This window comes from Colias croceus, chromosome 19 (genome assembly GCF_905220415.1).
Source record: "Colias croceus chromosome 19, ilColCroc2.1".
NCBI classification, from domain to species: Eukaryota; Metazoa; Arthropoda; class Insecta; order Lepidoptera; family Pieridae; genus Colias; species Colias croceus.
Window position 1 is genome coordinate 8651766 of NC_059555.1, and position 210468 is coordinate 8862233.

Consider the following 210468-nt stretch of genomic DNA (forward strand, 5'->3'; position numbering starts at 1 on the left):
ATTTTTTACTTCGAACGATATCAATGATGTTTTCTAAGTAACTAATAAGACTACAAAAAATTGACCTATACTACATTTATTGGCATCGTTTGTAGTTTTTGAACAAGTGTTATTTATTTTTTAAAATCTTGTTATTGTGACCTTCTTGCAATAATTTGAGATAAAACAACGCAAATAAAGAATTTTCTTGCCACTACAATAAACTACAATCAATTTGGAACCCATTCCAAAACTAATCAACACGCTATTATTTATATTTTTTACTTCGAACGATATCAATGATGTTTTCTAAGTAACTAATAAGACTACAAAAAATTGACCTATACTACATTTATTAGCATCGTTTGTAGGTATAATAGGCTGAAAAAAAGTAAGGTTTTTTTTAAAGCGGGTTCCAGCGTGACGGAGCTCTATTTTTCTTGTGGCCCCACCTAGATGTGAAACTGCGCAGGTTTAAGGGACTGATTACCAACTTATTTTTTTAAACCTTGGCTTATAGTATAAAGAATCGAGTTTATAATGGTGAATTTTGAGTACACTATAAATATAAATAAAAAAAAAAGATATACTAAAATTATGGAGAACAGTCGATATTTTTTTTTGTTTATTTAATAACAATTAAACCACATCGAATCAGACCCTGAAAAATGAAAGGGTTCTATTCCTGAGCATACTCAAGCGTAAGAGAAAAAAAAGACTGGATTAGTAAAGTATTTCGGTCGCTATCGTGTTAACAAGAAAATCCTCCGCACATACAGACACACGGACGTCCAAGACAGAACTTTTTTAAACTGTTTTTTAACTAGTTTAAATAACAAAAATGACATCAAAAATATCATGAATGTTAAAAGTAGTGTTTTTTCTTAATATGTGTGTGTATGTATTATCTTACAAGTGCAATGTATGATACATAAAGACATTTTAAGTTTGAAAAATCAGATGTTTTGCGCGAAGTGACAGTAGTACCCACCTCAACGCTTCGCTTATGAGGCGTGCAAAAGTATCTTAACTATAAGCTATTTTATTTTTCTTAAAGAATACAGCATTCCGGGTGCACCTCGCCTTTTGAACGCAAAACGTAAGATGAATAATATAATATTCAAGGTCACTGTGTCTGGGGATGCGTATGTTTTATAATTTATATTATACAAGCATAGATATGATTATTTTTTAGATTTTGATTTATTGGTAGGTAAACTTTAAAGTTGGAGTCATTTGATCCATATTCGCTCCGTTGCATTAGTGAAGAGTCAGGATATTTCCACACTATTTTATTTATTTTCCGTAACTAGTATGTAGTTAATATTATTAAAATAATAAATGACATAACAATGACTTAGATTTATTAATATCGAACTTACATTTATTTATTTGTGAAATAATTGTATATTTCTTACGAGTAGTGAAGGGAGACCGTAAATGGTTTTAGAAACAAAAGTTCAATGACATACAAAGTTAAATTGTGGTTAAACCATAGAATATAAAATGGTCATAGAATATAAGTAATATCTAGAATGTAAAAGGGTCAATTCTGTACATTGAAAATATTGAGAAAATAAATAGCAGGGGGTGTTACTGGATCGATACCAAACCCAAATATGTGATTAAAAAAATTTTTGTCTGTCTGTCTGTCTTTCTGTCTGTCTGTCTGTCTGTCTGTATGTGAAGGCATCACGTAAAAAGTAACGGTTCGATTTCGATGAAACTTGGTATAATTATACTTTATTATCCTGGGCATAAAATAGGATACTTTTTATCCCGGAAAAATACGTAGAAGAAAAATAAATCTTAATTTTACTTAATATTTCCGCGCGGACGGAGTCGCGGGCGGAAGCTAGTTTAGAATAATATTATATTCTACTAGCGGTCCGCCCCGGCAATAATCAGTAGCCTACCTATATTCTTTCTCAGGGTCTAAAGATTGTCTGTGCCAAATTTCATCAAAATCGTTTGAGAGCTTTAAAAAGCGTAACAGACGGACAGACAGAGTTACTTTCGCATTTATAATATTAGTAGGGATTAGTTATTAGTAGGGATGGTTTTTACCATCCCTATCTACTAATAACTAACTACGTAACTACGTAATACGTAATATTTATTTGAATCTGTAATTATCCATGTCCGGCATAAAATAGTAATCAAATATTACTTAGCACTGAGGTCTAAAACAAGTCTTAGAAACCTTGAACAACCAAACTTGTATTACATCCTTCGATAGAGTTCAGTTACCAAAGCGCACACCCATCCATAAGCTGACCACGCCTTACGTTGCTTAACCTGTAGATCGTTCATAGATTAAGTGCAATTACGTTTATTATTACATACATCTAAATTTAACTAGGTATCTTTTATAAATATATACTTATTATAAATAAGTACTACATTATATTTGACATTCACGTAAGTTATCGTACTACGTAATTAGTTTATCATAGGAAGGGATTTTTGTTGGTTACTTAGGGATTATCTAAGGAATGTAAAACGAAGGAGTTAAAAATATAAAAAGCGATACATTGAAATTATACGGTTTTGATAAAAAAATGGCGTTACTTTTAAAATTAAAATTATGTTTACTTATTATTGACAAAATAAAAATTCAGTCCTTTATTAAACAAAGCCTTGAATAATAACAATACTGTGACAATACTCCATACACAATCAATAGAAATTAATTTTCTATGTTATAGAAATAGAATAAACATTTGACATAAAGGTTTTAATTGAAATTAAAACACATTAAACTGTGTAAACAAATAATGATAATTAAAATATGAATAATATTTAACTTCACGATTTTGAAGTGAAACTTCTTTAATCGGGGTTGGAAAAAAATGTAGTGTAACATTTTTTCGTTACGCGTGACATTTTCCGTTACGCGCCATTTTTTTCTTATCCCTACCATGCGACATATTTCTGTAGTTGCATATAGTAAATTATTTTTTGAAAAATAAGGTCATAAGTATAGAAGTTTCACTTCTTACGTATGTACAAGAATATACAGTATGTATTTTTTTTCCGCCTTTTTTTACTTTTTCTATTGCAGCTATAGGCGCGCTGTATAGAATATAACTTTAAGTATGTAATAGTATTTTTTTTACCTTTGTATTCGCTAGTAACTTTGTCCTGAGTTATTGATTCGTATACTAAAAATAACTATTATAATAAATTTGAAGACATAAAAAAACTCAGCGGTAGGAAACATTTTAGAGATTTTTATTTGCCCTCTATACATCTATCATAGCTTGTGTAACAAAAAAATGCCCTCGGAATTCCCTTTTATTTTTTTTAATTAAGAAATCTACGTCTATGCTTTGAAGAATAACTTTTTTACACCTCAAAATAGTAATATTATAATATCATCCTAAATGGTTATGCTCTAAGAAATAACTAGAACTATCCTAGTCTATGCCTCATTTTTTAGAGTACGGATAAAAAATTTAAGGAATACAGATAAAAAATTACCTTCTCTCTATCACACTAAGCACACACACACAGATCTCACACGTGTTTTGCACTGGAAGATGGAGCGCGGACTGCAACCCGACGTCTTGGGGCAAACAATTCAAAGGATGCTACTCGGCTTCAAGCTATGGGCGTAAGCGGTTTTTAATTTTACTTTAGACATGCGTGTATAGATATCTATTGGCAAAGATATTAATTATTTATGAGATATTCTACTTAGCGTAAGTCTACAATCATTTATTATTCACTACATAGTATAAAACAAAGTCGCTTTCTCTGTCCCTATGTCCCTTTGTATGCTTAAATCTTTAAAACTACGCAACGGATTTTGATGCGGTTTTTTTAATAGATAGAGTGATTCAAGAGGAAGGTTTAAGTATATAATTTACTAGGTTTTAGACAAAGCGGGCGAAGCCGCGGGCGGTAAGCTAGTTTATTATACACCATAGACACAATTAATCAAGGTAAGAGAAACAGTATTTTTAAACATGTACAGATGGCTTTATCGCTAAAAAATATCCCTCTAGTCTGTATTGGGTGATATCAAATCATCAAAGATTTCAAATCATCAAAATCTAATAAATAAATAAATAAATAAATCAACCTTGAACCTGTCTGGTTTTAAAACATTTTTAAGTGAAATTTAGATTGCTTTTAATTACATACTTATTTCCATAATAATACTTGTAAATGTGATTTGTGTAGTGTTTGATTGACGGTAAACACGTAAAGTATCATATTATAATAAGAAGAGCATTTATATGTTATTTTTCATAATTACCTCATGAACTAGATTTGCGTGTGAAATCGAGCAGAATTATAAAATTGACTTTACCCTGGAAGATTATCAATTAGTGTATTAAATCAATACTTACATTATAAAGCTGAGGAGTAGGTTAGTTTGTTTGATTGAACGCGCTAATCTCAGAAACTAATTTGACTTACAGGTCCGTTTTGAAAAAAATATTTCGGAAGATTATCAAAGAAGGCTCTTTATTATCACGCTATGACCAACAGGAGCGGAGGATGCGGGTAAAACAGCGGGGTAAAGCTAGTATCTAATAATTATAGTATTTGTATGAATTTCAATATTATTTCATACATTACAGATATATTTGTCGATTCACGTAACAATAGTTAAACAAATCGAACGAAATATTACTGAAACTGGTTTGGTTCACGTAACGTACTTGACCGTCGAGAAAAAAGTGCCCGGTGGAATGGTTAATACGGTCAGTGGCTAATTAATTATAGATAATATGAAGTATCACTAATTGACATTCGCCCAAAAGAACGTGTGTGAGCTCTGGAGTATGGAGCAGGTTAGGCGGGAAATTTTTAATATAGTATTAAATTATTATTAGTTCGCCTTAAAAAAATAACAGAAAAAAGATAGAACAGAATAGAATAGAAAACACTTTATTGTACATCATCATCATCATCATCATCATCAGCCCATAAACGTTCCCACTGCTGGGACACGGGCCTCCTATGAGGGTACAGGCCATAATCCACCGCGCTGGCCAAGTGCGTGTTGGCGGATGACACATGTCGTCGAACTTTTTAATTCTTCGACATGTCGGTTTCCTCACGATGTTTTCCTTCACCGTTCGAGCAGTGGTGATGTTACAACATGCGCAGATAAATTGAAAAATCAATTTAATTCCTGCGCGCTCGCCTGGTCTCGAACCCCGGACTTATCGATTCGAAGTCCGAGGTCTCACCACTGAGCCACCACTGCTAATATTGTACAATGAACACAAAAACAAAATTTACAGAAACGATATGTAACTTAAAATAAATGTACAATTTGGCGGCCTTATCGCTTAAAAGCGATTTCGAAGATACTATTAAAACAGATGTTTCTTTAATATTGGGATAAATTTTGCAATGTATCCTTAATAAAAACAAATGAAATCGTATTCCCTACCACTATTAATTTATAAGTTTCAGTTTAAATTATTATGATTTATTTTTATTTCGCTAAGGCTTATGACTTGCACCACACCAGTTCAGTTACCCTTAGCAGATTCTATATTTTTACAATCAAACTGGTTTCGCTTTAAATTATTAAACTGCATAAGTAAGTATTATCTCACCGACATAAAATTTAAATTTAAATGAAGGCTGTTGGATTTTATATTCGCCTAGGAATGTGTATCACATGATGAATAGGGTGTTCATAAATAGCTATATTTTAAATATTTTTGAAGTGAAACTTTTTTATCGAGGTTGGAAAAAAATTTAGTGTAACATTTTTCCGTTACGCGCCATCTTTTTCTTATCCCTACCACGCGTGAATCGACGTATTTCTGTAAAGGTGCATATAATAAATTATTTTTTGAAAAATATGATCATAAAGAAGTTTCACTTCTTACGTGTGTACACTAGTACACGCACACATTTTTTTTTCTAGTGGCAATCATAATTGGTTAACCGTTTAATGATTTAAATAAAATTGAATACTTCATTTTTTGTAAATATTTAAGTTTAAAAAACAGACTAAATACAGACATTTTATAAAATCTAGACTTAATCTTCTTTAGATGTTTTTTTCAATTCTATAACTCGAATCATAAACCCCTATGCATTTTAAAAAGTAAGTAACAAAAAAAAAAAGAAACATTTGCCACGAATTTTTAAATTTGGAATGAATTTAAAAAAGTTTTAGAGTAGGTAGTTAAACCCGTATTTTGACGTTTGACTTTTCATATTATTAGTAAAAAATTATGAAAAAATATTACAATGCGATATGAAACAGCCTCTTCCGTGACAGTTCAAGGGCAAGGCTTTAAAATGGTGTTCATTATTTACTATTAGATAAGACATAACATAAGGTAAACAGTTAATAATAATTATGTTTTTTAGAAATGTTCGTAATTATTATTTTAATCAAGCGAATAAAAAACTGTTAGTGGTTATCTATAAAGATGATAATTTGGCTCAGCTTTAGAATAAGTAACACCTAATTTTAAATTAATATTTTTTTGGAGGTATCATTTACCAAAATATCAAGGTGCGGAGTGCATTTGTTTTTGAGATATATTTTTTTGAAAAAAATGTTATTCAAGAGCAAATTAAACAAAACTTCATTATATTTTAATTATATATTTTAGTTAAAACAGAGATAATTACAAGTACCTATTTGTTGTGAAAACAGTGTATGAAAAACTAAAGAGTTGTGTTAGAGAAGGGAATTTTGTTGAAGACGAAGCATTTTGTGGAAACTAATATTATGAACTTTATTATTAAACTAGCTTCCGCCCGCGACTCCGTCCGCGAGGATGTCGGTCTTCGCGTGGATGGTTATTTCTCCATTTTGAGTACCTCTGTCAATAACATCTTATAAATATCTATTGGACCCAATTTCCAAATACGGCTAGGCCTATAATAATACGCAACGTGTGTTCGCGGTTCTACGGAACAACGTCTATGGATAAAACTGAAAAATTAAGATTAATTTTTTTCTACGTATTTTTCCAGGATAAAAAGTATCCTATTTTACGCCCAGGATAATAAGGTATAATTATACCAAGTTTCATCGAAATCGAACCGCTAGTTTTCACGTGATGCCTTAACATACAGACAGACAGACAGACAGACAGACAGACAGACAAAAATTTTTTTAATCACATATTTGGGTTTGGTATCGATCCAGTAACACCCCCTGCTATTTATTTTTTCAATATTTTCAATGTACAGAATTGACCCTTCTACAGATTTATTATATGTATAGATAATTTAGATTATGTATTAATAAATTTATTGTAGATCTGGAATTACCTGATATCTATCTATTATTTTAAATATACAGGAAAAGATTTTGCATTAATTTCGGCGTTCGTGTTTTTGAAACGTATTTTCCTCATTTTACTATCTGCAGACTATATTATTTCAATAGACCTATTATTCATTTAAAATAGACAATTATTATGACACTAGGTCCGCCCCGGCTTCGCCCGTGGTACATATTAACGTTTTCTATACATAAGTACCATCCTCGAACTTCAAGGAATATAATAAAAAAAGAATTATCGAAATCGGTTCAGCCGTTCTCGAGTTATGCGCTTACCAACACATTTTGGGATTCATTTTTATATTAAAAGATTTGAAATAGACAATATTATGACATAGACAAATATTTTATGATTACGTGGTTTGATCCACAATACATATTTTTATTAACTAACTTTTTATTAATATTAATTATTATATTTGGTTTAAAAAAAATGAATCTCTGACGTTTGTTGCTAATATTCCAAAACTACTAAGTCGTGTCGATTTTGATGTCGCTTTTTTAATAGGTAGCAGTGCCAGCGTGAGGGCCACTGAAACCCCGGGCGAAAATATTGTGGCGCCCACTTGAGGGACGGAATATCAAGTGTTAGTTAACCAACTTCAGACCTTGGCGCCCCCCAGAATTTGTCGCCCTGGGCCATTGCCCCCTCTGCCTCCCCCCCTAACGCTGGCACCTATTAGGTAGATCCTAGATAGAGTAGAAGCTGCGCGCGGAAAGGTAGTCACTACATAGTTTAAAACAAAGTCGTTTTCTCTGTCCCTATTTCCCTATGTCCCTTTGTATGCAACGGATTTTGATGCGGTTTATTTTAATAGATAGAGTGATTTAAGAGGAAGGTTTAAGTATATAATATATTAGGTTTTAGATCAAGCGGGCGAAGCCGCGGGCGGTAAGCTAGTATATTATAAAGTATAAACAATGTTTTTTTGACGTGACAACGTCTTATAATTCGATAAAGCCGGCTGCACGCACGAAAAAATATGACTCATGCGGCGTTACCTCGCTCTGACTCATCTGAGGCGTTCCATGTAAGGCTTGAAGTGCGAGCGAGAGCGCGGAACGAGTGATAAAGAAGCACAATCGGACGTTGTCACGTTCGTCAGTAAACTATCGTCAGTAAACCGACTTTACAGACATCCAATTTTTTTGTTCGGAAGATATGTACTGGGAATAAAGAAAAATATTAAATACACTCAATAAGAAAGCAATAGTATTAACATATGTAATTAATAAAACATGTGTTTTTTGTTATGTTAAGAAGAATTCAAAGCTTTAATGTATTAAAAGTTAGAAATTAACAATCTCCATATTCCATAATGTTTATGTTAGTCGACATTTTTTTAAAAGAATCACAGATACAAAATATTGATGATATAATATGATGATGCTATATGTTCTGCGAGCAAATATTTTAATTAATATGACGATAAATCACTATTCATTATTCAAAACATCGATACAGCTGTTTTCGCATATTTTAAAACTCATACGTTATTGTTGGACACACACAGGTGAGTTAAAACTGTCATTTATTAAATATGTATATATATAGAATTTTAGAAATACAACAAATATAAATTTATAAAGAATAGACAAAATTCGATCACGAGTCGGGACTCGAAACCGCGTCCTTACGCCAATCCGGGGCAAACGCCTGACCAATTCAGTTCTTCTGTGATCTTGGTCGATTTTTATCAATTTATTTTTATAAAGCAATTGAATGCGCCATAAAACCAAAAATATACACAAACGCACACGTACTACGTAACAAACATTGATTAAAAATTCAAATAAAAAATACTAATCCAGAATTCTATTCGTACATAAATATGCAAGTAAAAAAATAATATCTAATCTATTATTATTCTATATAATAATAAATGTATATATATTCTATATATATTTTATTATTAAACTTCCATTGTTATAATATAGTATTTTTGTAAACAACTGAAGTAGGTACTACAGTCAGTAGTCACCTAGTACCTAGTAGTAGTTAAGTACTGATACAGTATAGTTTAAGTACCACTCTATTATTTTGTACTAGCTGCTCCGCGCAGTTTCACTTCCGTGGCTCCACTCCTGTTGGTCGTAGCGTGATGATAAATAGCCTATAGGTAGCCTTCCTCAATAAATGACCTATCTACACCGAAAGAATTTTTCAAATCGGACCAGTAGTTTCTGAGATTAGCGCGTTCAAACGACAAACACACAAACATACATACAATCAAACAAACTCTTCAGCTTTTTAATATTAGTATAGATAACCATTGCACAGAATCGTGACTGTACTTGCGAAATATTCGCGATTCGATCCCATCGCAAGTAATTTTGTGTATCCTTGAGTCTCTAGGTGTTTAGGAAAGGCTAAGGCTTGAGTCTAATCAATGGCTATAAATAATCATTAAGATATGTATTGCTATTATTACGTATTTCCGTGGTTCTTTTTTTGTCCGGGACGTGGCTTCGATTGTATTATATAAAAGACTTATGTATGGATTTGCAAATACTTTTAATTATGAACCCAAAAGTTTAAGTAAACACAGGTCTCATAAACATCTGCTTAAATAAGTATATTGTTACCTTTTGTTTCAATCGTGTCAGGTCTAAAATCATTATAACTTTTAACAGATTATTATTAGTATAGCTGATAGTATGACTGTTGTATTACAACACTATAATTTTCGCATTATTCCTTAGATACCAAATAGCAAAACGTTGTGGCGAAATAGCCATAAATGCGATTTGGAATTTAACTAAGAATCAATTTTAAATAACAAAAAATATAGATTGCTAGCTTTTGTGTCTTCTGATTAAAAATAGCTATAGTTTATTCTATTATTTTCCCAAAATTAGGTACATCATAGTTCTCGTGAAAAAATAAGATATTATGTATAACTAAAATCTGCAGATTATTCCACCACTACTCTAATCGGCGAAGAAGATTATTTTAATTGTAAAATTGTACCTATTAAATCAAGTGACATTACCACAATGTGAGTGAATGTGTTTTCAAGGGCTTTATTGAAAATGAAAATATACTACGTACTGAATGTGATTAAAAATGAATTCTTATAACGTTTAACAATATAAAATATAAACGAGATATAAAATAATATAAAATATATAAAATATAAAATATAAACGATAATAATATAAACGAGCGTGGTCTTAATTATTTAACAGCACTGATCGCTTTCATTGAAATTACATTTAGAACAATCGGTTTAGTTCGTTCTAAATGGACTTAGCAGAAAATGCATTTAAATTCTCTGTAGAATAGAATGACGTTGGAAAAGTAATTATTTATTGAATTAATAATTTCGATTATTATACATTTTTCCTTCGGACAAAACTGGACAGAAGCGTCGTTAACCCATTTTAAAATTCATGAGATTTATTAAAATAAGTACGATTTTCTTTTTAAAATCGATAATAATTTATGCAAGTGTTGTCTATAAAATAAGCGGTGTACAAATTAATTTTCATGCATTTGTAATATTTATATAGGTTCTTTTTATTTTCATAGGTTTATAGGCAATATTTGGATCGCTTTAAGGAATTATAATTGTAATTATTTTTACCTGAATTGTAGAGACTTACCGCAGGCCTCTGGAACAAGGGGTGTGTGTTCTATAATCTATTCTTCAAGTTAGGTCCGCACTGCATTAATAATAATTATTTTTACTTGTATTTGGACCATGATTATTTACAGCCTAAAACTAATTATTAGAATTAAACAATTCTTTACGAAATACAAATATGTTCTTCATTGATCATAAAAGGATTAAAGAAAAGATTAATTTATTAGAAGTAATCCTATTTAAATAATGTTCAGGAGCAGCTTAAGCGTAGGGCGCCATAGGGCGGTCGTTTAGGGCGCTATAGTGAGTTTATTTACATGTACTTTTGAAGCATAAAAACTTTGAAAATACTTGGTAATTCAAAATACAATTCTATCTTGACATTTCACATACAATATTTTATATTACCTACTATATGAACATAAGTACTAGTACTACTAAATATTAGTAATTACTAACCTTCTTCACATGCTTTTTGTCTAGAAGCAGGAATGGAACTTCTAGTGCCATAGCTACTGTGCCGTCATAATTTATATCCCAGATATCTCAGATTTCTGTCAAAAATATTTTACGGCGAAAATCCGTCTCTGTAACGACGTCCCTTATTATCAGTTTCGTAAGTAATTAAAACGTCTATTTCACAAAGACAGATAAGTTGTTTAATATCATAAAACTACGTTATAATTGTGTGCAGTGATAAGGTTCCGAGGTTAGGGTAAATAATGAAATGAAGTAACATTTTATGGAGATAAATAAAAACAACTGCAGTGGCTGTTGTAGTATTATATTTTTTATTGCTTTTTAGGACATTTAAAAGTTACATATAGAGGGTTTCATTTTTCAGAGAATGCAATTATATTTCATGGATGTGTATGGTGGTGCTGCATTTGCCCTGCGGCCATCTTCAAAAAGAGGTTTCACGCACCTATCTCCTAAGTTAGCAATCGTACAGAAAATGGAGCAAAGTATAAAATTGCCTAAACTTAATCTGTCTTACCACAAAAATCTTTAGACAGTAGGTTCTCTTTAATCTGGTTTTGTCATATTTTACATATAAATTAAAGTGACCGATCCCTTAAAAGTTTTAAAGTTAGACTGTGTTTAAATTGTCTTTTAGTACCTAAGTAGGTTTACCAGTTTTCTAGCTTTGCTCCTTAGACGACTTAAAGGAATTAGGTAGTTATTTTCATCCACAAAAGGACACCAGTCTATATTTAATATCGTGCTAGTTTTCATCACTTCAAACCTAAATTAGCGTTAGCTACTATTAAGTATTCTGTGCCTAAAGCATGATTCACTCTACACTGTGCCGGACCGCGGTCGTGCCAGAGCTGAGAAACAAATGAAACAATATCCATGCACATTTCAACGCCGTGCCCCGTCCGGAGCCCGAATCACTTGATACAAAAATCGAGCCCGGATGGGGCACGGCCCGGTCGCCCGGTGTAGCGTCAAGCTGTTAGATTTGGTTTCGATAAATTCTAATCAACTCAGTCTTATAACAGTAGTATCAATTAATTTATCAAACTTATGTTCTCAAACCGAAAATGCTCATCTATCAATGATTATGATTGCCCATGGCACTGTTAGTGTGAGCTGACCTTATAGTTTTATCTCTAGAGTGGTATCTATCTAGGTAATCATTATAAATTAGTAAGAGAATTGTTTGCAGAACCTTTGTGTAATGATGATGTCAAATAAAAGTATTATATAAAAAACTAGCTGTGCCCCACGGTTTTACCCGCAATGCTTCGCTCCTGTTGGTCTTAGCGTGATGATATTATATAGCTTTCCTCGATAAATGGGCTACCGGATGGCTACCGGTTATCGAATGCCAAATAATTTTTCAAATCGTATCAGTAGTTCCTGAGATTAGCGCGTTCAAACAAACAAACAAAGAAACTCTTCAGCTTTATAATATTAGTATAGATATTAGTATAGATATTAGAGCCTGGTGCTAACATATTATGTAACAAACAATGAAAAGTATAGCAAGAAATTATTGTTAATAAATAATATAGATATTTTATTTTATATTACTTTGCAGCGGCTTCATCATCATTTCAGGCATAAAAATTCATCACCTACGTAAGTATGTACATCAAGATAACGGTCAGCTGCAGTGGTCTCAGACGGGATTCGAATCAGCATTTTTCGTCTGCTTCGTCGGGACGAATTACAGGAAAATTCACAATTTAAAATTAGTTCAAAATTATTGTATTCCCAAATAAGGAATCTTATTTATCTATATTTGAAACATCTTGAAAATCGAGAGTAGGTTTAGTAAATAACAATAAGTTATATATTATATTTGTTATATGTATTGTTAAAATTATAGAGTAATTATTATCCCACCAAAAACATAAATGTAAAAATTGGAGCCGAGTTCAATCGTTGACTTAATTTGCCAAAAAAAGAAATGAGATCTAAATGTGTGCCAAGTTCTGCAGACAGTCCAGAAATTTATTTACAAAGATGTATTAAGTTCTTAGGTTGACTGAAAACTCAATTGTTTTATTTTCCCTTAGAGAACAATGTTTATTCCAAAATATAACTTTTTTGATTTGAATAATATAATTATTTTCACAAAGCAAACAACTAATGACCTATTGAACCCCATAATTTTATGAGGCTAGTTTTTAGAACCTCACAAAATATAAACAGTATGTAAAACTAGCCTCATCAAATTATGGGGTTCAATAGGTCATTAGTTGTTTGCTTTGTGAAAATAATTATATTATTCAAATTAAAAAAGTTATATTTTGGAATAAACATTGTTCTCTAAGGGAAAATAAAACAATTGAGTTTTCAGTCAACCTAAGAACTTAATACATCTTTGTAAATAAATTTCTGGACTGTCTGCAGAACTTGGCACACATTTAGATCTCATTTCTTTTTTTGGCAAATTAAGTCAACGATTGAACTCGGCTCCAATTTTTACATTTATGTTTTTGGTGGGATATCATTACTTTTTTTACAATAAATTACTCTGCAAATTTGATTTACTTTATGAATATAATACTTTTTATATACGATTTTTTTATGTTTTCTTGCGGTTTCTCTGTATGGTTTGTTTAGTATTATTTTCTATATTTTCTTATATGTTATGAATGTCAGCGCACATTGCCCCGTCATTATCTGCAATTTTTAAACTCGTTTTCTGTTTAAAAGATTACATGATTTTCTAAACATCCAGCGTGAATTTGTACACACACTATTACCAAGATGCAAAGATCGTTGTAGAAGAATCGTCGCCTTACTCCATGACGTTACGGTATTGCCATGACGCGATCTTGAAATTTTACTCTAAACGCGCCTAAAGATGTTTCACTCATATTAATATTACGCAAATTAAATCATTTCGACCTTCGACGAAGCCTTCTTCCATTACACCATTTATGGTAATTATTTTTGCATGCTTGTATTGGCTAAACATGTTTGTGCTTTATTAATATAATTGTATCACCATTGAATACCATGTTTAAAGCAAAATAAAGATTTTATTTATTTATTTATTTATTTACACTGAAATTAAAACTAAACTAGAAACACTCATAAATAAAGAATAAATAAATGTGAATATGTAAAATTATATATTATTTTTAACTGGATGAGCAATAAAGGCAATATTTTTATTACAATTTTCTTTTATTTTACGTTTAATAACAGTTTTGAATAAAGAAATCATGCAATCGAAGTAATCCGCCCTAGCGATACTAGCGCGAGTGAGTGTGATGTCAGAGGCGCTTCGAATCTACAGATATTTCGTCCTAAAATATGTAAACTTCAATAATCTATATCTCAGTCATTTATTGATGGATTTCAAAATTTTTTTCGGCCACTGATTAGTTTTGATCTATTTTTTAAGACTAGTAAGGTGAATATACTATTTTCTTTTTTTTTAAACTTTTCCATTTTTCCATACAAACAAAATTTATGTCATTGAAAAAAAAATTACTTAAATACAAATAAATTCAGTATTTTCTGATTTTTTCCTTTGTACACTCACTATTACCTAGTTGATTACAAAATTTGAACTTTCTAGGTCATCTGGAAGTGGGTTAGGTTTTGTATATGTCTATAAGTCAGTCAGTCTTAAAAATTGCGATTTTTGGATATTAATATCTACGCAACTGTTTAATCTGTATTTATGAAATTTAAGGTTCTTGTTTATCTTGAGGTCCTCTTGATATGTACCAATAGTGGGACACCCTGTATAATGTAGTTTACAGTGCATTTTCTGTATATTATCAATTTACATAGAATAACAGGAATAACGTGATGCATAAGTTGTAAGCTATTTATTTTGTATAATATAGTATTGAAGCGGTTTCATTCATATTTAATATACATATTGTGAGTATACAAAGCATTGTTTATTATTGTGTTTATTGCTAATATCTATTATATGCAGTAGTATTAGGTATTATCACATATTATTAAAATAGTTAATAAGTAAGTATTAAGTATGTGTTTGATGCTACTTTAATGGTTTTTATTATTGCAGATAGGTATAAAATATAAAATGATGTTTTATTTGAGAAATATATTTACGATCAAAGTTGGACAGACTTTCGTGCAATTTAACATCGTCGATAGTTGTTATTTCATTTAAGTCATTAGATTAATCATAATCAATTCAAACATTCATGTTCACATTCAGTTACTTTATATAAATCACTAGCTGCTCCGCGCGGTTTCACCCCCGTGGCTCCACCCCTGTTGGTTGTAGCGTGATAATATATAGCCTATAACCTTCCTCGATAAATGGGCTATCTAACAACGAAAGAATTTTTCAAATCGGACCAGTAGTTTCCGAGATTAGCGCGTTCAAACAAACAAACAAACAAATTCTTCAGCTTTATAATATTAGTATGGATAACTTATACTTAGCTACATAACATCTAACCTCGTAAACATACTGAAAAACGCAACTATCCCGCCAGGTGATATTTTTTTTCTATGATGACAATGAGTAACTTTTTTGCCAGTGTCAAGATAAAAATGCTATTATTGTAAACATGTAAAGAAATTTCCACTTGCCCGCATAATTTTTTTCGTCAAGGCGCTTAATAGAATAGGTACATTTACATTGTATATTTTATTTTCTTTAGTTTTTCTAAATATGTGTATTTATTAAGTACTAGCTTCCGCCCGCGACTCCGTCCGCGCGGATGTCGGTCTTCGCGTGGATGGTTTATTTCTCCATTATGAGTAACTCTTCTAACATCTTATATCTATATATCTTATATCTATTATAAAGACCAAATACGTCTCGGCCTATAATAATATTACGCAACGTGTGTTCGCGGTTCTACAGAACAACGTCTATGGATAAAACTAAAAAAATTAAGATATTTTTTTTCTACGTATTTTTTCAGGATAAAAAGTATCCTATTTTACGCCCAGGATAATAACCAATACCTACCAAGTTTCATCGAAATCAGACCGTTAGTTTTCACGTGATGTCTTCACATACAGACAGACAGACAGACAAAAATTTTTTTAATCACATATTTGGGTTTGGTATCGATCCAGTAACACCCCTGCTATTTTTTTTTCAATATTTTCAATGTACAGAATTGACCCTTCTACAGATTTATTATATTGTGTATAGATAAATGTAGTTACCATTTTAAAGTTTTCAATAAATTATGTATTATTATTACTAGTCTGTGGCTTCATCCTCTTTATTATTTTAGATTATGTTTTTGAAATATCTAAAACCTAATCTATACTAATATTATAAACCTGAAGAGTTTGTTTGTTTGTTTAAACGCGCTAAACTCGGGAACTACTCGTCCGATTTGAAAAATTCTATCGGTGTTAGATAGCCCATTTATCGAGGAAGGTTATAGCCTATAATAAAATATCATCACGCTACGACCAGCAAGGGGGGAGCCAGCAAGGGGGGAGCCACAGAAACCTTCCTACTACTCTATCTGTTAAAAAAATACCGCATCAAAATCCGTTGCGTAGTTTTAAAGATTTAAGCATACAAAGGGACAGAAAAAGTGACTGTTTTATGCTTTGTAGTAATTTATAGATAGAATAATTTGTATAAATATATTTATTTATCTAAACTTTCTCAATTCGGATCAATGTTTTTATATAGAGTTTATAGCTAGGTACTCAATATTTTAACAAATACTGCTCTAGTAATATCCGTTTTATTTTGATTGTTTTCTTTGTCTTTACGATATTGAATAAACTAATATTTGTTAAGAGTTACCAAGGCATCATACTTACTTTTTTGTTAAAAGTATTTATGTGATTTGATAAATAAACATATCAAATTGTTTTGGACAGCTCAAGACGCAGTTTGTTATAGGCTTTAAGATTTCACGAGCCTGTCATAGCAGTATCACATTGTAAATAAAGTAATTTACAACCAATAACATGGTTTTATTGAAAATATCATTAACTAGCTGTGCCCCGCGGTTTTACTTATTGGTCTTAGCCATAGATGAAGGATGTATAAATGAGAGTCTTAGCGTGAAGATGTATAATATGCTTTCCTCGATAGATGGACTACCTAACACTGAAAGAACGTTTGGGAACGTTTCAGCTTTATAATAAGTATGTTTCTTAGTAAAAATTGGTTGCCTGTAAAGTCGGTATACGGGCGAAAGTTTTACGTGACAACGACTTTTTATGTCTGTCTCTCTCGCTCTTAGGCGGGCTAACCATGCCCGCGTGCCTCTTTCGGTGACTCATCGTAACGTTACCGAGCGTTACACTTTTTCATAAGTGACTCCCAGCCGCAACCTAATTTAAGACGTTGTCACGTCAAAAATTGTTATGTGGCTTGGCCGTTTCGCAAATTTCATGGTGGATGATGAAAACACTATTTATTAATTACTAGCAAACCCGGCGAACTCCGTTTCGCCACCTTATGTTTAAATACCACCTTCATAGTTTAAAAACCAAACGAAATGTTACATAAGGCGCTGTATGTGAAAAAGATTCTCCCGGTTTTCCCGCTTTTCTGTTGAAATGTTTCCTGAATTTTCTTTGCTACAAACCTCACGGAGCCAGATACCTTTCTAACGAATGCAAAACCGTGGAAATCGGTTCGTGCGGTCTGGAGCTACAGCATCAGGAAGGAAAACCCGACTTAGAAGAAAAGACTACAGTTCATGAAGCAACAACACGGTCAAGTCATATAGTTTAACTAAGATAATATAGAGTTAGGGCTTGTAGAGTTAGACGTGTAGAGTTACGCTTGGCTCTATATTCTATTACATCTAAAAAGATCTCTAAGCACTATTTCTAAGGCACTATTATAGAGTGCAAGAGAGTCTTGGCAACATTTTACATGAAAATGTTTTTTGGTGGGATTACTGATGTCAAGTTCAAGGATGCGGTAATGATCAAATAACTAATAAGTAGTCTCATCTAAACTGCACAAAGACTAACTTCACTCAGACTTATACTAGACTATTGTTTTATGTAACTAAACTATTTAAAAATCTATTTTTCTTTGAAAAACATGTCTACGATCCGTTTCAATAGCATTGTTGGTTTTTGTTATACAAATTGCAATATATGCGTCTAATACCATGGATAATTCTTCAATAATGTAGGTATATGTTACGGATCAAGTATTAAAATCATAATAGAAAATTACTCCAAGAATTACAACTTGTTTAAAAGATATTTTAGTGAGTCTCTCGCCTTTTCTGTCCCTATGTCCATTTGTATGCTTAAATCTTTAAAACTACACAACGGATTTTGATGCGGCTTTTTTAATAGATAGAGCGATTCGAGAAAAAGGTTTTAGTATATAATTTATTAGGTTTTTGACAAAGCGGAGCCGCGGGCGGTAAGCTAGTAGACTCTAATAGTAGAGTAAGTATGGATATAGATTTATAGTTCAGGGTAAAAATAAAACACACGTTTATATCATAATTCTTGTTTTCTTATAACAATTCTACTATTCAGATGCGTTCAACAATTTTTCGCAATGTTTGTTAAACTGCAAAACATACTATCGACAATTACTAAACGAAATCTAAAACATAATTGTATGCAAAAAAAAAAAAAAACAAATATGCGACTGCATGCTTTTCTGTTCATCTAATAAATGTGAAAATAAATGATTTGAACATTTATGCCAAATGGTTTACCATTTCTGATTAGTATGTCTTATTTCCGTCTTACACAGTTAATTATTGTTGAAAATACACCGACATTTTCAGAAAACCCCCAAATTAATTATTACATGCGGGCAAAGCTGATATTTTTTTAAGTTATTTTCTTTATCGTTCAATCATCGTTCTACGTAATTTTTGTCGTGTTTCTATTATTGTAATTTTTTTGTTGTTGGAAAAACATGCAGTCGCATAAATGCATTGAAACATTTAAAATGGACATGGTACATATTAAATTACACTCTCAATTTAGTTATTAGTACGCTGGATTTGTAGTATTTATGGAAAAATAGAATAATAATTATTCGTGCCACGCCAAATCCAACGTACTAATATTAGTCCGAGAGGTACATATTCTTTAAAAGCAGTAAAAAACTGTTGTCTACACTTGCATTTCCTCCTTCTCCATAATAAATTGTCTGATTTTCTTAATGCCTATAATTCTTAATGACACGATTTTTAAAGAAAAAAAAAATCTGACAGTGTCACTCAGTCAGAATATAGAAGTTACCAAGTGTAGACACAGTTTTACATTACTTCAAAGTTCAACAGTGTACATGAATTTTTACAGCATTTTTCATCATGTAAGTTTCCTGCATCGAAAAAGGCCTGAGAAAATAGTCCTCTATTTTTCTTTTAGATTAAGATTTTTAGACATTTTAATTTAGATCTCTTAATTTTGAATGTCAGCATAACTTACACGATGAAGCTGTAATGCAAAGATGTGACAGAAATAAAATGTGCTCGACCATTGTACACTTTACACAAAAGTAGTTAAAAAGTGTAACATCAGTCACAGAAAACAGAATAAACATGGCAACCCTAAATCCTGATGAACATGACAAATAATATTCTAATGCAGTGTACAAAGGCCAGCCTGAAATGAAACATTTTAAACTGAACAGTAAAAAATTCTACTTGAACATGAAACAAGCACAAAGCATCCACGAGTATTTAAAATTGCCAATATAAAAATGTTAAATTATTAGCAAACTTTTGTCAAAACTGTTATATATTTGTATATGTCCAATATTACACAATCTATCTATTTACTATCTATTGCCTCGTGGTGGCAAATGACTAGAAAAAATCACGATTAAAAAAAAAAATTGCATTATTTACGCTAAAACCTTTCTGTACAATGAATGCGAAGTTTTGTCAAAATTTATTACGTTTTTCTTCAGAAAATGGCATATTGTTTATTGACCTTTTTTCATCAAGAGTCATTTATTTCATCCCTAGATATTTATAAATACATATTTTTTACATACTTTACTAAAACTTTTATATTTTAGGTGAACGAAGTTTTAATTCAAACTCGAACTTTTTAATATTTGGATATTTGCTTGCATTTATCTTATTAGTGGACTAAAAGTTGGAACTCCATAAATATTTATTTCATTCGAATAAATTTCGACAAACATTCGCTGCTCTTGCTCATACTGCTTGGTACTTAATAACTAGCGGTTGATTAAATTAAAATGAACTCTGGACTTATGAACGACTAGCAGATGTCTAATTATTATTATTATTATAGCAATTATTTTAGGCTTGATTAGTCATAGGGGTCCATGATCCCATGTCTTGTGACTTTATATTTTTTATGAATGGAATATAATTATTCATTTTAGGACCGATTTTTCATTCTTCCCAACATAATTCGAGGTATTACCAACTTTTGACAGTTATTGTAGCTGTCATTTTGACATTGACATTATCTTGTCAGTGTCAAATTATGACAGTTCTAGAAAATCTGTCAAACTACACTCTATCGTTTAGCCAATGAAAAATCAGTGGAGTGGTATTCGGATTTATTAGATCTAATACACAGATAAAAAAGTCAAAACACGATTGTTCAATATAATTATTATTATTACATGAATATTATAATGAAGAGTTTAGTTATCACAAGTCAACGACTCTATTAACATTACGCTAGTGTTTTAAATTAAGCGCCATTTGTGCGCAATTTTAAGCTGTCATGTTTGAGTTGCTGTCAACTTTGTCCAACGTGAAATGAATGTACGCAATTTCCTAAAGTTATTATTTTCTCCTTTTTAAAATCTCACTTCCAGTTCAGAAAGAAACTGTATCGTGTAAAGTCCTTTAAGAAATTGCGTTTAATCAAGTACGTTGTTATTTTTAAATTGCGTCTTATTTTTTTTACAGCTAGCAACATTTACTTACTCGCCAATTCTAAATTAACAATTTACTAACGACACTGTATTCCCGCTAAGGAAAAAACCCAAACTGCCCAATCCAAAACAAGCTACATACATAATTATAAAAGTGTCTTTTACTATTTACTAAGGTTACTTAACTAAATTTTACTTTCCAAAATAACATTTTTAGTCTACGGGTTGTGTGCACATGTTTTTTTTAGAAAACTTACATTACCCAACCCAGTTTTTTAAATATTAAAATCGTATGGCTAGTTAAAACAAAGGAAAAATAATTCTGGCATAATCATTGAGATATACATAATATGGAGACGACACCGCCTACATCACTTATGTTTCGCTCAACATACGCCATATGGCGTAACTGCACGCTCATTTTTTATTTGTTTTAAAGTGAAACGCATCAAATATGCCTTCGTGTGTGTTACGATATTGCACAAATAATACGGTAAAGTGCAAAGGAATAACTTTCATCGGTAAGTACCTAACTAGATAATAATTTTTAAAACTTAGCTAGAGCAAAAAAAATGGCGTACAGATTTTGCTCGTGGTGCCTCCTCCATACGTAGTAATATTATCTCAATGGGCATAATTTGAAAAAGTATAAATTTTTAATACTTTCAAAGCATTTCAAATCTAGATACAATAATTTACGGACAATTATTTTTTAAATCGATTTCATTGAAATCAATTTTCATAAACTATCTTTTGAGAAAATAATAAAACGTCTTTGTTGTTTTAAAGATTTTACATTCATATTCCTTAATACGCATATCGCCATAGTTTAAATACCTAATTTATTTGCGTGTTATTTGTACTGACGATAACAGCGAATTCAATCTATCAGTAGTTTGAAATCTGTCAATAAGAGTCCATCCCATTTTTACTAATTACATAGACTAATCGAGATTTGGTGTTCTTACTAACTCTGAGTTAGATTTCCGAATATAATTAATAGTTATTAAGAATGAAGTAGCATTGGGATAATTTCGGACGGTGGGTAGTTTTAAAAATTGGATTAACCTCAAAATATTCTTGTATTCTATTTTATATCAATTTAGGTATTATTTGGCTGACATCTAACGGTTCGTTTACATCAAACGAGCGAATTCATTCTAACCCCAATACGTCAATTTATTTTAGTGTAAACAGGCGTAGAGCATTCTTTCGTTGTTCTTAGTGTGTTCGAAACTATTATATAACCAATGTTCGAATACAACACGGAATACGAGTTTTCGTTTAAAATAAAATATCACAAAAGAATAATCTTGCTCTGGTTCTATGTTCGTTTGATGTAAATGCACCGTTATGTTAATATTCTATACTGGTATTCAGAATTTTGAATATATTGTTTCTGCAGTATTGGCTATTTATTTTTTATTTTTAATTTATATCGAAAAATCACAATTTTTGAAATTACGCCATTCTTAATTACCTCAATGCGTGGGTAAGGTTATAAAATATTGTATCGTTACATGAATATTATGTCAAATACTACCTATTCTCTCATTGGAAACATACAAAAGCTTAAAATCAAACAAATCTACTTATTTTAAAGCGGTTATGTTACAGTTAGAAGCACTTAGGGCCGATTTTTCAATCCTTGGTTAAAATTTATCCGTCCAATAAAGTATTACACGAACTTATTAAAATGTCACCTGTAAATTACTGTCAAATACGGGCAAGTAGAATACATTTTTGAAATGGTAGTTTAATACGTTATTCGATGAATAAGTTTTAACCAAGGATTGAAAAATCAGCCCTTATACGGTTAATTTACTTGACGTTGATTTTTATAGTATGACCGAATGTATTTATCCGTGTATCGATATAAAATAAAAACTATTAAATAAAGAAAATACTCCTAGACATTTAATACAATATAGTCCGTCCATTCACAAAATAGGAAGTATTTGTATGAATTAAAAATTCAACACAAAATTCTAAGTTCTTGCTCAGAAAGATTTACGGCATAGTTATCTAAAAACCTTTTTTCTGTCTGTAAACGTTTTCAAATCACTAGTGTTTCTCTCTTACATATGCCAAATTACTTGAAACTGAAAGAAACATAACACTACCCACATATTTTTATCGACTGTCAAACTTCCATACAAACTTTCCCGTAAATTCCCCTATTTCGTCGCAAGATGGCGCTGTATCAAATGTCCAAACCATAATATCTTAAAGCAGAATTATTATTATTTCTTTATAGATCAAGTAGTGTCATCACTTTTTCACAATTAATACTGCTTTAAGACAACATTTATCATCATCATCATCATCATCATCAACATACAAAAAGGTCGTCAAGTTGGTGAATTAATTGAAATAAAAAAAAAATGTCGTCAAGTAAATCGACCGTGTCATATAACTAATGCTCTTGGTCCGAAGACTCGACGTTCTCGGTTTGCGCAAACTTCAGGAACACCTGCTCTAGAGTTGTCTGGCTGAAGCTGTACTCGACTATGTTCAGCCTTTCCTTCGCTGGAAATAAAAAAAAAAACATTATATAATATGTCACTGTGTTAGGAAAAGTATTTTTTTATGTGAATGTCAAATTCTAGACACTGTTGTGGGTTGATGAATTTTCATCTTATGCAATAAATTCATAATAATAATTTGCGAATCCAATGTAATATATTATTGATTGACAAATAAACCATTAAAAAATCTAACAGCTTGCATTTTTATTTCCAATTTCAACAGCGGAAAGCGTCAAGCAATGACTGTCTTCTGCTGTTGTTGTTCATTCCGTTATTTCTATTACATTCCCCTATTTACATTAAAAGAATCTTATTTCCTTCGCACACGAGTCTCTTCATTTTGTCCATCTTGAGATATAGATCATTAGCATCGACAATTTTTTTTATGTAAAATCCACCACAAAATACCAATTACAATGCTAAACTACGCTCCAAATATAAGTATAATATATAAGTATCACTCAACACAAAATAGTAAGCTATGTTTCATCATTAAATACTAACCAGCCTCAATCTGCTGGAAACAGTCCGCCAAGCTGGACACAGACCGCTGTGGGACACTGAACACGAGGCGTTCAGCGAAGCTCTCCTCCAACTCAGCCGCTGGGAACAGCCGAGCGACCAGAGCTACTGCTGCTTCTGCGCTTGCACCACCACTTGACTCCGTGCTAAGGACAAGTATCGTAAATTAACAACAAGTGATAACTGCGTTAAAAACAACCGACTTCAAACTTGCACTTGCAATTTACAAATACAGACAAAAATGCTCATAAAATAAAAACTACTGGGCCTATCCGAATAAAATTTTTATGGGACCAATTCGACACCATCCCACATCGAACAAAAAAAGAATCACGTAAATCGGTTCAGAAACCTCGGAGTAATCGGTGTACATAAATACCGGCCGAATTGATAACCTCCTTTTTTTTTGAAGTCGGTTAAAAAAAGAGTGTGTGTACTTATGTACACGCGTTAGAAGTTGTACTTCTTTGGCATGTGGAAAATACTAGAATATACAACTTGAACATAGTTATCAATTTTCACACTAGAACTAACTTCACGCTGTTAAATTTAGGTGTCGGTGTGCGCGCGCATCGTTAAAATTCACTCCCATCATTTTTCTCAATCGCGCCAAAAGAAGTAAACTTAACTTCAAAAATAATAGTGAACCAGTATAATGTAAATTAATAATAATATCGAAATAAGTACCTACCAAGAAACAAACAAATAAACAAGAAATAAAACATTATAATATACCTACTGCATAGAATAAAATATAAAAAAGTCATCTATATATGGAATGAGTCTTTTACTTGCATTTGAGAATATCCTCTTTACAAATCATAACACACACAACAGTTTTAAGAACGTGTTTGATTGCTAAGGTCCCGTAGATATCACAATAATTATCGATAAAGGTATTATTTATAAGATGGATGGATTTTGTAGGAAATACTCAAATACAAATAAATGGTTAATTGCATACATTGATGACTTTTTAAAATTACATTCTATACTGTTTATTACGGTATTATTTCATATTATGTACTTATGAATTATTTTTGTTCTATTTCTCTACTTCTTCCATTATAATTAGTTCCATTTCTGCTGTTTCAAGGCGGTTTTTTTATTGAAGTGAAACTTTAGGCGTGTTGAGACTAAAATTTCATCGTCTAATCATTCCAATATCGTCACGTAATGGAGTTAGGCATCATTTTTGGTATCTTTGAGTCTTGTCAAAGAAGTTTCGTTTATGACACGTGTGCTCGGCACAAACTCTATTATTTTTTAATTATGATTATTCACCGTTGGTGATGATGCCGCAATGGAGGTGCGCTGCCCACGAGTGGTGTGTGAATACTGACGTCTACTGCATCTGCTTCTCCTTCTACTTCCACTTCAGCTGTTACAGAACCGCCGCCTGAACCACCTGTAAATATTTCTTTATCAGATGAAAATATTTATATACATTTTTTAAAGTTCCTTTTTACCTGTGAAATTATTTCCTAAGTAGACAACAATTTTGATGCATTTTATTAGCTCTTTTTTTAGTTCTTTAACTTTTGAGTTGTATAGAATTTGGATTAAAAAGTACAGACAATACTTTTTTCGACACTAAAGAAATTAATATGTGATATTATACAAAATTTATTCATTTGGAAATAACATTAGACTTAACAAAATGCGATTAAAATTGATAGGATGCCTGTAAAATTTTCAAAAAATTGGAATAGATGTTTTATCATTTAGAACTTTTAGAGTTTTTATTACCCGACTTTAAGGTGGATGTTCCGACCGTCCCTCCATACATTTTTGATTACCTCTAAACACTTAACACAGACACTATTTCTTTAAAACTAATCATTTTATCACTTCTCTATAATGAAATGTGTGCGCGTTCGACCTTTTTAATCAATAATTTACAATATTTACTTAGAAAAACAACAGTAAAATACCGGAAAAATTTGACACTTCTACAGTAGTGTGCGTGACTTTTGCCAAGCGAAACACGACATAAAGCACGACATCTAGCGCATAGACTATATACTTATTACAGATCTAGCGCGTCAATGTCTAAACGAAAGGCGATGTTTAGACATAAGACGCGCTAGATGTCGTGCATTCGCGTTCGTTATCTTATACATAATGAGCATAATTCTAATAAATCAAAGTTCTGTGTAAAAATTGAGTAATTTCATTTCCAATCGTTCAAAGAAAATAACAATAAAATAAAATAAAACTAATGACCTTAGAAACTATGTTTTTTTTTGTAAACAATTTATTACTCATTATTGTTCGTCCGTCGTAGGTCTGTAAACTGTATTGTACACTGAAGGTAAATGGTACTGTAGGTACTTTAGTTCGGCGTCGTCGTCGGCTTGATATAAATTACATTCTTGATTTCATTTGACACGCGCTATGATTTGCGCGCGGAATTTCTTGTGTTGTGAATTTATTTTTGTATGCTATGCATTTTAATTGATTCAAATTGCAATGTTTCTCTAGTATGCATTTGAGACTATATTGTAAATTGTAATAATTGATCGTGGGTATAGTAATTAATTATTCTAATAACGCAATTAGTAATATATGTATTTTCGGTGGGATTCAAAACAAAAAATTGGCCCGTGATTTTTATGAAATTTCACCACATTGCAAATCACATCAATCATAGTTCATACACATGTATGACGAAAGTGATTAGTATTGTGGCTAACATTGACTCATCAGTTCATCACTGAAACCAGTGATAAATCAGTACCTATATCATATTGTGTTTGAATATTTTTAAACAATGATATAAGTATACAATTATTATAAATCGGTAAACTATCAAAGTAATCACAAACTTGCAAACATTGGTAAAATGTCCAGTAGTTTATGAGCCTATTCATTACAATCAAACAAACAAACAAAGTTTTCCTCTTTATAATATTAGTGTAGACAAACACTATGAATACGATCACGAATGCAAATTCGGGGATTTTCTAATTATTGCTAAATAATAATTGAATTCGTTTTGAAATACTCTATAATTTTTAGTGTATAAATATTAAATAGACATTTATAATGTGGTGCTCATTTTTTTTGTACTGCTAACGCTATTGTAGGTACCTATTTTCGTTGTTTTATTTCAAGTGAACACGGCCATACAATTTTGTCACGAGCCGCCTATGATTGTAGGTACTTTTGTTAGGCTCCTTCGTCGTCCGCGTCGCGTCCGCGTCGGCTCGAAAGTTCTTGATTTCATTGTCACGCGCTATGATTTGCGCGCGGATTTTCTTGTGTTGTGAATTTATTTTTGTATTATTATGTATTATTTTTTATTTTTTTTTTTATTTTATTGATTCAAATAAAATATTTCACTAGTATGCATTTGAGACTATATTGTATTATGTATAATTTATCGTAGGTATAGTTATTCTTATAACGCAGTTATATTTTCGGTGGGACAATTTGACCCGTGATTTTTCTGAAATATCACCACGTTGCAAATCACATCAATCATACACACGTATGACGAAAGTATAGTGGCTAACATTGACTCATCAGTTCATCACTGAAACCAGTGATAAATCAGTATATCATATTTTATTGTGTTTGAATATTTTTTAAACAACGATATATACAATATTATTATACCTAAATCGGTAAACTACCAAAGTACTTCCGAATTTTCAGACAGACAAACAAGTAGTTTGAACACGCAGTTTTCTTATACTAGTAGCAAAAATCAAAACCATAATATTATGTTTACCTACTATATTTTACTAAAAGTCGAGTGCGTCGAAATCGTAAATAATAATATAAGTAATGTTTTTCACCTTCCTGGTTATTTTCCCATAGTAAATAGTGTTTTAGGTTTGTTGTTGTAGGTAGGAATAATAATAATTATTCTTACTTGTTGGTTATGAAATGTATATTGAAATAATTTACTTTTACAAATCATTAGTGATATTAGTTTTGAGTGAAAATGCTTGGATCAGCATAATATTATATGGTACTTCAAATACATGTTTTGATAAAAAAACAATAGTGTAATAAAATAAAACTGCGTTTTATTGTAATCAATGTTGACAGTTTTAAATTCCAAAATTATTGATCAATAAAATAGTTTACACCAACAAATATAACTTTTATTTTTATAACCATCGTTCATAATATAAACCGTAGCAGGTGGCGTTTTGAAGTTCTGTCTACTCATACAGAAAAATGGAAAACTTGTTTTTTTTGTAAACAATTTATTACTCATTATTGTTGTTTGGCTGTGTGTTTGGCAACTCGAAGCGTGGTCGTCCGTCGTAGGTACTTTTGTTCGGCGTCGCGTCGTCGCTCGTCCGCGTCGGCTTGATATAAAACATTCTTGATTTCATTGACACGCGCTATGATTTGCGCGCGGAATTTCTTGTGTTGTGAATTTATTTTTGTATGCTATGCATTTTAATTGAATCAAATTGCAATATTTCTCTAGTATGCATTTGAGACTATATTGTAATAATTGATCGTGGGTAGGTATAGTAATTAATTATTCTAATAACGCAATTATATTTTCGGTGGGATTCAAAACAAAAAATTGGCCCGTGATTTTTATGAAATTTCACCACATTGCAAATTATATATTATACAATTACAATTACAATTATTATAAATCGGTAAACTATCAAAGTAATCACAAACTTGCAAAATATGCTTTTCCGAATTTTCAGACAGACACACAATTTTATTAGTTTGTTTTAGCAAAGTAGGTACCTATACCTATACGCTTACGTCGCGCGTCGCGTCGCGTCGTCGAAAACGGTGCGCCCAGAAACAAACATACCTACCTAATTCAGTTACAATCCTTTTTTTGTTCCGTAATATATTGTATTCTAATACGATTTTTTTTATTCGTCGGCCAGTTCTACTAGGTATAAAAAGATAAAATTGAAATATAATTATTGTAGCGACAGCCATATGTTACTATGTTTTCGTAAATATGTTTTTCACCTTCCTGGTTATTTTCACATAATCTTATATATATATAAATGAATCGCAAAATGTGTTGGTAAGCGCATAACTCGAGAACGGCTGAACCGATTTCGATAATTCTTTTTTTATTATATTCCTTGAAGTACGAGGATGGTTCTTATGTAGAGAAAACGTAAACATGTACCACGGGCGAAGCCGGGGCGGACCGCTAGTCTAATATAAAAATGAATCGCAAAATGTGTTGGTAAGCGCATAACTCGAGAACGGCTGAACCGATTTCGATAATTCTTTTTTTATTATATTCCTTGAAGTACGAGGATGGTTCTTACTTCTTATGGAGAGAAAACGTAAACATGTACCACGGGCGAAGCCGGGGCGGACCGCTAGTAAATAATAAAATAATAAATAGTGTATTAGATTTGTTATTGTATCTTGTATACCTACGAATAATTATTCTTACGTCTTGTTGGGAAATGTTCAAATACCTACCTATTGAAATAATTTACTGTTACAAATCATTAGTGTTATTAGGTAGTTTTGAGTGAATAGGCATGGATCAGAAATTCAGAATATAATATGCTACTAACTACTCAAATACATACACGCCAAACTTGTTTTACATTCACGCCATCTAGAGTTCAATCTTTATCATTTTTGTATACGTCTGTGTGTGTAAACGACCCTGTATGCAATGACAGATGTTAAAACGCATGGTTTTACCGAATTGGGTGGATTTTAAGGCAATGATATGACATATTTAAATAAAATATAATATTCAGTAATCGCCATGACTATTCCTACGACCTTAATCTTTTCCAATTACGCAAAAACTCAAATAAACTAGAAATGTAGAATTCAGCGCCATCTAGCGGGACATTGGCTGGGAACAGATCGTAGCAATCACCTTAAAGTCCAAAAGGATGCTATTAATATCATTTTTCAATTTTAAAAATAATCTTACCTTCATCAGCTTCACCTAACGAAGGCGAGTTGTTACCAGACCGTAAGGGAGAAGGTGACATTGACATGTCAGACTCCATCATCTGAAAATTATTATAATTTAACTTCGTGTAAAATTATTTTCTCTTGCCAAAATATTTTAACTTTTGCGCGGATTTCTCTTTCTTGAAGACGATACAACTTTCTTAAATAGTATAAAACAATTCGGTTGATTAAATATATATTTTTATTCATAACTAACTTTCCGTCTGCGGTTTTGCCTGCATTGTCCATAACTTAACAAATTATAATATACTAGCTTTCCGCTCGCGGCTTCGCCCGCGTTTTAAAGAAAAAACCAAGATAGTTACCGTTCTCGTGGGATTTTCGGGATAAAACCTATCCTATGTGTTAATTCAAGTTACCCTCTATACGTGTGCTAAATTTCATTGTAATCGGTTCTGTAGTATTTGCGTGAAAGAGTAACAAACATACACATACACATCAATCCTCACAAACTTTCGCATTTATAATATTAGTAGGAAGTACGAAGGATAGGATTATTATTGTATTTATGTAATTACTTTGATAGGTACCGTTTGCTTGTGATTATTCTGTCCAATCTTCATCTCGAGCGTGTAGCCCGCGCCATACAAATTCTTGAGGTGCTGTGTTGAGCCAACACACCTAAAGGAAAAAATTAATAACTGTAAAACAAGTTTTGTTTAGCGACAAAAATGCTTTTTCTTTTTTATTTTTTTCTAATCTATTTCTATGGAGAATTTTATCAAAATCGTTTTAGCAGTATTTGTCTTTTAAAAAGCGTCTATGACAATATAACTTCGGCTAAAACTATCTCTTGTTTTCATCATGGACAAACAATGAATGGAAACATAAAATCATAGAATAATTGCTGTTATACTCTGGAGTAAGACTTATTCTTGCTTGGTGAAATGCACCCTAAGAATTAATGCTAATCTACTCTATTCTATTATAATTTTACTTTTTGCTATTCTATTATAATTTTACGTTGGTTAATTTAGATAAAATGTTTGCCTCACCGCAGACCTCCCTTGACCATGATCCCAACTCGGGAACACAAAGCGTCAGCCTCCTCCATGGAATGTGTTGTCAGTATAGCACCTTTCCTACCCTGTAATACCATTGACAGACGTTCATTTATTTGGCAGCAAAATAAAAATACAGTAAAGAAAAAATTGAGCAGGTAAAAAAAAAAAATGCCAAAATGCCGGAGATGAAATACCATATTTTCTAATTTAGCCATCATATTTGAACAATTGATATCACACACTAAAAGTCTAGTTAATCTTTGCAGAGTGCAAATGCTGTATGTGAAATAGTTGTACAGGTTTTTAATTAGGTTATCAAATACTAATATCTATTGAGCCAATTTAGTTAGCGGAGTCATATCACCAGAATCGCCTCAAAAACTTCGCAATAAACTTCTTAATTATCTAAGAACCTTTGATACGACCCGGAAATGTCTTCCAATTTAACATTTTTATATTCTTATCAAACTATTTACCTGGAAGCTAGCCAATATAGTATCCCACAGGAACCGTTTACTCCTGGGGTCCATCCCCGTGGAGGGTTCATCCAGCAACACCACCCGGGGGCTGCCCACCATCGCCAGGGCAAACGACAGCTTCCGTCGAGTGCCACCGGAACATTCGTCTGCGTTCTTGCTTGCGTGCTCCATTATTTGGAGACCGTTTAGGTATGCGTCTACTATCCTGGAAAGCATAATCATAATCATAAAATATAAATGCCAAAATCATAAACAGGTGCAACTAGGTGTGATCATCAAGAAACACTATATGCAAGTATATATTATATGTATGTGCGAAAACAAAATGAGTTAACAATTGTATTAAGTGCTCAAGAATCGTCTCACAAGCATCAACCGACTATTCTTAACAGCATTCCTACTATCGAAATCAATTAATATACTTTATAAATTTGATGATGACGAAGTGTACACATGATGTAAGGTCGAACATTACCATCATAGTGACTTGTAAAGTCGATAACATTATAAACATTGATCACAACTAACCTTGGTGTATCCGCCTTGCTAATCCCACGTATAGCGGCATAACACTCAATGTGCTCTCGGATGGTGACGTTCTTCCACAGCGCGTCGTGTTGTGGGCAGTAACCAAGCATTTGGAACGCACTAGACTGTACTTCTTCTATGCTCTTGCCACCGAGCATTACCTGGAAGTAAGGTTATTTTTAAGCTATTGCATAGTTTCTATCGCGGGCCTTGAGCGCGGGGACCGAATCGTGAAATTCCGTAACGAAAAAACCTCACGCTCCCCACTCCGACGGGCGGAGGTGTGGCTTGAAGGCATAGCATGCAATAGCGCAACCGCCCCAGTCCCCGAGTGCCACACGTTTTTTTTAGTCAAACAAATTATCGACACAGGTAATTGGGCAGTTTTTTCTAGCAAATCGTTTTAACTTCGTTTCAAATTCGACTTCATCATTCTAACGACTTCTATTTGAATTCCACTACAAGAATCACCATAAAATAATTGTTTTTAAACATAGAATGAGTTAGAACACATCCCATCTGATTCTGTCAGTATCACCATATAACAAAAATGTTCGACAATGTTCTAAAATTTAAACCACTTACAGTGCCGTTAGTCAACCGCTCTTCAGCCGTGATAATCTTCATAGTAGTGGTCTTCCCTGCGCCATTGTGGCCCAATAGACCAAACACCTCACCGCCATGCACGGCCAATGACAGCCGCGCTACAGCAGCACGCTTCCCGCTATCTTTGTCACCGCACCAAGTCACTTCGGAATTTCTTATTTTGTATTCTTTACGTAGATTCTGGAAAGGAACTTTTGATTTAGCAAGAATTTTTGTCAAAAGCAGTTTTTAGCCATTTTAAATATATTTCGCATAAATAATTTTGTTTACGTTATTATTAATACATATTCTAAAAGAGGAAACCTTTAATTGTTTCTAATTTATATGTAACCGGTCATCGTTCAGGCAAACATTATTTCTTAATTTTCCACCAATGCAAAGCTTTGTTATTTTCAAGTCACCTAGTCTATATATTCAAGTAGCCTCGTGTCCCAGAATCAAACTTAAACTTTTAAACAATTAAAGATCTAATGTTAAAATAATTATAAAAACAGTTAAGTTAACACCTAACAAATCAACTCTGTTCTCTACACTATTGTTTAGATGACGTCATCATGACGTTGCATTAGAAGGTAAAGACGTCATCACACTCACATGTACAAGCAAAGCAGGTAGTTGCTGCGCCTGCTTGCTCTGTATCTGCTGCAGTATGTTGGCGACCCGGCGCCGCTCGCGTCGCACATCTTCGTCCTCTCCCACTTCACCGCCTGCTTCTGATTCTGAGTCTAGACACTTGTCTGGCTCAATTTTCTTTCGCTGTTGAATGGTAGTCAATTATTTAGGTTTTGTAGTGTAGGATTGAGATATTTCTTATAATATAGGGAAATAATAATTATTAGACAGTTGAACTTTTATACTTTTGAATTCATTTGTATTTTGCGAAATTTCTAGTGTCTCATCAATTATTTTAGCAATATTATCAGACAATCCTTTTGAACAAATAAAAATAATTGCAAAATGAGTGCCCTTAAGACTATAAAAACATATAAAATCTTAAAAATGTATAATTTTTACTGTTTAATAATTGCGACATAAAATATTCAATTTTTTTCTTCGTATAACTTAATTTCTCAACCGTTCTGTTTATAATATTTAGCTATAACTTGTACCTACTGGTGTGTATTACTAGGTTTCCAAATAAATTACACAGTCTAAGCGTATATTTCCCCATGCCTGAATAAGCAATCAATTTTGACTACTTCTTTAAATATTACCTGCAATTTTCTTGATACTATCACACTATATCAACCGATCAATTTAAATTTCCTATTACTCTTTCTCAAGATTGTTGGTTGCTTGTTTACGAAATCTTTAAGCCAAATTCCGTATCCCACTAACCGGACATATCCTAGCGCCCGACTTGAGCCTGTCGGCCGCCAGCAGTGCAGCACCACACAGCGGCACATGCAGCAACATGGCGCCGATCAGCACCCACACCTCCGCTGTGAAGTAGCTGGACAGCGCTGGCACTGTGCACGGCCCGCTCAGGTTGCACGTTAGGTACACCCTGGATGATGTGATTATATATATATATATATGTATAGTCGTGATTATAATCTAGGTATACCCTGGATAATAGTATAGTCGTGATAATAAGTATAGTCGTGGTCGTTATTGAAACTGAGGTTGCAGGTTGGGCATACCCTGGATGAGATGGTATAATTGTACAGTCGTGATTATAATGTAGGTATACCCTGGGGGTGTATAGTCGTGATTATAGGTATAGTCGTGGTCATAATTGAAATTGAAACTGAGATTTCAGGTTAGGTATACCCTGGAGGGTGTATAGTCGTGAGAATAAGTTTAGTCGTGGTGCTAATTAAATTGGAAGTCGAATTCAAAGTCGTAATCGTAGTCGTATGTTATGTTTTCATAGTTAAAGCCACAATCATAATAATCATCATTATTTTTTCCCAGGAAACTCGTTTTCATGAATGAATAAATGAATACAGTTAGCTTATTTATACTGTTGTAAAATTTTATTAGATACGTAAATTTTATTGTTCTTTATATATTTTTAGATTCAAGTAAATAGGACTTTATCTTAAGTAATACAAGCACGTAGGTATTGAGTCGGTGGGTTCATAATTCATAGTCTAATTAAAATAAAATGTTTCTTACCTATCCACATAATAAATAATGGCGTACGGTATGTACATAACGTCTAAGAAACTGAAGAGCGTGTGGAGGTAGAACGCTATTTCATTACCTGAAAATAATAAAATCAGCTAAATTTCCATTCCACATTATGTGAGAGAAAAATTAACACGTTCACTGCGGCATGTCCAGTATCGGGCCATCAGCGACTACACCACAGTGCGGCGCCCAAAATCGCAGTTTTCACCGTGGTGCGGCGAGGTTTTTTATATGTTAATCAATGACTAGAAAAGAGACAAATATATTTTTGTGATCACAGTTTGAAGTAGGACTCAATTTCGTTTAAAATTCGTATGGCAAAATATTAGACACACGCATAGAAAAGAAACCGTTTCTTTTGTGTGCGGCATGTCGAATATTTTGCCATGGACAAGCACCTCATGCCGCACTGTACTGCGAGCGCACCGCGTGTCAATCTCGCATAGTGATGTACCAGGACCGCACGTGTCGTTATCAAATTTTTAAATGACAATGATACCTTAGAGGCTTTAGTTTTTTTACTTTCTTTTATTTCGTAGCATAAATGCAAAAATGTGATGACAGTTGTGAAAATAATATAAAACATTAAAACAAAAGTTACTGAACAAATTAAAACAAAAGTTACTGAACAATTTCCTGATAGTACTCTATCAAGTACCTTGTTTTATATGTGTTTTTTTTTGTATCGACGATCTCGTTATCTATTAACAAACAGACTGAAATATACAAAATTGATTTATATCGATATCGATGTTTTATTTTACAGTGTTTCCCATCGCTATTACTGTAAACATGCCGTATCAACGCAGTGCGGGATGGCAAATAGTTTTTCACAAAATAAGGGGTTTACATTTTCCCTCATATCTTTTAAACTATTGGGTCAAACTAAAAGCTATTTATGCGGTATATACAAGACTATATATACTATTATCCGAAAAAAAAAAAAATTTAAAATATCTTGAAATTTCATGAAATTATTAACCTTCAAAGTCAGTAGGTGCGATGTGATAAAAATGGCTCATGACGCACAGTGGTGAACTTGCCGATGTGAAGTATGGAAGACATGCCGCAACAACGGTAAGTTTGGCATCTTAGGTGCCGCAGTGAACGTGTTAAAGTAAATGCTTAAATATTTGAAGGATTGATAGGTCGGATTATAGATTTCCGACCATACCATATCATCAAAACAATCTCTTCAAAAACACAAAATATATATTTCCAAAGAAAGCGCAAAAAACCGATTTTTGTGACCTTTGACCTTGAAATTTAATAGTTGCTTACACCCTACCATATGTAGGTTTTGAGACAACTTTTAGGGTGTCAATATACAAGTATATACAGACTTACAGCTGGGTATCTTGAATTCCGAGGTGAACTTACTATAATAACTGGATTATATTTATTCGTAAGCAAAAGACAAACATAAAGTGGGACTTCACTTTATAGGTAACTAGCTTTCCGCCCGCGGCTTTGCCCGCGTTTTCAAAGAAAAACCCGTTCCCGTAGGATTTCCGGGATAAAACCTATCCTATGTCCTTTCTCGGATATCAAAATATCTCTATACCAAATTTCATGCAAATTGGTTCAGTAGTTAAAGCGTGATTGAGTAACAGACAGACAGAGTTACTTTCGCATTTATAATATTAGTATGGATTGTGTGTACCTAAATATCCCCTAGTGGGGTAAGGGGCAGATGCATTATAAAACTGTTTACAATTACCTATACATGTAAGAATAGCTGTAAATCTTACCCCACTTAAAAGTATCCAAACAGGCGACCATAACGAAAGGAATAACTCCAACCCAGGTGGTAATATTAGGCATGATACTCTGCGCGGAGTCCATCTTGTCGAAGATATAAGAGAGACAGGTGTTAAACAAAATGGCGGAAGGACTGTACAACACGAGGAGCCCGGTGAGCATGGTAATCGCAGATCCGTTTGTTAAGCTTGGAATGTCGTTTATTATTACCTGGAAATTCATAAAATTATACATATAAGATATAATAAAAGAAAACAATTGACTTGATTCATTAATTGCATTATGAATTTCTTAGGATATTGGTTTGTATGATAAAACATGTTATGCGTGATTCAGCTTCGACATTTTATAGAACAATCAATAAAAAGTGACATAAAAATTTGAATTCGTAAATATAATTATTAAGCATATTATTGAAGTGAAACTTCTTAATCGGGGTTAGGATAAAATTTAGTGTAACATTTTTTCGGTACGCGCCATCTTTTTCTTATCCCGACTCGATCCCGATTCGACGTATTTCTGTAAAGTTGCATATAGTAAGTTATTTTTTTAAAAATAAGGTCTGAAAGAAGTTTCACTTCTAACGTGTGTACAGTGTACACTAGTACACGCACACATTTTTTTGACTATGGAAAATATAGAATACAACGAATGTACTCACAAGTACCAATACACCGACGCTCGTTAGTATCATGATGAAGATAAGAATGGTGAAGTACGTAAGGAAATACATACTCATGGACAGACCATTCACTCGCAATTGATTCTTCGCCTTAATCTACGAAATAAGTATAGTTAGAATTAATATAGTTTAAAAATAAACGTTTATATAAACGAATTTCTGATGGAAAATATTAACAATATATTCCATCAGAAAATCTTTAATAGTTTTATTAGCATATTTTTAGGTGTTATTTAATTAACTTCAATAATTCAGAACACAATAATTTAATCACGATCAAAAATAAATATTCAAATTTATCATTTACATAATACAAAAACAACAGCGGCCCAAGAACAGAACCTTGGGAAATCCCATACAAAAACAACCAAAGTTCAAACTTACCTCTCTATCGTAAACAATATCAACAGCCAAAGTAACAGGGACCAACGCGAATATCATCCCCATAAAGATGGCGCACACAACACTGCCGAGATTAAACTCCTCCGGCTGTTCTGTTTGTTGGAACGGATGCGTCAAGACTTCTATAGGCCTGAAGTTTTCTAATTGCCCTGACGCTGACATTAAAACCCTGGAATTTACAACACACTGGTATAAAGTTTTAAGACGTAAAAAGTAAATTAGCAATGCATCTACGACTCAATTTAACCATACATTTTTGATTTGACAATTGAAATAATTTTTGAAGTGAAACTTCTTTAGGCACGTTGAGAGTAAAATTTCACGTAAATTAAGGTCGCGTCATGGCAATAACGTCACGTCATGGAGTAAGGCGACGATTTTCGTATCTTTCAATCTTGCTAAAGTAGTTTCACTTCTGACACGTGTGCTCGTCACACACGCTCTTTTTATATTTTTAAATATTTAGATAGACAATATATCTACGTTTATCTTAAAAAAGTCTAATACTATAAAATCATTATCCAAATGTTCATTTTTGTTTTCTTATTCCTTAATTTCTGTCGACGATACAACATTCTTACCTGTAAATACTATTGTCCAAAAGATTAACAATAATAGGCAAACTGTGCGTATAAGTGCTATTATAGTAGGCCAATATATTCCCGTATGGAATCTGACTTTCCTTCAAGCTGAACGCGCCAAAATTCTCCATATCTAGAAGGCTCGAGAAGTTTCCATCGAACAATCCTATTGGATACGCTCCTAATGTTTCTAAGGATGTTTTGAAATCGTCAACAACTTGAAAATCGTTTAATTCTGTATGTAAAGCAGTTGGGGTCTTGTTGGCGTATGCATTGGGGTCCAATTTAAGAGGTTGCATTCGAAAAAATACGATCTGACGAGATTTTATGTAGAGTCCCAGAGCGCAGGATACTGTAAAGACAGAATTTATTATAGAGGCAGCAAGTGACTAAAACTATAAACTTTTTAAAAAATAAAGCACAAAATATTTGATCTTATGGAAATACAAAAGATATTCTTAAAATTTATCGTGTTAAAGTTTTACTTCTTTTTGCACTAAAATACGATTTTCATTATCACTTATTAGTCAGGATTTATTAGTCCTTGAAACGTATCAATATTATTTTGTTTCAAATTCGGTATATCAAGGAAAATATCAAATAACACTTATTATTTCAATAAAACTAACATTTTCCAAAAGATTCTATGTCTTTTTCAAATTCTATATCATGTACCACAATATTTAAAGCAATCGATACTTACTGATAGGCATAAAGATCATAACATATAGTTTGTACGGGTCTCTAATCATCCTGACCGTCCGTATGTACACGAGCGCACAGAACGTCCGCCAACATGACGGATTCGTTTTCACTATCTCGCCTAGTGCTTCTACGGAGACGGGTACATCTGGTGTCACCTGTTTAATAGTAATAAATGTGGTTGGATTTTTGTGTGATTTTTTTTGACGTGACAACGTCTTATAATTCGATAGAGCCGGCGGCACGCACGAAAAAACATGACTCATGCGGCGTTACCTCGCTCTGAGGCGTTCCGTAAGGCTTGAAGTGCAAGCGAGAGAGCGGAACGAGCGACAAAGAAGTAAAATCGGCCTCGACGTTGTCACGTTCAACTATCGTCAGTAAACCGACTTTACGGACAACCTTTTTTTTTTCGAATTTACACTTATTTTTTATAGTGATTCGTTTGTTAGGTTCCGCTAAGCGTATGTTGCTGGCTCTGTACACTGTGATAGTCAATGATGATAGCAGCAACAAATTATTTTTTAATGTTTAACTATGAAAATCGACAGTTAAGCTGACGTGGCCAGTGTTATTTCTGGCGCTATTGAAAAAAAAAAATTTAAATCTACATTTTTTTTTCAGCAACAAATTCGCTTGCATTTAACAAACGCTCCATCCCTTTTTCAGATTTCTTCACGTTAAGCTAGAACTGTTGCTGATTTTCAGCAATCGGGTTGAGCAACAAAATCGTCATTATAGCAACTAATTAGCAACCAAAGCAACAAATAGCGTTGTTTTTTTTTTTAATTTCGCTAATTTTTCATTACCAACTTTACAGACCTTTATAAAAGTTACAATAGGCAATACCAATACTTATCTTACCTTAACATGTTCGACTCCATGTGTGGTGGAGTGGAGAGCGTGGGACGCGGGGGGAGTGAGTGACGTCGTTTTTTGTTGCTCCTTATCATTGAGCTCCTGAAAAAATTATCTTTAAAATTTAGAAATAGAGGAATATAATTGATACTCGCATGTTGAAAATATTGTATTTAGCTTGATTTCAACGGAGACCTCAATTTAACGAATGATACACGTTGATTGACATACAAGAATGATATAACCCATGAAATTTCTTTATTTTCTAATGAAATAGAAATGTTGATAGTGCAAATTGTTTTCCAAAATTACAGCAAAAGAACTTTAATTATTTCAGTCAGTCATGTGAGTAACCTGGTTAGATTTCAACGATTAAAGTAGGTAAGTAATTATATCTCACTTGGTAGCTCAGAGTTTTGCTTTGCAACGACAGACTTCTGGACAGCGCTCGAGCTCGCACCAGCTTTACAGAAGATACACCTTCTACCGACTCCATTTCTTCTATATTTTCACCTTCTAAACTTAGGAACACTTCTTCTAATGTTGTCATTGATACGCCGTAACTTGTGATACCTAGATAATAAAAAATAAATTTTGAAATTAACTTCGTGTTGAATTAAATCAATGTTTGACTACTGATAACATAAAATAAGTTTTGTTAAATAATTCGATTTAATTTCGATTCTTCTACAGAAGCTGAGTCATAATTATCATAAATTTCCATAACGTTAACCTTTTTTTTGTTCATCTTTCCCATCATCCCAAGTACATACAGAGAATATAAAAAATCATCATTCCCAAGTACATACAGAGAATATAAAAAATTAAAATCTGCGATCAAAAACAGAATCTAAATCAATACTATACAAGTGAGAGTTATACTATAAAAACAAATAAGTTTTCTCAGTTATCTCGATTGCAAGAATAGCATAAGCTTCGCACTATTCTTCGTCGTAAAGAAGTACATACAGTAAAGCAAAACCAATCATATCAAAGACACTACCTAGCCAAAACTGTTTGTACCTATTATAGAGCTTTATCAAAACTGCTTTAATCCAGTTAACTCACCCAACCGATTAGTCTTCTCCCGTATCTCCGTTTCAATCGCATGGAATAACGGCGGGAACAGATGAACTGCGTAATGTGGTAGAATATAGGATAGCTCTCGGCCGTGACGTCGCGCTTTTTCCGCGCGCCCCACGTGACCGCGGACCAGGCGAGTGATTTGGTTCTCACGACATGCTCCTGTGGTAGAGTTGTAGAGTTTGTAGAGTCGATAGAGTTGTAGAGTTTGTAGAGTCGATAGAGTTGTAGAGTTTGTAGAGTCGATAGAGTTGTAGAGTTTGTAGAGTCGATAGAGTTGTAGAGTTGGTAGAGTCGATAGAGTTGTAGAGTTGTGTAGTTGGAGATATTGTACAATGCTAGAGTTGTGTGATAGTGTGGCTGGATGTAGAAAGACTTGGTTGTCGGCACGCGCCAGTTGTAGAGTTGTAGAGTTTGTAGAGTCGATAGAGTAGCAGGCAGGTTTACGCAGTGATAGGCATTTGTGATTGTCGATATAATTGTGTAATAGTAGTGTCTGCGCATTGATAGAATTATGTGATAGTGTTCTAGAATGTAGAACAGTTCACGGCCGTGTCGCCGGGCTTTTTCTGCGCGCCCCACGTGACCGCGGATGAGACGAGTGATTTGGTTCTCACGACATACTCCTGTGGTAGAGTTGTAGAGTCGATAGAGATTTATCATAGGATAGTTTGTAAAGTCGATAGAGTTATGTGGCAGGAGAGTTTCCACATTGTTAGAGTTATGTAATAATCAATGTGCATGGATGGAGATAGCGCGCCAATTTGAGTTGTAGAGTCGATAGATTTGTGTGGTAGAGTCGATAGAGTTATGTTGTAGAAGAGCTTACGCATAAATAGAGCTTTGTACTAGTAGAGTTTTGAATTGGAGCGTCAATTTTGTTGGAGAATTTTGTAGGAAAGTTGCGCATACATGGATAGAGCTTTGTTATATATTCTAAGATTTCGTAATTATGAATATTGCGCATATGTCGATAAAGTTTTGTGATAGTGTGGTTCTTCATGCGAGTGCTATGTTATAATAACTTACCATCCAACACCAGTGTTAAATGGTATCCGATACCAAATTTATTTTTTAAAAACAACGAAGTGCCAGCACAGCGTACCTGTAAAGATAATAAAAATATAATTCAACATTACCTAAAAATAAATATTTGTTGAGGAAAGATTTGATTTGTACTTGTTTGTTTTACATGAACAGATAAAAACAAGCAAGTACAAATACTCAAATCAATTTCCCCTATCAACAATTTACGCCAAAACATTCCTTAACCCAACTATATAAAGACTAATTTTCCTTACCCTGCCCTTGCTAATAACAGCTTTTCTATCCCCAAGTATATCAGCTTCGTCCATAAAGTGCGTGGTCAGTAAGAGAACTCGTCCACGTTTCGCTCGCTGCAAGATGCGCCATGTTTTCCGTCTTGATACCGGATCTACACCCGCGGTTGGTTCGTCGAGGATAATAATCTGAAAAAAAAAAACATTGCAATATATGTTTTTAAAATGTATCTATGAAATAAACATATATTTATTTTCGCACATATTACGTACTAGGTTCCCGCCCGCGGCTTCGCCCGCGCAGTCAAAGAAAAACCCGCATTGTTCCCGTTCCCGTGGGATTTCCGGGATTGCGTCATTTTCCCGGGATAAAAAGTAGTATGTCCTTTCTCGCGTATCAAAATATCTCCATACCAAATTTCATGAATATTGGTTCAGTAGTTTAGGCGTGATTGAGTAACAGACAGACAGACAGAGTTACTTTCGCATTTATAATATTAATAGAGTATGGATATACATTAAATATACGACTGTATAATATAGTGATATCAATGAAACGGACAGTTTATAGAAAAGTTAGAAAATTTAGGGTGGTACAAGTCCAAACTGGATTTATTAATAGAAACTTTAATGAAAAAAAAAATAGAACAAAGTTATTATGTTGGCATGTAGATAATTGTAATTTAAATTTTTTGCCTGAAAAAAAACAACCATTTTTAGCAAAGTATAGACTGCAGATTGTATAAAAAAATATTCGGTTTTGCGATTATAATTACATGTATTTCTTTTCAAACAATGTTTTTTCATTAACTAAAATAACCTCACTGACCTTAGGATCACCAATAAAAGCGATGGCTATACTCAATCTCCGTTTCTGCCCGCCAGATAGATGCTTCGAGAACACGTCCATTTGGTCCAGAAGACCTACTTCTGATACTGCTTTGTGGACCTCGTCTGGTATTCGCTTGCTTGGTATACCCTGATTATAAAAATATTGATTTTTAACACATAGGAAAATAAAAAAGTTTTAAATGTACTTAGACACATTTTAAATTTAGGTATTTTAACACGTTCACTGCGGCATGTCCAGCATCGGGCCATCAGCGACTACACCACAGTGCGGCGCCCAAAATCGCAGTTTTCACCGTGGTGCGGCGAGGTTTTTTATATGTTAATCAATGACTAGAAAAGAGACAAATATATTTTTGTGATCACAGTTTGAAGTAGGACTCAATTTCGTTTAAAAATCGTATGGTAAAATATTGGACATACGCATAGAAAAGAAACCGTTTCTTTTGTGAGCGGCATGTCAAATATTTTGCCATGGACAAGCACCTCATGCCGCACTGTACTGCGAGCGCGCCGCGTGTCAGTCTCGCATAGTGATGTACCAGGACCGCACGCGTCGTTATCAAATTTTTAAATGACAATGATACCTTAGAGGCTTTAGTTTTTTTACTTTCATTTATTTCGTAGCATAAATGCAAAAATGTGATGACAATTGTGAAAATAATATAAAGCATTAAAACAAAAGTTACTGAACAAATTAAAACAAAAGTTACTGAACAATTTCCTGATAGTACTCTATCAAGTTCCTTGTGTTTTTTTTTTTGTATCGACGATCTTGTTATCTGTTAACAAACAGACTGAAATATACAAAATTGATTTATATCGATATCGATGTTTTATTTTACAGTGTTTCCCATCGCTATTACTGTAAACATGCCGTATCAACGCAGTGCGGGATGGCAAATAATTTTTCACAAAATAAGGGGTTTACATTTTCCCTCATATCTTTTAAACTATAGGGTCAAACTAAAAGCTATTTATGCGGTATATACAAGACTGTATATACTATTATTTGAAATTTTTTTTTTGAAATATCTTGAAATTTCATGAAATTATTGACCTTCAAAGTCAGAAGGTGCGATGTGATAAAAATGGCTCATGACGCACAGTGGTGAACTTGCCGATGTGAAGTACCTATGGAAGACATGCCGCAACAACGGTAAGTTTGGCATTTTAGGTGCCGCAGTGAACGTGTTAATTATAGTATCTTAAAAATAATAATTCAAAATATAGAGATTCGAGTTTAATCCATCAATCCCTAGAATCTCAGACACAATAGAAATCTATTGTTGTCGTGCCCCGATCGGGGCGCTCGGTGGTCAATGGGTTAAACTCAATATTTTGTATCATTCGTTCTCAATTAATTGAGCAAAATACACGGCAAAATCATTAGACATTGATGGTTAGGTCATTTTTAAACAGATTACACAAAAAGAACAATCTAAAACAGAAAAAATCAGAAATAGATGAATGATGATAAATAGTCTTTTTGTTTCATGATAATTAATTATTATAAAACATACCTTTATAGCTGCGAAGAATTTCAAATGTTCCTTCACGGATAATAAATCAAATAGCACGTCTTGTTGAGGACAAACTCCAGTCATTTGGCGGATTTCATGCATGTCGTTGGGATCTCTGCAAAATTATTTTAATTTTAATAATTTATCATATTATATTATATTGTTCTAAATATCATGGTACTTATGATAGTACCATGATATTTAGAACTAAGTTCAATATTTTCATCTGTGTGATTCACTTGACCAAATAACGCGTAAATAGTTAATAGACCGTGTCATGTCGTATTATCAGATAGTTTTAAATGAAAAACATTTAACAAAAGTTGTTTTGAAATTACTTATAACTGTTATAGATATTAATTATAATGTTAAAAAAAATTAACTTATCTTCAAAACAATAAAAAAAGTTAAAGTGCATCAGTATCACCTTCTGTTTTTTTTAAACATCGATGATTTTATCGGAATACTGAATGAAGCAGAATCACTTATTTCTATTTATACTTAAAAAATTCAAGTAACATTCCATCTCACTTAAAATCGATTCTTTCTATACACACAATAATTTGTCCCTATCTGCCACTAAAAATCAACACAAACAACAAAATACACTTTAAAACATCCTCACCTAACATCCAATCCATAAACATAAGCGGTTCCAGCAGTAGGGGCAGTTAATCCAGTCAATATATTGAACAGTGTAGATTTCCCTGCCCCATTATGCCCCAGAACAGCCGTGATCTGCCCCTCGTAGATGCTGAGGTCTATTCCGTCGATGGCTTTGATCTCTGGTTTGCGGCAATGACGGAAGGATTTCTGGAGACCGACTATTCTGATCGCTTCTTTGTCTTGTAGTTCTCTATAATGTTAACAAATTAATTAAAGTTAGTATAATAAAAAACAAGAATGATGACGTCATTGCTTATATACAAAATGAAAAAGGATTTAGATTAGTTACGTGCGTTAGATTAGTTACGTGCGTTAGATTCATTTAGTGCATATTCGACAAAATATATCATTTGCAACTTTTATACTCTAATATGTGACCAGAAACACGAAATATTCAACTTATCATAATAATTCTACATGATAAACAGAACACAAACAATATATTTATTCAACAGCATGAAGGTGTGGTTACAAAAGATTCGGAACTTCCCTGTTAAATAAAAAATAACCTGTGGTAGGGAAGTTCCCTCACAGTGAATCACAAAACGCGAAACTCATTTAAAAAATACACATCAAATTACTTTCCGGTTAATTAGAAAAAACTTCAAAGGATCAACAAACAACTCACTTAGGCACTGGTTCAATATCCTTATTATGGGCATCACCATTAGAATGGAAGTGAACAGCAGAAACTCTTCCTCGCCGGCTTCCAAGCCAGAAGGAAGGGAGCAGACAGAACCAGGGCTTCTGCTTAATGCCGTATTCACCTGGAGTAATGAGATATTAAATTTTTTTACAATAAATACATTAGGATGATTGGCTAGACTCTAGAGACTACGAAAGAAGAATAAAATAAGGATATCATCTTATTAGGAGCAATGGTATATTAAATAGTATATATTATACACAATATATTATGGTAACTAAACTTCTTTATGAATTCTGTTCGTGTATAATTTGGGTGTGTAATCGCTAAAACGGTTTAGAAGTAACTTGCCATGTGTTAAAATATATCTGAAAACTATTATTGGCAATTGGAAATTGGCATTTATTCTTAAATCATCGCTTAAATCTCATAAGAAAGGGTATTATGAGGAACTACTTTAAACGGTGATATCATGATATGACGTCAGAATATTGCTTATTTTTAATTCCATGGCTGAAGAATAAGTAACATACAAGCACAACTGCGGGAATATAGCGATTGAATCATTAACAATAAATATTTTTTTTATTAAAATTAAATAAATAAATTAAAACAAATATAGGCACGACAATAATACTTTTTTCATCTTGTCCACTTCATCTTCATTTTAATTTACTTACTAGGTATAACAGCGTCCAACCAATACGCTGTGAAGGCATAGATAACGGTATCTATGGCCATCATGATGAGGCTCCCTCCGAAGGGCACACCGGGACCACTCCATAAGTTCTCCCAGGTCACTCCCACCCCCGCCATGTCTAATACTAACGCCTGAAATAGATAATTTTAAACCCTATAGAAAATAATTAGTTAATTAGTTAACATAATCTAAATATTGATAAAAAAAAGGAAGATGTTTCTTCTATTTTAAATATATATTTTTTACGTGCAAAATTTAAGGGCATAAATTATCATTAAGAAGATTGTAATCCACATTTCCATGAATTAAATATATGAATAACAGTTATTAATTTCGAGAAAGAAAGCAGTCGTTTACAAGTAAATTAAAAAATCAAAATAAACAATTTTTCTCTAACAAACCACGTAAAATATTCCCTGAAAACTGTAATAAAAGCTATAAGAAACCCGTAATCTATATTACCTTATCCATAGCCAAAGCATAACAACTGGAGCTGATGAGGGACAGGAACCAGAAAGCGAGAGAATCCGCGTTGGACACAAACACTTGGATGAAGTATAACCCAGACATCAGGTTGACGGCAAAACTGCCTAGAATACCTGCGGTCTGGAAAAAGTGTGATCTATTAGAATTGTGAATTATTTGTTAGGTGTATACTTGGGTGTATTTGAAAGTAAATTTGGGACTAAAGATAGACAAATATTGTTATTAGAAATGCCAGTAGCTACGTTTGTTGCCTTGCCTTTTCTTCTATTAATTGTACAACCTGGTGACAATCCTACCCTATGTCTACCAACCAAATTTCAGTTGAAATAAAATTTTCATCATCAAACACAAGTAAAAAATAAAATAAAACTGACAGTAAAATGCCTTCACATTGAAAAGGATTTTTACATTACAAGCAAAAACATAATCTCTGTTTAATCTTACTCTGGCTTTATCGAAGAAAGGCGTCAACATAAACGCGAAGGTGATAATAGTGAATCCAAACAGCAGCATCAGAAGGAATATCAGGATATAAGACGAGTGTTGAAATACCTGCAATAACCAAACAAAACATAACATTTATTAAGTTATTAATTAATTAATCTATAATATAAAAATGATTCGCAAAATGTGTTCGTAAGCGCATAACTCGAGATTAGCTGAACCGATTTCGTTAATTCTTACGTACGGTTATGGTTCTTATGGAGAGAAAACGTAAACATGTACCACGGGCGAAGCCGGGTCGGACGGCTAGTTATTACTATGAAATATGCACTTAACATAACTAAGAATTTGAAGACAAAATAACTTACCTTTAAAGTAAACAAGAGAACTGTGCTCACAATAGATAATATTGTAACAAAAACTGCGTAGATTAAAAACCAGGAACCCCTGAAAAAAATAAAAATATATTTTACGAACTATTATTAATTATTATCATCGAAAAATACGAAAAAGACAATATATTGTTTTGCCTATAATACCTTCGTATATTTTAATATTTACGAATGAAAGAACCTAGAAAGTAATAAAAAAAAAAAACTTAACAATAAATGGATCTTTACTCTCTGTACTGTATTTCAAAATGTCAAATAAATAATATTTAAGTGAATAAATGTCCTTTTAACTCAGCTAAAAATCTTCCCTTCCTTCAGAACTTACCAATAAACCGAATCCTTCAAGCCCATAATCCGCATGCCCTCCCTGATCTTCTTCTCCTTCTCCCCCACGACCAGCATCAGCAGGTAGGTGATGAACTGTGACAGCGTCATCACCATGTACATCGGCATGATCACCCGGAAGATCACCAGCCAATCACCGGTGTGCTGGCGTTTGGGGAATTGGAGTAGGTCTACTCTTGGGGGAAGGAATTCTTGGCCAGTGTCCAGCTGGAAATAACAGGTGATTTTATAAAAGTTTCATATAAGATTTTGTAACAAACATATAATGTTAATAAAAATGCTTAAATAAAGAGAATTTAAGCTGTTATCCTAAACCTACTCCACTTCTTTGTTACGAATTCTATGAAGGTAATTTTGAAACGGTTTTTTTTTAATTTAGTTTGCTCTATTGAAAAAATTATATTCGTTCCAACTTTGAAAATAAGGCTGATAAATTTAATTTTGCATGTTCTGTGTAAGTATAAATCGATTTAATCGTAACAATACGATGCGTTGATGTGTGCATGACTAAAACTTGCTTGCTTATCATTGCATACTTATCATTCGACTTGTTTCAACTAAATAATTACAAAAACGTTATAAGTTCTTCACTGTTCGTCTGTCCCAGTCCAAAATAAACAATTTAAATGTACATTTCCAGCAAGCGCTCGTAAATTTAGTGGTACTTCGAGCCGGATCAACCTATACGGTTATAGCTTCCTACAAATTTTAACCTTCTTTCTACCTGAAGTCTTACCTTGATTTTAACATAGTCTATCAGCGTCTGCAACGCCAGGAACCCAGTATAGTAGTACTGTAACACTGGACAAGTGTCTTCTCTATGCATCTCTGAAAGTGGTATCAATTGCCCCCCACGGGACCAGTCCGTGGACCAATCTGTGTTGGTTCGATCTCGACATTTTGCCGGTGAAGTTGTCAATGTTCGAGTGGATGGCGTTCCTCCGTCTTTTGATGGATTAGTTCGTATTGTATACCTGGAAAATTACAATATTGTGAAGATGTGATTTTTTGCTAATACTTAATATATAGATAAATCTAGATTAATAGAAAAAACTTCATTGAAATGAAGTTCCATCAATTATATTATGCCAATTTATTGAAGTCATAAGAATGAGAACCATTTTTTTGGCAGAATTCGACTATTATAATATTAAACATCATTAAACTGCAGCATCTCAGAAGAATATACAAGAACGAGAAAACATTTTTCATACAAAAACGAAACAAAAGCAAAAATAATAACAAAGTATTTGAACTAAGGAGTAAAGGTAAAAGGTTAGGCATTCTTTTCTCTGGAAAGATAAAGTTGGAATGAGAACTTATTACTTCAAATTTCAGTAAATTATAAAACAAAATTAAGAAATTTAACAACCAGTGACTTCAAATATTTGTTTCAAAAAGCTATAGCACAAATTAATTTGAAAATTATTATTTACCTATAAGTACTTGCTACTTATAGTCTTAGAAATATTTTAAAGGACAATTTGAAAATGGTGTACACGCAATTGCAAAGGTAGAATGTATTCGTTACTTGCTTCTTATAAATTTGTAAGCTGTGAACTTTTCATAAATAAATAAGCTATACTAATATTATAAAGCTGAAGAGGTTTGTTTGTTTATTTGAACGCGCTAATCTCAGGAGCTACTATTCAGATTTGAAAAAATAGGTGTTAGATAGCTCATAAAAGAAGGCTATTATAGGCTATTATAGGCTATTATACGCTAAGACCAAAGAGAGGAGCCACGCGGGTGAAACCGCGGGGTGCAGCTAGTAAATAAATAAAATAAAAAGTCCTAAGATTAAAATGAAACACAAGATTACCTTAATGGTTCGCCATAAAGACTAGGGTCAGTATGAAAGATGACAGCCAGCGGGAACTTCTTAGCATCACCGTGGTAGGCATCATCCAGCTCTGTTGTATTGTTGTACCTGATCCAAGTAATTGGATGCTGTCCAGAGTCAGTTAGCATTACGTTCACTTCGTCTAGGAATGCCTAGAAATTGTGTGTTGGGTAAGAATTGGAAAACGTATGTAACAAATTAAAAGTTGAATATGTTTTAGACAAAAAAATAGGAATGGAGATCTATTTTTTTTTACGAGAAATTAGTGTGTTGGGTATCTGCGACCAAATATTTTTTCTTTGTCTCCACTGATGATCGCATATGCCTATACTTTTACTACTATAGAAGGCATATTCTAATGCAAACATTAACGTATGTTTTGTCAGTCGCTTGAAAAATTATGTTTAGAATGAAGACAAGCATGAGTTTGTATTCCATTATAATCTGGAACAAATACAGCTTCTTCACTCAAGGATAAGTTCAAACGGGGAAAACATAACTTAAGTCTAGATTTGAATTCTGTATATTTCAGACTATTCAATCGTGCTTCTAAACGAAGTCAAGTAATAAATATTCGTGTTGTCGTAGATTATTATAGTTCTTGTGTAGTTTGTAAGATTATTAGATAGTAACCTAATTATTAGATTGTGTATTTAACCGACTTCAAAAAAAGGAGGAGGTTATCAATTCGGCCGGTATGTTTTTTTTTCATGTATGTACACCGATTACTCCGAGGTTTCTGAACCGATTTACGTGATTCTTTTTTTGTTCGATGCAGGATGGTGTCGAATTGGTCCCATAAAAATTTTATTCGGATAGGTGCAGTAGTTTTTATTTTATGAGCATTTTTGTCTGTATTTGTAAATTTTGTAAGAGCAAGTTTGAAGTCGGTTGTTTTTAACGCAGTTATCACTTGTTCCTATGTAGGATGATATTATGTTCAGAACGTGAACGAATCCACTTATCTAAAAATAAGGTTGAAAAATATATAATATAAGTAAGTAATATGCATTTTTAACTATCCTGTTGATGTGAAAAATGCCTATTCACTTTTATGTTAAGTTTAAAGTTTACATGAAGCAAAAACTTTTGAGTTTGAGTTTTAAGATCAACTCACCAAAGTCCCATTACTATTATACCAGTCTGCCACCACTGCCACCACGTGGTTGTCAGACACTGCATCATGATGGATCCGGAGGAGGCGGCCCGGCTTCTTCACTTCAGGAAAGTTGGGGTTCGGCACCAGCATCTTGAGGAAGATCAGCACCCCCAGGGAATAGAGAGGAACCAGTACTTCCTAAATAAAAATTAGCTTAATTAGAATATGTAGTAACTAAGTACTTATCTAAAATTAAAAAATCTAAAGTTAAAGTGTTTTTTTAGTTTGTTTGTACAACGTACAAATCTCAGGAATAACGGGTTCTAAAAAAACATTTCAGTGTTAGATAGCCCATTTATCAAGGAAGGCTATGGGCATTATCATCACGCTAAGTTCAAAAGGAGCGGAACAGTGCGAGGAAAACAGCGGGGTACAGCTACTAAATAATATTAATTATAATCATAGACGAAGTCATAGTCGAAAAGATTAGCACGAATATTGCAATATGAACTTTAGTTAAATAGTTCATATATTATGTTTACGATAACCAAGACGATAACGGATAACTAATTCGTTTATTGACATAAAGAAAAGAAGTAAATATTTTGCTAGCACGAAAAGATATATCAGATTTTAACTCATCTCTACGAGAGTAAATAGAGTAGCAGAATTTAATCAACTTAAGTGCAGGGTAAAAACGGTTGAAGTACTTTCGTACATTCTCCCTACACGGGTCGTCTAGGTCCTAGGATATATGATAAATATTCAGATCATACCTAAGTTTAAGCCTACGTAAGTATATATTATACCGGGTGTCCCATAATTGTTATACTAAGCTCAAAGGAGGTTATAGTTTTGCATACGCTGAGTACGTAAAAAATACTTATAAAATTCCAGACGCATTTTTTTTCAAATAGATGAATTCTTAAAACTCTATGTGTACACCCATAAATATGCCGGCTGCGCGAAGTTAGGGAAGAAAACATGGATTTTCAGGAAAAATTATGCAAAACTTTTTGATGTAATTTTGTTGTTTAAGTAAATATTTTTTACGTGATCAGTGTATGCAAAACTACAATTCCCTTCGCGCTTAGTATACCAATAGTGGGACACCCTGTATAGTTAAAAATATGTCTTTTGCTACAGCAAAAGTGTCGTTTCGTGTCACTCGCCCTAGCCCAGCGTACCGCGCGATAAGGAACTTCGTTCCAAAATATATAACTTTTAAATAAAGATCCTGTAACGTAATTCAAACATATTTTAACAAAAAAACTACTGCTAAAACTGCTATCAAAGTGTCAGAACTAGAGAAAATTAAATCGGACCACACGACATGCAGCAGCCTTCAAATAAAAAAAGAATCATCAAAATTCTTTCATCCAGTTGAAAGTTCTGTAGGTAACAAACTCTACCAAAAATAATACAGTCGAATTAAGAACCTCCTCCTTTTTTGAAGTCGGTTATAAAACCAGAAGATCCCATAAAATAATATAAAAATATTTGAAAAACCATAAAAACTGATTTCGATTTAACCGACTCTGATGGAAAACTCAAGACTTTATTGCGAAAAGTCATCCCATATATTTCTATTTACTACAAGGAAGGAGGATATCCGTAGTTTTACTTTGAATTTAACTTTATAAGTAGTTTCCAACTGGAAATCTCTAGAGATTGAGATACAATGCCGTGAATAGATGAGAACTTATATTATACCTACGCGTTTTATCCAAGATTTATCAAAATAAATATATTATTAGGGCCCAATTAGGGCAGATATGGTAATTTTATGTGTGAAATTATAATTTCACTATAATCGAAATTCGAATTATTTAACAAAATGTTATAAAATTGCACATAGAAAGAGCTATTGTTTTGGTGTTTTATTGCAATATTACTCTGATATTTTACTCAAATAAATGGCGAATCATATGCGACGATAAAATAATTTTGATAAGAAAAACTAAATACTATTTTGATATTCGTAATATTTTTTTATTTTATTTTTTATTTTATTCATAAAAGGTACCTTACAGCTGTTGATAAGATAAATTATACTAATTACATATAAAAACGCCAATTACAAGGCACACCGATAATAGTAAAATTGTGTGACATAAAACGACAAAAAATATGTTATTAATTTCTGCCAAAGCTATATCGGGATTTCTGAATATGAAAAGCACTTATGAATTTCCAATAACTCCAAAAAGTGGTATAAATATAGGATAAAATATTCTCCAATAATTTCCCCAAATCAATGTATAAGAACGAATATTTCAGAACTGAATTCCTATCCTAGCCTACTAATATTATAAATGCGAAAGTTTGTGAGGATGGATGTATTGTGAATGTGTATGTACTGAACCGATTACAATGAAATTTAGCTCACATATAGAGGGTAACCTGGATTAACCACAATATATGATAGGTTTTTCCGGGAAATCCCATGGTAACGGGAACTATGTATATAATTGTATGTAATGTATTGTATTTATTCACTTTACAAAATATACATTGTTTATTTATAAGTACTACTATTTATGATTTTATTTATTATGTTTTTTATATTTATATTAATTATTTATTTATTACCTATATTGAATATTAACATTAAGTAAATCTTTTTATAAGTAGGTAATTAGACATATGTATAAATAAGGTGTCGCTGAAAATCAGCTCTGCAGTGAAAATCTATGCTTTCACTGTAAAATGCTGAGCGGCATTCCTTTTAGCTAGTAGGTTTTATTAATTAGTTTGTAAGTACATAGATTGTTAATTTTTAATGTAACTGGCCTGCTTGCTAATAAAGATTTATTATTTATTATTTTTTTTCTTTGAAAACGCGGGTGAAGCCGCGGGCGGAAAGCTAGTAAATTATAACGGACGACCCTTTCGAGTCGATTAAACATTAAATACAGAGCTTTTGGAGCAGGAAATTCGCTTGATCTTGACAAGTCAAGTAATTACTTCTAACATTTCTCGACGAAAATTAGAATAGTTATATACTAGCACGATTAGATTGGCATGTCATATTATAATAATGATACAAAACATAATTATTATTGAAATTGGAGTAACACTATATATTATTATCAACGTGAAAATAATTCAATAAGTCAATTACTAGTTTAACGTCGGTCAGTTATCTTAATTACATTAATATATTGTGTGGAAGTCTATCTACTATTAAATAAATTAACTTTGGCATTTCGTACAAAATATAGATCGTACCGCGTCACAGAAGTCGGTGACACCATAAACATGATGGGTATGTTACTTACTAACAAAAAAAAACGTTGTTCTACATGTACTATACGCGGGCCCATCGCGCTATGCAGACACCTTTCGCTACGTAGCAATCTATCGCTATGTAGCCACCTATCGCTAAGCAACTACGTATCGCTACGGAGTCACCTATCGCTACGCAGCCACTTAAGGCGTTAGTACACCTACGCATTCGTATGCGGCAGCAAATCTCTGCGGAACTACTGCGTAACGAAATATCTGCGGAACGTTAGTACACAGCAATGTTTTCGCAACTTTTTCGCAATGACATGCCATTGTAATTTTCTCCATGTTTGAAGTTTTCTCCATGCTACCTCTTTTTTGTACGTATTTTTATAATCTGCGTGTCCAATTGCGTATAATACGGGATAACCTCGAATAGAATGCAAAAATAATTCAGTATTTTCGGCATCCATGGCGCGAAAATCTGTCCTCACCGACAGAACGCAATCTGACGCTTTGACTAGCGGAACGTATGCGTCTGTGTAATGGCTATTTCGCAGTTCCTTGCGAAACAATACTGACAAGGACGCAACTATTTCATCTATCTATGTGCTAGAGTGAGACATATCATATGCAAAAACCTGCCATACTACTGACAGTTTTTTCGTTGTTTCGCTGCCGTAGGTGGTAGGTGTACTAACGCCCTTATAGCTACGCGGCCACCTATCGCTACGCATTCACCTATCGCTACGAAGATACCCATCGTTACGCAGCCACCTATCGCTACGCAGCCACCTATTGCTACGCAGAAAATGAGTGTATAGTACAACTTACGGCGAGCGTCTTTCTGGTATCTCGCTTCTTGAGCAGCAGGTTCCTGACCACAGTGGCCCATAGCTGCGGCCAGAACGCGGCCGGCGGGCGCGTCCCCATCGCGCCGCGCAGTCTGCTACCTACTGCTATGCAGTCTGGCTCCGTTTGGCATTTTCTGTAAAGAAATATGAACTCAGTTATTATCCCTTAACACGGCAAGCCCTGAAATAATGTACCCAGATATGACTTGAATTGATTTTAGTGATAGTTATTGATTAAAAAATACTATAGTAGAGAAAAAAATAAAACAAATTTTCTGTAAGTAGGTTTTTCAGGATGTCCGTTAAAACGGCCTTTGCCAAGAACCCCATCTTCATTGCTGTCTCAAAAAACGGACAACGCTGTCATACAGGTTATAAAATAAGAATGAAAAAAATAAATATTCACTTAATATAACACAATTGAAATCAATTTCAAATAGCATTTTATTGTTTCATTGTATCACAGTATTTTCACTATCTTTTATAACAAAAAATTCTTCAATTTTAACTAAATACCTAACAAATGATAATTGAGCCCTCTCGAGCTCAATCACACTATTTAGTTGGGTGGAATGTTAAATAACATTTATTATTTTGTGTCAAGCAACCTTTGGTTTCATTTAATACAAATAATAATGGTTTTTTCTAAATGTGAAGTGATATTTGGCCGATGATTAGGACATTTAGTCGAAATGCATGTGGGGGTCGAGGAACTCTCGGTTCTATAGTAGACCCAACAGATTTAACTGATCTTAGATTATATTCGTCATTTTGAACTTAATTAAAAATAATTCTACATATAATTAAAGACTCTAAAGCAAAGAAATCCCATAAAGTGATATTTTATTAAAGTACGAATCATGGCAACGTCCATTTCTTGGGACATGCCAAATGGTTCTTAGTTACCTGTATCTACGGCACTATCCCAAAAAACGGACCAGCTATATTTCGGATGTTTTGTCATAGAATTATTTGAATATTTCATAATCTTTAGAGCAAAAACAACAGTTTATCTCACCTGAAAGTTAAATCAATAGAAATCAAACACGGAAACTATTTCATAAAAGCTATTATTGACCAGAAACACAAACCATCACTAATTCCGGAAATCCCTAAATTCAACAGTCACCTAGCACACGAATCAAATGATCTCTATAATTGGCATGTAGGAGAAAAATAAAGGATTGTTATCGTACTTTCTCCAACGTAGTCAATTTTCTAGATTTTTTGGAACGTTCAAGATTTACACGGCAATAAGTACATGTACTAAAAAAGTGACAGAAAAGCTTTAAGGGTTATATAGAAATTAATATATGTATAAGCTATAGAATCGCTACACGGAATGGCTACGTTTAGCATTTTGTGTAAAAAAAGCGTACGAGCACACGTTGCGTCAGAAGTGAAACTTCTTTGGCAAGATTTAAACTTTAAAGATATCAAAATCGTCGTCTTACTCCGTGACGTGACGGAATTAACAAGACGTGACCTTGAAATTTTACTCTCAACGCGCCTAAAGAAGTTTCATTTCAAAAACAATTTCTTAGAATTTCCGCGTAGCTTATTACGTAGCACTATTCAGTCGGCTACATATCGCTACGCAGTCTGGTTCCCACAATACATATTCAATCGCCCATAGCATGTTATTGACATCCTTCGCCTTAAATCACTTAAGGCCAATACGAATATTTATTTGAGGTCAGCTCAGAGTTATTTACATCACACACATACAACGTTATATACCGAAAAATAGAACACAAAAACGAATACGAATACGATATTAAAATAACGACTTAAAGTGATAGTTTCAGAAAAAAATAATGAATAATTTGTAAGCTCTACATTTCTATGATACATTTGTAGTATCCCATGATACTTAGATCGAGGACATTTTGAAGTCGAAATTGTTAATTATTATCGAAATTATCCGGGAAAAGCTAAATTACAATACAATGCAACTTTCATATAAATTTATCATTTCTAGGGCCAGTTTCACGAATTGCTGATAAAGTCACTGACATTTTAGTGACTCACTGATAGCTTAATTATTGTTACCCTTATCGACTTAGTACTTATTTTTCATACCTAAATTACTTGCACGTTTAACTCAAACAAAATCAATGATTTATATAGATAGATTTATTTGAGAGCCACTTTTGAATCATCAAAACAGGACTTAAGATTTACCGTTCAGATATCTCATTAAGGTTTAAAAAAAGCTAAGTAGTTATTACGTCACATACAAGAAAATATTTAAGTAAGTTTTGAGACGTTCATAACGTCAATTACTCAATTCAGAATTCTAAAATGAAATTATTCCTTGCTAAGTACATAAACTTATTTAATATCCTTATTTTTATTTAATCAACCCATTCTTCTTTACTAACCGACTTCAAAAAAAGGAGGAGGTTATCAATTCAGCCGGTATTGTTTTTTTTATGTATGTACACCGATTACTCCGAGGTTTCTGAACCGATTTACGTGATTCTTTTTTTGTTCGATGCGGGATGGTGTCGAATTGGTCCCATAAAAACTTTATTCGGATAGGCCCAGTAGTTTTTATTTTATGAGCATTTTTGTCTGTATTTGTAAATGTTGCAAGTGCAAGTTTGAAGTCGGTTGCTTTTAACGCAGTTATCACTTGTAATTTGTATAATTACTGTATCGATTAGTTTACCCTACAAACTGACAAGTTCTCAAGTGAAGCCTTACGCTGGCGCCGAGGGGTCTGTACAGGGGTTCATTAAATTGTACCCTCTGAATGGGGTGGATCGCATTTAATGTGATTACGTGTGAAATTAGTTTATTTGGTTTATTTTTGTCAGTTTAGGTACCATTTTTTTGATTTTGTGAACCATCCAACCATCTTGAAAAGGAGTATTAAAAATTCATCGAAAAAAAAGTAAAGAGTAAAGTTGAATTTCATATTTTAGTGTATATAGCATCCAAATGCTTTATAAAAGAACTAGCTTCCGCCCACGACTTTGTACGTGCATCCCCGTTTTTCCCCGTTCCCGCAAGAATTTCGGGAAATCCTTTCTTAGCGGATGCCTACGTCCTAACATCTACCTGCATGCCAAATTTCAGCCCGATAAGTCCAGCGGTTTGGGCTGTGCGTTGATAGATCACTATATCAGTCACCTTTGAGTTTTATATATATAGATAGAAAAAAACAATCACGAGGCGCTCCTTAGATTCATAAAACCAAAAGATAAAAAATAAAGTTTTGAACTAAGGTATCTAATAATCTATGTAAATAAACATTAGTTCGTTCTTTCATTGATTAGGACACAAAATATCGCGGATAATTGGAACGAAAACTTAACGTCCATAATATTTTTTTTAATACGACAGGACAACGACTGTGTGACTACAGTTTCTTTTTTATGATTAGTGCCTGAAACATGTTGCTTAATGTGATTGTTTTTCAACCGACTTCAAAAAAGGAGATTCTCAAGAGGACAGTATTTTTTCGAAAATGTTACGATACCTTATAATTTTTGACAGTGTGTACAGATTTTCGTTCATATTTTTCGGAAGCTAGTGCGTTCCAACTTCCAGTTGGTCCGATTTTAAATTTCGTCTAGTTCTGACAAATTGAAGGCGCTTTAGTTTGTTAAAATAAGTCGCTTTACTGCCAATTGAATTGAAAAACTTAGTAACCACAAGCGAAGTCACGGCCAACACCTAGTATTATGAATAAAACGTTTAGTCATTTTAATAATATTTCTAGCACAGATTGCTGAATCAACGTATACGTGCCCAGTTTATCAAAGGGCTTATTAAAATTCAATATGCGACACTCATTCCGGAATCGCAATTAAAGCGAGATACGTGAATATTAATGAAATAAACACACGTAACGAGACCTTAATAGCTATTCTAATTATAAGTAGGTCTAGATATAGGAGCTACATGCAAATTGTTTAATAAATATATTGAACTAGCTGTGCTTCGCGGTTTCACCCGCGTAGACGCTCCTGTTGATCTTAGCGTGATAATTTATAGCCTTAGCCTTCCTCGATAAATGGGCTATCTTACACCAAAAAAAAATATTTAAAATCGGATAAGTAATACCTGAGATTAGCGGTTTAAACAAACAAACTCTTCAGCTTTATAATATTAGTATAGAAAATAGATTGTATATATATACTGTGTGTAAATGTGTATTTATATAATTGTGTGTGTGTGAGTAAGCAGCAAATGTGATGTGAGTGAGGTAGCAAAATTATTAAAACAGTAAGCGGTTTCCAACTAAATCTTTTGAAATTAAAATAAGCTATTGTTATTCATATTTTTCAAGTGTAAAAATGTAGTTGCATTTTGCATTAATTCACTTATAAATGGTATAATAAATCCATTTTAAAATAAAAAAAATGCATACCAACGAAATTCTGAATGAATTTTGATGAAGAGATAAATCTGGATATGCAAGTCAAATGCAAGTTGTTAAGATCTTTTCTTGAAGAACTACCCAGATAATTATGAAGGTAAATACGTAAGTAAGTACTAAAACAATTTTGACACCCATAAACCACAGAGCTCTCAAAACTATTCAGTTATTTTTGCCAACTATCGTAATGTAAAACGAATTGAACGTTGCACTTCTAGCCACTCGAAGATTTGCCATTTCCTCATTGCGACCAAAAAGGACGTCATTTGCTCATAAGCAATATCTCATCCGTTGATCTTGATTAGCCATATTAATAATATCACACTTGTATTGTTTACATCTTATTTTAAGAATACGTTATTGAAGTGAAACTTCTGCGCGTTGAGAGTAAAATTTCAAGGTCGCGTCATGGAGTACCTACCTACGTCATGGAGTAAGGCGACGATTTTGGTGTCTGAATCTTGCCAAAGAAGTTTCACTTCTGATACGTTTGTTCGGCACACACGCTCTTTTTTTAATAGTATATGACGAGAGATACACAAATTATTCAGAAAATAAAATCAAAAGGTCATTAAAACGAAGTTCGTTAGTTTAGTTTCCATTTCCATTATAAGTTTGAAGTTTTGTCTGTATTTGTTTTTTTAACAAAGCATACTTTGCATTGTTATTGAATATGTAAAATAGTGTACAATATTGTTAAATACAGCTTATCGTAGGTAAAGATAAATTAAAATCTGTGTTCATTTCCGAAAATTCAATCGAATTTGTAAATTTACACAACTAGTTGATTCCTGCAACTGTATCTCGTGAAATGAGAAATTATTTTAAATGCTCTTTTTCCATTTAATTAAAAGCTGTCCAAAATCTGTTTCATTTTAATCATTTTTCAGTAACTATTGAATCAATATGAAACTTAATCGAATCTTTTCATTTTAATTATCTTTTTTTATTAAGTTTAAACTATAATTCATTTATTGAAGAAGTTATAACTGTATTTGAGAGCTTAATTATTTTATTTCAATAATTATGATTTCTTTCTTTGATTGATACCATTATTTATTCTTATATTATCTTTCTTTCGAATATTATAAACGTACCTATGTTTGTTGCTCTTTTTCACGTAAACCACTAAACAATTTTTTATGATGCTTAGCAATGACGTAGCTTAAGTGCCGAAATAACACAAAACTAACAAATATTTGCTTATGTCCGCGACACAGCTATTTAATAACATGCATTAGCGAATAACCGAGGAAACATTTGATAAATTAGCAAGCTTCAAAAAATGCCATAGATTCTGCATACCGTAGTACCTTGAAGTTCACACCCTAAACCCTTGGGACTGAAATCCACCCCGTGACCTTTGAATGACCTTACTAGATTGTGACGTCATCTCAACTTGTAGATTAACGACAATTTACACTTTGTGGGGTTTAGATTGATTCGTAACAATCAAAGCGTACTCATATAAAGGCGGATGTTTCATGTTTATAATAATGTATTTTTGTTACTCTTTTGCAGAAAGATCGGACCTGTGTGAAATTTGGTACAGATAATATATTATGTCTAGGAGTAGACTAGATACTTTTTATCTGGGCACAACGTTAGTGACGTCACAGGTCAAGCGGATAGCTGGATCTAGTAAATGAATATGTTGAAAGAAGCGATAATTTCTAATGTCTTTCGAAGTTTTTATCAATTCACATGTCGAAAAGGCAAAAAAATGTCAGTTAGGTATTCGATCGATTTGGAAAAATATATAGATTTTCTAGAATTTTGCTGTAGGATAGGCTACTTTTTATCACGAAAACATGACAGATGAAATGTATATATAGAAATTAGAAACCTAGATATTATTGGATAGACATACATAACAGAAGGCAGAACCCATTAGTTCCTAACTAACAGGGTTTAATTACTTTAGAAGCCTTCGGATATAACTGCACCAGTATATTATTTTTAATATAAAACGTTTTTAAACTATACGTACACACATAAAGATATTTCTGTCTTCTACTTATCTATTTTTCTTGCTGTAATCGACTTTCCCAATCGGCTAGTTTAGGAGACAATTCTCATCATTGATCTTCATTAGGAGTCTAAAGTGTTGATTTTATTGAGCTTTTTAACTGCAGCAAAATAACGTGTGCTATTTTCAATGCGGATATCATCACTTATATCTTAAGAAAAATAAACAATGTTCAGTTAATATAAGCCGACTAGCTTCCGCCCACGACTTTGTACGTGCATCCCCGTTTTTCCCCGTTCCCGCAAGAATTTCGGGAAATCCTTTCTTAGCGGATGCCTACGTCCTAACATCTACCTGCATGCCAAATTTCAGCCCGATACGTCCAGTGGTTTGGGCTGTGCGTTGATAGATCACTATATCAGTCACCTTTGAGTTTTATATACATATATATAGATTTTTCAACACATTCTATTTATCAGATAATGTTTTTGGTAATTTGGTTTACTTTACCGTAACAGTACGATGTTTACTGAATTGTATTTATTTAGAGTGTGTTTTAATTGTTTCGTACCCAAAGGAAATCGTGACACTATCCTACTTATATAGATATTAGATAGGTATATTATAAATTTGCGAAAGTTTATGAGGATGGAAGTTACATGTGTATGTTTGTCACTCTTTCACGCAAATACTACTGAACCGATTACAATGAAATTTATCACACGTATAGACGGTAAATGAGATTAATAAATAAGATAGGAAATCCGTCGGGAACGGGAACTTTGCGGATTTTTCTTTGAAAACGCGGGCGAAGCCGCGGAAGGAAAGCTCGTAATATATACTCTAATATGATGCAGATACAATATTCATCATACGGATAGTTCTCAATCAAAACTACTAAAACAAAAAAAATATTGCTACAATCTGAGGAAAATACCTAACGAAACTCCACTTTAACCTCATTTTTTAAAGTCGGTTAAATAAGCCTCGTTAGCTAACCGAACCTTTGTTCGACACTTCTGCGCCGCCGATGGCTCTTCTCTCTGCGTATACTATAACCTTGTTGCGTTATACATGGAGTTAAGATGATCTATATACCCGACTGTGCCAAAAAGGGGGATTATGTTTTACGATAATATTTATTTTTGCACTCTGTGATTGATAATTTACATAAATAACAGGATGCATATAATCTTAGACCGACTTTGGGAAAACAGAGTGAATATGCCGATTCTAATCATCTATTAAACTGAGAAGTCAGGTAGATAATAATTCCAATGTTTCTGAAAACCTACTACTACTTACTACAACAATCAAGATAATGCATTATTTTTCAGCAAGCTTTTAATAAATCCTTGTAATAAAAGTAATTTTATGTTATTACAGTAAGGGGCTTCCCTTTTTTTTATAGTTGGGAAATCTTCCAAAGATACCCACGGCCCCCGGAGAAGGAGCCGTGGGTTATGTCGGATTCTTACCGACTAAAACCCCACTGTGTTCCGTCGAGCCGCTTTAATGATGGGGCCGCGGGTATTGATTAGAATTCTTCCGCGACCATAAGGGGCTTCCCTGGCCATTTTATTATTGGACATGTTTGCATACCCTCAAAAAATGTGATAAAAATTCAGTTACTATTCAGTCAGTTACTAGCGATAGCGAAATGATATAGCCTTCCCTGGATGAATGGGCTATCTAAAACCGGATGAATTTTTGAAATCGTCCCAGTATAGTTCCCAAGATTAGCGCGTTCAAATAAACAAACTCTTCAGCTTTAAAATATTAGTATAGTATACAATAAAGTTACCTTATTTAAGGATTATAATATTAAAACCTTATTTTAATGTATTTGAATGCTTACCGTTACGTCTTATACCCCAGGGTTTTATTGTTTAATTCAATACTTTCTATAAACTTTCACCATTACATAAATGAGTTTATAATGCGAACTTCTAATTTGCAATACAGGTGATAGACCAACCTTGCAGTGGCATTGACAAATGCTGCTGACGTCACAACTGACCATTAGCCTGCCATGAAATGCAGTATGGCAAATTGTAACATCATGAATTACTATTCTGGTGGTACAATCCATACTAATATTATAAATGCGAAAGTAAGTAAAGTAAAAGTAATAAGCCTTAGATTCTAAGGTGCATGTTTTGTGAGATGGTTTGTAGCTTTTTCGGGGTTCCATTGATAAACCTTGGTCATGTATTTTGCTAGTTTTCTGAGAATCACTGCGATGCGATACGTGGAAGTAATACTCGGGACGAGTACGAGAAGAAGACCCACTACTCAGACCAGTCAATAAAATATTTTGCCAGGAGTTAATATCCTGATACATTTTTCATAGAAATCGTTAATAATAATCATTCTGAAATGTAGTATTTTCTGGGAGCTTTAAAATCAGATTACTATAGTGTAATTCATTTAGGCTTCTAAATTCTCGCTAACCTAGTACACCAACAAAATACTCCTTCGATGTACAATATTATGCTATACAGCAAACAGGATAACTAAAAGTGCAAAACCAATCAATACCACCTCGTCCCTAACACACTTTCAACATTTATGTCTATATCCCTTCAAAGTACATGCAGTTACCCCAAGTCTATAGGGTCGTTACCCCAACGCAATGAAAGACAGGTGACGTAATGACCGATAAAATTAGATACTGATTACAGAGAGCTGAGGTGTGGCCCGAATGATTTGTGGCTTGCTTTCATTACTCAAAGGAGTTTGCATTTTATTTGATTAACACGATTCGTGGAAGTCTGTGTATAATTTAGTAAAGGTGTAGTACCTAAAAATGTTAATCTGGGCTTAGGGCTGTTAGATCTGACCTTAATTAAGCGAGGAAACCTGGCCGTTGTGGAAGGAGCTCTCTTTGGGCAATGTAGAGTAAATATATTGACTTGTCATATTTCAAATACCTTAATTAGTGCTATTTTAGAAATAGAAGTATACTTTGGAACAAAAAAACAAAACATACAATGATAAATGAAGAATTTTCCCTTTCCTATTTAGTACTTTATGCATATTGAAATTTCAAAATTCAACTCAATATGCAAACCAATGATCGTGATCACCAGTTGTCTGAATTCTGTGGAAACCTTATGAAAGCCAATGTTATGTAACTTCAACGTATCATGTGTAAATAAAAACACTTCTGGAAACTTCCAGAATGATCTAGCAATTCTACTGTTCTTTATATTCGACTAATTACGCGTCATTATAATTCCTTTCTTTATTCAATAATGATATTATCCTTCAGGCGTTAATGCCAGCTTAAGGTAAATGACAGCTGACCCAATTAGATACTACTTGAATGGCAGTCAGGATTCTTTCATATAATAACTTTACGTGGCTTTTTATTTTTAAAGGATAAAAAGAGAGTTTTTTAATTCGGCTGCATTTTTGAGATTTGGTACTGCGTTCTGTTTATATATTTACAACATTCGGCTACATATTTTGGCTTTTAATTCCTGTATTTTCATAGGTATACATGGTCTTATTAGATGACTATAACTGACCATTTAGGTCTCTCTGAACAACGGTTTCGCACCAATAACTTTCTTAACTCCGTTAAAACCAAACTATTATTGACTAGTATAGGCTCCGACCTTCCCATACAGACACGGTGGCGTCGGAAGAAGCTTCCAGACTTCCATCACTTGGCATCTGTCCCAATTCTCTGACCCACTGACTGCATCTCTTGAGGCTTGCAATGTTACATGACATTCGATTTTGAACTCTACACCATGGCAATAGAGCTTAATTTAATGTTATGTTTGATTACATGCAACTTTGAACTCTATGCCATGGCAATAGGGTTCAGTTTACATCATTGATTGTACCTTATAGACCTTGTTCAATGAAATGTACAATGAGATCTTTATAATGGATTATGTCTTTATCATGATACAATTCGGATATGGAAAATAAATACGATAAATCAAACAATCTCCATACAACTTTTAATGTTTGTTTTTTTTCTATATATATCAGAGTGTGTTGCTTTCGTTTACGTCACAGATAATATTATATATTATATTATATACGTATATATTATATTATATACGTTTACATATTTCCTCAAGATCTTTGAGTGTTTTAACAAATTATGTAGAGTGCAGGTATTAGTAAAAATATTCGACCATCCTAGTATAATCAGATCACTAATTCGTTGAAAAACCATAACGAAAAAAAAAAAATTTTTAAGTTTTAATCGAACTTTTTGCATATTGACGAAATTGATTTTCAAAAATTTGAAGCACTGGTACAAGTAATTTGTTTCTCTAGATAATTGGCCGAAGAGTACAGCTGTACTGTATGTAGCTACATAATATAGAGTAAAAGACAGTACAAATATTACTTTCAATTTATCGTTCATTTAACAACACCACGTCTCTGGGCTGAATTTTAGTCATTAGCTACTATTAAATTGTGAATAGCCAACTACACAGATAAAATAATAGTGCTCAAACACACATAAGTGAAGTCCCTACTTTTCTCTTTCAGAGACTATCATCAACACAACACTAAGAAAACATTATCAACATTGGAGCAACGTATTTCTGGACAATTATTATTAGCGGTACAAAGTGCTTGGCTAAAAATATATCACCCTATTTATAAGACGGAGGGCAAACACGTGCACATAGTTTGCGGTTTTTCCATTACGTTTAATTAATTATTAAAACCCTTCCGGCTTGTTTAAAATGCTATTACTGACCGCCATCTTGAATCTTTTCAGAAGATTCGAATTTCGTTTAAAAATTTTAATGTTAAAATATTTTTTAATCTGCGTTGCTGTCAAAGAAATATATTTTTTCAGTTCTTGAAAAAACCATCTATATTTTGTCGACTAGCTATTTATTTATTATTTTTATTTCACAAGCTATTTCATAAACGATACCAAGAAATAATATATATTTTAAAAGAATCAGTTATATTAAACCTTACGTCCGCTAAGTGATTGGTTTTCCATTTGTGAAAAAACTACGACTCGTAATTGTGGTTTCAGGATTCAAGGGCTTTTGAAAGAAGTCTTGTATGAATAGAAGTTTGATTCAATCGTTCACAAGCTGATCAACAAGAGTTCTTAATATCTGTGTTGTAATAATTTGGAAAAAAAATTGTTTATTGGTTACAAGTTCGGTAAAGTAATTTTCAAGGGTCAATCAGTCTTGTCAAGAGTAGAACTATTATCTGAAAAATTATCACCAATAGTAACTAAATTTTGCGTAGTATCTTAAGTTCCGTACCCGATCTACCAAAAGCCTCTGCAGCTATTAAAACATGAACTTTTACTCACACCTACACTCTATACGACTATCTGTTGAAGTATATCATAATACACACATATCACTTGCGCGATTCAGAGAAATGTGTGACAAAGGGAATCAATAACGAGCGTAACTCTATACGAAGTCATAACCCACAAGCTCTAACTAGTATAAAAAGACTCAAGTATCAAAACTAGGCAGTCTTTGCACGTTTGAAATCCTACTAATATTAAAAGATGCGATGTTTGTTACTCTTTCACGCAAATACTACAGAACCGATTACAATGAAATTTGGGAAGAAGGTAGCTGAAGACCCAGAATAAGACATAGGTTAGTTTTTATCCCGGAAATCCCATAGGAACGGGAACTAAGCGGGTTTTTCATTGAAAACGCGGATGAAGTCGCGGGCGGAAAGCTAGTAATTAATGTTATGGTCAACAAGTGGTCAACAATATAAGATAATTATGTCGCATATGTAATTGTTTCTTAATCACAGGTTGCCAACGCGAACGTTAGCAGATCATAATTAATATTGAACTCAGATTGTTTTTATGCGTCATTTAGTATGTTATAGTTTCTAGGAATGTTGTCTATGATTATAGGTATTGAATACGGTTTACGAACCGAAACTTTGTATCGATTGGAAGATGTGTGTTTCTTTCTTATGTAGGTACCTACATATTGTTGAATTGATTCACTTGGGTTTTCAGATGATTTAGGGCTGAATCAAATAAAAGGCCGTTTTATTATAGGAACGTATGGCAATGATAATATTATGTCAAATGCCTGTGATTATTATGTTGCCAGATATTTGTATCAGAACAAAAATAGACATTGATTTAAATCCTGTAATAATTACGTGAATCGTAATGCGGAAACCTTAAAAGTTTCTACTTTATAAAATATTGGCTTCACTCTGCGGTTTCACTCACGTGGCTCCGCTTCAGTTGGTCTTAGCGTGATGATAAAATATAGGCTATATCCTTCCTCGATAAATAGGCTATCCAACAGTGAAATAATTTTTCAAATCAGACCAGTAGTTCTTGAGATTAGCACGTTCAAACAAACAAACTCTAAAGCTTTATAATATTAATAATATAAGTACCTATAAGTCTAGATTAGAAATATTCTGTAGCGCTTCCGACATCTAATCTAAATTTAGGACACATTCTTTAAATTCTATTTAGAGACACAGAATTGCACTACCAATTTATGTCCAGAGATTGCGTAGTACCTACCTAATGCAATGTCTAAATCAATATTATCTTTTACCCAAGGTGTATAATAGCTTGGAATACTAATCCTATAGTAGCTTTTAATCCTAAAGCTGAAATCTTATTTATTGATTCAGGTTTCAACCATAAATTTTACTAATTTGCGGAAAAGATTTGAGAAGACTAATTTCCTAAGTAACCTAATACTGAAGTGAGATGCCGAATATCTTTTTAATACTAAAAAACCTCGTAATAAATTATATTGAAAACCCTTGACCTATAAAAATGTATCCGTTTTCACAAAATTGGTGTTATAAAAGTGATTAAATACTTGATAGTCTGTTATTAGCATCCAATCTTCGTCTACATTGAGAATAATAAAGCAACAATGTATCCAAGTTTCTTGTTATGATATAAAGAAAGAAACAATACTTTCGCATCTATACTAATATTTGTTTGAACGCGCTTATCTCGGGAACTACTGGTCCGATTTGAAAAATTCTTTCGGTGTATTAGATTTATCGAGGAAGTCTACCTATATATCATCACGCTACGGCCAACATGAGAGGAGCCACGGGGGTGAAACCGCGCGGAGCAGCTAGTTATCAAAAAGCTGTGCTTTAGGAGAACTTGCGAAGTTTTCTAGTTTTGTTACTTTTTATGGCTCTAAATCTCAAAAGAAAAACGTAACCTTAATAGGACCTTATGCTGCAAATTTTCGCAAATCTTGACATTCGTAAGGGAATCAAAATTCAAAACCTCCGGGGTTCTTCTCGTGAATAGAGAAACTTGAAATTTAGTATGAAGCAACGACTTTTAGCAAAGATAAGAGAAAACTTGTGAAAAGTATCAAAAAACAGGTTTATACGGAACACTCTTATTCTCACTTGGCCGGTTTTTCTATATTTATATTTTTTAGTGTGGTTAAAAATTATTGATAGCACATCTTGACATGAATTGAAAATATGTAGTATCTCGGTAAAGTGTACCACAAAAGCAGTAGATTATGAGCAAGGATGTTTGACCTATTAGTAGGTATGAAGAACAAGAGAATCGGTCCAGCAGTAACTAACATCGTGATACGAGAATTTTATACACATAGAAGGCATCTACATATAAATATATATGTATTACGTATAACGATTCCCAAATCTCTACATAACACTGTGACGTAGCGCGTCGCGTCGCGTCGGTACTTGGCCAGTATCCAGCCGGCAAAATTCGATAATTAGTACTATGTCATAACGTTTTGCTGTACTCTAAACACTTGGCATCTAATCGTTTAAATATAAATAAAAGACGTAATGTGCAATAATGCAACTACATAATATATAGGTAAAATATATTCGCCAGGGAATCACTTACTATCTAAAAGGTACCTACGTAAAATTATTTACAGCTTTTATTATTTTCTTCTAATAATTTAAATTATCAACAAAAAATAACATGCGTCATCTATTGTTATTTATTTGTACAAATAATACAATTTTTTGTGACACGTCCTTTACTTGGTTTTGAAAGACAAATTTTTTCTAGACGTCTTTCTTATACGTACCTACCTAACCGCTTATGAAAATTATAGATTTTAATATCTATTGTTATTTGTTATAGTCGTATCATTTGGCACGGCTTCTGTATTTAACGTCCATTTTGAAAAATATCCGCATGAAACCGGCATTTTATAGTTTAAAGAAACTTTCAATTTATTTATTTAATTACTCAAATAGACTTTCAGTCTAGCAACTATAGGAAGTTTTAATAATTTATTTTTTATAAATATATAATAATCTTTAGCTCAATAGATGCGATAGAGCGACGAAGACAATGGATAAGTCAGTTGCAAGGTCTACAAGAGTCTTTGTTAAAATGTCATATCCAATGTATGTAGTTTTTCTTTGGGGTGCGGAAACTCCACAAAACCTTAACCAAGCCCAGTTTTCCATGCTATAGTCTCATAAGAGGAAAATTCATTGCAAGAAGACGCTATAATATTTTTCTTATAAAAAAAACGCATCTCTTTTAGTAAAAAATCCATAGGGATACTTTTTAATAAGTCGTTTAACTGTTTAAAAATTCAACTGTATTTAATAAATTTGAAAAAAGAACGTAAGAATTTTTCTTGCAATTTTTTTTTATCGAACACTACAGACAGAATCGAACATTGCTACAACGCAAAAAATACAGATAAAATATAGGGAATTGTGTGTACTTAATTTAATAAAATTACTAACGTTAGCTGTTCAGTACTGGCCGGTGAATGGCGTCCGTCCCGCGTACCCAGCACCCCATTATGGTCACTCATGCAACACTATATAAGACACCGACTGTATAAATATCAAACAACCCTTAACACTGCAACTGTAACATTTTCTATACACGAAAAACACATTTAATACGACGGGTATGTGAACGGTGCGTGTATAATTGCGTTTAAACGTACGCGAGCAGCGCACTCCGGACGACCGCCATGATGATTTGTGGGGGCATTTCGCGCGCGCGCCAAACGTAGCGCGGTGTTGCTAGATGCATTTTCTTTGCCGTTTTCCCGGGAATCAAGGATTTGTTACCTTTAATAATGAAGGTAGAGCCCATTTTAAATCATAGAGGAATATTAAATTGTAATTTTATTGCGTTGTTTTATAAATGACAATTAATGAAAATAAGCTATTTAAAGTAGTGTTTATAAGGAAAACAGCCATGAGAACGTTTTTATTGATTTTCTAGCAGTAGCTTTCAATTTCATACGGTAATAAAATACAAAGTATATCTAGATACATATTCATGTTAAGTGATCTATTTTATTTAATGTTATAATTTACATTTATACTATGGCAGCATTTTCACGCATGCGCATTACAACCACTGCAATACGACGTCAGACGATAGTTTTAGTCCAATTTGGATCTGTTTTTAGGTTTCCTTTGTCATGTACATAGCATTAAAATACTGAATAAGTCAAACAAAACATACGATTAAACATATTTAAATCACACGTTTAGGAATATATACTTGAGCATACTAATAGGAAAATTGTTACTTTACTTTTTTAGAAAGAAAAACTATTTATCAATTAAGTATCCCTTCCCCCTTCCCACTTCTTCCCTCATTTATCCGATTTCCAGGAATTTCCAGACTTAAGAACAAAGTTTTGCGAAGTAACGTAATTTCTATCAATTCAGTTGTTTGAAGAAAATCGACATAAATTATTGAAGAAAATTTTAATTAAAATACGTAAATAATTCCAATAAGAAATAAGGCACGAAGATGATTTAACGAATGAATTTTCTGGGAAATTTAAACCCAAAATTTAAAAAGTTCGTATCCTTTTTAATAAATAAAATATAAGCTAAAATTAAACGATCTGGATTAATAAATAGTGTTTATAAATAATTTTATCTAATTATTATTAGATATAATACTAAGCTCGAATATAATCGATAAAAGTGAATCCAAATTGAAAAATAAGTAGAACTAGGCCAGTAGGTATGTTTTGAACCGACATGACATTCATAAACACTAAACAGCCTCCTCTTTCGAATGAACCAATAATTAATATTATAAATCTGAAGAAATTGTTTGTGCGAATGAGTAATCTGTAAATCTCATGAAATACATCATTTTATTCTTGTAAGCGGTCGGTATAGTACGTCAAATCATTCGGTTATTAACCAACGTTGGTTCAGGTATCAGGTACAAATAAAACAAGGCGCTAATTATTATTCATTTATTTTAAAAATATATGAAAACAATACTTCTTGTGATTAATTCTATTCAATTACATTCTCAAACCAAAAGCTTCTTCTTCTTCTCCGTTTCCATTATCACCATCCTCATTATCCCCATCTTCATTGTCCCCATCTTCATTATCCCCATCTTCATTGTCTCCATCCTCATTGTCTCCATCTTCATTATCTCCATCTTCATTGTCTCCATCTTCATTATCTCCATCCTCATTATCACCATCTTCATCTTCATTAGACTCATCCTCATCCTCATCGGACTCACTTTCACTTGATTCACTTTCACTGGACTCGCTTTCACTGGATTCACTGGATTCACTGTCTTCTTCTTGTCCCGGGACCCAGTCGAAATTAATTCCAGTCACTTCGTAGAACCAGTCATGGTAGTGTCCGGGACGGATGAAACCTATAAACAAGAATAGTATTTATATTAATATACACAGAGGAATACTGTAAAACTGTTGAACATCCACCTCATCTTTTTATTTCTTACAAACAATCAATTGCTCTGTACAATATCCATTTTTAATTAGAAATTAACAAATTTCCTTTAGAATATAAATAAATAAACCCTCACCAGCAGGGATAGGTGTGTGGCAACCAGAGGAGGACACGAAAGAGGATACACCAACTTGCGAGACGATGCCATCTTCATCCACCACGGTGAGACCGCCGCCGCTGTCACCCTAGAATAAAACATTTATTTTAGTATTTTCTAGGGTTTGATTTTACGCGAGTATTATACATTTAGAAATTAAAGACTTTTAACGGATTTTAAACGCGATTTATTCATTATATTATTTTCCCGACGTTTCGAACACTTTACAGCGAGCGTGGTCACGGGGAGACTCCCTCACCTCACCTCACTCTCTTTTTTGACATTTATTTTAATCATTATATCCTGTAATTGTAGTTCTTTTGGTCGAAATTATTTAAAACCACAGATTACCAAATGGTTATTACGTAATTTCATTTCATTTCATTTAAAAACTGAATTAATGTGGTTCGTTATTTTTAGGTTTAATTTTTTTTTAATTTGAGAGATGAATTCTCTCAAGTTGATTATTTTTTCATATTTTCTCTGTAAGTAATAAATTTTTACTTGCTGATCTTATATTCTTCATAATTCAAATTTGACCAGTAGTTCCCGAGATTAGCGCGTTCAAACAAACAAACTCTTCAGCTTTATAATATTAGTATAGACTCACCTGGCAAGTAGACTGGCTGGTCACATTGTAGAACCCAGCGCAGATAGTAGACGCAACGATAGTACTAGAGCCTCCAAACGCGGCGCGGCAGTCCTGGTTCGCTACTCCGGTAAGGTAAACCCAGTTCATGTTCTCAGGGGATACACCTGGTAATGATAATCTTTGTAAACAAACATGAATTGCCAAATGAGTTGATGTGCGTGAAACTCGAGATCTCGACCAATTCGGCAATTTTTTTTAACGCATAAGGAAGGTTTTGATGATATTCTGCAATTTACGGGAGGAGACTGGATGAAGGCAGCTGACAACAGGAGGAAATGGGGACAGATGGAGGAGGCCTACACCCGATAGGGGCCAGGACATTTATACGAATTGCATTATTCATATTTTCTTATGTGTACTAAGTATGTCTCTTTTGTTGTAATTTGTATTTAAATGTCATGGAATATAAGGGTTAAATAAATAAATAATAGGAAAGTTTTTATGTAGAAAAATTGTAAAAGAGGCAATAGTAGCAGAATAATGTTTGTAATAGTGGCAGAATAATATGTAGAATTTTCTCTTGCACGATTGATTAACTGTAAAAAAGACGAAAACACGTGTTAAAACCAGTTAGTAATACTAATAATGTTATAGTTCACCATTAGTCCAGTTTCTGCCCCAGCCCGTAGCGAGTAAGATTAGGCCATCGTAGTTCTTGTCCTTATCAGCAGAAGATTGCAATCTAATGGGTTTGATCACATCTGAAATGATAATTCATTAATTAGTAACATCAAAATTGGAAGCTTTTGAACTTCCATGTAACTCAGAACCTTCGCATTCTTTGGAATATTTTAATCTTTTGGTCTACCACTTAATTATTTTCTACTAGCTGTGCTCCGCGGTTTCATCGGCATTGCTCCGTTCCTGTTGGTCTAAGCGTGATGATATAATATTGCCTATAGCCTTCCTCGATAAATGGGCTTACTAACACCGAAATAATTCTTCAAATCGGATCAGTAAGTAGTTCTTGAGATTAGCGCGTTCAAACGAACGAACTCTTCAGCTTATTGATATTATGTATAGATTATGATGAAAGAGCAGAAGAAATTCAATTGCTAAGGTCGCGGATCTATTAGAGGAAGTTACGAATACCACGATTGTTTATTAAAAAAAAAAATTGGTTGTCTGTAAAGTCGGTTTACTGACGATAGTTGAACGTGACAACGATTGTGCTTCTTTGTCGCTCGTTCCGCGCTCTCGCTTGCACTGGAACGCCTCAGAGCGAGGTTACGTCAAAAATTAAAATATCTAAGTAATGTGTTTAAGTAATTTTAGTATGTAAAAAGCAAAAAGGCCATTCCTGTTTGCGATAATACTACTTACCACTGTATTCAACAGGTCTCGGGAACTTGATAACACCAATATCATTTTGCTGCACAAACGGCAACTCCTCGATGTACAACGGATGGTTATAGTACTCCGTGGTTTCGAAGATCAGAGCTGGTCTTGTGGTTTGGGTCACTCCGACGCGGACTACGATGGTAATGCGCCTGGTGAAGAAATATGGACATTATTATTGACTGACCGGTTGGCTTGGTTGGTAGTGGCCCTGCCTTCCAAGCCAGAGGTCGTGGGTTCGATTCCCACCCGGGGCAAATATTTATGTGATGAACATAGATATTTGCTCTGTGTCTGGGTGTTAATTATCTATAAAATATTTTTTTTAAATTATATATATATATGTATGCAGCTTTATGTATGTTTATCAGCCATCTGATTTCCCACAAGCGAAAGCTTAGTATGGGATCAGATTGTACCTGAAAGAAAATTGTCCTGAAATAGTCTTAAAATAGCGTCTGGTTTGTGAGGAGAATTAATTGAACAACTAATATATAGTTGAATTCATCTTTTTCACTATCTTTTATACAGCTAGCTTTCCACCCGCAGCTTCGCCCGCGCAGTCAAAGAAAAAATCAACATAGTTCCCGTTCCCGTGGGATTTCCGGGATAAAACCTATCCTATTTCCCGGGGTAAAAAGTAGCCTATATTGTCCATTCTCGGGTATCAAAATATCTCTATACCAAATTTCATGCAAATTGGTTCAATAGTTGGCGTGATTTAGTAACAGACAGACAGACAGACAGAGTTACTTTCGCATTTATAATGTTAGTATGGATTTATATACGACATACTATCTTGCTTTTTTAAAATATAAGTCATCAATTAGGGTATCTTGTGGTTGTTTATTTATTAAAAGCTCGCTGTTAAGTTACCCCTATTTTCTCTATACGAGTCTCTATCATATGTAGAGATTTTATAAACCTCGCTCAATAATGCTAATATGTGCTAATATTATTCTATGGGTACACCAGAACTGCATTACGATATTATCCTCAAATCTGTTATGGATATGTTAATATAGTCAATAATAACATTACTAAAAATTTGATAGAGCTATGTATATTTGTAGTAGTCAATAAATAGACTATCATCGGAATATAAGGTTGTAAAAAGATTATTGATGATACATTATTTCTTCTTTAACAGCATCCCTTTATAACCATAACCTTGAATTCCTGCAGCATATAAATGTTACCAATAAAATATGATTTATTTTTATTGATAGATATAACAAAACTTTTGGTCTACTGCGTTTATACCTACTTTTTTAAAACTAACGTGGTAAACATTTGCCATCATCATAAAAAGAGCGGGTGTGCCGAGCACACTTTTCAGAAGTGAAACTAATCTCAACGCGCCTAAGAAGTTTCACTTCAAAACAACTCAGAAGGCAGATCCTATAGCCTATAAAAACCAACTCACATTGCAGTACAATGAGCGGCAGTGAGTGCCCACTCATTATGAATAAGGGTAGCTCCACACGCGAACACTGCAGCCTCGTTGTTCACCATACGGAGAGAGAGCTGGTAGGGGAACTGTCCCTCTTCCGCCTCCCAGCCGGAGACGATCCTGCCTGTGTTCGCTAGAGACGATATTTTAAAGTTAGATTATTTTAAGTTTAATAAATAATGTTAAATAGTGTTAAAAATTAAAATAGCCCATTTAACTGGCATCATATCGTCGAATTATAGAGACGATCCTGCCTATATTCGCTGGTGTCCCTGGTGACGAGATTTTTTGGTTAGCAATATGCCTAGGCTATATCTAAGTAGCAACTTTAATACCCAGAATCTAGATAGTGTTCATGGGAATTTATTTTTAAAAAAGTAGGCAAGTTACAAATAATATACTTACTTCTAATGCAGAATTATTTCAAATATTCAGTATGTATTTGTAAGAAATAATGTAGAAATTAGCAATTACTTGGCGCCTAAAAGCCAAGATACAATCTCAGAACACTTCTATTTTGAAGATATAATACTATTTTTGATAAAAGGCCTTTACGTAAAAATACTTTTTTAGCTATTTTATTTCATCACTAGCTGCGCTCCGCGGTTTCACCCGCGTGGCTCCGGTCCTGTTGGTCTTGGCGAGATGATAATTATATAGCCTATAGCCTTCCTCGATAAATGGGATATTAGATATAACACCGAAATTATTTTCTAAATCGGATCAGTAGTTCTCGAGATTAGCGCGTTCAAACAAACAAACTCTTCAGCTTTATAATATTAGTATAGAAATATTATAACAATAATAATTTACCCTACACAATAATATAAAATAATTATATAGGGCCTATGGGTAAATATTCGTTATCACGTACCTACCTACGGCAGGGGCAAAACCCATTCCCATGACCACGATAAGATAATGTTATCAAACAAAAATGCGTGTTTCCTAGATAAATTAAATTTTAATCAAAATTAATTAGTTATTATAACATATTGATAATTTATCGATAATAAGATAATGCGTTACAATCTTTTCATCGAATTAATGAATTAGATTATGATCAAAGCTTCTCGTTAACTTCAAGGCCATCAATATATCTCTAAACATCTCCATCCTTGAGCAAACCAATTCATATTATATTAGAGGAACCGTTTATTTAAATAAGTATTTAATTTCATCTGAATGAGGTAAACCACAGAGCAAGTAATATAGTAAGGTAAACAGTCGTTCTTGAACGAACCGAAGAAATTGGATGTTGCTTATTTTTACTTTTACAAAATATGGATCACGTAAAATGTAATTGATATTTTATTAATAGAAGTAAAAGTTGTAGCACTAGCAGGTAGTATTAGTAGAAAGTAGTTGAATCCATAAGTACGTAATTACGATTAATTTTACATACTCACAATCAGTTTTCAATCACATCAATTTTCCTTAAGGGCAAATAAATAAGCAATCTTTGAGCACTACCGGAAGAGATATTCTACTTCACTTGTGTCTTTTATTTTAATGACAAACTTATTTCAATCTATCCTAATAATTAATGTAGGTCCTAATTTCTACTAAACAACCGCCTTTTATTGAGAAATTGATGTTATAATGGTACGTTATTTTAAGTCATTTTCAATACTGTTAACACTTCGTTAATAAGTTTCAAGTTTAATACACAGACGTATTAAAAGTATTTTTTTGTTTTTGTAATAGTTAACTACAAGGTTAACTATAATCGTTTAAAAAAACTGTCATCAATTGCTTACCACGAACATCTTCAGGATAAGCCAGTCGGGAGTCGGCAAAAGCCTGAAAAAAATATCGCAATGTATATTTTTAAGAGAAAACTTGTAATAGTTTCATTAATCGCCTAATTAAATAAATCCCGTGATGTATAAAAATACGTTTGATCCATTATAATTTAATCGTCATTGTTTCTCTATCTGACAGTAAAAACTCCATCAAAATCGGTCCAATTTAGAGCTTGGCCGTAGTATTTTTATTCTCTTTGGCTTGGCCAGGACAAACGGACAACCATGATTTTTTTATCAAGATTATTATATATTATTTTTATCACTAACAGACATTATGATTTTGAAGATCTATACATATTATTCTAGGAGGTAGCAACGTTGACAAGAGAGCATTTTAGTATAGTTGGTTCTTTGATATGCTGTTCCTCTTGCTATTTCGGTTACAGTCCGGGCTGTCTGGCTGGCCGCAGTGGTTGCGTTTATTAGTGCGCATCTTATCTGCACAGGAAAATATTCTTAATTTAAAGTCATTTTTTAACGCGTAATTTTTAATCGTTTGCCTTTAGATATATCCATTAGACATACATTTTTTATTGCAAGACGTGTTTTTCGTTGTTAAATAGGTGCCAGACGCAATTTTTATTTCAAAATAATTAAAATATCATCGAAATAAGTGAAATTCCATCAACATGAGTCCCAGTGAAGGATAAGTAATCACTGTGTTACTTATACTATATATAATATTCATTTTACTATTTACAGTTTTTTTGCAACAATCTACCATATCGCCTCCTTTTTCCCAAAGAACCTCAAATAGGACGTTAATGTAAACTTGATAAAAACCAAATATCATCAAGAAATTAAAGACTTTTTAACGGATTTTAAACGCGATTTATTCATTGTATTATTTTCCCAAGTCTTTAATTTCAAAATGTATAATACTCGCGTAAAATCAAACACTAGAAAATACAAATATCATCAAATTCATATTTATACCCAAAAGTGTAATAAATATGAAACCATCTATTAAAAATATTAGTTTACTAATTATTCAATATAAGTATAAAAAAGGATAATATAATATAAATAATAAAGTTATTACTTACCTTTTAAGCGGACTCATGTTGATGTAATTTCACTTATTTCGATGACATTTTAGTTATTTTGAAATAAAAATTGCGTATGGCACCTATTTTACAACGAAAAAAACGTCTTGCAATAAAAAAATTATGTCTGATGGCAATAGAAATAAAGGCAATAGATTAAAAATTACGCGTTAAAAAATGACTTTAAATTAGGGATATTTTCCTGTGCAGATAAGATGCGCACTAATAAACGCAACCACTGCGGCCAGCCAGACAGCCCGGACTCTAACCGAAATAGCAAGAGAAACAGTATATCAAAAACCCAACTATACTAAAATGACTTTTTTTTAAACGTTGCTAGCTCCCGTACTAATATAATAAATCTGTAGAAGGGTCAATTCTGTACATTGAAAATATTGAAAAAATAACTAGCAGGGGGTGTTACTGGATCGATACCAAACCCAAATATGTGATTAAAAAAATTTTTGTCTGTCTGTCTGTCTGTCTGTCTGTCTGTCTGTCTGTCTGTCTGTATGTGAAGACATCACGTGAAAACTACCGGTTCGATTTCGATGAAACTTGGTATAATTATACCTTATTATACTGGGCGTAAAATAGGATACTTTTTATCCTGGAAAAATACGTAGAAAAAAAATTAATCTCAATTTTTCAGTTATCCATACCTAGACGTTGTTCTGTGGTAGGTACCGCGAACACACGTTGCGTATTATTATAGACCTAGCCGTATTTGGGTCCAATAGATATTTATAAGATGTCATAGTCCGAGTTACTCAAAATGGAGAAATAATCCATCCACGCAAAGACCGACATCCGCGCGGACGGAGTCGCGGGCGGAAGCTAGTACATATAATAAATCTGTAGAAGGGTCAATTCTGTACATTGAAAATATTGAAAAAATAAATAGCAGGGGGTGTTACTGGATCGATACCAAGCCCAAATATGTGATTAAAAAAATTTTTGTCTGTCTGTCTGTCTGTATGTTCAGGCATCACGTGAAAACTAACGGTTCGATTTCGATGAAACTTGGTATAATTATACCTTATTATCCTGGGCATAAAATAGGATACTTTTTATCCCGGAAAAATACGTAGAAAAAAAAATCTTAATTTTTCCGCGCGGACGGAGTCGCGGGCGGAAGCTAGTAAATAATATTTAGTTATGATTTTAGAATAAAAAAAAATCATAAAAAATCTTACCGATACCCCACACAAAACCAAAAAAATAGCAACGGTCTTGTACATCCTTAGACCTACTACACCAATCTACGTAAAAACTGTTTTTTTCTGTTTAAATCTATCAAGAATTAAATGATAAAAATTGAGGATTAATTGATAATTATGTTAATCAATTTAATCCGTACCCAATGAATTCATTAATTATTTTTCCCTTTTATTAATTTGGTATTATGGCATGAGTAGTTTATTTCTGATTTTATGAATTATTTATAATTATTGCCTAACTAGTAACTACTATAAAATATGTTTTTTTTTTTGTATTATAAGAGAAAGGTGTCGCTGAAAATCTGCTCTGAAGTAAAAACCTGTACTCATTTTACTGTAATGCTGAGCAGCGATCCTTTTAGCACGTAGGTTCTTAGTTAAGTACCTAGCTTTTAAGTACATGAATTGTTAATTATTTGTAATGTTTGTTGCCTACATATTGAGAGTTTTATTATTTTAGAATAATTAGTTATACTGCCTATATTATGCTTGGACAATATACGCAAGTAAATGTAATCCCAAATTCCCAAGCTAATCTTAAGTTATAACAAAGTCGCTTTCTTTGTCCCTATGTCTCTTTGTATGCTTAAATCTTTAAAACTACACAACGGATTTTGATGGGGTAGGTACCTATTTTTAATAGATAGAGTTGATTCAAGAGGAAGGTTTTAGACAAAGCGGGTGAAGCTGCGGGCGGTAAGCTAGTTATGAAATAATAAAAAAATACGCTACTGCTAAATAGATAAATTTTCGATGATATAATATTACTTATCTAACTCTTTATAAAATATTTCACAAATACAATGCCCCAGCTACGCTCAAAAATCCTAATAAAGCAGTTATCAAAATCGATAGAGTAGTTTTGAATTAATGTAATACAAACATACAGCGATAGTGCTTGTATTCTATGTAGATGTTGTAAATAACATTAGTGTAGTTAGGTGTAGTTAAATGTTCCAATTACCAGGGAAATAGGGAAATTTATACTTTTTTCTTGTTATTATATTACTTACTAAAAAAAAAAGATTTTTAAATGAAAAGTTTAATATTTTTTTTTTTTAGAATATTTAATGGGAAAAGTTTAATAATTTAATAACAAATCTCAATTATTTACACAGATTTATATTATATTATTTGTTATCTGTGAATTTAAGTCATTTTTGACAGACATGATTGATCTGTAGTTTATTTGTTTTCCGTTTTGCAAATAAATGTCAACGGTGAAAAAAGACGTGGTGTAAAGAAAATACGGAGTAAAATTATATTTATTCGCAGTAAGGTTTAATTTTCCTTTTAAAAATACATAATGGCTTCTTGGCCAGAAGTAACCACTGCTAAATCTGAGAATAGGCACGAAATCAAGTTGTCAGGCGCCGCTATCTCCAAACGTATTTCTGAAGATGGTTTAGACAAAAGTTTGTTTCAATTAACTAATATAAACCTGTTAAATATAAGCGATACGTGTCTCACTATTATTCCTGATGATATCAAGCATTTGGTTAATTTACAATCCCTTCTTTTATTCGGAAATAAAATATCTGAATTCAACGAACACATAACCTCTCTGCCGAAGTTGAAAGTGTTGGATTTGTCCCGAAATCAGCTAACTCGTATACCTGAGAGCTTGAATAAGATGAAAGAATTAACGAACATCAATTTGAGTTCAAATCAAATCGCCGAAATGCCAAAAATCGGTGATATGTTGAATCTTATAACATTGGATCTTTCGAATAATAAACTGACGAGTTTCCCGGATATGGAAGAAGCAAATTTCCCGCATTTAACAGATATCAAGATAAAGTGTAACTTAATTGAAACACTGCCAGGATATGTTGCTAAAAGCTTGCAGTCTCTGAAGAACTTTGATATTGGAGACAATCAGTTGAAGACAGTACCGGGAGAACTAGCATCTATGGCTAAATTAAAAGGTAAGATGAAATAGACGCAGTACATTTTAACAACATAATATGATTTTTATTTATACCTTTTTTCTTAATAATCCTATTTGAATCTTGTGTAGTGAACATCTTTTAATATATTAGTAGTAGTAGATATTATGCGTTGGTTATTTTTGTATTAAAATTGAATATTCATAACATTCCCCATTGCAGAACTAAACCTCAAAGGCAACAAGCTATCTGACAAACGCCTCATGAAGTTAGTCGACCAATGCCGCACAAAGCAAGTAATTGATTACATCAGAGAACACTGCCCTAAATCAGACAGCGCACCACCCACGGGCAAGTCAAAGGGCAAAAAAGGCAAGAAGCAAGAAGAACAAGTACCAGATGACAATATCAGTGAACTATGTCACTCCTTGAAAATCTTACACGTCGAAGATGACACAATTAAAGTGAAAATTGAAGAAAATGAAGTTTGGAACATCAGGCCGTTTATATTGTGCTGTGTTATAAGTAATTTAAAGTTTGATGAGGTGAAATTCAAGAAGTTTATTCAGATGCAAACTAAATTGCATGACACGGTCTGTGATAAGCGCAACATTGCTACTATTGCTACTCATGATATGGCGAAGATACCACCAGGTTTGTTATCATATTTGTTTTCAGAAAAAAATCCATTTGTATGTATATTGTAGCTGGTTTCCTGAATGTAAAAAAAATTGCACATATTCTAACTAAAATTTGAATATATCTGAAATAAAGTAACTATTATTTATATATATTATTATGGTTAATCATTATAATAGGCATTTATTTAATTTAATAACCAATACTTCAAGAAACTGCTGAACTAATTTAAAAACACTAATATAATTTTTCCTTCATTTATAGACATTTTCTCTTTTACAATGACCACATACGAATTGCAAGGTTACATAATATATAAAAAAATTAAATAATTAAAATTAAATTTTACACTAAATATATGTCCATTCTCCAGGTGACATAGTATACACAGCAAAGCCTCCAAAGCACTTGAAACTAATTCCGCTGTCGAGGGCAAAGGCATTCACCGGTGAACAGCTCTTCCAGCAGCTGCAGGCTGAGGCAGAATCATTGAGGAAAGAGAAGAAACGGAATGTATACTCGGGGATACATAAGTAAGTATTTCTGTGATGTTAAATTAGCTTGAGAAGAAAATTTATCTTTTAAGAAAATAACTGAATTATCTTAAAATTGAATGTTTTGCTATGCCTAGAACTCGAGAACAGGTCTACCAATTTGACATTTTGATATTTTTTTCGTTTTTATCAAGACACAACACAAAGACAGATCTTCTACAGCGAAAATATGAAAAAGGGGCAGTAGGGCATTTAATGTCTGTTTGGGCTGCTAGTATATAATATAAAAAATTTAATATTTCAAAGCTTGTGAAATATCCATTCAATAATTTCTAATTTTTTTTATCTATCATATCTATTAATTATTATCATTTATCATATATTTTTGTCTTCCTATTTCAGATACCTATATTTACTGGAAGGCAAACCAAAATACCCATGTCTGCAAGACTCCCAAGGAAGAGTCATCAGCTTTCCACCAATCACCAATTCTGATGATACAAAGGTATGTGTTTAAGTTCCTTTTATTTTGTCTGGCCAAATAATAATTTTTGTTTGTTTTAACGCGCTAATCTCAGGATCTACTGGTCTGATTTGAAAAATTCTTTCGGTGTTAGATATAGATAGCCCATTTATAGAGGAAGGCTATAGGCTACATCATCATGTTAAGACCAACAGGAGCGGAGCACAGCTAGTAATTAATAAAATGACACTCTCACTAGGCTGCAAGGGAATTTAAATTTAAAGTCATCGTACTTTCCTAGAAAAATAAATGACCAGTGGCAATTAAACATGTGTTTTTGTATTTTGAAAGTCTATTTGAATATATTGATAAATAGTCTATGTATAGATAATAGAAATGTTTCGATTGATAGTAAAAATTTATATAAAAAAACTCGAAGAATTAATCTTAAGACATTAAAAATTATAAACATCTGTAAAACAGATTATCCATTTTAACATATCTTCCAATTGCAGATGTCCCACGAGAGCAAAACAATGCTTGTGGAAGTGACGTCCCACTCCTCTCTCGGTTCCTGCAAGACTGTGATGGATAAGCTGCTGCACGAGTGCCTGCTGCTCGGTGTGGCTGATGAGGAAGAGGGGCCATACCATACCCTGACTGTTCAACAGGTGAGGACACATGGACTGCTCGAGCAGTTAATGGCTGAGCGACGTACACGGACTGCTCGAGCGGTCGGTCGTTGACTGCTCGCTACAAACCGCGCAGTTATCGGCTTGAAGCGGTCGCGACGGCTCGAGCAGTCCGTGTACGGCAGTGAATGAATGTCTATAGTTCACCGCATGGTCGCGGCTTCAAGCCGTTGGTCTCAACTGCTTGAAGCGATCCGTGTATGGGCACCCTACAGGTGATGTTTTTGGTTGGATAACTTTTATTAACTAAATGTTTCGTTGAGTAATTTATCCTTATTCCCTAACATAATAATTGATGCAGTAAAATTTCAGAGTTACTTTTAATAGATTTTTGTTGGGTTGATTTCTGCGAATTGGCAAGTGAATTTTCGGAAATCTTTGAATATTGTTTTCTTTATTTTCAAAACATTTCACCCTATTAAAACCCCCTGAAAAATCAATTGATGTTCATTAGTCTCACTAACACTCGAGAACGGTTGTCCCGATTTTGCTTTTGAAATGTTTATCGTTGTTCTGCGAAGGTTTAAACTTTAAACAGAGCGTGTGTGACGAGCACACGTGTCAGAAGTGAAACTTCTTTGACAAGATTCCAAGATACCAAAATCGTTGCCTTACTCCATGACGTGACGGTATTACCATGACGTGACCTTGAAATTTTACTCTCAACGCGCCTAAATAAGTTTGTCTTCATAAAATAAGTGATATATGTTTTTAACAATAGTTTTAATTTGCTATTCCAGGTAAAAGTAGTCGACATGGAGGGTAACTTAAAGAGCGTGTATCCATCAAGAACAGACTGCGTGTTCGAAGGAGCTCCGGTCAAAGTGTACAGATTGCCAAAAAAATAAAAAAGTAAAAAATTCACAGATAAAAAATATATATATCATATTCATAGACAAAAATACATTCAATGTTCATAGTATACAAAATGTGTGGAACAAAATTCCTTATAAACTTTTTTTGTAACATAATATTTATATACGTATATATTATTATAACAGTACTCCAAAATTAATATGCGCATGCAAATCTTCGCTAACTGTCGTATGTATTTCCAAAATGTATTTCATTTCACTAAACAAATTTTACTAAATTATGCATGAAGAAAATGCATTTAACCACTCTATATACATATCGTCTTCGGACGTTACGGGAATATGACAGTTACCGAACTGTGACGAAGATTTATGTACGCATTATCACTTTTGGAGTACTGTACCTCATTTATTTGTTCATTTAGGTTTCAAGATTAACATAATATAAATTTATAAAATATTTTTTGATGTATATTCTTTTGGTTCATAATAATTATTAAATATGTGTTAACCGGTTTTAAATTTAAATGGTATAACATTTTTTTGTGTCTCTTATGTCAATAACGAATATTGTTCCAACATCTTAATAAAATTAAGGCTATTTACACATTATGTAGTTTTACGTGGCTGTCAGTACCTATTTATTATACTAATCACATAATATTAAAAATAATATTTAAAAAAAAAACTTTTTTTATAAAAATGTTATATAAAATGTTATTCCACATAATCTACGTTAATACATTGAAATAGATACTTAAAATCTTAATTAGATTAACTGACACTTGAAAAATAACAAAAAAAATGTGAAAAAAAGATATAGTCATAGAAACTAATGTGTAATCACCCTTACGAGTTCATCTCACTCTAACACTATTAAAATGTAAAGGATAGAGGGTAGGTACTATTGCATTTGAAATTGTATGAAAAAAATTATCTGTTTGTATTTTTAATCAAAACATGTGCTATAGTGCCACAAACTTATCTGACCCGGTGGCGGTGTCACTGATGTCGATTTCTTTTTATGTAGACAAAATATTTCGTATGAAAAGTCTGTGAAAATGTGACATTTCAAAATGGCGGCACGTAGTTCCAGTTTTTGCCACCGGGTCAGTTAAGTTTGTGGCACTGTATATAGTTTAGTTCATAAATATCTGCCTAAAATAATCTAAGAAAGAAAAAAAAATTCTTTTTTATTAGCGTTACAATTTAACTTGTTTTTAAGTGAATATAAAATCTTTCGTATAAAATACGATTAGAATATATTTTTTAATGAAAATAATTTCGTGTTTGTGCACTTGTCGGTTGACCCGACTTTCACTGTGTTTTTGCTGTTTTTTTTATTATAATATAATAAAATTGCTTTCTTAAGTTTGTTCAAGTTTGAGTGGTTGTTGTTTTTGAAAAATAAAACAAATATCTTTTTTATTGTTGTAGTTATGTAATTCTACACTTACTATTGAATTTTATCAACGAAAAAGACGAAAAAAAAACGTTTTTTTGAAAAAGAAATATATTTCATCTTGGCTGTAGTTATCTTTTTTTGTAATCATGCTGGTTATTTGTGTTTTTTTAATTCTCTATAGATTTGGTAAAAAAAAATTGGTCAAGCGTGAGTCGAAAACCCGACGGGGTTCCGTACAATTAATCTAAAGAGCAGATGGCAAAAAAATATCAGTTCAGTAACCAATTTATTTTAAACTTTATTCGGAAAGATGGTAAAAATGTCTTTTTTCAGATAATATTTTGTCTCTTTCGTTATACGTTCTACAATGCATGTGACAGTGACCAATGTAATATATGAAAGTAAAATGATGCTGGTATAAAAAGTATTTTTATAAGTACAAGGAGTGTGGAAAAAGGGTATTTTTGTAAATGGTAGGTTTATAACTATGTCTTGCTACGGACAGTGGAATATATGCGCAACTTTTTCAAAAGTGTTAAAAAGAATTCGGTGTGATTTTTAATATTAATATGTCTATAAAATTATCTTATATCGATGTTAGACTTGTGCTATTTAAACTAAACACTTGAAAAAGATAATAAAAACTATTTATTCCTTCACTGTTATAAGAAGCTGTTAGTTGTGTTTCCGTCATATCTAGTTAAGATTAAAAATATACATAGAATAATTACAACTATAGAGAAATGTACTAATAATTAATTAATAATGAATGTAACACAAAAGCTTACTTATCTTGGTTTAGAAAATGTAATTCTGTGGTCTGGTAATGAACAAAAAATGCCAATACAATTGTCCATATTATATTATAAAAAAAAATTACCGACTCGATATTTTTCCTAAAAATTGGCAACTCGATTCGCAGCTGATATATTATAGTCATTAAATTTTCCGATTTTTAAATTAAGTTTAAACTTCCACACCACGGAATCTACGCATATCTATCAAATCATTTAAATTCGCGTTTTTATTGTTTACGAGATTAATAAGACACAAAGCACAAATGTGCGCAAATTATACGTAGTTCATGTTGGCGATTTATTAATAATTTTCTATATATATTAATTACACACTAATCTAATTATCTTAAGTTTTGTTACCTGCTTAAGTTTCTGTTTAATAATAATCTGTGATTTAATGTTCAGTGTTCATCTCGACACAAAATTTATTTGTTTTTGGCAAATAAAGTTTCTTTACAAATGAGTGTATTTTTATTTAATGTAAAAGGAACACCTATCCCTTCCATAGCATATTAAGGAATACACAAACACGTAAATTAATGGTATAGATATTCCTTCATCGCCAAAATACACAAACATCGAAATCAAGAGCTTTTAGCGTAATCGCATCATTCGTTAGATTTTGTATTTGCCATTTGCTAGTGTCACCTAGTATCTTAGATTATATATTAGGTGTATAGGTAATCCACAAGGTAATCTAAGCCTAGTGTATTCTCCACGTACCTATTCTCTGTCTACGGCTAATGTGTAAGTAGATCAACACCAAAATATTTTAACTACAAAAATGAAAACATTAAAATTTAATCTGTGGTTTCATAAACAGCAATGACATTTGTTATGTGACAGATACATGAATTATGACAGATCCAAAACAAAACTTCTTCTCATAGTTCTCACACTTTGTGTCACACTTGTTTTGACAAGTTTGAATTCAAAAATAGTGTAAAGGTTGAAAGTATTTTTTTAATCATGAGTTATTAATTATTATTTATTTTAGTGAAATTAAGAAATAGAAATGAGGCGCAGCTTAGCGCCGAGCCAAATTGGCTCCGGCGACAATGTTTTTAAAAGTCCTCTACTAAATGCTACGAAACGTAAGAAGCGGGAATGTACAAAGATTCCTCTCGCTCAAAAATCTCTTTCACAATCAATGTCTTCTTCCGATCATGAGAACTTAATCAAGCAGATATTGAGCAAGCCCTTCAAAGTGCCGATTCCGAACTACGTGTCGTCTTTTTGTGGTAAAAGTTTAGGATTAAAACGCACGCAAGTAAGACGAGCTTTGCATGATCCTGATGAACCCAATGCACTTGTATTATACCGACCGCCGTATATCCCAGAACATGAGAGGATGAAAATGAACCCAAATGATATTAGAGTGGCTGTGGTTGTGGATCCCGTTCTTGGAAATATACTTCGACCGCATCAAAGGGAAGGTGTCAAATTCATGTACGATTGTGTCACAGGACATCAGATAGAAAACGCATATGGCTGTATCATGGCTGACGAGATGGGTCTGGGTAAAACCCTGCAATGCATTACATTACTCTGGACGCTACTACGCCAAGGCCCTGAATGTAAGCCCACAATAAGCAAAGCAATCATAGTGTGTCCAAGTAGTTTAGTAAAGAATTGGTATAATGAGATAACAAAGTGGCTCGGACAAAGAATCAATTCCCTTCCAATGGACGGAGGTTCAAAAGCTGATATAACATTAAAATTGCAGCAATTCATGAACACATATAATTCCATGAGAGTTGCAACACCTGTGTTAATTATATCATAAGAGACGTTTAGGATTTATTCAAATATTTTACATTCATCTGAAGTAGGGTTAGTATTGTGCGATGAAGGACACAGACTAAAGAATAGTGAAAATCAAACATATCAAGCATTAATGGGATTAAAAGCTAAGAGGCGAATTCTCATATCTGGCACACCAATACAGAACGATTTGACTGAATATTTCAGTTTAGTACATTTTGTTAATGAAGGAATACTTGGCACGGCCCAAGAATTTAAAAAGAGATATGAAAATCCAATTCTTAAAGGACAAGATGCGTTAGCAAGTACGCAGGAGAGGGAGAGAGCACAAGAGTGCTTACAGACTCTTACGTCTATTGTAAATAAATGTATGATTCGTCGAACAAGCAGCCTACTTACAAAATACTTGCCGGTCAAGTTTGAACAAGTAATCTGTGTTAAAATGACACCACTACAAACACAAATTTATAAGAACTTCATTAATTCAGATACAATTAGGAACAAATTCGCAGGCACAGGGGATAAAAACACTCTCAGTGCATTGTCCAGTATTACTATGTTGAAAAAATTATGTAATCATCCAGATTTAGTGTACGACAAAATTATGGAACGGTCAGAAGGCTTTGAGAAAGCCAGAGATCTTTTACCAAGTAATTACGACATAAAAGACGTGAGACCCGAATACTCAGGAAAATTAATGATTCTTGACTGTATTTTAGCCAATTTGAAAATGAATACAGACGATAAAATCGTTCTTGTATCGAATTATACTCAAACTCTCGATTTATTTGAGAAATTATGTCGTAAACGACAATATTTGTATGTGAGGCTAGATGGTTCTATGACAATAAAGAAAAGAGCTAAAGTAGTCGAAAGTTTTAACGATAAGAATTCCAAAGAATGGATATTTATGTTAAGTTCTAAAGCTGGAGGTTGTGGTCTCAATCTTATTGGTGCTAATCGACTAATCATGTTTGATCCTGATTGGAATCCTGCAAATGACGACCAAGCCATGGCCAGGGTTTGGCGTGATGGGCAAAAGAAAGTCTGCTATATCTACCGCCTTCTTGCCACGGGGACGATCGAGGAGAAAATCTTCCAGCGCCAAGCCCACAAAAAAGCGTTAAGCGACACAGTTGTAGACCAGAATGAGGACTCTTTGCGACACTTTACATCCGACGATTTAAAAGACTTGTTCCGCCTCGAAGAAAACACGCTATCGGATACACACAACAAATTCAGATGCAAGCGTTGTGTGAATAACATACAAGTAACATTGCCCCCAGAAAATTCTGACTGTACGTCTGATTTATCGAATTGGTACCATTGCGCGGATAAAAAGAACCTCGCGGATTTAGTATTAAAACAGTGTTGGGATCTTGCAAAGAGCATTTCGTTCGTCTTCCACCACCGATCAGCTCAAACAGAAGCACAGAAAAACATGGAAGAAGACAAAGAAAATGTTCAAGCCAAGAAGAAAAGAAAAATTGAAATCGATGAAGATTATTCCGAGCCTGATGACAGTGCTGATGAAGATTATGAATAGATTTATTTTACAGTGTTTGTTAAATTAAGTGGAGATTTATGTTACGAATTATAAAAATGTTCTATTTATTTTACTGGTTTCATTTCAAACACACATATCCTAAACTCTTGTCTGCATCTCGCTAATATTTAGGAAAAGTAAATTCTTCTTGTAAATAAGTGCAATATATTCGCATTACCTACCTCTCTTCTAACGAAAAATAATTAAAAATGCAAGCTAACGTTACGAATACGATTCACAATTTTACAGCGACAGCTAAATAACTACGTACCTAGGTAATTTGGCGTAACCCACGGGTTTATCCGCATTGCTCCGCTCCTAGTGGCTAGTAGTTTTAGCTTGATGATACCTACCTATTAGGTATATAGCCTTACTCGATGGATAACAGACTAACACTTAATTTATTCTTCAAATCGGATACGTTGTTCCTGAGATTAGCGTATTCAACCAAACAAAGTAACAATCACTTCAGAATTATAATATTAGTACAGACTACAGATAGGTAACTCAAGAACGACAGAATGGTTGTTTATTTTTGCTTTGTTGGTTTTTGTCTCAGCTTGGATTACAATAACTGTAAATAAATTAACGAAAAAGATTCTAGCCGGTGCACGAAGCTACCAGCTCCCAGCGTATCAATTTGTATAGTAGCCTACTAGCTGTAGTTATAGTATATTTTATAAAGAGAGCAAGTAAGTTATCTTCGAACTAAGGTAGATCGCATCGTTTGTATGTACGCGGAGCACTTGGCCACGCCCCCTGTAATTTACGCAAACCTGACGCACGCACACAACGCGGAATTCTCATGGACCGTTGTCGTTAGGTGCGCGCCATGCTCTGTGGGGCGCGCAATTGCTGTGAGCGGTCGATGTTTGTTTATACAATTATTAAAAATATCAACGTGACAAGTGATAACCCTGCGTCTCGCTAGTTTAGGAACCATGCGCTCCTAAACGCCGGGAGACGGCTTACTCAATCTCTATACTATGGTTTTATTTTATTGAATAAATTTTATCAAAAAAGTTTTCAGTGTTGTTCAGGGGTAAGATATAATGTATCTTTATGTATGTAAGTAATAAAAGTGTTAAAATAAAACAACAATTGAATATTCATAACAAGCATATATTTCCGAAAAAATTTACAAAAACAAAATCGCAGTAACAAAAATGTCATCTAACTCATGTTAAACTCAAAATAATAACTTTAACACACCGTGAATATAATTTTAATTATATATACACAAATCTAAATAACATAAGAAAGGATTATAATTCTAAATAAAGTCATATTTAGTGGCTACCATATTTTTTATTCCTATATAATTTTCATATATAAATTAGTCAATAGTATTAATTTACGTGTTGAAACTCAAGTTTTAAAGTGTATCTTAAAAAGCAGTGAGGGAATGTTTCAAACTCTTTACCTATCTTTTTTAGACTTGCTGGTAAAGTAACTGACCTATTTGACACTTCTTCTATTTTAATGCATTATTGTATTCTTGTCATTCTAACTGATAGATAAACTAATCAGAACATATCCAGAAGTTCCTTGTAAAGTTCTCTTGTAAATTCCTTTATTACATAACTGTTTAAAAATATAAATTTCATGTACTTAAAACTATAATAGACTATAACATAAACCAGATTCCACTTTTTTGGTTGAGGCCACCAGGATCCCCCAGCCCGATCCCCCAGGGGATCCTAGTGAACTCATCGGTTCACCAGAATCCCCTCATAATAAAATGAAGTAAAGATGTTATCAGACTGCTTAAAAATATTTTATTTAACAATATCTAAAAAATGACCTACGCTTATGTCGCTGCTTATTAATTCCATTTGTGTTTCTTGTATAAACTTATCAGTTGCTCCCCGTGACCACGCTCGCTGTAAAGTGTTCGAAACGTCGGGAAAATAATAGAATGAATAAATCGCGTTTAAAATCCGTTAAAAAGTCTTTAATTTCTAAATGTATAATACTCGCGTAAAATCAAACCCTAGAAAATATTATCAGTTGCTATTTGATCTACCTTACGTATTTTTTTTTGGTTGCATTCGCTTTTGTTCAGAATCTCTTTTTAATGCATTCAATAACTGTAGAATGTTAGGGCGTTTTCGACCAATCATTTTTAATAAACCCGAGTTCCAACTTTCGCAACAATTATTGGTGCGATGTCTTTCGCTGAAAACTGACAACATTTTTCTGGTATCGTCATTTTTGAGGTTTGAGTATTTCATATAATTTACTAACTTCAGCATGTTTGGATAATCTTTACTCATACTTAATATGTTTTTTAAAATATAGTTCCACCCTTCAGTCATATATTCCGTAGGTAACAATGGCATAGCACCGCACAACATAACCACTCTACTAGTAAATTTGTTTTTAAGTTAATTAAGTTTTTTTCCCTTTTTACGAATATTCTAATATTCTTACCAAATCTATTCCTTTGTTCTTGATGTCAGTTTTTAGCGAAAGACATCGCACCAATAATAATTGTTGCGAAAGTTGGAACTCGGGTTTATTAAAAATGATTGGTCGAAAACGCCCTAACATTCTACAGTTATTGAATGCATTAAAAAGAGATTCTGAACAAAAGCGAAGGCAACCAAAAAAAATACGTAAGGTAGATCAAATAGCAACTGATAAGTTTATACAAGAAACACAAATGGAATTAATAAGCAGCGAGCGTAGGTCATTTTTTAGATATTGTTAAATAAAATATTTTTAAGCAGTGTGATAACATCTTTAAGTACTTCATTTTATTATGAGGGGATTCTGATGAACCGATGAGTTCACTAGGATCCCCTGGGGGATCGGGCTGGGGGATCCTGGTGGCCTCAATCACTTTTTTATTTCCGTCATAACTAATACCTATGTATATTTAAAAAAAAAAAAATTTACAACAAACAATATTCAATACTTACTACTTAATTAATAATACCTAAAAAAAACTACAACGACATTTTGAGAATACACTTTTTTCTCTTTTATGACAATCTTATACTATTACAACAAACACAAAAATAATTCACCAAGAAATAAACAAACTGCAAATTTAAGAATATTAAAAAAAATAACCACTACCTATTTTGAATCTTCAATCTATACTGAGCATAGATTATTAAGACTTCTCTTACTTTTTTATTCTTCTATCGTAATACAGACTATACAAAAAACTATTGAATTATCTATTATGAAATGAAACAATATAATGAGAAAATTTTAAAGTTAATTTCTATTGAATAAACTTTATAGAGGAATAAGTAATTATTATATTAAGCAAATAAAGTATTTATAAACTCAAACATAAATATAAAGAAATAATAAGTTAACTAGAACAACTTAATTTCAATCCATAAGACCAGCTCGGCGGTTGAGAGGAATAACCAAGTTTCTCTGCTTCTTCGTTCACTTCAAAGGGTTTCTTGAACACTTCCAACAGATGGCGTACCTGTCAAAAAAATATTTTTAGTCGCAAAATATCCCGCCATATTTTTTTTTTCAATATAGGAATCATGAGCAAGAAACAATGATATTTTAAGTAAAAAGGTTGGAATGTAGCTAAATGGCCACAATTCACTTCAGTTGTCTCTTTTTCTAGTTGGTAACCTATCTATTATACCTTTTTACGTAAAACATCACTGGCTATAAATTTTAATTTTGTTTCACTATTTCTCCCTTCGACTGTCGAGTATTCTCAATTTTTGGTATACTTTACAAAATATAGGTTTAAGAGCTAGCGCACAAGAGCAACTTTTGTCTCCGCAACTATTGTGTCTCTCCCATCAATTGTATGGGGAGTTGCGTCGCTACGTGCGCGCACTTTCATACTAGCCCATAGGTGGGAGAGACTAAATAGTTGCGGAGACAAAGTTGCTCGTGCGCGCTACCTCTTATATAATATGCTTTCGACAATTTAATAAAACAAGTTGTAGTTCAGTTTTTAATGTATATTTTCTTTTCGTTCCTACTATTTTTTCATTCTTTATCTATACATATAATAAATCTGTAGAAGGGTCAATTCTGTACATTGAAAATATTGAAAAAATAACTAGCAGGGGGTGTTACTGGATCGATACCAAACCCAAATATGTGATTAAAAAATTTTTTGTCTGTCTGTCTGTCTGTCTGTCTGTATGTGAAGACATCACGTGAAAACTACCGGTTCGATTTCGATGAAACTTGGTATAATTATACCTTATTATCCTGGGCGTAAAATAGGATACTTTTTATCCTGGAAAAATACGTAGAAAAAAAAATAATCTCAATTTTTCAGTTATCCATAGACGTTGTTCTGTTCTGTAGTAGGTACCGCGAACACACGTTGCGTATTATTATAGACCTAGCCGTATTTGGGTCCAATAGATATTTATAAGATGTCATTGTCCGAGTTACTCAAAATGGAGAAATAATCCATCCACGCAAAGACCGACATCCGCGCGGACGGAGTCGCGGGCGGAAGCTAGTAATTAATATTATGTTGCATTTTACCTTTTTAAAATCATTTTTCTCAGCGTCAGCAATGGCCTCTTGTAGTATCCAATTCCTCGGCACATACAGGGGGTTCACTTTTAGCATTCGCTCTTTACGTTTCTCATCAGTAACTAAAAGAATAATATTAATTTAAAATTTTTAGCAATTTAAATTATATTTTCAAGTGAGTTATTTTGGAAGACGAGAAAATTAGTGCGACCTTATTTTTATCTTTATTTCGTAATTCTTTTATTATAATAGCACATACATATTTGTATATTAATTTAAAAATATATTGTTGTTCCCAAAATAGTTTTTTGTGTGTCTTCCTCCTGAATATCTTTGTTCTTTTTGGTAATAGATTAGATTTTATGTAATGTCCGGACTGTTTATTTATTTATATCTTATTTGAAAATAAGTTTTACAGCATAATTACCATTTTCAGTGTCAATCCGTTCTCTATACCTCTTCACCCACTCGTCCCATCCCTTTGCTTTACACAATTTGATCAATGACCAGTGATTTTTTAATATTTCTTCATCACACAGCTGATCTAAATTTATCTGTAAAAAATATTTTAATAATAAAATACCATAACAAACTAATAACAACTTGCAAGTTTTTTTCTTTTATATAAATTAGAATGAGCCTTTCTCGATGAATGAGCTATCTAACACAGAAAGAATTTTTCAAATCGGACCAGTAGTTCCTGAGATTAGCGCGTTCAAACAAACAAAAAAACTCTTCAGCTTTATAATATTAGAATAGATTAGTCTTTAAAGGTGGTAGTGATAAAACATTATTCATTAAATTATTTCACGCAAACACACGATGAAGTACTAGTATTATTATAAACTAGCTTTCCGCCGGCGGCTCCGCCCGCGGTTTCAAAGAAAAACTTGCATAGTTTCCGTTCCCGTGGAATTTCCGGGATAAAACCTATCCTATATTCCTCGTGGATAATGTAGCTTTCGAATGGATGAATTCATTACAATCAAACAAACAAACATAGTTTTCCTCTTTATAATATTAGTGTTGATAAATTACTTACTTCAGCCAATTGCCGGAAGGTAGCTGTAAAATCCGCCATAGTGCTTTGCATCAAACTTAACAAATCTTTTACTAATTTTTCGTCGCCATCTTTGTAATTTTCAAGACCGAGTTTTAGGTTGAATGTATTTCTGGAATTATTAAATTGATAATACACAATTCATTATTAAATAATAGTTTCGACACAATGACTGTATTATTAAAAATATTCTTAGTCCTATTTAAATGATATTAAACGTTTTAGAGTAATTCAAAATAAATAGAGTAACTAAGGTATTTTATATGAGATTTAGTTTCCAAAAAAATTACTTTAGACAAATTAACTGACCTGTAAGTCACAAATTTTTTATAAGATATTTGTTAATCTATACTATAAAAATGAATCGCAAAATGCGTTGGTAAGCGCATAACTCGAGAACGGCTGAACCGATTTCGTTAATTCTTTTTTTATAATATTCCTTGAAGTACGAGGATGGTTCTTATGGAGAGAAAACGTAAACATGTACCACGGGCGAAGCCGGGGCGGACCGCTAGTAAAATATATAAGTGTACATTATATTATAAATAATATTTACCTAATTTTATCTTCCACATATTCATCCAACGTCGCCTGTATTGCCCGTATTTTCGCTATCTGTTCCACTTTTAATATAAGCACCAACGCTTCGGCGAACTTATCCAAATTCCATAGCAAAATCTGTAAAAGAACAACAAAATCAGTAATTTTCAAAAAAAAATACAATAAATTCATAAACAGATAAATAAAATATGAAAATTCATTTATTGAACAGCTTAGTATTATTTGACTTACTAAAAATATCAACTTATCTATAATGGTTAAGAAATATGCATTTCAAACATGCAAACAGACAAAAAACGAATCCAATTGGTTATCCATTTGGTAATCGAAAGTTTACATCACTATCAATAGGATAAATAAAAAAAGTTAAAGTTAAAAAAAAATAAGTTGCTCTTTTAAATCATGTCAGATGTTAAAAAGTTATTCTTTACCTCAGGCTGCATCTTATAAGCATATCGTCCCATATCATCAGAAGAATTTGGCACATAATGATCATAATAATGGTCTATGAAACCATACGGTCCGTAGTCTATGGTCAAGCCAAGGAGGCTTATGTTATCTGTATTTAATACACCGTGCGTAAATCCTATACCTGTAATTAAAAATAATTAAATTATTAAACCGTTTTTAATAACTCAGCCCCTGGAATCACAGACACAATAGAAAATCTATTGTGTCGTGGACCGATGGGGCCGCTGGGGGCTCAATGGATTAAAAGTCTAAAAGAGTAGATAGTTGACAGACAATCTAGCCCTAAGCTAGATTTAAACTAGTTTATAAGACAACAGCTAAGCAGTCTTTTTCTATTGTGCATCAAAATATTCAAGGCTTAGCTAGCAAATTATTAGAAATAGAATTATTTTTAAATCATAATAGAATTAAAATATTTTGTGTAACAGAACATTGGCTTAAACAATGTCAGTTGTTAATAAATATTGATAATTATAAATTAAAAAGTATATACTTTAGGAAAAACGCTATTCATGGAGGTTCTCTTATTTTTGTACACAATAGTTTAAAATGCAAGGAACGAACTGACATTGTTAGCCTTTCTGTAGAACGCACCATTGAACTGTCCTGTGTTGAACTTGAGCGTTACATTATTGTTTGCGTTTATAGGCCTCCTTCCAGTGACTATAATATGTTTGAGACAGTCATGGAAGAAATATTAAAGCGTTTGAGCAGAAGTGAAAAGAAGGTTATAGTATGTGGAGACTTTAATATTGATTTACTTTCACATACACAAATGGCAACACGAATAGTTAATTTATTTCAATCATTTAATTTACATAAACTTTTTGATGAACCCACACGAATTACACCAAGTTCTGCAACTTGTATTGATAATGTTTACTGTGATTGTAACTTTTTAGAAAAAAATATTCTCAATACACTGACTTCGGATCACTGTGGCCAGAAAGTAGTTTTTGAATGGGATTGCATACCTACATTTAAAAGAATTAATGTTAGGCCTATAACTAAAAAAGGCATTCATAAATTTAGAGATAATATTAATAATAAATTGCCTGGCCTGAATGATCAATCCTTTCATACTAATCCTTGTGAAATGTTTACAAATCTTTTTAATTTAATTCATAATGAGTTTGAAAAAATCTTTAAAGTTAAATCTTTAAGTATTACCAAGGATTTACCATTTAGCCAATGGGCAACACCGATGCAGGAACGTTTTATATGAGTTATATGGCATGAAGCAATATAACAAAGACTTGGCATTTCTTAGTTATGTTAGAAATTATTCAAAAACTTTTAAAAAAGTTTGTTTCACTGCCAAGTGCTTGTATGTCAGAGATAAAATACGCAACTCTGATAACAAAGTTAAAACGGTTTGGGCAATTATTAATGGTGAAATGGGCAAAAGCCAATCAAATAGTACCATAAAACTAGTTAATGCTGGTAGGGTCATTGACAAAAGTGCTGATGTTGCGCTTGCTTTTGAAGATTTTTTTAGTAGTGTCCCTGCTAGTATTACCGAAAAATTAAATTCGTCATCAGCGCTTGCGGAGTCCTACTTGAGGGACCATGTTGCTGAATGTAATGTATTATTTGAATTGCGACATGTGACTGCAGAGGAAATTGTTAAAACTTTTAAAACATTAAACTTAAAAAAAACATGTGATCTCTGGGGAATGTCTGTAAATCTAGTAAATAATATTATAGAAAACATTGCCAACCACTTAGCGTTTATATTTAATCAATGTTGTGACTGTGGTATATTCCCTGATTTATTAAAGTTAAGTAAAGTTATTCCTTTATTTAAAAGTGGTGACCAAGAAGACTGTAATAACTATAGGCCAATTTCCATTTTACCAACTTTGAGCAAAGTCTTCGAGAAATTAATTTTAAACCAATTATGTAGTCATTTTGTATCAAATGGTTTACTGCACGCCAAACAGTTTGGTTTCACAAAGGGGCGCTCTACCACTGATGCTGGAATAGCTCTTTTGTCACATATATATAAAGCATGGGAAAATTCAAAGAATGCTTTGGGGATATTCTGCGACCTTTCTAAGGCTTTTGACTGTGTAGAACATACCACTCTATTACGGAAACTAAATTTTTATGGTATTAAAGGTTTATCTCAGGACCTCATAGCTTCATATCTTCAGAACAGGGTACAAACCGTTGTTGTTAATGGAGAGAAATCTCGCGGTGCGCCGATTAACATAGGTGTTCCGCAGGGATCTATCTTAGGACCGTTTTTGTTCTTAGTATATATTAATGACCTACCTTATTATTTGCAGGATATGTGTGAAATAGTACTGTTTGCAGATGATACCTCATTAATATTTAATGTGGATAGACATGACACAAATGTTGACGAAGTAAACTCTGCTCTTTTACGCATATCCAAATGGTTCACTGCTAATAATTTATTATTAAATGCAAAAAAAACAAATTGTGTTGAATTTATCCTTCCAAATGTAAAAAAGGTGAAAAGGGATATTATTTTAAACGGGGAGGTATTATACCCTGTGGATTCTACTGTTTTTCTTGGTTTGACACTAGATGAGAAGCTACAATGGGGGGCCCATGTTGCCACCACCGCTGCTAAGCTTAGTTCAGCTGCATATGCAGTTCGAAGAATAAGGCATCTCACCGATGAAGACACGGCTAGATTGGTTTATTTTAGCTACTTTCATAGCATTATGTCCTATGGAATTCTGCTATGGGGCAGGGCTGCAGATATAGAAACTATATTTATATTACAGAAAAGAGCCATACGCTCTATATATAATTTACGTGCTAGGGACTCACTAAGAGATCTCTTTAAGAATACTGGTATCCTCACAGTACCATCACAGTATATATTTAATAATATTTTATATGTACACAAAAACGCAGACTTACACACAAGAGTAGGAGATAGACACCGTTATGGCACAAGGAACCGAAATAAAATTGAAATGCCATTTTACCGGTTAGCTAAAGTTAAAAATTCATTTATGGGCCAAGGTATACTTTTTTACAACAGAATTCCTCATAGTATTAAAGAGTTTAGTAGTGCTAAATTTAAAAATTATGTAAAAAACGTATTAGTTCAGAGAGCCTATTACAGCATTAAGGAATATATGGAAGATAAAAACCCATGGAGGGTTGTCGCGTAAAAACCACAGGACAGTTCTTTGGCATATTATGATATATACGTACAGTTACTTACATATTTTGTAAAATTAAATTGTAATACTGAAATGATTTAAAAGAGCAACTATGGAGTTTCTTGCCGATTCTTCTCCATAGATACTGCTTTCCGAATCGGTGGTAAATGTTAAAAATATGTATTGACGTTTCAAAAGTGCTTCTCGAAGAAGTCTAATTGAATAAATAAATGTTTGAGTTTGAGTTTGAGTTTGATATTTTTAATATTATATATATTTTTAATATTAAAATAAATAATCAGTTTTTAACAAATATTATATATTATATTTGTTAAATAATTTTTTACAAGTTGTATTTTATACCTTGCCATGTCGCTACCATATCCAAATTCCGATGAGCAACTTCTGAATATAATTTGACATATCTATCCTCATCATCAAGGCTTATTTCCGGGAAATGATGCTGAAATAAAAAAAAATATTAGAAAGGTTTCAGTAAAACTTTAATACATAAAAAATTAGGTTACAACATATTATTATCATCACAAAGTATTAAAAAAATACCGAGTAGAATTTATGTGCAAAACAGTAAACACAACCTATCACTATAGAATACACACTAACACCTTACACCATAGACAACATACCCTACCATATACAGCACACCCTTCCATAGACAACACATCCTATAATAGACAACACAGCCTACCTTTACATCCTTCCCACGCAAAACTTACTTTAATAATAAAATCAGCCAATTTGCCGCCAATTCAGGCTCGCGTCTCTTATACAGTATCTCGAAGGAGCCGATCCTGTACCACGCAGGCGACAGTCGCACGACTATCGCAGCTCGTTCTTGTCTAGCCATACCACTGTACATTATATAACCCATAGACAACACACACTTATACCATAGACACAATCTATCAGCATAGACAACGCACCTTACCATAGATAACAGACCCTAACATAAACAACACATCCTACCATAGCCTACCTTAATAATAAAATCAGCCAATTTTGCCGCCAATTCAGGCTCGCGTCTCTTATACAGTATCTCGAAGGAGCCAATCCTGTACCACGCGGGCGACAGTCGCACGACTATCGCAGCTCGTTCCTGTCTAGCCATACCACTGTACGTTTTGTCGCGCCACACTTTGTGGTCGTCGCTCACTGAAAATAATTAAATTCATTTTACAAACATTCTTCTCTAACGGTATATTGTCAATATTAAAGTAAAACTTAAAGAACATTAAACATTTTTCTAAATTAAGCCTTATTGTAATGACTTAATGGTGTATATTCAACTAAAACCCAAAACAAAATAAAAAATACTAAACTAGACCTTATTACAATTACATAATAATCCAATCTGAATCATATAAACATTAATATTAGCGGTAGTATTCAACATTCAAATTACAAAAAGTAACTCAATTAATAACATTTACATATCACGCTAAATTACACCTTATTAAGACAACAAAAAGTTCAAATTCCAAAAACCGCCTTACCTACCAGCGCTCCAGCCCTCGTGGTCGGTATCCCCAGGTAGTAGCACGCTTCGCTCGCGATCATTTCGCGAATCGACGAGCGTAATACCGCTCGTCCATCGCCGAAGCGAGAGTATGGAGTCTCACCGGAACCTTTGAGCTGGGGTTGCCAGGTTTCACCCTTTCTGTTAAAAGGTTGCCATGTAGAAAAGTGGAATTAAAATGCATGTGGTTTTTATGAAGTGAAAGGTAATATAAACAGTGAAAATCGAATATGTATCATTTTAACAGAATAAAAAAAAATATTAAATAATTCACGTCTAGATTTATATATAGATTATAGATATATAGATTTATATACTAGCTTACTGCCCGCGGCTTCGCCCGCTTTGTCTAAAATAGTGTTGCCGCTCGATAGTCCACTATCGATAGTCTATCGATTAACTATCGATAGTTGGTGAAAAGCAATAGTATCGATAGCACTATCGATACTATCGATAGTGTCGATACTATCGATAGTATCGATAGTCCTATAAGCGTAAATACTATCGACACATAGCAATACCATCGATAGTATCGATACTATCGAAGCTCAATATCGAACGAACTATCGATACTATCGATAGTGTCGATACTATCGAAGCTCAATATCGAACGAACTATCGATACTATCGATAGTGTCGATACTATCGATAATATCGTCCCATCGATAGTGACCTTTTTCTCGATAGTATTGCTTTATCAATAATATTATAGTGGATGACAGAGAACTAGATGTTTGGTTATAATACTTTTCAAGTTATCTATTGGCGCTTTGTACAATCCATTTTTTTTAGTTCGTTAATTCGTAATCCAATAAGCCATGTACATTTGTGCATAGTTAGTGTCTTCTAATTTAAATTGACCCATTATACCAAGAAATCGTGAACAATACTATTGCACAATTTACTACTATCGATAGCTCAAAACTATCGATAGTATCAGTACTATCGATAGTATCGATTGTAGTTGCAATATTCAGTAGCAATAGTATCGATACTATCGACAGTATCGATAGTAAAGCAACTATTGGCAATCAATACTATCGATTTTATCGATACTATTGCAGTTCATCAATAGTATTCCATGATTAACGCTATCGATAGTATCGATAATATCGATACTATCGATAGTGCTATCGATATTCTGACTTATTTTCAAGGTTAACTATCGATAGTCAAACTATCGATAGTTCGGCAACACTAGTCTAAAACCTAATAAATTATATACTAAAACCTTCCTCTTGAATCGCTCTATCTATTAAAAAAAAAACCGCATCAAAATCCGTTGTGTAGTTTTAAAGATTTAAGCATACAAAAGGACATAGGGACAGAAAAGGCGACTTTGTTTTATATGTACTACTTATGTAATGATGATTTATCAATTATACAGACCTGTTCACATATTCTCCCAAAATATGTGCTCTACCATCACCAAGTTGATCTGCCCAATAACCAAATTGATATCCGCCATACCTAAAAATCAGAAATAAATGCACTATGTATAAAAAATTATTATATTTAGATAATATTACAGATAATTTTTATAAGGAGGAACGCTGGCTCCTAAGACACAGAGTTCCTCTAGTTTAGGAGTCAGCATACATATTTTTGTAAAGTTAATTTTTTTGGCAAATAAAGATTCATTTTATTATTTTTTTTTAATACGAAAACAGCATAAATGCAATTAATGATCACAATAATAATCCCAACAACAAGAACAACAACATTGGTAAAACTATAGTTAGAGATCTGAAAAAGACCATAGCATAAAGGTTCTATCCTGGAAATCCCACAGGAATGAGAATTATATGAGCTTCTTTCACAATGTGCATGTCTATACTTCTATACTAATATTATAAAGAGGAAAGGTTTGTAATTATGTATATATGTATGTATCGTTTTCACGCATAAACTACTGGACCAATTTCAAAAATTATTTCACCGTTAGAAAGCTGCATCTTCACTGAGCAACATAGGCTAGGTTTTATCCTGGAAATCCCATGGGAACGGGAACTATGCGGGTATTTCTTTGAAAACGCAACAACAACTCACCTATGAGATACGCTAAGTCCACCTTCTGGCAGATATTTGCCGCTCACAAAATGTATGAACTCCTCACTTTCAGACACTTTAGGATCCAAATCCAGCACATCTATTAGTGCGTCTTCAGACACACACACTAAATGTAGCTTGCCTGTCAATGGTTCTGTAGGTACCTAGAGTAGGTAGATATAAATAATAATAAAAAGGAATCAGATGTTAATAAAATAACTGTCTGTTTAAGGATGCCTGCTCTGGCACAAGATATTAATCTACACTAATATTATAAAGAGGAAAACCCTGTTTGTTTGTTTATTTGATTGTAATGAATAGGCTCATAAACTACTGGACTGATTTTAAAAATTCTATCACCGAAACTAAACTCGAAAGCTACATTATCCACAAGTAATATAGGATAGGTTTTATCCCGGAAATTCCACGGGAACGGGAACTATGCGAGTTTTTCTTTGAAAGCGCGGGCAGAGCCGCCGGCGGAAAGCTAGTTATTAATAATAAGAATAAATGAGAATTTAAACTACTACTAAAAACAGCTATAGCTGTATAGCTACAACTATAGGACAGTTCTTTGGCATATTATGATATATTATGTAGTTAGATATAAGTTACATATTATGTAATATTGACATGATTTTAAAAGAGCAACTATGGAGTTTCTTGCCGATTCTTCTCCATAGATACTGCTTTCCGAATCGGTGGTAAATATTAAAAATACCTATGTAATGACGATTCGAAAGTGCTACTAAATAGTAGTCTAATTGAATAAATGAATGTTTGAGTTTGAGTTACTTATACAGAAAGTATACTTTCTGTATATCAGAGAGCAAAGTAAATAGAACTTCATAATACTAGACAGAACCAGACCCTTTCCTAATTGCATGTTTTTGTTACTTGTTCACATTTTTTAGTGATAAAGTAAGTAAGTAAGTATTTTATAAATCTATATTACACAAGACATTTATATCATCGATATCGTTTAAAAATTATTAGTCACCGTACTCGAAATTTCAAAACAAAATATTTGCATACTAGCTATTATCGCCTATTGAAGTATTGAATTTGAATTGCGCCATAATATTGGTTTTTAATTTTAAACGTAACAGACACAAAAAATCTTACCTTTGAGAAAATTGCATGATTTACCGCCACTGGTACATTATACTCAGGATTCTCATTAATTGGGAGTTCAGCGTAGCTTGGAGGACTTTTAAATTTAAAGTCTTTAAAATCGTTTATTAGTTTAGTGCCTAACATCATTTCCCTTGGGTTATGTAGTAAGGCATGGAAAGTACTAAAGCCGCGCTTCATATATTTGAATAAACTTGATTTGTAATAACTTTTAAATGTCCTGAACACGAATAATTTTAAATTTTAAATTAATAATATGCAGGTAGATATTTTCTGAATTCTGCACAGTTTAAAATATTTCATAAACTTATGTATGACAGTGACAAGTGACAACTGACATTGACTCTAAACTATTTGAAATTGCCATTTTAAAAATAAGTTAATAGAGGTTGCGTTCCAAAAATTTTATAAAAAATTGGATAATAATAAAACCAATATGAATAATTTAAAGGTTTTTATTTATAAAATTAACTGGAGCAACTTATTTTCAAAGCATAAGCCCATTGCGGTGGTTGAGCTGAAAACCCTTGCACCTCTGCTTCTGGTTGAACTTCATAAGGGTTTTTCAAAACTTCCATGAGAAATCGAACCTTTAAAAAATAAAATTTCTTTCTAATATGTACCTAGTGAAAGTATTCTTTAAACTAGCCGCAGCCTTAACGATTTAAAAATTAACAATTACCTACATGCAGGACGTTTCTTCGAATATTGTTTAAAATTTTATTACGAGAACATTACCTATTAAAAAAATAATTATGTTATACCTTCCCAAAATCATCCCTCTCTGCGTCAAAAATAGCTTCGTGCAACATCCAATTTCTTGGTACGTACACAGGGTTAACGCTTAGCATGCGTCGACGGCGCTCATCTTCGAACATACCTACTGAACTTGCGTCCACTGTAAAAATATGTGAAAGTAACAAATCATGAATTAATGAGAATAGGATTGCTCTATTTTGTATTTAACTAAGTAGCTTTTCGCCCACAATGTATAAAACCTTATAAATTATGTAGGTACTTAAATTTCCTCTTGAATAACTCTATCTATTAAAAAAAACCCGCATCAAAATCCGTTGTGTAGTTTAAAAACCTAAGCAATAAGCATACTGTACATGCGTGCTACAGACATTAGGACAGACGCGGAAAGCGACTTTGCTTTATACTATGTAGAACAGTTAAATCTGAAGATTAAAAAAAATTCAAAATTGTTTATTTGGAACACAACAACACATTACAAAAACTTTATGCACGATGGCACCCATAAAAGCTTAAATAAGCTACGGCACAGGTGCCAACGCCCGCCTCCATACATTAGTAGTTCCACTAATCAAATTTTGAAGATATTATTTAGCACATTATAATAACCTGCTTCTTTCTCCAATCGTTCTCGATACTGATCCAGCCAACATCCCCAATAAGAGTGCATAGACAAGCGCTTGAGCGACCATTTCTCTTCCAATTTTACTTCGTTTACCATCTCATTGGGCTCCAGCTAAACATTTACATGGAAATTATCTATCTATGTCAAACCAAAGGTATTGCTGGTTGATATATTATCATCATCATCTGAGACACGGGCCTCCTATGAGGGTACAGGCTACAATCCACCACGTGCCAAGTGCGGTCTGATAGATGTCACATGTCGACGAACATAACGACGTGATGTTATTATAAATGAGATTTTAATTTTATTGATTACTAGCTGCTCCCCGCGGTTTCACCCGCATTGCTCCGCTCCTGTTGGTCTTAGCCTGATGATATAGCCTTCCTCGATAAATGGGCTTTCTAACACCGAAATAATTTTTCAAATCGGTCCAGTATTTCCCGAGATTAGCGCGTCATATCAAACAAACAAACAAACAAACTCTTCGGCTTTATAATATTAGTATAGATTACAGGTGCATCATTCATCCATCATCTATCTGCTATAATAAAAGCTAATTCTGCAGTCAAACACTCTTCAATATTATGACCCTATGCGAAAACTACTGTAAAGTATTCAACTAACTTCAGCCAATTGTCGGAAGGTAGCTGTGAAGTCAGCTCCAGTCTGCTGCATCATATCCAACAGTTTCTCAATCAGTTGCTCGTCTCCCCACCTCTCTTCACGCAGACCAACTTTCATGAGAAACGTTTCTCTATAAATAAAAAATGTGTGCGTGTACTAGTGTACACACGTAGTTAAGAAGTGAAACTTATTTATGACCTTATTTTTCAAAAAATAAGCAACTTTACAGAAATATGTCGAATCACGCGTGGTAGGGATAAGAAAAAGATGGCGCGTAACGGAAAAATGTCACGCGTAACGAAAAAAATATTACACTAAATTTTTTTCCAACCCCGATAAAGAAGTTTCACTTCAATAAAACTTTTCCCAGTTTTAAAAACAGTCGGGGGGAAAAAACGGTCAGTGCAGCCGCTTCCGGTTATAATCCGCGGTTAAGCCCAGTTTCTATACAGATTTAAAATAACCTCTACTAAGACTATAAAGAATACCCACAGTATCTTGTTCTTGCAATACGTATCCAAAGTCTTCAATATATGCGTCATGTGAACTTGCTGGGATGGAGACAAGAGTGGTTTGATGGCGTTTGCAAGTTGACCGACATTCCACACCACAACCTGCAACTTGCAAGTAATACATTATTTTCCCGCCAATTTTAACGTTTGACAACTCGGTTTTGTTTAGATTTAGTAATCCTTGCAATGTTTAGTCATATAGGTAAAGATAGCTTCCTATAAAAGAGCAAGAAACATTCGTCACATAGCTTAGGTAACGCAATATAAAATTTCAAAGTAACTTCAAATACTTAATAAGAAATAATATTATGTTCTCTGCAGTCAAGTTTCGCTTACGAACGTGATAGCACGTTAGATTGTCAACGGGAATATCTTGACGAAAAAACGGATTTAATTACATATCTACTTTGTGTGAGTAAATTATAATATTAAAGAGTTGTAGATATGATCATGCAATATTGATTTTGAGTAGTAGCTAAAAATACAATCACTATTATTCAGATACAAGCGAAAGTTTATTTAGTTACTTGTGCTACTTTCTCCGACCGACAGGCATTTTTTATGGACAGTGTACTATGACCAAAGTCTCATAATAATTTATTATAATCACTTAACGCGAGGTATTTCAACGCGAGGCAAGATTTTAGGATGTGAAGTGTGGGGGGCCGTTCGCGTGACTCGCGCTCCTCGCGCTCCTCGCGTCGTTTGTTTTTCGTAACGTGCGCTATGCCACAGTGTAAAATATATCAAAAGTAAATTGTGATCAATTTTTATTATGTAAGCAATGTAAAAGTGTTTGTGTCAGATTGTAAATATAAAAGTAAATAAAGTAAGCATTTACAACTTTATAAACTGAGATAAGTAGGTACTAGGAATTTATTAATTAGCACAACATAATTATGGAAGTACTTGGTGTAACTAATAAATATTACTTACTTGCTGCTACCAGTAGAAGCTTAGAGTATTATAATATTAGAATAGTATAGAGCGCGTGTATTGCACAAATTGCTTAGTGCGCATCGAAGGCAGATGAGCTATAGATACTATATAAATGTGTGTGTGACAAATAGGGATGGGTAGGTATCAATTGCGTGTTGAGATATCGATAAGTTATGTAAATAAATATGTAACATAAGAAAACATATTGTTCAATATGTTATTAAAGGAGAAATGTATGAAGAAAGTATAAATATATGTAATTTTAAATAATAATGTAAAGTCTTCTATTAATTATAAGTAGTTTAAAAAAAATGTATAATTGAAATATCTGAAAAAACGTGTGGACTTCCTATTAAAATTAAGAAAATAAAAGATCGGGTTTAGTACTATTTTTTAATAATAAATCAAATAATAATAGTATTTAATGTTAAATAAAAATAAGAATTAATTAATAATTTAAAATGAAATAATAAACAATATAAATATATATCAATTTTATACCTACCAAAACCTTCAAAAATCAATTTAGCGGTTAAAATATAATATCGTAACATTACATACTTTACATTTACACTATAATACATTCGCATTCATAATATTAGAAAGTGTATGATACAAAACACAACACAAAATTATTTTTAATATATTTTTAAAAGAGTTTTAATATTAAAGTCAAATATTAATATGTTAAAATATAGTTTTTCTTGTAAACTATCGAGTACAGCGTTGGTCAAGTCACATCACTACGATCACGTGGCGGCAGTAAGGTGTGCGAAGGGTGCGCGAGCGAGCCTGCGCGTGTCCGCCTCCCACTTCCCCTTGTATTTATTATCTAATATCTATTTATTTAATCAGGCATAGTATGGTGCTGAAACGAGACATAGAAGGAGCGTAAATAAACAGAATGGAAGCAACCTTATAACTCAATAAATAAAGTATATTTTTAAATGTAGTTCCGTTTATAGTAAAAGCCGCTTTGCGTGTTTTATTGTTTCGTCTTTCACATTCGTTACAAAAATTGTGATCGAGTAACGTCTACTGCACTCTTCCTAGTTTATAATGTCAACTAAAAAAAATGAGACACGAAAAAAATCTCAATCGTCACCTAGGAACGTATAACGTAGAACCTATAATCCCATATAATAATTACCATTCCGTATTCACGGTTTCTGTATTCGAGGCATATATTTTATGGAACATATACCCCGCCAATAAGGAACTTTTACTGTAGTGATTAATAATTATTATAAGTCAATAATCATTATTATTTGACTATTATCAATTATTTTTTAACTAATAATCATTATTGTTTTTTTCCTTAAAATAAACAACTGTAATTAATAATAATACCCCAAAATTATGCAAATAATACACCAATTATACGTAATAATAATCCATACTAATATTATAAATGCGAACGTAACTCTGCCTGTCTGTCTGTTACTCAATCACGCCTAAACTACTGAACCAATTTGCATGAAATTTGGTATAGAGATATTTTGATACCCGAAAAAGGGCATAGGCTACCTTTTATTGCGAAATATGTACCACGGGCGAAGCCGGGGCGGACCACTAGTATTATATATATAAAACAAATTATTATAAACTAAACTCTTATTTCACAGTAACGCAGCTTTTATCGTTTTGAAATAAAAGCATACGAGGTGAAACTTTATGACCAACTGATATTTTTATTCTGTGTCATCAAGTAACTACGTTTTTATCATATTACTCAATTTACATACCGTTTCTTATAGTTTACTCTTTTTTTTGATACTGACACTGCTTTCTTCCGAATTTTGTTTGTTTTGTTACCCATTTTTAATAATTTATCGTTACTCAAAACGTAAAATCGAGCGGAGATAATTTGACACAGGTCCTACGTTAGCAAGCGCCTGATCAAGACTGGCGGGGTAGCGGGCAGCGCGGTTTGTAAAGAAAACGCTGGGCAACGTTAAGTTCTGAGATATAATATGTATTTAATAATTACAGGGCTTCAGTAGAAAACCAAAATTTAGCACGTTTTCTGCAGTACATCAAAATACATATCCTTATATAAAAATTATTTCCAAAATCAGAAATTTCATTAATAAATAATTCGTTTTCGATCTTTATTTTAGCCTATTTTTATGATTTTATATGATCGACCAAAATACACGTGGTTGTGTAACAAATTAGCACACTTTTTAGGAAATATCTTGAAGTGTATTGATTATTTTTTCTAGAAGCGTCATATAATTGCAAATACATGAAAAATTTGATCTTGCAAACCAATTTTACTCCGCTTCGCTGAAAGGACTCCCCTTAAATGACATAATATAATCTATAATATTATAATACCTTCTATAGGTACCTATATATTATGTAGTTTTAATCTTCTATTAACTGTCCCGGAAAACGTTGATCTACCTTACTCTTATCACTTGGAGGGGATGAAATTTGAAAAATGTTATATTTTGTCGGATTCTCATATTTTTTTTTAAACCATTTATTGATAGAAAAATAAACATACATTGGGCATACAGAATAAACACCACATAAATCGACACGATTTGATCGTGGTGCACATGCATTCTAGACGTCAAACAAATACTAGATAGATTAAGGCGACTACACCACCGAAACTAGCGCCCCCCCAACATTTTATTTTTTTACTCCTAAACCAGATCAAATTTAAAAAATCTAGCTCGGTACTTTGCTAGTATATTACTTGTAGTATTTTTGGTATTACTTTTCATTATTTTGCATTCGGTAAATTAGGAGAACTTTTGATTACCGCCAAAAGTGGCCACTTTTGGCGGTAATCAAAAGTTCTCTAGAATAATGAACAGTTAGAATAGTGAAAAGTAATACCAAAAATACTACAAGTAATATACTAGCAAAGTACCGAGCTAGATTTTTTAAATTTGATCTGGTTAAGAAGTAAAAAAATAAAATGTTCGGTGGCGCTAGTTTCGGTGGTGTAGGCCTCTTAATATAAATTTTGTTACATTACATATGAAATTACATTGAAAAATACATTAAGATGGCAAGTAAATTACACAACAGAAAAAATATGATGTACAATAGGGTACTTGTGGAAAAAAATTTTTGCGATCACCTACTGTGCTGGCCGAGTCTTTATAAACGTGATATATAGTATGATTTTAATTGACGGTTAACATTTTTACAGTTTATTTTATTTTTAATGTTATTATCTAATTTATTGATTATACTTGCTCTGTGTGATATTTTGTCGGATTCTCATATTACTTGCTCTGTGAAATTTCGTGAGAATTTTTTACTTCGTTACTTCTAAGATTTCGCGTGGTAGGTTTGATTGTTTGTATTTTCTATGGAACATAAAATTATTATGTTTTATGTCAAGAAACGTGACATTACTACGTAAAAGAAAATTATAAGTGTCGAATAGGTACGTAATTAAATATTTAATTGTGCATATTTTTCTTGTACTGTAGATTGTTTTTAACGATTCCGATAATGATAAAATTATACTGATCTGGATAGTTGTTTAGCACGCGATATCATTTGCTTAGTTTTTCAACTAACTATAAAACAATCGTCAAGAGGATAATAATTAATGTTACCTAATCGTTCAAGTCTCGTATAGCTAACTAAACAACTACATATACAAAATATTATTTATTTATGACGTAAAGTCACTATTATAATATTTAAACGTAAGTTTGCAACTCGTAACGTAACTCAGAAAAATCGGTTAGGACTAAGGTCTTAAATTTTACCAATTTTAACATAAGCCAGCAAAACAGTTTTAATACCAACACGGTCGGTTTATATTTCTATTGCATATTATTATATTCTTTCGAATTATTTCGGAGCTACAAATACCACAGACAAATTAAAAGATAATAGACACACCTTTTGGGTTATGTACAGGGATAGGAATTAAAAATAAAACATACGTCAGGTTGCTTGGACAGTGAGTATCTTGCTTCCCCATCAGAGGAATTGGCAACAAAACCACCGTCGTACGAGTCCACGAAGCCAAACGGCCCGTAGTCCATCGTCAGCCCTAGGAGACTCATATTATCTGTGTTCAACAATCCGTGTGTGAAGCCTAAACCTATAGGAAGGTATATGAAGAAATTACAATTAAATTAATTGTAATCGTATTATAAAGTAAATGTAGGGTTCGATAGGATTCCAAAAGCCACTAAAAACCTCTAGCGGAAGTTCAAAATCAACCATACAATTCAAACATAGTTAAAAAAATTAAACATGTAAAAAAGACCGTGTGTACGGTAACACACGTGTCAGAAGTGAAACTTCTCCGGCAAGATTCAAATATAGCAAAATGCTACACAAGAGTATTCATAGACAGCCATGAATGTCACCTTCTCCGACCAATAAAAAAGTACTTCTCATCTTACCTTGCCATTTCGCAACCAAATCAAGTGTCTTGTGTGCAATTTCAGAGAATAATCTTATGAATCTATTTTCATCCGTTAGCTGTATATCGGGGTAATATTCCTGAAAGAAACATTATTTTCTTTCTTTCTTTCTTTCTTTCGTATTTAGCGTCTAAGATAGATTTTTAATGTTAAATTAAATAGATTAAAATTAATAAGAACAGTAGGTATATTGCGGCCAGTCAATAGTTGACTATACGTACGACAATAGTACTTGGGTCGATCAACTTTTATTGGTCCGACGTGTACGGATCATGTCCCTGAAGGATAATTAATAAACATGAAATCATAAAGAGTTTCGGAAGTGGGAGTCGAGCATGCTTCGGCACGAACTGGGCCACGCTCGCACCGGGGAAGGTACCACACCCTCACAGAATATCGGCGCCATAGTGACAGTTTACTGTCGCGTTCCGTACGGTGAGTGAGGGGTCCGGAGGCCCACATCCCTTCCCATCCCATACCCATCCTCTCCTTCCCTATCCCCATTCCCTCCCATCCTCGCCCCTTCTCCCTAAATCCTTCCAAATCCCTTTGAGGATAGCAACACATCTACTTCCCAGTGGAGTGGGTGCTTATGGGCGGCGCGGCGTGTATCGCTTAACACCAGGCGACGCGTCTGCTCGGTTGCTATCCTATAGCATAAAAAAAAAAAAAAAAAAAAAAAAAAAAGTTAAATTCGTTTTAATTATATTCCTTTTAATATTTTCTAGCATTATTGCGAACAATATTTTACTTGTTTTATTAATTTGTGCGTTGTTTCATGGTTGTCGAGGGACTAAATGCAATTTTCCAGTACTATCACATTTGTCCCCATGCCACAATGCATTAACAAACTTCGCATCACGAACACATACTATCACGACCATAAATACCAAATACACTCCTTGTTTCAGTACATAATTATTGACATCCAAACATACAAACCATTTTTTTTTTATTGGATATAATACGATTTTCAGGCATTTTACTTTTGTCCCCATAAATCACCTACATGACACAAGTCTCACAGACAACCGTAATTTAGTTATGAAACCAAAACACATATGGCGCGGTAGATTCCTAAACAACAAGCTAAACACAATAATTAACTGTCGGGCTCAAACGCCACTTTGATTTGTATAAAATCACGGCAACAGTCGTCCGAGCGTTGTTGGTGAGTGTGGGGTGGCTTTTTTGTCAGTCCGTCAGACAACTGTGATTAAAACGTAAGTACTTGATGCATTGTTATCAATTATACTACACGAGATGCGCTTTCGTCTATATTTTAGTGTGAGCTGAGATTAATATATAAAATAACAATAGTATTTGCTTGGCGGCGCAAAATTTAAAAAATGTCCCGCGGACAACCAGTCACTTGGTCAACCAAAGTGGTTGTACCATGGACAATTTGGTTGTCCCTAGGACAATAATTATATAAAACTTATACTTTAACAGTTAAATAGTTCATGTTTTGTTTATTACTCGGCTGTTTCGGGAACACATTTTTATTACGCGATTTTATGTCTAGTTTAATTGTAATTTTAACATTTCAAAAATCAAGACGCTACTACTACAACTAAGATGTCCCCATATGAAAATCACATTATACTTCATTCATTCAGTTTTATCGAGAATCAGTTCATTTTAACTAAGTAAAATCAATAATACGATACGTAACAACCTCGCCTTAATAGTTTTTTTGTAAAAAATATCACTATTTCCGCTTTACTGAAACTTTTTTATATATGAAACATTATTTGGTTGTTCAAAAGACATCATTCGTTTCAATTTTAATAAAAATATTTCGTATTTTGGGTGTAAATAGAACAAATATCAAAATATTATTTATTATTTAATATTAGAAGAATTTGTTTTAATTCTTAAGGGAATTTAACATTTAAAAAAGTACTATTGTGTAAGTTGTCCAAAGGACATTATTTCCCGTGAATAGATCGGTTCGTGAAGTTAAATCCACAAATGTATTTAATCAACATCACTGCTGCTTATATAATCTTAATCTACGAAGAATTATCTTCTAAATGAAATAGTAAAATGCTGAAAATTAAGTAAAAAAAAAAAAATACGAGAAAATTATGATCGGGACCTTTAAAAATTGATTGACCCACTTACTTTACTTACGTTATGACTCTTACCTTGATCACAAAATCGGCCAATTGTTTCAAGGTGGGCAATTCTCCATTCCTAGATAGAATTTCGAAAGAACCAAAACGGAACCAACTGGGTGACAAACGTAATAGCACCGCCGCTTTTTCGCGGCGAGGCGTATTCGTGTAGAACACGTCTCGAATAATTGTCTCGTCACTCACTAAAAATAATTATTTTTTTATCATTTATCTTTCGACTTTTTACCGCCTCTTTGGTACAGTGGTTAACGCATGGAGACGAAGAAAACAAATGTCTCTGTCTGGCAGGACACATTAGGCTGGTTAAATTGACCAGCGTATTTTTTTTTTATTGTATAAGAGTGGGCAAACGGGCTTGTGGAGAGCCTGATCTTTAGCGTGTTCACCGCCCATATTCATCTACAGGGGCTTCTGCAGATGCGTGGCCGACTTTTTAAGATGGAGGTACACTCTCTTCTTCCTTATTTACAATAAATCAAGCAATCATCATCACATGTGTTAAATCATCACATATTGTATTAATAACCACCACTCTAGCTATACTAGTAACGATATCGATATGCAAAAATCGCAACAATAAAACCTTTTTATAAGGATGTATTACCAACTAAAGCAGCTGATCGTACAGTGGGTATACCAAGATGGTGACACGCTTCTGAAGCGATCATTTCTCGTATACACGACCGTAACACAGCTCTGCCGTCATAAACACGAGAATATGGAGTTGGACCAGATCCCTTTAATTGTACCTGCCAACGTTGTCCCACTCTGTACAGTGGGAAAAATTGAGTAAAATGGTTTTAATAGATTTTGTATTTAATTAAAAGGTAAAGATGCAATATAATATTTATTTCATGTAAATCACATGAAGATATAGACTATTTATAACGTCATTTTTCTGTTAAACTTTATAAAATGAGGTGGATAAATTCGCAATTTTACACTAAAATATGACTGTTTTACGAGCGGGATATAATAGATTGATTATGGACAGATATGAAAGTTTAATAATACCTATTGACATATTCACCCAAGATATTAGCTCTTCCGTCACCTAACTGGCCAACCCACAATCCATACTGATGGCCACCGTATCTAAAATTATGTTATATATACATATATAGGTTTTTTATGTTAAATATAATATTCAACATTTTGTTTATCTAAGGGCTGCCGCACACGGGCCACGGGCCACTGGCCACATAACGCCGCCACCGGCATATTTCCTGCACTTTTCATACATTTTATATGGACTCGCCGCACACGGTTGACGCCGGTAGCCGCCACACGCTACTCGCTTCTAACTTCTCGTTGCAACGCTTGTGGCTGTCCCGAGTGGCTCACTTTTGCAAATACAGCCATAGGTTCACAGAGTACATTGTTATAACTGAGTACATAGGTTACCTATGAGCAACTGGTAAAGCACCATAGGGCAGTTTCTTGCCGGCGACAAATTCAACGAATTCCTCACGAGTCGTTATTTCAATGTCCATATCTAGAATATTGTTTAGTGCATCCTCAGATACACAAACGAGGCGCACGTTTCGTTCCAATGGTCGTGGGGTCACCTGTAATTTATTATGGGGAGCTTTATAGAAATCAATGTTTATGTTTTACAAAAATATTACGGTCTATTTCCGGCTTGCTATGTTACAAACTTATTACAAGTTATTGTATAGGGAGTTTATTATAGTGTACTTAGCTAGTAGGTAAAAACTAATAATTATTATTTATAACTACCTCGGAATAAACTACGTTTCTTATGTTAGCTACAACTTGATCATGATTCTCATCAATAGGCAATAAAATGTATTTTGGATATTGACTAAATCTCCAGTCGGTTAAATTGTTTAAAAGTTTAGTAGATTCACCCTCCATTTTCATTGTGATTATTCAGATCCACGATGGATTTGTGGTATTGAAAATTAAAATTATTATAATAAATTAAAACTAATGACGTAATCTATCTAAAAATAATGACATAAATAGATGAGATTGTATTATATATTGTAGATGTTCGTTAGTTCGGAGATGAATGAATTGCATTGTTTAATAATTTACATATGTATATGTACCTACATCATAATTTTTATACGTATAGAAAATAAATTACGCTAAAACAAAATATTATGTCTTATTTACCATTTATCTATTTATAAAACAATAATATTATACTGATTCTAAAAGTTATTATCGAATAACAATTTATTTAATACAAATTTATAGCTTTACCATATGGCGATCGCACCCGTAAGCGACAGAAATAATCGCGTTTGACGCTTGACATTGACAGTGACAGTTGCAAAACAAAAAAAAATTACATAACCTAAATCTTGGCCACATCTTGTTTTCAAGTTAAACTAGGTTAGATATACCGTTATAATTTATGAATTATTCTCAACCTACCAGTTTCTCGTTTGAATATGGTGTACACGGAAGAATATATTAAAGAAAAGTTAACAAAGGAGCTGGACGCGGTTCATGTTGTAAGTACGAACTGTCAAAATATCGTATACACGTCTGCATTTAGGTTGTTTTGTCGCTTTAAATAATGTTAAGACCATTGAATATTCAGTTAGAACTATAGAGAAATCGCCATGAGTAAACGCGCAGATCCGGATAAGTTTACAGTAACGAAAGACGCGTTGCTTCCCGGTCTATTTTTCGCACTTTTGATACGATGGTGCGTTGCGGCTTATCCGTATTCCGGTTATAAAAAGCCTCCGATGTATGGTGATTACGAGGCGCAGCGTCACTGGCAAGAAATAACAGTGCAAACAGCCGTGATTAATTGGTATAGAAATACGACGCACAATGATCTTCAGTATTGGGGGTTAGATTATCCCCCCTTGACGGCGTATCACAGTTTTCTCATGGGATTAATTGCTGACTGGATAGATCCAGAGTCTGTACGACTATTCGCATCGAGAGGCTACGAAAGCGACGGTCATAAAACCTTCATGAGATGGACTGTATTCTTAAGTGATTTATATTTTTATGTCACAGCAGTGTTGTGTCTCTGCATAGACGCGGAAAGAATCAAGCCAAAGGAGGACAAGAATGTGTTTAAAAGAGCTGACATATCCACAATACTATTTCTATTGTATCCCGGCATAATACTTATAGATCACGGACATTTTCAATACAATTGTATTTCTTTGGGTTTATTTTTATGGGCGACATTCTTCATTATAGCTATAGAAAATGATACTTTAGCGACAATATTCTTTGTGTTAGCTCTCAACTACAAGCAAATGGAATTGTACCATGCTTTTCCGTTTTTCTTTTATTTATTAAGAAAATGTTTTATGGGCGTGCCAAACAGGAGTTGGAAATTGCATATTTTAAGTAGATTTAATAAACTGGCTATAGCTGTTATATCATGCTTCATAATTATATGGTGTCCGTTCATAACATCCTGGGATAACATGCTTCCGGTCATCCAAAGACTGTTTCCATTCAAAAGGGGAGTATTTGAGGACAAAGTATCTAATTTCTGGTGTACAGTCAATGTGTTCATAAAACTAAAGAATGTGTATACCAACGATGAAATGGTTAAAATGTGTTTCTTAACTACTCTAATGGCATCAATGCCATCATGTTTGGATCTATTTTTTAGGATAAACCGTAAGAAGTTTGTATTATCACTGATCAATGTGTCGTTAGCATTCTTTCTATTTTCCTTTCAAGTACACGAAAAGACAATTCTGCTTGCAGCGATCCCTGTCGCTTTGCACCTACCAAATGATCCGTTTATGTGCTTTTGGTTCCTACTAGTGTCAACTTTCAGTATGCTGCCTTTGTTACTTAAAGATCAACTACTAATACCGTTCATTGCAACAGCCCTAATATACATTTCGTTTTACAGTATAGCATTGAAATTGGCCAAACCAAACTCATGGTTCCTATCGTTTGTAAATGCGAGTTGTGTGTATAAAATTGCCAATCCGAATACCAAGTATAACTCCGTTTTACTAAAATTATTTACGACTTTATTATTCTTATCGTTACAAGGCATGTTTTGGCTGATATTGGGTGCATTATTTGTTAAACCACCAGAACGTTATCCAGATCTCTTTCCGTTGTTAATATCGATGTTTTCGTGTTTCCACTTTATATTTTTCTTTGTATACTTCATGCATCAGCAAATCTCGTTGCCAACTGATCTGCCAATCAAATTGAAGCCAAAGAAAAATAATTAGTTATTTAGTGTAGTGTCAAACATTCCAAAATAAACATTTGTGAAGTAGACATAGTTATTTTATTTTCATTATACCTTAAATTAAAACAGGTATAGCTTGTCACTCTGAAACTTATTAAGGTATGTATATCTTAGCTATTTTTATTATAAACTGTGTGGTAAAAGAAAGCGTTTATGTTTATTAATTATGAAAAGTTATTGACAGAATTAATTTTACAGAACATCTTTCACAACCTTATATTATATAGCGAGAACAAGATGACTGCTTATCAGTCATCACATATTTAGTTGCAATAGGTACACATTACCTCAAACCGGAAACAAATAATAGACAAATAATTCTCAATAAAATAATAATGCGACTATAAACTGAGGTGCAAGTAAAATTTATAATCGGTTTAGCAGTTTTGGAGTCTATCGCGGACAAACAAAATGACACGATACACAAGATTTTTAGACTTATTTAGATTTCTGTATAATTTGAACTTCCGAGGAACGAGTGATAGATTTTGAAGTGAAACTTCTGCGCGTTGAGTGTAAAATTTCAAGTTCGCGTTCGTCACGTTAAATACCGTAAGGCCATGGAGTAAGCTGTAAGGCGACGGTTTCGGTATCTTTGAATCTTGCCAAAGAAGTTTCACTTCTGACACGTGTGCTCGGCACACCCTCTTTTTTTATAAAATTGGTAATGGTAAACTACTTATTAATAATATGATATCTGTTTGCTTGCAGGAAGTCGTCGATGAAAGTGACGGCTGCGGGGCTAAGTTCTCCGTCGTGATCGTCTCTGATAAGTTCCAGGGGAAACCGCTGTTGGCGCGGCATAGGTGAATCCTACTTCCTAATCACTACATAGTATAAAACAAAGTCGTTTTCTCTGTCCCTATGTCCCTTTGTATGCTTAAATCTTTAAAACTACGCAACGGATTTTGATGCGGTTTTTTTAATAGGATACAGGTTTTAGACAAAGCGGGCGAAGCCACGGGCGGTAAGCTAGTATTATATAAATGCGAAAGTTTGTGAGGATGGATGTTAGTTACTCTTTCACCCAAATACTACAGAACCGATTACAATGAAATTTTGTGTGTAGGAAGGTGAATACCCAAAATAAGACATAGGCTACTTTTTTTTAAAACGTGGGTGAAGCCAGGAGCGAAAATATTAGTCTTATCTATTTTTATCACGCTTGAATTTAGAATAGAAAACACTTTATTGTACAATGCACACAAAAATAACATTTATAGATAGGTAACTTAAAAGTACAATTTGGAGGCCTCTTCGCCTTAAAGCGATTTCTTCCAGGCATCCTTGCTATATTTCTAACACACTTTTATTAGCTTCATCTGTATGTTTTTATGTAACTCACTCCTTTTGTATGTAAAACTAAGGGGCACAGACAGTATAAATCGAATAAGTCGTATAAATTAACGCAGACAATGCTGCTGTAGTAGTCACACGAATAAAATTGCGTGACAACTTAAATACAATATTAAAAAGATCTACTTTATAGAGCTATAAAATCATGCAAAACGCAAATTTTTTAATGTTTTTGTTCAAAACCGTTAGCATAGTCGTGCTGAAACTGTAAATGTTAAACCGGCTACTCACGTATCCGCCGCAAGGGCAATATTGGAACAATCTCGGTTGCACGGCGGTTGGAGCAATTTCAGCTGTTCTCTAAATTGCCCCTGCTTGCCTATACACATAACAATTAAGGAACCAATTAAGTGCAATTCCAATATTGCCTTTCTGCAGGTAAGTGAGTAGCCAGTTTTACAAAATCATTTCATTCTATAAATAGAACAACATTGCAGAATTTAAATACGGAATGTAGAATAAAAATTTAAAATTCAAATTTCAGGCTCGTCAATTCAGTTTTAGAAGAGGAGTTGAAGACAATACACGCATTCAGTCAGAAAACGCTCACAGTAGAACAATGGAAGAAGTGATTTAATATATGTAAATTGTAACGATCTGCTGTTTTATTGTCCCGTAGTTAGATATGGATCGGTATTGTGTTAGATTATCTGCGCCCGGAAAGGTTATATTGCACGGGGAACATTCTGTGGTGTTTGGAAAAACAGCTATCGCTGTAAGTTTGGGGCTGCGTACGTCGATTCGTGTGCAGGTAATGTTTTAATTTAATGGCTAATTGGTAAATGGTGAAGGTTGAACCCAAGAAAAAAACTGTAAACGATTCAAAATCATTGCATCTTATAAATAGCAAATTATTGCAGAAATTAAATGCATAATTAAGAAAAACATAAAACATTAACATTATTAAATTTATTTCTTAAATCAAAAGAAAAAAAAAAGACCGTGTGTGCCGAGCACACGTGTCAGAAGTGAAACTTCTTTGGTAATTCAAATAAACCAAGATCGTCGCCTTATTCCATGACGTGACGGTATTGCCATGACTTTGTAATTTTATTCTCAACGAAAGAAAGAAGGTTCACTTCACAAAACATGGTAAAAGTCCGAAAGGAAAATTGCAGTGTGCGTATCTTTTTTATAATTTGTAGCTATGACGTCGATATATCAATTAAATATTATCTTTTTTTAGTTTATCTTATCACGTTTGATTCAGTGTATTACCGAAACTAATTGCTCTAATTTCGAAAATTTCAACAATTTTATGATGTGAACTTGACACAACGTGGTCTATCGAGAGTAGAACACACCCACATAACTATGTTCTCTATTAATTGAATTATCTTTTAGTATTTGGTTTTAGATTTTAATACTAAGTAGGTACTTACAAAAAACATTCAAAGATTTTAATAGGTTTATTTTTTTATCTAAGCGTTATCAATTGAAGTAAGTACTTGCTAGTTCAGAGTTAAAGCGTAATTAATTTCTAAAAACAAAAGTGAAATTAATATGTTGAGCTGTACAAGATGTATATTATGTAAAAAAATCCTTACAAATGTAAAACATGTTTGAACAATAGTAATATCAATAGATTTACGATTACATTTTACGATATGCTTCAAGATATAAATAATATTTTTCAATATAAAAAAAATATTTCAGGAAGTATCAGAACCAGTACTTAAAGTTAATCTACCAGCTGTTGGATTAAACGATACCATTCCACTAGACCTGATTAACAAAGAATTATTAAAACAAACGACATTCCACATCGAAGCCCCAGAGACGCTAGAACACGAAGAGCACCTAGCCAAAACTGAAAAATTCGTCGCTGACATCATTTCAAATTTCGAACAGTTGACAAACGTCAAACAGAACGCGTTACGCGGCCTGTTCTATGTTGTCTTTGGTATTTTTGGCGGGAACGAGTTTGAAAATGGAATGGAGATAACTATTGTCTCTGATTTAACGATAGGCTCTGGGACTGGTAGTTCGGCGTCTTATGCAGTATGCTTGGCTGGGGCTTTATTGCAATTGGCTAAACTGAAGAAGGGGATAAAGGTTGACCAATTGAGTTTAGATGATAGGAAACTGATATCTAAATGGGCGTTTAATTGTGAAAGGATTACGCATGGAACTCCTTCAGGTAGGTTTTAAAGGTGTTTGAACTAATTCATTAGTTATTCATCTCATACAACTACGATATATGTAGAATAGATGGTAGTATATTATCAACAGAATTGAACAAGTCACTATATGACTATTTGCCTCGTCTGATTGACCTTTTCACATACTCAAAATTCTGGAAAAATACTTGAACTTTTATTAAAAAAATCCTCATTAATGCTGTTCACTTTTTTCTGTATCTGTAATTTAATTATAACCCATATTTTACAACAAAATACCAAACCAATGCCAAATGGTGAAGGAATCGTGAGGACCGACATGTCGAAGAATCAAAAGTTCGACGATATGTGACATCCACCAACCCGCACTTGGCCAGCGTGGTGGATTATGGCCGTATAGGCCAATACCTCATAGGAGGCTCCCCAGCAGTGGGGACGTATAAGAGATGATAATGACATTTCATAAGTTAAATTTTCTTCTTTTATTCTTATTCTAATCAAATTTTCCAGGCATAGACAACACGACAGCGACCTTCGGTTCGCTAGTGTCGTTCCGTAAAGGCCACGAGCCGGATCTTCTAGATATAAAACTAGATTTACGCATATTACTTGTCTATTCATGCGTCAGTAGAGAAACCAAGGCATTAGCGGCCAATGTAAGGTCGCTGATGCAGAGGAACCAGAAAGCAGTGGATTGTGTTATGGACGCTATTGATCATATCGCAAAACGCGCTTTGGAGGTAAAGCATACAAATATTTGATTTTTTTATTATTTTTAAAATTACGTTAAGGCGCCAGCTCAATAAAGCGATGCCATAGAGAGTAGACGGAGGATCCCACCAATCTAATTTCGCCTATTGTTTTTGATAGGAAAAGTTAAATAATTTTTGTATAGAAGCAGAAATATTTCGTGCTTAATTGAAAATAAATTGCATTTAAAATTTAATATGAAACGAGTGTATTATTATTGATAAAACTCAATTTTGCCATAAATGCAATGACCAAAGGTGGACGAAATTCACCTTATTCATTATTTGTTAAATTTACTTAAAATGTTATTCTTTTTTATAGATTCTACAAAACCTCTCGTCTAGTGATCACAATGGTGACATTGATGAACAATACCAACATTTAGCGGTAAGCTAAACCTATACATGTAAAACCTATACATGTAGCTAAACCTTACACATACATGTAATGTAAAAATAAGTTATTTCGATGCGGGTATTTCGATATTTGTCTGTACTAATTTTCAAACTGTTTGACAAATTTATCTAAACAGAAAAAAGTCATTGTATTTTTTAACATAATGTAATGATTTTTCTTCTCTCTCTATCTTAAATGGCAATTCCCGCTCCCAGTGTGTACGGTTTCTGCCATAATGGTTGTTTTAAATTCGTCTAATTATGTTAAAACTTAGAATCATCACACCATTGTTATTGCCACTGCGGCAGATATCCTAATCCTATAAGTAAGTTAGGAACTGCCATAACAAAAAATGTGAAAAATTTGAACTTTGTCTAGCCGCGTCCTCGAGTTTTACGGCTAGCAACATTGGCGAATCATTCCTATTTTATACACATATAAAAAACCCAAAAAACTAAATTCCAGGAGCTATGGAACATGAACCACTGTCTGCTCGCTTCGCTCGGCGTGTCGCACCCCGCGCTGGAGAGTATTCGTGCGAGTGCACTGGCGCGCGGACTGGCCTGCAAGCTAACTGGCGCGGGCGGGGGAGGGTAGCTTATTTATCTATTACTAGCTTTCTTTTTCTAAATTGCATTTATTTGTTAGAAACAAAGAAGAAACTATGTTTAAAAATAATAGTAATGAGTTACAAGAAGTAAAAAATAAAGTTTTACTTTAGCACAGACATACATACAGACAAACACAAATTTCTAACTAAATTTTTTGCTTCGATATCAATTAGTAGATCACGCCCCAAGTATTCTTTAAAACAATATCTAATGTACAATTTTGATTTTCCTACGATTTTATTATATATTTTTTTATTTATTATATTTTGTTACAGATATGTAATAGTTTTAATACCACCATCGACAAAACAGAGCGTAGTGGAGGAATTAAGCCAAGAGTTGTCTTCCAAAGGATTTGTGGTCACAGACACCAAGCTTGGAGGCCCTGGAGTCACTTTGGACTCCTGATTGGGGAAATCTCATAGGTAGATACTGAATTTATAATAAACTAGCTTTCCGCCTGCGGCTTCGCCCGCGTTTTCAAAGAAAAACCCGCATAGTTCCCGTTCCCGTGGGATTTCCTGGATAAAACCTAGCCTATATTACTCGTGGATAATGTAGCTTTCGAATGGTGAAAGAATTTTTAAAATCGGTCCAGTAGTTTATGAGCCTTTTCGTTACAATCAAACAAACAAACAAAGTTTTCCTCTTTATAATATTAGTGTAGAAAAATGAAAGAAGTACATAGTTAAGGACCTATTTTGCTTGAGATGGTATAAATTTGCCATCTGCCGTTTCAATAATCAATATGAATTTTTAGCATCCTATGTTATTTGTAATTAAATGGACTAATGTAATTTTTTTTTTTCAGGACATATCATGACAGGAGTGGTTTCGATTAAATGATTGAAAATTAGTTAAAATAAGAAGTAGTGAACGGGTTCCAATGAGTATTATATTTCAGTAGATAATAATTTTATGTAAAATAAATAAAACATTGGATAATTTTACTATGTTTTACTTAGTATTACATACGCACATTCCCGCTATAAAACAAAAATGTAATTAAATTGTAATCAATATGTAATAAATTATTGGATTGGAATGTTTTGTTTCATTTATTTAAAATGTTCTACTAGAGACCCGCCCTGTCTTCACGGGTGAAATACTGATAAAAGCCGCGGCAATAAAGAATCGAATTTAAAGGCCCTGCGCATTCGGCACACTTTTTGTGCGATCGAGTCTGCGGCGCACAAAAAGTCGGTCACGGATTTTTCACATACTCAACGCACACGACGCACATCTTCCATCATTTTGTCGGCAGATCTGTAGGGACGTAGACGCTATGGAAATCGTGCAGAGATCCCGAAGTATTATGTTGTACATGAAGTACAGAAAAAGAAGAAATAGAGAATTTTGGGTACATCCTTTACTTTCGGAAAGATTACTGAAGGGACAGTTCCATAGTTAAACATTCAATTCAGAAACAACATCCGGCATTTTTTTTTCAAATTTTATAAAATGTCTGTTACTTTTTGTCGTAAAAAGTTAATGACAAAAAAAGATATAGTGGGATAGACATGGAGTATTCTGTACACTTACAATACTTAGTATATTATTTTGATATATCTCGTAGGGTTCGGCCTGCGTTTGCAATGTAAGCTGAAAAAATGTTTACGACATGAGAAACTTCAAAAGTACAGTATTTTTCCACTATTTTATGGATGTTATCATACATTATATTATAATATAAACCTTCCGCTTCAATCACTCTATCCATTTAAAAAAACCGCAACAAAATCCGTTGCATAGCGATATACACAGGGATATAGGGACAGAGAAAGTGACATTGTTTTATCTAGTGATACAATCAAACACATTTCAATTTCAATTCGTTTATTATTCTTAAAATAAAAATAAATTATTGTAAATAAAACTTCTTACACAAAATTAATACTGGATGTCGAAATGATCACAACGCAAAAATAAATAAAAAATTACAAAATAATTTTATTCGCGCCAAAGTCTTGCAATTTTACTTTTATTCATTCAAAACATAAAACGTTTTTAGCGCGAAACTCAATATATGAATCTTCTGGGAAAGATAAGAAGATAATATAAAATTGAATACAAACTGGTTACGGACACAAAAATAATTTGTTTTTTATGTTCATAACTAAATAAATATTTCGTTTTGCTAGAAAATACAACCGATTAATAATAATTTACCTACATACACATTTACTTTGAGAATGTGAAAGAAGGAATTTCATTCAGTTTTATAAAGAATATTTTACAATATTTAGAAAGTATGTTAATTAAGCTTTTGTTTTGAAAAAAACTAGAAAAATGTATTATGTAAAAATAAAATTATTTGGCGTTAAAATGGAATTTAATTGGAATGAAACAATGAGATACTAAAAATATTATACGAATGAGTTAAAAACTGAGTAATCGCTAAAAATACCCTCATGTTAAAACATAAAATCTCTAATTTAAATTTTAATAGATCGTTCTTTCTAATACTTATTAGGAAAATTAACTTCATTATCAATGATTAAATTACTAATTTTCTTTACTAGCTAATTCCTGCCTCTTGGTTCAACAATGTCACTTAAATACTAGATCTACATAACAGATACCTACATTAGTATAAGCTGCGATGCAAAAACTCAATACAAGGTGCTCCAAGAAGGGTTGCCATATACTAGGAAAATAATTGAAACATGGGTGAATAAAGTGGAAAAATAGGATAATCAAAATACAATATGTAACAAATACCGTGTGTATGTGTTGCAAAACTTTAAACAATTTTTTGTGTAGTAAATTCGAAAGTACCTATACTCTTTAATAAGTTTCTAATGGCAACCCTATATTATGTGATCTAAAACGTAAAATCAATGACTACAAAACAACTTTGTACTATTAATTAAAACGTATTTGTTCCATAAATCACATTATAAACCATAAAATAATACCATACGATAGTATTCGTAATTAAAATATCTCAAAAAAATAATCAAATTATTTTATAAATTATATAATTTCGAAAGTTAACAACAAAAACGCCATAAAGATAACACTTGCATACACACTTCAAAATACATTAATAATTGCTGTCGTTAAAAAAGGTATGTTTACGTAATGAAATAAAATATAAACAGTATTTTGAATTTTCCAATATATGCTAATTTGGACTTTATGGACGTAAAAGTAATTTTTGAAGTGAAACTTCTTTATCCGGGTTGGAAAAAAATTAAGTGTAACATTTTTTCGTTACGCGTGACATTTTTCCGTTACGCGCCATTTTTTTCTTATCCCTACCACGCGTGATTCGACGTATTTCTGTAAAGTTGAAAACAGTAAATTGTTCATAAAGAAGTTTCAATTCTTACGTGTGTACAGTGTACACTAGTACCTACACGCACACATTTTTTTTAATCGCTTCTTAACTGCCAGCTATTTACCAAAGCTGCCTGTTATATCTTTGTTTACATTAGAATATCAAACAAAACACACAAGATCCATACAAAATAAAACTATTAAATAAAGCAACTAGCTATTTCTAAAGATTTAAATAAGTTGCCAATTTTTACTAACTTTTAATAAAGGCAAATTCCCTAATCTACCATCTAAACAAAATATACAGATACAACCAGTAGGGAAACTACATACAAACGTTCGAAATGGCTCACGCACACAAGTAAGCATGTTTACAAGAATAAGGGTATTCTTATCTGTCAATTGTCATAATATCCTTAGGGCGGCCGTACATGGAACGCTTCAAGCAGTTGAGACCGACGCTGAAGCCGCGACCGTGCGGTGAACTATAGACATTCATTCACTGCTATATACGAACTGCTCGAGCCGTCGCGACCGCTTTAAGCCGTCAACTGCGCGGTTTGTAGCGACAGCTCGAGCAGTTAACGACCGACCGCTCGAGCAGTCCATGTACGTCGTTCAGCCGTTAACTGCTCGAGCTGCTCGATTACGGCCGCTCTTACGATTCTCGTAAACACGCTTGCTTGTGTGCGTGAGCCATTTCGAAGGTGTTGTATGAAGTTACCCTACTGGTTGTATCTGTATATTGTGGTCTAAATTCAATATGCCTTATGTGTTTTGCCTACAATTTTATATCACAATCACTTTATTCAATTATTAAAATCTACAATACTATTTGCATCTATCTATTTATTCATAAGCGATCTTATAGCTTTTTTAATACAAGTGTCGCTACAAATACATCTAAATGTAATTTGCGTTTTGTAAATTTATCAACAAATTATCTTTTTAAATAAATTATTACAAATTGATTGAGTATCTAAGTTTACTAGGTAAATGTTATTTAGTATTCTTTCTATGATAATCTAGGGTGGACTAGTGTAAACCACCTAATAAAAAAATATGCCTGTAAACGAGTAAACGAGATCCGTAGGTACATAAAAACCATACTATAAGCTATAACAGACTACAAAAAGTTATTTTCAGAATATTGGAAACAAATTATTGAAGTGAAACTTCTTTATCGGGGTTGAAAAAAATTTGTTGTAACATTTTTTTGTCACGCGTGACATTTTTCCGTCACGCGTCACCTTTTTCTCATCCCTACCACGCGTGATTAACGTATTTCTGTAAAGTTGCATATAGTAAATTATTTTTTGAAAAATAAGGTCATATAGAAGTTTCACTTCTTACGTGTGTACACTAGGACACGTACACATTTTTTCTTTTTATTAGTTTTTAATTCGGGTCAGAATAATGCTCGTTAAATCAACTTAATAAGGGTATCTTTATCCTTTTAAAAGAATGCCAAAGCGTTCGTCAGTACTAATGATAATTATTATTAATAATTCTAATTAAATGTTATTGTTATTTTTGATTAATCTAACAACAAGATCGCAAGAGCACTTAAGCAATATCTAAGGTCACTTGCAATTTTATACACTTTTAACGTCTAATATTTTCATCAAAGTTATTATTTCATTAAAAATTTATAGCGTTTGCCAATTTATTCCTACATGTCCGTTACAGCGCTTATTATAGTTACTTAAAAATAATTTATTTTGTTCGATTTACTTTTTAATTTAATTTAATTTTTTATTTTTAATTTACATTTCTCTCTTTGGCCAGAGGATTTTTATGGCAGTGGTGTGTGGACTGGTCATAATTAAATGAAGAAAAAAACGGAAGAGAAAATAATTTGAAGTTTGATATAGATTTGAATCGTAAATCTAAACTTTATACTACATTTTTAAACGTCAACAAGCCACTGTTAAATATTATTTCACATTTTCACCATTATATTTCGCAATTTTTTACAACTTTTTCTGAAATAGAATTAATCGTCATAATTTTGGCGCCATCAGTGACAGCTTGTCCAATTTTGACATTTACTATTACCACATCATAAATTAGGAATAAAGTCCGATTGTATTTGGCGCCTTTGCATAGATAAACACTTTTTTAGCGCTATTATAAAACCACCAAGTCTACACATGTATGATTATAGATGTATTTGGCGCCTATCCACATTTTTTTTCGCGCCAACATCATACCACAGAGTCCATCATATCGTATATGAATTTAGCGGCATTCCACAGATAAACAATTTTTTCGCGCCAATATCACACCACAGAGTCTGTTAAGTTTTTGACAGCGCTCCAAATCACAGATACGCGATCGTGGAGCGCTGTTAGAATTAAATTCTACAATTGGTATCCGCCTCTTATGTGGTTGTCGCCGTCGGCGTCGGGTTGTTGTATGAGGGGTGGGGAGAGGGGGTCCTCGGAAGATGTCACTGTTGTTGATGGTTGTAAGTCTGGAAAAAAAATAATTAATAAATAACGTTTTTGCAATCACTGTTTACCAATAACAGTAAGTCAAAAAAAATTAGCTGTCTTACCACAAAAAAACTTTAGACAGGGTTTAACTTTAAGCGCGGGTTCTTTTTAATCTGGTTTTGTCGTATTTCACATAGACAACTATTAAAGTGACAGATCCCTGGTTTAAATTTAGAGTGTGTATAAATTGTTTTGTGGTAAGACCAAATATATTTTAATTGATAAATTATATATGTAATATATGTACAGTGCGACATAAAAGAGATGAAATTAATTAATTTGGAACTAATTTTTTTTTCATTATCTGGCAACCCTGAATTATCAATGCAGCTGTCAAGTTGAATAAAAATTTGTTGTTTATTTGGTGAAGTTGAGATAAAATTGTTATTTTAAACAAGAAATTTACTCAAAAAAGGAGAAATCATGAAAAAGGTTAAACGTAGCGGTGTCCGTGATGCCATATATAAAGTTTTCATTCGGTGTTTCTCATAATTTCAAGCTGAAAAACGAGAAAAATATTTGGAAAACGTTTACAGACGTACAGCAGATTATACCGGTGAGATTCCATTTATTTTTGCTCAGTACTACGTAAAATAGAATATTCCATTAGTGACGAGTGTTTAATGTACGTATCTATGGCGATTATTACGTTTTTGAAATTTAATTTGAGGTTATTTGTATGTAAACAAAAACTAGTTTTTAGAGTGCGACCAGCACAATTTGAGTCAAGAAGTTATATCCAATCAAACCAGCCTTAAATAGTATAGTGATAACTATTTTCATACAGCTATCTATGAATCCTTACTTGCTACTTACTAGAGTGGACGCAGGGATCCAAAGAGAGTGAGTCTTGGCCTCCGACATAAAAAAAAAATAGTTTTAAGCTACTAAATAAATATGTTAAATGTACTATTTGATTTTATTCATCTTAATTCGTTTGTTATAGGGGTTTCTGAAAGCACAGTACGCAGGATAGTGGAGCAAGGGAGTAAAAATGAAGGAGAATATCTACAAAAAATAAATAAAAATATGTAGTTTTCAAATCACCTTGTTTTTTTTACCTGACGGACCCAGAAGGAGCGTAATGTGTTTGAGCCTTAGGTTTGAGCTGTATGTATGTATGTTTGTTTGTTCGTATGTTTGATTCTATGTGCGCCTCTGCTGTCTAAATGGCTTGACCGATTTCTATAAACTAATTCCAAATACATTTAAGTAAAATTTGACCTAGGTAGGTCATTTAAAATACTAATGTATTTTTGGCTTAAATTTACACGATGATGAATGGAACAACTTTAAATCGCGGTATTTATTACTTTTTATTTTTTTGATTTTTATTCTATAGTATCAAGATTGCTTGCGTCGCAGTATCAGTGTTGCTATATGAGCGACGGTGGCGCCCTCATTTTTTTTCATCTCTTTTGTGTCGCACTGTACCTATGATAATGGATATGGAAAAGGTATGGTTGTATTTGTAAAGTTCTAAATTATTTCGTTTATTATAGTATACGTTGGTACATATTTGACTACAAAATTAAATATTCTATGCCTTATTCTGATTGTTTTAAATGGCATTTCACAAAAGTTAGTGTTCTTTAGACGTATTGTATATATTCTACGGCAGTAGAAAAAGATTGCAACCTTTTCAAAAAAATGTTCATATTTATTGAAGTGAAACTTCTTTATCGGGGTTGGACAAAAATTTAGTGTAACATTTTTGCGTTACGCTGTAGGCGTGACATTTTTGCGTTACGCCGTAGGCGTGACATTTTTGCGTTACACGTCAACTTTTTCTTATCTTTAAGTTTCACTTCTTACGTGTGTACTCTAGTACACGCACACATTTTTTACTCTTTATTACTGTACATTATAACTTTCGTCGTTTATTTTAAAATCAGAATATTGTCAAAGAATAATTATAATTATATTTTGTTTTTGTTGTATTATAATTAATTATTAAATTCAATAATTACTTGCAAAAACAGTATAAATTAGTAATAGTAAACTATATATTCAACGTACAAGTGTTATTTCATGTGAAATACGTATAATTACGTGACTGAAGCTGCGTTTTGTATAACGTGGCTGTCAACGGCAACGGAAATTCAAATTCGAATTTCGTCTTGGATAAACCAGGGGAGTACTAGTTTTAATATATCTTATTTAAAGATACACACAACATTCCCATTCATTTAACTAATAACACTGCTCATATTTTATGAGTAACGTCACAATAAATACATGAGCGCATAGTTATCGTCTCACTTTGCTTGACAAGTTGGAAGCAATTTAGAGGACAAAAACTAATAGCTCCAGACAAAATATACTTCATTTCAACTAAAAACTACTTTTTATCTATTCACTATCTATCTAACACAAGTAAATTTTTAGTAAAACTGCATCATAAATACAATTTTTTAACATCTATTTCACCTGTTACAGCAATTAAAATTACAACATGCTGACCCGCAAGGCGGTGGCCAAAGACATGGAAAACAAACTAAAGGCCACATTACAGGATTTAAAGGCTTCACAATCCCTGTGTGAACAACTCTTGCTGGAGAGAGAGGAACATGAACTTGAAATCCAGAAAATTATAAAAAAGAACACAAGTTTGAAGGCCGAGCTAGCTGAACTCCACACTCAATATATAGACAGCCAAAACAAGTGCACAGCCCTCCAAGACATTGTTGACAGCTTCCAACAGTGTTCCAATGACCACGAGAAGGCTCTCAGTCGTATCGTTGAGCTGGAATGCAGTTTAATGGAGGTTCAAGAAGATAACTCCAAGCGCCTATGCACTTCATCGAACAGTCTTCTTGGTGAACTGCTTGAATGTGGACAGTTAAGTGGCTTTGAAAACAATACAAAAATCAAGCTAAATTCACATAATAAATTAAAAAAATATCTCAAATTAAGTAGGTTCATTAAACGCACTAAATCAGTTATGAGAAATAGATTTTCATTAAAAAATGTAGCACAATTGCAAATTAAAAATAATAGCCTTTTGAAAGAGTTAGATAGATATCATAGGGACTTAGAACATTATAAAATGATGTATGAGGTAGAAACTACAGAACTTAAGGAGAAAATAGACTCATTAAATGATACATTATATGACCTCAACCAAAAATATTCTGCTGCCCAGTTACAAATTAATGAACACATAAAAGAGGCAGATTATATATTAAAGTTTAGTATATGTACTGCCAAAGCGAGTACATATATTAAAGTTAAGCAATGAAAATATAGAACGCTTCGAGTCTCTGACCAATAACTATGTATGTAAGTGTTCCATAAGTGACAATGAGCAACCGTCGCCCCATAAGACCATTGACTGCACTAACATACATAGTATTCAACCAACGGCAACACTTTCATCTAGTAAAACAAAACATCTTTCCATGCAGGAAATTATTGTGTTGTCAGATAATATAGGTCAGGGTTTTGGCGCTTTGCTTAACAACTTAGGGCATAAAGTTACTAATTTTTGCACTCCTAATAGTTCATTTACATATATCATGAATTCATTAGATAATTTTAGTTTTAATGAAAATAGTATTGTTATTATATTATACGGAGATAGTTTTAATTTAAAAAAACATGACATTGATATAGGATTTCAAAAAATGTTAAAAATTAGTGGTGAGACAAAATGTAAATTTATGTTATGTACATTACCGTATTTGCCTGGTTTGACACAAAATTAATATAGGTTTATCTATAATATTAACTTGAAATTGTATAATTTAACAAATCATCATAGTGATGCATTTATATATTTTGACTTAAATTCCTGTATAAAATCTTTTTGTATGACAAAGAATACAGTGTATCTGCCATTTAGATATAAGAAAGAACTTGCTATGTTAATAGCATATAAAATTATTAACCAGTCTGGTACATGTTCTGTATCAGACCATCGATCTACTATAATTTTATGTAGTAGTAATTATATACACCAACCTAGGTTAAGTGTTGACAGGAAATTTAGCCCTAAGCTAGATTTAAACTAGTATATAAGACAACAGCTAAGCAGCCTTTTTCCATTGTACATCAAAATATTCAAGGCTTGGCTAGCAAATTATTAGAAATAGAATTATTCTTAAATCATTATAGTATTAAAGTTTTTTGTGTAACAGAACATTGGCTTAAACAATGTCAGTTGTTAATAAATGTTGATAATTATGAGTTAAAAAGTATATACTTTAGGAAACATGCTATTCATGGAGGTTCTCTTATTTTTGTACACAATAGTGTAAAATGCAAAGAACGAACTGACATTGTTAGTCTATCTGTAGAACGCACCATTGAACTGTCCTGTGTTGAACTTGAGCGTTACATTATTGTTTGCGTTTATAGGCCTCCTTCCAGTGACTATAATATGTTTGAGACAGTCATGGAAGAAATATTAAAGCGTTTGAGCAGAAGTGAAAAGAAGGTTATAGTATGTGGAGACTTTAATATTGATTTACTTTCACACACACAAACGGCAACACGAATAGTTAATTTATTTCAATCATTTAATTTACATAAACTTTTTGATGAACCCACACGAATTACACCTAGTTCTGCAACTTGTATTGATAATGTTTACTGTGATTGTAACTTTTTAGAAAAAAATATTCTCAATACACTGACTTCGGATCACTGTGGCCAGAAAGTAGTTTTTGAATGGGATTGCATACCTACATTTAAAAGAATTAATGTTAGGCCTATAACTAAAAAAGGCATTCATAAATTTAGAGATAATATTAATAATAAATTGCCTGGCCTGAATGATCAATCCTTTCATAATAATCCTTGTGAAATGTTTACAAATCTTTTTAATTTAATTCATAATGAGTTTGAAAAAATCTTTAAAGTTAAATCTTTAAGTATTACCAAGGATTTACCATTTAGCCAATGGGCAACACCTAGTATACACAGATGCAGGAACGTTTTATATGAGTTATATGGCATGAAGCAATATAACAAAGACATGTCATTTCTTAGTTATGTTAGAAATTATTCAAAAACTTTTAAAAAAGTTTGTTTCACTGCCAAGTGCTTGTATGTCAGAGATAAAATACGCAACTCTGATAACAAAGTTAAAACGGTTTGGTCAATTATTAATGGTGAAATGGGCAAAAGCCAATCAAATAGTACCATAAAACTTGTTAATGCTGGTAGGGTCATTGACAAAAGTGCTGATGTTGCGCTTACTTTTGAAGATTTTTTTAGTAGTGTCCCTGTTAGTATTACCGAAAAATTGAATTCGTCATCAGCGCTTGCGGAGTCCTACTTGAGGGACCATGTTGCTGAGTGTAATGTATTATTTGAATTGCGACATGTGACTGCAGAGGAAATTGTTAAAACTTTTAAAACATTAAACTTAAAAAAAACATGTGATCTCTGGGGAATGTCTGTAAATTTAGTAAATAATATTATAGAAAACATTGCCAACCACTTAGCGTTTATATTTAATCAATGTTGTGACTGTGGTATATTCCCTGATTTATTAAAGTTAAGTAAAGTAATTCCTTTATTTAAAAGTGGTGACCAAGAAGACTGTAATAACTATAGGCCAATTTCCATTTTACCAACTTTGAGCAAAGTCTTCGAGAAATTAATTTTAAACCAATTATGTAGTCATTTTGTATCAAATGGTTTACTGCACGCCAAACAGTTTGGTTTCACAAAGGGGCGCTCTGCTACTGATGCTGGAATAGCTCTTTGGTCACATATATATAAAGCATGGGAAAATTCAAAGAATGCTTTAGGGATATTCTGTGACCTTTCTAAGGCTTTTGACTGTGTAGAACATACCACTCTATTACGGAAACTAAATTTTTATGGTATTAAAGGTTTATCTCAGGACCTCATAGCTTCATATCTTCAGAACAGGGTACAAACCGTTGTTGTTAATGGAGAGAAATCTCGCGGTGCGCCGATTAACATAGGTGTTCCGCAGGGATCTATCTTAGGACCGTTTTTGTTCTTAGTATATATTAATGACCTACCTTATTATTTGCAGGATATGTGTGAAATAGTACTGTTTGCAGATGATACCTCATTAATATTTAATGTGGATAGACATGACTCAAACGTTGACGAAGTAAACTCTGCTCTTTTACGCATATCCAATTGGTTCACTGCTAATAATTTATTATTAAATGCAAAAAAAACAAATTGTGTAGAATTTATCCTTCCAAATGTAAAAAAGGTAAAAAGGGATATTATTTTAAACGGGGAGGTATTATACCCTGTGGATTCTACTGTTTTTCTTGGATTGACACTAGATGAGAAGTTACAATGGCCGCCCATGTTGCCGCCACCGCTGCTAAGCTTAGTTCAGCTGCATATGCAGTTCGAAGAATAAGGCATCTCACCGATGTAGACACGGCTAGATTGGTTTATTTTAGCTACTTTCATAGCATTATGTCCTATGGAATTCTTCTATGGGGCAGGGCTGCAGATATTGAAACTATATTTATATTACAGAAAAGAGCCATACGCTCTATATATAATTTACGTGCTAGGGACTCACTAAGAGATCTCTTTAAGAATACTGGTATCCTCACTGTACCATCACAGTATATATTTAATAATATTTTATATGTACACAAAAACGCAGACTTACACACAAGAGTAGGAGATAGACACTGTTATGGCACAAGGAACAGAAATAAAATTGAAATGCCATTTTACCGGTTAGCTAAAGTTAAAAATTCATTTATGGGTCAAGGTATACTTTTTTACAACAAAATTCCTCATAGTATTAAAGAGTTTAGTAGTGCTAAATTTAAGAATTATGTAAAAAACGTCTTAGTTCAGAGAGCCTATTACAGCATTAAGGAATATATGGAAGATAAAAACCCATGGAGGGTTGTCGCGTGAGAACCGCAGGACAGTTCTTTGGCATATTATGATAATATATACGTACGGTTACTTACATATTTTGTAAAATTAAATTGTAATACTGAAATGATTTAAAAGAGCAACTATGGAGTTTCTTGCCGATTCTTCTCCATAGATACTGCTTTCCGAATCGGTGGTAAATGATAAAAATATGTATTGACGTTTCAAAAGTGCTTCTCGAAGAAGTCTAATTGAATAAATAAATGTTTGAGTTTGAGTTTATATTACTTTACCCTCATTCTCATCTTCCTCGCTGAGCCATTTCTGAATGTCGGACTGATACATTCTCCTCTGTAATACTTCTTTTGTTCGCGGCCGTGTGCCTATAAATGTTACTTGCATCTGGAAAATTAATTCGAATAAGTATTTACTCTATAGTATAGCTACTAGCTTATTATATTATCTGTGGTATATTTCTATCTATACTAATATTATAAAGCTGAAAAATTTGTTTATTTGAACGCGCTAATCTCGGGAATTTCTGGTCCGATTTGAAAAATTCTTTCGGTGTTAGATAAGCCCATTTATCGAGGAAAGCTATAGGCTAATCATCCCACTAAGACCAACAGGAACGAAGCACTGCGGGTAAAACCGCGGAGCACAGCTAGTTTGAAAAGAATACATTTTATGTTGTTTTATTTACTTTCTTTTTAAGTTTAATTTTTATTTTATTTACGAAATTATTTAAAAAAAAAAACATGCCCATTTGAATACATACAATACTAGCTGTGCTCTCGACTTCCTCGAGGTCGGACTTCGGAGTCAACAAGACTAAATTTTTCATTCAAAATTGGCAACATTTTTCACTGACTTTCATTGACAGTCGACACAATATATAATATTTTCCATAACTCACAGCCATTTCTAATATCTTTTAGTTCATATAGTACTATTCAAAATATTTTTTAAACATGCGCTATTCAACACGAAAATATTTTCCATTCAGACCATTTTCCCAAGATACCCACAACCAAACAAACAAACTTATCCTTCCATAAACTTACCCCAGGAGTCAAGTGTGTTCTCAGCTGGTCTGCAAGATCTCCACTCGCTCCAAGTCTCTGGGCTTCTTCCCAACTCGTGTGTACTTCCTCGTGAAGGAGTTTTTCCTCTGAAATGTAACCATGGCAACGTTAAATTATTATGGTATTACCACAAAACAATTTAAACCCAGTCTAACTTTAAACCAGGGATCTGTCACTTTAATAGTTGTCTACTAAGAGCAATTAACCTATAGAGTTCTTATATTAAGACAGAACAAAATACATATTTTCTAATCTACTTACTCTTAGTCAATAACAGCATAAGCCAGATTGAGATAGCGATAGAGTATCTGCACTGTCTTCAAACGTAGCGCGCCGGCAGTCAGTTTGTTTTCCAACCAGCTGGTGGGCTCAGTGCGTCAAGTGTTTTTAACGAAATATTTAGAAAATATAAAGTGTACAGTGTTTCTTTTTATTTGTCAGTGTGCTAAAATAACTATTGTATGTTTAGCAACCGGCTATCACTAGTCGAATGGGAGTTTTGGATAAAAACAATGTAAAAATATCTTTCCATCGGTAAGTGATTTTCAGCAAATTGATAAATATTTATGTTTTAAACCTATTTGAAGGTTTTATCAAGCGCTTTTTTGTAATTTTATGTTGTAACTGTAACATTTACCCACTTTATGGGGTTGTGGAATATAAAATAATGAAATAATTTTTAAAAAACGTCACAATAATATCACGTTTGGCATTTTATTTACCACCGTAGTGTTGTAACACATCTAGCGTATATTATCGATTTATGACAAAAAATCTATTTCATATTAACGTTGATTTATTTATTTTGTTTCATAAATCAGATTTATATGTAGTTGTTGTTGCAAATAATAGATGTAAATTTTTTACCGCAGGAAAATAAAACATACCACGTGGTTGTTTTATTTGCCCTATGTGTTTTAGTTTTCGTTTGTTGTTTATTAATTTCTCTTTCAGATTATTAATAAATTCATTTTGTTTTAGATTTCCAGAGCTAAATAAAAAATGGGTATAAAACGTGAGACATGAGTTGATTGGACGCCGCCACAATTTGCAATATTGTGTTCACTGCATTTCGAGCCTACGTGTTATCAAGATGGATACTCTAGAAGAATTGTGCAATCTTACGCTTACGTTTTTTTTTTGTTCCTGTAGATAATAAATACATTTGATTAAAGAGAGTGAATTTTTATTTTGAAATTTTTTACACATAAGTTACCTACTTTAAATGTGTAACTATGTGAAAATTAAACGGTTGATTAAATGACAGTTCTCATAGATGAGAAACTACTATTGAAATACATACTTAATATACATGCGTTTTCAAAGAAAAACCCGCATAGTTCCCATTCCTGTTGGATTTACGGGATCAAAAGTAATTTTTCCAAATTTCATTGTAATCGGTTTAGTAGTATTCGCGTGAAAGAGTAACAAACATCCATCCTCACAAACTTTCGATTTATTAGTAGGATGTTAGGAAAATGTTTTCATTAAGACTGTCCTTTTATTAACTTGTTAAAATGCTGCATGATTCCTTCATGCTGACTGTGCCTTTCTCCTCACTCCTTTAACTTTATCATCATTTCCTTCTTTATTTTAAATTACATTTCAAGTTTTAAAATTTCTTTTATAATGTACTAACTTTCCGCCCGCGTTTTTAAAGAAAATCCTGCACAGTTCCCGTTCACGTGGGATTTCCGGGATAAAACCTAACCTATGTGTGTATGTACAAAATTTCATTGTAATCGGTTCCGCAGTGAAAGAGTAACATCCCTTCTCACATAATTTCGCATTTATTATATACGTAGGATTAAACAAATAATGTATTCAACTGAAATTAATTATAAGTTTTGTTTTTTTATTATTTATTATTTCACGAAACCGTAAATGCAAAATACATTCACGATTTTATCGATTGAAGCACATCCCATCACTATCACCTTCTATCTATCTAAATACGTACCTATAGTAAAAATGGTGCCATGACTATGTTGAAACGTAGCTTGTTGTCTATAGCTGTCTCATTCTTTCATACGACGTTTTCTTTAGATAGAGAGAAACAAATATATGTAAATTGTATACGCTCGATACAAGTACTCTATAGGTTAATTGCTCTTAGGTTGTCTATGTGAAATACGACAAAACCAGATTAAAGAGAACCCGCGCTTCAAGTTTAATTGAATTATTTTAATGATTACAAAAAATATAAATAAAATAAATAAACATAAAAAAATGTGTGCGTGTACTAGTGTACACACATAATAAGTGAAACTTCTTTATGCAACTTAGCAGAAATACGTCGAATCACGCGTGGTAGGGATAAAAAAAGAAGGCGCGTAACGGAAAAATGTTACACTAAATTTTTTTTCAACCCCGATAAAGAAGTTTCACTTCAAAATGTCATTATAAAAAAATAAATGACATTAAGTTCTTTATAAATATTGGAATAAATTACCATCTCTCTTAGTAGTGCTCCTCTTGTACTGTATCCTGAATCTGAACGCCTCTAACACACTGGCCACCACTATCGTTAACACCACCATTGTGAATAGATAGAATACCTGTAAATTAAATATTTTAATTAAAATTTTGTTATTAAGCTATTGCATAGCTTCTATCGCGGGACTTGAGCGCGGGGACCGAATCGAGAAATTCCGTAACGAAAAAACCTCACGCTCCCCACTCCGACGGGCGGAGGCGTGGCTGGAAGGCATAGCATGCAAAAGCTTTACCGCAGTCCCCGAGTGCCACACGTCGTTTTTAGTTGTCTAGTTTAAAATTATTAGATAAATTGGAAATGGCCTTTATTGAAGGAAGGCCAAATTGAAAGAAAATTTCTCTGACCTCTCGATTGGTTACTGATTCGCTTTAAATTTTCTATATTTATATTCCTCTACGGTTGTATCTATACTAATATTATAAAGATGAAAGGTTTGTATGTACCATAAAATAGATCCTGCTAAACTGTCCAGCAACAGTGGCGAAAGCGTTCATTAAAATAAACCAATTATTGACAACTGTTAATTCAAACAACGTCACTCCACTCGTTAGAATGTTCTCGAAGTTATTTAGGTAGTAATAGCCGAGGGGAGTCGAACTGTTTTCTGAGTACTTGTAGAAATCCTCTACTGTGGTGTTCCTGGAATTTTGATGAAAATAAAATCCTTAAATAATTAAAAAAAATGTAAAATTTACTGTCGGAGTTGGAGAAAATAAAATAATTAATCTGGATAAACAATTTTCTTCAAATTAATGTGTAGACAACTATAGACAAAATCACGCTCAAAACTTGTCTGAAGCAAAACTCTGCCTACACATACACTATAGGCAGAGTTCAATGAGTGTACGCAATACACTTTGAACATTATTACCACAATATAAGGTGCTCATTTGAATGAATTTTTAAATGTTATCCACGCTGCGCCGCTTGCACATTTTGAGAACCTTTTAATAGAGAATTTTGAGTCTGCTTGTTTATGCGTCAATGGTTTTGTAATATTTTTTTGTTTTTGAATAAAAATGTTTTCTATCATTTTGCATGAATACAAAAATAACAATATCCCAATATTATTATCATTTTCAAAGGTTCTAACTCTGTCAATGTTTATGGGTTGAGATCGTTTACCATGAGACGAACAACCAGCTCGATTACCCGGTCTATTACAGAAAAAATCAGTACATTTCTTAAATACATAGCGTTTAACAATCTAAAAACAAAATAACTCACACACAACAGTTCCTCAAGTTATATCCAGCGAACAGTTCCATACCGACAATCGCGAAGAAATAATACATGACCAACATAACACAGCCCGCTGACGACATTAGTGGAGAGAGGAGTACTAATGTACCGAATACGTCACGGTAACGTTTTTTTAACTTGTAGAGACGCATCAACCTGTAATATATTAAATATATGCACCATTTATTAGCAAAATAATATTCCAAAAGACTTTAAAACTCCATGTCTCAAAAAATAACAAAAAATTTAGTTCAAACTTAACATATAATAAAAAAAACATACCTCAACGGCCGGAACATAACAACAATAAACAACTTCGGCGCAATCGTAAGCAACACGGCTCCCATCAAAGCTAGTAATGTCACACTCAAGTCGAACACGTTCCAACCACTCTCCAAGTATACAGATAAACCACTGGCCATAATGCGTAGACCCGCTTCTAGTAAAAACACTGGAAAATATAAAATTAATTATTAAATATTTTTCAGGACAATTTTCACACACGGCACGATCTGATCCCATACTAAGCTTTCGTTTGTGTGATGAAAACCAAATGGCTGATAAACATACATATATATATATAATATTACATAAATATTTATATAGATAAAACGCCCAGGCTTATCAGAAGTTCATCACACAAATATTTGCCCTGGGTGGGAATCGAACCCACGACCGTTGGCTTAGCGTTGGTGTACCATTTGTGACCGCGCTGTGATACAGTTGGAGCGAGGGGCACATCTGCTAATAATTTAGTGCTCAATTAGTGCTGCCCGTACAAGCAAACAGATTTTCAAAAAAAAAATTCAGTTTTTTTAGTATACATAACTGTGGACATAACGATACGAGCAATCATAGAGCTGAAAGATCACTTTAGAATCGGTAGTGGTGAAATTGATTAGAGTTACTTATTAGTGCTCAATTAATGATACCGGTAAACCCAGAAAAATTACAAAAAAAAAAATCATTTTTCAACTGCTCGCTAAGAAAAAAATTATGAAAAATCTGTTTGCTTGTACAGGCAGCACTAAATTATTAGCAGATGTGCCCCTCGCTCCAACTGTATCATAGCGCGGTCACAAATGGTACACTGCTAGCTTAATGAAAAGTTAGCAGTGTTCTCATTTTTAGTCCTCCTATCACAGCACCAAATATCTGTTATCAGCACTAAATTAGCACTTAATGAGCACTAAATTTTGAGATATAATACGAGTGATTCTGCTGACTTAACCTTTCTAGCTTAACAGACGTAAATTTTACTCTTAAGGCCTCTTTCAAAGTTTCACTTCAAAAACCTATATCTCAATGAATCCTAGCTATCATATAGTTGTATCTATTAGTCATATGTTAGTATTTTTTCTCATTTATAAGTGCATAAAGAAAAAATAGATAATCCTTAAACATCCCCATGCTTAAAAGTTTCCATACTCACGAGTAAGGAACAGCCAAGTATCCCACGAAGCGCAGAGTAATCTCGCGCTGTCCTGCAGATCGCCCGCCGCTTCTAGCACGCGTAGTACCATTGATACACCATTGCCAACTATTAACGCATCTGGGAAAACAATAAATTATTGTAAAATATTGTTTTTGTACATTATTGTAATTGTAGTGCTTAAATTAGTATAGGGATTGACATCAGACGAAGATCAGCAAGACGTATGAATTAAGAATTGTTTCAAGAATAAAAAATTTGATGTGGTTTTTCCATTATTGTTAAAATGGGTCGTAAGACTTTTAATTAGAGCCATAACCCAACCAAACAAAATAGAAAAGAACCAAATCCTTTCAAATTACATGAATGGGATATTCATATCTTATACTTAATGTATGGAAGCGATGAATGTATAATTATTGGATATTTCACGTTTTATTAAAAAAAATATTACTGCAATTTTACTCATTAGGTATACTTTTGTTCTCAGTTATTTTTTTTTATTTCTGAAATAGTTACGAAATAATCGCCTGTGGAAACTTAACGATTATAGGTACTCTTAACTTACAAAAAATAGAAGTCCTAACAAGAAAATAACAAAACTTTTTGGTCTACTCACAAATCAAGTACTCAAAGTACGGCCATCTTACAACAACATGTGCCAATCTCCCCACCGGCTCGAACACAGAGCGCGAATACCACGGCGCTCTTGCCGCTTGTGCAGCCCAACGGAGCGCGAAAACTTCGTACACGTTCGCGAATTCGCTGCGGGATAAACCACCCGTGTTCGATGTGTTCAGTTGTTTGAACATCAGGTACACGTCTAGACCACCTGTGGATACGAAATAATAAGAAAAAATTGTAAAAAATCGTGACTTTTTGTGATTTTTTGTGATTTTTTGGTGATTTTTTTGCGAATTTGTGTAGCTTGGCTTCAAGTGTAGGTATATAAGCAGTATAGTTATAGATATTTTGAACCAAGGGAACTAAATAAATGACCTATAAGTCTACAAAATTTAGGCGAATAAATGTCCCATGAAGCAATGTACATACTATAGTGCGGTGCGTAGTGTCTCAGCAGCCCCGCAAAGTGTCTCAGTTTGACCGCATGCGGTGCGCGGCGGGACACTAACAAGCGAAACGCTCGTCTCGCTGCCCCGCGCCGATGTAACAATAATGCACGGCATTTTTCACGCTCTATGCGTGTGAATGTCTCGTATACTACGGCAAGCATCTGTTAGAAAGAAAATAAATATTTCAGGACAATTTTCACACACGGCACGATACTAGCTAGCAACACAAGCATTGATTTATTACTGTTGAAACGATAGCACTACAAGCGGACTGTTGAAGTTTTGTGTTCCTAGTCACCAAAAAAATTATCATGTTGATCAAAAATTAAATAAGCCAAATAATAAAACCATTAATTATAAATTTATAAAGTATTTGAATGCCATAAAACCAAAAATATCAAAATTAAACCATTAACTGTCAAAAAGTTTTAAAAGTTAGAATCTGATATGATTTTGCGGTACATTTGAAAAATTCCAGACGAAATATCCCGTAAAATTTCACTTTTTTAATAATTAATTAATAAAATATAACTTACCAAATTCATGAGTACATAAAGTACTGTAATAATATATAAAATGAAGAACACGGCGTACCACTTGGACTTCGCGTATGACGGCATCATTACATCTGGAAAACTGAAAAATATTTTTTTATGCTTCACTTTCGAGAAGGAAAATATATTTTTATCATATACCTAGGAATTAAGAAACACTGCAAACTTCGTTAAAATGTATTCGAAGTGATTTTTAAAAACATTTAGGCACTCAAAAAATCTACACATCAACTTATTTTTTTATCTGTAACTAATTTTTTGCTGTCAAAATACAATTAAAGGTAAGCAAAGTATTTTAATAAAAACAAATATAATATCTTAGAGCTAGCGCGCAAGAGCAACTTTTATCTTCGCAACTATTTTGTCTCTCCCATCAACGCGCAAGCTCTTATTTAATCGGAAAACATTAGTCAAATTGCAAAAAAAAATATTAAAAACTTACTTGGCTGTAGTCAAAAGTACGAACATACTGACAAACGAGTCACTTAATGTTTTAAAATGTCCATTGTCTATATGTTCAGAGAATAGGTAATATCCCAATAAGGAATACGTCGCTACGAAGAACATCAGTAATCCTGAAGAAAAAAGTAAAAAGAAAGGTTCATATATGTGTTTTTTACAAGCTGTCACTAATTAAGTGTAATAGCAAAGGAAAATAAAGTTGTTCATACACGGATGTCGGATACACTCATAAGATCGCGACATATTTTTTATTTGTTAAATTCTTAAAACTCTATTTGTACACCCCTGACTGAGAACGCCCATACACATAAAAAAACTTTGTTGCGTAAAGGAGTAACACATAAACAACCAACTTTCGCATTTATAATAGAAGATGATTTAAAATTTTCAACTACCCGCAAAACCAAAACTCACCCAACATATCCAAAATGGGCGGTAGACTCTGTAATATCTGTCTTATAAACCGTCTCACGCCCCCACAGTGCCTTGTGTCCACTAAAAATATGGGGCGAAGCGCCCGCGTCACTCGGAAGTGGGAGGACTGTCTGCAGAGTACTACTACCGCTTCGAGCACCATTATTAGGAGTGTAATACCCTGCAAATTTTTATCTATATATGTAAAAACGTGGATTTTGATATTCAATTTTACATAAACAAGTAATTAGCAAAAGAAAATACATATTTCTATAGATTGGGTTATTTTTCTAAATGAGCATTTAAAATATCATAAAAATGTCCGATGCAAAACTCTGCCTACACGTTTATGCGACAGAGTTTTCTACTAAGCGATTAAATATAGACTTTGAACATTACTGCCAAGTAATAAGGTTAAAATTTCAATGAATATTTTAAGCAATGCCACTCGGACATTTTTTGACTATCGTTCAATAAAATTAAGATTACAGTTAAAATAAACTGTTTTAAAAAGACAAATAATATTATATCCATGAATAATATAAATCTACCTTAATCATAGTGCGCTTATGTTTAAATATGGTCCCCCATCCAATCCACTTCAACTTGAGATGCAATTCGATTCCTATCACCGACAGCGCCAATAATTCTATCGTACCGTGGGCCCATACTGGTAACTGAAAATAAAACATTATTTATATAATTAGAAAGATATGGACATGTTATTTAATTAAATGTTGACCATAGACAACAAGTCTAATGTTTTGTATAAAATGAAATACTTAATTCAAATATTTTATAAGATAAATACAAGTAGGTAGGTAGTTTTAGAGTTTTCTTTAATACTAGGTATAAACTCAAACATAATAATAATTACGTAACGGTGTTATATGCGTGAAATGTCACTTTGACAGCTCCGATAACATAAGTCATAGAGTGACAAAAAATCTACAATTCCTCTTAATCGCTAACAACTTTTTCTTGATCATAACAACTTGTTACTACAACCATACTTGTAGAAAGCCATCATTTCCAAATTAATACCAACAAGATTTATTTTTTATACATTTTATTGGTAGGCTACAATATAACATATTTTATCTTTAAATTCTGTAAACCTCACTTCAAAAGCCGGAACAGCGGGGTCTTCAGTGAACGCAAGTAGGATCAACACCAACGATGCCAAGAGATCCAAGCCATGGTACCAAGGGTTGTGGACTCGGAGGTACGCTGGCAGTTCTTCAGGACTGGAGGGATGTGAATCGAACTTCTCATTGTTTAGGCCTTCCTGGAAACGAATATCGTTCATAAGTAAAAATAATGCATAAATGTTAAGATCAAACTGATTTATTGTAATTAATTATTATTCCGATTAGGTAACGTAGTAAGTACTTAGTTAACTGAAGGAACAATAAGATACGTATCTTAAACTAACGTAATTTTGTTACTTTTAGATAGGTATCTGTTTGCTTCTGCTTCAGTTAAATTTAAGAAATATGCGTTGTATTGCAATTTTCTCAAATTTATCACGTTTTTACATTAATGTCGTAAAGATATAGATAATATATATACGTTCAAATACGTTTATATCATTCTTTTGAAAAATACTATTTACTTGGAAAACGTTCCAACGGTTTATATTATTTTCCTCCATCAACAAATACAAACTTTATTAGTTAACAGATATTATTAGTTTGAACTTTGAACTAATTACATAAATGGCTAGTACGTTACAACACGATCCTATTCTTAGTTGCATAACATACTCAAACTTAAATAGATTATAAAGATGTACTTAATCTCTCCATTGAAGCTACTTACAAATAGTTTTCTACCAAAACCTTTAAACGTTATAAATTACTGATCCACTGGAACTTTTTACACAGTTGCTATCACGAACAATCATAATTCATAACGGTGTATATGCGTGAAGTGTCACTTTGACAGCTCCCGTAGCAAAAATAAGCGTAGGATTCAGAAAAAAAAATATTTTTTCTGTAAATCACAGAAATGTGGTACATAATAAAATATAGCCTTTGTTCGTTAGGGATAAGGTATTATTCTAATTGTAAAAAAAATCCATTAGTTTCGGAGCCTATTCAATTCAAACAAACAAACAATAAAAATTTTCATCTTTATGATATTAGTGTAGATAACAAATTCTTACTACAATAATACTTGTACCCTACCTCTAAATAAATAGCAGCTTCATGGTAATTCATCTCCCAATGCTCGTCCTCGGACATCTGCAGGCCGGTGTGGAGGGAGGACCGGCTGCCCATGTCCAGGGTGTTCGCGTCTCCGCCGCCATCTGAGCCCGTGCGAGAGTCTGGAAACATTAGATATATAAATTAGTATTTTATGTCTCTTTTCTTCCTACTAGTTACACATGAACATTGCAAGTGCGAGTATTTGTCTTTCTGTTACGTCGCAACAAATCGATTTGATGTATGATTTTTAGATTTTTGTATCTGGGGAAAGTTGGGAGCCTAGAAAATCTATACTAATATTATAAAGCTGAAGAGTTTGTTTGTTTGTTTGAACGCGCTAATCTCGGGAACTACTAGTCCTTTTTGAAAAATTATTTCGGTGTTGGATAGCCCATTTATCGAGGTAGGTTATAGGCTATATTTCATCACGCTACGAACAACAGAGGTGGAGCCACGGGGGTGAAACCGCGCGGAGCTGCTAGTGTTATTATATAGGCCACTTTTGACTAGTTTATAGAAGATATTCCTATCCTTGACCATGCAATAGAATCCACGAGTGAAGCAGCAGCTACTGCTACCTCATTAGTCATACAAATAAGTAGGTACCTACTGACAAATTCGAACGATAGATGAATAATTTTGTCGTATACGTATAATGAAAAAAATCCTTATAGAAAATAAGGTTCTCAGTAGTCGAGGGAAAGTCGCGGATTTGAAACCCGCACAAACAATTTAATATTATCTCAAATAATTGAAATATTTTAAAAGTATGTACATACTTACACAACAATTTGCAGTAAATATAACTTTCTCATGATGGTCACTCAAATGAATGGAATCTTTTAATTAATGAGAGAATTCAGAATAGCGGGTGTTTGGAATTTAAAATAGGTTTCTTTACCTACTTATTTTATTTCATTTAATTTATTATCTATCTATCTGTGGCATAATCAAGCATTTCAAATAATATTAATAATCAGTTTGTTTGTTGAAAATTGTTGATGTAGCAAGTTCATCATTTATTAAGTAAGTAGGTAGGTAACTAGTTAAGCTAATAAAATATAAGGTTATTTATGGGTTATTTTGACATAGTTGCAATTTATACACTATGTTTATGTATGTTATCTTTGTTAGTAAATATTAATTATTATAATTAAAACTTAGTTCACCTTTTAAACAACTATTAATATACTAACAAAACATCAGAGTGAAGTAAAAATAAACACGAATTAACACTAATCCGATTCCTACGCATATAATAATTTATGGAGCGTCTAACATAAGGTATAATAATATTATTTATTTAATAAATAATTCAAGTTTATTTAGTACAATAAGCATTAGTTAACAAGGTTAACATACCAAAATTATTAGGGAATGCTGAATAAACTCTAGCAGTCACTTGATCCTTGATAACATATTATAAAAACTTATCTAACCTCATTTTTAATTATAAAAACAGGCGTTACCCGCCAAATCATCGCAAATCTGATTTTTATTACTATCGTTTATCAGTGATAATGAGTATGGTTGGCAAAACAGTATCACAACATTATGAACCTAGTTACTATTATTGTTCTATTTTTATCGAAATGTCATAACGTGATAGTTATTAATAATATTAATATGTAGGTAGTGCATCGATTAATAATACGTACCTATATTTAGGGTGTTGCGTTGAATTTGGTAAATACGGTGGTTTTCAAAATGACCAATTCCATTATAGTAGCGTAAATTTTCTTCTTCAAATTAAAAAAAACTTAATACTTTTCAATTACTTACATGGAAAACTTTGGTATATTTGAATAGAAATCATCGTATATTCAAGGTACAATGGTATTTTTTTATGTACCTAAGTAAATAGGTACGACTACAAAAATACCTAACTAAACAATTATAGGTTTTGCTGACGGTACTTACTGTTACTGTTATCTCGTACAAACAGTAGCTGAGAGTAATTTACTGTACTTCCGAATAAATCGAGTCAAGGTTTTTGATAAATTGTCATACCTACGAACATTTTTATTTTCGAAGTTGTAAATGAGGATGTATTATTACATTGTACAAAATATAGAAACGATGAAATTAAGTTTCGTTTGTATAAATTGTTTTTTCACATGCTATTTTTAGCTTCACTTGTATGTTTGTATGATGTTCCTTCCAGACAGCTTTAATTTAATTTTTATACATTTACTAGCTGCGCTCCGCGGTTTCACCCGCGTGGCTCCGCTTCTGTTGATCTTAGCGTGATGATATAATATAGCCTATAGCCTTCCTCGATAAATGGGCTATCCAACACCGAAAGAATTTTTCAAATCGGACCACTAGTTCCTGAGGTTAGCGCGTTCAAACAAACAAACAAACTCTTCAGCTTTATAATATTAAGTATAGACTATAGATAAAGGATCGGTAACAAGACAATCTAAAGCGTATTTTTTAGTTTTAACCACGAGTATAAGTATCTAAGTAGTATTATATTATCTGTGGTTTTAACTATTTTATAAAGCAAAAGCTTATTATAACTATAGTGGAAGTATTTGCCTGTATTTCCATTTCTCTTCAATATTATATAGGTTGGTAAATACTTCCCGTATTTCCCTTTCTATACAATATTATACAGTGAATGTATTGACCACATTCAATTCATTAATAGGTATTTACTGAAAGTCTAGACTTCACATCCCTGTGTTTTAATAAGATTAAAGGTAACTAACTACCCACTGTGGTCTTTGTTCTCCTATTATTACATACCTACTTATATGATTAACTAACTGTCCGTCCGCGGTTTCGCCCGCTTTATCTAAAAACAAATTATTTACTAAAACCTTCCTCTTGAATCACTCTATCTATTACTTATATAAAAATCCCATCAAAATCCGTTGATGGGATTTTTATATAAGTCATTACTTATTAAAAAATCCCAATCACAAATCATCATTATGATTTGTAGTAGAAAAAAAATACAACTAAAGTTGTTGTTTTTTTTCTACAAATCAGACGAAACCGCGCGCGGAAAGCTAGCAAACAATGCTGGAAACTAAATAATAGCTGTGTTTTACCTGAAATAAAACACATATTAAATACTTACCTATATTTGAAGCTTACTTATTGAGAAGGTTCCTAGCTTTTTCCGCCTATTTTCCCTCTCTTTCTCGTTGTATATATGCTATCTCTCTCGCACACGGCACACCTCCCACCAGGTGGCGCGGCCGGCGCACGATAATGTGCAGGCGCTAGATCTTCTTCATTGAGTCGAAATACTCAACAGGTGGACGTTAAGTGTAAGCTTCAAATATAGGTAAGTATTTAATATGTGTTTTATTTCAGGTAAAACACAGCTATTAAACACTTGACCGTAATTTGAAGCTTACTTATTGAGACCTGTTTGTTACCCACCTGGTGTACAATATATGGACGCCAATGTGAATTTGAATAGGTACATAAGTAATTACTTATTTCTTTATTTGAAAGAGTAAGGTGTGCAGATAGTATACCAATAAATCACACAAATTTTTAAATTTTCATATTATTTATATTAACAATAAAAAGTTAATCAAATAAGAACCAAAAAGTAAATCATAATGATTAAAAGTATTAGAACTTATGAGATTGGTTCAAGCGTACCTTAGTTAACCTTTTGGGCTTGAAAAGTTAAAGTTACTACAATTTCCACTATCTTTAGCGTAAATCTGCGAAAGAGCAAGTAACGACTTTTAATTACGCATTTAGATGTTACTTACAAAATTAAGCAACAGCTCATCACCGACGAGGCAAGAATACCTCAAACTCAAACCTTTATTTATTCAATTAGACTTCTGTAGAAGCACCATTGAATCCTCATAACATAGATTTACCAGCTGTCTCAACTCACACAGTTCTAACCCAACCTGCTACTAGCGGACAAGTAGAGACCTTGGTCTTTACTTTTAGGGTCAAATAAATTAAAAGGTCATCCCTTGGATAAGGTAATAAAATAAACCAGGTAAGCGGTTTAAATTATAATACAGATAATATGTAACATCCAACCAAAGCGTGCGGTGTCTATTAATGTTTAGAGCCAACGCCACCGATCATAATATAAACATGGCTGGTACTTTCAGTGCAATGCATGAATTATTTATTTAAAACTGATAGGTTTTAAACTCTGTACTGGAAACATATAATGAACTCAAGAAGTTAGAGACTAAAATGATAAGAGCTTATCTGTGTCCCAAACCTGCAATTACTACAGCTAAGTACGTTAAGTTTTAATCAAATTAATTTTAAGGTATAGTTATGGTTTACATCAGAACTTATATACCAAAAGTCTCGGGACTACATAACGTGACTTATTTATAATGAAAGTGTTTGTGCATAACAGTGGGCCGACACTTTAGAACATCGTTTTGGTTAGCCTTACATTATCAAGCAATTTTAAACTTTAATCGATGTGTGTTGGAGTTCATATTATATTGTACTTTTCCAATCGTGAATATAGTAAGCCACCATTTAGAAAAAATAAATAAATATTTCTAATGTTGGCCTCTCTGATTTAATAATATATATAAGTTATAAAATTAATTTAGTTTTAATTATTTATTATTATTTCTTCTTTTTTTTAACCTTATTTTTGTATATTTTAGTTTTAACTTGATATATAAATAAATTATTTCTTTCTTCCTTCGATTTCTTGTCAATGGTCATAGACAACTTGATGTTGATTTGTTGCATGTACGGTTGCATGAAATTTTAAATTCAAAATGGCGTTTATTGTTTGTTTTCGGATAGAGCAAGAGGATAGTTTATAAAATTTGTTCTTCGTTTATCGTAGATTTTGTTATTTACTCGGCTACTAACTGTACATTAAATTATCCCAAATACATTTAACTGAGCCTGTTCTTCCAATTTGTTGTTATTTCTGCCAAAAGTGAAAAAAGTGTTATGTGTAAATGATTGTGATTGCGAATCAATATTTGCAATATGTAACCCAATGACTGTTCATATAGGAGGATATTATATAATAATTGCATAACAATTTATGAGAAAATTTCTCTAATACATGTTCTGCCTGAAGAATCAATTGGAGAGGAGATTTTATTATGTGCAAACAGCAAAGAAAACAATGGCTCTTGTATAATTCCAATATGGCGAATCGAACGGCAACCATGCATAATTGCATAATATTATATTATTGGAATCGAAATTTAGAACGAGATTATCCAACAGAAATCCCGCTAAATATTCAAAGGAAAAGAATAAAATGTGAATCTAGCTGTTGTATTCACATAGTTACTATAGAAGCCGAATAAGTCCTACATCATAAGTAGGTACATGCCTAATTAAGATAGGTATTCAGTAAAATTCAAATGAAATTATTCATTTTTGCTGTTTATAGTGAGTTTTAATATTATATAAAAATGTTATACATAATAAACTTATTGATCTACATTGTTGATGTTTTATTTTTCCTTCCTATATATTTAATTATGAAACTATGAATAGGGTTAGTAGTGCTGTACCGAGCATCGATAATTGTATCGATATCGATACGAAGTTTTATCGATACTTGTTCTCTTAAAGGGACATCACTAGCAACGTGAATTTTTAAATGTTGGTAGCAATGTGGGTCATTTTTGACGTGCACTTCTCTATGTTGGTATATAAGATTCACGGGAAGATAAGGAATGCTTATGTGTGCGTGAGCTCGAAATCGAAGTACTGAGTGCCGTCTCTTCCTATATTACTTGCTCTGTGGTGCATAACATCTAGGCCATCAACAGCTATATGAACGTCAGATAGGAAATGTGCCAAAGGAGAATGGCAAACTCCCATAGGACTCTGGGCCTGATCGTTACACTGATGATTTATGGGTGATTAAATAGATAAAAATATACAGACTCTATGAATATAATAATTATAGATCTTTTCTATGGGATAGCAGAGATATTGGGATATTGATTAAGATCAATTTTGAATATAACGTTACTAAGGCCCTTCTGCCATTAGGTACGATACTTCTAGAATACGATACTCGCGTAGAATACTACTTAGATATTTGCTGGCTACCCGATACTCGCATATTATGCGACTAAATTCATCATTATTGTGCCTCGTTTTTGTGGACCGACGTTATAATAATAATAATTCATTTATTTATTGCAACAACAGTTACGTCGTTATGTCGAGCAATCAGCAATTCCAGTGACGAAGAAGCTCTTGCAGTTTTTCTTTTTTATAGAAATAGAAGACGCCAACGTAAGAGTAAGAAGTACTGGATTCATCCATATTTTGAAAGAAACATAAATTGAGAGAGAGAGTTTTTGTAGCCGAACGAGAACTACAACATGATGATTAGATATTTTTATCTTTCTAACGAAAAGATACGCGCGAGAGTCGAGACGCGATGCAAAAGCGACCGACACGGTGAGTAGTGCTATACTAGTCGCGGACGTGTAGGATACCAGTAGCGTAGTGTGCGAGCCTACATAAAAATGTATGTGAGATACTCCGCGGCGACTAGTCTCCGAGACTTGCAGGATACTTGAATCGCCTATGCGTATCGTAATGGGAGAAGGGCCTAAAACTTCACTCAAATGTCAAACAACAAACATAAACAAATCACTCATATCTGACACAATTATGATTAATAATTTGACATTTTATTAATGGCCAGCTACCTAAATAAAAATGTTATAATTATTATTGATTAAGTAAAACATGTTTATATTTTATAGAATGATCTAAATAAATTAAGATATGTGTTAAAAATAAGTTAAGTTTTGCTTCTGATTTATAAAGCATTTGAATTCAATAAAATTAAAAATAAAATATAGACATTCATTCGTATTAATCGATATATTCGACTTTTTTACTCCTGACAACACTGACAATCTCTGCTTGATAAGACCGGTAGTCATAGAAATCTAAATAACAATGCCGGTAGTGAACACATTATCTTTTTTTTCAAAGATTTGTTTTCCCATAGAATCAGGAGTAAATATTTTACCAAGAATTACTAAAAATAATATAATGAATTTTAAATATATTATGATTTCTGTAACAGTTAGGCCCAGTTTCGCCATTCTCCTTTATCCAGTAAGTAACAAAGGTTTTTAATTATACTTATTCTAATTCAACCAACTTCTACTAGCTACTCCGTATGTCTTTTGGGTAGACGGAGGCAAATAGGATTTTTCTTCCGACTATAACATTTGATATTTGGAAAATGTATACATTTCTGTATACCTTCAGAGTCAGATTCTAGTGGTGCAGCACTAAACACTGTCTATTAGGTGAATGGTGCTGCTGACCGGGCCTTCAGTTCTGCTTTCCAGAATACCTTCGCCCTTCTCGGTGCTACTACTACTGAAATAGCAGTACTCTTACACGTCGTTCAGGCCTCGAACTGACTAGGATTTCTCATATTATCGTTACAACCCTCGCTCGCTCTAACGAGAACAAATTATCGCTAAGGAATTCTGCTGCAGGACAATGGCAACAGATTAATATGCATTATTATGTTCAGGAATATGGTGCGTTCTGAATACTATCGTCGTCTGAAGGTATCTCCTTTCGATTAACTGCATTAAGGGTGCAGATCTGATCCCATTTTTGTTCCGTAGGAATGCTACGACTGCCTAAACGTTAAACTGGACAAAGAAAGTTGCCCTGAATATGGTCGGTTGTTCCAACATCCCTAATATGGCTAGCTTACCTTAGTTACCCCTTGATTGTAACTGCTACCAATGGAGGCACTGCTCGTGGGTTGTCCACAGTTTTTCGAGTGCAAAAATGAAGAACTGAACTCGTGGGGATCTATGTCGAATGAATCTGTTTTAAGATTATGAAAGGACAGTTGGTTGTGGATGCGAAGACAGGACGTTACTTTAGTCATCTGTAACCACCACGAGAGGCAGCCACGGACAGTGATATAGTAAGAACTAAACTAGCAAAGTTTAGTTGGCTTACTAGACTTTGTCATGTTTAAAATGCAGTATATCATCTGTATAGAATTGCATTTATGACCATTGATAAACTTAATTCAACCGCAACCACGAGAAGCAGGCACGGATATCGATATAGCAAGAACTAAACCAGAAAGGTTTAGTTCGCTTATCTGGTATATTTATAATGTTTCAAAAGCCGTATAGTCTGTATTGCATTGCATTTATTGCCCCCCCCCCCTTCAAATCAAAGAAATGTGAAGTCATCTGGCAGAGCTTTCTCGTGAAGGGTAGGGGTTCCAAGTAATATCTAATAATACGAGGCTTTTGTTTGGAAGGATTGACCTTCCGTTATTAATTATCCTCTATCCTAAGTAACTCAATAGTCAGAATTCACAGTACTCGTTGAGTCCTTAAACGTTTTACGTTAATAGTTGCATATAAGTTTATTATATAATATAATAATCCTGGTGGGATGACAAGAAACTTGTCTAAGCAAATGATTATCCTAATCCCTCAGCGATTTATTGTTTGAGCCCTGAAGAAAAACTCATGGGTGCCATAATGAGGCCAAACGGGTTGATAAACGAGTCGAATAAATTGCCTACAAGATCGGGCAACTAAAGTAGGCCTATGAGAGGTCAACTATACATAACCAATCGTAATTTGTTACATTCAATCGCTTTGCGATTAAAAAATCTCTTCAGGTGATTTTATGTGAAAATTGGTCGGCTAGTGCCATGGAATTACGATAACAAATATACCATTGACACAAGGCTTGGTGACAATCCTGGAAACCACCGCCACAAATCATCTGCGAGATGATATTTGATCCGACTCGCCTCCCTTTGTTGTGATTCTCTGCATTGTGAGGCTCTGCATTGGTAAATACAATTTGTTCAAGTCGCAATTTCCATAATTGATAAACCAATGGTGGTTTCCTGATTAAATAAGCGTAAGCTAACCTTTTAGGATACAAAGTATTCATTTCATGCGTCCATTATTTAACGTCTCTTACCTATTTTATTGTATTTATTAGGTTATATTACTATACTTATATTGTATAGATGGCCCACTGTGAATTAGATTTCAAAACCTTTTTCTACCTACCTTAGAAGAGTGAAGATCCGTTACTGTCATCTCTAACATTTTCGTGGGTCCTCGTTGACGAAAGCAAATATCTATGATCATTTTAATGATCAATCCTTTGTATATTTGCACCAACCGCAATCAAAGCCCCGCGAGGGCCGATATATATTTGCACCATTTCCCCGTGAGGGACGGTCGTAATCAAAACCCCGCGAGGGCTGATATATATTTCCACCATTTCTCCTTGAGGGCGGTTGTAATCAAAGCCCCGCGAGGGCTGATATATTTGCACCTATTTCCCTGCGAGCGACAGCTGCGCGAGGGATGTTTGTAATTTGAAATAAGTAGGGCCTTCCCAAAAATACTTAATAGTCACCCTGCGAGGGTGGGTTTAACCTGGCTAACGAACCTAACCTGCGAGGAGTAGCGGTTAAACCTAGCGGCCACATTTATGTAATCTGCTTCGAGCAAGATTTAAGGTGCTAATATAAAATTAGAAGTTAATAATCATTTAAAATAATAATATAGTAACAAGGTACTTTAACTTATTTTCCAATGCTAGCAACAGCTGTCCAGGATGAAATAAGAATTGATTTGACAATGGTAATTAATTGTTATGTATATATAAAAAGAAGGCTTTAACTATTTAATAAAGTCAAAATTCAAATCATTTACACAAAATTTTAAAATGAACTTCGATTCATATTTAATTTAGTTCATACAATCGATGTCACATTTAGTTGCTTTATATCCGTTAACATTCCTTACGAACGCAGCCATACGTGGCCATACCATCGTAGGACGGTTTTATTGCACAAAATAATCTCCGCTCACCCGCAATTTTTTACTTTTTGTCAAGGTGTACAAGTTTATAATATTATTCTAAAACGTTAGAATATGTGAATAGTAAATCCTTTGAAATGTCTCTAAATTTAATTTCTAATTAAGGTATCTCGATAACTATACGATAACGTCTCTTTCCAAACTAGAAAATTTAAATGTAAAATTTTGGCACTTACTCGTTTTAACCAAAAAGTTGCATCATTTGAAACATAGGAAACGTAATATAAATAAAAGTAATCTTCAAACCAAAATTGCTGTGTGTAATACCTATGTCTATTTTCGCTTATATACGGATCAGATTAATACTCATAAAAGGACACGTATAGACTACGGATACTTTTGAATGTGTGGTACGTTCATGGTACCTACTGAACATGTGCATTGTGCGTATTCCATCATTATTCAGATGAGCGGCTAACTCCCGGACGATTTATAACATATCTCGACATGTTCGGACACGTTGTGATTCGTGCAATTACGCTAACATCAATTTGTTCCTGTTATAGGTAATACCTATATAATTTGTTCTTTGAGCTGACTCATCTCGTTCGATAATTTTTAGTTATAAACTATACTCCGAACCGTTCCTAGTGATAACGACAATGTAATAAAGTCGTAGCAATGGATTGCATGCCTGTTAAGCTTTGAGTTGTCTCATAGGATTAGCCTTGGATTTATCCATACATACTATTAATATTCACTTGTAACCTTGTAATAAAAACACATTAAAAATGAAATAAAATAAAAATATCTATATAAAAGAGAGGGTATTTGATATATTTAGTCAATATCAAATAATCACAAAAGTAATATTAACGATACGAGTAAAGCCGAACGGTAAATCCGTTAAAATCTGCTTTACTCACAGTATTAGAAATTCAAATATTCATTAGTATATATTGCATTACTTATAAATAGTGTTGCCGCTCGATAGTCCACTATCGATAGTCTATCGATTAACTATCGATAGTTGGGGAAAAGCAATAGTATCGATAGCACTATCGATACTATCGATAGTGTCGATACTATCGATAGTATCGATAGTCCTATAAGCGTAAATACTATCGACACATAGCAATACCATCGATAGTATCGATACTATCGAAGCTCAATATCGAACGAACTATCGATACTATCGATAGTGTCGATACTATCGAAGCTCAATATCGAACGAACTATCGATACTATCGATAGTGTCGATACTATCGATAATATCGTCCCATCGATAGTGACCTTTTTCTCGATAGTATTGCTAAAAAAAAAAATTAGGGAAAACGATCCCACAAAACAACAGGAAAAAAAGAAAGTCTCTTTATTACAACGATTAAACCAAATACTAGTCTTAACTTTTAAACTGAGTCATAATATGGGTTGGTGGCACTGACTGACCCATTATACCAAGAAATCGTGAACAATACTATTGCACAATTTACTACTATCGATAGTATCAGTACTATCGATAGTATCGATTTTAGTTGCAATATTCAGTAGCAATAGTATCGATACTATCGACAGTATCGATAGTATAGCAAATACTGGCAATCAATACTATCGATTTTATCGATACTATTGCAGTTCATCAATAGTATTCCATGATTAACGCTATCGATAGTATCGATAGTATCGATAATATCGATACTATCGATAGTGCTATCGATATTCTGACTTATTTTCAAGGTCAACTATCGATAGTCAAACTATCGATAGTTCGGCAACACTACTTATAAAATATTTCAAAAGAAAAGTTACTATTTCACGTAAAATGTAACGGTTGTATCGTTAATTTTAAATATCTAACATGCTATTAAGTATTTAAAGCATATTGAAAAATAAACTATTGCTGAAGGATTCACTAAAAGACCTCAGCATTTTAAATAAAGTCCAACGGATATACCGTCGATTTAAAAGATTTTTGCTCATTTTTAAGTAAAATGTCATTACAATAGATGTAAAAATAACTCACTGTACCGATCCGACGGGATACACTTTTTCACACTTTTAGCACTTGCAATATGCAATACTTAATACTTAATAGCACCAAGGTTGTAGTCTTGTAGACAACCTTCTCGCAGCGGAAGCTAGACGCCAATGAAGAAGATCTAGCGCCTGCACATTATCGTGCGCCGGCCGCGCCACCTGGTGGGAGGTGTGCCGTGTGCGAGAGAGATAGCATATATACAACGAGAAAGAGAGGGAAAATAGGCGGAAAAAGCTAGGAACCTTCTCAATAAGTAAGCTTCAAATTACGGTCAAGTGTTTAATTAGTAATTATGTTTGTATCCGAGTTTCCCACGCATTGTGAACTCATTATCTGTGTCAATTATTTCAGTGGGTCATTGAACTACACAGTACACTGTTGGTCCACTGCTATAGTTCTCGTATTAAAAAAATATCAGCATTAAAATAATTTGTAGTAAATTTTTATATTATACTAGCTGTTCCCCGCCGATTCACCCGCATTGCTTCATTCCTGTTGGTCTTAGCGTGATGATATATAGCCTATAGCCTTCCTCGATAAATGGGCAATCTAACACCGAAAGAATTTTTCAAATCGGACCAGTAGTTCCCGAGATTAGCGCGTTCAAACAAACAAACTCTTCAGCTTTATAATGATGTACCAATATACAGTAATATTTAAAAATTAGGTAGTTAATTTAAATATGTACTTCGGAATATTATTAAATTTATTCTTTCAATCTATGAAACTAGGTATGCATAATTTAAAATTTATTTGCTGTTGTATGGTTGTGCTAATAAAAGGCTTACAAAATGTTTAATGAAAGCGATGTAACTATTATTATTTAAGGTGAATGTTCTTATTTTATTTACTTTAGTTTATAAATGAATTTTTCACCTATTAAAATAAATTTATTCAAAGATTACACAATCACTTGATTCACAAGTAATCACGATGAAGACGGTAAAAAGTAGGTAACTACCTAACTACCTACGATTTTTATTAAGAAAATTTCAAATTATATTTTACTTTTGCCTTGACAAGTACCTACTTACAATGGTCGGTATCATTAATATTAAAATCCATTTTAAATTATTAAATCATTACATAACTAGGCATCTCATTAATGTATCCATGTCACTGCGCATTTGCTTCATACAGTTTAGTTTCAATGTTATTGTAAACATGAAAACAATATGTTTTCATGTTTACAATAACATTAAAACAATAACTACATATACAAAGCATATACATATAACAATAATCAATATTATGTATAATATGTGTACTATAAAAACTATTTCACGTGTGAACGTCTGTCTGCCTGTTACAGGTCAATTAAGGAAAGCTGGCATGTTCACAGTACTCACACTTATGCAATTTCACTTACAGTATGTTCAAAAATAAATGCGACTCTAGTTTTATTTTAGACTTGAATTGTAAAATGGGTGCGTTGTAGATAAATATATGCAAATATAATTATGAAAGCTCTCATAATTTACCTGTAAAATTATAATTTAAAAGTAAATCAATTGATGAACTTAATTATTTATTCTAAAAATAATCAATTGGATAAAAGTATTAATAATCATTCAATTATCAAATAATAATTAAATTTCAGGTCATAAAAACAATACAAATAACACGTGCGCTCACTCCCAAGTCCCAACACACGGATGGTTGTTTTGATAGTGATTTAAATGACGGACATTTTCTGCAGTTGCGGAGCAGTCTTGTCCTGACTTTGGTCGAGTAAAAATATCTAAGAAATATTATATTTGTACTAAGTACGTAATACCTACCAATACGCGCTAACAAATACGTGTTACATGTTTATTGTATAATTTTCACACTATTGGTTTTAAACTCAAACTCAAACATTTATACAATTAGACTTCTTCTAGAAGCACTTTTGAATCGTCATAACAGTTTAACAGTTTTAACATTTACCACCAATTCAGAAAGCAGTATCTATAGAGAAGAAGAAGAATCTATTTAATCGTAATCGTAATCTTCTACTTCACTGAAACTTTCATCGCTCGAAGAACACGATGTTTCGCCGTCGGAATTTCTTAATGTTATTATAAATGAGTCAGTGTAATTATCTACTTTTGGTTCTAATTGAATATATTTTTCCTCATGTTTTCGCGTCTTTCTCCAAACGTCACTAAACATATCCAGACTAATAGCATTTGCTTCCTTTCTAAATAATTCTTCCACAGTTTTCAAGTTAAAGTTCACATTTTGTGATGCTACTTTCCCTTTAATTATGTCCCATAGTAACTCTATTGGGTTGAGTTCTGGATGGTATGGTGGAAGGCGCAATACACTATGTCCATGATCTTTGAGGATTGCATCAAGTAAAAATTGTGTATAGTTTGGCGTATTTTTTTTAAATAATGTCATAAAGAATAGGTATTGTGTTTTATTCTGGATATTCGCTCGTCTTTTAATTCTATTAAATATGCTTAGGATATGTCACAACTAAGCGCTCTAAAAGATTTTCCGCAAAATTTAATTACGGATCAACAACTTTACGAACACTTCCAAAGAACACATAGCGCAATAAGACATTGGTATTCAATTTTAAGTAAGAACAACCGATATCGTTTGTAAATTAATGTAAATGGTGATAACTCTGATTATTAATTAGTAATTTGATTTTTGAAAAAAAAAATGCCGATTTTAGTCAAAATTTATATTTTTCTAACAAGATCCTTATCATCCAAATTTCCACCTTGGTGAGAAAAATTGACATTTCTAATGAAAATGAACAAAAAATTAAATGATTTTATTAAATACTGTAAAATAGTCTATAATTCTTCCATTTACTGTATCACAAAATTCTTCATAGATTTTTTAGATATTCGTACTACACCAATAACATCACCCTGTATTTATAAACAATTGCAAAATATGACACATACATAGGCCGGGAGATACTGACACAAAATTTCGGGTCATTTGTAACAGAATGGCGGTTCTACAGAGGTCTTATTACGCAATGACAAAAAGAAAAATGATGGTCAGAACGCTGGTACCGGCGGACTAGTCGCGTGGGCGTAAGTCACACTCGTCGGATAAGTAAGACCCCTCTAGACCGCCATCCTGTTACAAATGACCCGAAATTTTGTGTCAGTATCTCCCGGCCTAACATGTGCAATGTGTAAATGTGTTGACGTTCCAGCTCTTCTTAATATATCTATATATCTGCTGTCACGGCTAAAGCCTTGTTTACACTTGAGCCAAATGAGCCGCTCATTCGCCTGAGCATGCTCAAGTGGAAACAAGGCTTTAGATGAAAATATGTGGAATGAAAATAGTTGAAAGCCCAGGGTCAAGCAAAGGCTACTTTTTTTATAAATCACCGTCCGAATGATTTTGAAATGAGGGAGGAACGCTGCGGGAAAATGGTGAATCAATCACATTTTAAAAACTCAAAAAAAACTGAATTGAGAACCTCTTTTTTTAAAGGGGCTGAAACATAGTTATTAATCAACGAATCGCAAAAAATATTACCTATAAACAATGCATTTTTTGTCGATGAGTCATGTGGCAATTAATATATTCATGTAGGTAAATTCTAGCTTAGTTTTATACATAACTAGCTTACCGCCAGCGGCTTCGCCCGCTTTGTCTAAAACCTAATAAATTATATACTAAAACCTTCCTCTTGAATCACTCTATCTATTAAAAAAACCGCATCAAAATCCGTTGTGTAATTTTAAAGATTTAAACATACTAAGGGACAGGGACAGAGAAAGCGACTTTGTTTTATACTATGTAGTGATTTTCGTACTAACACCATAATCCAATCAATATAAAAAAATCCTTTCTTTTACCTTTACGACCTAACAACACCACTCTAAATGCTATAAGCATTTACCTATGAAGCATTGCAATTATAACAATGACCTTCACGAGTTTCTCAAAATGCGGGTTGCATTATATTCAGTGAAATGAGTAACAACTGACAGCATTACACAATCATTCACTTTATGACCTAGTAATGGCATTCAATCTCATTTGGTCATAAAAATCACGTCTGTATTTGGGGGTGATTTGTCTATAGAAGGTTAATCCAGAGCACCCTTAGTATTGCCATTGTAGGGAAACGCTAAATAAAAATGTATACTAATATTATAAAGCTGAAGAGTTTGTTTGTTTGAATGCGCTAATCTGAGGAACTACTGAAAAATTCTCCGATTTGAAAAATTCTTTCGGTGTTAGATAGCCCATTTATCGAGGAAGGCTTTAATCTAATATATATTATAAAGGCGAAAGTTTGTATGGATGTATGGATGTTAGTTACTCTTTCACGTAAAAACTACTGAACCGATTACAATGAAATTTAGCACACATATAGAGGGTAACTTGGATTAACACATAGGATAGTTTTTATCCCGGAAATCCCACGGAAACGGGAACGATGCGGGTTTTCCTTTGCAAACGCGGGCGAAGCCGCGGGCCGAAATCTAGTAGACTATATACTCATTACGCTAAGACCAACAGAAGCGGAGCCACGCGGGTAAAACCGCGAAGCGCAGCTAGTTGTAAATATGTAAGAAAGGAAGACTATTTTTTATTTAGTTGCTAACACGTTGCTAGTAAATTATAAAATATCAATCAAAGACACTTCTATAAAAAAGTTAAGATTTAGTGTCTAAATAAAGTTGTTAAATTAGTTATCGAGAGAAGCGCAGTAACGAGCCACAAGGGCTCATAGTCGGGGCTTAAAACAAGAAAAAAATCTAATAAGATATCTTGTTTATCTCCACCCGAAATGGGTCAACATCAGTCGTCAGAATATAGTTAGCAGTCCATCTTTATGGTTAATGACGGACGAGCGCAAAATTCTGATTTTATCATTATCTGTAATGCAATACCTAGCCTTTTACTTATTTTTTTTATTGATTAAGAATAAAAAAAAACAATCATTGAGTTGCATAGCAAGAACACAAACTATTAAATCGAAACTGAAATATTTAGCTACAAAACTGATACATTAGATCCAATAAGAAATGAATTATAATATCTTTCGAGATAGCAATATATTTGCACCATACATAGCTAATAACTATCTTGACAGACCTATTATACAGATACACATTTAAGATAAACCATTGGTTTTTTTGTCAGTAATTAAAAATAAAAATATTGAAAGTCAGTCATGACTATGGCTACTGCGGAATATTTATTGCGGCTATTTATATGCAGGAATTTATCTCTATAACATTTCAATAATTTATTTAATCACTAGAAAGACCTTCTATACAATGCAATTCAATGTAGTCACATTGAATGTAGTTGATTTATAATATAAACATCTTGCACGCACTTATAAATAATTGCTTGCATGATAAAATTATTAAGTAACAAATATAAGTATTAATCTCAAAACATAATTACAAGCTGACCTGACACACATTATTCAAAGACACCTTTATCACTAACACATTTAAAAAATACATATGAAGAAAGTAGTCTCAGTAATACTATTTGTAACTTGAAAATGGCTGAATGGATTTTAATCATTCTGGCTTTGCAGGATTAGGATAATAAACATCAAAAAATTATAAAACAAAAACAAATTAATCTGGACAGTTTGTAAAAAATTAACAATGTAATCTCAGTCTTACTTACTTACCAAAAAAAATATTTTTACTACTCTTTACAAACACCGAATCACTAGTTTTATATATATTTATAAATGAGAAATAAGTTCACTTACATGATTTCAACTTATACCAATGTTCTTTAAACGCATCTAGCACTTTTACAGGTAATTTCGACATTTCACATAACCTGTGACTTGTGCGAGTCTGAAGATGTGTTTATCAGGTAGATAAGATTTATATTGGGTTCATTCAAACAGTGGAGATGGTATCTATTGTTCAATATATATTTACTTTGACTCACTTCCCAAAGATAATAGAAATATTGAAGATTTATTTTTTATCTGTGCATCTAAAAACATTTTGATCTCAAAACTGTTTGTGTTTGAACATTGTTTATAGGGTAATGAATATATTAAAAAAAAAATTTCTGGGTGGGAATTGGAATAAAATCTATTAGATTTATCAGCTTATTTTACAAAACAGCTTTGAAGAAACTTGGTTTTGCTTTTGAGAATATTTTAGATGAATTTTTATGTATTTATTTTTAGTAATTTTTTTAGATATTCAAAAATCAAAAGTAATAAATATAAATCCTATAATCCCTTTATTGATTAAAATAGAGTTGGATATCATGTAAAAAAATTAATAATCATTAAACACCAATTTTTTTTTTAACATGTAAAAACATTTCTATGAAATAAACTACATTAAATAAAATCTTATCAAGTACCTGATTGAAATAAAATAGATTTGTGTGCATTGATAGATAGAGCAAGAGGGTGAACTATACAAGAATAAACTGCATCTAACTGGAAGTTAATAAGTGTGGGGGACAGTGTATCAATTCCTATATTACTGTCACACTACTAAATTATGTGCTTCTAGGTAAGCGTTACAAGCAGTATCATGCAGGTTTTTGCGGATTCTATGCGTCAAGCCGATGAATTAGGTCGATAGCCTAACTGTACATTTTATTAAGATGTATTTTATGTTAGTATAAACTTGCATATGACTCACACACTACGTCATAATCCTTTTTTGCCATCGTCTATTGATCTCACTGCAAAATGATTTGATAGGCTTAGACAATGCATAGGTGGAAATTGAAACAAAATATTAAATGAATATTAAAATGTATTGTTAACAACAAAAGCGTACACTTAAAGATGCGGCTACTGTGCATTGAATAATCATAGCTTCTCGTTTACTTGTGACGTTTGAGCCGTAATTGTTGATGCTGCTGTTTGCGAAATCATCACTAAACCTTTTATATCCGTCGGTCGGCGAAGACGGGCTCCTCAAAGAAGCCATTTCAAAAACTGATTGAAAAATAAAATTTGCAAATTAACTGTGACAACTGACAAGTCAATGTCACAATTTCACCGGCTGAGTTTGACATTGACACAATCGTTTTAAAAGTTATAAAATTAAAAATGAAATTAATGAACTTATCGATAGAGTAGATTAATTCAGGACCTTTTTCAGGACTCATTCATTTTTTTAAATGATTTCATAACTGCTTTTGTTATTTAGAAGTTATTGCATTTTAAATCCGAAAAACTGGTATTATTTTTTTAAATTCAAAATAAGTGCTTGGTTGCGACATAGGGTTGCGAGATACACATTCTATTGATTTATTTAATTTTATATAGAGTTAATTAAGAAATAAGTAATTAAATAACTCTAAATAATTACTTAATATTTTTTAAAACCGATTTTTATTTTTACCGGTATTTGGGTGCGTCACTAGTGCGTCAAAATTAATGTTATCTGTGACAATCAATGTCAAATTCTTTTTCTTGATCCCGGTTCTAATGTGAGTCGATGTTGTTTTCTTTCAAATAAAATCCGAGAAAATACGTGTAATAACATTATTTTCATTATATTTTATTTAAAAGTATTCGTTTAAATTCTTCAGGCAAGTGATCTTGTGAGATATTTCAGTGAGGATTCCGTGGTAACAGAAAATATCCATTCGAAAACTTAGGTTTACAATATGATTGTGATTGTGAAGTGATTCTTATTGATATAATGAAATGTGGCGGATAATATCTGAATTAAGACACGGGTATATCGCGAGATTGCTTGCCGGAAATAGTGTAAAGTTTACAGAGAAGTGAATTTTGTTAGAAAGTTTTGTTCAGGTGGCATGTTTGTTTTGAGGTTGTAATTTCTGTTTATAGATCATAAATGGCTCCACCACAGCCCAAAGCGGCGGCTAAGGCCCCCGCAGCCCCTAAGAGCCGAGTCAAGAAGGCCAAACTTGGCAAAGCAAGGAACTATGATTTGGGCAATGGAATCGTTCGTTTCTCGAAGTCGAAAATGTTTCACAAAACTGTGAGTATAATTCAACCTTTCTACTTTACCATAATGTATTCTGTGGATCTGATACATGGATATGGAATCTTATTTAAAAATTACCAACTTTTCTATTTCCTATAGGTTGTGTTTGGTCTTTGTGTTGGGAAGATAAAATATATTTTTTTTTCTATTTATAAACACTCGTTACATACATTTGCTAGTTGCATTTATCTTCTTTTAAATAATTAAGGATATTCAAAATTACAAACAAATACTTTATTGTGGTTTATGGCGCATGAAACTATTACAAGAGCAACCTGAAAGAAAATAGAAATACTTGCGCTTATAGTTGCAACAACTAATATTAATACTTTCTAGTTGATTTTGTTGATTTTGTGAATATAGTTTATATATATATATATATACTAGCGGTCCGCCCCGGCTTCGCCCGTGGTACATATTAACGTTTTCTCTACATAAGAACCATCCTCGTACTTCAAGGAATATAATAAAAAAAGAATTATCGAAATCGGTTCAGCCGTTCTCGAGTTATGGAATTACAACGAAAAGTGGCATTGATTTTTATATATTAGATATATATTTATTATATTATAATATAGTTTAGGTTATTAAAGTAACCTTCCAATACAAACTTTCAGGCCAAATACAAGTTTGTCGGCAAGAAGAACCCCAAAGCGCCCAAGACCAAGAAGGCGACAATTGCTGTAAAGCCCATCGGTGGTGAGAAGAACGGAGGAACCCGTACAGTGCTGCTCCGCCGCAGGAAGGCATTCTACCCCACTCAGGACAAGTATGTATAATGTAGCGTTGTTTTAAGTTTTTTCAATGATATTCCCAGAACTATTATAAAATTGAATATGCCAATTAATTATCCAAATTATCCGTGGTGTGGTGGTGGTGGCATAAAAAATGATTAAAAAAAAACGAACAGTTTTATTCTGTTTTGTTATAACAAGTTGGAGTCCAGATATATTCCAACTCCTTATGATTTTTTTCCTAATATAATTTTTAGTAGAATTGTAGAAATGATTATTTTAATTTTCCCCAATAATTGACCCCAGTCCCAATTAATTAGGATAATCTATTTACTGTACCTCATTTGGTGGTAGTTACGGTTGTTGTTTATTGTTTGTGGATATGGAACGCATAATAGTTTACTTTATTCTATGATACAGTGGTAAATATGAATAATTAAAAACAGAACAATAATGTCTGACATTGTATTAGACTAATCAAGTGACTATTCAAGAAAATAGATAAAATGCTTTTTAGGTCATCAATGTGTATGACTGAATGATAGTATATCCTATTAGACCTCTAAAATTTCTAACTATTGTCTCTGACCATGGTTAGAATTTGCTTTTATATTATGTGAACTTGATTATATGTGATTTCTTCATCTTGATACTGTATCATGGTGTGTCCATAAAAAAGTGTGATGTTCCATAAAGTATATTTTATTTTTACCTTTTATTTAACCCAAACTAGTTTAAATTTGGCTCAAATCACAATTGATTGATCACTTGCTACTGGCAGAAAATCCCACAAAGTTGAGTTTTAAAAATCATTGAAAAATATTATGTTCACATATTTCACACTGTAAAAATTATTTTGTATGGACAAAATAATAATGTTATTAACCTTATTGAATGATATTTCACGATTTGAATGGAGAGTAAATGTTAAAAATATGTAATGACAATGCAAAAGTGCTTTCAGAAGTCTAATTGAATAAAAAAATGTTTGAGTTTTGTGTTAAAATCAATTGACCATTAGACAATCCCTTATTTATAAATCTAACAAAATTGCCTACACAGAAAACTAGTGAGCAAAACTATTTTTAAATAGAAATATATATTTTCTATGTGGAAAATTGAAACAATATACTACAATAATCCGTTAATTGCAGGATCAAAACGCACCGCCACCACAAGTGCTTCAGGAAGCACGAGCGCAACATCAGGCCGAACCTCACAGTGGGTACCGTGTGCATCCTCCTCGCTGGCAGACATGCCGGCAAGCGAGTGGTGCTCGTTGGTGTGCTGCCGAGCGGCCTGCTCCTGGTTACTGGACCTTTTGCTGTGAGTTTTGGTTTATTTTGTAGAAAGTTTTGTTATTTTTGAGTGATTTGAATATTGAAACTACAGGTTTTTACAATAACTTTATATCATCATATTGTCAAAAGCTAGTTATTCTTATCCTATTGGGCGTTTTTCCATTACCCGGCCCGGCACCGGCGCCGGCACGGCATTGAGTCCTGCCGGCGCCGTCGCCGTCGCCGGGGTAGCAAGCTTCCCACTTGTGCCGGCCTGGCAATATTGCATATGTATTGCATATTTATATGAATTGTCATATCAGTACTGTACCACTCACCGGGCGTAAACCGGCATCGACACCGGCGCAATGGAAAAACGAAGTCCCGGTGCCGGTACCGGTCCCCGACCATGCCGTTGCCGTGCCGGAGCCGGGCGGGTAATGGAAAAACGCCCATTGTTATTCAATTCAGTTAATTTTCATATTGGTATATTATTAAGTTAAATATCTGTTCACAGTTACCAAATTTAACATATATGTTTTTGTACACTTAATTAACATTACTTGCTTATGAACATGTTGGCCCTTGAATTGGCCCATGAATCATTCATACTAATATTTTTTGTTATTACAAACACAAAAGTGTGTTGTCTATGTTTCCAACTCACAACAGAGGTATTTTAAAGTGATATTTTTGTGATTGGAGATAATTAGGTGACTAGATGGTGTGAAACGCTATCTATATTTCCCTAGAGAGCGCGGACAAACAGCTATACCCTACTTTGCAACTAACATTTACCACGCAATCAATACTATAATTCTACTTTTCATCTGAATATAATTATCTTTAACCAAATCAAATAATGCCTTCCAGTTCAACTCGTGCCCGCTCCGTCGCATCCCGCAACGATACGTGATCGGCACGAGCACTAGAGTGGACCTCAGCGACTTCAAGCTGCCGGCCCACCTCAACGATGCGTACTTCAAGAAGAACAAGAAGAGCGCCAAGCGTAGTGTGAAACGGAAGGAAGGGGAAGACATCTTCGCTACTAAGAAAGAGGTAATGTATAATATATTTTAAAATTGTACGCTACATGGCAGATCACAGCAGATCACCTCATATAATGTGAACCCTTATAATATGTGAAGCACAATAAATTATCATTTGAATTTGGATATATTTTGCAATATTAGTGTATATATAAATATAGACAATATACAATAGACAAACATTTATTCACAAAAATAACACATTATTACAACAGCTGACAATCACAATAATTAAACATAGAAAAAATACAAATAAAAAACACGAAACACATAATTTATGACAATTTTATACATAATAAATAAATAAGGAAATAGGTTGCTAATAAGTGTTATGGCTGTGAAAGGGTCCTGGCTCAGCATATGTCATGAGTCGACTGACTCACGACGCTGTTGATTCTGCCAGAACCCAGAAGGCAGATGGAACCAAAAACGGAAAAAAAAAGAAAAAACTAACCAGAAGTAAATAAAAAAATAATTTAATAGGCAATATAAATAAATATAATATAATATTATAAATTAATATAGTATTATTTACAAAGATAAAATGCAGGGATGAAAGAAAGTTGGTATATACATACACACACATACATACGTGTGAAGAACAGGTCACAAGAAAAACACAAGAAGATCAGGACAGAAGAGTAAATAAGTAATAATGTTTATACAAGTACAATATGGAATGAATAATAAGAGGGATACAAAGAAAGATACAGTGTGGCTTACGGGGGAAGAAGCTGAAGCGACATGAGATACTTTTTGTATGCACGTCGGAAGCTAAATTTAGTCTGTAAATATTATTAATTTCTTTATTTAACAATTTAATGTACCGCACTAAGTTAACAAGTGATAACTGCGTTAAAAACAACTGACTTCAAACTTGCACTTGCAACATTTACAAATACAGACAAAAATGCTCATAAAATAAAAACTACTGGGCCTATCCGAATAAAATTTTTTTGGGACCAATTCGACACCATCCCGCATCGAACAAAAAAAAGAATTACGTAAAACGGTTCAGAAACCTCGGAGTAATGGGTGTACATACATTAAAAAAAAAAAAACGTACCAGCCGAATTGATAACCTCCTCCTTTTTTTTGAAGTCGGTTAAAAATAATCACAAGTACTCAAAAACGGATTAATGCAGAACATAAGTGGACTAAAGTTTGGATGGATGGACGTTTGTGTCGAGATAAAAATTACAGATTGGTTGTAATTGTAACTTGCTAATATTGTATTTATTAATAAGCTAATGAAACAATAGTATTATAAAAATTATTAATTTTGCCTGTATGTTTAAGTGCAGAGCACAGTTGTACTTTTATATTTAAAAAAAAATCATGTAATCTTGCATACAGTCCATGAAAATTTTAATTTGTCTGTCAATGAGGGTGGCATGATGATATCTGATCAAATTGTTGTTAATTAAATAAATAATTTGGAAAATAGTTTATTCATAAATCATTTTAAACGATAGTGATTTAATATTTATGTCTGAGTTATTGAATCAATTTTGCCCTTTTAATTTCAACTCTTAGCTTTCTTTTGATAATTATTACAGGCATTGAGATAATTGTAATAAATAACACAATTGATTTGTTTACAGAAATACGTTCCATCCGAACAACGCAAGACGGACCAGAAGACGGTGGACGAGGCGGTGATCAAGGCGATCGGCAAACGCGAAGACAAGAAGGCGCTCCGGGGCTACCTCAAGGCGGCCTTCGGGCTCCGGTCCAGCCAGTTCCCGCACAGACTGCGATTTTAGTTTGGAATAAATGTTTATGACTAGAATTTGTTTTATTCATAACTATTACCTGCTTCGATCTATTTTAAGTAATTTTTAATTAATTTTAAGTATTATTACTAGTATGGGAAAGTGATGGCGCTACGTATAGTTGACGGCACGTAACTTGGCCACTTTTTAGCGTGGTGGGGGAAGCTTGCGCATATAAAAATGTACTAAAACTTGATGCGCAAACTTCCCCCGGCAAACTTGGCAAAAAAGTAGCGTGGTACTTTTTTGCCAAGTTTGCCGGGCGCTATAGCAATTTAGGTAATTGCTACGTAGGTAAATAAGGTAGGTAGCAATAGACTCTTGGATCACGCTGGAAATAATGCGGCTTATGTTCATAGGAATAAGGTTGCATTTGTTTTGACTTTTGGTGTGTATCAGCTAGCTGCAGCATACACAAAAGTTAAAAAGGATAGAAAAGGAAAGGGCATTGTGGGCGAGGTAGAAGCGCAGCTCAGATTTGAAAACGTTCATAATGAAATAATTTCGTATGTAAAAAACCACCGAATGACAAAAATGTTAGAAATTGTTCATAGCTTGCAATGTATAGGCATCATCTTGTAATAGCGATCACTAGGACATGGTAATTCGCGCCTAAGCGTTCGTTCATCGTTGCAATAGTCACAAGTAAATAGGGGAAAAAATGATATGTTCAATATTATCATTATTCGTCCATGATATTCTATAATATACAAATCGTGATCTACCTACACCTATCTAACATAACTACAGAGATGTTCAAGAAACGAAGCTTACATATCCCGATAGATGGCGCTACTGATAATTTACATGTGCATGCATTGCACAGTGTGCACGAAACAGCTGATATAAACAAGTTTTTAGTAATTATGAACAGGTACGTGATAATTCGTGTGATTAAAAAGTATCTATTGCATTTGTTAGCCTTTTTTAATTGAAAACAACATTAATTTATAATTTTACACAAAGAAATACGCTAATTTCACATGTGTTTCTCATCTGCACAGTCCCGTGAAACAAAATCGATAAGTATGCAGACCACACAATCTTAGATACCTAGGTACCTATATTTGTACGGACGCATAAGGTTCAATTTAGATTGCTTATAAAGAAAATACGCCTAGCTTATATACGATGCTCTAATTAATAGGTACAGCTCAATCGGAAATTATTGTTTTATAAATTACTAGCTTTCCGCCAGCGGCTTCGTCTGCGTAGTCAAGGAAAAACCCCCATAGTTCCCGTTCCCGTCGGATTTCCGGGATAAAACCTATCCTTTGCTTTCCTCAAGTCTTATCTCTCTACCAAATGTGGAATAAATCCGTGCAGTGCTTTTTGCGTTTAGCCCGGACATGCATACAGACAAAAATTCTAAAAACTATATTTTTGGCTCCGGTAGGCTAAGAATAACTAAACGGCGTTCAAATAAATATTCAATGTAGGTATTTTGCTTTCCTATGATTTTATTATATATCTAGAGATCATGGAACATAAAGGTAAAATAAAACACGAGTTTCTAATGAAGCATTTATTTATATTTTGTAGGTTGTGACCGATTTCTCGCAGACGGCAAACTGCGCGACTTCTGACCATGTTTTTCGCGCCAATCCGCTTCCAATTTTGCATATACGCCACCTATAAAGTAATTATTTTAATTATAAAATTATATAAAATTCACGTTACTTAGTTTGGGACCCACTGTCGTACATTTATTGTAAAACATAAAATGGACAAATAAATTTATTTCATTTCATTAATTGTCTCTAATTGTACCTTATTTTTAAGTCAAACATTGTATTAAATTGTTATCTTTGTACGTGTTGGTATGTTTTGTACTGTAAGAATCAAAGATGAATACAATAATTATTGAAAAAAAAAATAGTGATGTAGTTAATACTAAACCATCGATATCTGAATGTTCAACAATGCAAAATGTTCCTCATATCACATAAAACGAAAAAAAATATATTCAACAAAATATGTAGTGCTGTAACAAAATTTATCGATATCGATACCCGCATGCGGCTTCGGTTTGACCGGATAGTGGTGTCTCTTAGCGAGTGTAGCGCGCATGTGAGCGGCCGCTCGCTCTTCATACCGACGCTGACCGTCTTGGTTGCTGCGGGCGGATAGTGTTGGGGCCCAGATACGACCGCCGCCTGTTGTACCCCAACGGCGAGATCTTGTGGAATTTTAAATATTACTTATTAAATATCCTGGATCCTCCTAAATTATTATAAACTAGCTTACCGCGAACCGCTCGCGGCTTCGCCCGCTTTGACTTAAACCTAATAAATTATATACTAAAACCTTCCTCTTGAATCACTCTATCTATTAAAAAAGACCGCATCAAAATCCGTTGCGTAGTTTGAAAGATTTAAGTATACAAAGGCACATAGGGACAGAGAAACTGACTATGTTTTATACTATGTAGTGAAGTAAACGTTTATAAGATTTTACATACACACGTATTATATTTGTAAATTTTCGTTAAGAAGAGCGGGTTCTCCTGACACAGGATTTTGTAAACTTACTAGGAGGACCCATCAATTTTCTGTTATTGAAAAAGTATGTTTGAAATAAATATACTTTTCATTTTCATTTATAAGAATGTATGAATGTACAGACAATCTATCCTGTCGCATTGCATATTTAGAAATTGTAAATAGGTGCTATAAAAAAAAAACATACCGGCCGAATTGATAACCTCCTCCTTTTTTTTGAAGTCGGTAAAAAATAAGGACTCATACTATGTTACATAAGAGTTGACAAAGCTTAATTTACATACGGGTTATGTAACAAATGTCGTATTATAAGGAATTATGTCGTATTATATTATTCTTATAAGAAATCTTGATCAACTTAAAAAAAAATATCGGTTTAAGTTTTACACAAAACTTTCTTTAATATCCTTATATCAAAAATAAACTCACTTATTCCTATTACACGGTGGTGGCGGCATGCGAGTACGAGCTCGTGGTCTTCGTGGAGGCGTATCTTCATCGCTCCTTCCACTATCAGAACTCTGTTCACTCTCATCAGAGTCTGTCGCTTCCTCAGCCACTTCTAGGGCGTCTCCAGTACCGCTGGTGCCTTGCTTCGGAAAAACATGTTTATTAAAAACTGTTCTTGTTTCTTTGGTTAAATGGAGGAAGTATTTATACATTTTTATCTAGACTATAAGGAGGCAGTATTGAAATAAGTGAAAATTTAATTTTAAATAGAGTTATATCTCTTAATCATAAATCAGTTCTTAATAATAGAAAAAATATTTTTATCCATGTGATAAGGAAATCGCATGAATCGACTTATGTCTATCTTATAATTGGAATTTCTATCGCGAGAAAAGATTTCATAAAATTTCTACACAACGTGACAATAAAGTAAATATACAAAAATCAATATAATAGACACTCACAACTATGCTAGACGTACACAGGATTAGGAGGCTCGTCACAAAGGCCTTTTTAAATCAAAAGAACAACACATTTCTCAATATCATAATACGGTTTTATTACAAATTTTATAAGCCAAAATACACAAGTTACAAGCAATATACTAACATTTATTAGCAGAAAATAAAAACAATACACAAAAAACTATTACACAACAACACGTCATATCTACAACAAAATATAGTCACAATAATTAAAAAATAAATTCGTACTCCATTTCAATACTTCATTATCATACGTACGAAAATATTTTTCAATAATTCAAAAACCAAACTCAAACTGCTTGAAATCAACAAATATACACACAAATAACGACCTACCGTGTAGTATATCTAGCTTACCTTATTCCTCGGACTTAAAAGTTTCGATTTAATTTCCGTCCGTTCTGGAGAAGCGTTGGAACAAGTGCCCGATAAAGAGGGCGCTGGCGGTTGTATTGTGGCCAATACTGGTGAACCGGGGCGTACATTCGCTGTGATGTTCCAAAAGTCATAGATACGATTCCTTCATAGTCTATTGACTTATAACATAGCTTTAACGTTAAATTTCCCTTTTAAGAAAATTTACGTCATAACTGCCATTTTAACACTGGTGAAATACATACACTATAAGAAATACACAAGCATAAAAAATATTTTTATCGATAACTTGCACGTACTTCACTAAAATACTTACAATAGTCTCTCCATAGTCGTAAATTTTTGAAAGCCAATAAAGGGATAATCATCACAAATTCGAATTAAAATATGTACATTAAATAAATTTTAATTTAAGCGCAATTTTATCTACTTTTGCCAATGTGGAGAGCGTATTTACAGCATTTTTATATTGGCTATTAATTTATATATATATATATATATTTTTACAATAAAATATAATGACGTACAAGTTATTTAAGTGCCCATATAATACAAACACCAGTTAACACTTAAAAAAAGCGCCAAAATTTTACCTGAATATCAAAGTTTAGTGTTGTACCCAGTGTCTTTTATCTTATCGATATAATGCACTTTTTTCACATTATGTGTAAGTACACTTAGTTACGCTATTTCACTGACCTAAATAAGTATTGGCTGTATTCGTGTGAGTTTCTTCACGAAAATAAATATCTAATAGTCAATGATTGGAGAAAGAAAATTTAAACATGATGAGGATGACATAAGAAAGTATAACTAATGACTGAAACATCGTACGTCATTATATTTCAAACTGTACATAATGCAAAACATTCTCACGGATAAACTTATTATTGCTCGTATACAGTTTCCCCAAGAGTCCGAGCGGTTGCCGCGGCGGGACCAACTGTATCCCCTCCCACCAGAACACTTCCTTGCATTGGAGACGACCGGCTGCTTCTTCGCCCGGTTCTGTTATAAATATTTGCAGGAAATTGACGATAAACTTGTGTTAAGATAATACCACAGATTATATAAAATTATAGATAATACCTAATGTTTACCAGAAGTTTATGAAATTTTGAAAATTAAGTACTTAGTGTAATTGCAAGATCTGTAAATCTTCACGAACCCAAATAGTTGTTAGATCATACTGACCAAGCTACATGTTTCCTTGTTTTGTGCACAATTTGTAAAAAATCGATAAAAAATTATGATAACTACATACTTGATTAAATATGATTGAAATTTTCGATATATCAGCGGAATATAACCCATAAAGTAACACAACATGGAAACAACAGTCTACAACATGCACAAGACTCATCAATACTAACTAGATTTGAAGCAGAAATGTAGGGTACATTTTCGCTTCAAAACTCACCCCTCGTCACCAATCTGGTCAGTCGCTCAGGGAACATCAACTGCGGCGGACGCATCGCTATTATGTCTCTGAATTTGTTGTATATCTCCATCACTGCCGCGTCTGTTGCTAAGCTCTCATCGGGCACGTGCTCTCGGAATTGACAACCCTAAATTGATTTAAAGAAGTTTTTTATTAGTTTGGTAAAACTTTAAAACACAATATTAGTTAGTCATTAATAGGCTTCTTTGTAATTACCTATTATCACAAAAAGCTTATTGATATGAGAAACATTTAAAGAATTGAAATAATTCGATCACAAAGCGGGATTTAAACTCGCGCCTTCCCCTTTTCGAATCCCGATATCAAACCTTTCCAGCTTATTTTAATAGAAACAGGCTTAATATGCAGCTTGTATCAGCTTATGAGTGTAAACCATTAAATTTGACAGCAATTTGTATGAAATGTTATTCTAGGTCGGGAGAATGTCAAATATTTCCATATTTCCAAACTAAAACGTACGTAAACCCCCATAAATACCGTGTTCCGTGTAACAGTCTCGAAGCGATAGGCCCGTTCCCCGCAGCACGGGTAGCGGCCGGCCGCCAGCGCGCCCAGCGCGTGCGCGCCCTGCGAGTGGTGGGAGCACCACTCCATCTGTACCACCATCCGTATATTTATTTACTATTATTAACCGACTTCAAAAAAAGGAGGAGGTTATCATTAACCGACTTCAAAAAAAGGAGGAGGTTATCAATTCGGCCGGTAGTTTTTTTTTTATGTATGTACACCGATTACTCCGAGGTTTCTGAACCGATTTACGTGATTCTTTTTTTGTTCGATGCGGGATGGTGTCGAATTGGTCCCATAAAAATTTTATTCGGATAGGCCCAGTAGTTTTTATTTTATGGGCATTTTTGCAAGTGCAAGTTTGAAGTCGGTTGTTTTTAATGCAGATATCACTTGTTATTATCTACCTTTTCTATCTTTAGTGTTTACAAGCAAAGAACTCATTTATATAATAAAAGAAATGCGATTGCAGCCACTTTTTCAATTTACGTTTAAACAATTGCATGGGCAATTCCTTAAATGCCATTGGGATTCTATTATATATCTTCGCACTCATAACATGACTGTTTTTGCTACATAAAGCAGTGTGACAAATTGGAAGTTGCAATCTGTGAGCTGTGCCCCTACTAGCTGTGCCCCGCGTTGCTTTGCCCCTGTTGGTCTTCACGTGATAATATATAGCCTACTAGGTTTCCGCCCGCGGCTTTGCCCGTGCAGTCATAGAAAAACCCGCATATTTCCCGTTCCCGTGGGATTTCCGGGATTGCGTCATTTTCCCGGGATAAAAGTAGCCTATGTCCGTTCTCGGGTATCAAAATATCTCCATACCAAATTTCATGAAAACTGGTTCAGTAGTTTAGGCGTGATTGAGTAACAGACAGACAGACAGAGTTACTTTCGCATTTATAATATTAGTATGGATAGCCTTCCTCGACGAATGGACTATCTAACACCGAAGAGTTTGTTTGTTTGAACGCGCTAATCTCAGGTCCGATTTGAAAATTCTTTCGGTGTTAGATAGCCCTTTTATCGAGGAAGGCTAAAGGCTATATATCATCTGGCTGAGAGCAATAGGAGCAGAGCAATGCGAGTGAAACCGGCACAGCTAGTCTTTAATAAAAACAATGTGTATTATGGAATTTGATTTTTTTTTTGTCTTATGGAATTCAAATGCTTTTATACTAGTTAATTTTTAAATATAAAAAATTCGATCACGAGGTGGGACTCGAACCCGCATCCTTTCACGCCAATCTGGGGCGGACGCATGACCAACTCAGCCACTCGTGACCCGCCACTCGTGATCGAATTTTTTCTATACTTTATAAATTAATTAATGTGTATTATTACCTGATAAGCTGGAAAGTAACTATCGCACAGTTGACATCTCAAGAAGTGACAATCAGCCCAGAGCCGCCAGTACACGCGGCGCCAAGAACGAAGCTCGCCGAACAACCAGGTTATATACTCGTTTAGACTCCATGATGGATCTCTGTAACATTTCTAGTGATATCACTACATATTATAAAACAAAGTCGCTTTCTCTGTCCCTATGTCCCTTTGTATGCTTAAATCTTTAACTACGCAACGGATTTTGATGAGGTTTTTTTAATAGATAGGGTGATTCAAGAGGAAGGTTTTAGTATATAATTTATTAGGTTTTAGACAAAGTGGGCGAAGCCGCGGGCGGTAGCTTACCGCTTATGATAAAACCCTATATATAAGAGTAAAATAGCAGTTTTCTGATATTTTACTCTTATAATATATAAGGTTTTATCATATCGATCTACAAAAATATTCGAGATAGTTATTTTACAGACCGAGAAGAAATATAAGCACTGTTTGAGTAAATGTAAGTTTGTTTATTTCTTTCATAATTTATTGTAGTCTAGCTAATAATATATTATTTTATGTAGTGACACAATTATTGAATCGGGCATTTGAAATTTCATCGACAAAACCCGAGTCACTTATACTACTTGAAAATCCCTTCCATATTTTTATCTTCGTTTATCTATTCATAAAGGAACTTGCAATTGCATTTTTTTTATTAAAAACCAAGAAATATACTTAGAATGTGACGAAACAACATTTCCTCGTCGGTCAATCCTCATGGAAGCGGGCTGGCACGGCACTTGCTCTGCTATGTGCCTTCCTAGGAGCTTGTTACACCTTGCGTGAAATAAAAATTTCACTTTAGGGGTTAATTTATATTAAATTATTAGCTTCATATTTAACAGATATTGTATAAGCCAAGTTATGTGCACAAATTATTTTTACGTTGGTGGCATTTCGAGATAAATTAAGATATTAAATAAACATAATATTATGTATAATTTAGGTTGCCTGGAAGAGATGGCTTTTTAACAATAAGGTCATCGTATGCGTATCCTACACCTTTCTGGTGTTCGTAATTTTTTTTTGCACAAATGAAATATCAAGCTGAATTCATACTTGCTACACTTAAAAAGCGTCGCCAACGAAGCGTAGTGCCCGCGAAGCGTCTCCGGCACCGGTTCAGCGAGGGACAGTATCATCTTGCAGTACAGCCGGGATTGAACCTTGTCCTTGCGGTCGCGGATGCTCTCTAGCTCCGCGTTTGTGTACATCGCTGCTAATCTATATGATTTTAAAACAAATTTAGAAGACCATCTATAGTAAAGACCGATAATAATTTATTTATGTATTTTGACGATTCAAAAGCACTTGTATTCGTATTGTAGTACAATAAATAAATTTTGAGTATCATGTTACTAACTCAGCCCCCGGAATCACAGAAACAATAGAAAATCTATTGTGTCGTGGACCGATCGGGCCGCTGGGGGCTCATTGCTCAATGGGTTATATTTACTAGAGTTTAAACGAATGACCCGAAAACTTAGCTATGATACTGGTTAAAATACTGACTAAATATAGCTAAAAACAATTACAAAGAGATGTTTGTTTAAAAAAAAATACACTCGAATCGATCACCAGTTAGTGGTACGTACTATGGCGTATATATAACAGGTCAAACATAACATAGTACAGAGTAGGTACTTACCCCTCCTTTTGATTAAAAACCTTACTTTTAATTTATTCTTGATGAAATTTTAAAATCATCGATAACAGATATCCGAATTCCTAACGTAGCACATCACTATTGCTGTTGTTAATTAGTAAGCCGGTAAGTAGGTAATTTAGAAATTTAATCATAGAATATTGTATTATAACAAAATCCTAATCAGAATGTGTCTGTCTGTCTGTTCTCGATAAACTTAAAACTGCAACGAATTGCATCGTATTGTAATATGCAATTTATTCCGACCTAGAGAACGTCGGCGAAGCAGCGGTCGCTAGTATTTAATAATTATTAATTAATACGTATTTGAAAATATTTTAATATCAATCAACCTGGTAAGCAAAGCGTCACTGAGGCATGCCAAGTTAGTTGTTGTTTTCACGATATCGTTCATGTGTGCGTGACAGTAGATGAGACAGTCGTGTAGGAGTGGTTCCATCTGAAAATATTACATTTTTGTATTATAGCTTCTATCGCGGGCCTTGAGCGCGGGGACCGAATCCAAAAGTTCCGTAACGAAAAAAACCTCACGCTCCCCACTCCGTTATTTTGTTATAATGTAGAGCCAAAATAAATAGCTGTTAAAATAATAATAATAGATTTGATTTATCATTTTTTTTTTCTGTAAAGGTAAAGAATATAGAATGATAATAAGTTTTATTCATGAATGAAGCAAATTTTCTAGTTTTTAGCTCAATAAAATGAAGTTGATCTTATTTATTTATTCATAATATTATTAATATTATGTTCGTTTAATTGTTAAATTGTAGTTAATTTTTCATTCATGTAAAACAAATTAAAAACATACATCCTCCACGTAGGTATTATAATACCAACGAAAACGCCACAGAGTAGCTAACATTACAGTTCACCAAGTACAAATAAAACACACCTGCAAAAAAGATGCGGACACCAGTATGGGAACAACGTTGTGCGGGTCGAGCAGCGGCCAATCAGCGACGAGGATGGAATCCCGCTTTACCCAGCGCATCAGCCAATCGAATATCTGTTTATTTTTCATAGTTGGTGTTATTTTTTCAATATTGATATCCTACTAAACTAATATCCTATCCTACTCCTACCTACTAATATAATAAATGCGAAAGTTTGCGAGGGTGGATGTGTATGTGTATGTTTGTTACTCTCTCACGCAAATACTACTGAACCGATTACGTTGGGTAATATTCTTGGTACCTATGTGTGTAAAATAAAAAATCTTCTAGTTAGGAACCATCTACCTAGTTTCTCATCGAATTATCAAGGACAAATGGTTTGTTGATTACGTTCAATAAAATCTTTCTAACTTCAGAATCACAATACATAATATTCGAAAGTCCCATCAAAATTAGTTCAGTGCATTTATGGTTGGTTCTAATGGTTCTTTCTTAGATGCCCAAATACTAGGGAGATTTTAGAAAACACTTATTTTGACATTAGAAACAAGTATCAACAAATAAACGAAGCCGCATGTAGCAACTTGCTAGGTTCTCTAATAATATTTTTTATCGTATTTAATAAAATAAAATAAACCTGTATATCACAATGTACAGATATATCCATATCTTCCAAGCGCTGACCCGCAGTGACGTCAGCAAAGTAACCCATTTTAGAAACTAAAAGTTTCTGCGGACATCTAAAGTCCTTTTTCAATCCCTTCACTTCGTCGCAAACGTGAATTTCGACATCGCCACTGTAAAAATAAATAAAAATAAAAATTATTAAATAAAAAGGGACTTCCGATACCGGGAATCGAACCCGAGCCTCCTGGGTGAGAGCCAGGTATCCTAGCCACTAGACCATATCGGATGATATGAGAAGATCAAAATGATAATATGTATTGTAAAACATTCATTATGGCATTGAAACGAATAATTAGAAAGAAATATAAACATTTAAATTTGGTAAAAATATTGTCATTTAACAGCATTATCATAAAGGCTACCAAATTTCGATATACATAATATTATTAAAACATTCCGCAAATTACTTATCTGACTTTAAATTTAAAAAAGATATCGACATTCTCCATTGCACAATGCACATTATATTAATTAGGTAGGTATACGTTTATATACAGAAATAGCCTTTTTGACATTGAGATAATATTAATATGGAGCAGACACCACGAACAAAATCTGTGCGCCAAGCGAGGCGGCGCGGGGCGCGCGAATGACGGCTAGTCAGTCATAGATTATGCGATGTCTTTGTACTTACTTAATATTTATTTTAGGTATAAACTGACTTTACTACGCGGGGCTAACAATATCTGGCATATAATATAGGATGATGTAAATAGTGACGTCATATGGAATAATTTAATTTTTTTCGTGTTTTAGGTTCAGTCAGGGCTATGGGAAGTTTTATTCCTTACAAATTGAGCCTTTTTTAGAAAAAAAAAATAATTTTTCCCTTTCTTCACGGACCAGACATGGAAACCTTGAATAGAAAAAATATTAATTACTTATCTCTGAACTAGCGGTCCGCCCCGGCTTCGCCCGTGGCACATATTTCGCAATAAAAAGTAGCCTATGTTCTTTCTCAGGGTCTTAAGATTGTCTGTGCCAAAGGAGAATGCCCATGAAAGTATGGACCACAGTACAGTGTTGCGTCAATGCCAGAGTGGTTTTGGAGGGTTCTTCGATATTCAAAAGATTTTTACCAATTGATTTTTTTGTGATAAAAACAGGGGTTTTCAAGATATTGAGAAAAATGTGAAATAACCTCAAAACTTAAATAACCCCGATTTAGTTAGGTTTATGTGTGATTTAGGTAACATTTTATCGTCCAAAGGTTATTTTTCGATTAACATATTTAATCTATGCGTAGAGCTTATGCTTTCAGACAAAGTCTATCTGTTCATCGGCTAGTGTAGGTAGGCACCAGAAATCTTCCGGGACGGATTTCAAGAAAACCTAAATATATACTTAAAAAATGCCAATTGAGTTTTTATTCGGATTACATGTTGTTGTTGCTGTTGTTGTTTGAATCATTTTTTCACTACATATTCGAAGAAAGAAACAAATAAGAAATAACTGGTTACCTACCAAGCTATGTCATACTAATATTTTTTTTTATATATACATATTTATATTATTTTACTTCACTATCTTTGTTAAAACAACCTACAGTGTATAAACAATACCTTAAAGAGTGATTTTATGTTAATTGATTTTTTTTTCTAATTCAATGAAAACAATAATCGATATTAATACATTTAGCTATTTACCATAGTAAATGTAATAAGTTACCGCTTGGTTACCGTGGTAACCGGTAATGGACACTAAATCTATAATAACGGATCTAAACAATTACATGTCTTATTAGATTTTACAAAACATTCCCTGTTCAAAACATATTTTCCGATGGTAAGAAGGCCTCTAAATTGCCGAGATTTTTTTTAATAGTATTGTTGTCTTGATGCATGAGAAAAACCAGTACCAAAAATGGGCATTCTCTTTTCATCAAAATCGGTCCAGTAGTTTATGAGCCTATTAATTACAATCAAACAAACAAACAAAGTTTTCCTCTTTATAATATTAGTGCAGATAAATAAATAATAATTCAATTACACGTTCAAGTCAGTAGCTTATACAATATCAATTAAAAACTTGATTAAAATCAATTAACAAAAAAAAATTGGTGATTGAGTAATTGATTTTCATATTTCATGATTTCACCTTTTTTCAATTAACAACCAGTCTATGCTTTTCTAAATATGTAAAATTATTATTTTATACTATAAAAATATACGCCAGCAAATATTACTAACAACACTTATTTCATGCCCAATGTCATATCTTTAATTTTTAATCTATGACAAAATGTCGCCCGCCAAAAATTTTGCTCTAACTAAGTTTTAAAAATTATTATCTAGTTACTTACTGATGAAAGTTATTCCTTTGCACTTTTCCGTATTCTTTGTATTATTTGTGCAATATCGTAACACACACGTAGGCATATTTGATGCGTTTCACTTTAAAACAAATAAAAAATGAGCGTGACGTTCGCGCCAATGAGCGAGCAAGCGACTGAGTGCAGTTACGCCACATGACGTATGTTGAGTGGAACATAAGTGATGTAGGCGGTATCGTCTCCATATTAATATTATCTCAATGCTTTTTGAAGAAAGATTTAAAAAATGAAACAATGTCGAAGGTGAAATCATCTCAATTAATTTGATTATAGCGCCATCTATTAAACTTACTCTTGTTTCTGATTTGCTCGTTCCTGAGCTGCAATCACTGAAGATTTCCTTCGCCCTAAACGATCGCGGGATTCTTTTTCACTTACAAAACCTGAAAATATTACCTAATATACATTTCAGTTTATAAGAATATTTTTTAAATTTCCATAGAATAAAAAAATGTTTTTATGCTACTTTTTTAAATTTTAATAATAGTGACGCACCTTCAAAACTTGCCGGTTTTTTTACTTCCGTCGTCGATATATTTGAAGATGTCTTCTTTATGATTGGAGCATAAACGCTCGTTGTTTTGAATGGTTTCTTGTAACCCACTAAATATGGTAGAATGGAATCTAAAATTCCTTCGTTTATTACCTGAAATTTGATTTGTATTAGCGCCATCTATAAACTGCATGCAAAATTAATGTATAATCTCTATTATAAATATAACTCACGTCGTTTAATTTACAATTCAAGTTCGCTTCCGTCCAAACACCTAACATTTCAACTCTTGGTTCAGGACAGCGTCTTCGATTCTTACCTAAAAGCAATAATTTGAGTGTAAATAAAGAGAAAAATTATAAAATCCTGTTGAAATTTTATTCAAATCAAATGATCGTTGTCTATGGTCGTTTTTAAAATTTACCTACCTTCAATTTCACTGCAACTATACCGTTTTTCAACTCTATCAATCACATTAATCTTTCTCTCAATTTGTGTGTCACTTTTGCTAACAATCGGTTTTTGCATGCTAAATGCAGTCTGATACAAAAGATCTCTCTCTTGCTGTTCAATAACATGATTCAGCACAGTCAATTTCGAAAGTTCTTCCCAATTTATTTTCGATCCTTCATCCTCATCACCTTCCAAATGTTCATAAACTTGATATGCTGTTTTCATAAAATCGAAAAAGTCCTTTACCGTTATTACTTCAGCATTAATTGCTTTTACTACTGAATTTCGTCTTGGAGACGTTTCTGATCTAGTAGGACTCCGTCTTTTTCCATCTCCTTTATCCATAAACATTGATGATGGATCATTATCTGGATTAGGACTTGCCATTTCACATTTATAAATCTCTTCTCGGTTTTCTAAACCATCTAAAATATCTGATTTATCGATCAAACGAGTTTCATAGAAACTGAATTACTTTGTAAATGTTATTACCAATTGATTTTATTTCAGGAACATATTAATTCAGGTAAAATGTGTAATTTATTTTAGTTTTAACAATTCCACAATATTTACAAAATAAAATACCTAACATGTAAACAATAATATTGAAAGCCTGTTGAAAACCGGTATTATGTCAAAAAACTTTTTCATAAAAATGTTGTAGGTAAGTACAGTGCATGCAATATGCATTAGATACTTCAATCTAAAAATAAGTATTTTATATTGGAATATTCTACTTAAATTAATTAAAATTATTAATAGTCTGTTTGTAAGATTATTAATGAAGTTTCCTGTCTCTGTGTTGCCTGCAAACGACAGTGCACCGTTCTAAGAGCAATTAACCTAGGCACCGTTCAATGTTCATGTCATATTGTCATTTGTCATTATTGTCATACAAAAGTTTTCGTGTTATTTTGTTGTCCTGGAAAGTTAATTAGAATGTCTCTTGCTGTATTTTATTATGGAAAGTTACCAAGCCGAATATGACAAGAACGGATTGTTGCCTGATACGTTTTGGAAGACTCCACAGCGAGCAGTGCCAGGCAGGCCCTTCCAGAAGATTGAAAATAACGAGGTTATGTCGGGGTCATCATATCAACAGTTCCAGGCGTCAGTGAACGATGCCTGGGATCTGGGCGATGACGACATTATCTCCGGCATCGCGGAGACTAAGATATCAAAAGCCATATCGCAGACTGTAGCTTTAAATGTAATTAATTCGCACCGTAATAGTACTAAAAACGTAAACAAGAATGACGTCAAAATTGTCAATGAGAGTGTTAAACCGCAGGAAGAAGCGGTTGCGGTGAAGAAAAATGAGATAAAGAGACCAAGCGTGGGGCCTGGTGGTAGTTCTGGGCCTCTTCGTCACTACCCTGGGCGGCCGCGGCCCGTGCGCCCATCCGCTTTAATACCTCGCGAAGAAAGTAGCGAATCTAAATTAGAACGATTCCAACAGCTCCTAGATAGTTCAGTTTTAGATCTAGATGAGTTGAAACAACTTAGCTGGTCTGGAATACCAATTAAGGTCAGTTATTTATGGTTAATTTATTCATTGATTATTATGCCATGAAGTTTTTATATTTAATTAAGGTTTTAAGCCTCATATAATATGTACTTAGTGCTGATTACAGAGGGATTACATTATTCTATTTCATTATTGAACAAAAGAGTTGAATAATGAAATGGAATTATCTATTAAAGTATTGTTATCTAATTAAAGTATGAGAAAAAAAAAAACATCTACCCATACAGACAATAAAGGAATAACAGAATCATCAAACATGATTTCATATGAAATTCAGAGCAGTATGGTGTTGAGAAACATGCAGGGATCTATCCTATTAAGGCTTGTGTGTAAATAAGATCAAGCTAATTCTAATTTATCTGAATATCAACCATATTGTTTACATAAGAGAAAATATTTTGTCAAACTCATGCACACTGTTTTTATGTAACAATAAAATTGGAACACTTAGACATATGAGATTTGCTTTTTTATGTATATTTGTTAAATAATTGAGACATTTGAGGCTGATTTCTAATTGGTTTTAAATTTTAATTATGGAGTGAAATTATTTAACACATATTATACACATTTAAACTGATATCAACAGGTTTTTGTTTAAAAATTTCTTCTTTATTACTTGCTGCTTACCCCAGCATTGCCCAGGAAAACATTTTACTCTATAATTTTAAGATTTTTAAGAATCCTAATCTAATCCAAGTGGACAGATCCAATGAATAAAATATCATTATTTTCCATTCAGCAGCTTGCATTATTAATAGTATAACACAATTTTCTATTATTTAGATGTTGAATGTTTATACAGTTTATAGAAACACAATCGATCCAGGCTATAGTGATATAGGTCTACCAGAATCTGATGGCATATTTATATTTACGAAATAAAAGATTTTCATATGGCAATTTTATTTGACAACTATCAAATTGGTTGTCAAATTATTTGTCTTCTTTGCAATTGATGAATAATTTTTAGGATTTTCTAAATAAATCTTCGAAAATGTCGAAAAAGCCGCTGCGATCACAAGCAATAGGTGTTGTTTATAATATTTATAGAAAAACATTCGATGAAGAAGGGTCAAACACAACACAATTTTCAATTTTGAATATTTTATTGGTAAATTGGACTTTCCCGTTTTGATACTTAAAATAAAAAATATTTTAAGTAAGTAGGTAACTTTAATATTGTTTGTTGATTACAATATAATTTTATGAAAACTTATTACATGAGTTTCCAATACGGCTATTCGTCAAGTCCAAGCTGTCCAAGTCAATTTTATAATGTGTGTATCTTTAATACTTAAGAAAATAAACATAGTTTTATTTTATTTTATAAAAAATTATTAGCGATCTAGTTTTGATCTGCATTATCATTACATCCATATTTTTACATGGCATAATGTTATTGAATATACAAATATAATAGGTATGTGTAAATAATAATATGTATTACATAGATAAAAGTAATATGTATAATATACATGTATTCAGTGGATATCTCATTATTAAGTACAGTATTGTTCACTTATGTCATGTGACTAATAATGTTGAGGACAATATAAAAATAAGCAGTATCAAGATCGTTCAGTCCATTTTCCCTAGGGTTGCACACTCAAAATTTTGATTTCCCAATTTGCCATCAGATTCTGGTATACCTATAGCATGACACGTCTTATCACAAAAACTTTTTATTTATATATCTTTAACCAACTCCTACCAGGCTAGTGTGATCGGCACTTTACAAATTTATTTAACCCAAAACTATCCCTTTCAGGCCAGAGCGGTAGCATGGCGGTTGCTAGCTGGCTATTTACCAGCGAACACGGAACGGCGTACAGAAACACTGGACCGCAAACGGGCGGACTACAAACATTTGGTGCGGCAATACTATGATTCTGAGCGCGAGGAGGATACGTATAGGCAGATACATATTGATATACCGAGGATGAGTCCGTTGGTTGCTCTGTTTCAGCAGATCACAGTACAAGTGAGTTGTGTATTATTTTACTAGTTTTTTTCTAGTATAGTCATGGGAATAAGATGTTTTGTGGTAGTTAGTATTAAATATTGTTAGACGTAACTTTTGATTTAATATTTAGAGTAGTTGTCAACATAGTTGTCACTGTTTCCTGTCCGAACTTGCTTAGCTGTCGTACCTATACTATAAATTGCCGCGTTCCTTTGTCTCGTGGCGCATTCGTACGAATCGTGCCTAGGGGCTTGGACGTTGTTTATACGATGTTCGACTCAACTACATACCTTCACTTTGCTAATAGTTGTTGACTTGCTGCGTTTTGTTATCAACTACCTACATCAATTAGGTACCTGTGTAGAATCGCAGTACATTCTTATTAAATTCAAACTAATATTTAAACCGGCCTTGCTTTTTATTTCTAATATTATGTTATTTTGTGTATGAAATGTTGAGTTATGTCATGTATGTAGCATTTTAACATTATAGGACTGTTATAGATAGACAGAAAAGGTTTATTTATATGAAAAACTAGCAGCATGCTAATACTACTTCTATCTTATGTTGTATGCATAATATCTACATCTTGTGTCTGTGTATATTAGTTATCTGAATGGAGTATTTTAAAACAGTTCATCATTCTGTTTTGACACAAATAGCAATTTTATATATAGTAAAAATTCATGCAATCCAGAGATATAAATATATACTCATACTACATGATTACTTATTATTTGTATAATATATAAGTATAATAATAAGAAGAAGCTGATGTATCCTTTAGAAGACAAAGAGACAAACATTGTTGATAATACATTATATTATAGTCACGTTAGTTCGCGATAAACATATCAATGTCACAAAGTCTATGAATGAATGTAAACCAGTTTAAGAATGCAATATTGACCTCGTCTTTGTATTCCTTACGATGTTTAGCTTACGAATAGTATCACATGTCTCTTGTTTAGAATAACCTGAGATTCTTATATTAGACAGGATTATATAGCCTTGGGATGAATGCTTCAGTTTTATCTTGTCCTGCTATAGAGAAATAACGTAGAATACATATCAATATGTCAAAAGTTAATTTGTCTGGTTTATTTCCTTAAGTAATATTTTATTGATTCAAACATAAGTCGTCTTCAAATGTTCTTTTGGATCGTCAATTATTTTGCCTAATTAGTTACCATCAATAGTTTGTTACGAAGCCGAAATTCGAGTATGAAACGCTGTCTTTATAATAATTAGTTCTTTCTTTGTACAAGGATAGTTAATTGTTAATATAACCCTAATCTCCAGCCTTTTGCTACACATTCTAACAATTTACGAAAAAAAAAACAATTACAGGTGATGTTCGAACGAATCCTATACATCTGGGCAATCCGTCACCCGGCATCGGGTTACGTGCAAGGCATAAACGACCTCGTCACTCCCTTCTTCATGGTGTTCCTCCAAGAGTCAGCACCGAATAAGGAGCTGGATAACTTTCCTTTAGACTCGCTTACGGAAGAGCAGCGGGATATTATAGAGGCTGATTCCTTTTGGTGCCTTTCAAAGTTCCTGGATAGTATCCAGGATAATTATATATTCGCGCAGCTCGGTATACAATATAAGGTGAGAATTAAAATAATCTATACTTATATACTTACTAGCTTTCCGCCCGCGGTTTCGCCCGCTTTATCTAATACCTAATAAGTTGTATACTAAAACCTTCCTCTTGAATCACTCTATCTATTAAAAAAAACCGCATCAAAATCCGTTGCGTAGTTTTAAAGATTTAAGCCTACAAAGGGACAGAGAAAGCGACTATGTTTTATACTATGTAGTGATAATATTATACAACTGAACAAACAAACTCTTCAGCTTTATAATATTAGTATAGATTAATCAAAAACTAGAACTATAAACTATTTTTTAGCCCTTAGAAGTATTTCACATCAACCAATTTCAGTTATGAAAATATCTAGTAAAAACTGCTTTTTGTGTCAAAATTGAATCAAAGCAATTGTATACTTTTTGTGTATTATAACATCGCTTTGATTTAGGGGAAGGAATCTCGGGGAAGAACTTATGTGTTATTCTGGTAGAAAAACTACATGACTGCCATGAAATCCATTGCTATCATGAAAATCCGTTCAGCGGTTTTATAGATGCAGCGGATACATCCATCCTCACAAACTTACTTATTTATAATATTACTTATAAAAGATAAAGATTCCTTATTCAATATTTAATTCTAATTTTCTTATCAAGCAGTTAAGTAGCTTATAGTATTATAACACATTATAATGAACATTACGTTGTGATTTGATAAGATTTATAGTCACAACTTCTATGAAGTAGTCTTATTGATAAAATGATAAGGAATTTGCTTTAATGTTTGAGAATATAATTATTATGTAAGAGATCGAAAATAGGGTAACTTGACAGTTATTATTGTGATTACCAATTTTTATTTTTGAAGTGAAACTTAATTAGGCGCGCTGAGAATAAAATTTCAAGTTCGCGTCATGGCAATACCGTCAAGCAATGGTAAAGGCGACAATTTTGGTATCTTAATCTTGCCAATTAAGTTTCACTTCTGACACGTGTGCTAAGCACACACGCTCTTTTTTTACTTTATGTTACTTTAAGTAATCAAACATTTTCCTTACTCCTACTTTGGATTTACCAATAAATATAATATAATATACCAGACAAGTTTACATAGCTATTGATTAATTAAATATCAGAATGTCTATCATAAAATGAGGAAATTCATGAATTAAATATATTTGATTTTCAGCATTTATATTTTGTACTAACAACCTTCTGATTCCTCGACAAATTTTCATAACTAACTTTCTCACCAAATATATTATGATTTTGCTATTGAACAAATATTTTTTATAAAAATCAGCTGTCTAATGTAATGTTGATCGTGAAATGCCGAATCTATAGAGTATAATAGACTATAGAGTATAATATCATAACTACTACTAACTGAAATTTCAAATTAAGTTCGATTATTTTCCCCTATGCTATTAGTACTATGCCTCAATACAACATTATTTTTACAGGTGAATCAACTAAAAGAATTAATCCGTCGCATCGATCTGCCCCTCCACGAGCACCTTCAAACCCACGGTGTCGACTACCTTCAATTCTCATTTCGCTGGATGAACAACCTCCTCACTAGAGAAATACCCCTCCCTTGCACTATCAGGCTATGGGACACCTATCTTGCCGAATCTGACGGCTTTGCAACTTTCCAACTGTACGTTTGCGCGGCATTCCTCCTACATTGGCGCGAAAGACTCATGCAAGAAAGGGACTTTCAAGGTCTCATGATCCTTCTACAGAACGTTCCCACACAAAACTGGACCGACTCCAACATCAGCATGCTCGTCGCTGAAGCTTACAGGTTAAAGTTCGCGTTCGCGGATGCTCCGAACCATTTGCACAACGCGGGAAAATCTGACAGATGACGGGAATGACGCGTGTCTATGGTCAACCTTTTGCGCCACGTTTACACTTTCGATACAACGCCATTTGTCTATGCTAAAGCTTTATATGTTAGGAAAAGTGTAAATTTGGTAAACGAAATTTAAATTTTGCAACGGCATGGCGACACGACTGTTGAGGGACCGAACGAAATTGCGTACAGCAGGGTAATATGACCTTGAATGGTAAGCTTTAAGTTTTTTCTCGGTGGTTGTTTAAGGCCTAAAAATGTTTTCGCAAGGGCGTTCGCTCATGTATAAAGACCTTTTATTTTTAATTTTTTTTTGTCTATCATTTATGTATTTTATGAGTATGTTATTTTAGTTAGATTTTATTTTAGCACTGTATGTTTATGAAGTGTTTTTTGACGCCTTAATAAAATATTAAAGAAACGATTACTGCATTTTCATTGACCTCTTAAGCTGACTGTATAATGAACAAGCAATACGCAAAGGAAAGGCTTAGTGATAACCGATTATTTATAAAACCTATAGAGCTATCTTACACACATAGGCAGATGAGTAATCTTGTAATAAGAATAACGACGAAACTAGCATCTTGAATCTCTGCTTTTACACAAGGTGTGTGTAAAAACAGAGATTGATTATTTATTACAGAATCTTTACTAATATTGCTTGCTTAAACGCGCTAATCTTGGGAACCACGAGTGCGATTTGAAAAATTATTTCACTGTTAACCCATTTATCATGCTAAGAACAATAGGAGCGGAGCAATGCGGGTAAAACCGTGGGGCACAGCTAGTCTATGATAATAAAGTTTTCAATCGAGCTATAGAAATTAAGAAAGGTCAACATAAAATAAAATATCACAAGTTACTAGGAATGAAGAATCAAACGTATATATTTCGCAAACATTTCCAAACAAGAACTCGCCCTATTGATTAAAATGTATATGTAAACCGTAAATTATTCATTAAATTTGTTGCTGCACATTACACAAAATTAAAATCATAATACGTTCAGCTTCAGCGTCTTTGCTAAAATTTCGTTCAGGCGTTGGACTTGAACTTGGCAACATCTAGGCAACATTGACCCATTGCACTTGCGCAGATGACCTTGACCTGCGCTCAAATTGACAGGTGACCGACTTATGTAAACAAACTTTTATCACAGCTTTTATCTTTGCCAATCTGATCGCGGATAAAAAAATAACGACGTCGTTCTAATTTCTAAATTCAAATTTTGGAATCCAGATTAATAAATTGTAATATTTTTCAAGTATTTTTCGTTATTCGTGATTATGTACAAATTTAAATAAATGAAAACACGAAAAACAGTGGACGACCTTGAGAAGGTAAGAGAAGGATTATGCTGCATTATTTATGTTAGTGCATTGTAGTTCATTCTTCTGATTAAATAGTTAAACAAACTTGATATATATCGGTGAAATCGACTCTTAAACTTTATTATTAGTGACATGTGAAATTATTTTTGTTCTATGTATTTGCAAATATTCTATAAGTCACAGTAAAAATATTCATCCAGTTAAACAAATATTTTTCGTTAACAAAAAATTACATTCATCATCATCATCATCAGTTTGTTCACAGTATAACTTACGACGGTATAGTGCCTGCAGCTGTAAGGAATTTTCCTATTAGGTCTACTGACTACAAATTATTGGGGTACGTTCAGTAGGGACCACTAAAATTTTTAATTTAGTTATTGCTAGATCTAGGGAAAGAGGCCACGTCATTTCCATATTTCTAAATTTATTAGCAAACAAATATGGCTAACAATGGTATAGGTATAAATAATTTGAGGAAACCTACATAATCACACGCCTGCGGTTTTCCTGCTCAAGTTGTCAACAGGATACATAGTTTTACAATTATATTCTACCGACAGGATTAAAATTTAATGAACCTTCCATTTAAATTTTGATGAAGGTTTATACTTTATCGGGTGAATGTTTTAAAACTGCATCGTAATCGGTTCGGCGATTCAGTCGTATAAACATAAATAACAGACAGACTCTGATCTTGTAACTTGTATAAATAGTAATTGTAATATCTAATATTTGTAAAAAAATTGGTTAACCGTCCGTAACAAAATGTAAAATTTCCAATTCAATGATGGTAATTAAATACCTATATTACTAGCCGCTCCGCCCAAGTCGACCCGGGTACGAACAAAATAAAATATAATATTTATGTCGCCTAGGAATAATGTACTTAAGTAGTTAATGATCTCCTGATGAGAGAATTTTCAAAATCGGTCCAGTAGTTTTTTGTGTGAAAACATTACAAACATACATACAAAAACACCAACGTTTCCTCTTCATAATGTTAGTTTAGATATATTTCAGAATTAGAACTGACCAAAAAGATAAAAATGTAAACTACTAAACTTGACACAATCAACAAATTAAATTTTTTGTTCAAGCGATTGCAATCTATCTAAATTGGGGCTTGTAGGTAAATCGATATTCATGTCTGTGAGTTCTGATCGAGCGTACTAAATGTATCTTTGTTCCAATGTACTATATTTCTACTATATTAGGTCAAAAGCTTATGTAGGTACATTTCAATTTCCTTACTTGTAAATGTAAAGGATATACCTATTTAACATAGCTGTACCCCGCAATCCGGGTCCGGTAAAAAACGCATCAAAATCCGTTGCGTAGTTTTAAATATTTAAGCTTACATACTATGAAACGTCACTATAAATCCCAGTTCCCACCACTGAGCTACAGGTCACTATTGAAATGTTAAACGTTATCATGGTGTGGTATCGAGGACCGCGGGGAGCTTTCCGGCTGCGTTTCCTCTCGATAACAGTCCTAACGCTAAGGATGTGCGTTTATCGATTTTTTGGGTTTATTGCCGTGTGATGACCAATTTTGTCGATAAGCTGTTTGGTTGGTGAAATAAGAAAGAAAGAAAGAATGGATCATGTTTCTTCCAAGTCTCTCGATGAATAATTTCGCCATCAGTAGGTATCGATAGTTGCAATGGTGGGCAGCGACAGATCCTGGCGCGCGGTGATCACGTTCTCCGAGGATGTGATCTCGCGGAAAGAGGAGGCGGAGCGGGTTCGCGAGAGGGATCCTCACGCGGACCCGATCCGGCGCCGACGTCCTATTGGGCGTCGTCGTCGCGTTGCTGCTGATTTACGCGGCCGCAACCAGCCTCCCTAGCGAGGGGCGCCGGGCGATGGAGCGGGGATTTAGTCCATCGTCCGGTGAGATGAGGCGGCGCGAGACGTGTTCCGCTCACGCCGCCCCATGAGGTCAGAGCTGGCGGGCTCATAGTTTGTGTTGGCCTGGAGTCGGGCGGCTGTTGATGGGGTCACGGACGAATTCTACTTATACCCGTGGCCCCTTCGTTGATGTGGCTTGACGGAACACAGTGGGGTTTTGGTCGGTAGGAATCCGACATAACCCACGGCCCTTTCCCCGGACGCCGTGGGTATCTATGCAAGATTTCCCCACTTAAAAAAAAAAAAAAAAAAAAAAAAAAAGGTATCGATAGTTCTTTTTTATTTTGGATTCTGACAAGAATTTAGAAACAATGAAATTTATAAATACTTGAACGTCATATTTTTTCCTATAATTGAATTGAGACGTATTCATTACGTTGATTTCAAAGAAATATGATTCAATAAAATGTTCTATTTGGTATGACGCAGAAAGCGCACAAACACACTCTTGAGTATGGTTAATTTTACTGGTTTTAATTCCATTAAAGACTTTTCACTTTAGAAAATCATGAGAGTTACGACTTCGTAAAGTAGCTATGATTTTCCTATAAAAAACAAATAAATGAATGAATTAAATTTGTTGGAAGCGTTTAGCGAGATAAAGTAGTATTATAGGGGTAAGCTATGGTTTAATCTTTAATATTAGGAGAAACTACTGCTTTCTGAGACACAATCTTTATCTATTTCTGGAACGTATAGGTTCACATAAATGTGCCATATGTTTAATGCCAATTAAGATTAATTTCATTTTATTTTATTTTTCTAATGATCTATCGATACCATCAGCACATCCCTAAGCGCAGTGGTCAAATATTTTCAGTTCACATTGTCCGTATGGCAGCTGTGCTCTTTAATTAGTTGTTTTTAACGCGTGGCTTTCCTTGTAGATATCAAATGGTTTATATGAGCTAGGGCCAAACATTGCTGACATTTGTACCCGGTCATTGTTAGTGATTTGTTCTCTATGGTTTTTGCTAGATTTTAAATTAACGGCTTTTCACGTGATCTTCGGTGGGGTAAGATTGGATTTTTTTGTAGTTGTTTTGTATTGAAATTGTGTGCTTGTCTATGTTTATTATTTTATTAAATACTAATTGTGCATCCTGGTTTTCATTGTTAACGTTGCAGACTGTTAGTAAAATTATGATTTTTATATGCGTAGTCCGCAATACGGTTGTAACGCGATACCTATATATTATAAAGTGCATAATATATTGTTTGCATCTCTACATTACAGACAAATGTAATTGATAAAATAGTTTGATATACTTAACTGTTCAGCAAATAACATAATTACAATCAAGTTTTTCTAAAACAAAATGGCCGTTCACAGCAGAGATGAAATCTCAAGGCCTCTAAATACCTACCTAGCTATAGTAATTACTCCTCAAATGTACACCGTTAATTTTAATCCGTATATTATTTAATTATAATAACTATAACAACAGCTAGACAAAAACGAATCAGGTTTCGCTACAGGTTGTTCCAAAATTAGTTGTGTTATTTCATATGTAGGTAACCTGCTTAACTAAAATGGAGTGAAGAGAAGATAACAGAAGAAAAAGAGAAAACAGAAGAACCAACTCGAGTTAGTTGCGGCTCATCGTATGGCAGTTTGCTTGTGATAATCGCCAGCTGCCTAGCGAAGGGCAACAAATGACTGAGTTGTACATCATACGAGGATGGAACAATGACTATAAAATTGCCTATAAAATGTACTAAATTGTGGTGTACTTGTTTACGTGTAAAATTTACGAATTTCTATAGCACCAAGATTCCCTTTGTGTAGGATTAGAACCTTAAGGATTAGATTTCATACTTCTTCAATTTATAAGTAAAAGGTCTACTTACATAGGTTTTTAGCGATCCATGAGTGGCTTGTCAAAAGGTGGCTAAGTTAGCCACATCCAAGCCACATCTTACCTACTTTAGTTGTCTTTTGTTTGCTCGCAATAATTTTGACGTCTCAAGTGAGTTCCGTTTTTTCAGATCGAAAGTAGATAGTATTGGTAACCTGTCCTCACCTTTTTAATTATAATATCTACCTACTTATCATTATACTTATATCATATTTTACTAACTAACGTATTCGTTAGTTTTGTTTGTACAACAATGTTTACCTATTGGTAAACATTGTCTGTGCTATCATAAGAAAGAAGAATCGTGTACAGTTTGGAAAAAAGTCGTGAAAATAATGGGGGCGCCACTATCACGAATGTGGCCACCCTATATACGACGACTATAACGGTTTTGATACTTTGTACATAGTTAAGCGATAGCCTTTTCGCTCTAGTCAGAAACGACGAGGAAAACAAAATTGTCATCGTCATCACCCTGTGATGATGTGTTTTCAAGGCATGCAAATTGTGCATCTAAGTAGATTTTTTAAACTGAATTTTCGCTTTTATTTTTAACCAGGATATGAGAAAACGGAAATAAATTAAATTATGTTTTAATTTAATTATTAATTTAATTGTTTTAGTTGTGTGTGACCTTTTCATGGATATTTCGCAAAGGATAAAAATTCAATTTATGTATAGTTACTCGCTTATATAATATTATATTCTTAGAAATTTATAAGCTTATTATTGTTATCAACATGGCTGTGTAATTAGTAATTAATGTAACCACATAATTACGTGTGAGGCTTCTCATAGTTAATTAGAATTTAATATTTATTTATGATTTTATTATGTCTTAGGGGCATAATAAAATCATAAATAATCACGTGAGGCTCGAAAGGGGGGGGAGGGGTCCATAAAAACATCACGAAATATCACAAGGGGGAGGGGGGGTAAAGTAATATATCACGTGTATTTATTTTTCGACAAGTGCGCGATACTCAACCGAAAAGCGGCCGCGGCGTTACATGTATTTATTTTTAGTCAAACGCGTACAACTTTTTCGCATAATATCTTTCATTATTTTTATGTCATTCAAAAACAAACTGCAATTTTTCTGTCTACCTCTGAACGTTTATTATAGTAGTCTTTAATTTACTATAATAAAATTAGATGATACCTACTTATACCAGTATTTTTTTATAAATAAAAAATTGATTCTTTGCAGGTACGAAAAAATACACGTGATATAGGGGGGAGGGGGGAGGGGTAGTCTTAAACCTCACCACGTATCACCAGGGGGAGGGGGGGGTCAAAAAATACCAAAAAAAACATCACGTGATTAATGGATGGCCCCTATAAGTTTAAATTATTATAATGTAAAATGTAAAAAAAATTGGCACAACGTATAAAAATGTGTATTTTACAATGTAAATGTAATATTTTTAAACAAGTTTACTGTAGGCATGACAGCATAGTACTTAGTCATTTTTTAGTTAGAGGAGGCTATTCTGCTATTGATGATAAGCCAGCTTTGATAACAACAATTCAACTGTTATTTGTATTTTTTATGAACAGTTTTAGCAAACAATTATAATATTCTTATGTTTTTAGCCAATGGCATTATTAATTATTCAAGCTATTTCACTTTTTTATTTTTAAATAAGCAAGGAGTTTTACATGACGTCCAGTAAAAACAGATAGCCAAGGTGCAATGTGTCGGCATTGAGGAATTGAGGATCATCTTTCATAGTGACCTCTCACGGTCATGCACTTGGTGGCGGCCATGTTGGAGTGGTGTATTTTGGCGCGAAAAGTTCCGTAGGTTTTTTATTTTTACTTAAATATTTGAAATTGTGGATTATTAATATACTAGGTTTCCGCCCGCGGCTTCGCCCGCGCAGTTAAAGAAAAACCCGCATAGTTCCCGTTCCCTTGGGATTTCCGGGATTGCGTCATTTTCCCGGGATAAAAAGTAGCCTATGTCCTTTCTCGGGTATCAGAATATCTCCATACAAATTTCATAAAAATTGGTTCAGTAGTTTAGGCGTGATTGAGTAACAGACAGACAGACAGACAGAATTACTTTCGCATTTATAATATTATTAGTATATTAGTATGGATTTATGTTGTTGTACAATTTTACGTGAATGTGTAAGGTAAGGACTTTACAACAACGAATATTTATTTTGATTAAATTTTTTTTCGTAAAATAAGTGTAATAAATTTTAGATAGGCATTGATATCTCATTCTTATACAGGGTTACTTGTAAAACACCGGCAACCTCGCAGGCCAAGATAGCTAACATCATAAGCAACAACATTTGTTCTAGGACTTTTGATAATTTGTTAGATTTTATTTTCATACAAAAATAAATATTCATTTAATTTTCCGTTTGAATATTATAAACTCTACGTCTCCCAAAAATTCTGTAAACAAGAAGCGAACGAGAGGGGGAAGGGGGTGTCGCGTCGGCCATCCGATAATGAATAGAACATAGACTTACAAATGTTAGGAGAGTACAATAAAAGTTTAAAAAATCATTTAAAAATAATTTATTGCGTTATGCCAAAAGTCGTAGAACAAATGTTGTTACTTATGATGTTAGCTATCTTGTCCTGTGAGGTTGCTGGTGTTTTACAAGTAACCCTGTATAGAATGCAGTAGGAAAAAGTAAGTAATTATAAGGGTTACCTATCTTAATCTCGAATTTTAATATTCCGAATATCATAATCCAGAAAACGTTTGGACATTTTTTCATAACCCCGAATTTCAAAATTTCGAAGTTTTTTTTGCCAAATAATCGTAACTCCGAATTTCATTTACCCATTTCTTCATTTGTACGACGTTTTACAATCCAGACGAATGAGTTCCAGACGTACGAAATCTAAATGCACAAAATCCAGATGACCGTAATCCATATGCACGAAAGCCAGATTTTTAAAACACAAATTTTTGAAATACAGTTAATTGATATCCAGACAAACAATGTCCAGATTTTTGAAATTCAAATAAACGATATCCAGCGAAACGAAATCCTTCCAGGGGGTCACAGTTCAAACCTAACCTAACCTACTGAGTCGAATTTGACACTTAAACCTTTCTTTAATGGGCAAGTAAAACAATAGCGAGTCGGTTCTGGCACTCGCCGGCCGCTACCGCGGCACGCTCGCTTCGCTCGCTCGGCTCGTGCATGGGGGGTCACAGTTCAAACCTAACCTAACCTACTGAGTCGAATTTGACACTTAAGTCTTTCTGTAATGGGCAAGTAAAACAATAGCGAGTCGGTTCTGGCACTCGCCGGCCGCTGCCGCGGCACGCTCGCTTCGCTCGCTCGGCTCGTGCATGGGGGGTCACAGTTCAAACCTAACCTAACCTACTGAGTCGAATTTGACACTTAAACCTTTCTGTAATGGGCAAGTAAAACAATAAATTTACTTACTGACAATGTTTATTTTCAGTCGATAGTAAAGGTATAATCACGATTGTATGGAAATCAAATAAAAATATTATGAAAATCTGGCAATAGTTTATCTGTTATACGATTATATGGGAACCAAATAAAAAGATTATGAAAATTTGGCAATAGTTTATTTGGAAAATGGTACGATGGGAAACAAAAAAAAGTATTCGGAGAATCTGGTATAATGAGATCTGTATTATGAGAATACGGGAAACAAAAAAATACTTTTTAAAAATCTGGTTTTGGTGCATCTGGAAATCGATTCATCTGGGCAATTAAAAAAGGAATTTTAAAAACTTGTCATTCATTACATCTGTCTTTTAAAAGTTCTAACAACCGTTTTCGGGGTTTTAAGATTCGGGTAATAGAAATTCGAGTTTATATTTAATGCAAAAATATCCATTTTAAAAATCACAATTGAAAAAGCAAATATCTTAGAATCTATATTTCAAAATAAACCTTAGACATTCCACAGTTTATATCATAAAAGACACAGAGTATAAAATACAGATAGAAAAAGTAACAAATGACACACGCTATAAAAACAAAGAACGGACGCTGTACCACAATCTTCAATGCATTAATTTTTATTTATCTGCCAAGGAACCCTAATAGCTCTACGTTTATGGGGACTCGTACAAGTAAATAGTATTTTATTTGCAAATTCAAGGATGGTACATCTTCAGGGTCATCGGGATGGAGGCAGACATGTTTTTAGGAAGAAAGATTTTTTTCTTCTATTAACTATATTGTTGTTAAATTAAATTGTTGCCATTAAAGACAAACGAGACTGCTTTATCATTAATATAATTTTAAAAATATATTTTAAAGTCCTTTATATAAACTTAGTCGTTAACAAAAGTAGTCACTGTATTGCATATTGTACGTACTAAAATAATAATATAAATTATATAAATAGATGTAACTTGTCTAGAAAATAATAAATAATAAAATAATAGGAATCGCACCAGCAAACATGTCAAATCGGTTCAGTTTTTTGGAGCACAAAGATCGATAGACAAACATGCATAAACAACGATTGTTTGCTATTTTTGGTAATTTTCAAACGCACTTCATAAAACGCTTCATTGTTCATTAGGTAGGTACCTATGTTTTAATCTATACTACAAAGTAATGATCATAAATTAAAATATCGCAGAGCTAACCCTAGCAATCTTGAAGTGAATCCATTTGTTTCCAAGACCAAGCTTAGTAAAAGCTAAAATTAGATCTAAAACTGCATTCCATTATTAGCTACATATTTAAATTACAGGCTTAATTTACTTGAAAACCACAGTTGAAAACCCACTTTAAAATAATCTTTTTGAGCTGTAGTTGTATACGTAGTATATTATTATTAGTCTGTGGCTGTAGTGTGAGCTAGTGAAGAAGAAACAATAACGATTAATAATATGTATTTATTTTATTTTATTTATGTTTATGGAGTCTACGATTAGAGTAAATTATTTTGTAGCATTTTTTATTTTGTAAAGTAGTAAGGTCAGCACTGATACAGGATTTTTGTAAAAAGTAAATAGTGAGGAGCTCAATCGAGTCGTCAATTTGAATTTGAACACTTCGAGTCTTGGGCAAAAAGGTATATTATAATAGAACAAAAACAACAAACCGATTTAATTAATTATAAAGACATGATTTGTGAGTGTAGAGATTTTATGAGTTAGGTACCTACATAAATTATTGGACATGAAAAGTTTTTCAATTATTTATCTAACTAATTAACAAAATAAATTTACCTATTGTTTTTCTCTGCTACACATGATGAGTTCAATATTCTTAAATACACCTTTGTTGTATTGTGTGAATTTATTTCACTAAATCTATACTTTAATATTATAAAGCTGAAAAGTTTGTTTGTTTGTTTGAACGTGCTTATCTCAAGAATTACTGGTCCGATTTGAAAAATTCTTTCGCTGTTAGATAGCCCATTTATCGAGGAAGGCAGGCTATATCATTACGATAAGACCAACACGCAGGAGCCATGCGGGTGAAACCGCGTAGCGCAGCTAGTATTTAATATACTTACCAAACTAATAACCAGGATAATATTCTGTGTAGTGTGTGTAAAGACTTTGGAATTGTAATAGGAAATGAAAACATTAGTACCTAAATGTGGTCTTTTTTTTGTGAATAAATAAACGAAACGTTTTCAATCCTTTTTTTCCCCTACCAACATGAATAATTTACAAAACTACATAAAAAACTATAAATTAGAATACTTATATATTGTTTACTAGCTTCCGCCCGCGACTCCGTCCGCGCGGATGTCGGTCTTCGCGTGGATGATTTATTTCTTCATTTTGAGTAACTCTGACAATGATATCTTATAAATATATATTGGACCCAAATACGGCTAGGCCTATAATAATACGCAACGTGTGTTCGCGGTTCTACAGAACAACGTCTATGGATAAAACTGAAAAGATTAATTTTTTTCTACGTATTTTTCCAGGATAAAAAGTATCCTATTATACGCCCAGGATAATAAGGTATAATTATACCAAGTTTCATCGAAATCGTACCGTTAGTTTTCACGTGATGCCTGAACATACAGACAGACAGACAGACAAAAAATTTTTTAAACACATATTTGGGTTTGGTATCGATCCAGTAACACCCCCTGGTATTTATTTTTTCAATATTTTCAATGTACAGAATTGACCCTTCTACAGATTTATTATATGTATAGTTAAACTGTATTTAAAAATATACAGAAATACAATGAAATGAGATGACAGAGAGAAATATGAGTTTAATGAATAAACCAATTTACGGTGAAAACAATATTAATATGTTAATTATTATTATGTTTCTCTTCTCCATAATACTCGGGTACCACCAGAAGGACGGTACCCGGATCTTTGGAAGGCTTACGTGGGGACACGGATCCAACACGCAGAGGCCCTTTGAGACTTTTAATGTGTTGTGGGATACCAGCCGCAGCCTGCCCATGACTGCACTATAGAAATACAGCCCTAGGCAGTCCGCGGCCGATGTAGGACTATTGCAGGGTATGGAAATTTAATAATTGGGCTATGGATTGGGATGCTAAATGGACTGGTACTGGGGACTATGGGAAACTATGGCACCTGCCTTTCTACTAAAAGAAAGTAAAAATATGTTGGCAGGTGGTGACTCGCCCTCTCACTGTATGGGCCCCCGAAATAAGTCGCTGCAATAGTGCGACAAGGGGGCAACATATTGTGAGCAGCTAAGGGTGGAGAGGCGTCCCTGGACTTTAAACTACGATCACGCGCTCCCTGAGGGTCCAGCATCACGTGCCCACTCGCCACTTACGCTTCGCATCCACCCTTCGAGCTAAAAGCTCTCGCGACTCCACTCTGGCCGGCCGGTTAAGGCAAGCCAGAGGTGGGGGTCCTGTCCTCGTCAGGCTTCACTCCGACCGGCCGGTGAAGGCAAGCCGGAGATGAAGACAGGGGCCTCCCCCGGGAGCACTCGGTTCCCGCGGGGTCGCTACTCCCCGACACCCCGCCACAAGGTGTCCTGCGGGTTGACTGACTGCACGGGTGGAATATCTATTGTCACGTAAACAATAGATATTCCAACCGTGGGCGATGGGGTCGTCACATCCCTACGCCCATATGTTAATTATTATTATTATATGCATACAATATATTTTATTCCAATAAGAACGATCGCTCGCCACACTGGACACGTCCGCTCGCATCAAAATTCGTAAATTTTATGCATCGCGCGGCGCGGATCTTATATAGGAGGCGTGGCATCGTGCGGCTCTCGTGTGACGCAAACGGTTCAAGCCAAATCCGACTTTCGGAGCTACAGGTTACGGCGCTGAATCCACTGAGGTACAGAACAACGTCTATGGATAAAACTGAAAATTTAAGTTTATTTTTTTTCTACGTATTTTTCCAGGATAAAAAGTATCCTATTTTACGCCCAGGATAATAAGGTATAATTATACCAAGTTTCATCGAAATCGAACCGTTAGTTTTCACGTGATGTCTTCACATACAGACAGACAGACAGACAGACAGACAGACAGACAGACAGACAAAAATTTTTTTAATCACATATTTGGGTTTGGTATCGATCCAGTAACACCCCCTGCTATTTATTTTTTCAATATTTTCAATGTACAGAATTGACCCTTCTACAGATTTATTATATATGTATAGATTACCAACATCCTCACTTATCTAGTAGAAAAACATGTATTATTGATAACATTTTATTAACATATTTAAAAAAAATACTTGATCCTTTACAAATAGGTACGTAAAAAAAAGAGTTAAATATAACGACTTAGCTTTCGCAAAGCTTGTGCAAAAAGCATGACTCTATTTCTGTGTGTCTAATGTCTATGTTTTGTTTCGTTACTAATTGATTATTTAAATTAATTTAAATTCAAAGTTACCAAATAATCAGTACCTATATGGTAGATTCTTTGATATTTAATACGTTTATTTCTTTGCATAAAATTAACAGAAAAAAATAATTAATAACAACATCAGTAGAAATGCTAAATAACACTTTAATCAACGTCGCACCTGCGGTCATTGACCAATTTTCTCCCTGGCCTTGTAACGATTACAAATTTATTGGTCAGGATGCCAACAACTGGTATTGTATGTATGTGTATGTTTTTCGTTTTATAAGTAGCATAATTTATTTTAAAACAAGTTGCTTTTATTTGCTGGAAGCTTGTCAAAGGAGCTTACTTAAGCTTAGCTTGTCAGTTATAGGATTATTTTTTTTAAATCAAGGATGTGTTCAAAATAAGATGTAGGTTCAAAATGAATTAAAGATCTCCATAATACATGGGTACCACGAGAAGGTAGATGCCCGGTTCCACTTGAGCATGCTCAGGCGAATGAGCGGCTCATTAGGCCGAGCTGCTCAAGTGGAGACGCCTGACAACGAGCATTGTCAAGTGGAAACAAGGCTTTAGAAGGCTTACGTGGGGACACAGGTCCAACACGCAGAGGCTCTTTCTAAAATTTTAATGTATTGTGTTGGCAACCTTTTACTATGTGTGGTAGTCCTACATGTAACCTTTACAATATGCGTGTACCAAGTGAAGAAAGCCTGAGGGCAGAGCTAGTGCGCCATAAATCTCTTAATAAATATAATAGGTAGTTACTATAAATCTGAAACCTGTTAAAACTGACGCGAAAATTACAGAATGCATTTGGTATTCAGATAATTTATGGTCTGGAAAAACAAATAGGTTTTTTCATCTTCTGCGAGCATAGCCGTAGGTTGAAAGTAATTATAGATAATTAATGAAGAACTGTATGCATTTATCTATGTACCTAAGTACGTATTACGAACATTAGGTATCTACTGGCCAATCGGCAATCACCCCGGTTTGACCAGGAATAAAAAAATAGACAATCTAACAATTTTTTTCTCTAGCTTCATCTTTTTAAACCCATACAAATTTAATATTCATTCACACATAATGAATAAAATAATTTTCGACATACATATAATTTTAATTTTTTTTACGATTTCGACTTTCCAAAACTATAAAATAATTTGGAAAATCCAAAAGTGCACGCCTCATAATCTCATCCTTTACAATAAAATTGATTATTTATAAAGAGTACACTATAAATATAAAAAAGAAATAAAATAAAACAGTTGGAAAAGTAAAGAAAGCGGTAGGTACCGTAATAATTGAGCTATTTTTCTTGTGGCCCCACCTAGATGTGAAACTGCGCAGGTTTAAGGGACTGACTACCAACTTATTTTTTTAAACCTTGGCTTATAGTTTATAGAATCGAGTTTATAATGGTGAATTTTGAGTACACTATAAATATAAAAAAAAAAATAAAATAAAATAAAGAATATAATAATATATACTAAAATTATGGAGAACAGTCGATATATTTTTTTTTGTTTATTTAATAACAATTAAACTACATCGAATCAGACCCTGAAAAATGAAAGGGTTCTATTCCTGAGCATACTCAAGCGTAAGAGAAAAAAAAAGACTCGATTAGTAAAGTATTTCGGTCGCTATCGTGTTAACAAGAAAATCCTCCGCACATACAGACACACGGACGTCCAAGACAGAACTTTTTTAAACTGTTTTTTAACTAGTTTAAATAACAAAAATGACATCAAAAATATCATGAATGTTAAAAATAGTGTTTTTTCTTAATATATGTGTGTATGTATTATCTTACAAGTGCAATGTATGATACATAAAGACATTTTAAGTTTGAAAAATCAGATGTTTTGCGCGAAGTGACAGTAGTACCCACCTCAACGCTTCGCTTATGAGGCGTGCAATATCCAACTCACCAAACTATACCTACTTTATTCTACTCATCTATGTGTGTGTACGTAAGGACCTACGAAACGCATAGAAATACGGAGAGAGAGAATTAAAATTATAAAGATCTCAAATTCAATAAAAAATATGGCTCTACTAGTTAAATTGTTACACGAATAAGTATATTATGTTTTCAAATCATTTGTTATGTATAAAATAATAATTGTACATGGCAGGAATGGTTATAATTATTCATTAGTTCATAACACAATAAAAAATCTTAAAGATGCACTCAACTGTTAACGAAGTCAAGGATAGTTATATAATTTTATAAGATTATACTAAATTTTCATTTTCCGAGATAAGAAAATGATTATTTCAGTAATTACTGAACTATTGTTTCATTCTTTTGTTCAAATAATTTATTGGAGCACCAAATAAAAAAAAATAATCGAATTTCTTATGTGCGTGTACTCCACGCCATCTATTGAGATTAACAAATTCAATAGGTATGAAAAATTATTTCAATTTATTGATGGAACGCGGCGTCTGTATGGTGAGTCAGTAGTCAGGTCCGAATCCAGCTGGAGCGTCATGATTAATTTTTTTGTCTTTAAAATTTTTAAATGATGTCAATACGTTGAGCTATATATTTTAATCACGATTCGTAAAACATATTTATATGTATTAGCACAGACTAATAATAATCTAATACGTATTGTACAAGTATTAATAGCATTCCGTTATTCTTCTATGAACTATCCCGTTTTACTTGGATTAGACCCAAAATAACTGTTACAGCTTATAAATCTAGAAGTGTTTGTAAGAAGAAAGTTAATGCTGTATTTGAACTAATATAATACATACTGTAAAAACAATATACCTATACAGGAAACGAGAAAAAGTCGTGCCAAATTACTGAATAGGTGAATAAAAATAATAAAAGTTTTTTCACATTTCGGCGTACATTAAGGACATAGCTTAGGGTGGTTTTCCACCAATAATGTGCGAGGATGTGTAGGTAGCTTCATTCAGTTTGGAGTTTGTAACGATATTTTTGTTTATTTACAAACACATTCCTCGCACATTACTGGTGGAAAAAATCTACTCTATTTTTCTATCTTAAGTAACCTTTTACAAGCCCTTTACTTATTAGAAGAGATGGGTAATTTATGAACCTGAAGTTCAATTGCATAGGTATTCAGAATATCTCAAAAGTCGACGGGAAGTCCTTATAGAGAAGATAATAAATAATAATTGTATTATTCATTATCTCTAATTTATTATTATAATTCTTTAAACTTTAAAGTCTTCACCTATCGCTTATGAGGATGCGAGAAATGCTCATCCTAGAGCAGAAACACATCTTATTTATTAGATACTACATAATACCTACTATAATATTATATTATCTGTGAATAATACCTACTTAATCTTTTTCCTTGACGGAGGTAATAGCAGTATGTAAAAGGTTTTATGCATGAAGGAGAGTAGATTTTTTAATACTTAACTGATATACCTATGTATAGATATTACAGATAATTTTAATTCCATCAAAAAATTAAAAATAAAGATGCTTTATTTGTATTAATATATGAAATTCAATTAAAATTAGGATTGAGGCACGCAAAAGTTCGTCATATTGTTATTTACTTCGTAGCGTAGTTGTGCATGAGCACACAATTCACGTAGGTATGGTAAATAAACCATGTTACTCAAATAAGTGCTAGTTAAAATAATATGAAAGTTGGATGTTATGAGTTCTTCACAACACTAGGCTAAATGAAGAGCTCATGTCAGTTTCAACTTACATGCGTATTAAATATTCTAGCTGCGCTTCGCGGTTTCACCCGCCTGGCTCGCTCCTGTTGGTCTTAGCCTATACTCTATAGTTTTCCTCGATAAATGGGCTATCTAACACCGAAAGAATTTTTCCCTGTCCCTGAGATTAGCGCGTTCAAACAAACAAACTCTTCAGTTTTATAGTATTAAGTAGGTATAGATTTAATGACAAAGTTGTTAGTGAAATATAATACGATAATGTAAGGTGTTAATATTGACATTGGTGTGTTTCCTACAGTAACATGATCCTGGCAACCCTGCGACGAGTAAGGACGTGTAACATAATTATAATAATACAAGCTTCATGCCCTGGCTACGTCTGGGTTGACGTGGAATTAAAGCTCTATACCAGTAGGTATCACTTAAGATTAAGGAATAATCTAGGTACTAGGTAGGTAAGTCTTAGAAATAAGCCATTAGGAATACACGTATTTATGGAGATATTTTTATTGAATATAAACTTATATAGGTATGTATAGAAGTCATTATATGTATGAAAAATGAAAAAC

General features: G+C 33.2%; 15 protein-coding genes, 2 long non-coding RNA genes and 1 other non-coding gene across 24 annotated transcripts; 11 read left to right on the top strand and 7 right to left on the bottom strand.

Moving 5' to 3' along the window:
- Positions 1 to 20844: 20844 nt before the first annotated feature.
- Positions 20845 to 70635, bottom strand: LOC123700343 (cholesterol transporter ABCA5-like). Of its 2 annotated transcripts, none has more exons than XM_045647529.1 (36): positions 70405 to 70635; positions 55293 to 55446; positions 51249 to 51428; positions 50111 to 50283; positions 49025 to 49262; positions 48269 to 48495; positions 47920 to 47998; positions 47552 to 47659; positions 47084 to 47227; positions 46602 to 46752; positions 45904 to 46042; positions 45235 to 45465; positions 44610 to 44724; positions 43067 to 43216; positions 42259 to 42426; positions 41987 to 42062; positions 40943 to 41119; positions 40275 to 40447; positions 39881 to 39976; positions 39018 to 39174; positions 38315 to 38666; positions 37716 to 37902; positions 37311 to 37427; positions 36640 to 36859; positions 34874 to 34961; positions 34091 to 34259; positions 33347 to 33508; positions 32732 to 32932; positions 32147 to 32307; positions 31616 to 31823; positions 31131 to 31222; positions 30666 to 30756; positions 30092 to 30173; positions 25468 to 25591; positions 24166 to 24329; positions 20845 to 23662 (listed from the first exon to the last, which is right to left on the bottom strand). In XM_045647529.1, the coding sequence occupies exons 1-36, from the start codon at positions 70473 to 70475 to the stop codon at positions 23550 to 23552; spliced, it is 5538 nt and encodes a 1845-aa protein (XP_045503485.1). In that variant the 5' UTR covers positions 70476 to 70635; the 3' UTR covers positions 20845 to 23549. The 2 variants fall into 2 exon arrangements, with proteins under 2 accessions (XP_045503485.1, XP_045503484.1); XM_045647528.1 differs by having other exon boundaries at positions 30654 to 30756.
- Positions 70636 to 71948: 1313 nt separating this feature from the next.
- On the bottom strand, positions 71949 to 77784 carry LOC123700442 (collagenase-like; the record flags this gene model as incomplete). Its single annotated transcript, XM_045647653.1, has 7 exons — positions 71949 to 72319; positions 72491 to 72599; positions 73122 to 73267; positions 73763 to 73864; positions 74487 to 74653; positions 75928 to 76087; positions 77715 to 77784. Coding segments are annotated over 7 exons (1125 nt in total), but the record flags the coding sequence as incomplete, so codon positions are not given.
- Positions 77785 to 81239: 3455 nt separating this feature from the next.
- Positions 81240 to 85494, top strand: LOC123700451 (leucine-rich repeat-containing protein 47-like). The gene is made up of 6 exons (XM_045647662.1): positions 81240 to 81956; positions 82140 to 82571; positions 82930 to 83089; positions 83453 to 83555; positions 84029 to 84184; positions 84946 to 85494. Exons 1-6 carry the CDS (start codon positions 81335 to 81337, stop codon positions 85051 to 85053), a joined length of 1581 nt encoding a protein of 526 aa, XP_045503618.1. The 5' UTR covers positions 81240 to 81334; the 3' UTR covers positions 85054 to 85494.
- Positions 85495 to 88237: 2743 nt separating this feature from the next.
- LOC123700351 (DNA repair and recombination protein RAD54-like) lies at positions 88238 to 90601 on the top strand. The gene has a single exon (XM_045647542.1). The coding sequence runs from the start codon at positions 88238 to 88240 to the stop codon at positions 89006 to 89008; it is 771 nt and encodes a 256-aa protein (XP_045503498.1). The 3' UTR covers positions 89009 to 90601.
- Positions 89120 to 90532, top strand: LOC123700443 (DNA repair and recombination protein RAD54-like). Its single transcript, XM_045647654.1, has one exon. The coding sequence runs from the start codon at positions 89120 to 89122 to the stop codon at positions 90530 to 90532; it is 1413 nt and encodes a 470-aa protein (XP_045503610.1).
- A 2827-nt stretch (positions 90602 to 93428) lies between the features above and the next one.
- On the bottom strand, positions 93429 to 105284 carry LOC123700557 (protein adenylyltransferase SelO, mitochondrial-like). The gene is made up of 12 exons (XM_045647807.1): positions 104964 to 105284; positions 103839 to 104002; positions 103179 to 103259; positions 101767 to 101930; positions 101250 to 101425; positions 100616 to 100715; positions 97067 to 97227; positions 96631 to 96752; positions 96057 to 96186; positions 95442 to 95568; positions 95024 to 95136; positions 93429 to 93983 (listed from the first exon to the last, which is right to left on the bottom strand). Exons 1-12 carry the CDS (start codon positions 105150 to 105152, stop codon positions 93861 to 93863), a joined length of 1650 nt encoding a protein of 549 aa, XP_045503763.1. The 5' UTR covers positions 105153 to 105284; the 3' UTR covers positions 93429 to 93860.
- Positions 105285 to 105439: 155 nt separating this feature from the next.
- On the bottom strand, positions 105440 to 116940 carry LOC123700562 (protein adenylyltransferase SelO-like). Its single transcript, XM_045647811.1, has 12 exons — positions 116725 to 116940; positions 116389 to 116552; positions 115999 to 116079; positions 115589 to 115752; positions 114994 to 115166; positions 112823 to 112922; positions 112355 to 112515; positions 107473 to 107594; positions 106981 to 107110; positions 106338 to 106464; positions 105737 to 105870; positions 105440 to 105562 (listed from the first exon to the last, which is right to left on the bottom strand). The coding sequence occupies exons 1-12, from the start codon at positions 116866 to 116868 to the stop codon at positions 105440 to 105442; spliced, it is 1623 nt and encodes a 540-aa protein (XP_045503767.1). The 5' UTR covers positions 116869 to 116940.
- A 344-nt stretch (positions 116941 to 117284) lies between these two features.
- On the top strand, positions 117285 to 121158 carry LOC123700560 (bolA-like protein 2). The gene is made up of 3 exons (XM_045647810.1): positions 117285 to 117470; positions 119918 to 120012; positions 121047 to 121158. The coding sequence occupies exons 1-3, from the start codon at positions 117408 to 117410 to the stop codon at positions 121132 to 121134; spliced, it is 246 nt and encodes an 81-aa protein (XP_045503766.1). The 5' UTR covers positions 117285 to 117407; the 3' UTR covers positions 121135 to 121158.
- Positions 117493 to 119235, top strand: LOC123700558 (dolichyl pyrophosphate Man9GlcNAc2 alpha-1,3-glucosyltransferase). The gene has a single exon (XM_045647808.1). It carries the CDS (start codon positions 117582 to 117584, stop codon positions 119184 to 119186), a length of 1605 nt encoding a protein of 534 aa, XP_045503764.1. The 5' UTR covers positions 117493 to 117581; the 3' UTR covers positions 119187 to 119235.
- A 16-nt stretch (positions 121159 to 121174) lies between the features above and the next one.
- LOC123700559 (mevalonate kinase) lies at positions 121175 to 125420 on the top strand. The gene is made up of 7 exons (XM_045647809.1): positions 121175 to 121313; positions 122219 to 122702; positions 123193 to 123422; positions 123754 to 123819; positions 124294 to 124421; positions 124715 to 124864; positions 125251 to 125420. The coding sequence occupies exons 1-6, from the start codon at positions 121188 to 121190 to the stop codon at positions 124845 to 124847; spliced, it is 1167 nt and encodes a 388-aa protein (XP_045503765.1). The 5' UTR covers positions 121175 to 121187; the 3' UTR covers positions 124848 to 124864; positions 125251 to 125420.
- A 3645-nt stretch (positions 125421 to 129065) lies between these two features.
- On the bottom strand, positions 129066 to 166805 carry LOC123700547 (two pore channel protein 1-like). 5 transcript variants are annotated; one of them, XM_045647794.1, is made up of 18 exons: positions 166613 to 166779; positions 166472 to 166514; positions 148005 to 148144; positions 146939 to 147103; positions 146367 to 146492; positions 145816 to 145996; positions 145382 to 145514; positions 144922 to 145021; positions 144366 to 144546; positions 143932 to 144144; positions 143313 to 143432; positions 142163 to 142331; positions 141866 to 142036; positions 141082 to 141277; positions 140594 to 140699; positions 138121 to 138227; positions 137350 to 137458; positions 129066 to 130197 (listed from the first exon to the last, which is right to left on the bottom strand). In XM_045647794.1, exons 2-18 carry the CDS (start codon positions 166497 to 166499, stop codon positions 130085 to 130087), a joined length of 2358 nt encoding a protein of 785 aa, XP_045503750.1. In that variant the 5' UTR covers positions 166500 to 166514; positions 166613 to 166779; the 3' UTR covers positions 129066 to 130084. The 5 variants fall into 5 exon arrangements, with proteins under 5 accessions (XP_045503750.1, XP_045503749.1, XP_045503751.1 ...); XM_045647793.1 differs by lacking the exon at positions 166472 to 166514 and having other exon boundaries at positions 166663 to 166805; XM_045647795.1 differs by lacking the exon at positions 166472 to 166514.
- Positions 130471 to 131262, top strand: LOC123700549. The gene is made up of 2 exons (XR_006752625.1): positions 130471 to 130775; positions 131166 to 131262. It is a non-coding gene; the product is annotated as an uncharacterized LOC123700549 (long non-coding RNA).
- Positions 132662 to 134218, top strand: LOC123700548. The gene is made up of 2 exons (XM_045647798.1): positions 132662 to 133398; positions 133439 to 134218. Exons 1-2 carry the CDS (start codon positions 132675 to 132677, stop codon positions 133924 to 133926), a joined length of 1212 nt encoding a protein of 403 aa, XP_045503754.1. The 5' UTR covers positions 132662 to 132674; the 3' UTR covers positions 133927 to 134218.
- A 387-nt stretch (positions 166806 to 167192) lies between the features above and the next one.
- Positions 167193 to 172649, top strand: LOC123700341 (60S ribosomal protein L6). Of its 2 annotated transcripts, none has more exons than XM_045647526.1 (6): positions 167193 to 167270; positions 167638 to 167791; positions 168415 to 168566; positions 169686 to 169857; positions 170685 to 170870; positions 172465 to 172649. In XM_045647526.1, the coding sequence occupies exons 2-6, from the start codon at positions 167645 to 167647 to the stop codon at positions 172624 to 172626; spliced, it is 819 nt and encodes a 272-aa protein (XP_045503482.1). In that variant the 5' UTR covers positions 167193 to 167270; positions 167638 to 167644; the 3' UTR covers positions 172627 to 172649. The 2 variants fall into 2 exon arrangements, with proteins under 2 accessions (XP_045503482.1, XP_045503481.1); XM_045647525.1 differs by having other exon boundaries at positions 167244 to 167316.
- Positions 172650 to 173748: 1099 nt separating this feature from the next.
- Positions 173749 to 174385, top strand: LOC123700526. Its single transcript, XR_006752621.1, has 2 exons — positions 173749 to 174070; positions 174178 to 174385. It is a non-coding gene; the product is annotated as an uncharacterized LOC123700526 (long non-coding RNA).
- On the bottom strand, positions 174152 to 186878 carry LOC123700525. Its single transcript, XM_045647764.1, has 16 exons — positions 186307 to 186878; positions 186112 to 186197; positions 185881 to 186031; positions 185678 to 185768; positions 183004 to 183163; positions 182366 to 182479; positions 181806 to 181912; positions 180867 to 181031; positions 180483 to 180584; positions 179763 to 179904; positions 178386 to 178502; positions 177867 to 178014; positions 177323 to 177454; positions 176429 to 176559; positions 175566 to 175729; positions 174152 to 174267 (listed from the first exon to the last, which is right to left on the bottom strand). The coding sequence occupies exons 1-16, from the start codon at positions 186716 to 186718 to the stop codon at positions 174165 to 174167; spliced, it is 2325 nt and encodes a 774-aa protein (XP_045503720.1). The 5' UTR covers positions 186719 to 186878; the 3' UTR covers positions 174152 to 174164.
- Trnae-cuc lies at positions 183208 to 183279 on the bottom strand. Its single transcript has one exon. It is a non-coding gene; the product is annotated as a tRNA-Glu (tRNA).
- Positions 186879 to 187186: 308 nt separating the features above from the next.
- LOC123700319 (TBC1 domain family member 22B) lies at positions 187187 to 193693 on the top strand. Its single transcript, XM_045647500.1, has 4 exons — positions 187187 to 187859; positions 189631 to 189843; positions 191176 to 191442; positions 192888 to 193693. The coding sequence occupies exons 1-4, from the start codon at positions 187293 to 187295 to the stop codon at positions 193293 to 193295; spliced, it is 1455 nt and encodes a 484-aa protein (XP_045503456.1). The 5' UTR covers positions 187187 to 187292; the 3' UTR covers positions 193296 to 193693.
- The last annotated feature ends 16775 nt before the right edge of the window (positions 193694 to 210468 follow it).

Coding starts and splice junctions, on each gene's coding strand:
- LOC123700343 (XM_045647528.1), bottom strand. CDS start 70,475: ATGAGTGACCATAATGGGGTGCTGGGTACGCGGGACGGACGCCATTCA. Junction 25,592..30,091: donor GTTAGGTGAAGCTGATGAAG/GTAAGATTATTT, acceptor AAATATTTACAG/GTGGTTCAGGCGGCGGTTCT. Junction 23,663..24,165: donor TTTCCAGCAGATTGAGGCTG/GTTAGTATTTAA, acceptor TTTTATTTCCAG/CGAAGGAAAGGCTGAACATA.
- LOC123700451 (XM_045647662.1), top strand. CDS start 81,335: ATGGCTTCTTGGCCAGAAGTAACCACTGCTAAATCTGAGAATAGGCAC. Junction 82,572..82,929: donor TATGGCGAAGATACCACCAG/GTTTGTTATCAT, acceptor TCCATTCTCCAG/GTGACATAGTATACACAGCA. Junction 83,090..83,452: donor GTATACTCGGGGATACATAA/GTAAGTATTTCT, acceptor TTCCTATTTCAG/ATACCTATATTTACTGGAAG.
- LOC123700351 (XM_045647542.1), top strand. CDS start 88,238: ATGAGGCGCAGCTTAGCGCCGAGCCAAATTGGCTCCGGCGACAATGTT.
- LOC123700443 (XM_045647654.1), top strand. CDS start 89,120: ATGGGATTAAAAGCTAAGAGGCGAATTCTCATATCTGGCACACCAATA.
- LOC123700557 (XM_045647807.1), bottom strand. CDS start 105,152: ATGAAGCGCGGCTTTAGTACTTTCCATGCCTTACTACATAACCCAAGG. Junction 101,426..101,766: donor GAGGGCTGGAGCGCTGGTAG/GTAAGGCGGTTT, acceptor AATTATTTTCAG/TGAGCGACGACCACAAAGTG. Junction 93,984..95,023: donor AGAAAAATGATTTTAAAAAG/GTAAAATGCAAC, acceptor TTTTTTTGACAG/GTACGCCATCTGTTGGAAGT.
- LOC123700562 (XM_045647811.1), bottom strand. CDS start 116,868: ATGAAAATGGAGGGTGAATCTACTAAACTTTTAAACAATTTAACCGAC. Junction 116,553..116,724: donor GAAACGTAGTTTATTCCGAG/GTAGTTATAAAT, acceptor AATAAATTACAG/GTGACCCCACGACCATTGGA. Junction 112,923..114,993: donor TGGCCGATTTTGTGATCAAG/GTAAGAGTCATA, acceptor TGTTTCTTTCAG/GAATATTACCCCGATATACA.
- LOC123700560 (XM_045647810.1), top strand. CDS start 117,408: ATGGTGTACACGGAAGAATATATTAAAGAAAAGTTAACAAAGGAGCTG. Junction 117,471..119,917: donor AGCTGGACGCGGTTCATGTT/GTAAGTACGAAC, acceptor GTTTGCTTGCAG/GAAGTCGTCGATGAAAGTGA. Junction 120,013..121,046: donor CCGCTGTTGGCGCGGCATAG/GTGAATCCTACT, acceptor TTCAAATTTCAG/GCTCGTCAATTCAGTTTTAG.
- LOC123700558 (XM_045647808.1), top strand. CDS start 117,582: ATGAGTAAACGCGCAGATCCGGATAAGTTTACAGTAACGAAAGACGCG.
- LOC123700559 (XM_045647809.1), top strand. CDS start 121,188: ATGGATCGGTATTGTGTTAGATTATCTGCGCCCGGAAAGGTTATATTG. Junction 123,423..123,753: donor TCGCAAAACGCGCTTTGGAG/GTAAAGCATACA, acceptor TCTTTTTTATAG/ATTCTACAAAACCTCTCGTC. Junction 123,820..124,293: donor AACAATACCAACATTTAGCG/GTAAGCTAAACC, acceptor ACTAAATTCCAG/GAGCTATGGAACATGAACCA.
- LOC123700548 (XM_045647798.1), top strand. CDS start 132,675: ATGCTGACCCGCAAGGCGGTGGCCAAAGACATGGAAAACAAACTAAAG. Junction 133,399..133,438: donor ACACATAAAAGAGGCAGATT/ATATATTAAAGT, acceptor CAAAGCGAGTAC/ATATATTAAAGTTAAGCAAT.
- LOC123700547 (XM_045647793.1), bottom strand. CDS start 166,765: ATGGCTTCTTTGAGGAGCCCGTCTTCGCCGACCGACGGATATAAAAGG. Junction 142,037..142,162: donor GTTATGTTCCGGCCGTTGAG/GTATGTTTTTTT, acceptor AATATATTACAG/GTTGATGCGTCTCTACAAGT. Junction 130,198..137,349: donor CGAGGAAGATGAGAATGAGG/GTAAAGTAATAT, acceptor TTTTTTTTCCAG/ACTTACAACCATCAACAACA.
- LOC123700341 (XM_045647526.1), top strand. CDS start 167,645: ATGGCTCCACCACAGCCCAAAGCGGCGGCTAAGGCCCCCGCAGCCCCT. Junction 168,567..169,685: donor TTCTACCCCACTCAGGACAA/GTATGTATAATG, acceptor CGTTAATTGCAG/GATCAAAACGCACCGCCACC. Junction 169,858..170,684: donor TGGTTACTGGACCTTTTGCT/GTGAGTTTTGGT, acceptor AATGCCTTCCAG/TTCAACTCGTGCCCGCTCCG.
- LOC123700525 (XM_045647764.1), bottom strand. CDS start 186,718: ATGGCAAGTCCTAATCCAGATAATGATCCATCATCAATGTTTATGGAT. Junction 185,769..185,880: donor AAAACCGGCAAGTTTTGAAG/GTGCGTCACTAT, acceptor TAATATTTTCAG/GTTTTGTAAGTGAAAAAGAA. Junction 178,503..179,762: donor GTTACTTTCCAGCTTATCAG/GTAATAATACAC, acceptor ATGGTGGTACAG/ATGGAGTGGTGCTCCCACCA.
- LOC123700319 (XM_045647500.1), top strand. CDS start 187,293: ATGGAAAGTTACCAAGCCGAATATGACAAGAACGGATTGTTGCCTGAT. Junction 187,860..189,630: donor GGTCTGGAATACCAATTAAG/GTCAGTTATTTA, acceptor TATCCCTTTCAG/GCCAGAGCGGTAGCATGGCG. Junction 189,844..191,175: donor TTCAGCAGATCACAGTACAA/GTGAGTTGTGTA, acceptor AAACAATTACAG/GTGATGTTCGAACGAATCCT.